The sequence below is a fragment of the Zootoca vivipara genome, chromosome 3 (assembly GCF_963506605.1).
Source record: "Zootoca vivipara chromosome 3, rZooViv1.1, whole genome shotgun sequence".
NCBI classification, from domain to species: domain Eukaryota; kingdom Metazoa; phylum Chordata; class Lepidosauria; order Squamata; family Lacertidae; genus Zootoca; species Zootoca vivipara.
In genome coordinates, this window is record NC_083278.1 from 32,258,277 (window position 1) to 32,505,021 (window position 246,745).

At 42.8% G+C, this 246,745-nt stretch overlaps 5 protein-coding genes across 20 annotated transcripts; 3 read left to right on the forward strand and 2 right to left on the reverse strand.

Annotated features, from left to right (window-relative positions):
• Positions 1-22,240: 22,240 nt before the first annotated feature.
• LGSN (lengsin, lens protein with glutamine synthetase domain) lies at positions 22,241-32,330 on the reverse strand. Its single transcript, XM_060272275.1, has 4 exons — positions 32,304-32,330; positions 28,557-29,515; positions 26,457-26,616; positions 22,241-23,485 (listed from the first exon to the last, which is right to left on the reverse strand). The coding sequence occupies exons 1-4, from the start codon at positions 32,328-32,330 to the stop codon at positions 22,286-22,288; spliced, it is 2,346 nt and encodes a 781-aa protein (XP_060128258.1). The 3' UTR covers positions 22,241-22,285.
• Positions 32,331-71,505: 39,175 nt separating this feature from the next.
• LOC132591884 (uncharacterized) lies at positions 71,506-80,625 on the forward strand. The gene is made up of 2 exons (XM_060272517.1): positions 71,506-71,875; positions 80,225-80,625. The coding sequence occupies exons 1-2, from the start codon at positions 71,837-71,839 to the stop codon at positions 80,318-80,320; spliced, it is 135 nt and encodes a 44-aa protein (XP_060128500.1). The 5' UTR covers positions 71,506-71,836; the 3' UTR covers positions 80,321-80,625.
• PTP4A1 (protein tyrosine phosphatase 4A1) lies at positions 80,323-85,057 on the forward strand. 2 transcript variants are annotated; one of them, XM_035109703.2, is made up of 5 exons: positions 80,323-80,774; positions 81,934-82,026; positions 82,276-82,406; positions 82,893-82,967; positions 83,763-85,057. In XM_035109703.2, exons 1-5 carry the CDS (start codon positions 80,670-80,672, stop codon positions 83,878-83,880), a joined length of 522 nt encoding a protein of 173 aa, XP_034965594.1. In that variant the 5' UTR covers positions 80,323-80,669; the 3' UTR covers positions 83,881-85,057. The 2 variants fall into 2 exon arrangements, with proteins under 2 accessions (XP_034965594.1, XP_060128499.1); XM_060272516.1 differs by having other exon boundaries at positions 80,636-80,774; positions 83,767-85,057.
• A 6,570-nt stretch (positions 85,058-91,627) lies between these two features.
• PHF3 (PHD finger protein 3) lies at positions 91,628-146,082 on the forward strand. Of its 15 annotated transcripts, none has more exons than XM_035109689.2 (17): positions 91,628-91,758; positions 99,373-99,641; positions 109,784-109,939; positions 110,409-112,209; positions 122,687-123,002; positions 123,708-123,894; positions 125,125-125,275; positions 125,383-125,539; positions 126,708-126,824; positions 128,232-128,363; positions 128,730-128,865; positions 129,870-130,068; positions 130,551-130,698; positions 131,266-131,355; positions 137,540-137,735; positions 138,202-140,311; positions 140,763-146,082. In XM_035109689.2, exons 2-17 carry the CDS (start codon positions 99,398-99,400, stop codon positions 140,770-140,772), a joined length of 6,150 nt encoding a protein of 2,049 aa, XP_034965580.1. In that variant the 5' UTR covers positions 91,628-91,758; positions 99,373-99,397; the 3' UTR covers positions 140,773-146,082. The 15 variants fall into 15 exon arrangements, with proteins under 15 accessions (XP_034965580.1, XP_034965584.1, XP_034965588.1 ...); XM_035109692.2 differs by having other exon boundaries at positions 91,676-91,871; XM_035109696.2 differs by lacking the exon at positions 99,373-99,641 and adding an exon at positions 109,450-109,520 and having other exon boundaries at positions 91,676-91,758.
• LOC118082770 (protein eyes shut homolog) lies at positions 146,069-216,219 on the reverse strand. The gene is made up of 11 exons (XM_035110602.2): positions 216,161-216,219; positions 211,062-211,170; positions 210,216-210,436; positions 170,599-170,771; positions 168,836-169,018; positions 166,413-166,579; positions 165,422-165,566; positions 163,395-163,569; positions 160,443-160,615; positions 151,013-151,174; positions 146,069-148,221 (listed from the first exon to the last, which is right to left on the reverse strand). The coding sequence occupies exons 1-11, from the start codon at positions 216,217-216,219 to the stop codon at positions 147,029-147,031; spliced, it is 2,760 nt and encodes a 919-aa protein (XP_034966493.2). The 3' UTR covers positions 146,069-147,028.
• Between the last annotated feature and the right edge of the window lie 30,526 nt (positions 216,220-246,745).

The window sequence follows — 246,745 nt, forward strand, 5'->3', positions numbered from 1 at the left end:
GCATATACTTCCAGTCAACATGGTTCCATTCCCACATGGCTTTCATGCACAAGCAAATCTGAGGGTTGTTGCATGGCAGGAATTGGGAACTGAGAAGCACAGCTGCATATCTACATTTGCTGCTAGAAAGAATCAGCACAGCAGGATAGAGTGGGAGGAAATGAGAAGGGGAAAGCACCTCAGACCTATTTGCCTCACTTGTGCATCAGCTGAGCTTGTGTCCTCGGATCTGCTTCCTCTTCTCTTCCACTGTCCTAAGTTCAAGAATACAGAAGGTAACATATAACTTTGGTACTCATTCCACTTTGTGGTGGCAACCCTGGGCTTCAGCTTGTAGGTACTAGAGGTCAGTAGAGTGTGGAGGTGGGGGGGGGGAGAAACGTTGCATATCCATAAGATTGAGTTCTGAAGATGTTGGCTATTCTCACTGAGCTGGGAGTGTTGTATGTACAGCATTGCCATTGCAACCTTCTAATAAAACGTGGTCCTCAAAACAAAAGAAAATATTGAAAGAATTAAAGCATAAATAATTTATTTGTGTTACTATTTCTACACTCCATTACAGGGGCCACCCAAAATATGCAATATATGGTACTAAAAACAAAAACAAAACAAAAGAGCGTGGGAAAAAAGGCAAAATAGTGGCAAAAAAGAAATTAAATTAATAAAATGGCAGCTCTAATCTCTTTAAAGTTTATTATAATTATAATGTACACAGGGTATGGCATTTCCTCGTACAAAGCCATGTTGCAATCTATTCAAGGTTCTGATCTACAGGCAAGAGAGAAACAGGGAGAAAGAGAAAGAACTGGAGGGGATATATGCCCGGATCTTCCAGTCCTCTTATGTCCTGCAAAGTTGCTTCAACATGGGCCAAGGAAGGGTGTAGGAAAATAAACAGGGCTCTATTGAAGTCAATCCATAAGTGGGTGATTCCTTCACAGGGTGAATGCTTTCAATTCTGACTTCCTTTGTCCTGACTACTGGTTGGACCTTGGCTCCTGGCTTACCCCGAGGTTGCTGCTCACAGCCCAGCTCTGACCCAAAGAGAAACTTGCACATCAAGAGTAACACTTCAAGCATCACCCTTTGCCTGTTATGTTGCTTTTCTGTTTTCAGGGAATTTGTAAAGAAGAGATTATTGGGAAATGGTGTCCGTAACCCCTCCTTCTTCCCTTTGCATTCCCAGAAGGTAGAATTAACTCTTACTCCCCAATCTGCTGTGTGTGTTGACCAGGCAAAGTTTAACAGACCTACTTATAAGATCCAAGGATAAAGAATCCTTGGATTCTTTGACCAGACCAACAAACCAAACTTTGTTGACCAGACAAAGTTTAGCAGACCTACTTACAATATCCAAGGATCTTGTAAGTAGCCGCACATCTAACCAGGGGATGAGCAAGAGAGAGAAAGTTTAGGGAACAAAGTAAACTTTCACTGAGACAGAAAAGCAGGACCAGAAGGTCAGTAAAAAAATTATTGCTACAATAGGTAATATAATTGTATCATGGCAGCTGTAGATTAGGGCTGAATGAACAATTCATCACAAAGAGTTTATTCAGCAAGCCAGTTATCTTCATGTATGCCACAATAGATGCAAGCTATCATATAAATGGCTAACTGTTGTTATACATTTGCTTGCTGAATTATTCCCTGAGAAACATTAATGGCATGGGTTTAGTAAGTAACACCAATCCAAGAAAATATGCTAGAAACCAAATCTTCAACATGACAAAGCTTGTAATAAAATTGAGGAACATAATCATCTTCATAAAATGTAAGAGATTAGAAAGGGAAAAGGGAAATGTGGGAATGGATTCAAATGAATGCCCTAGAATTGCCTTAAACTTTGCAAAAGAAGTAACTCTCAGGCTGCAGATCTATACATGTCTCCTCAGAAGACCCACCGAGTTAAATGGGGCTTACTCTCAGGTGAATGGGTATAGGATTGTGGCCTTATTATCATACCAGTGAAATTATAAATTTACTGGGAAGTAGATCCTTCTAAACTCAATGGAACCTACTCCTAGTAACTGCATTTAGGATTGCAGCCATGGTTCATATAAAACAGTACAGTGCACTCTTTTCAGAATGTAAACATTTAGAAATGTTTAATTTAAATCAAATCTATAGTATGTTGGCTTTTGCTTCAGGACTAAGTGGGTTGTCCTTTTGATATCTTCAAATTCTGTAGAAGGGACATACTTCATCCTGAAGCTCTGGAATCTTCTGCTAGGATTCTGTGGCCATTTATGTGAACAGATACCTGGCAAAGGATGTGCTGCAACAGCTGTTGCCATTTCACCTCATATTCCCAATGGTGTTCAATAGATTTTCCCTCCCAGTCCTGCCTCTGACATCTGCACACCTCCCATCTCCATCTGTATCCATGCCATGGTTCTGCAGGACTGAAGGAAAGGCACAGATATGTGTGAGTTTAGGAGTTGCTGACCAGGTGCCTCCAGTGTGCACATTGGGACCTCCTAAGGCATCAATCAAAGGTCCCAGCAAATTCTCCTCAACAGTCCCAGGGCATGAGATTGTGTGTGTAGAAAGAGCAGGAGTGAATAAAAGTACAGAATGTGAGAGTTCAGATTCTTCTGAATTGTAACGTAACAAATCTCAAATGGTTTGCTTGAAAGTGTGCAGGCCATAGAATCATAGAGTGGGAAAGGACTACAAGGGCCACCTAGTCCAATCCCCCTGCAATATAGGAATTTTGTTGTCCAACATGGGGCTCGAACCCATGACCCTGGGATTAAGAGTCTCATGCTCTAGCAACTTGAGTTATCCTATGCATGGCTGGAAAATGTATTCTACTGACTGGAGAAGGGCTTTTTGACCATTCCCATTATGCAAAAAAAGCTCTTTCTGTGTGTGCAAGGCACAGAATTCTTTCATTTAGACCATTTCTATACTACTTAATATATAAAAATAGCAGCTCTAAGCAGTGTTCAGGAAGCTAACAACAACGGCAACAGTAACAAAAACACACAATAAAACAATGCAAATGACTAATAATTATATACACATAGCATATCCTTCTCCTTCTGACAGCACCTCTACTCTCAAAACCTCTCAGCCTCCTGGTTCTCACGTAGGACTCCACCCATCGCCCCTGGCTCTCATCCAGCCCAAACAAATCCACAGATCAGGAAGCTGATCAGCAGCACTTCAAAGCACCATGCAGGACTCTTTCTGAGCTCTGCATGGTGGTTTGAAGTCTCCACAACTGTGGGGACTTCAAAGCTTCTCATCCCCTGATGTCATTGTGGTATCAGGTAATGTGAAGATCCAATTTCCTACTCCTGCTCTAGATCACAATAAATAACCCTTATGATCAATAATAGGGATGCGGGTGGCGCTGTGGGATAAACCACAGAGCCTAGGGAAAGTCAATCATGAGGTTGGCGGTTCGAATCCCTCCGACGGGGTGAGCTCCCGTTGCTCAGTCCCTGCTCCTGCCAACCTAGCAGTTTGAAAGCATGACAAAGTGCAAGTAGATAAATAGGTACCGCTCCAGCGGGGAGGTAAACGGCATTTCTGTGCGCTGCTCTGGTTCGCCAGAAGCGGCTTAGTCATACTGGCCACATGATCCAGAAGCTGTACGCCGGCTCCCTCGGCCAATAAAGCAAGATGAGCGCCACAACCCCAGTGTCGTCCGCGACTGGACCTAATGGTCAGGGGTCCCTTTACCTTTACCTTTATGATCAATAATAATACTGTATATATCTGCATGTCCAGTGTATATGGAGAAAGGAGGATTTCCACTCATTCTAGTTTTTAGATGGTTTTACTTCAATCAGGGAGTGTGAATTGAAGAGATTCACTGGTTCCATAAGTAATTTCACAGTGCAAACTGCACCCCACCCCACACATTTTTTAAAAAAAAAATCAGGAGTGTTAGTCACCTTGAACACCTGGTTACCTTTTCAGGCAATAAGTGTAATCTACGCTTTTGCTTCAAGAGCTCTCTCTGTTTTAACAAGGAGGGGGAGTGTGTGGCTCCATTTAGAAATGAGAACCGTGTCTGCAAATTGTTTAAGCCTGAACTGCTATCAGCACAGAACAGTAACAAAATACTAAATCCCTATTTGGACATCTCAGCAATTTAGATTTAGTATTCGTCAGATAATATTTCACACATCCCACAGCCATTTATATGCTAATAGTTCCAACAAATTATCAGATACAACCTTTTTCCTCCATAAATGACCTGTCATATTCATAACGGCATCTGCATTGGGTGACAGGATTTCCCCCTCACATATATTTTTTTTTATCCAGCCCAAACTGCACATCCATAAAGAAACTAATTACATAGTTTCACAGCTGATAATATACTTCCTAGCCTGCTAATTTATGATGAACAGAATAATTCAGAGAAATTGGTACCCCAGAATTTAAGGGATTTGGGAGGAGGGTACAGATGATTGATAGGGAACACAGCAAGGCACTTTTGCAATCATTCTTGACTTTTTAGCATTCCTCTAAAACATTTTTTACACTAGAGTTTTATCTAAGTCAAATTTCTATTTCACAGTGCATCAATCACAAGAAGTCATGTGACAACTTGCTTTAGATTGCCTAACCAGTGTTCTTTGTGCTAAATGCTATAGATGTGTTTCTTTATATGTGTGTGTTGTGTGTGTGCGTGCACTCCTGTTAACCCTCCATTCTCCCCCCTCGTCATTCCCCCACATTAAGTCCCTCAAGCTTCCTCTTCCCACCCCACTACTCAGTTCGCTCTTCACCTTCCCAACCCCATTTTTACCACTTCTCTCTTCTATTATGCACCCCGCTTTTAACCTTCACCCCCATATTCATGCCCCCTGGCCCTCTTTTTGTGCAACCTCTCCTTGAACACAACCTCCATGGAAACCTCTGCATCTTCCTCCTTCCACAGTTTGCAAATATTAAGCACTAGTTTCACCTTCTGCTCAATTATGAAATCACCATCTGCTCCTCTTCTGCAGACCCTTTCATGCCCCTCTTCACCCCAATTCCCATGCCTCCTACTCCCTAATCCCCATTCAACCCCATCATTTTTACCTTCACTCCTGGTCATCTGATGGCCAGAGGTGACAGTAAAAATGGGGCTTCCCTTTTATGCCTTACACGTGTTGACTGCAGCATCTGGGCTTGAGGAGCCATGTGAACCTCACCTATCCTGACTTCCTGAGCCTACTCTAGCTACGGAATCACACACCTCCTCCCTGAGCTAGCAAGCTAGCAAGCCCCACCTGGGCTGTGGGTCATTGTCTGCCTTTCAGAGACCCCCTTGTTCTGGCCTGAGACCAGCAGCTGTAAGTCTCACTGAACCTGTCCCCGCCTTGCAGGCAGGCCACTTCCATCTGGTTTGAGTGTGTTTATACAGTATGTGTGTGTGCACTTATATTGTGTCTAGCGATATTAAGCACTTTAGAAGTACTGTAAAGAAATAAATGGCCATAAATATGAATGTGAGAGACCTGCTTTTTAAAGAACAGAATGTGGGAAGGGGTGGGGGTGGGGAACAAAAGATCTGTGAAGATGCACTATTCTGCATTTTTTTATAAGCTGTAAACCAAACTCTGCAACTGAACTTATTTGTCCTAGGTGACAATAACTATGCCTGGTGCTGATAAAGTCTCGCTGTTGTAACAAGCAAATGAGGTCGCACTATCATATCCAGTGTAAAGGGAACAGAGTGCTTTGTGTTTCTCTGATTCACAAGGTTGTTGCAAATGCAGACATAGGCATTTTACCACCTGCCTGTGGGCAGAATTATGTAGCAGAAGCAGCCAGGACTGACACACGCCTGACCCAGGCATTATTGTCTGTTCTTTTCCTGAATTGCTCTAGAAAGTAGTTACTTCTGATGAGATCTTCCCACATCTGCTGAGACCAGAACAGCCAAGAAATGCCACTGACATCAAGAGAAGGAAGAGGACAATTCCATCCATCCCTTTCTGTAGGAATTCTCAAAACTATCAAGTCAGCTGCCTCTTGGAAGAACAGTGGAAGAACACACACACACACACACACACACACACACACACACACACTCCTTGACCTGGACATTGTTTCTGTTCCACTCACAGATTTGTATGGGATATGTCACCATCACCCTGGGGCAGTATACATTAGCAGATATCATCAATACCCCATCAGTATTGGTTGCACCCTCTGGCCCTGGACTCAGATATAATGCAAAGAGGTCTGTTGATTTGATCCAGGTTGGAAGATCTATATGCAGAAACCTGCCTCTACCAAAAGCAATTTTGTTCAGAGCCACCTTGAAGGCCTCAATAGGGTGGGAAGATGAGACATCTGATTTGTTAAGTAAAATAAAGAAAAAGTAATTAATGTAGCGCAGCTTCCACAACCATGTGCCACAATGAACCACGTGGCTCAACTGGGTAGCAGGAGATGTAGCGCAAATGTGGAGGGAGGAAAGAGGAGCAGTAGCAAGTGTGGATGGCCATCTCAGGCAGCTCTTGTGCCAGGTGAATGAATGTGATCACATGCATGCAACAGCCATCTTAAAGGAATTGCCTCTTGGGGAAAGGCCTGTTTCAATCTCAGCGTGGTTTAGAATAACTGAATCAAAGAACTGTAGAGTTGCAAGGGGCTCCAGGAGTCCTCTAATCCAACCCCCTGCAATGCAGGAGTCACAGGTAAAAGATGGCCATCCAACCTTTGTTTAAAAACCTCCAATGAAGGAGAGTCCACCCACCTTCTGAGCTAGTCCATTCCACTTATATATGTACATTTGGTGAAGGCCTGTAGGTTGTTCTTGGAGCTTCTACCTCTCATTCAAAAGGGTCCAAGGTTCAATCCCCAGCATCCCCAAAAAGAGCTGGGAATGTTCCCTGTCTGAAATCCTGGAGAGTATGTGTATTGATCTAGATAGACCAATATAAGATAGACTCAGTATAAGGCAGCTTCCTGTGTATACAACTGGTACCTAAAACAATAATAGATGCTCTCCTCTACCCAGCTTACAGGAAGAGTGGATCCAGGAAACCCCCTGCTTGTAATATTGTCCCATTTTTGTGTGTGGATGCCCTTATTTCTCTAAATATTTGGCACTATCTTTTGGTTTTAAGTCTTCCACCCTCATTGTTTTGTGTTACGAGCACTGATACCAGTTCTGAATAGCTCCAGTAGTTCTTCAAAGCTTATAGAAAATAAATCTTTCCCCTCTAACATCCTTTGTTAGCCAAATGGTAATAACTCAGGCAAGAACAATACTATTAAAAAGATGACCTTGTAAAAATGAAAGGTTGAATTAGGGGCAGGAATGTTTGAAATAGAAATTCCCAGCAAATCCTTGGTACACCGTTGACTCTGTCTCATTTCCTGAATGTAAATATTGAAAGATGTTGAAGGGTTTCCATCATGAGAGCTGCAGCTGTTTGCATGGGAGAGAATAACTGGTTACAATTCGTACATTCATTCAATTCTCAGAACCTTGGGGGTTTTGTTTGTTTGCCTTTAGATGTCCGGACACATTTTATGAAAGAAAGATCCTGCCACTGTTCTTCCAGAAAGAAAAGTCAGAAATATTATACAGCTTCAGTTGCCACATGCAGGGAAAGAGGGATCCCTGTTTCACATTTTAGACCACATGAGACTAATTCTCAAGTCCATATACACTTAGGACCACCCCAAGAAAGGTTGCTGACTAAGGTGAAGCAGCAAATGGTGTCACCTCTCCCCTTCAGATCCAGGTGGATGGTACTCAAAGTTGGACACATTCTCTTAGCTCCTGAGGCAAAAATTTCACTAGTACCTATCCCCCTCCTGCCAATAAAATATAATGAAAACTAGGTTAAAAACCCAACTATCTGCTGCTCTTTCCTAACATCCAGAATGTCTTCACTCTGTCTAATGGTAGAGCCAACCCTAGCAAGTCCACTGGTTCACAGAAGCTAAGTTCAGACATTTCACTAAACCATGTTTATGCCATTATAATTATTTTAGCCTTTAAGGTACTACAACTCTGATGCTTGTGCCTGGTTTAGTTTCCCATCAGCTCAGCACTCAGAACCATAAGTTCAGTCCTGTCTCCTTAAAGCAGAGCAATGGCCTAAACTGTGGTTTGACAGTGAATTCAGATGTGACAGCAAACCAGCTGTAAATCCTGGTTCGATACCCTGGTTTGCCAGCCCACTGCAAAACATAGCATGGAAACTGGTGTTGCTTCAGTCAGTTACAAACTATGGTTTGGCATTATGCCTGAATGTGGTCACAGAGTGACTATTAGACATTGTTAAACGGGTCTTTGTATTTGTGTCAAAGTGACAAATTCTCTTGATTTAAAAATAGTGGATATTTGAAGTGTTGATAACACTGCTATAAATATGATGAGGTATAAAAAAGGAAGCATAGCAATTGCTATTTAAGAGCTTTCTTTTCATTTTTCTGTTGCTGTGTTATATCTTTAACATATCCAAGAGCTGGTCCTTTAACGTTGCTGAGAACTTTGCTCTCACCATAAACCCTGAAATCGTTCTCCCATATGAACTATACAAGGAGCAAAATCAGGTGCCTAAATCTGAAAATAAATTCCAAGGGAAATATTGCCATGAGAATAAAAATACTGATTTGTCACTTTGCATCAAGTGACATCTTCCTGTATCTATCTCGCCAGATGACAAAAGGAGATGCTCTACAAAATGATGTGCTGGAAGTCATCTGATGGCCAGGACATCTGCTCCCTATGCCTCAGAGCCCACCTTGGTCTGGCCTGAGAGAAGCCCAAAGGGCAAGTATTTGCAAGAAAAGAATGCCTGGGGTTTAGCTGCTTAATTCATACTTGGATGCTTAAATAAAGTCTCAGTTCTGCATTGTGAGCCATGTGGGTGGATAGCTGAAACGTGTAATCTTTGCAGAAGCCTAACTGAGATATCTGAAGCTAATGGATGCTGTTACATTCACAACATGTGTGAAGAGAAGATGCCCATTTACAGGGTCACCTTCAGACTTAGTATTTTGTGAAAGGGATTCAAGAACGTATTGAACATTTAGGTGTATGCACATAAAGTGGATTAAATTGTTCTGTTGCCCTTAATAAACCCATTCATTCTTTAAAGCCAAAATAAAACAAAAAAACAAAATGGACTTCCTGCAATTAGGGTTGCCAGACTCAATAGAGGACAGGACTTTTGTGCCTTTAATTGCCCTGCTCTCTTTTGAGTCTGGAAACCTTAAAGAGAAACCAGCAGACCCTTTGTTTATTTTCCAAGCAAAGGGTCTGCTGGTTTCTCTTTAAGGTTTCCAGGCTCAAAAGAGAGCAGGGCAAATAAAGGCACAGAAGTCCCATCCTCTATTGAGTCTGGCAACCCTACCTGCAATTAGGAAAGTGATGGGGACAGATACTGAAACATGTAGGATGAATGAATGGTTAATGGGAAGATGTATAAAATATTATATAATGATATTGTCACCATATAATATTTTTGGGAAGAAATCAGAATGTATGCTCCATAAAGACCTGACACTTAGCTAAGGTAAAGGTAAAAGGGACCCCTGACCATTAGGTCCAGTCGTGACCAACTCTGGGGTTGCGCGCTCATCTCGCATTATTGGCCGAGGGAGCCGGCGTATAGCTTCCAGGTCATGTGGCCAGCATGACAAAGCCGCTTCTGGCAAACCAGAGCAGCACATGGAAACGCCATTTACCTTCCCGCTATAGCGGTTCCTATTTATCTACTTGCATTTTGATGTGCTTTCGAACTGCTAGGTTGGCAGGAGCTGGGACCAAGCAACGGGAGCTCACCCCGTCACAGGGATTCGAACCGCCAACCTTCTGATCAGCAAGCCCTAGGCTCTGTGGTTTAGCCCACAGCGCCACCTGGGTCCCTATACAGCTGCAGATAAAACGTTCTAAATGTGTTGTAAAGCGCAATATGCAATTGTGACACTAGATGGCGAGAGAGAGAGCTATGCCAAATTCAATTAATTTTCAAAACTTTTTTAAAAAGGATTTTCACAGCGTTTTTAATATGTGTGTAGATTCCACCCTCATATAGTCTAATCTCTGTGCATGGTTTGTGCAAGAAAATCAAAATGGAAGCTTAATTAACAGGACCTCTGGAAGAGTCATAAGTGTTTGTATATGAACTTGGATGAGCTGTTTGAGGATTCCAGATTCTGAGCTCTGTTGAAAACTGTGATTTTATTAGCTTTGGCATGTTCTTTTTATGTGCAGGGACTGCATGTGGTGGGATCTGCATGGGGCTCAGCAGAACCCACTCACCCAGCATCCCTCCACAAGAAAATATCAGGGGAGCTCCAGAACCTGAGGAACTTGACTGACTAGAACAGGCATAGGCAACCTTGGCTCTCCAGATGTTTTGAAACTACAACTCCCATGATCCCTGACCACTGGCCCTGTTAGCTAGGGATCATGGGAGTTGTAGTTCCAAAACATCTGGAGAGCCAAGGTTGCCTATGCCTGGACTAGAAAAATGACTGGGGGAAAGAAAAAACCAGCAATGCAGCAGGGTGATGAATCTGGCAATTGCTCCAAGAATACACAGTCCGGCATAAATGTAAATTGGGTTTGCTATGCCACTCGCTTTATGGATTAAGCAGGGCAGCATCACAAGCCTTTCTTAGATCTCTCCTCCCAAATACAGCTGTTTTAAAGCCGTTCCTTGGCTAGACACCTTGCTTAGCTCCTGCTTTGTAGTGATTCATGGGGGATTCATGGCAATTTCTGAGAACATTTTTTCTTCCTTTGCCTCCCAATATGGCACCCTGCCTTGCTCACAGTCCTGCGAGCATCTGTCTTCTCCACCGAGGTGCTTTATCTTGTTATTTTATCTCCTCTTGTAAAGTGCTTTAAGATGCTTGCATGAATGGGGGTACATAAAATTAAATTGAATTCAATTGATCATTTTAGTAAAAGTAAGATTTGGGGGCTGTGAAACGTTGGCTTCTGTAAGAATTTTTAAAGGTCATAACTTTTGGCAGTAAAAGCAAGGAAATTCAAAGTTACAGCTGTCACGCCAACTTTAAATCAACCTTTTTTATTAGGTGTGGCAGTGGTCTAAGATCACAGGAATCGATGGAAGAGGACATGGTTTGCAATCATAAAAATACAAAGATGTAAGATTCAGAAAATGTGAAGTTTCATATTTTTAATATTTAAGTCCCAATCAATTTGAGGTGGAATGTGGTTACCAATTTGTTTATTTCTTATATCCCACTTTTCCTCCAAGGAGTTCAGCACTAATTCTCCTCTCCCCTATTTTACCTTCACAACAACCCTGCAAAGCAGGCTAAGGCTAAGGAATAGTGACTTCCAAAAAGTCACCCACTGGGCTTTTTGGCTGAGGTGGGATTTTGCCACTAGATTCGTGCCTTTAGGTTTCCATTTAACTTAAGATAATAAAATTGATAAATGGACCCTGCCTTTAGGATGGGACATACATAGTCCAGCTGGTCTTTTCATACCTCCTTTTCCAACTCAAGAGTGCCACACAGAATCATAAACTCAGAGAACCATAGAACTGTAGAGTTGGAAGGGGACCAGAAGGGCCATTTAGCCCAACCCCCTGCAATGCAGAAATCTTTTTGCCCAATGTGGGGCTTGAACCCACAACCCTGAGATTATGAATCTCTTGCTCTACCAAATGAACTATCTGATAGAGGAAGAAGCTGTAGAGCAAAATAACCCAGGCAACTCAAGTAAGTAAGCCAAACCATACGCATTATAGAGAAACAATATACTAGAGAGGAATTGTAAATGCTACCTTTGTCATTTGGATTTTTAAAAGTTTACTTAGAAGTTAAGTCCCAAAGCGTATTTAGGCCAGAAGCTTTGGGTTGACATTTGGGGGGGGGGGTCTTTGTGGTAATAACTATCTGGGCTATTATGATGAGCTCCTGCGTTTCAAAGTTTGCCACTACACACCATGGACAGCAATCTGTCTTTAATTTTTTTGTAGGGTACAAAACAATTGCTTTTAGGAAATGGGATATAGAACTATGAAGAGTGAACCTATTACATGTGAAGAAAGATTTCTTTAGGAAGATTATGAATAATGAAAGTAGTCTGTGATCGTATTTCCTCCTTGATACAAATAATTAATTAGGTAATGAAATCTCTTTTATCACCCTAACATAAAATTAAAGACCCAGGGTAAATGAGGTTTCAGCCTAATTTCTCAACACAAGCATTCCCTTGTGACCCTTCATGTTAGTACAATAAGGGAACTTTGGGCTGAAAGAAGCTGTGTATGTGATAAAAGAGGCAAAATGGGCCATCAAAGCTCCACTGCAACGCTTAAAGTTCCCTAGCTCTATCTAGTGGCTGAAAAGACATATATTCAACATTAGAAAACCATGGCCCCAGTAGGATGTAGTACTGGATGGAAATTATTTTGTATCCTCTGCCTTATTTGCACAGTGGGAAATGCAGTGAAACTTTGGAGTAATGCCTGCTCTGACACAATGTTGTCTAGCCTTCCTGCAAAAAAAATTGGGATGAATGCTCAATAAACAGGTCATCTGGAGGTGTTCAGAGGCTCTTGTTGATCTACTGCAAATCACCCCATGATCTACCCGTGAATCCCAATCTACCTTCTGCCCCCTTAGATTATGCAGCATAGTTTACTCAGTTTCACTAATACAATGTTCCAAACAAATTTCCACTAAGTCATTTATCCTTTTTTTGAGTTAATGGAAATAATAACATCATTTGTCAACCAATGATCCTAACCTCAAGAGATGCGTGTCAAAACCTGCCTATGGCTGGTGCTTCCTCTCAGCAGTCAGTGCTTCCTCCCACCCCACCTTCCATCATGTTCCACACTACTGGTTCTTCTGCAACAGCTACTACAAAGCCCATACATTCTTTCCCTCTTCTGCCATGGCCCAGGCCTCAAGATCAGAGGGGGAGGAGCAGGCTGGGTCCAGGGCTGATATACCACTGGCAGAGGAAATGGATTTGGTTTCTGACACAGAGCCTGAATCAGGAGATTCACAAGTGCCATTCTCTGAGCTCGGGGTTCACATGTCTCCTGAAAGATCACACACCCCTAATGTTGCAAAAACTGTGCCAGGCAGGAGGCCACAGACTGGGGCCTGGCCCTTTAAGTACGGGTCTTCAAGCAAAGGGATGATGCTTGGATGGTAACTGGACTGAAGGCTGGTCTATATAAAGCCTGGGTGCACCTCCAACCTTATTGGGAGCAAGTTGCTGACTGGGAGCTGTCCATAGTACTGAAACTGCTCAGCAGCTTTTTCTTGGGCTCCAAGCTGCCCTCTTCTTCACTCCCCTACAGTCACTGGGCGAACCTGCTAACTTGGCACCTTTTAGTATGGGTTGCTGTATAGCAGGGGTGGTGAACCTATGGCCTTCCAGATGGTGATGGACTAGGAGTTTCATCATTCCTAATCACTGGCCATCCTGGATGGAGTTTATGGAAATTAGAGTTTGATAATATATGGAGATATCACAAGTTCTCTAGCCTTGCTGTAGATTTTGCCTTCTCTTCCTCCTAGGCTCCCTTGGTTCCAGCATGTGGTTGGCAGAAATGATGTCAAAGATTAGACACAAGTCTTTCATTGTGCTTCTCTTCATATACCTGAAATGTTCGGGAGCCATGATGGCAAACTGTGGCTCACATGGTGTTATACAATGCTGAGTTACGCTTTCAGTGGCAATCCAACACAGCAATGCAATGCCCACAAGCAACTAGATCTAAGCACCAAACTTTTCCCGACAATTTACTCCCACACCAAATTGCTTTTTGAACACGAGTGATGTGTTGGAAAAAATCTGTTTACTGAAAATTCGAATTCTGTATTATTATTTTTTTTAAAAATCATCTTTAAAGCTTGTTTTTTTAAAAAACAAAAACAGCAAGACTATATCAGAGCAATGCAGTTATATCACAATCCTTTTAAGAAACATAGAGCACAAGGAAGGGTTATCAAGCTTAAAACATTTTGAAACTTACTTTGATGAACATTTGCAAAACTCATAAAGAGATTTTTTTGTCCTTTGGTAATGCTTTTATGGATAATTTAAAAACTCTAAATGCATGTGCATGTCAGTAATTTATTCTGCAGAGATTGTCATTTAATTGAATTGTAACTAGCATAGTTGTTCTGACTACACCCTCAGGAGGCTTTGAAAATGAGAAAAAGAACACTTTAGATTGTTTCTCCTTGATTAGAAAAAAAGAGAGAGAGAATGCCCTACATATTTTTTGAAATGCTGGATCCTCTAGCTGACAGAACCATGGAGTTCTGTAGAACAGATTAGACATTTTCCAGATATCTTGAGCTATTATAGGCAAACATGTTGCAGCATATTAAAAACAACAACCTTGCACCAGTTACTTGAGGGTATTTTTTTAATGGAGAACAGAAAATTCATTTTATTATGAGAAGACTGCAGCATATGAGCACAATCTTCATCGTTGCCACCTCTTTTTTTGGCAGTGCCAGGCCCTTAGTATATTTTGACTGAAAGCCAGGGGAACAAATGAGGGAGCAGGAAACTGGGGGTGGAATCTGCTACCCGTCATTAGTCTATGGAGTCATCCCTAAATGTTCCTCTCCTTTTAACAGCTAAATGAAAATTATCAGAAAAGGGCAACCAAAATAAGGAGGCAGAACATCTCCCTAATGAGGAAAGATTACATGTGAGGCTTTTCAGTTTAGGGGGAAAAGACAAGGGGGATCTGATTTTGTTGTTTAGTCGATTAGTCATGTCCGACTCTTCATGATCCCATGGACCAGAGCATGCCAGGCACTCCTGTCTTCCACTGCCTCCCAGAGTTTGATCAAATTCATGTTGGTCGCTTCTATAACACTGTCCAACCATCTCGTCCTCTGTCGTCTCCTTCTCCTTGTGCCCTCAATCTAACCCAACATCAGAGGTTTTTTCCACTTCTCATGAGGTGGCCAAAATATTTGAGCCTCAGCTTCAGAATCTGTCCTTCCGTGAGCACTGCCTTGCCGTGGTGAAGGGGCTTGACTAACCCAGAGAAGCTATGAGTTATGCCGTGCAGGGCCACCCAAGACGGACAGGTCATAGCTGAGAGTTTAGACTAAATGTGATCCACCTGGAGAAGGAACCGGCAATCCACTCCAGTATCCCTGCCAAGAAAACTCCATAGACAATAACAATGGGATCTGATAGAGGTGTATAAAATTATGCGTGGTGTCAAGGGAGTTGATAGGGGGAAGTATTTCTGGCTCTCTCATAATACTAGAACTTGGGGACAAGCTGAATGTTGGAAGATTCAGGATGGACAAAAGAAAAGTAACTTCTTCATGTATCATATAGTTGAACAATGGCATTTGCTCCCACAAGATGTTGTAATAGCCACCTTGAATGGCTTTAAAAGCAGTTTAGACCAATTCATGGAATATATGTCTATCAACAGCTACTTGCTACAGTGGGCTATAGTCTACCTCTCCTGTTAGAGGTAGTAAGTTTCTGAATATGAGTTACTGCGTGTCACAAACTTATTATGGAACTGAAGTTTATAGGCCCCTGAATCCAAAAATAAGCTTTGCACAACCCCATATCCTATATCTCCATAATTGCAGTGGGGGGCTAACTCCTTCAAGAGCCACAATCCAATCAAAGCCAGTATTAAATACGTAATGCACAATGGGCAATGCTCAGTGATGTGTGGTGGCCCTTAGATGCCAAGATCTGGCTGTATATATTGTGGTGGTCCAAAGCTAATCGCAGGGGGCATATCCACAGCTCCATAGTGTCTTCTTAGAGATAGCAGTGAATTGTGTCCAGCTTAATACTCTATTTTGGTGTAATACACTGTCAAGTGTGTGTAGCAGGCAAAATATAGAGAAAATAATATATTAAAAACTGGGGTGGTGCTCCCCAAATTTAGTTTTGTGCTGTAGATTTTTGTCGCTGTTACCTTGTAAATGGGTCTACACATTGTGGACGGTGAAAAAACTATAGAAATGACTTGAAGACCTCTAAACTGGTGACTCCACAGCTTGAAAGCACCTCTAACAATATTTCATAGCTGTTTAGCTTCAATGTTTTGCAAGGCAGTAGCTATTTCCTGTAATCTCCCTCTCCCTATTACTGCTCAGTAGAATGGCAGCCTGCTGACAACCATTCCTGGGTCATTTGGAGGAAGCTAGGTTAGAAATACTTTAGCAGCTGGGCCTAAATTGACACAGTTCTTTGCCATTTGTCCTTATTTGCTGCTGACATTCCTAGGAAGGCATGATGCTGAGAGGCCCAAAGGAAACCTTTGTCACTGTGTCTGAAAGGTAGAGGAAGAAAATGGAGACTTTTGAGGTTCACAAAGCACTTGTCCAAGCTTAATGGGGAACAGAGAATAATGATGAAAAAGACTTTTCAGGCACTTTCTACAGCTCTCCTCAGGCTTTCTATTTCTGTGTGAAACCAACACATGAGTGGGGATGACCATGCTAAGCTACACCCCTGATACAGCTCCCATTGCCCTCCACAAAGTGGGCAGTGAACTACTCAAAGCAGTCATAATTCATAGGCCTGTGTAGAAACCATGATGGTTGTTCAAGAACTTCTAAACCATAAAGATCCTTGATTGTTGGGAAGTCAAGACAGCCCCTTTGGCTTCCTTAGCCCATTTCTTAGTATTCTAAACAACTGACATGTGCTGCTCATGTTTTCAAAGCCATAAAATCCACATTATTCCAAACAAAGGAAGCAGCTTGCTCCAGTCATTTGATGACTTAGCACACAGTGAGCCTTATTGTGAGCCTCCACTGATTTATCGTACAGTACCAAGGAGTATGCTGTATAATTCTGTTGTGCGCATCCTACTGATTTACTGTAAAAATGTACCAAAGATTATACTACAGCTTTGTAGCAAGACTTACACGTACAAGGCCATGAAACTAGACCACGTAACTTTGCCATGAAACACTCTGATTTAGTAAGGAGCACCGGGGGGGGGGGGGTATTTCATTGTGCAATTCTGTACTCTCTAATTTACTGTGGCGCTCTCAGCAAGTCCTCTGGGTTGGCTTTAACAGCCTGCTGATGGAAGCAAACCATTCTTCCCAAATGGCAGCAATGAAGTAGCTGCATGAAAAACTTCCTGAGCACATTGTCCAGCCACATTTTTGCCATATTTATTACCAATTCTCCCAATATTCATGGACAAGGTTTTTAGATGTCGTAGTTCATCCAGGAGCTTTTTATAAACACATATATTTCGGACTTCAGTAACCTGCTCAGCTGAATGCGCATGAGCTGGATCTGATCCCCATGGCATCATTGTAGTCATATTCTTTACAAATATAAGCAACTGCCGAATGTACATGGGGAGGTCACATTGTGGCATGGAGCCACCACAAATTTGGTTGCATATGTGCAAAATGTACTTCTTGTTTAAGAGTCCCAGGTTTTCACTGTAGGGCCCCAATCAGAAGACGCATCTGTCGATATCTTTAGCAGTGGGAAGTGCGGTAGAGCTTTTTATTGCAGAAGGCCTCAGGTTCAATTCCTGGCATCTCCAGGTAGACCTAGGAAAACATAGTGTCTGAAATCCTGGATAGCAGCTGCCAGTCTGGGAAGAGCAGAGGTGGAGAATCTCCATCCTGTGGACCTAATTAGACCTGCCAGCCCTTCCCGTTTGGCCCACCAAGCCATTCTGTTCAAGCCACACCCACCTGCCCCAAAACTGAGGTCATATATGATGTCAGTTGTGGGGCAGGTAAATTCCCAGAAGGGCTGAAAGGAGCTGATCAGCAGCACTTAAGTCCTTTGAAAGGCACTTGGAACTGTCAACTGATGGCCAAAGCTTCAAAGCACAGCGCAGGGCTCTCTGCAAACGGATTTGTTGTTGATTTTAACATCTGTAGTACCAGGCTGGCTTTTCTTTTAGAAAAGTGAATCTGCCAAAATCATGAATGTCACTTGCTCCCCCCCCCCAGGCTACCCCATAGCACTTTGGAAAATGGAAGCCACCACAACCCCATGCCTTTTCTACTGGGGATGCAGGTACCCAACTTTAATTTATATCTCACACCTTTGTTCCAGATAATTATAATAATGCCGTGGGAACCTTATATATTACTTTGCATCCTGCAGAGCATGGAAAGGTTACAAAAACTAAACAACAAATTAATCAAACGTCAAGGGGGGGAAAGATGCATAGTAGCTGTGGGCATTTGTGTTGCCCTTTAAAAAAAGTCATTTAAAAAAACACGTGGTGTTTTTCTGGGCTGAAAACCTACAGTGATTTCTGATGGAAGCAGAGAAGAGTGTCCGTTCTGTGGTGTGCTGCTGCCCTCTGCCTTGAGTTTGGAGAAGAACTGCTCCTCCTGCTTGTGGTGTTCATGACAAACAGCATCATTCAGGAGCCATTCTTTACAAATCAAATCCCATTTTCATAACTCAGGAATCTAAAGCTGTCATTAGATACATGGGACCATGAGTAATGCTGAGCTCTGTATCTGTCTATCCGTCTATCTATATAGGACTGTCTTACCGTATCTCAAAATAATATCTACCCAGAGGTAATAAGCAGGTGCAAGGTATCATTATTGTTCACTGTGCAATGGAAGACTTGCCTGTGCAGTCATAACAGAGTCATTCAACACTCCTGCAGCATGTCCTTGCGTCTTGCTACTTGACATCTCTGTTCTTAACTCTAGTTTTCGCCAGTTGCTTTCACCTTTTTGTTTCCGTTTTTATTCTCTTCTCCTTGTTCCTTCTTCCCATTGTCCTCTTCCCCCTTCATTTAAATTGCTGCATGCCTGGGTGCCACATCATCCAGCTGGCACATCAGGGAAGGTGCCCTTACATATGCACATGGATCTCCCAAGTGTGGAGGTTCTGTACACGTATGTGCATAATGCCCTTTCTCACACATGCCGGATGCATGAGTGGTGTGGCACAGCTGCCAGGCACCTCCACGAAAAGCACACACACAGCGTTTATCTCTGTCAGTGCAACAAAAACGTCCATTGATTCTGGAATTTTAATTCAGGACAGTTTAAGAAGAACTCAACATGAACAGATTTCAGAAATAACCACCTGACAAGAGGACAATGGCTGATTAAGTTTTTTAAAGTGTGGGCACATGTGGTAGACTTAAGCACTTATACATGTATTGTTTTCTGGAGGGGGAAAAAAGGAAGTGCTGTGCATTTTTGTTATATTTTAGAAGCATATGGAATTGCTTCTACACATATAAAGACACCAAAAATAATTTCATTGGGGAAGGGTTATTTGTTTTATGCTAATGGAAGAGGCATGTGAATAATCAAGTATCACACTTTTTAATACACTGTACAGAATGGACAAAGACACACTCCTCCATTGGCCTCCAAGACCGCTGGATGCCAACCAACCAACAAAATGGACAAAGGATATGGAATTAATATCCTTTTGTTGCTTTTATTTTGGGGAGTCATGCAACAAAATACACTCCAGGGAACTAATTTTTATTTGAAAATCAAACCCAATAGCCCCAAATCAGTCCATATTTATACTCAGCAAAACAATACATTTCTGTCCCCGTTGTAAACACACTTTTCGTAAATAGTGTTGAAACCAACAAACGTCATATAGATACATGCAAATTAAGATCACAAGCATAATTTGTTTCAGCACATCACTGTTGTTGGTTTTTTTTAAAAAAAATCTTACGGAAAATGGTCCATATATGTTATCTACCAGAAGTGATTTTCTCTTCCATAATGATGAGAATTTTTATATCTTTCATTATGCATACAGATGATATTTAAAGTTGTACTTTAAAGACTTAGGTAGCATGTTCCAATTAAAAATATATGGATCGATGAAAGCATGCAATACTTGGAATAACTCAGTTTTAAGCCTGAACCATACATGAAGGAGGACCACTTGAGGCTGCAGATGGAGGATAACATTACTGACAAATTCCTGCACCTATATAAAATCTAACATATATGAGGTATTGGTTCTAACCTAGTGCTTTTATTTACATAGGGGAGCCCTCAGAAATGTGATTCCCCCCAACAATATATAATAAAGCAAATATATGTTTTAATGAATTGTAGGTGTTTTCTAGGAATCTGTCAATGGTATAACGTGTCTGTGTTCATTTAAAAAAAATGTGTTGTAAGTCACTTGGAGAACTTTGGGTAACAAGCAATCAACAAGTCTATATTATTTTTAGTTTCTTGGAATTTGTTTCATTTTGTCCGCATTGTGTGACTGCAGGATTTAACATAGTTACTGAAAGGAACATTTTTTTAAAAAAAAAAATGTTGCTAAACTACAGCAGATGCAATCTAATGGAGAACAGCATCGTGGCATCCATCAGAATTCTGAACTACCTAATGAAGCAATCCACCCTGCTGTGCGGATTCCTCCACAGATTTCTTCCTTAGAGGACTACGATTAAAAGATGTTATTTTATGCCATGTTCAAGGGAAAGATGTGTAGGTTGCAGGTGAAATGAGAGATGCACTTGTACAAAGGGCTTTACTGCATTTAATGAGATAAGCTAAGAGACAGAGCCGAATTCACATGTGACGCTTTAAGGCAGAGTTGGTTTGGCCAGTTACTAAGAAAAGTATCAGTTCCAGAAGATGTGGCTTCCAGCAGGTCATGCTACCATGGATATTGTTTTGCAGCTTAAATAATAAATGCAGCTTCATTCATCCCTTGTAGTATCTCCAATGACCTCCTACAAAACGTAGCAGACCAACTTCACACTTTGAATTTAAACCAATCCAGTGCCATAAAATATTAATATTTTTTCAATAACAAAAAAACCATTAGCGTCACACAGTGGAAACTTTCCTGCAGCATGTCAGATGAGGAATGAGAGGGAAGTTATCTAGTAACCAAGGCATGCATCCTCCCATCTTCCATGCTTGCTTTTGGGTCATTGATCAAATCACTATTCTCCTTCTTAGATACAAAGGCTTGGGGGCAGTGATTTCCGCCCTGTCTTGTGTTCATCGCATCAGCTCCACTTCTGTTCTGCTACAGCTCAGCTTCTGCTGAAACCTACATTATTCACCTCATCCTCCCCAGTGGCTGAAACTAGCATAATCAATTATGTAATCAATTAAATTTGGTTCATTTCTACAGAAGGGAAACATCAACAACAATGCAGAAAATAAAATATTTATGTAACATTCACAGACTTTAAAAAGATAGTGAATATGAGTGGTTTGATCTATCTATCTATCTATCTATCTATCTATCTATCTATCTATCTCTATGAACATTGCATAGATAATTGCACAATTTCTGTTCCTGACCTTGGACAAGCATGCAAATTGTGGCAATTTCCATTTCCAATTTTGTTTCCAGCAGAATTCTCTGAATCCCTACATGTGGAAGCATTTTGTAAGCAAAGGTTCATTCATACCCCACTGGTGGAAAAAGGATGCAGCTTTTGGCAGTTTCCCCCTTCCGACTGAAGCCCACCCCCAAAATCTGCTTCAGATGGTTGGAGTACCTTTCAACACTAGGGTGGGGATGGCAAAAAATCACATCCACCAGTGATATCCTTCACTGGATTGCAAGTCACTATGTGTCTAGAATGAGTCCTTCTGTTTGCCGAATGGAACTCAGGATCTAATCCACAGTTCAGCAATTATTCTTCTAAGAAGTATAAAACTTTTAGAACTTAAAATAAAACCACTCCCTGATTAACAGAGCTACACTTGGATAGACTTTATCTTACATGTGAATGGTTCCCAGTTGCTGTGTACAAAGCTGAAGAAAACAGCATTGGAATTATTTACAACCTTTTTTTATTGGTGACTGATCTTCATGCTGGAGCTTTTCACAACTTCAGTTCAGCACTTTACTGAAAAACTGGTACTGAAGGAAACAATCCAGGAAATAAGTGTGTACAATGCTGCACAGGATTTCACTAGCCAGCTTTGGTTTTTTCAGTATGCCAATCATATACAGAACTCTGGGGCAAAGGAATCAGGGTGCTCTATATGCCAGCTTTTGGAAACTGAAAAAGGTTTATCCAAGAGCACCTACATTTACTACAAAGCTATGGAAACCAATAAACAATTCTAATACTCTGTATAGCATTTAACAAGTGTTCAGAGTAATGCACTTGCATTATCTGGGTGTGATCCTTACAACAACTCTGTAAGGTAGGTCAATTTTATTATTCCCCATGCTGCAGACGAGAGGACTGAGGCTGAGAGAGAGCAGTTTGCTTAAGACTGCCCCGTGAGTTCATGGCAGAGATGGGATTCAAACTGGAAACTTCTTGATCCATAGCTCAGGCTCTTAGCCACAACACTACAGTGGCTCTCAAAGTGTCATGCACTTGTGCTAGATAAAATATTCTAAAAATTTATTCCTTTCCACATCCATCTCTTCATTTTCCATCTCATACTGTTTCATAGCGATGAAATACCGGACAAAGGTGTTACCTAGGGCTTCCCGGATGCACTCGTCTTCCTGAAGTGCAATGAGAGCATCTTCCAGTTTCAGTGGGATTGTTGCAACTTTGAACTGAGCAGTGCTCTGGATCTCCTCTGATGCCTCCTGGAAACTGAGTCCTCTCCTTATGCCATCCAGACCAGCAGCAATAGTAGCAGACAGAACCAAGTAAGGGTTTGCCATTGCTGAACCTAGCCTGCTTTCAATCCGAGTTCCTTTCTCACCGTGACTTTTGACGTTAAATGCACAGCTGTTATCATTCCATGCCCACTTCACAGTCACCATCTCCTTGGAATCCTTGCGGTACACGTTGTAGCGTTCACGGCAGCCAATCGTTGGAGCCATCAAACAGCTCAGAGCTGCAGAATGCACCAATAACCCAGCAAGCCAGTTCTTCCCTATGTCAGTGAACTCGGGGGCTCCGGAACCAGAAAAAAACAAATTATTCTGCCCAGTGATATCCCAAAGGCTATGGGAGAGGATGCCTGAGTTGCAAAATCCATTCTCGGTGAAAAAGCTGGCAATGTAATTGTACTTTTTGGCCACTTCTTTAATGCCGGTGCGGAAGGTGAAGGCACTGTCGGCTGCACTGAGGCCAAACTCTGGCTGAAAAGAGATCTCCATTTGGCCAGGTCCTATGGAAGATGAGAAACTCTCAATGTTCGCCCCGGCGTGATACATTCCGTCAATGAGTTCCTGAATGAAACACTGGTCCTGGTTATTGAGTATGGTTGTAGTGGGGAAAGTGATCGTCTTTGAATTGATGATTTCAGCAATGCCATAAATGCAGAACTCGTAAGTGAAGGCAGAGCGCAGGGCAAGGCCATGGTCTTGGAGTTGCCCCAGCTGTTGTTTGGCAATGTGCCTGGGGGAAGTCAACAAAGGGTTGCCGGTTACAGTGAAGGAATCGCAGATCACTCTAGCAGTGTCTTCAGTCCATGGCAAAACCCGAAACGTTGATAATTCAGGACTCAGGATTATGTCACAGTTGAAATTGCTGGCGCTTATATGGTTTATTTCATTGTCCTTGGGATTCAGAGTCAGTTCAAGGTAACCTCTGGGCATGGCAACACCATGGATTGCTTTGGCCTAAATAGAGGGAATAAACTTTTATGACTGTGCTGTTCTCACTTTAACACTGCAATTATAAGGTACAATTATGATTACAACAATGAGAAATGCTATGCCTGTATGAGTTCAAATTCTGCGCAAGGCTGTGTGTCTGATTTTACAGAGGATAGTCCTTTATCTGAAGGGCTGTCTGGTCCAAGACCATTTCAAAGATACAGAACCCTAAGAAGGGAGAGCAGGAGCCCTGAAGCAGCCCATCAACAATTAAAAGCACCAAGATAGCAGACTGAGCAGACACAGAATCTTTTCCATTAAACTGAGATTATTTCTAGTTCAGCTATGGTATATTTGTAAATTTGAATCTATACATATAAATTAACACATGCAAATTTTGTGCTAATATGCGTCTTCTTTTGCCCTTTTAATTCTGATGATGGATCTCCTCTTTCTTGGTGATATGTAAGGGGCCACACTTCAAAAGCAGGGATGTCAGCAACTTGTTCCATAAGGGAGTTATGCACCGTATCTCATGGGAGATATATCCAAAGATTTCTAAGTGTCCAGTGGGACCTCTAGCATATTTTCTTTGAACAGGCATACACAGAGTACATTGGAGGTTGCCAATAGGGTTGGGAAATAAAAAGGCCCAGTGAGCATTTTGGTTGTGTGGTTCTCTGGATTGTGGTATAGTTTACTAACTCTTGAAAAGTTAGCAACCAGCTGCGTCTCAGGTTGCATCCTGTTTACAACGTCCTCCTACTTCTCACACTTCCCTCTTGGGCCTCATGGCTTCCTTGTTCTACTATAGACTAGTTAGCTAGACTAGAACTGGGAACTTTTCTATCCAAGTATGTATTTTCCATATCTACAAGGTTTCCTTACATACAAGTGTGTGTGTGTGTGTGTGTGTGTGTGTGACTGCAACAGAAAACATCTGCTCCAAGGTTCACTCCCTTAACACTAGTTTGCCCTGCATACCCAAAGGGTTTCAACAGGTAATAAAATAATCCAGCAAAGTTGTTAACAGGTGACATTGGTCAACCCGACAATAGGTGAAATCCAACTGGTGCCCTTGGTTTCAGGGAAGGGCTTGGGATCCTGCAGACACCTTCACAAATGGGAGCAGAGGGGAGGTGATTTGGCTTATTTGTTATTTCCTTTAGAGGCCCCTCCACCCCACATTCCACCCTGTTCTGGGAGGTCCCCTAACACTTGAGGGGAATGAAAGAGGCCATAACCTGAAAGGGGTTGGAAAATTGAAACATGCTCGAAAATCACCCCAAACCCATCAAACAACTTGCCAAGGTGACAATAAATGAAGGCAGAAAGATAAGAAGACATGCATCAGTCCAACAAGCAAGGCTAGAAATGTGCAGGCATAAACAGAACCACCTGGATAGGAGGCAGGAAATCAACTGGCCCTTTGGTTCTGCAAAGGGGGAATAGAATTCCTAATAACTGCCTCCCCTCTCTATTAGCAGAGGCATACGCTGGATCAAAAGCTCCTTCCAAGAATCCAACAGCATCCTATGTAACCTGTAATATTGTAAATGTGGTTAGACCTAGTCCTGCACACCTGTGCTCATCTTACATTCCAACTTTTTTTATTATTTTTTTGAAGAACACCAGATGATTTACACTTTCACTTCAACTTTAATTTGAGCTTGGTTTGGGGATATGTCAGACAAGTTCAGGTTAATTTGAAAAGGGTGAGCCTGGCTCCCTGCACTTTGAATTGAGTGATGGGTGAAAAGATGCTCCCATTACCCCATCGCCTTTCAAGAGCATTAAATTCCCTGGAAGAGAGTTCATTTCTGCTAATGCCTAAATGGCATCAGTGAAAGAAAATTGGATCTGAGCCCAAGGCTTCAAAACTACAGCAAGATCTAAGGACAAAATTAAGAGAAAATTGCCTTTGGGGCTTCAAAGAAGTTTAGAATGAAAGCAAGGTTTTACTAGATTTCCAGTAATGCCAGTATATATTTTCACTCAATGGAACCTGAAATATTCATGACACGGTTATAGCTAAAATACAGCATATAAACCATCCATGCTGAGTATCACATAAACAATACACCAAAAGGCCCTTAGAGGTCACTACTTTCTATACAGCTGCTACCAAATGCTTCATAATATGACTCATATTTATTGGAACACCAGCATCGCCAATATTATTATTAAGCCGTCATGCATACAACGGTATTTTCTTATCTGATTTAATCGCTGAAAAGGGAATACTTCCAAACTAGAATGATTCCCATGCTATCACTTCAGTGCCTTTTGTAATTTGCTCTTGGCCTCCTCCTGCAATTTGCCGATGTCAAATAAAACAGGATCGTTGTGCAAGTTGCAAATGTTTAGAAAAAGAAAGATAAATCTGGGGGAAGGCGAGTCTTGGGTGTGTAAAGAATCAACATTGACAAGTTCTCTTAATTAGATTTGCATTTCTTCAGGGCTGAGGAATGACTGCTTTGGCAGGGCAGGGGGGCAGCAGGGAGGAGATGAAATAAGCCAGGGGTTCCCAAACTAAGGCCTGGGGGGGGGCGGATGCGGCCCAATCACCTTCTAAATCCGGCCCGCGGACGGTCCGGTAATCAGCATGTTTTTACATGAGTAGAATGTGTCCTTTTATTTAACATGCTTCTCTGGGTTGTTTGTGGGGGCTGCCTGGTGTTTTTACATGAGTAGAATGTGTCCTTTTATTTAAAATGCATCTCTGGGTTATTTGTGGGGCATAGGAATTCTTTCATTCCCCCCCCCAAATATAGTCTGGCCCCCTACAAGGTCTGAGGGACAGTGGACTGGCCCCCTGCTGAAAAGGTTTGCTGACCCCTGAAATAAGCCTTTGGGGTACCAATGAGCAAAGGAGGAAATATATGTTGTGTAAACTGGAATTGTATTGCACGTGGCAAAGGTCTGTGGTGTAGCAAGTTGTCTCTTCATGGCCAGGGAACACAGAAGACTTGCTACAGGGGATAGATAAACGTACCCGGAAAAAACGAGATGGGATGCTCTTTGACCTTGACACGCCATGAAGGTCAGCTGCTTCAAACCGGACAAAACGTACATTGTCTCTGGACATCTGTTCTTTAATGCGCTCAATCTCAGAGACCAAGTGAAGGGGAATGTTCTTTACACTGGGATCTCTGCTGTGCTCTAAAAATTAAAATACACTCGATCAGGTCAAAATTTAAATATTTGCCATCAACATGTCCACGCTGGTATATCTTTTCAATGCAGTGCGCAATACCACACAAAAATCAATACAGTGGTACCACTGGTTATGAACTCAATTCATTCCAGAGGTCCATTCTTAAGCTGAAACCGTTCTTATCCTGACGCACGCTTTCGCTAATGGGGGCCTTCCGCTGCGCACACGCCTGCAGCATGCGATTTCTGTTCGCATCCTGGGGCAAAGTTTGCAACCAGGAGCAGCTACCTCCGGGTTAGTGGAGCTCGTAACCTGAAGCGTTCGTAACCAGAAGTGTTCATAACCAGAGGTACCATTGTACACATAAGCATCTTGATTTCAAGCAGAAAAGCCTCTGGTGCAGAATGTCTTAAGGCTCAACAAGATACACTTTGCAAATAATAACTTAGCAATGCACACAGATAACGTCTGTGTATATGCAACAGATAAATGGTGGAACATTTTAGGTGGTAATCAACTGGAGTTTACTCAGAGTAAGCCCACTGAAATTAATGGACCTAGCTTAGTCACATTAATTCATTTAAATGGGGCACCCTGAGAAAAACTTAGCTGAATGCACACACACCCCAGAGCCCCACAAGCAGGCCTCTGCTGCTCTCGGTCAGCTGGTTTTTCACTCATTATTAACAGCTGTAGTCACTAAACTGCCAGAAACAAATGCAGCCAGTTGTCTGAAGGGGTCTAATTATGATATAGTTTGGATAAGATGCAAAAATCTAGCTTTCTGGATTCTGGGTGGCCACAGATTCAATCATTTGTTGGACTCATTTATTCAGATTAGTTCCACATGATTGATATGTGCTACTTTGGAGCCAATTAAAACCATCTCCAAATTTCGCCTACCGGTAATCCACATGCAATCCAAAGTGAATTTACAGGGTTCCTGCTCAGGCAATATTTCTTTAGGAATTTCATAGGCCTTAATAGAGTTTCAATAATGTTAGCCAGGTGATGTGCAGGTGAAGAGCTTTACACAGCCCTAGTTCTCCATTCAATGATGTATTTATTATTGCAGTTTATAGCCTCACTTTTTGCATGGAACACCCAAGGCAGCAAGCAATGGATTGGGTGGATCTGAAGGAGCCTGTTCAGGCTAAACTTCTACATGCATTTCATTTAAGATTAGCTTTAAAAAGTTCTGCTCAGGAAAGTTCTGCTCATTCCAGTGTGGTATAGTGATTAGAGAGCTGGGCTAGGACCTGAGAGACTGGGGTTCAATTTCTCACTCAGCCATGAAGCTCACTGGGGTTAATTTGGGTTGGAGCCTTCCTGTGCCCCCTCCCATTAGAGCAGGGCAGGCATAGGCAAACTCGGCCCTCCAGATGTTTTGGAACTACTATTCCTATCATCCCTGACCACTGGTCCTGCTAGATAGGGATCATGGGAGTTGTAGGCCAAAAACATCTGGAAGGCTGAGTTTGCCTATGCCTGGAGTAGGGGATGTCTCCATGGTGTCTATGTTTTTCAAGAGCTATCCTGCAGCTTTCCCCCTCAGAGTACACGCTTTCATGATACCGGTACTTCTGGCTGCTCTCCTTGTTGGAGCTACCCAAAATGATATATTTTTGCTGAGGTGGGGGGTGGAGTGGAAGCTAGAATTTATCTTTTGGCAAAAATCATCCGGAGGGCACTGATAATGACACAACACAGGCACCCACCTTCTTCTCCCCTGCCGAGCCCTAATTACTGAGTTTGAATGGGCTCCTCTGACCCTGCCACTTGTAGCATTTATACACACACACACACCTTTTCGATGTGCAATGTCCTTGCATACCATGAACCACACAAGTCTGTGTTATCAATAAAAACAAGGCAAGGCAATACTTCTGTTTAACTGAGAGGACTCCCATCCCTATATGGTGTGCTGCAGGCAAAGACTTAACTTCCTTACCAGATGTGGGCTCAAATTTAGTTTCTGAAGCACTGCCTGCATTGGGGGAATGTGTCTGTTGCCTCCCAGGAGAATGATCTATATCTTCACTTTCAGATGGCTGCTTATCCAACCCAGCAGAGCTGTGCAGCAGTGGTGGCTTCCCTGCTAGCCCTGCTCCTGGCTTGCGCCCAGAGAGGGCTTTCTGATCACCTCCTCTTAAATGAGGGTGAAACATTTCCATGTAGCTCCTTTGATTATCACTAGACTTCAGCGGAAGTGTATGGGAAGAGGGACTTCTGGATTTGCCACTGTTCCTAACCCTGGTGCTCAGCACTGGGCTTTCTCTCAACAGGTTTTTCAACTCTTGCAAAGTTTCTTTGGAAATTCCAGAGCCCAAAGCTAAAGAGTCTTTGCTTTCATCTTTTTCCTGGGTTGCTGCATGATGATCTGTGTCCTTTTTCTCAGTCATGTAGAACTTCCACTCCTTCTCTGCTGTGTCAGGTTTCTCTTTATCATTTCCTGGTGCTTTTGAATTCTCTCTGATTCTCGCTGTATTTAGACACACGCCTTTCCCTTCTTTGCCATCTAAATCTGTTTTTGGTGCATGGTCTTCTTTGCTGGAATTTTCTATTGCCTCATGAGCTTCTGGGCTGCTTTCGTGAGGTTCCTCTCTGCCCTGCTGTGGGTCTTCTGTTGTATGACAATATTTGGGAGGGTTCTCATCTGCTTCCTGCATCGCTGGGAAGCCTAGTGGTTTCTGAAGAAGTTCGTCTGTACATGGCTTGAGGTGAGAAAGCTTTCTTTGATGAGAGAGAGAATCAGGAGTGTTTCCAGGGTGAGAAGTGTCCATAGTTTCACATCCTGCTGTAAGGTTCTGCTTCCCAGTGACTTTGACGCCTCTTTTTCTTCTTAATCCACACATGCAGTTGCCATCAACTTCCTCGGTTTCATTTCCGGCAGTGCTCTGCAATCATCAGCAAATATAAACAATATGCTCTAATCGAATGAAATAGGCAGCCCTCTTTAATTCACACTTTATACATTTGACATACTTACGGAATTGATTCATTCCATAAACCCAGGCCCAATGCACATTGTAACATCCACACTGCAAGGGGATTTCACAACCTAATCAAAGCTCGCTCTTCTGTTAAATGTTCAATAGAATTATGTATATGTGTGTGTACTTTTTAACCCAGAAAAAATCTTCTCAAAAGTCAGGAGTTGTCTTATATACCGGGTCGTATTTCTTATATGGCGAGTATATCCCAAACTCTGTATTTTAACTGGAAAAGTTGGGGGTCGTCTTATACGCCAGCCAAACCTCCCTGGGGAGAGCATTCCACAAAGAGGGAGCCACTGCAAAAAGGACCCATTATCCTATTGCCACCCTCCAGACCTCTCATGGGAGGAGGCACAGAAAGAAGGATCACAGAGGACAATCTCAGGGTCCGGGTAGGTTCATATGGAGAGAGGTGGTCCTTGAGGTATTGTGGTCCTGAGCCATTTAAGGCTTTATAGGTCAAAACCAGCACATTGAATTGGGCCCAGAAACTAATTGGCAGGCCAGGATTGGTGTAATATGCTCAAACTGTCTTGTCCCAGTAAGCAACCTGGCTGCTGAATTCTGCACCACCTGAAGTTTCCAAACCGTCTTCAGAGGCAGCCCTGCATATAATGCAATGTAATGTAATGTAATGTAACCTAGAGGTTACCAGTGCTACGACAACAGTAGTTACACTATCCCTGTCCAGATAAGGGCACAGCTGGGCCACCAGCCAAAGCTGATGGAAGGCTTCCTCTTATTATAATTAAGTCTCCAATCATTTCTTGATAGATGAGGTCTGCTAGGAAAGTTTGCTTGTCCAAAAGGTATTTTCTTAAAAACATTGTCTTCTTGAGTCTTTAAGTAATCCTGCATTCTGCATACCAAACAGCTATTTGTTCACTCCATCCCAAGGTCTCAATTAAGTTCTTCCTATCAGAAAGGAAATGGAGTTCCCACAGCTGAGCATGAAGAAAAAACTAAATTATCCAAAGCATGAATGGAAAACATTCATCAATGTTTCATATCTCCCCAGTGAGATCTTCAGGAAAAGTTAGCAAGAGAGAGAGAGAAAAGAATTAAAAGAAAGATAGTTTTACCTTCTCTAAAAACACTGGAAAGCAAAGGATTTAAGATATGGGAATACTGGGTAATGTATGGTTTGAGAGGGGCGTGTGTGTTTCAGAGAGTTTAAAATGATCTGATGCTAAGCTGCTCCACAGGGCAGCAGATTGTGGTGCCAAAGTTCTGTGGTGGAAGACTGGGGTGGCTAAGCTGTGGACCACGTACCCTATCTTCCCTTAGAACTCTAAGACAACCCACATTTTCTTTTTTTTAAAAAAACCCCAAGTTTCAGTTTTAGCATTTTGATTTTTTGTATGTAATACACCAAAGTGTGGGTTAAGTTATTGTAAGTTTTAGTTAAGTCTGCTGCAACTGGATTTCTTATGGACAGTGCCAATTCTGAATGTATTGGATTTGTGACTATTATGCTCATTTGCCTTCAGTAGCAGTAAAGCTCTGCTGGATGAAATACAATTGCCTCTGGTCTGTTTTGGGGGAATCCTGCAATGTGTTTAAGTTTTTACTCTGCTAGCTATACATTGGAGTTCTGCTCTGGCTCAATATTGAGTAGAATTCCATGACAGATCCACCCAGATTGTCTATGTGGATGGTAATCTTAATTGTTGCTGAGAAATTTTCATCTTCTAATACAGCACAGGTTGGGGGTACAATCCAGCATTTTAAGGCCCTGTAGGAGAGTTTAGCAACTGCTTCATCTCTCTCCCACTCAGATCATTAGAAGCTGATGGCCAGGGGCATCTTACCCATAGAGGCTAGTGGCGCGGGGCACTGGGGCGCCAAGTTCTGGAGGGCGCTAGGGAAGAGGCGGAGGCTTGCCGCCCTTGTCTGCCTCCGCCATGCTGCACCGAAGCAGCGCCATGCGCGGAGCCTCCGTCTGCTGTGGCCACCATGGCACGAAGCGGCCAGCTGAGCCAGGAGGCGCCGTGTCCAGCCTCCGCCTCTTCCCCACCGGAGGAGCCGCCCTCCAGTCACTGCCCGCCTCCTTCAGCCCCAACAGCGGCACCATCCTCCCTAAAAAAAAACCTATGGGAAACGGGGGGGGGGTTGCCGGATGGAGCTTTGCACCACGGCACCAGATATGCTTAAGACGGCCCTGCTGATGGCTTATGCCTTAGATTTGTCCACTGAAACACAGACAGGGTTGATTTCCTGACATGTGTACTGCACACAAACAGTTAACCTTTCAGCTTAGCACAGACAACTAGCTGACTTTGGAGGCTTTTAGCTCAACATCTAACATCAAAGGGAAAATGCTGCTGCTTGCTAAGCACACAGTGCATCAAACACCCCAAACTTTGCCTGTCTCGCAATTCCAGATCCAAGACATAAAGCAATGGTGTTTGGAACTAAGTTCTTACCTAACACTGCATGCTCAGTCTACTTTCTTGAAATCAATCAGTCTTCTGTTTGTTTGTTTGCTTGCTTGCTTGCTTGCTTGCTTGCTTGCTTGCTTGCTTGTTTGCTTGCCGACTTATTAAGGTTACATCCCAATATTTCCAATGCACTATTTTTCAACACACCAAAAAATGCAATGGAGATTCTTTTTCCTCACCACCATTCACATAGCACCATGCACATAGCACGTTTTGTTTAAATCATTCACAACACACATATGTTTTACCTGGCCATTGGCATCTTCTTTGTCCATCTCCTGCACATTTTGGTTCCAGCTCTCATTCAAAATGGCTAAGGAAATGCACCCAGTATTTATGGAGGTGTCTACAATGGACCTATCTGCAACAAACATAAGCTAGGACAGAATTTCCAGAAGCTCCTCTCTTCTGGGCCAATGATCAACTGGGGGAAAGAAGCCATAGAAAGGGTTGCAACCAGGAGTGTGCTTTGCTGGAATAGTTTAGAGAAATAAATGTATCTTTGTAGCCGACCAGCTGCCAGGAAACATAAGAGAAAGAAAGCATAAAACAGTTTTGTTCAACTATTTTTTTCCACAAGCTTTTTGTTTTGTTTTGTATGATGTAATTATTTTGTTGCTATTCTGAAACACAACCTATTGATGCAATTCTTAGGGCCATTCCAACAGCAAAGTGCTGTTGAACGCAACACAGGAAGAAAGGGTGCAGCACCAAATAGAATCCGCCTTGTGTGTCCCTTGCTAGATGTTGGTGGCCATTGTTTCGCTCAGCTCTTTGTGAAAAGAGTTCAGAATCTTGCTGAATGAACAAATCCATATTGTACATGCCTTTGCCTGCATTGTTGTAGGTCAGGATGGGAAGGAATAGAAAGCATGTTGCTAAATGGGCATTTGGGTTCTGCATGTTTTGTTAAACTGACTCAGCAGGACAAGAGACAAAGCTGAACAGCCTAGCACAACCCTTTGGGGGCTAACATTGGTTTCTGTTTGTTCCACAGTCATTGCAGTTGCAAGCGGGAAGGCCAGCCTGCTCAGAGATAGTATTATCCACTTTGTGTTAACATATAAAATTTTAGAGTGTGGGTTGGATAAGGCACAAGAGCACAAACATCTGAACATTTGGGGTTATATCCAGTTGTCACTCTCAGAAGAATATTCTGAAATTAATGAACCACAGGCCACATTCACACCATGTATTTAAAGCACTATACTGACACTTTTAAGGCAGCGCTCATGGCTTGCCCCAAAGAAATCTGGGGGCTTTAGTTTATTAAGAATGCTGAGTTGGTAGAAGACCTCCCACAGACCTAAAACTCCCAGATTTCCCCATGAAGAGGGATGACTGTAGAAATTGTAGCACTGGGAGGGGAATTGGGCGTCTCTCAGCACCCTTGACAACTACAGTTCCCAGAATTCTTTGGGGGAAGCCATTACTGTTTTAAAAAGTGGCATCACGGTGCATTAAATGTATAGCGTGAATGTGACCTAAGTAACACACATTATTTTCAAAATAAAATTCATAAGTACAAATTGATCATTTGGAAAGACAGGGGTTTATTGGGAAAGGGGAGGAGGGAATGGGTGGACAGATACCCCACCCCCCAAAAATCTGTGTAATAATTTGCAGCCACCTCTGCTGAGCTGAAGATTGCAAGCTACACTGCACCCTGGGTTTTTTCTAAATTTCCAGAAATCATTTTTTAAAAAATTGGTTTTAACATGCTTTTGTGCTACAGTTTTACTGGATTTGTGCTGTATTTTTGTTTTAATGCTGTTTACATTGTACACTGCACAGAGTTTATAAATGATTTTAAATAAAATACAGGAATAAAAAGCCAATTGATTGATCCTCAAGCAAGCACCTTACTAGACCCTGCAGCAGGGATGTTTCAGATAATAATAATAATAATAATAATAATAATAATAATAATAATAATAATAATTTATACCCTGCCCATCTGGGCGGCTCCCAACAGAATATTAAAAGCACAATAAAACATCAACTAAAATAACACCTCAGAGCCTATGAACCCTAACTAGTTTATTTCGGATGAGGAGTGGGATTCTTAGTGACAATATTAGGGTTTTACAGCTTTTACAGCTATGGAGGTGTGACGGGCACAGGAGTCCTGAGAGGGCAAAAAGATGGCAATTCATGTAGACAGGAAGGAGCCAGTCCTGATTTTCCTTCTGTGTCTCTAGCTGGCCCTGCCCCAACTTCCCTTCAGCCATCTCCTCCTGGGATTCTTGCCCCCTAATAACTGCCTCTTTCCCCTCAGCCAACATGTCCTTTGTGACCTCAGAGCAGTCTGTTGCCATGGCAACCACTGGCAAGGCATCAGGACAACCTCCCTAGGCCTCACAAATGTAGGGTACCACAACATTGATTTGTTCATTATTTAAAAATCTTTTAAGCCCACCCTTCATGTACACTGATACAGATGGAGGGCAGGAAGTCACTCAAGTATTTGAGTTTCCATTATGTAGCTTGAAGAAAAAGAATGGATGCTACAAATTTAGGAAACCTTTTATATCTAAATATAATCTGGCTTGCACTCATGGCCTGCAGTTCTCTTCATTGCTTTCACAGGGGCAGCAGGGGTGGGGCTGTCTTGAGGAGGTCTTGTTGGCTTCAGACTGCCATATGGTTCTCTTTGTTGCTTTCAATGTGGCCTCAAGAAAGTTGCATGGGCTTCAAACACCCCGGAAGAAGAAAAGGCAGAGACAATGAGCAGGGTGACTACCATCTAACTGCATCACCAGTTTCCTTTCACATGTCACAGTCACAACCATACATATACACACCATTCACTTTGACCATTCTCACACACTCATCTTTCACTCTACAGTTATTTGCATTTGTGCCTTGGCTTCGACCCACAAATACCCACCAGTTTCTGCCGACCAGCTTCCAAAAGTGAATTTCAACCAGCTTATATACCCACGAACATTTTTATTTAAATGTAGACCAACCGTCATCTGTAACTGTTACCTGGAGATTCATGCCCTTTCCACCTGGGGGTAGCCAGGCAAACCTGGAGACTTCAGGTTAGCCCTGGGGGTCTGGCAACCCTAGTCACTTCATTCTCCTGCAGGAACACAACAGGCCTTTCTAGACAATGCTCAAAAACTGGTAGCTAATTTCCAATTATTAAAATTAGAAGTTATTCCAGAACCCATTTGTTCAGGACTGCAATATCAACTGCTACATCTGATCAGATGCTGAACAATGTTTTACATCACCTAATAACACTCATAATGATACACTTTTTCAACGTCTACATATTCAAGCTAACACGGCTATGTGAATTAACCCTTATGGTCTTGGGAAAGGGTAGATAAAAATATGTATGCAGATAGTGTGAGATTCCATTGGTTGGAATCAGATATCCTCTATAATAATATCCAAGTGTCTCTGTGTCCAGTCCCTGTGTCCGTGGGATTGCGCTACTGCGCATGTGCCCCACGGACAGCCGTTGGGACTTGGAGCGCAGAGACGGAGCGCGTTGGCCGGCGCGTAAGGGAGCTCAGCCTCTCGGCGTTCAGAGCAGCTCTCGCGAGAGAATCCAGAGGACGCACGAGATAGCCCCGTGCTCGCGAGCGAGCGCTCTCTCTCTCCATGCAGGTGCACTCGCGAGGCCATTTACTTCTCGTGTGGACTTACTTCTAAGTGGCAGCGGCTGTTACAAGTGGCGGCGGGCGAGCAATGTCAGAGCTCTGTGCATGTCCCCGAGGTTGCTAGAGCAACAGGTCTGTTCTAGCACCCGTTAATTTAACGGGCTTCATGACTAGTATTTAATATGTTGAAACCTATACCAATACCGAGAAACAGGATTTTGTTTTATTTTTCAGTTTCTGCCATCCATCCCTCCCAATTTAGAGTTCAGACAGTGAGTGCAGGCCCCATGGATGGATCAGTTCAAAGGGACTCAGAGCCAAAGGAACGGTTGGTGCTGCCAACTTTGATAGCACTGCAAGCAAGGATCTGGAAACCATGCAATCCAGTGTTTAGATCCTTCATGTCCATATGCAGACTGCTTGCAAAAGTGTAAATTCATATTCCTAGCCACAGTCCCATGCAGAGGCAGGCTTAAACACATTGGTTTCAATGAGCTGGTGAATTCATTAGAACTTATGGGCAATGCAGCTTTCTTGTATTACAATCTACAGCTTTTTAAATTATTGTGCATCACTTCAGAATGCACTTAAAAAGATGAGGGGGAATGGGGGAGTGAGAGGAAGAGGAAGAGAGAGAGATTACTTCTCTAGAGTGTCTTAGGGATGGAGCTAGGATGAACATTGGGTTTGTTTGTCAAACAAACGAAATAACATTTACTTCTTTAATCATGTTCCTTCTCATTATTGATTGCATTTAAATATGTTGCTGATCTTGATTACTAAAGCAGTATATTAAGACAGGAAATGATTAATTCAAATACATTGGCATATCCTCAAACTTTCAGTTCAGGTGCCTTTTAGAAGGGCAGACGGTAGCTCCAAAATCAACAGCAGGAGCAGGGCAGTCTTAAGCATGTTGGGCGCCCTGGCGCTGTGGTGCGGAGATCGCTCCGGTGCCCCCGCCCCGCTCCGTTTCTTGCAGTGTGAAGCACCCCCCTGGCAGCCCCGTGCCACCCAGCCTTCCCCTAGAGCCGGCCCTGAGCAGGAGCCTTTAGCAATCACAGGGAAAACAGAAGCACTAGTAGAAAGTGGACATTAAAACATAGAAAACACTCATTGCACTCAGAAGGCCCCATGTTCTGTACAAATTCCCATTTATTCTTCATCCATTGCACTCCCACCCCTGGTTTGGGAAAGGAATGTACACATGACATTTGCCACAATCCATATCCATTCTATAACCTGCTGTTTCTTATAAAATACTGCATATTGATGTGTTCCCCCTCTTCCCCTCAACTAGTTTTGATCCAAATTGAGAAAAAAAGAACAACCTAGCTGTGTTTTAACGTTATGATGTGTACGCAGCCTTGGCCTCTTCTACCTGCATGTGGACAAGTGTAGCTTTCTGCAGCATTGCATCCTGATCCTGCTAAAGGCTTCATGGAATGCACTCCTGCTTACCGTGCAAATTTTAAATCACTGAGGGTGCTTCCAGTGTGTCACTACTTTTTTTTGGGGGGGGGGTCAGTTGTACACCAGAAAATTCAGGTTGCACAATTATAGTTGATTGGGAGCTCTTGTGCAATAAACCTGCTTCTTTAAAGGTTCCTTAAAAACCTGCTTCAGCAATAAGGAAAGTGAGGTTGGGGGAGAATGGACTGGAAAGTGTGCGGTAACAAGACAGTGGTTTTGATGCAACTGCCATGTAACCTCCCTGGAAGCCAATCAGAATGAAACCTCATTAAATAGCCAACTTCATCTAATCTCCCTAGAAAACAGGGTGAGTACTCAATAAACAGGTCATTTGGAAGCTCCAGGCTGTAAAAAAAAAAAAGATAACTGAAAAACATTGGTGCCACTTTCCACTTTATTGTAAAAGGGCTGAACTAGGAACATGGGAAATGTGCATGTATGTGTGTGCACCCAGAGAAGACTGCCGCTAACTATAAGGATTTATTAGGGCTGGTGTTTCCCTTAGCCAGAAAATACAGGGCACGGAACAGTGAGCAAGTGACTGAGTTAATGATGAACTGTCCACAGCAAAGTGCAGTCCCTCACATATCTAGACATCTTCTTTCTGAGTGAATTTACACCTCAGAATTTGGGTTTCCAACAAGCCAGGGGGGTGGGCCTTCTGTGCTTTTGAAGAATCTTGATATAAAGGAATCAGCAGGGGAAGCGTTTGAAGGTGTGGTGCTAAGCATCATTAACTGGTAACATCTGTATATGAAGCTGTTGTTAAAAGCACAAGAAAGAAGCGGGTAGCATCGAATTGCGGGATGATCTGAAGCCAGTTTCCATTGCCAGCAAAGTACAGTGGAACCTCGGTTTCCGAACGTCTCAGCTGCTGAACGTTTCGGAAGCTGAACACCGAAAACCCGGAAGTGAAAGCTTCCGTTTTCTAACTTTTTTGGAAATTGAACGGCTTCCAAGACGCGTTTCTCATTTTCCCCCATTGAAATTGCCGACAGCCCTTTGATCCTCGGTTTTCGAATGTTTTGGAAGTCGGACGGTCTTCCGGAACAGATTACGTTCGAAAACCAAGGTTCCACTGTATGTATTTATGAGGTTTGAGGAATACCAACGGAATGCATGCTAACAAACTGAACAAAAGAACCCTCTGCTGAACAAAATAATGTGTTGTGCGCTTTGCAATACAGTAGGTGGCACCATTTGCGCAGCTTAAATGTTCACATCCAAAATGTTTGGATTTTGCACTTTAAAGCAAAAGCAGGGAATCTTTTATGATTCACATAATGATCAGGTTCATGGTGACCTCTCATAATTGCACCTTGGCTCTTTCCCCCCCCCCCCCCTGAACAACTGACGCAGCTCCATGAGATAAAAGGATGTGCTTCTGGACTAAAATGAATGTCACAGGTGGATCCTAGCTCCTTAGGGGAAAGTTTGAAACGATGAGCTAAAAGTGACCAGATGGGTTTCATCATAAACAGCCTCAGAAAAAGCCTGCTCTAACAAGGGCAGAGGCCACTGAGGGTGTTTCCATACATTTAAAGCAAATGGCTTCCCTCGTATAATTCTGGGTAGTGTGGTTTACTCCACACACAGAGCTACAATTCCCAGAACTCTTAATAAGCCACAGTTCTCAGGATTCGGGGGGGGGGGGAGTTGATGTGCCTTAAGGTAAAGGTAAAGGACTCCTGACAGTTAAGTCCAGCTGCGAACGACTCTGGGGTTGCGGCGCTCATCTCGCTTTACTGGCCAAGGGAGCCGGCGTTTGTCCGCAGACAGTTTTTCCCGAGTCATGTGGCCAGCATGACTAAGCCACTTCTGGCAAAACCAGAGCAGAGTATGGAAACACCATTTACCTTCCCACTGCAGGTGTGCTTGGATGTGCTTTCGATGTGCTTTCGATGTGCTTTCGAACTGCTAGGTTGGCAGGAGCTGGGAACCGAGCAATGGGAGCTCACCCCGTCGCGAGGATTCAATTATTCGAACCGCCAATCTTCCTTCCGATCAGCAAGCCTTAGGCTCAGTGGTTTAGATCACAGCACCACCCACGTGCCGTGATGTGCCTTAACTGTGCTTTAAATGTATACTGCTCTTGAGCCAACTGTAAGTCCCCCCCCCAATATTCTATTATAGTAATTACAATAATAATAATTACAGTTCTTACAGAATAGATATCCATGCTGTTATCGGTGCGATTATTTGTCACAACAATACAATCTTTTTGCTAAATTATTAACTATATAATATAATATGAAGATTATGATTTTCCCCCTAGAGAAAGTTAATATTAATAATGGTGTTGTCTGCCTTTAAAAAAAAAGTGAACCATTTTCATAGTAATCCTTTATTCTCATTAACATTCACAAATGCACAGACAACCACAATCCCTCCCATTCATTCCTGCATTATCAATCTTCTAAAATATAGAGAAATGTTTTATACATGTCTATTTAGAAGTAAGTTCCCCTGATTTTAATGGGACATGTAGATAAGTGTGTATAGGAATGCTGTCTTAATAATTGTAGAGTAAAATTAAAAGAGTCATGATTTTACAGTTCTCTCAGGGTAGATGGAATGCCGCTTTACCTCTTTGCCTGTTATTGGGGATGAGAGAGTTTGAAATGGAAAGCTACCAGCAAAACGTAAGATTCATGTGGAAAGAGCTATTAGTCAACTCTTTTGTCATAAGCTGCACAAGCAATATTGCTACAGCACTTTGCATAGTTCTCATACATTTCAGCTGGGGTTTGAGCTTCATTAATGTGTGACCCCGAAATTCCAGATACCACCAAACTGATGCCAAAGTTTTGTGCTGCCCTGCCGCCACCCCCACCCCCCAACCAAGTGATTGACAAGGCAAATCTGGGTCACAAGTTAATGTCAAAAATTCCAACCTTGTCCTATTGGCTCCAAACCAGTGCCCAAGTGGTGTGTTAGTTTTGTGCCATTTTGTGCCGCAAACCCGGCTTTCTGTGCTGCCACCCAAACTGAGTAATTGACACCTGGCCAAACGGCCTAGCCAAATTTGCTTCCCCTTATGCCTTGCATGTTGATTGCAGCATCTGGGCTTGACAAGGCATGTGACCCTCACCTCCTCCCCAAGGTAGCGAGCCCCACCTGGGCTGTGGGTTCTTGCCTGCCTTAGCCTCCTAGAGCGTGCCTTCCAAATCTAATAACTGAGTGTTTTCCTTTTTTAAAAAATACATTTTATTCCAATTTTCCAAATTCAACAAATTAACAAAACCAATCTTTTATACAAAATCTTATATCCACATCTTTTACCTTGCTCCGCCGAGCTATGACTTCCCCCCCTCCCTTCATGCGGGTTTCTTGTTAATTCCCTTTTTTGCAGTTCCTTTTTTGACATATTGGTCAATTCGTAAGGTTTATTTTAATGATCTACAGTTTTTCTCCATATATTCCACATATTTACTCCAGTCCTTTTGAAACCTTGTCTCCCCCTGGTCACGAATCTTGCATGTCAATCTAGCAAGTTCAGCATAGTCCATCATTTTTGTCTGCCACTCCACAATTGTAGGTAATTCCTGTAATTTCCATTTTTGGGCTAACAAAGTCCTAGCCGCGGTTGTTGCATACATAAACAGTGTTTGATCTTCTTTTCTAATCTCTCCTCCCATTATTCCTAACAAAAATGCTTCTGGTTTTTTTTGGAAAAGTATATCTAAACATCTTTTTCAATTCGTTATATAAACTTTCCCAAAATCTTTTAACTTTTTCGCATGTCCACCACATATGATAAAATTCACCATCTTTCTCTTTACAATAACTGAGTGTTTTCCAACGTTATCCACTCTTTATCCATAAACATGCTGGTTCATAATATAAACGGAAATCTGGCCATGTGAAGCCCCCTCTCTCATTAGCATCTATTAATATTTTATATTTTATTCTGGGTTTCTTCCCTTGCCAGATAAACCTAGACATATCTTTCTGCCATTCTTTAAAGCAGCCTGTATTGTTAATTATTGGAGCTTTTAAATAAAAACAACATCTTAGGTAAAACATTCATATTTATGGCAAAAATCCTTCCCAACATGGACAATGTCATTTCCCCCCATATTTCCAAGTCCTTTTTAACTGCTTTCCATGCTTTAACATAATTATATTGGGATATATTGGGGTTCTTAGTTGTCAGCCACAATCCCAAATACTTCACCTTTTCCCCAGCGCCGCGCCGCGCCGACAAACAGCTGGGGCCTGGGGGGGGTAGAAAGGCGGCCGGAGCAGCACTGCTCCTGCCACAGCAGCTGCCACAGCTCCTGCCACAGCTCCTGCCACAGCAGGAGAAGGAGGAGGCAGCTTGCCGGGTCAGCGCCCAGCAGCGCCGCACGGAGAGTCCCGAGCCTCTGCGACGCAGCAGTGCTCTGTAGCACTTTGAATCCTCCTCCTACTGCCACGGCTCGGCGCCTGGAAACGGAGGAGGATTCAAAGTGCTACAGAGCACTGCTGCGTCCCAGAGGCTTGGGAATCTCCGTACGGCGCTGCCGGGCACCGACCCGGCAAGCCGCCTCCTTCTCCTCCTCCTCCTCTTGCCTCACCTCCTCCTCCTCCTGCCGCGGCTCAGCCTCATGAACGTGAGCTCAGCAGCGGCTCAGCCTCATGAACGTGCAACTCTGAGGCTTTACGCACGTCTCCTAAAACGGACACCCGCTGCCTCACGCTGCACGGGAAATGCTTTTTGCCCCTGGGTCCCTTCGCGCTCTTTTCTGGCGCTGAATCAAGGCGGCAACCCCCCCCTTCCCTTTCTTTCTTCCTCTCTCTCATTCTTATTCTTTCTTTCCCTCTCCTTCCTTCCTTCTTTATCTCTGTCTTCTCTCCCTCTTTCTTTTTCTTTCCTTCTTTATTCCCTTCCTTCTTTCCTACTCTTCTTTCTCTCCCCTCTTTCCTTCCTCTCGCCCTCCTGCTCCCTTTTTTTTCTTTTCTTTCTTTCTTCCTTCCTTCCTTCCTTCCTTCCTTCCTTCCTTCCTTCCTTCCTTCCTTCCTTCCTTCCTTATGTCCTTCCCATCTTTCTTCCTCTCCCTCATTCTTATTCTTTCTTTCCCTCTCTACTTCCTTCCTTCTTTCTCCCTTTCCGTCTTCTCTCCCTCTGTCAGGAGTATGGGCAGGAGTCAGGCTCTGGGGCCTGTAGTGCTTTGCAGGACTGGGGCCTGCCTCAGCTTGTGCTGGAGAAGCAAGGCGTGGCCACACAGGTGAAGACCTCAGCTTGTGTTGGAGAGGCAAGGAGTGGTCACTCAGGTGAGGCCACTTGATACCTCACTGCACCTGGTGGCAGGAGCTGGGAGGGATAAAAGCTCAGTATTTCCCTTCAGCTCTTGGCCACAGCAACGCTATCCCTGCCTGGTTGCATCTGGCCTCTTGATCCTTGCTCCGTGGACTCTTGCCTTGCCGACATCTTGATCCTTGCTTCTTGGACCCTTGCCTTGCCGACGTCTTGATCCTTGCTCCGTGGACCCTTGCCTTGCCGACGTCTTGATCCTTGCTCCATGGACCCTTGCCTTGCCGACGTCTTGATCCTTGCTCCGTGGACCCTTGCCTTGCCGATGTCTTGATCCTTGCTCCGTGGACCCTTGCCTTGCCGACGTCTTGATCCTTGCTCCGTGGACCCTTGCCTTGCCGACGTCTTGATCCTTACTCCGTGGACCCTTGCCTTGCCGACGCCTTGCTTCTTGTTCCTTGTACCTTCGCCTTGCTTCTTGTTCCTTGTACCTTCGCCTTGCTTCTTGTTCCTTGAAACTTTGCCTTGCTTTCTGTTCCTTGAACCTTCGCCTTGCTTCTTGTTCCTTGAACCTTCGCCTTGCTCCTTGCTCCTTGGACCTTCGCCTTGCCGACGCCTTGCTCCTTGACTCCCAGACCTTTGCCTCTGCCTTGCTCCTTGACCCTGCGACTGCCTGCTGCTGGACCCTCAGCCCTGCACCTGTTTCTGCTTCTACACCACCATCTTGCCTCTGGTCCTGATGCCCGCCGACCGGACCGTGACACCCTCTTTCTTTTTCTTTCCTTTATTCCCTTCCTTATTTCCTACTCTTCTTTCTCTCCCCTCTTTCCTTCCTTCCTCTCTCCCTCCCACTCCTCTTTCCTTCCTTCCTTCCTTCCTCCCTCCCCTCCCCTCCCTCTCCTCAGAAACATAGGATGCTGCTTTATACTTCTGGCCCTTAAACCCTGGAACCAGGAGAGCAGCTCCAGTGAGTCAACCTCAGCCAGTCCCTTTGGTGAAGGGTGGTGGCTCACTGGCAGAACATTTGTCCTGCATGCAGAAGGACCCCAGCATCTCCAGGTACTAGTAGCTCTGCAAAGCTCCTGCATGAAACCCTAGCGAGCCTCCACCACCCAGTGCAGTTACCGAAAATCATTTTTCAATAAATTGTACAATAATTGTACATTTGAATATCTACTTGCCATTATTCTGACTATGTTTCTGCTTTCAGAGCTTTCAGAGTTTGCTGCTTTCAGAGTTATGAAATCCCACAGGGGTAGCCATTAAAATCAATAGGACAAGTGAAATAAATAGTTTGAGGAAGGCAGCCAAAAGTTTCCATATGACTCATGTTGCTAATTATAGCTAAAGATCGATGAAAGGACAGCCAGTGGTCTGTTAACAATATCTGTTGTGATTAACCATCACGGAGAAGTCTTGCCCCAGTAACACCTTAAACCAAAAGGCAAGGGGGGCAGAGGCAAATACATTGTCAAAACAAGTCTGTTAGTCCTCAGATAGTTTGATTGCCTAAGCATAGTTTTACAACTAAAGTATTTGTAAAAGTACTGGATGTGCTTGTGGAAGAAACTGAGGGTGTTTAGCTGAAGGGAAATGTTTAGTCAAGTCAAATTTACTTTAGTTAAGGTTACAGGTAGGTAGCCGTGTTGGTCTGGATCGAAGTAAAATAAAAAAAATTCCTTCAGTAGCACCTTAAAGACCAACTAAGTTTTTATTTTGGTATGAGCTTTCGTGTGCATGCACACTTCTTCAGATACATTCTTCAGATACATTTCACTGTATCTGAAGAAGTGTGCATGCACACGAAAGCTCATACCAAAATAAAAACTTAGTTGGTCTTTAAGGTGCTACTGAAGGAATTTTTTTTACTTTAGTTAAATTACCATGAGTTTTAAAACCTCAACTATCCTTACATTATTTATACAGTATCTGTAACGTCATAACTTCTCTAGGTAGTACACTAAATCCAATAAGCTACAGGACTAAGCTCAAGGTTCTGGTTGTATAAAACCCTATACAACTTGGAACCAGGGTACCTGAAAGATCATATCATCCTTTACATATCCAACTGATCACTAAGCTCTGCAGGTGAGGGTGTCCTGCAGATGCCGTCTTGCCAGAAGGTCCATCCCACACAATGCAGGAATTGGACCTGTAGTACTGTGGAATCTACCCTTTGTGTGTGTGTGTGTGTGTGTGTGTGTGTTTTACAAATCAGGCCTTTGTCTCGTTCCATTCAAATTGTTAATTGAATGGAAATTTAATTTAAATTTAATTTAAATTTTGAGTAACCTTTCTTTGTGCTTCTCTTTTGTTACTTCCTCTATGTGTGTATTTTCTATGAGCATATTTACTTATCATTGTCAAGGACTTTACATAATGTTTCTATTGTATGATGCTCCTGCAGTACTCATATCTATTTTGTATTATTTACTAAAGTATGTGACGTTTTACTTCATACTGATTACAGTGGTACCTCAGGTTACAAACGCTTAAGGTTACAAACTCCGCTAACCCAGAAATAGTACCTTGGGTTAAGAACTTTTCTTCAGGATGAGAACAGAAATCATGCTCCGGCAGCGCGGCAGCAGCGGGAGGCTCCATTAGCTAAAGTGGTACCTCAGGTTAAGAACAGTTTCAGGTTAAGAACGGACCTCCAGAATGAATTAAGTTCTTAACCAGAGGTACCATTGTATTTGGAAAAGCAGCTAGAACAGGTTTGCCCTGGGACAAAGAAGCCATTAACTTTTATAAGATAAATTGATTGTCTAGAGACCACCTTGGATTTCCCACTGGCAGAAGTTTATGAAAGTCTCCCATTACCTATAGAATTGCCTCTCAAGCTGTCCTTTCCCATGAACACATGAAGTTGCTAAGCTAAGTTCTTGGTCCATCTATTACAGCATTATCTACTCTGACTAGCAGCAGCTTTCCGGGGCTTGTATGCAATATGTGGGTGGTGGGTGAAACAACATCATTTCATACAAGCAGACGATTGAAAATAACCGGGGGGGGGGGGCAGTTATCTTTGGCAATGGTGTCACGGAGGCATAATATAATGGGGACACTGAGCCAGACCTGTCATCTGCTGAGGCAGAGATTTTCTCATGCTGTTATCAGATGGAGACATGGGGGAGCAGTGAAAGGCACACTTTGCACAAAACTGTGAAGAAGGGGAGGGAGCAAATGAATTTAAAATGTGTAATGGAAAACTGATAAAATAGAAAGTTACTTCTGCTTACTTCCTGAAGGACAAAGCGGGGAGGGAAGTAAGAAATACCATTTTTACCTAGTGGTTTAAGTAAGAAATACCATTTTTACCTAGTGGTTTAACAATTTCATGAACTGGTGGGTTTACTTACAGTACCTCTTCCACTCAGGAAACAAACACACAGTGTGATAAAGAACACTGTAATGTTCAGAAGTTCACTTCATGCTTTTCTAAAAGTTCTGGCATATCAGAATCTGGAGCAGGGATACTTAAGGAATTCAAAATCCTATATGAACAGTTCTGATCTGCACTTCCTGGACATATAGGAATTTAGGCTATAATCCTAGACACACTTACTTGGGAATAAGTTCAATTGAACTTTTGTGGGACTGATTTTTGGGTAGACATACACAGATTACACTGTTAGGCTGAAATCTCATACCTATTAACCTAAGAATAAACTCCATTAAACGCAAAGGGACTTACTTCTGAGTAGAAGTGTATAGAATTAAGCTATTAGGTTTTGGCAGCTTTGCACATTTCCCATATGTGCCAGTGCCATTATTGATTTTTAAGAGATGTTCAAAACATGTTCAAAAATGCATATTTTAAGAGAAACCATGTTTAAAAATACATACAGTACTGAAATGCAAAATTTCATGTGGGTTCTTTTAAAATGCAGATTAACTAGAAATGGGATGGAATAGACTTATGGGTGAACTCATACAAAGATGACATGAACCAGGAAAAGACTGATTTATCCACCCCTAACTTGGAGTAGTTCCAATCTGGGTTTCAGTCAGTCAGATTCTCTCACTACAAGCTACTTATTTAAGCCATAATAGGTTCTACCTGGCCTTACTCTACATTCCAAGGCTTTGCCCTGAATGCTTGCTGCAGAGCTATTCCTGAGAACCTAAAGTCAGTCAGAGAGTGTAAAGAGAGATGGAGCAACAGTAGGCTCTGTGCTTCTTATAATGTCTAGTTCACCCACAAGTGGCCCAGCAGACTTGCGCAAGGGAGCAAGTTAGATAGCAATCCCCCATTGGCATCGTCACTATCACTTCCTACTTTTGGCTTTTTATTGTCTTGTTTAACTCTGCTCAAAAGAACCTGTGCAAGTAACTATGGAAGGACTGTGTTGTTTCATACATAGCAGCACGTGCAACAATGGCGCACTCAGCACAAGCTTAAGAACCTTGTTGCTTAGTGCACAAGTGTGAGCTACACAAATCAGGTAGGTCAACCAGGTAATATGTTGCAAGTTGTTTTCACACTCCCCTTTATATATATCAACAAGGTCAAATTTTACCATCTTAAACACACAATTTCTGGGGGCTGGTGAACCTCCTCCCAAAACATTTAGGGAGTTGGATATGTTACTGTTCTTAGCCCATTGACAACCATACCGTCCATCAATGTCACTTCCCAGAATTGAAAAGGCCATGCCCTGAGAAGTCATGTCCCTGAGACCCATGTCACTTCTCCAGCCCTCTCCAGATTATTCTGCTTCTGCTGTAAACACAAATCAATAGGAGTCTTGAATTTTCTCTATGCAGCAAAAACTGTGGGAGATGGAGCCAATCAATGAGATAAGGTTCTTTTGCAGCAGCTATTGTCCTTTAGAAGCAAATGTAGATATGGAATGTTTGAGGGCTGGTGCCAAACTCTACCCCTTATTGCCTCTTGGCATTTGCAAGCATACAAAATACACATCCCCACTCCCACGTTTTGAAAAAGATAATGAACTGAATCACAAGCAGATAATACAATTCTGATTGAATAAATAAAAGGTACATCACATTCACAGGGACTCTTCATCTTTATTGCTTGATTTAGAGATATGCAAAGTGTGTGTTCAGCGCAATGAAAATTTAGGCTAAAATGTCAAGGCTTGTGCTTTAATGTTTTTGTCAATTATATGGTAAACTTCTAAAGCTGAACTGTGGCATAAATTTTAAAACTGAACTGAGCCCTCGCCATTTGAGGCTGACAACAAGACAACAATAAACAGATAACCAACTGCAGAGTGTTTCAACAGCTTCCAGGTGCAGAGAAAGAAAGGAGGCCAGTACATCATGTTCCCAGAATTAACACAGAAGAGCATAGATGGAGGCCCACTTTGAACATACTGCTGAGTTTTAAGTGCTCGCTTTAGGCACAGGGTGGAACTCAGTGTCACACTATTACACATGTTCCATCTGTGCAAGCACATAAAATAGTACAATCCCCCTCTCTTTCGCCCATGCACTTTTCTGGGGGTTCTTTGGGGGATATGGGGGGAAAGAGAGGGCTTCTGCTGAAAGGGTTCATTAGGTGAATTATGCCCATAATGTTAAAACAGAGCCCAGTTTAGACACAACGCTAACGCCCTAGAGCAAGGGTGAAGAATCTCCATCCCCCAAACCTAATTAGGCCCGATTCAGGTCCCAATTTGGTCCACAAGACAGTTTCACCGTAACATGCCCACCTGCCTCGTATCACATGAGGGGCTGGTCATGCCATGGCTCCCAAGGAACAATGGGAGGATTAAACTGAGCTCCCCAACTGTTCCTTTGCAACTGGGGCTTGCTGTCAGTGCCAGCTGGTGCTGAAAGCACGGCTTCTTAAGCCGGGCTTTGTCCATCTGCGGGGCGGTTTGGATTCAGATTGTGGTAAACAGGCTTGTTTCTTCTGCAGACAGCTTGCCATGCCTGAAAATGGACTTCAAAGGAGCTTGTTGCAATTGCTAGCCAGCTGATAATGATGTGAGGTGTTTGACAGGTGGGAGACTCTGCCTACATATCAAAGTTGGCCCACAGGGTTCAGTGAGATAAGAATGTAGCCCACCAGCTAGATCCAGTTCCCCACCCCTAACCTTGAGTCTGAGGCACATGGTCCTTCTCTCTCCTCCTTCATGTGCTAAGCAATGAGATCAAAAACTTCCGCTTTTGGTTTTGAATAAACCACAGTTTTCCATTACCTCAAAACTGGCAAAACTGTGGTTTATTATTGATGCAACTCTAGCCAGCTCATTTAACCTATATTGAGCATAGGTGCTTGATGGAGTTAACAAGGAGAAAATAAAGGTCTTTAAGAGTTCCAGCACAGTTCCATTGATACTTCCTGACTCAGTTCTCGCCTCTAACCTTTCCTGTAAATTACAGTTTCTCTTGCTTTTTCATCCTTTGGATAGATGGGAAATATGTCCAGGTGCTGTTCTTGAAAGGGCAGCAAGGACAGGGCATGGGAGACATTAAATGGAAGTGACAATGTTGCCATGGAGAATGAGACAGATGAATCCAAGAGGAAAGGACCCCACTATGGAAAAGGGCACATACCGTGTTTCTCCAAAAATAAGACACTTTCTTATATTAATTTTTCCTCAAAGAAACACACGGTGGCTTATTTTCAGGGGATGTCTTATTTTTTTATATATATATTAAGCATGGTACAGTTTAACCTACAAGGTTAAACTGCCTATAACTATGGCTTATTTTCGGGGTATGGCTTATTTTCGGGGTATGGCTTATTTTCGGGGTACGGCTTATTTTCGGAGAAACATGGCACATGAGGCCATTGGCCACTTTCATATGATCACATCTTGCCTTAATAAGCTGAGATATGTACAAGCTTCATTCAGCCACAAAAATCCCATTTTCTCCTCTCTTCCCATGAGAAAGTGAACAAGACCACAAGCTATACCCTGAGACCTCTGGGTATAAGGCGGGGTATGTATATATATATATATATATATATATATATATATATATATAGCTTCCCATTATATCCAAAACAGGGGTTTCATACTCTGGGTAGTTTGAAAGGCTTTAACTATAGTTTTCTGGTTCGAATGTTGACTGTGGTTCCTGTCTTGCTCCACTGCTCAGATGAAGGGAGGAGTGAATCAACTGCATGCCGAAGTTGAAGCTCATGCATATCTTGACACTGTGAACACAACTGTTGACTGAGCCAAGCCCTGCCTACACTTCCCTATCTATGTAATGCGCAAGGTCCTTATAACATGCCCATCAGCAATAAGCTGATATGTCCAGTACTGCCTAGTCTCCCCCAAAGCACAGATGAATAAAAAGAAATAAGATGAAAGCTTGCCTGATTATACCATTTCTCCTTCCCTTCCCTGCATAAGATGAACAGTCACACTGTGATGTGCATACAAGCAGCAGCATACCTAGGGGTTGGTCAGGTTGGTTCCTGCCAAGGGCGCAGGCCCAAGGCTGGGTAGGGGGAATTGCAGCTCTCCCCTCTGGCCTGTTTGCACACTCCCCAGGCCACTCCTCCACTGCCGCTGCTCCTCTAGTCACCTCGGCAGACAATCCAGTTTCTGGCATGGGCTGTCATGGCAGCCTGTGGGGCCCCCTCCCATTCGATGAAAAGCAGACTTTCTGGTCTATGGTCTCTCCTGGCCTCAGAGGCACGAATACCTTTCCTTGCCAAGGGGGCAAGGAGGGACAGGGTGTGTGTGCCCATAGAGCTCCTTGTCAAGAGCACAAGTTAGCCTAGATACACACAATAAGAGAAAATGAAACCAAGTTATTGTGAAATGCACAGACCTCCTGCTAATCTGACCTCCTGCTAATCAGTAGAAAGTCAGCCTTGAGAGTTAAGACCTGATTGTCCAGAACTGACTTTGGAAGAAGAAGCCAGCTTTACCGGTCACATTTTTTTTAAAGAAAAGAAAAACAAACCTTACATCAAGGATGAATGGGTGATACAAGGGTGTGGATGGAATGCCTCCATCTGATTCTAAATTTATTTTAACCAGCATGTAGCACCGGCACAACATCCTAAATCAGCTGTTTAAAGAAAACAGTGTTTAAATCCATGCACTGTAAGAGCCAGGGCAGCATAAACTATCATTAGCAACCATACATCTCTGTAATCACCAGTGTAATCACAGGTAGGACTCCTACCTGTTTGAGGCAAGTGTTATGTAAAGTATATGGTAATAGAACAGGAAGCTGAGTGATGTGAAGTAGAGTTCTCTGTCTTCCGCATCTAATGATAGAAAAGCAATGCTGTAGTTAGGGAACCATGAATATATCATTTTTAAAAAACCCTACCTTCATCTACTGAACATGGCACTGGATATCTTAGGAAACACACTGCCCTACTCTTAGCTTCTTCGGCTCTGTAATTTCTTCCTCCTGCCTTTCTAGGACAACTTTCTTCAGGGCTGGCCCTACCATTAAGCAGCGTAAGGTGGCCACCTCAGGGAGCTTATTTTATGGGGCCTGCCAACATCTTTTTATTGTCCATTCACGATTATTTGTGCTTGTGATGGTTTCAGGGCAGTTATGCTTTCAATATTGTTGGCACCTGCAAATGTTTTGGGTCAGACGTACAGTACTGCTTTTCCAATGGGCTCGTGTTCTGCAGTTTCCTGCTGGAAGGGAAGGGAATAGGGCTTTCTGAACAACTCTCAGCCCCTTTTAAAAAAACAACTATGGTTTCCAGGACTGTTTAAAGTGCTGTCAAAGTAGCAGATGGGGGCCACATCATTGAGCTTGGGGGGGGGGGGGAATCAGTCATAGGGTACTTACGGAAAACAGGAAACAGGATCCTCCCCATGTAGAAGCTATCACTCCAATTTGTGGGGTATGATAGTGATAGCAAGGGGATAAGGCTGAGCTAGTGCATTCACCCTTGCTCTTCCCTTTTACAAAATTAAATCTCCCCAACATCAACAATTAGCCACTACTGCCTCCCTCAAGTAGGACAAGGAAGCTCCAGCAGTGGAGCACATTGTTCCATAACTAGTCATGTCATGCATACTGGTATTGTTTTCATTTTTCTAATCTTAAATTCAATTCTCCACGTTTCTGCAGCAATTTGCAATTTTAAAAACAGAACAAAAAATCCTCATGAAAGTTATTGAGCATTTTAGTGTGAATTTCTCCTAATAAACCCCTTTTTGTCTGTGTAATTTTGAATAATGCATTTTTGTATGCTGTTTTCAGTAATATATTCATTTTTATACATATTTCCTGATAATTTATGCATTTTTCTTTAAAAAAAAATTCAGAAAATGTGAATTTGATTGATTCAGCTTTCAGAGCAAACTAAACTGAATTTCTCCCCCATTCAATGAGTAAACATGCATAGAATTTCACTATAAGTGTGGCTTTGAGGAATAATAGAGCCTACTCTTCTTGCATATTTGCATACATTCAGTCCTGAGGCATAATTTAGTTAGGTGATTAACCTCTTTATGTGTCTGTAAAAAGGGAAATATGTGCATCACCATCATCATACATGCATGAATGTCAATGCATTCCCCCTCCCCATTTTCTTTTTCAATTATAGCTAGGAGTATCATCAAGTATCATCATTGTCAAGGATATCAGAAAGATGATTTCCAAACAGCGTTTGACTAGCATCTGCAAAAAAAAAGGAAGCTACCTGTCTGGTGTGTGTGTGTGTGTGTGTGTGTGTGTGTGTGTGTGTGTTTTACAATTCCAGGCTTGGAGCTGCATTTAGAAAGCTGCTTTTCGGTTACGTGAAATGGACGATGAATTAACTAGAAACAGTCAAAGGGGCAAAATGTCTAAACGATGAAAGAGTTGGCTGTGGCAGATCTGAAGCAATAAAGTCTGCTTTGGGGAAAGGATAATTGAGGGCTAGATTGTTACTATGCCGTCTGTTCTGTAAACACATATTTCACAAGTTTCTTTTTGTTTAAAAGTACAAGACCAATGGTTCCCAAAGTATAACATTAAGGGCAGTTACAGTGATGGAGTGGAGTGGCTGGAGAAGTTGAAAACAAAGCTTTCCCCTTGTAGTTATTCATAGTGATTCAAACATTGCAGCTTCCCCACTGGAGATGGGTTGACATCACCTGAGCACAGCAACTTTTGTAAGCTGCATACCACACAGATCACTCCAGTGCCCATGTAATTACCTGTTTTCATATAATATGTTCGGTATCAGGATGCCAGATTTCCTTAGGACACAATATTCAGTCAAATATATCCCTCTTTGGAGTTGGCAGAGCGTTCCATTTCTGTTTAAGTGACAGTGACTGTGCGACTAGGATATGTTTTATATGTTTAAAAATGGTGGACTTCTTTCAAAGTGTTGCTGTTTGGACTGTAAGGGGGGGGGGGATCCCCTGGAAAGTATCTCTGTTAAGTATAACTAGATGTCAAGAGACATCTTGTGGAGGGGGGCACACCAAGAGCCTCAGATGATGATCACAGGGTCTTGGGCGCTGGACCAGAAGGGCCTTTGCTTTAATCCAGCAAGGCTCTTCTTAAATTCATTAATCTTTTGTTTGTAATTGTTGGGTTGCGTCTAATGACGCCGTCCCATGCACACAAGGACTTCTGCTTGCACAACATAATTTTCCCTCCCTCTCCTTTCCCTGTGCACCTCAAGAATCTGCTCTGGAAGGTTGGGGAAAACCCCAGAACAGATTAGGGTGCATGTGGAGAGACGAGAAGGAGGGAGGGTTCCACCTGTACACCCTTGTTTTTGAGGGGCTTTGTTACAAACTTTCCTTTCTGCCTCCTACCGTATATGTCACACTTGCATTTGGTGGAGGGATTCAGACCTGACCTACTTCTGCTGTTTTACCATCATTATCACTGTAGTCCTCAACTGCATAGAACCATCATGTCATCCACTATGCTGCTGATAAACAAGACCATTGCATTTCAAAGGATGACTTCATTTTATTGCACCTGACACGGACCCAGTGGTATAATATGATGCTCCTTCTTATCACCAGATGCTCCTTCTTATCATCAGAATGAAGATCGGAAAGGTCAATTCGCTTTGCTTTTCACTCATTCTGTTTTCAAAGCTCTTTCGGTGAGAATTCACAGAAAAGGCTGTAAACATTCTGTTTGTCTATCATATGAGCAAACTTTATTCCATCTCATAGTAGATGATACATGCAGTGCTGGAATAATCTGGTATAAGTATAAGGGGCCCAGGCCAGGTCCCTTTGCTCCCCTCCAATGTTGAGAACAATCTGTTGTGGAGGAGGCTGAAAGTGGAGCTGAGAGCAGAGGGGAAGGAGGGGGAAGCAGCTCTGGGCTGGTGACAGCAGTAGCAGGAGGAAGAGGCTAAATGCAGTACAGCTTCACAGTGACTGGCAGCTCCTCCTCCTCATGCTGCAGAGGGGAAGGAGGGTGGAAGCAGCCCCCAGCCGATGGAGGAGGTGAGAGGAGGAGGAGGTGGCTGAACGCCAGAGAAGAGGAGCCACCAGCCATTGTAGCCACGTTGTCGCCACATTCAGCTCCGCCCCCTGGCTCCTCCTGGCGTCATGCGCACGTCATGGCATGTGTCATTGGCCCCCTCAATCTTCTGCTCAAGTTGGCACCTCTACACAAGACCAATTTTCTGTGCCCAAGGGGTTTGTGACAGAGGAGCCCTCTGAAGCCTTGACTCACAGGGCTACCTCCACCCTTCACATCACTGCATTCCACAGCAAGATCTCAGGAGGGCTTGAAAGCCTCTTCACAAGAAGCTTCCCTATGGTGGAGACAATGCTGCTGAAAACAGCAAGACCACAGACAAAGTGGGCAAGGCCATCACACTCAGTCCTGCACATAAAACACAGTTACATCTTAATCACACTTGAAAAGGGCTTATGCTGAATGGCAACCCTCTTTTACAACTGAAGGGAATTTGTAAATTTGTAATACGGCTTGTGAGGGGGGTCTGGGTTTCAAAGGGGAAAAGACAAAATATCCTACTGGCGGAGAGCTTGGGAGTCTCTAAAACTGTTCATTGGATGCCACCATTTTTATTTTTATTTGGAGCAGCACACCAAACATCTACCTCCACCGTTGGAGACAGTGTGTCTCTGAATACCAGTTGCTGAGAATTACTAGTGAGGAGAGCACTGCTGCATCCATGTCCTGCTTGCAGGCTTCCCACGGGCATCTGTCCCCCCCCCCCCCCATAACAAATGTTGAGTGGATGGGGCAGTGTGATAGGAACATTAGAAATCTGGACAGAAGCAGGATCACAAGAATCCCTAAAAGCAGCCTAATATACTGCTATGTCATTCAGAGAGTCGGGTAGGGGGTGGGAGCCTATTTCACTGGAGAAGAAAATATAGAATTAGAATAAACCCTACGACAGAATAACACAAACACTGTCTCCACAGGGAAAGCAAACAGCAAGAACACTGCTAGGACTCCTTGGTCCCACAGGCCTGTGTTGCCATAGCAATACCCAAACACAACACACCAACCTTGATATCCTGGGAAGCACATGATGCTGCGAGTAGTAGAAGAGCCCCTTAGCACTGGCACAGCACTGCATGCCCTTTCATATGAAAAATCTAAAGGAGGAAAGTGTTTTGACCTACGCAAAGTACAGATAGCAAAGAGGCAGGAAATGTGCAACAACAAATACAGTATGGCACTGGCAGGCAAGACCAAGAAAACATAGAAGCCCAGACCCCCATTTCCTTAGTTGGGCACAAGAGGTGATATGGAACACAGAACATTCTTCATCCCCATTTGCAGGAAAGCTATTTATACCACGGCTTAATTTCTAGGGAAAGGAGGCATCCCCCAGGAGCGACCTGTTTATTTAGTATTTTCTTGCACCGTGTTTATACATCTTACCACTGATCATGTTCCTGATGCTGTCGAACAAATCGGAACGAATGATCTATAAACAATGGGCATTGCTTGCAAACAAAATCAGGATGAATGCTCAAAAGAACAGGCTGTCTGGAAGTGACCTAGGGCCTGTTTGTGCAGACCAGGCTTGAACGTATTTGGGAAGTGTATTATGCACATCTGAATCCTGCAGCATTCACACATGTGCAAGCATGTGTACACACACACACACACAGTGCAGTGCAAGTACTACAAATAACCTGAACACTCACATGTACCTCACCTTTGTCTGACTTTTCTGAGACTCTAGAGCTATAGAAGGAGAAGTTGCCAGGCAGATGCTTCCTTCTCATAAGCAGAGGCTACCGTAGGATTTGTGTTGCAATGCAGGTAGAAGTGAAACAGGCTTCAGACGGAATAATAATCTGGGCCTCCTCAGGCCTGGTGCTGATACTGCTGACAGCTGGAGGAGGAGAAGCAGAAACAGAGATTAAGAGGTTAGTGCTGTAGGTGAAGCTATTTGAGGTTATAAAATCAACAGGAGGACTGCAGTGCACAAGTAGGAGTCAGGATGATGTCTGGTATTGCACAGCACACCTGGAGACAAGGAGGAACTTTGTAAATTCTTTGTAACCAAAAGTCTGGCTGCTCAAGGTATATGTACACTGTTGTGACGTGGGGTTTGTGATTTCAGCTCTCTTGACAAAACATGCTGGAGACAGTTCTCTAGTAACAGCTCTTTATTAAAGTGAACAAGACTGAAGACTGAGGAGAGGAAAGCTACATTTATAGGGACAGGGGACTAGCTAGGAAGGGATACATTTTGGAGGGAACAATATCAAGCAATCACAGTGCTGCCTTTTGGAGGAAACCAATAAGACAGAGGATCCAAATACAGCAGCTTAAATGAACCAATAGTAGCTGTACCCTCTGGAACCAAAAGGCAGTTACTTTATCCTAATGCAAATACAGACAATAATAATACAGATATAAAATCCTTTGACTCAATACACAACACCCCTCCCCCCCTAGTGAGCACAGCAGACGTAATCCCTCAGGTACTGTGGGGTCCTACAACTTCTACCTGATCTCCTGACAACAGGTGTTGCAGGTTCTGGATTGGGTGTTACCTGTGGTGGAGGGGCTGCTATAGGGGTTTCATCAGGAACAGATGGAGTCCCAGACATCTCAGGGTCCCCGACCTGTACCTCGTCATCATGAGGACTAGCAGACCCTGGTTCATTTGCTGAAGCCCCTGGTGACTGTACCTCTGGACCATTTTCACTCTGGTCTTGCAGCTGTGCGTCATTAGCCAGGGATGAATTATCTGACTCCTCCCTGCTGAGCGCCCGGCGCCTCAGCTGATCTATATGTCTCTTCCAAACTTGCCCATTTTCCAAGGTCACATAATAGGACACAGGTCCACTAGCCCGGGTGATCACACCGGCCACCCACCGCGGACCTCGTGAATAGTTCCTCACCCAGACCAGATCTTCAGGGGCGAGATACCTTGTTGTGTCAGTCTCAGCCTGGGGGGTTGCTCTTGAATTACGGTTTGGCATTTTATCTGGGTGGACATAATCCAGCACCGTTACCAGTCTTCTACCTAAGAGCAGCTCGGCTGGCGACTTGCCCGTCGCAGTACACGGCGTCGCATGCTGCAAAAATAACATTCGCGCAATGCGAGCCGACCAGTTACCCTCCATTAAGCGCGCAATGGATTCTTTGGCTGTTCTTACCATGCGCTCAGCCTGCCCATTGGAGGATGGGTGAAAGGGCGCGGATGTGACCCCTCTTATGAAGTTATCAGCCAAGAATGCCCTGAATTCTTGGGATACAAAAGCTGCCCCATTATCTGATACAATGGTCTCAGGTAACCCGTGGGTAGCAAACAGCTGCCTCAACACCTTGATTACGGCAGCTGATGCCATGCTAGGGACCATCGCCACTTCTAACCATTTGGAATATGCATCAACGATAACCAAAAAGACCTTCCCTTGGAATGGCCCAGCAAAATCTATGTGCAGCCGGCTCCAGGGAGTCCTGGACTGCTCCCACCAGTGGACTGGTGCTCTGGCCACTTCTGGCCGCACCTCTTGGCATGCCTTGCATGTTCGTACCCATTGTTCTATGTTCTGGTCCATTCCAGGCCACCACACATAACATCGGGCTAGCGACTTCATCCTGACCATTCCCGGGTGTCCCATGTGAAGCGTCTCAAGAACCCTGTTTCTCAGTGGTGCTGGGATTATCACCCTATCTCCCCATAGGAGACAACCCTTATGCATGGACAATTCGTGCTGCCTTGTCGCATAAGGCCTGAATTTTTCTTCATGCGGACCACCTGGCCACCCCCTCCCCACCCAAGTGAGCACACGGGAGAGAACAGCATCTTTCCTAGTTTTCTCAGCTATATCCGTAGCTGTTACAGGAGCCCCCGGAAGTGTTTCTAGCATCATAATGTGCTCCGCCGGAGCAGGATCCTCATTGCTTCCGCCAGGAAGGGGCAATCGACTCAGCGCATCAGCATGGCACAACTGTTTCCCCGGCACATGGGTCAAGGTGTACTGGAACCCATTCAGGAATATTGACCAACGCAACATTCTGGGGGAGAGAATTTGTGGCGTTTGTTTGTTTGGGTTGAACAACCCTAACAGTGGTTTGTGGTCCGTTTCAATGGAGAAATGGCGACCGTACAAATAATCATAGAACCTTTTGATTCCGGACACAATAGCCAGTGCCTCTTTATCAATTTGAGCATAGTTGCGCTCTGTGGGCGACAACGTACGGGAATAGAAAGAGATGGGCTTTTCCGACCCATCCGGTTCCCTATGACTCAGCACAGCCCCCAGACCGTATTGAGAGGCATCACATGCCAGGACCAGCGGCTTTGACTCATCATAATGAGCAAGGACGCTCCTGCTACTCAGCATTCCTCGCAAGGAGTCAAAAGCCTTCTGCTGCTCCCGCCCCCATCGCCACACATTCTTTTTCTGCAATAGTCTATGTAATGGTTCAGCTACCGAAGCTTTCTGGGGTAAGAACGAATGATAAAAGTTAATAAGTCCCAGGAATGACTGCAACTCCGTCTTGTTCTGTGGTCGTGGTGCCTCGATGATGGCCTTAATCTTAGCATCTGTGGGGTGGATGCCTGATGCATCAATTTTAAACCCCAAGAAATCCACAGTTGGCACCCCAAAACTGCATTTTTCTTTTTTCAGTTGCAACCCCACCTCCTTGAACTTGAGCAACACTGCACGGACACGCGCAACCAGTTCCTGTGGGTCTTTTCCAGCAATCAAAACATCATCAAAAAATGGCAAGACCCCCGGCAGACCTCTTAACAGGCGTTCCATGAGCCCTTGAAAAATCCCTGGGGCCACACAAACTCCGAACTGTAATCTGTTAACTCTGAACGCCCCTTTATGTGTGACAATAGTCTGTGCTTCCGCTGATTGTGGGGTTACTGGCAGCTGTTGGTAAGCTTGTGCCAGGTCAATTTTGGCGAACACCTTGCCCCCAGCCAGTTTAGCCAACAGATGTGATACGACTGGAATGGGGTATGAGTTTCCCCTGAGTGCCTTATTGATAGTACATTTGTAATCTGCACATATCCTGACTTCCCCATTTGCTTTAAGGGGTGTGACGATTGGAGTCTCCCACTTAGCAGAGTCCACGGGTGAGAGAACTCCCTGCTTGACCAATTTATCCAGCTCTGCCTCGATCTTGGGTTGCAGTGCAAATGGCACTCGCCTTGGTTTGAGTCGGATTGGAGCCACCCCGGGGTCCAACTCGAAGTCAACTGGGGGCCCTTTATAACAACCCAGTTTTCCATTAAAGAGACCAGCAAATTCCTTGCATAATACCTCACTCATCTCAGGGCAGGTTTGGATTGAATTAAGCCCTGAGATACTCAGTCCCAGGGCAGGGAACCAGTCAGTGCCCAGGAGACTGGGGCGACTGCCCTTCGCAATCACCAGTTTGAGTACAGCCTGTTTGTCCCGGAACTGTACTCTCACGGCACACATTCCCATAACATGGATGCGGCCTGCTGAGTACGACTGCAAGGTTGCCGGAAAGGGCTCCAGAGGGGGCAACTTACCCCTGGGGAAGAATGTCTTCGCGGTCTGGTCCGACACGATGGTGAATGCGGATCCGGAGTCCACCTCCATGTCGCACTGCTGACCCTCAATCTTCACCTTGACGTGTGCCTTGCCTTGCGCTGGAAACTGCACGGCCCTCCCGTTGATCTCCGTTACGTAGTGGCAGTCCTTTAGAAAACGAGTTGCTGTGGGCGGTCTGCGATGCTCCAGTCTAGGTGCTCCTGTCGCTCCCGACGCCGCCAATCTACAGACCCTGGCGATGTGACCCGTCTTTCCGCACGTCCGGCAGATAGCATCCCTGAAACGACAACTCTTCCTTTCATGGTTTCCGCCACAACCTGGGCAACTGCCTCGGCGATCTCTGTGCACTGTGCAGGCCTGACGCACCGACTCGACCCCACGGACTGGGCTCTGGCTCGGAGTAGCCTCTAGCTCGTCCATGGCATGCGCAACTTCTATCTGTGGCTTAGTGGCCTTGCGACTGGCATCAAGCTCCTCTCTTTCATAATTCTCCGTGGCGGTGGCCTCTTTCAAGGCTGAAGCAAGGGTAACCTCTTCTTTAGCCACGATGCGTCTTCTGGCTTTCTTGCTGCTCAGACCACCAATAAACCGATCCAGGAGAGTCTCTTCCAGATTTTGGAAGCCGCAGTGCTGAGCGAGCTTCCGGAGTTCAGCCAGAAATGTGGATACAGACTCCCCAGCATGCTGCTGCCTCTTATGGAACTCCATCCGCCGGGCCATCTTGGTCTCAGTAGGCGCCAAGTGGCTTGTTAGGCAGGCAAGAATATCTTTGAGAGATGTCTCACTCAGCTTCGCTGGAGCAAGTAATGCCTTGGCCAGCTTGAAGGTCTCGGGCCCACAGTAGCTCAGGAATGTGGCCCTTCTTTTGCTGGCATCGGTGATCCCTTGAGCCACTGCAAAGAACTCGAAGCGTTCGACGTAGTCTTCCCAGGTGTGGGGCTCTGATGGCTGGAAGGGCTCCAATACCCTTGGACTCTCCATTGTCCTAGCGGGCAGGGTCGTCTTCTCAGCTGGCCAGTGAGTCTTGTTCTCAGCTGCAATCCGGACTCTGAGGCAGGGTTGTGTTTAACCGCTCCTCAGCATTCCGGATCCCATCCTCGTCGCCAGTTGTTGTGACGTGGGGTTTGTGATTTCAGCTCTCTTGACAAAACATGCTGGAGACAGTTCTCTAGTAACAGCTCTTTATTAAAGTGAACAAGACTGAAGACTGAGGAGAGGAAAGCTACATTTATAGGGACAGGGGACTAGCTAGGAAGGGATACATTTTGGAGGGAACAATATCAAGCAATCACAGTGCTGCCTTTTGGAGGAAACCAATAAGACAGAGGATCCAAATACAGCAGCTTAAATGAACCAATAGTAGCTGTACCCTCTGGAACCAAAAGGCAGTTACTTTATCCTAATGCAAATACAGACAATAATAATACAGATATAAAATCCTTTGACTCAATACACAACATACACATCACACATTAAACCACATTTAAAACACTTTCCCCTACTTCAACCCTCATTAAGCTACAATTCCCATCAATTTTAACAAACTACAGTTCCTGGGATTCTTAGGAGCGGGGGTGGGGTGGGGGATATGTTTTAAATGTATAGTATGCATACTGCCTTTGCTAAACATGCCCTCTGGGCTCCTTTGAACAAGATAAACCAAGAGCATTTATTTTTGCACATTCCTGACATGCACGGAAATTCATTTCTCTGTTGCCACACCCTCCCCCTCCTTAATCCCAGTTTCAATGGTTGTGTTCTGGAATGATGCTTTTGATGTTTGTTTCCCATCACCTTGCTTATAAAAGACAATGGAAAGATAACCAGTAAAGGCCAACATGATACTATGCTTTATGGGTGTGACAAATCGAAGCACTTTTATAATGTTTATTCCTACCCGGCTGACAAAGAGTTAACCCACCTCCAGCCTGACTGACATAGAACTCTGATGGGGGCGGGACTGTGCCCGGTTTAAAAAAGGAGGGAGAGTCGGTTTGGTCAGTTAGGAGGGAGAGGGAGGAGGGTGTGATGTGGTGTGGTGTTAGGTGGTGGCTTGTATGAAGACAGTGAAGAGGCTAGGAAAACTTAAAGTTAAATGTTTGACTGAGTTTATTTTGTACAACTGGAACAAAGCTAATTAATAAATGACACGTTAAAGAAACACTTATGTTTTTAACACAATAAAACTTCATCTCTGTTTTTGCCAAAAAGGTGCGTCTTTATTTTTCCAGCGAGGTACCAGGACTCACAACCGTGGTGGCTCAAGAGAGGGCAAAACTCACCTCAGGCAGGGAGGTGGTAGTTTGTGTCCTGAAGTTACACGGAGGAGGCTTAGAAGGGTAACCTGAGGCGCCAAGAAGTTGCCAGAGTGTGTAGGGCAAACTTTTACAGTAGGGGAATCCAACTGAGGGAGACCCTTTACTGGAGGCAAGAGGTTATTCCGTGGGACAGCCTAGAGTTCCTTAAGGTACCCGGTCACGCAAGCTGGAAGGTTCTCCTTACTAAGAGACCCATTAGTAAAAGGGGTTTGTTTTTGAGGCGGCAGGAGAAGGGGGTGGGTGTTTTCCCCTCTGGATTCCTGTGTCGCAGTGATAGTAAGAGAGAGTGGGACCCGGGTCGTCACAATGGGGATGGCAGGAGAGGTGGTGGACATAGGAACAAAGACCTAAAGAAGAAAGATGTAAGGAAGTTTTTGTGTTTTTTTAAAAAAAATATAGTTTCTAATGTTAAGAACAGCTGCAGAACTGAAAAGAAATTTCCATTGCTAGAGATGGATGCAAGAACTCGTTTCTGATTACACAATAACTAGTTATTAATTAATTAGTTATTTTGCATTTATTTATTGCATTTATATCCCACCTTGTTCTCCAAGGAGCTCAAAGTAGCATGCTTGGTTCTCCCTCTCTTCATTGAATCCCCACAACAATCCTGTGAGGTAGGTTAGGTTGAGAGACAGTGACTGGCCCAACCAAGGCACCCATGGCGGAGTGGGGATTTGAACTCTGGTCTCCCTGTTCCTAGTCTGACACTCTAACCACTGTACCACACTGGCTTCAACAGCCGTATAAGGTAGTTCTAGAGGTGATCACATCCATGTTACAGGTAGGAGTGGAGGCCGAAGTCACATTCATGCCATGTCCCAGTTTACAGTGGTACCTCTGGTTAAGAACTTAATTTGTTCCGGAGGTCCGTTCTTAACCTAAAACTGTTCTTAACCTGAGGCACCACTTTAGCTAATGGGGCATCCTGCTGCCGCCGCGCCGCCGGAGCTCGATTTCTATTCTCATCCTGAAGCAAAGTTCTTAACCTGAAGTACTATGACAAACTTAGTTGATCTCTAAGGTGCTACTGGAAGGATTTTTGTTTGTTTGTCTGTTTCTACTATTTCTGGGTTAGCGGAGTCTGTAACCTGAAGCGTTTGTAACCTGGTGTGTGTGTGTAACCCAAGGTACCACTGTATACCACTTTAACAGCTGCAGTGAATCCTGGGAACCATAGTTTTTTAAATGGAAGGGTAACTCCGCTAGGTCAGCACCCTTAACAAACTACAGTTCCCAGGATTCTCCTTGAATTTTAAAGTGGTATAAGAGTGCTTTAAATGTATGCCGTGGATATGACATTTAAGTCAAAGATAGTGTGGATTCCCTAGGGCCACCCACTGTGCTCATGCCTGAGATGAGATTTCCCAGCTCACGGGCTCTAAAAGCCACAGTGCTATGCCGAAGAAAGAGGCTAGACAGCAGGGCAGGCATGATAAGATCATCCCCCCCCCTTTGGTAGGCCTTGCATTGTATTTGCATCACATATCCTGCAGTGTATGCAGTGCTTAGGGTTGCCAGACTCAATAGAGGACAGGACTTCTGTGCCTTTAATTGCCCTGCTCTCTTTTGAGTCTGGAAACCTTAAAGAGAAACCAGCAGACCCTTTGTTTAATTTCCAAGCAAAGGGTCTGCACTCTGCTGCTTTTTCTTTAAGGTTTCCAGACTCAAAAGAGAGCAGGGCAATTAAAGGCACAGAAGTCCTGTCCTCTATTGAGTCTGGCAACCCTAGCAGTGCTCTCTGGCGTAGTTATTGCTAATGCTATCCCAAGGCAGTAGGAGTTATGTGAAATTACGCTTCAGCTTTTGAATAATTAGTTTCTTGTGGATAGTGGTCATGAATTGTATTATTTTGAATTAGAACAAGCTTGAGAAAGGGGGATGGAGGGTTGTGTGGTTTTCTTTCTCTCTTTAAACTACTGCTGGAGGGAGACTCTGGCCTGCTTCAGACATACAGTGGTACCTCTACTTACGAATTTAATGCGTTCCGAACACACATTTGTAAATCGAAAAAAATTGTAAGTTGAATCCCATAGGAATGCATTGGGAGAAAATATTCGTGAGTAGAAGCAACCCTATCTAAAAATTCGTAAGTAGAAAAAAATCCTATCTAAACCGCATCCAAGATGGCGGACGGAGCTCCATTCGTAAGTAGAAACATTCGTAAGTAGAGTTATTCGTAAGTAGAGGTACCACTGTAATGATAAATCATACTGCTCTTCCATTAGAAAGAGTGAGACTCCTGCCTCATGTGGCAATGCTGGGGATAGGTGAGATGTCAGGATGACAGAACCGGCCATGCCATGTGGCCTTCCCTGCATGCCTTACCTAACTTGCTGTCTCCTTTGCCAGTGTGGAAGTAAGATTCATTTGTCAGCCTAGTAAGCTTCTGTACATGGAATGGGAGAGGAACACCATATTGTCCTTTGCCTTAGGCAGCAAGAGGTCTTGGGTTGGCCCTGACCATTGTTGAGCATTGCAAGGAGAAGCCACGGCAAGCCTTTGCACATGAAGGGAGGTGACTGGAAGTTTTCCCTTTCAGGTTTGACAAACCAATGTTACTTGTTATCATATGGAAAAACAGTGGTTTATTCTATCTATGGTTAGGAGAAAAAACTGAAAGCATATACTTATCCTAGTGTCTATGTGAATCATGTGGAAATCTGTTTTTACAACTGGTTTGACACCAAAAAAACCCAGTTTATTTTTAAAGTGCCAGAAATCTTTTTGTTAAGGCATAAGACACACATGTGAGCCACTATGAAGAGGTGGGATTTTTTTTATAGGGCATCATTTCCACGGAAATAATAAATATCAGTTATGCCACTGCCTTTAATGAGAAAAGTAGATTGTGGGGAAAATATGGCAGTGAAAAGAAGACAATGAGTTTTTAGGAACCAGTGTTAAGGAAAAGTGGGGGAGAATTTCTCACCATGCTCTGTGTCTGAATTGAACCTTATTTAATTCAATATTTGACCTTTTAAATATAGCCGATCCTTCTTGCACCCAAAGTTTACATTCCTTAGTTCAAGCCCTGAAACTGTAAAGTTTGCAGAAACTGCTTTCTAATGAGTTTCATCTGAATTATAAAGAAAAAGCAGACCCACCTCTCCCTACTACTCTCATGTAAATAGATAGCATGAGCAATATGTTTGTAATCAGATTAGCCACCATGATTATCTTGGACTAATGTTACCTTCCCCTTTTGAAACTTTAAACATCCCATGGGCCAAATGATGCAGGGAGCTAATTCATCTTAATCCAGTGGATGCTCCAGTGAGGTAGAGAATTCTCCTTTTGTAACTCCCTGTTCACATAAAATATGTAGCGAAACCTGAAATAAATGTTGAGTGTGTAGTATTGTATTATTATTATTATTATTAATAATAATAATAATAATTCGATTTATATACCATCCTTTATCAAAAGACCCCAAGGTGGTGTACAACATTAAAAACACATTACAGAACAATAATAAAAACATAATAAAGCACACTAACAGGCAGACATAATAAAATAGTTAATAACAATCCTCTCCCCTACACTTTCACAGGCCATAGATTATTTAATAGCCATAGGCCAGGGTAAAGAGGAATATTTTTTCCTGGTGCCTAAAGACATATAATGATGGCGCCAGGCAAACCTTTCTGGAGAGAGCATTCCACAGTTGTGAAGCCACCACAGAAAAGGCCTGTTCTCTTGTTGCCACCCTTCGAACCTCTCTAGAACATAGATAAGGCAGGGCCTCAGATGACAATACAGGAAATAAGACTCAGCTATCAGAAATAGTTTACAAAGTGTCACACTAAAAGAGTGTCAGACCAGGGTTCAAATCCTCACTCAGTCATGAAACTCAGAGGGTGACTTTGGGCCAATCACTTTCTCTCAACCTAACCCACCTCACAGGGCTGTCATGAGGAAAAAATGAATGAAGGGAGAACTGTGTAAGTCACCTTGAGATTCTTGGAGGAAAGGTGGGATAGAAATGTAATAGAGAAAGAAAGTAAATGAATGAATGTTAACTAGGTACAGTTTTACAGGTCATTCTGCACCCATCCAGTCACATTCACACTGGCAGTGTGATGATCAAATGTAGTTGAAGAACTTTAGGAATTCATTTGGCTTTAATAATAATAAAAAAAGATGACTTGGGGACATGATAGGAAGATAACACTGTTAATGAGACAATAATTGTATTCTGAGCCCGTGAAAACACACAGCCATATTTGTGGCAAGTTCCACAAACAAAAGCATTGTTTACTACAGAGGGATTTCTGACCTATGCTTTATTTGAACTGGAGGTGGCTTGTTTTACCTTTTGTTTATATAAAAACAAACTCTGGCAGCTTCTGGTGGAAGGTGAACTTGCAAGGCTAGTGCAAGAGCCTCCACAAATTATATGCCTCGTGAGGGTTTTTAATGGGAGCATCAACACAAAGTACCACAAGGTTCATGCCTTGCTTCAGCTTGCTGACACTGATATGCTGTGTCTGAAATCCAGGTTTGTAATGCATGTTGTTCTCAAGGAAGAGCTTGTTTGTATGGATCTGCTGGTTGTTTTGAATATGATCTTGCCAACTACTTACTGCACCCAACATTATTCATGTATAATGGTATGGTAAATATTTTGAAAGTTTAACCATTTAGTTCTGTCATGCAGGAATGGATAGACAGTATAAAAACTTTTTTTTTAACCCAAAACAACAAAAACTTTCAGGTTTAACAAGCTTGTTAGAAGTTAGTACAACAGTGCAATCGAATCCATGCCTACTCAGAAGTAAGTCCTTTGGGATTCGATGAGATTTACACCCAGGTAAGTGGCAATTTTGAATTAGTCTGAATCCTAATGTCATTTCCAAATATGTGTCTTTTTAATGTTTTATAGGTTGCAAACTACTTTAATATTTAAATGTGTTGTTGTGTAAAATGTTCTGTATCTATTTTCTCTTGAGAACTTTCTACCCATTAGCATCTGTAGGAGTAGGAAAGGTTTTTAAGATTTGTTTAATTGGAAAATCTCACTCTTTCATTTCTACGTTGTATATAATGTTGGAATTTCTAAATTCCTTATTAAGAACCTTAATGTACAACCTGAACAGAATTAGTACACCTTCATCTTGAAGCAGTAGGAAGAGCCTCTCTTATGGAGTACAGTATTAGTCTTTAGAGTTAAACCTGTTAAACAACAGGAAATAAGGCATGAGTCAATGGGCATATCCAGGCCAGTTTTGCTTCAGACAAACTTTTCCCAACCTGGTGCCCTCCAGGTGTTGTGCTGACTAGATATCATGGGAGTTGTAGTCCAGAATATCAAGAGAGCACATGGTTGGGAAAGATGAATTAAGGTAGCATAGGCCTCTTGATATATATCTGTTACTCGTGATGGCAATATGCAATCTCCAAGCTTAGAAGCAGAATATCATAGTGAGGAGCACAGCGCCAGACTAGATATACCAGAGGTGGACTCCAGCTCCCATCATCCTTGACCATTGATCATGTTGGTTGGAACTGATGGGAGTTGTAGTCCAGCAACAGCTGGATTGGCACAGGATCCTTGAGATCCTTCAGGGCTCTTTTCAATTTTGTCACAGGTCTACTCACCTACGCGGCAAAAGTACCTCACTGTCAGCTCGTTCATTACTATTGCATCATGTGGCAATTAAGAAGATTGTGCCTTGTAAAGTCAAGGGAGGGAAATGCAAGATCTCCCTGGGTTATTCTTTAAGTTTTTCCTGCAGTGAAGGAAGGAGGAATGAGCATGCAAGCACACAGTAGGACGCCCATTTCCAATCACATGAGCACAATGACTATGCTCTACCTCAGGCTTCTTCAACCTCGGCCCTCCAGATGCTTTTGGCCTGCAACTGCCATGATCCCTAGCTAGCAGGACCGGTGGTCAGGGATGATGGGAATTGTAGTCTCAAAACATCTGGAGGGCCAAGTTTGGCCATGCATGCAATAAAGCAATGCTCAAAGTAAGGTGGAATGATACTCCACTTTCTCAGATGAACTAAAAATAATCCCACTTCTTTTACATAGATAACCCTGCCTCTCCTAATCTGAAACCAACCTGTCCCACGTTTTCTCTTTACACTTTGAGCCCTGCAGCCGCTTCCTGTTATGGATCAGAGCCAACACAAATAGAAGACAGAAAATCGGTAATCTTTTCTAATAGCAGTGTGCTCATAAAAAGTTGATTGGTGCAACTTCAAGGTGAGAGAGTTAAGCAAATAAATACTTTTGAAAAGTCACATCTCAATATAGCTCTAATTTATATGAATAAAGCATTAAGATGGGTACAAGTGTATAGCCATAAGCAGATAAAACCTGCATATTGGATTTTAAACAAGGACATGCCTGGTTTATAATCACGAAACTCAAAAGAGTTTGTCTTAATAGGTGGGGCTGATGCGCAAACAGGTAGGTCAATATGTTTCCTGTAAACAGCCACAGGTTCCATTGCACCTTCTTTTCTTTAATGCCAAACACATTTTCCTACAGTCAGATTCTATCTATAAAATGGATGACTGCCTGGAGGTTGTAAAAGTATCTCAGAGGCTACCCAACAAACACATTTCTAAAGATGATTTCAGGTGCTTTCTGATCTGAAGGTGTTGAAATGCAATGTGCCTTTGGTCTCATGTTCACAGAACTGCTGTTATTCAGGCCTGATACTAATAGAAATGTATTTTAAAAGAAATTCCCTGGCATTGAATAGCATCTTGGGGGGTGAAGCTGTGGGTGGATCTGGAAAACCTTTTCTTGTTTTAAATGTGAACAAAATTTATCTAACTTGTGGCAGCACTTTTGTGCTCCCCTCTTTCCCCAAATTAACAATGTGCAGTTTATCCATGAGTTTTGTTTATTTAAGTATTTTTAATGCCACCTTTCAGTTGTGGCAGAATCCCTTTCAAAGTCTATTCCTCGTCTACATTTTGATGATAGTTTTGGAAACGAACGGTTATCCTCTCTTGAATCCTAAACTGAGTATCAGACTTTCTATGGCAACCATTTCTCTTCCTCCTAGTTTTATTCTAATCTTATGGGACCTTCAGGAATAACCACCATTGTTTCTAATCAATATGCACTTAACATAGAGTAAAGTGAGGAATGAAAGGCAGGGAGGAGTGATGGGATGATTGCTGCATTGGCAAAGGTCACTCTGGAGCAGGTGTGGGGACCCTTTGCCACCAGGCATACTTTCTGGGGTTGATGGGAGTTATTGTGCAATGGTATCTGAAAAGCAGTAAAAAATGGAGTTCTTGGGAAAGTCCAGAAATAAACGATAAATTGCAAGAACTCAGGCCAAAAGAAGATGGATTTCAAAAAATCTTCACAAGGTTTTATTGATGTAATACGGAGTTTAAATGGGAATCAATCCCAATGTTGAAGGCAAGTAAAAGTAAATTCCAGTAAAAATCAGGACAAGGCCCTGTTTCGACTATTCTTCGTCAGCTGGAATATTGAGAAAGTTGAAATGAGTCTTAGAATAATTCTCCTTATACTAAAAATTCATTCAGATCTCTAAGTATAAAGTACTTTATCTGCAATTTATCGTAGTATCTGAAAAGCCAAAGGTTCCCAGTACCTGCTCTATAGCAATAGTTCTCAACCTTTTCAGACCAAGGACCCACTTGTAGTCCAGACATGCATCTAAGAATCCGTTTTTCAGTTTTACACTATATATTTGTAAGTGGGAGACCCACACCTTAGGTCATGCCACCTAAATCCACCAGTGGGTGCAGATCCACCAGATGAAGACCAATGCTCTGGAGTCTAGTTGCTTCAGTCTCGAAAAAAACAAGTAGTTAACCTGCATCTATAAACTGTTTTAGCTGTCCTATTGCATAGTTACTGCTAGGATCACTTCCTTCCAGTTAAAAGAAATATAAATTCCATAAAGGTAAAGGTAAAGGGGCCCCTGACCATCAGGTCCAGTCATGTCCGACTCTGGGGTTGTGGCGCTCATTTCGCTCTATAGGCCGAGGGAGCCAGCGTTTGTCCGCAGACAGCTTCCGGGTCATTGGCCAGCATGACAAAGCTGCTTCTGGCGAACCAGAGCAGCGCACGGAAACGCCGTTTACCTTCCCGCCGGAGCGGTCCCTATTTATCTACTTGCACTTTGATGTGCTTTCGAACTGCTAGGTGGGCAGGAGCTGGGACCGAGCAACGGGAGCTCACCCCGTTGCAGGGATTTGAACCACCGACCTTCTGATCAGCAAGCCCTAGACTCTGTGGTTTAACCCACAGTGCCACCTGGGTCCCTATAAATTCCATAGAGGAAGCTAAATCAACTGTGTAAAAGTTCACCAGGAGATAGTGCTGGTCTCCATTCCAATGCCAGTGAGCAATTCTGGAACAAGGGAAGTCATAGTAAGAATGTATTGTTAACCTGGAACAAGGGTGGAATTTGGTCTTTCAAATTTCAGCAGTGCCCTGTGTGTGGCCAAAATTCAGCACACGCCCCTCCTGCATCTCCTTCTGTTCTGCTCAATTCACTATGTCATAGTTGCAGTGCCCTGCAGCACCCCCTAGATTTGGCACTCAGTGCAACCCAAAGTTTCATGTGAAGAGGGTGTGTGACATCCAGTTTGAGCCCCAGGCACCTCCCATTTTAGAATTTCAGCAGTACTTCCAGACATGGGCGTAGCCAGGATTTTTCTTGGGGGGGGGCAAGACTTTGTTAGGGGGAGCATAATCGATGTGATTGGTCAGTTAGCAGCTGCCCCTCTGCCCCACCCCTCCGGCTATGCTCATGCTTCCAGACGTATACTACAGTTGAAACAAAGTTGCTACAAAGCCGTCCAAGTTGTGGATAGACCTGAAATGTTTTCCCTCTCAGGCTTATCCTTATGGCTCTGCTTTTGTGCATGTTAAGTTTCATGGATCTCAACAGGACTTGCTCTGAAGTGCGTTTGTGCTGCAATTCTTCTTCTACAAACCAGATAGCAAGCAGCTATCTGTCAACATGGCAGTGTAAATTTACATTGCTTCAATTCAACAAAACTTTGCCAAGTCTTGTGGCACCTTTTTACCTCTTGACACAAGCACAGAAAACAACCTCAGAAGACGGCATCACGTTGGCAACCTCTGCTCTCTCTTATGTGCAACTCAAGGATTTGCCCCCGTGGAAGGCAGTTCATGAAATGGAAACTTCTCAACCTGCACGGAGTTCATGCCGCAGCAATACACTACACCTGTTAAACTTGTGAGGGTCCGCAACATTATTTATTTCTGAGCAGGTGGGGCGCGTGTGCGCGGGCTCTACTGCAACGCTAGGAGGGTTTCTCAAAGGGACTTAATACAGTCAGAAACACCCGCCTCTCAATGCAAGGACTTTTCAGATGAATTCCGGCTCTCGCCTTTCAAAGGCAAACAACCCAAGGGAGGCTCGCAGCGAGGACACCAATCAGGGCCGGCGCTTGCTTCGCTCCGCCCTTCTGCTGGCGCCACTTCCCCGCCCGCAGCCACCGCTTGCTCTTTCTACCAAACCAGTTCTCACCGGCTCCCTCCGCCTTTAGCCTCTTCCTTTCCCCCGCCCTTTCCCCCCCTCCCTTCTCATTTAAATCCCCGCCCACCGCCATACGCCTGACCATGGCCGCGCGCGCGCGCGCACGCTCGCTCTTCCGACGCCTCCAATTGGCCGGGCGGCGCCGCCGCCGCCGCTCGCGGAAGGCGTTTGTGACGCGGCAAACCTTCCGAGTTCCCCCCCTACCCTGCTTTTCGTAAAGGCAACGGGTTAGGGGTGGAGAGGAACGAGGCGGGGCGTCGCATGACACACGCGCGCGCGCCGGAGAGTGGGGCGGCGCTTAAGGACACCTCCGCCCACTCCGCCTTTCTGCTTGCCTTGCGCAGAAGAGCGCGCGAGGAGAGGCCCCGCCGCAGCTACTCCCCGAGCCCCTCCCACGCCCTGCCGCGTTTCCTTTCTGCCGTCAGAGCCGCGTTAGCAACACCACCACCACCGCCGCCGCTACCAGAAGCAGCAGCAGCAGCGACGAGAGCAAGAGGAGCTCCTCCTCCTCCTCGTGTCCGCGCGCGCGCCCCCCCTCTTCGGTCTCCTCCCCCCCGTCTCTCTTTCTCTCCCCCTCCGGCTCCTCCTCCACCCTGCATGGTCCATCGCCGCCGCCCTGCTCCGGCACCACCACCTCCGCGGCCGCCTCCGCTTCCCTCAGGCTCAGCTCCTTCTGCCCTCGGCGGTGGCGCCCTCAGCACCCAGGCCGTATGATCAGGCTACAGTCTTCAATGAGTAACCATATTCCTGTGAGTAACGGGCGACCCTCTCGCCGCCTCTAATCGCCGTTTTTCTACCCCCCTCTCCCCCCCTTCTCTCTTTCTCTCCCTCCATGTTCGTTTCTTTGTTCCTTGGGCCGCGACGGCGTTTCCATCAGGCAGGCGGGCATGTGGTGGAGGCCCCCCCCCTCCCAGCTGAGGCGCCGTCCTCTCAGGCGAGGCGGCGGCGGCACACAAAGCCTCCATTCTCCTCTGGAGGAGGGCGCCTCTCCCTCAACCTGTTCTTTCTCTGGGCTCCTTTTCCCACGTCGCTGTGAAAGCGGCGGCAGATGGCCGCGTCCTGACTCGATTGGCGCGCGGGACGTGACCATGGAGGGGAGGCATAGAGTGAGAGAAGGGGGCTTCGACGCCCTTTCCGAAGGAGGCGTCTGGGCGGGAGGCGGCGGCGTCGCCGCCACTGTCTGGAAGCGGCGGGCGGGCGGGGGTGTGTGTGTGTGTGAAGTAGGAGCCGCGCGGATGGAGGGAGCGAAGTAGCAGCTGGAACAAGCATCTCTTCGATGTTTGCTGTCGGTACGGAAGGGGGAGAGCGTCGGTTAGCCTACAAGCCCCACCGCCATGCTGCATGGGGGTGGGGGTTTACACGGCCCTCCCGCGCGCGCCACGTGCCCCCCGCTTCCTTTCAATCCGTTCCTGGCCCTTCGGGGGTCGTCTTTGCGGCGTGGCTCTCGACCTTTAGACCCCGTCGCGACGACGTGTCATTAGCCCGGTGCCCCTTTTTTTACGGGGTGCCGGGGTGGCGCCGCGCTGCTTTTTTGCGAGCCCACCTTGGGCCACCGGGCCGCGTGTATCCCCTGAAAGCCCCCGGCACCCCGTGGAACAGAGCAAGGATTGCCGGTGGCGGGTGGGGGAGAAGCAGGACACGCACACACACACGTACGTTGGTGAAATCGTGCCTGTTAAAATAGGGGAACAAGTGTATTCAATCGCAAATGACAGCCCCAACAATTCGCTTGTCTTAAAGAGGTTTCAGAAGGGACGCCGCGTGGAAAAAGCTTTGGGACAGTTCTTAATGAATAGTCATTAGCCGCCTCTGGGTGACTGCAGCTGCGTTAAAAAAAGGCCAGTCCGCCCTTGGTGCCTACCCCTGCCCAAGAGATGCACCCGATCCTAGGCAGCGCGAATGAAGCACGCCTGATTCCCCCCCCCCCCCGAATTGTATCAATGGGCTTAGGGCTTCGCTGTGAGTCGTGACTCCGTTTACGCCAGTCTGGGGAAAGGAAGCGGGGGCGTTTCTCTCCACCCCTTGCTGCGTGGCTCGGTTCGTTGAGGTGAGGAAAGGAAACAAGTCAATACATGTCCCGGCCGCTACCTGGCCACGGGGGGCGGCTATTGCGCTTCCGAGTGTGACTCACCACTGGGTTGTGCGGGGGGGGGGGAGTTGAAGGGAGAGTGGAGAGGACATCTGACGCGGCTGGGTCAGTGTGGCTTTCCCGTCTCACTGCTGTCTGCATGCAGATGACGAGCACGCTGCTTCCCGCTCACGCTGCAGTCACACGCCGGAAGTAGGTGGAGGAACCGCAAAAGAGGACGCGATCGGGGCAAAAAAATTTTTTTGCCATGTTTCCTTCGCAGTCAGTTGCTAGGGTGGGAAGAGAGTGACAGTCTGGAACACGACCTCCTGTCTGCTTTGTTAGGGAGACCCTGTCACTTAGGCTGAGGAAGCATGTACTTGTGTGTCATGTGAGAAGCATATTAAGTGTCAAGAAAGGTGATGTGGTTTATAGGTTTTGAGTTAACAAGGCAATCTTTCGGCTGAGTCACAGGATTGTATTTACTGTAATTTGGAACATCCTGGTAAGTTTGTTTATATGAGGCCATGATGTGCTGTAAGTCAAAGAGGACTTGAATCCCCCCCCCGAAGTATTCTCCCCCCCCCCCGGAAAAAAATCAAGTTATTTTCTACACACTTGGGGAATGGTTGCTTTGCATATTTTTTCAAAGTAATCTCTAAAATCAATAACCAATAAATTTCTGAAATAGTTAAGATGTCCACATCCTGTGCTCGACTGTTTTTGAGACTCCATACAAATGTTTTGGCTACTCAAGAAAAATGGTAAAAGCTATAATTGGCTAAACGACAGTGATAATGATCTTTTTTCGTGGAACAGGGTGCACCATAATCAATCCAGATTCATTTTGTAAGCAGAAATTAGAACCTAATCGAAATTAGTGGGGATTTGTAAAGATACATTGAACAGTTCTTAAATCTAAAATATCCTTGGAGACTGGAGGAGTGTCTACTGCTGGCTGTCTTTTGCTGTAGCCTGAATTCTTAACTGGAGGAGGCAGTTATTCATGTATCATGAAATGGCTACTATGCCTGCTCATTGATTCAGGCACCTGCCCCATCTCAATTCCAGAGCTTCCACCTCCTCAGAAGTTCCTTCTGTTATTCCTCCTCCTTGTCATTTGTCACTTTCTCTTCCCATTTCATCTACTTCTTGCACCTTCCCACACACGTCTAATCAAGCTACTTTTCTGCAGTTCTCAATGCTAGCTAATCTTGGTTTCTTCCTATGGTTCTAGGCAGTTTCCAATGACTTTCCAGCCATTTCATGCTCTACAGCTCACTTGCTTGTCCTGATGCTTTTGAGTGTGATTGCTAGTGCAGGATGTGGGGAGGAAATGGGAAGAACCTAAAGTGGCTGTGTTCAAGAAATACATATGCTATTTAGTTTGAAAGACTTTAGGACTCTTCACAACATGGCAGAAGCTGTTTTACCATCAAAAATCTGCCCAAAGCCCAAAGTTGTTGTCATATGTCTAAATGTAGCAACTTTAGTTTCAGTAGGACTTGGAGCGGGCTTGTTTGTAATAGATTCTCTGTTGCAGTAACACTTGGAACATGTAGTTCAGGTAGGCAAATACCATGCAGAGTTGGCACATAGAAAGTGTTCAAATTTCTTTTTTAGCTTCATAGCCTTCAATTTCTTCTCTCCTTTTCTTTGTGTTCTATTGCTACAGTGTTCTTTTAAAAGTGGTTCTGTTAGGTTTATGTGCTGCCCTTTTATCTTAACTGTACTTTTAAGAAGTTCTTGTATTTAAAAGTACTGGGTTGTCTCCAGGGCTGTCTTTCCATGAACAGAAGGCTCTGGTGATTTAAATGATTTAACCCTTGCTCTTCTGCAGCACTCCTCACCACCCATCCTAAATAAAGCCATACACACACCACCTCTATTGTAGATTGGGACAGGAACTCCAGAGGAAAGGGGAGGATCATCAGCAAGAAGCGCCACCTTCACGCATTTAAGGGGCAGGAATTTATACTGAATCAAACCCACCAGTGAACAGAAGGACTGTTGGCTACATTGAGGTTCCTTCTGTGGAGGTTCTCATATTTGGGGAGTAGGCAAAAAATAAATTGCTCCCACACTTAAGTGGGCAGAACTCTGCCCTGGGCATCTCTGGATCCCACCATTATCGTTAATTGTTATGTTCAATATTATATGAATTGGCTGTTTTATATTGCTTACAGTGTGCAATCATACATTGCCCAGAGAACCACTGTAATGAGGTGACAACACATGCAATAAATAAAATTTTAAACAAGAGGCATGCACATAGAAGACAGGCATGGATGCTGTTTAAAAAACAGCATCTTGAGACCATTCCATACTATATATAAGAATGGGGAAATGCTTCCTGCAGTTTTTCCAAACACTACTTAAAACAAATCTGTCTGATTAGGAATCTCCTTTCTTGTTCATTAAGACTTTAATCAAACTGGTGATCCTAAATATTGCAGGCCAGTGAGAATTTCAGGATGGGAGAGAATGTCAGTTCTAAGATCATTTCTCAATTAAAAAATGCAACAACTTTTGGAGTTTAACAGTTGCTGTGATTCCAGTGAGTGTATATGTCTTATCTGAGTCAGTTTGTTCCTTGGAAAAATATGTAAGTAGCAAGATGTTCAAATTAAAACACAGAAGCAGACTGTACTAGTTCTAGATCCACACCCCATATCAGAACATAAAGTTTTCAAGCACACAGTACATCAAAGTGTGTAAATTTTGTTCTGTGAGTTGAGAATTGCCTGCAGATGGCATTACTAGAGAAGACAAAATTTGATCTCTTGGATTAACTGATCAATATGAGTAGCTTGTTTGGAAAGAGCCAGGATTCCTTCTTTCTGTATAGTCAAAAGCCAAGAATGTGGTTTGGATGGTGTTAGATGATGGGCAGCTCATGTGAAAATTATTTACTCTTCTGTTGTTGAAATATCGATAGTATTTTTAAAAATGCAGTGTCTTTTGTTTCTATGTAGAATGCACAGTGTTTAGAAGTTTCATGATATATGGAAACTGACTGTTCTTGAGTTTCATCAAAATAAAGTTGGCATACTCATGAGAATTCAATGCTGCTTGGGTTTGTTTCTATAACCATGACAACTCAGCTGCCTTGGCCTGAAAAAGAGTTATCTTTAAGAGCATCTGTGGGTGCAGCTGTTTGGGGGCACTAGATATTTATTTGGTGTTGGCTCATATTAAACCCTTTATCTGCACTCCCTTCACCCTGCCTTCAGATAAGCCCTACCTTGTGGCTCAGAATTGACATGGTAGTATTATAGGGTAGTTATTGTTCTGGCAAAAATAAGTAAATGGAGGAATTGGTGTCTTATTACAACTGTTTTATTAAATGGGGGTGTGGGGGAAATAATCACACTTCATGAATAAGATACAGTTTGAAAATGAAGCAGTCTAAAGCATCCTTCCCCAATACAGTGCCCTCCAGATGTTGCTGGACTATAACTTGCATTGGCTTCTACTACCGTGTTTCTCCTAAAATAAGACGTGCCTACAAAATAAGCCATGGCAGGATTTTTTTGAGTTTAAAAAATATAAGACATACCCCCAAAATAAGCCGTACTGGGTAGTGGTGGGAGCAGGTCTGGATGGCACTTCCATTAGTAAGAGGAAAAGGAAGATGCCTGTCGGTGCAGCACGAAGCCCCGACCCCGCAGGACCCAGAGAGAGGTGAAGCCCTGGGACCCGACAGGAGCCTCAACGCGCGCCACGCGAAGCCCCAGCAGGAGCTTTTGCGCGCGGTGTGCGAAGCCGCAGGACTCGGAAGGACCCGGCAGCAGGCTCAGTGGGCGGCGCGCGAAGCCGCAGCTGCCGGCAGCAGCCTCAGCCGCACCGTGTTGTGTTGCGCGAAGCCGCAGGACACGGCAGCGGGCGGCGCGCAAAGCCGCAGCAGCCGGCCTCAGCCGCGCCGCGTGATGCCCCAGTACCTGGCAGCGGGCGGCGCACGAAGCTGCAGGAGCCAGCAGCAGCCTCAGCCGTGCTGTGTGAAGCCCTGGGACCCGGCAGCGGGCGGCGCGCGAAGCTGCAGCAGCCGGCAGCAGCCTCAGCCGCGCTGTGTGAAGCCCTGGGACCCGGCAGCGGGCGGCGCGCGAAGCTGCAGCCGCCGGCAGCAGCCTCAGCCGCACTGCGTGAAGCCCCAGGACCCGGCAGCAGGCTTAATAATGCTGTACCATACTTAATACGGTAAAAAAATAAGACATCCCCTGAAAATAAGCCGTGATGTTTTTTTTTTTTCCAGGAAGAATAAATATAAGATGTGTCTTATTTTAGGAGAAACACGGTAGCATGATCAGGGATGTTATAGTTCAACAATCTCTGAAGGGCACCAGGTTAAGGAAGATACTATATTTTTGTTGAACAATTTTGATTCATAATTTCAGCTGTGGTAGTATGGTAGAAAAGTAGCGCAAACCTGTCTTGTCCTCATAACAATCTTGTGAGGCATATTTAGCTCAGAGTTTATTGGCTGACCGAAGATCAGCTTTTTAGTAAATTGTGGGTTAGGATCATAGTTGGTTTTGCTTTAAAGTCCACTGTCCACTATCACACTGATTGTAATTGTATAGAGACTGTATGCTAGTGGAATGTCACTCTGGTTGAAAGTATTCACTAATGCTGTTACATGGCCTTTCCTCAGTAATAATTGCACTGGCCCTGTGTGATCTACAAAATGGCCATTCCATTTCTTTTCTCCATAGCTCTTGGATCTACCAGTACCGTGTTTCTCATATTATAAGACACGTCTTATATTTATTTTTTCCTCAAAAAACCCCCACTATGGCTTATTTTCAAGGGATGTCTTATTTTTTTCCTCCTCCTCCTGCTGCAGCCGGCATTGCTGCTGCGTCTATCAATAGCTATGTCTTATTTTCGGGGTATGGCTTATATTCCTTGAATGCTTAAAAATCCTGCTATGGATTATTTTATGGGTATGTCTTAAAATATGAGAAACAGGGTACTAATTGATTCTCATCTTGTGATTTCAACTGAATGGCCTTCAACCTTGTAAAGTTGAAATTGTGTGTTTTGTGAGTGACCTGTATAGCTTATAATTCTTTAGGTGCATGTGTTAATGGAACTTGCTTAATTTGATCAAGCTTTAAAACTTCTGTAAAAACTTACATGAAACAATCAGATTACTGTATTTTTCTGTGTATAACATGCCCCCGTGTAAAAGACGCCCCCTATTTTTTGGGACTCAACATTAAGAAAATTGGGGAAGATTGCCCCTGTGTATAAGACTACCCCCCATTTAACTTTTTTTAAAGTTAAAAAAATCCATGGAAAAGTACGGTATGCCTTGGAGCATGCCTTGTTTTTCCCCACAGCAGTATGCTGCAAACTTGCAATCCCTGGTTAACCATCCTACTGTGTGTGTCTGCAGTGGGAAAACTTGTTTACTTGGAGTTATTTGATTTCAACCTCTGTGGTACGGTATAATGGTAGTTGTTGCAGGAAAGATTTGCCATACTTTTGCATGTATAAGACTAGGTTTCCCCCTAAAAATAATGTTAAAAAACAGGGGTTGTCTAATACACGGGGGTCATCTTCTCCCATTTTCATAAATTTGAGTCCCCAAAAATAGGGATAGTGTTATACACGGGGGCATGTTATACACTGAAAAATTCAGCAATTCTCCCAGTAGTGAACATTGCTTTAGTAAAACTATTTTCCTCATCTTGAACGAGGAGGCTACTTGGAACTTCCCATTTACTGGCTTAACTGCCAGTGGCCATGAAACCCCCTGAATGGTAAAAAGCTATATCATGAACAGTGTTATAATCACACTGAAATTCCTGTAGGTGGCTTGCTTCTAACCATGCAAACCAGTGTTTTTGATAAGCCCTTTAAGACCCATAGGCAGGACCCTGAAGAGAGTAGATGCACCATCTAGTGCTTTCCTTGCCATTAAATCTGTATTATTGAAGTGTCCTCCTTCAGCATGCAAACTCTTGATGCAAGCTGCTGATACCCAGCCTAAGTAAATTGAGTTCATTGGCATTTTCCCTCTGTTAAGCACTTCATCATTTTAATAACTCTTCTGAATTAAGTTTGTGTCAGGTTTAATGCTGGTTTTACTTAGAAAAATAAGTTGCATATCACATTCCAGTTTGGATTTCGTTTTTAAACCTTATTAATGCCACTCTTGCAAATAATATTTCCCTGGATGGTCATCCATCCTGTTTCACTCACCTGTGTCATTTCTCCTCCCTCCTCTGAAAACTTGGCAAATGCTATACAGCAGCTGCCATCTCCTACAAAAAGGAACTATAACCTGTTCCTGTCTTAAATAGCCAATGCAATGCTCACCAGGGGCTACAGTTACCAGAGTTCAGGTCTCTGGTTATCTGTGGGGTTGTGGGTTACCATAGGGCTAACCTTATTCACAGGATTGTTAATAAGTCATAAAACACCACAAATGTTGCCTCCAACATTTGTGTAATGTATACATGTTGTAATAAACAGGGTTTCCTTTGGGAGGCTATGTGACAAGCTTCTTTAGACCTCTACACTCCTTAACTTTGGAAGGAAAACTTCCTGCACCTCCTGCAGAATGGAAGTGATCCAGAACAAAGGTCTATTCTTGATACTAATAACTTGAGTTTGCCACCACTTGGGAGACAGACAGAGAACTGTCAGTCTTCCTGAATGCTATTTTTAAATTAACCTGAGGAATTGCAAGGATGATCAAAATATCTGCAATACAGTAAAGTAGGTTTTCTTATTTTAGAAGAAAAAAGTTTGTCTAAATCAGGCATAGCAAACCCCTATAGGGTTTTGTTTGGGACTACAATTCCCATCATCCCTGACCACTGGTCATGTTAGCTAGGGATGATGGGAATTGTAGTCCCAAACATCTGGAGGGCTTTAGTTTGCTTATGCCTGGTCTAAATTAAGGAAAGTCTCAATATTGGTGGTTCAGTCCTTTATGTTACCTTTACCCAATAATAAGCTATTTGTAAGATACCTGTTCAGTCACTGACAAATGTACTCTTCTTTTTTCCTCTCTTTGCAGCAGTTCTGTGGTGTTCTTGGTCACACATTTATGGAGTTTCTGAAGGGCAGTGGGGACTACTGCCAGGCACAGCACGGCCTCTATGCAGACAAGTGAACTATAGAAATTGATTACTACTCCACCAAGAAGCCCCCTTAAGAGTGGTTACCAGAATAAGACGTGTTGAGTTGAAATTGGCAGAGCATTTTACAAAGGAGTTCAGACCTGAATGGGGTAGCCTTGCTGCACTGCCTTTCTCTTTGCCTCAGTATTACAGGATTGAAGAATTGCTGCTTCTTGTTTAGGAGGTTCATTTCATTTCCCATTGCTCCCAACTTCATGCTTGTCAGCACTGGAAACTTCAAGTGGCTTTTAGTGGAGTAGGCTTCGGTTTCTCCCAATCAATTCTGCTAGGTTTTTTTTTTAAAATAGTATTGGTCTTGTTGGACGTTTTAACTAAATTAACATGGCCCGAATGAACCGCCCAGCTCCTGTGGAAATCACTTACAAGAATATGAGATTCCTTATCACTCACAATCCAACCAATGCAACCTTAAACAAGTTCATAGAGGTAAGAGTTCTTGAGTGGGAGGCTTATGTTAATTTTTGTAATGTTGAAAAATTTGATATAACAGTATTACTGAAATTTCCCTTAGAATAATGTATTACTGAAATTTGTCTCTGACCATTGAGTTGACTACCAACATGGTGATCTGTTAGGAGTTAATTTAACCTTATTTCTTTCTTTTACACCACCATTCAGTCATTCCCAATACAGATTTCCTTATTGCATAGTAGTTGCATGTTCAAGAATTCCTCAAAACTGCATTTAGGTTTTTACTTGTGATTACTGCAGGGGTGTTCAGCTTTGCTTAGTGTGGTGCAGTTGCACCATGCTACGTGTAGGTAAAGCTCTGAGCTGGTATAGTATAGTGACTAAGAGACTGAGCTGTGAGTCAGTTTTTAGCTCAAACCTCTGCTCTCCCATGAACTCTAGATCACCATAAATATGCCCTACACATTCAAATGTCAGTATTATCTCAAATCTATCTAGCATATGAGGATGGGAGGAACTAGATTACTGTACTTTACAGGATTATGATGAGGATTACAAACAGATAATGCAAATGAAGCACTTTGAACAATTGAAAGTGTTAAACTAATGTTACAGGGCAGAGGAGGGCAACCAGAATAATCAAGTGGATAGAGCTCTACTTTCAGAGGTAATATGTGAATACCACTTGCTGGAAACTTCAAGAGAAGAGAATGCTCTTGAGCTTAGGTCCTGCTTATGGGCATCTGGTCGGCCACTGTGAGAACATGATGTTAGACTAGATCAGGCATCCCCAAACTGCGGCCCTCCAGATGTTTTGGCCTACAACTCCCATGATCCCTGGCCTAGCTAACAGGACCAGTGGTCAGGGATGATGGGAATTGTAGTCCAAAACATCTGGAGAGCCGAAGTTTGGGGATGCCTGGACTAGATGGACCTGTGGCCTCATCCAGCAGGTGGTTCTTATGTTCTTAAATGTACTCCTGCCCACTTGAATTGCTCTGCTATACTTCTGGTCTTTTTAGATATTTAAGTGGTGCTGATTGAAGAGGTGAAATGCAATAATTATAGGTCTTCTGAACAGCCTCTGTATTTGAAATTATTCACAAAATTGCAATAGCCTGGGCATGAACATCAACACGGTATCATTAAGATATGTATCACCCTCTCTCCTTAGGAACTTAAGAAGTATGGAGTTACTACAGTAGTAAGAGTATGTGAAGCCACTTATGATACTGCTCCAGTAGAGAAAGAAGGCATTCAGGTCTTGGTGAGTAGCTTATTAAAAAGATAACATTAGCCATAGGATTTTTTAATTTCTATGGTGCAAGTGAGTGAACATGGAGGGGGAAATAATGCAGGTTGTGGTAATCTGGCCTTAAGATTTCTATGGATGTTTTAAAGTGAGAGAAGAAACTCAAATCAGGCAGTGATTTGCTAACTGTAAGACAAATTAAGAAGTACTATTCTAGGATATGTGGAAGTTTAGGTAAGAAATTATTCACTTCATGCATTCCAGGATTGGCCCTTTGATGACGGAGCACCACCATCTATCCAGATTGTTGATGATTGGCTAAACCTCCTAAAAGTTAAATTCCGTGAAGAGCCTGGTTGTTGCATTGCTGTACACTGTGTTGCTGGTCTTGGAAGGTAAACAGAACTCCAAAAGGCTATCTGCTCTTGACTTCTGTACCAAACATCGATTTCATTAGCTAGTCTTACCGAGGTGGGGAATAGCTTGTAGCAAGTTACAGCTGTATGTGTATTATTGTTTTTTCAAATCAATGAAGCTTTGACTAATGAGAGATTGCAGCCCATATATCTGGTGAATTAGCTCTTGAACAGAGTGTTAACAGGGAACCTGTATATTTGCACTAATCTGAGCAAGGAGATCACTATTTGTAACAGTGAATGGCAGCTTTTGTGTTCCTCAAGCACCAGTTTATGATTTTGGGTAATATAATACAGTTTGCATATGCTATTAATAAAATTCACTATATCCATCAGATGTTTGCAGGGCAAAAGTATAAGTGTGTGATGAAATAGTTGTTTGGGTCTACAAAATGGGAGAAAATGACTAACCACACTGTAATATTGGGAAACATTCTGCAACATGTGTTCTTTCCCCTCCACCAGAGCACCTGTATTAGTTGCCCTTGCACTCATTGAATGTGGAATGAAGTATGAGGATGCAGTGCAGTTCATAAGACAGTAAGTATTAAGCATCTGCCTTGTACATACTTGCCAATGACAATTAGGAAAACCTTAAATTCCATACTTCAAAAAGTGTTGCTTTTTGTTGGCTAGGACCACATGCAACACAAAGCCTAAGCATCTGGCTATTTTTAATACTTCTCTAGCCCCTCTTCCCGTGTATGAATGCTGTGTCCCTGCAAATCGGCCAGTGCCTGGAGAGATTTTAAAGTCCTAGTCTAATAGTGGATTGTACAAGAGAAGGCAAAAAGAATAAATATGAAGGCTGAAGCTACAGTAGAAGTGGAATTGTAGGTGTGGCTTTAAAGCAAAACCATTAAGGGCAAGAGAAGTTAACATAAATAACAAACCAGAATTCTACACCCCACCCCATCCCGGTTAAAAATAGTTCAAAAAGAGTCTCAGATTACCTAAATTATTTTTAAAGTCTGAATGATATATTTACCTGGTGCCAAAGAAGATTGCAAAGATGGCAGCTTGACACGCCTCCTTGGAAAGGCTATTCCATAACTGGGTACTACTAGAAAGACTCTCCCTGGCAGTTGCTTGGCACATTTCATTCAGCAAGCACAGGTCCTTGGAAGATCATTTTTAAAGTTCAGATGAATGACAGAATTTCAGTACAAAGTGAAAACTTGTTTTTACAAGGAGGGTGGGGATTCTGTTCTTGCTAGGACATTTATAAAGAAACAAAAACTATCTTAAGCATATAATACTTGATCACAAGTGAAGTAGTGTTACTTTCAGCACTCATAATTACGGTAACATGTTCAATATTTGAATGTTTTGTAGGAAGCGCCGTGGAGCCTTTAACAGCAAGCAGCTTCTCTATTTGGAGAAATATCGTCCGAAAATGCGACTGCGTTTTAAAGATTCAAATGGTCACCGTAACAACTGTTGTATTCAGTAAAAACCAAGCTGCCTATGTTTCTGGCTTTGGAAGTAGAAGATGAAATCTATAATTGGGCAGGTTACATGGAAAACTACATGTATGTCTTAAAACAAGTTACATGAAGCTTCTATAGGTGTAGGCCACAATGTTGGCAGGAGAACAACTTTGTTTAGATTATGGTGATTATGATCTTTTTAGTACATGAAATATACTTGGCCTTTCAAAATGTCTTATTAGTAATTTGTATCATTAAACTATCCTTAATCATGCATTTCAGGTTTTTTTCCATCACAGTCCCAGTAGTCAAATCTACCATGACATGTGTAGAGATTAGGTGCCAAAAGCCCAACACACTATTTCTGTTTACCACAGTGTAGTTCTTAGTAACTACAGCTATCTGGACCTTTGCCCTATTAGCAGCTGTCTTCTGTTTTGTAGATAGGGCTTCATAGAATAATCTGCCTATTCACAATATTTTGTCTTTCACAATCACACTAGAATGAGTATCAGGATTTTCACACAATTAACTCAATTACTTCTGGTACCCTAAACTTTTGTTTGACCCTCTTCATTCACCTACATTCTCTGGTTAACTCATAGAAAATAATCCTTCACGCTGTACAGAAGCACACAAGTCTTTAATGTCTCCAGACAAAAAAGCCTTACAGTTAAATATTGGCACTAAATGTGCAACTTAGCAAAGGGCCTGTGAAAGGATGAGAGGGGACTAATAAATACTTCTAGTAAAATGTTGCCTTTTGTCTTGTGCAGGAAGTGTAGAATATGCCCTTTAGTAAATAATTTTTTAATGTAGAAATGCTTTATTGTAGCTGAACACTCTTAATCATACATTTCTGAAGATCTTGTAATTTCTTTTATTGTACTTCTTGAAAGTTGTTTACCAACTATTGCTTTGTTAGAAGTGATTTCGTTTTGTTTTTTCTTGAGTTTCTGCCATGAATTTGGCAGACCTCTGTAATATTTTGTATGCCTTTTGACCTGCGTAACTTAATATTTGGATACTTGATAATTTGTTATGTAATTGATAAAATGGTGGTGTGTATTAATGTTAAACCATATATTTATACTGTTTTGGGAATGTGTGGTTATAGTACTGTGGGAGAAATAATTTGCCAGTGTTCACCAGCTTGTAAAATCTAGTGTGAGAGCTCATCTAAATAAACTCAAAACTGCATTGCAGTGTACCTGGAATTTTTTATTTGGGGCAGGGGAGAGTACGGAAGCGCTCTGATTTACAGCTTCGGTAAATATATTTGAAGTGGAAATCGGTTTAAGAAGCATATTCATTTCCCTCTGGTAAATACATGATGGGTTCTGTGTGTGGGGGGGGGTGTAACTGAATTTGTTCTTAGTAAGTAACATGGTTCAGAAAAACATGGAAGCATTAAGCGTTTTTCAGTAAACTTGTTATATTTGTAACATAAAATGGGTTTATTATTACTTAATTTATATTGTTCTGCAAAGCAACACTGAATATTTAAAAACCAGTAATTTAACTGTATATGGTACACACCATTCTTCAGAGCTTGGATCATGAACATGCAAGTAACATTTTACCATCTACCGGTATTTCAGTATATTTCTCCCAAGACACACAAGGCAGCAACACTTTTATCAGGACAAATGCATTGGAAGCAACTTAATGTGCTGGATTCTTTGAGCAAGTTCTTTAGCGACATGTTGAATCTAAGGACCAAACATCCTTAGGAAACCACAAGTTCTGTGTTTACAATTCAAAGTTTTGACTTTGGCATAGAAAGCCCTACATTAACAGTCCCGAATACTTGAAAGATTGCCGCCTCTTAATACAGTGGAACCTCGGTTTACGAATTTTCGGTTTACGAACACCGCGGCCCCATCTGGAATGGATTAATCCACTTTCCATTACTTTCAATGGGAAAGTTAGCTTCAGTTTATGAACAGACTTCCAGAACCAATTACACCCATGCTTCGGGTTAAGTACGCTTCAGGTTGAGTACTCCGCGGACCCGTCTGGAACGGATTAATCCACTTTCCATTATTTTCAATGGAAAAGTTCGCTTCAGTTTATGAACGCTTCAGTTTAAGTACTCCGTGGACCGTCTGGAACAGATTAATCCACTTTCCATTACTTTCAATGGGAAAGTTCGCTTCAGTTTATGAACGCTTTAGTTTATGAACAGACTTCCGGAACCAATTGTGTTCATAAACCGAGGTACCACTGTACAGACAAGTTTGACCTGGCAAAGGGCAGGCAATGCACTTTATGAATGAACAAAAGCAAAAAAACAACAACCTGGCCCTGTAGAAGAGGAAGCTAGGAGGGCACTGCTTACGAGCAGAGGCACAGCATAGGAGGCAGCTGAGCCATGTGGTGTGCTGGTTTGATTACGGTATATGCCTGCAGTGGCCAAAAGCCGGTAATTGTAGTTTTGCAGTACCTACCTATGCCCAGCCATGTGCTCAGATAGCAAGGGGGAGAAGAGGAAGATGACTGACCAAACCCAAAGAGTGCTCACTTGTGGTTTCTCATAATCCTGGAAAAAAGTGACAAGTGGGGTGCCACAGGGTTCTGTCCAGGGCCCCTTGTTCTACATCTTTACAGATGACTTGGATGAAGGAAGTGAGGGGAAGGAAGTGTCACATTTTCAGATGACACCAAGCTGAGCAGAGCAGCTAATGCCACAGAAGATAGACTCAGGATTCAATATGACCATAACAGATTGGAGAACTGGGCCAGAACTAACAAAATGACAAATGTAAGGTTCTGCGCTTAGGCAGAAATATTCAGCTGCTCAAATATAAGATGGGGGACACCTGGCTTGCCAGTAGTGCGTGTGAAAAGGATCTAGGTGTCTTAGTAGACCACAAGCTTAACATCAGTCAACAGTATGATGCAGCAGCAGAAAAAGAAGCTGTGGTATTCTAGGCTGCATCAGCAGAAAGATAGTAACCCGATGAAGAATTGAGAGACCTGCTCTATTCTGCTTTGATCAGACCCCACCTGGAGTATGGTGCTCAGTTCTGGATGCCACAATTTAAGGAGGATATTGACAAGCTGGAATGTCTGCAGAGGAGGGTGACCATGGTGATCGAGGGTCTGGAAACTAAGCCTTATGAGGAACGGTTGAAGGACCTGGGTATTTAGCCTGGACAATAGGAGACAGAGGAGATACAATAGACCTCTTCAAATATCTAAAGGGCTGTCACATGCATTCTATGGAATTTAAATTGTAATTCAATAAAATATATAAGAAAACAGAAGTTATAAAATACAATTAAAAACCATATGACATCTAGCACAGTATGTTACAATTGCCCCTGAAAGACCAGGTGTGCAGCCTGGGAGTAATTTTGGACTCTCAGCTGTCCACGGAGGCACAGGTCAATTTGTTGTCCAGGTCAGTTGTCTACCAGCTCCATCTGGTATGCAGGCTGAGACCCTACCTGTCCGCAGATTGTCTCGCTGGAGTGGTGCATGCCCTGGTTATCTCCCACATGGACTACTGCAATGCACTCTATGTGGTGCTACCTTTGAAGGTGACTCAGAAACTACAACTATTCCAGAATGCTGCAGCTAGATTGGTGACTGGGCACTGGGACTATATAACACCGATCCTAAAGGATCTTCACTGGCTCCTAATACATTTCTGAGCACAATTCAGTGTTAGTGCTGACCTTTAAAGCCCTAAAGGGCGTCGGTCTGGTATACCTGAAGGAGCGTCTCCACCCCCATCGCTCAGTCCTCAGAAGTGGTCCTCAGGCTGCAGAAACCTCTGGTGTATTTTTTTTAAATTGTTTATGACTATTTCTGTTATGTTTGTAATTATGTATTTTTTTCAGGCTGCAAGCTCCCTTCAGCATGGTTTGAACTACGGAAGGGCGGCCTGCAATTAAACTTCTATATGTATGACTTACATATGTATTCAAAACAGTAAAAAAAGGATATCATTGCCATGTTAGTGAAAAAAGTACTAACAGAGCACACAGTGAAGTCCTTCAACCGTGACTATATCTCCAGTTTGTATCTTGTGATAAGGAAACAATGACTGTATTCTGAGATACTGGGGCTTTTAAACAGGAACATTCATGAAGCCAGACTGTTACATTCTCCTTACTGGGGAATTTCTGAGTAAATCTGTCGCAAATATTTCCAGCTTGGTCCTTATTTCATAATGTGTACAAATGATTTTTCCTGCTATGTCCTGAGTTCAATTTTGTATTAGAAAGTTCCTGTTGAAGGCCGTCCCTTGAGCCTCAAATTCGTAATCTGGCAGTGGAAGTTACAGTCCTAGAACTGTCATAATTTAGAATGCATTCCTATACATGTTTACCTTGCAGCAAGCCCCACTGGAAACAATGGAACTCAATTCATAGAAAACATGCAAAGAATTGCGTTAAAACTGTTTCTCTCATGTGCAATTGCAACCCCTGCTCTCGTTGCTGATGTGGATATATATCTTTAAAAGAACACAGCTACTAGAATAATTACAGAAACAAGGACATAAATTACATAAATCAATATAGAATTGTTTGTTTACTGAAATGTATAGTTGAAGGCCTATGCTTGCTTACTTGGGATCAATGTCTGACTAAACTGCAAGACTGAGTTGTATGAATTCTTGTGGACTTTACTTACAGACAAGTAGTAAGTGTCCCAACAGAAGAAGAAGAGGAGGAGGAGGAGTTTGGATTTGATATCCCACTTTATCACTACCCAAAGGAGTTTCAAAGCGGCTAACATTATTCTTTCCCTTCCTCCCCCACAACAAACACTCTGTGAGGTGAGTGGGGCTGAGAGACTTTAAAGAAGTGTGACTAGCACAAGGTCACCCAGCAGCTGCATGTGGAGGAGCGGAGACCCGGTTCACCAGATTACGAGTCTACCACTCAACCTACACCACACTGGCTCTGAGTGTGGTTATTCATTTCTTATAGAATGTATTGACTTGAACAAATGATGGATATAAATGAGAAACCATCTTTTACAATAAAGTTTTGCCCCTCCCCTTTACCCTCACTGTCATGTATATATATGGAAAGGCCCTCACTGTTTTACAGCTTCACAAATGTATGTGTTTGCTCAAATTCTAACCCTTCATGAATATAGAGATTATGGGGACGGGGGTCCTGCCCCCCTCAAACTAATAATAATGTACAGATACAACAAAGGCATAAATATCATAAAACTATCAGAAATAGTAGAAAACATATAATTCTCAGTCTATGCATCTTTTTTAAAAGTAATTTTTATTCAATTTTTTAACCTTACCAAATTAAACATAAAAACATACAATGTAACACATACTCTAACAAACAAATACAAACAATACAAATATAACTTTAAAACATCCATTTTTCTAATCATTGTCTTATAGACTTCCCCTTTCTCTCCCTTTCTGATATTCAGTTTATAATCCTCTTTAGCAATATCCTTTATCATAATTTTTAATCCTTTTCATTACATTTTTCTTCCATTTATTACCCTCCCCCTCCTCCCCCACTCCATTCCTAGAGATCCCCCTGCCACCAGAGGATCCCCAGGTGCAGTAGGACAGAAGAAGCAGTCCTTTTTTATCATTGATTTGGGTTTTTTGGGGGGTCCGCTGCGCTGGAGTGGTTCCTCCACCTTTGACGCGCCGAGGTCCGCAAACCTCCGACTATGGTGGCCGGCGCTCAACCAGAAGTCCCTCAGTCTCTATGCAACTTTGTTGTTGTTGTTTAGTCGTTTAGTCGTGCCCGACTCTTCGTGACCCCATGGACCAGAGCACGCCAGGCACTCCTGTCTTGCACTGCCTCCCGTAGTTTGGTCAAACTCATGTTCGTAGCTTCGAGAACACTGTCCAACCATCTTGTCCTCTGTCGTCCCCTTCTCCTAGTGCCCTCAATCTTTCCCAACATCAGGGTCTTTTCCAAGGATTCTTCTCTTCTCATGAGGTGGCCAAAGTATTGGAGCCTCAGCTTCACGATCTGTCCTTCCAGGGAGCACTCAGGGCTGATTTCCTTAAGAATTGATAGGTTTGATCTTCTAGCAGTCCATGGGACTCTCAAGAGTCTCCTCCAGCACCATAATTCAAAAGCATCAATTCTTCGGCGATCAGCCTTCTTTATGGTCCAGCTCTCACTTCCATACATCACTACTGGGAAAACCATAGCTTTAACTATACGAACCTTTGTCGGCAAGGTGATGTCTCTATGCAACTTTGCCACCCACAAAACAAAGCCTCTGTAACTCTTTGCTGAACAGATGTAAAAGTTTCATTTCGGATGTTACAGATGTTCCCCATGTGACACCGGGGGAATAATTCCTAGAAGACTCAGGCACTAGTTCACAATCAGCCAATGAATTTGCCCACAAATTGGTAAAACTCCTGGATTAGATTTTTGCGGGCCACAGCCCACTTTGTCAGATGCTCTGGTCCACAAAAGCTTATGCCACCTGTGTTAAGTCTTTAAGGTGTCACCAAGCTTTGTGCATAGCTGCCAAGTTTTCCCTTTTCTCGCGAGGAAGCCTATTCAGCATAAGGGAAAATCCCTTAAAAAAAGGGATAACTTGGCAGCTATGGCTTTGTGTGGCAAAATACACACCTCTCTGAAATTTGTTTTTGGATCACAGCACTTGACTACATGATGGAATGTAGCTGTATTGTAAAATTGAAAGTCCATGCAAATAGAAAACTAGATACTAGGGAGATCTTGGGTATGAGGTTAGCTGTCTGCCTAATTTGCTATCTTTGTACCTGCATTGATTTTGTTCTTTTCCATGTACTCCCTCACAAATAGTTATGCAGTGCAGGGACAATTTTATCATTTCACCCAGGTGTGTGTTTGGTTGTTGTTAAGTAGGCCTCAGAGGAATTTACTTCTGAGTAAACATGTTTTGAATCGCACCATTAGTAACAGCAGTCCCCACAGGCCTCTGGGATTTAGGGAAAGCTTCTAGATCAAAGCCTGTGACTTTCCGTGCACTATACCTCTAAGCTATTTTTAATATCTCTATCTCCATTTTTAAAAAAAATAAATCCTGCACTTCAGCAAGCACCTTCAAATTGTGTGACAGGCCATCTTAAAGCTAGCAGCACACAGGGAGGTACAGCTGTGCCCCAATATCGATGGTTATAACACTCTCTTTAAAACATATTTATTTAAAATATATAAAAGGAGGAGGGTAGGGGTGGAGGCGGCACACAAATGAATTTCCTTAGGAGACCTTTTGCGTACACAAGCTCCATGTCATAGTGAAATGCTCAATAGGGTTTACTTCCGAGTAAAACGTGCGTTATTAAGTGGTGTACCGTAAACGTTAAGGAAAGTGAAACCCGGGGGAGAGGGTCGCAGGAGAGGAAGATATTATTCAGAAACAACAGCCAGCAGCACAAGTCTGTACGCAAGAGAAGGAGAAGAAACAAAACAAGTTAACCGTCCCACGCCCAGAAAACTCGAAATATGTTTATTTATTGCGGGAGACGTAAGGTAAGCGTCAAGGGGAGCAACGCGCACGCGCAGGGTAAAACAGCGCCGTCACGTGACCTCGGCCTCCTGCTCTCACTACCCGACCCGCGCTCCGTCGCTTTCGAGTGAGGCACGCGGGGCCTCCAGCGTCGGCACGCGGCCAGCCGGCCCACGAGCGGGAGAGGCCACCTGCTGGACGGCAGTGGGGGTGGTCGAGATGGAGGCGGGGGAGTAGTATTTGTTTTCCCCTTTAGCCAGTCGAAGCAGTCCCGGCCGTCCTTTCTTGTCTCCGCCCACTTCCAACGCCCACCCCCTCCGCGTCTCCCGCGTGCCCTTTCCACTTCCGCACAGCAGCCAGCCAGCCTTCCTGCCTTCCTTCCTTCCCTCCTCCTCCCCCCCTCATCCCTCCTCCCCGGCCTGGGGCTGCGGAGCAAGAAGAGAGACGTAAGAGAAGGGAGGGGGAAGGGAGAAAAAGGAGCGCGGAGCGGGGGGGGGGGGAAGAGAAAAAACCCCAGTAGCCAGCCCAGAGAGGGAGCGCGTGCCCCTAGCCGAGGCAGGTAAATATAATCTCTGGGCGGCGGCGTTGGCGTTAGGTCAGAAGCGTTAGGTCAGAAGCGCGGCCTAGCTGGGAAGCTTCGCGCGCCGGGGGCTGCGTTGGGGGTTACTATTCGTAGTGAACGGATTCGGCCTCGCGCGTGCAACACTAACCCCCCCCCCCCCGCCACGAACGAGCCTCCGCCCGAACCCCCCGTCATCCGGGTCTTCTTGCATTCTCAGCCGCCTCTGTTTTAACCACCGCCTCCCCCCCTCCACGCCGCGGGTCCTCTTCTTCTGACCCCACCCCCTTCCTCGTGCGCCCCCTGTCAGGTCCCCCCCCCCAGGAGCAAGGGCCCCTCGTGATCCCCTTGGAGGGGCCTGTGGCACAGCTTCCCCATCCCTTTCCCTGCTGTTCCGAATCCCACTTCGCTGCTTCTTGTATCACCTCCCTGTGGGGAATGCTAATTCATCCCGATTCTCCCTGTCGTCCTCCCTCCCCCTGCTTAACAGTGTTAGCTAGCCATTTTTTAAGCCATGGTGGTTTATTCAGCAGTAAGGCCAAGCGAGTCCAATGAGACTTCCTCCTTGGTAAGTGTTTTAGGATTTCGGCCTTTTTTTTAAAGTGTAGAATTGTTTATTAAAGTATCTGTTAAACTGCCTTTCATCAGATATATTGTGCTTGGGGGTTGGGGAACCAGTGGTCATACAAGCATATGAACCAGTCAAAATAGCTTTAAAATGCAGCAGGGTATATCAAACAACTAAAATGCTGTCACACAGGAACGTGCTGTAAGTCAGAAGTAAGCCCTCTTGAGCTCCATAGAACTTAACTCTCATGTGTATAGTAGGGATGGAGAAGCTGTGCTCCCTTGGATGTCGTTTGACTCCCGCTCCCATCGACCCTAGCAAGCATGGTCAGATGTCCAGGCCAGGGATGAAGGGAATTGTAGTGTAGTAACATTTGGAGGGACACAGATTCTCCATCTCTGTGTCCACTTTGCAGCCTTCATTCCTCTGGTGATGGTTATTTATCAACATGCTTGTGCAGTGTGTGTGTGTGTTGGTCCAGAATAACTACTGTTCTTCAGGACCACTTGGACTTGCATTATCACACTTTATACCTAAGCATGCATTGAAAGGGTAGGGGAAATAACCTTTTGTGACTTGCATGCTGATTAACAGGGTGTTTGAGTATTTTGGTGAATAACTAATTGGCAACAAATGTTCTTGCGTATACACCTTGCTCAAAAACTGTTTGCCTTGCTCAAAAACTGTCTGCATGTTCCCAAGTGTTCAGAGTGTTCAGCGAGTAGTATCACCTGACTTTTATTACATTACCCAAGCCTATCTTTACCCTCCCACTCACACTGCTGCTCATATGCTTGTTCCTGATGGTTTTCGAATTTGCTACAGTAGCGTGGTCTATACGTTGATGTCTCTTTCTAAATCATCTGCAGATTAGCTTCTCTAACAAACCTTGATATTTTCACTGATATTTCTTACTGATTGCATCCTAAATACTTCTGGCCTTTCAACTTGAAATGTGCATATTTAGAACCTTCTCAAGAATGATTAGATTTTTATACATTTCAAGTATAAGTTTCAGAATTGCTCAGCCACTTATAAATCTTTCACCAAATGTAAGATATGCTTTTATAGTATAACATTTTTCAGACTTGCTTTACAATAACTTTTAGCGCTTGTTCATGATGTAGTTCTTCATGATGTTACTTTAAGAGCAAGGTTTTTAGGGATGCCGAAAACAACAGGGGTGCGGGTAGCGCTGTGGGTTAAACCACTGAGCCTAGGGCTTGCCGATCAGAAGGTCGGCTCCCCGCGACGGGGTGAGCTCCCTTTGCTTGCTCCCAGTTCCTGCCAATCTGCAGTTCGAAAGCACATCAAAGTGCAAGTAGATAAATAGGTACCGCTACAGCGGGAAGGTAAACTGTTTCCGTGTGCTGCTCTGGTTTGCCAGAAGTGGATTAGTCATGCTGGCCACATGACCTGGAAGCTGTATGCCGGCTCCCTTGGCCAATAATGTGAGATGAGTGTGCAACCCCAGAGTTGGTCACGACTGGACCTAATGGTCAGGGGTCCCTTTTACCTTTACCTTAGCTAAGTGTCAGGTCTTTATGGAGCATTCATTCTGGTCAGGGGTCCCTTTACCGTTACCCTTTAAAACATACTCTGATCCATCTAATGATATGGGGAACTGGTTTGGTTGCAGCATTCAGACATGCTGTGAAAAGGCTGCAGAGCTCCCTGCCCCTCAATTTTCCTTCTTGTTCCTCATCAACTTCCTCTGATCAAATGCTACAAATAATTTGTCATTATGCAGTTATAGCTATCACATGTTCAGGTCTTAAACATCCCAGACCAGTTGTGTTTATTGAGGAGCCCTACTGATTTTTTGGGGAATTTACAGAAGCCGTAGTTCCACATTGTAAACGGTAATTTTATGTCTTGTGTGATCTGTGGCCAGAAGGGGAAACTTCTCAAGAATTAAAGCACAAGGATGAAGTAATGATAGTTGGGTATGAGAAATGTTACATTTTGCTGAGTGCATCCATAGCACTTGTGTGTTTTGTGATCTCTCAGTAGCCAGTAGGTGTGTGTGTGTGTATAATTGCAGCCTCAGTTCATTGGTTGCTTATTCTGTAGTATGTATAATGGGCTAAGATGGAGAAAGTACTTAGATTCAAGGGGGGGGAGGAATATAGTATTGGAAAGTGTTGCCACAATAAAGCCATGCCACTGAAATAATGTACAAAATAAGCAACAGAAAGGGATGCAGGTCATGACAGTTAAATTGATCTGAAATATTAATCATATTAATTTAAAGATAATTTTCAGGTTGACTCTAACTGGAGTTTCCCTTTAATCTACTTTGGCTTGTAAATAAAGTAAGGAATTCTTACTGTTTTTGGTACCACTACTGTGTTATCTGTTTCACTTCTGTTGCATCATCTCTCTACCCCAGCCATAACCATTTGCTCCTGTTTTCCCCTGTACTGTTCCAGTGCTGTGACCTTGCATGTTTTCATGTGGAGCACCCTCCTCACTGTAGAACATACACACATTTTAGAGTAGATGAAGAGTGTTCTTTTGGACTGTATCATCTATGTGCCAAATTGATGCCCTAAGGGTTTGAAGAGAGGTGTTTGGTAGCTGCTTTGTAGTCTTCATTTTCTTTAGAGTTACATTGTGGTTCAAGCCTCAGTGTTTATTGGATACACTATCAGACTGGATATGGTTTAAGCAGATGTTATTTTTACAGTACAGTGGAACCTCGGTTTATGAACACCTCGGTTTATGAATTTTCGGTTTATGAACGCCGCAGACCCATCTGGAACGGATTAATTCACTTTCCATTACTTTTAATGGGAAAGTTCGCTTCAGTTTATGAACGCTTCAGTTTATGAACAGACTTCCGGAACCAATTACACCCATGTTTCAGTTTATGAACACTTCAGTTTAAGTACTCCGTGGACCCGTCTGGAACGGATTAATCCACTTTCCATTACTTTCAATGGGAAAGTTCGCTTCAGTTTATGAACGGTTACTCCGCGGACTGTCTGGAACGGATTAATCCACTTTCCATTACTTTCAATGGGAAAGTTCGCTTCAGTTTATGAACGCTTCAGTTTATGAACAGACTTCCGGAACCAATTGTGTTCATAAACCGAGGTACCACTGTACTACTAAAAACATGGTTATTTGATTCTGATGGTTTCACAGTGTCATACTTTTAAATCACCAATAAGTGTGTTGAGATCTAGATAATGAATGAGATAGAAATTGATTGAAATAAATGAAAATCTGCACTACCCCAGTCCTTAAAAACTACATACAAGTTTGCATGCTTTTAGGCATTTTGAGATGAAAACAGTTCATTCTGTGTTTGGAAGAAGTATCCTGGTTGTATGGCACATTTGTCTGGGCTAGCTTGCAAGAGGACAGAATGAAACTGCACACCTGACTGAAGTGTTCTAGCCATAGATCGTTGTATTCCGGCTTTTGATTTCCTGCTTGATTATGTTGATGACTGATGAAGTGTTTCTTATGAACACCATGGCTTTTTTTAGCCTTTCAGGAAGGCATGCCAAACTTGGTGGCCCTATATTACAGCCTACTGGAAGGATTATAAACATGTTGTTCTTTGTAACCCCCCCCCCCCCAAAAAAAGAAGCACAGGTGGATATACCATAGTTGGGACATAGCTCCTTAAAAGTTGTTCTGATTTGGTAGATTACCCTCCATTTTTGGAAATGTAGACAGTTCAGTTGTGCATGAGCAATGGACAAAGCATGAATTCTTTACATAGAAATCCAACTTATTTCTATGATACTTCAAGTAAGTGTGCTAAGGATCAAGGGAAACTTCCCCATATGAAAGAGCCTGACTTACTTTGGTTGAGGTTACTGAAATTTCAGCTATGGTTGCAGTATGTTTATGTGTGTGCTTTTTTAAAAGGGAAGTGGCAGAGCAATCTAGTATTGTTTTAAAGTACAGCTGAACAAGTGAAGAAACTTTAGCTTGGAAGTGTTGTTTCCTTAATTTTGGAAATTAAACTTGTTGACTTGAAATACATTGTGATACTACTAATATTCTGTATTATCTGCATAGGCAAATCTTACTCATAGTGCAGTCCTCCACAAATCATGGGTACTTGCTGAAGTTATGAAAACATGACCTACTACTTGTGGTTTTGCTTAAGCACCTGTTGAGTGAAATTGTCTGGGGTTTGGAAGGCACAAGGCACCTTTAATGAGACTGAAATTAATGTGACATTCAAATTCCACTTTGGAATCTGTAAAGGTGGATTTTGAAATCAGATATTGGCTTAAATATTTTGAATCACACTCGTGGGTGGGTTCTTATTTAATGTTCACAATTCATCCTTGACATTTCGAAATGTATTTTTAACCCTTGGACACTAATCAAATAGAAGGCAACATCTTTTTTTTAAAAAAGCAATTAAGAATTAACTGAGGCATAAGTATATTCATCACTGCAGTTCAATTTCTGCTGTGTTCTGGCTCTGTCCTGGCATCTAGAGATTGTGGATTGTGGTTGCAATTGGACCCATGCCAGTCACAAAATGTGCCTGGCACCTTGCTAGTTTCGAACACTGGAGATAGGCCTTTGGTCTGATTCAGCAGTACTCTTCTTGTGTTCTTAAGGCACTTAAAACAGCAGAAATTATCTAGAATTGTTGTGATTTCCTGAGGATTGTTCAGAGATAGCTTCTTCATATGAGTTGGGGCTGCTTGGGTCTCCTCCAATAGTGGGTCCATAACTTGCAAATGGTACCTTGAAGATTACGGACCTCATAAGCCTTTTGCATATCTTTTAGAATCTCCTGGACTGATCTCTGCAGATGATCTGGGACACCTAACTAGTGTTAAATTGAGTGGAGAATAATATTTTTGTTTTTCATTCTTTGTAATATTCCTTATATTGATAGGAGTTGCAATGCACAATATGTAGTGCACAATATAAAAAAATGTAGGGACTTGTCACTCTTTGAGTTTGGAAGATTGCTTTGATATTTTACCAACTAGAAGTTACCATTCCTCCTAGGAGTTAGCCATGAGTGTTGAGTGATGGATACTGGTGGCAGAGAGCACATAAGGGAATGGGGGTGTCTTTTGCCAAAGCCTCCCATTTGCACACATCAGCTAACTACACAGAATGCTTCTATTTGAAAAATGACCCAGCTTCTACAGAGACAAGAGCTGATATGAGATAGATACAAAGCTGCTGATTAGACAAATGCTCATTAAAGCATTCAGAGACTTCAAGATTTTTGCAATGATGCATTGTTTCAGATAACAGTCCTTTACAGGTGATGCCTTGTGGATGTAGCCCTTTAAAATAGGCAAGATGAAATAATCAATGCTGGTTCCAAAGTTGTAAATGTCTTGTGAACAGAAACAGCTTCCTAGTGTCCTTATAATAGGAAACAACAGTGTACCTTGTGGTGTATCGTAATTACTGCCAAGGGTTTTTGTGGCAGACCTCAAGCACAACAAACTCTCATTAAACTTGAATTGAATCCTGACAGTTGGTGGCTTCAGTCAAGCAGTTCTATGGCAATGCAGTTAGTGTTATGACTTCTGCATAATCAAATTGAAAAGCAACAATTACCTGAAGTAATCACATTTACCTAATTAGAAAATGGCTTTCTTTCAGTAAGAAACACTTTAGAAGCTTTGCCGAAAGTGTAGTGGCCATAATGCTTTTGAGTCTTTCGGCCAAACTAGTTTGCAGAGATTCTAAAAACTTGCCTAACAATTGAACGTTTGACTGTTGAAATTGAAGCTTATAAGGGGAAGTTCATCCATCTCCTGTACATTTCCATAGCATTTACTGTTTTCTGTATGCAGGCATAAAACACTGCTAAAATTCAGCTCTCCTTAGACTTGTTGCAGTTGCCTATCATAACTCTAAATGGTAGAGTTTTATATGCTCTTCATATTAAAAGGGTCTTTTGAATTGAGGGTGGTTTCAATGCAACAAACTTATGTCTGGAGAGATATGTTAGTCTGTAGATACTGTTTTATCTTGGATAAGAGCCTCATAAAAGCTACTCTAACTTTTATAATAAGACTTAATATTACTTTTCATGTATTAAAATGAAGTAATATAGGAATACATATCTTAACTTCTTTTGGATTGAAAGATGGCTGTCACATTATGATGGCAGATTTTGACATATCTGAGATACTGATTCTCCCTTCAGATTACAGTTTTGTCAAGTTAATATACAACTTAGTCAACTTCCGTGGGGATTTAAAAAGATTAGCTGCCTATTTGGCAAGATGATCAAATAAGAACCATCCATTTGAATGTTTTACTTTTTAATGTAAACCTAGGGCTGATGTACACTTCTGGGGGCAAATATGGGTCTGCAAAGCTTGACTGCTCCTTGCAGCTAGATAGGAGTGGGGTTTCAGTTTTCAGGGCAATAGAAGCAAGTGGGTGTGAGGTACAGGTACTTAATTCTTTCCTCGCTGCTTTTGCTCACATCACAATTCTTTTCTCCATTTTTTTTTCTTATTTTATGTGGGTGACCCCATACCTGGGAAACTTTACTGAGAGAAAAAGAGGTGCAGGAGGGGGTTTCAGGGAAAAAAAGCAGTGGGCAAGGGTATGTTCTGAGATACTTTACAATTATTTTACTACAGGCTTCTCAAAAAAAGTTTGCAAAGTTAGCAGGTGGGGAGAAACTATGTTTTGTTCTGTATATATGGCCCCCTCTGTGGCTGGGTTTACCATGTGTGCATTTGACCCATATATAAAGTTTACCAAACCTAAAAGTAAATTGCTAAGTTTTTTGTTGTTGAAAAATATTTTAAATAAAGCAAATACATTTTTTTTTAATAAAAAGAGAAAGAAACAATTTTTGAAGAGGTATTCAGAATAGTAATAAGCCAGATCAAGTTTATTATTAATTTTTAGGTAATTTTATAATTCATAGCTTATTTTTCTTATGGTATTTTTCTTGTCTTTCTATAGGGATTAAAGACACACAAGAGTCTTCATGGATATAGTTGATACATTTAATCATTTAATTCCTACTGAACACTTAGATGATGCCCTATTTCTAGGATCCAACCTGGAGAATGAAGTCTGTGAGGATTTTAGTACAAGTCAAAATGTCTTAGAGGATTCGCTGAAGAACATGCTCAGTGATAAGGACCCTATGCTAGGATCTGCAAGTGCTCAGTTCTGTTTGCCTGTTTTGGATAGCACTGATCCCAATTTCCAGATGCCTTGTTCAACAGGTAAATCTTAATATTTTTCAAGTATACACTTTTGAATAGAGCAGAAGCTGGTGTTGTTCCATTTTGCTCTGAAAACACGAATCCTTTCCCCCACCCTGCTTCATGGTTTGGAGCCTAAGGTTAAACCACTAGCTTTCCTTCACTTCTCTTGAGGTAACCATTATATTTATTGAGGAGCTTTAAAATGAGTTGTGGAGAGGAATACTTAGGATTATTTTCAGATAGTGTTTATCTTACTAAAACAGGGATTTGGTTCGCATAGCATTGCAGTTTTAGGTTGCACTCGTTTCAGAAAGCGTACCTCTTGATTTGACTCATTTAACTTTTAATTTGCATACCGCCTTTCTGTATTCCTATGCAGTACACAAGGCAGTTTGCAAGCTGAAGAAGCAACAAAATAGACAGCAAAGATCACACACCTAACAGTCTGATCCAATACAAAAAAGTCATGATAAAAGCATAACTTTAAAATAAACAGCTTACATTGAATAAAGCAATATTCAATAATCCATTAGAATATAATAGTAAATAAGAAAATTAAATATCAGCAAATAATACTTAAATAGAAACAAAATAAAAAAATTCATTCCAGTAGTACCTTAGAGACCAACTTTATTTGTCATTGGTAATGAGCTTTCGTGTGCATGCACACTTCTTCAGATACTACGTCTGACCAACATGGCTACCTCCCTGTAACTAATACTTAAATAGTTTGCACTTAACAATTACAATAAAGAATTGCTAAATGATAATAAAAATGATGGCAAGTTACCATGCACAAAATACCACAAAATGTACAGCACCATTTAAAAGGATCAAATTGGGAAACAAGGACACACCTTACAAAACTATCAAGAAGAAGAAGCCCTGAACTCCTCTTCTCTCTTCCCAGCTGTTTCTGCTGTTCTCAAAGTCTGGGAAATGCTCCTAGGGCTGGAGGGTGGGGCAAGGCAGGTGGAAAAAGCCATTGCCTGATGGCCAGCACAAGCTCTCTCTCCCCTCACAGTTCTTCATCTGGAAACATCTCTGTTATGAAGGCTCCTCACAGTGGCAGCAAATCGTCATTAAAGGGTTTACAGAGCAGGTTGGATATGCATTGATCAGGTAGAATGTGTTTCAATGCAGAAAGTTTCCTTTGCATACTTTTAGGGTAAATACTTTTAGGGTATTTACTATAAAAGGGTTCTCTTGTTTGGGGTGCCTACTATGTTAAGTACTTTTAATGTTAAAATTTGATCAATCTATGGTGGTTCCCTGTGTAATGTCATCACAAATGATAGTACCTTATGGAGCAAGTTGACTGTCAGCTAGGAACAATGGGGTTGAATGGAGCGCAGAGCCACTGGGCCTTTCTGCTTCCAGTGGTCAGGACTGGAGGTAGGAGGTACAGTGGATATGTTATTTTTCACTGCACCATTATTGGTCCATCTAGCTCAGTATTGTCTACACTGACTGGCAGTAGCTCTTCAAGATTTCAGGCGGGAGTCTTTCATAGTCCTACCTGGAGATGCCTAGAATTGAATTTGGGACTTTATATATGAGAAGCAGATGTTCTGCCAATGAGCTGCAGCCCTTCCCGCAAAGGAACACCTCTGCTGTATCTTAATATTCAGTTGGAAGCCGCCCAGAGTGGCTAGGGAAACCCAGCCAGATGGGCGGGATATCAATAATAAATTATTATTATTATTATTATTATTATTATTATTATTATTTTATTTATTATGATAACTTCCTCCAATGGGGCAGATCAGAGATTGTAGCTTATTTAGGCTACTGACATATTGGAATCTATATGGGTCCTGGGATGTTTTAGGTTTTAACATCTTTTTGCAAATAATTACACATCTTTTTCAAACCCATGCAAGCATTCGGTCTCCCTTCTAAGCAAGTGTTTAGCCACCATATGATCCTAACATCCTGCTTTTTCCATGTTATTGTTGTGGTCAGCCCCTGTTCACCCAACTCCTCCTTGAATAATAGTGCGGAAAATAATAGGAGGAATTTTATGGCATTTATTTATTTATTATTTAACCATTTCTATACTGGTTAATTTAATATACAAATGTAAGCAATTAAAAAACAACACAGTGCAGGATTAATAAAAAGCAGTGTAAACCCACACAGCAGTGTAAAATCAGTAAGCAACACTTAAAAATTAGCAAGGAGTAGACAAGATAGCTTTAATAACTAAAAGTAAGGAATTTAAAAAGCCTGGGAGAGGGAAAAGGTTTTGCATATAGTTGAGCATTAAAAGTGGCTACTGATGAAAATTGAACTTCCATCTGAAGGCAGTGTGTTTAAAACTGTTAAAAGAAACATTGGTGAGGCATAATGATTTCCAGAGGGCTAACCATGTTAGGCAGCAATTCTGTAGTTGTTTACTTGGGAATGAATGAGGCCCATTCAACTCAGTAGGACTTACTTCTGAGTAAGATTGTAGAGGATCTCTCTGTTAGTCTGTTGCAGCAACAGTTTTAAGACTAACTTGGCTTCTGATGAAATTGACTGTAGTCCACAAAACCTTATGCCATAATACATGTGTTAAGCTTTATGGTGCTACACTACTGTTTATTTGTTTTCATGGGTCACAGTGTAGCAAATACTGCTGTTCTGAAGAAACAGTTTAAGAAACCAGTCTTTAACTATGTTTTTATCATCTTCTAATCAATGAATCTTACATTGAATGGCCTTAGTATAAAATTACTGAGCACTTTTCCAGTCCTGGATTCCTGCTATGGCAGTCATGGCCAAACTTGGCCCTCCAGATGTTTTGGGACTACAACTCCCACCATCCCTAAGTAACAGGACCAGTGGTCAGGGATGTTGGAAATTGTAGTCACAGTCCCAGCCAGAAACAGGTTGACGGTAACTAACATAGCGGTGGCAAACCTTGGTGTTCCAAATTTCAGTGACACCCAAATCCCCCCCCCAATCCCCCATCCCCGTCTCTCACCTACTATTGGATGTCATAGTTGTGGTGCCTCATAGTTGCCCCATAAACTCTGTGTCCAGTGTGACTGCATCATTTGTGCTCCCTTAGATCTCCCTTTGAACATACTATGTTGAATGCATGATATCCAGCTCCCTGGAATGCTGGGGTTAGCGAGATACAGTCTATAGAAGTTTCTGAAGCAGCTGGGGCACTTCACAGTTTAGATCTGATGTATCAAACTTGGTAGTTTGTATCCAGTGCTGTCCTTCATGCTGAAATATGTTTTTTTTTAAATCCAGCATAGATTTTCAATCAGGAGGGAGGTAATCTTGCCACTTCCTGCTCCCCCTGCAGCCACCCCACTCCATCTCCCATGCTATCGTAAAAGGTCTTTCAGTCCTTTGGAACAGAGTTTTGGGGGTGTGCAAGGTGGAGGGGGAATCAGTAAAAACAATTTCCTTTCCCACTCCACTGATAAAAGCACCTGCTGGATCAAACAGCCTTTGATTAGTGTGAGGGACACTATTGGATATAACAAAATTATTTTAAGAACCTGACATGCATTATGTTATAACTTAGCAGGTGGCATTGATAGTTTCCATTGTCAGCTTACGCTTTTCTGAATTTTCCAATGGGCAAAATCTAATAGATAGTTAAGTATCCTAGGGTATAGTGCAGGGTATTTGATCTGAAAGACACTGAGGCATTTGTACATGTAGATTTCATAAATCTATTTTGTGCTGAGCTATAAGCATATCTGTTTCCAGTTTGGGCCTGCCTGATCTTATCTTGCTGGTGTTCTTGGTTGAATAGCAGATGGCCAATGGATGAGGTCTGAGTTTCTGTTTTCCCTTCCTTCTGCAGTCTTGGGGCAGTTGGTAGCTGGAGCTGACAATTTTGGCAGGTGTGGGGAAAGCATTTACCCTTGAGCTGCCCCTTCTATTCTCAATGGATGGAATGAGTCTGGTCTCCACCTTAACATGATGTTCTTCCTGGGGTGCTAGAGGAACACCTTCCCACTGGCCCTTGATAATCTGGCTGATCGTACAGAGCAGAGTGTGCTGCCGTTCAATTCTACAGCCCCATTTTTAATTAGCTTGTATAGAAGCATAATATAAAGGCATCCTATATATTAGGGTTGCCATATGGCTGAATTTCCCTGGTCATATTCAGAATAGTGCAGCTGCAGAAATCGGCTAAATGTATTGGAAAATCTGGACGTATGGCAGCCCATGTCGGCAGGGTCATTGTTGCTCAAAAATATCTAATTTATTTGCAGTTTTTCAGGGAAAAAAGCTCAACTTTGGCTCAAAATAAATGCTCAACAACTTTTTTGTCTGGATTTTTACTTTTTGAAATATGGTAACCCTGCTATATATAAACATTGATGGTTTTTTTCCTCCTTACCCTAATATTTGCCTCTAGTAGTTTGCACTGGTGGTTGACAGTTTTTACAGACTGTTTATAACAATACAGCTTTTAATATTCTAAGACCTTTGTTCTCTGAGCTATCCTCCTAATGATATAATAGCAAATGGAACTCTTTTTAAAAATTTGCTTTGATATATGCTCCCAAGGGTGTTTCCAATCTGACATCTTTCTCTCCCCCCCCCTTTTTTATTGAGGATTTTCTTGGTTTACAAAGGTAATGCAGTGTCTCATAGTTATTCCATTGTTACACATCAATCTTGCTTGTTGAGACATTAGGAAGGAGAGGGGGGAAGAGGGGGCGGGATGGGGGAGTGGGTGGGGTGGGGTGTCTATGTTTCTGTTTTCCTTGGTATATGTAGGGGTTCAGTGTCTTTCTCCCTTCCCCTCATCTCCTAGCTAATGTAATACTGTACTAGTTACCATATGCTTCTATGCTGTTTGGCTAGGATCCAGAGTTTCATGCAACTACAATGGGGCTTTGACTTGTTTGCTGCATGGCAAACTCAGGAGACTTTCCCAAGCATGAAAGTTTATTGAAGTCAGAAATAATTTTTAAATAAAACTTTATTGAATTTATTAAAATCCATTGGGTGAACGTTTTTGGGTTTCTTTAGATACTGGCCATTGTTTCGTAGTGTGGTGCAGCTGTCCAGCAGGTTTCTTGTTTCCCTTGGCTCTCTTGCTTAAAATGCAAGGAAGACTCTTGCTTAAAATGATGCTCTTCCATCAGTCTACCTAATCAAGCTAATGACAAATGGTGAGCATTGTTAGAGGCATTTACCTTTATACGTCTTGGGACTGGTTTGGCTACTTGACATTTCTCTATGTAGAGCAACCTCTGGACACAGGTGCATAGAGAAGAAGCTTTCTGACATGGCATATCCAAACCTACAGACAGGCAGGGCAATATCCAGGTGGCATGGGACCCAGGGCCCCCTTGTTACATTTTTATATAGGTGCAAGTCTGCTTCTGAAACAGTACAAGGAGGTGGAAACAGTGCTAGGTATTCTGGTATACAGTGGTACCTTGGTTTACTAATTTAATTCGTTCCGAATGCACATTCGTAAGTCGAAAAATTCGTAAGTCGAATAGCAATTTATCATAGGAATGCATTGGAAACGGATTAATTCATTCTGGAGCCTAGAAAAAAGACCCAGACACCCAGTTTTTTGTGCGAAAAACTTTAAAGGCATGCAAACTGCACAGCAACATTACCTTTTCAGTGCAGGGAGCGCAGGCGGCGGCAATCCGGCGGGAGGCCGCCGGCGCGGCAAGGCCCTGATCCGGCTGGGCGGGAGTGCCGGCAGCAATCCGGCCCGAGGCCGTGCGGCGGTGGAGAGGGCCTGATCCGGCCGGGTGGGAGCCGGCAGTGCCAGCAGCGATCTGGCCTGAGGCCGTGCGGCGGCGGAGAGGGCCCAATCCGGCCGGGCGGGAGCCGGCAGTGCTGGCAGCGATCCGGCCTGAGGCTGTTCAGCGGCAGATAGGGGCTGATCCGTCCGGAGGCTGGTCAGCGAGGTGCCGGGAGCAATCTGGCAGGAGGCCGGCGGCGGCGGCGGAGACAGAGGCCCCGATTTGGCCTTCGGATGTCGAAAAAATTCATAAGCGCTCGCCAATTATTTTAGTTCGTAAGTTGGATATTTTGTAAGTTGAGTCATTCGGAACTCGAGGTACCACTGTATAAGGTGGTCACCAAATGGCACCTTGAATCTTAAGTTGTAGTTGCCACAACGGAATGTCTATTCGCTAGGGGGTTGGACTAAATGACCCTCAGGATCCCTTCTAATGCTATGATTCTGTGATCTCTGTAGCTTGCTCTTATAACACTTCACTTGCCCCAGTATGGAAGAAAGAGAAACATACACAGTGGAAATGGAAATGGTATTAACTATGGAACTTTTTAAACTGTGGTTGCCAACATGGTGCCCAGAAAGCTGAATGTAATTGCAATTGGAACTGCGCCAGGAGCAAAAAGCACCTGGCTAATTTTGAACACTGCGGAGCAGCATACAGTCCCATGTCTTGAGAGCAACTAGCAGAATTCTTAACTTAATATAGCAGTTATTTCTAGGACACATGCCGTATCCACTTGCTTTGTACAATAGCTTTGCTAATAGCAAAATGTAAAATTGCATTTAATGATTTTCTCCAGTCTTTTCAAATATTACTTGCTAATGCATAATACTGGCAGAGCCAAATGGATATGTGCCTTTCTTTTCCCAAGTGGTTTGAGTTAAAAATTTCAGGGGCAAAGCAAAATGTGTCATCTGATGTTTGGAAATTAGTATGTGGGCAGTCCCACCCACCTGTCTCAATGGCCCTTGAGGATTAGCTATTAAAGGATATGGATTACAGTGGAACCTCGGTTTACGACTACCTCCGTTTATGAACACCTCCGTTTACGAACGCCGCAGACCCGGAAGTGTTTACATCCGAGTTCCGCGGCGTCAGATGCGCAGATGCGATCTGCGCAGCGCGTGCGTGCGCAGAAGCGCTCTATCAGCGCTTCACGCATGTGCAGAAGCGTGCCTTTGGCAAATGAATGCCTCAGCGATCGAACGCCTCCACGGAACGGTTTGTATTCGCAAACCAAGGTACCACTGTACTGGCTAGAAATGCCTTGCTTTCTACTGGTTCCATGTTTAGTTCTTTCAAAGTATAACCATTTAGTACTTGTAGAAACTTGGCTCTTTGTTATGACTACATTTTCTTTAACGTTGTCAGATTTCTGGTAGTTGGAATTCACCCCTTGTTGCTTCATTTCCAGTGCATGTTGCCTGTCTTTCCTTTGGAGTTTTGGCATATTACTTTTTTCTGGCGTTTGTGTGCATGTATATTTATTTAAAGCATTTTTATTCAGCTCAGAAGGCTCCTATAGTGGCTTGCATGAAATCAAATAAAAATACAAGTCATTGCCCGTAGGTTTACACTTAAAAGACATGATATAAAATGGATTGGGGTATGGGGGAGAAAACAAGTAACTCAGGACCAAATTTTTAAGTTATATGGTAGTTCCTATGAGACCCCCTGGAATGGAAATAACTCAGTGGAGCTGGTCTCTCAGCAGAGCTGATGAAATATCAGGTTCACTGTCTACTTCCTTTATTAGGAACAAACTGTATTTTAAATATTTCCAAATTATGCGTGTGGTGATTCCTAATCCAACTAATTTACTTTATTGTCCTAATCATTTTGTTGTTCACCTATTCTAGAACAGGCTTCCCCAACCTGCGCCCCTCCAGATGTTTTGGCCTACAACTCCCATGATCCCTAGCTAACAGGACCAGTGGTCAGGGATGATGGGAATTGTAGCCCAAAACATCTGGAGGGCCGAAAGTTGGGGATGTCTGTTCTAGAAGATAGTAACGGCAAGTGCTTCTTACCCATTATGTTTTTCTGTCTTGTTGCATCTCAGAAGGCTTTGAAATTATGAAAATCCCCTTTTCATTAAAAGTCGCTGTCATGTGCGGGATTTTTCAGTTAGGAGGCATTTGTTCTGGTGTCTCAGAACAGTTGCTTTTGATTTTTTCATCCTGTATCTTTTTGGTTTTTTACAAAAATGTGCAGAACATTAGATAGCAACTGATGTTCCTGTGAATTAAAATGGAGGTTATGGTGAGGAATGTAGGATGCCTGGGGACAAGTCTATTCACCCGCTTACTTCACAGTACTGAAACAGTAGGGCAGGGTGGGGAGAACTCCATTTACCCATCCTTGTTGGATAGCGGAGGCTTGCAGAAGTATTTTTCTCTGCTGCCATATTTCAAAGTCTACCTCTTCCTTCTGAGTCTTCAGATTGGTAAAGATGAAAGTGAAGGGAGACACAAGGGGTTGTGCTGTTCTCCTTTCTTTCCTTTTATCCTTGTGGGTAGTATTTTTTTTTTAAAAAAAAATGCAGGTCAAAGTGAATAGAAGTATGAGCAGGGGCATCCCTTAAGGGGCCAGTTTTAGCCTAGGGCTTCTCAGTTGTTTATTCCTAGGGTAGATATGACATTGATGGAGTATGACTGCAGGTATCAAGATAACTGGAAAGATATACATGCTGAAACTATTCTTAAAGTGGCAGTTTTGTAGAGAAGTATAGATTTTTTGGCATATTTCACTATAACTTAATATATTTATTTTGGCCTGAAGTTGAATGAGTTTTAATGTATTTGTTTACACTGACTTGTGTACAAGGCTTGTATCCAGTGTAAAGGAACTGCCTTGTAAGCACAATGATTTCTACTAGCACAAAAGGACTTCCCCGCTGCCACCCCACTTGTCCCCAGATGTGTTCTGGGGTATTCTCTAGCACTTCAAAGCAGATTTGGGGAGGGGAGGAGGGGGGAAATGGGATGACGGGATTGGATATCGCCCATTAAATGCAGCATATAAATAATTCAAATAAACAAATTAAGGATTAGCTTTGCCTGCAAAGGCTGTTATGACTTTCTTAAATAAAATTGTGAATCCTAGCATAGGTAGGAAGATGCCAAAGTGAAACAGATTTTTGTTTGGGTGCTAATGGAAATGTTCACACTACCTCCAACAGCTTTGTCACGTGTAGGGGAAGAAAAGCTGGAGAAGGATTAGAATTAAAAGTTTTTTAGGGCATTGGGATTAATTGGCAGTTGTAATCATATTTGAAAGTGTGATAGTCTGATGTCTCCTTTAGTTTGTTGTTTTGGTGTATGTTTTTTCTTCTTTTTTTTTACAGGACTTGTATTTTGTAGATTATGTAGTTAGTCTATCTAGAAATAACAAGCCAGGAGGAAAAAGAAACATAAGGACAAAAGCACCAGCTACTTTTAAACGAGTTTATGTCATCAGGGCTGGATGAATTGCAACCCAGGATAGTAAAGGAACTTTTTGATATACTCTCGGAGCATCTGTCTAACACAGACCTTTATCTCCCACCTGCCTCATGGGCAATCCTGCCCACTTGTTAAAGTTGACTCTTGAGGGAGGGGTCTGCTTCGCCAGTGCATTCACCACAGGGAACAGAGTGGGTCTAGTCACTCCATGGATGAGCTTGAGGGTTCAATCCTAGAAATGAATTGATTGATGAGTATCTTGCAGGTCACATGACCGGAGGGCTGTTTAGCTTGGCCGAACAGAAGTTGTGCAGGCCTGACTTACACTCTTCATGTGTGAACTGGCCTTAGTAACGGGGTAGGAATATGGCATTGAACGTTGATCCTGTGCATTTTTACATGGAAATAAATCCCACTGAGTTCAGTGGGGCATATTCCAGTTAAGTGTGCAGAGGGCTGCAGCCCTAGGCTATGGTTCTCAGTTTCTGACTGGGAGCTTAGCAGGCGAGTCATCTGTTAATAATTCTCATGATGCAGATTAATATGTTCTGGGTTTTAAAAATCTAAAAGCAAATCTCTAAAATTAAAAAGGTAAAGGAGATTGTCACTTTTGGATCAGCTCTTTCCATTGTTAAATTCTCTTTCTCTTAGGTGGGAAGGGACAGTGAGGGGACAGCTGATCATTTAAGGACTGAGAACTTCCTGTGGCAAATCAATAAAATGTGAGTCCTTTAAAATTGGCTATGACTCTTTCTCAAGGACCATGTATGAGAAATATACTGCTCTGGACGACTACTTATTTTACCTGCCCAGTGGGATAGTTTGTATATCATGCTTCCCAATTATCCCTTCAGTCTTATTTCTCTCTGTGCCCCCTCCCCGTGCATCATTTCCCTTTAGTTAGTCTAAGTCTCCCAGCTACTTTCATGAGACTGCAGCCCTAATAGATACTTTTAAGGTTTAGGATTTTTATTTCTATTTTTAGTTGTTGGACTTGATGATATTATGGATGAAGGAGTTAAGGAAACTGCCTGCCGTACCATTGATGAAGATGATCTTTCACCTAACAGGAATTTGAGGGACCAAATGGATGGAACGTCAGTCAAATCGCCAAGAAAATCTCCACGTCTAATGACGCAAGGTAGGTCTTCTGAGGAAGTTCACATTTATAGACAGCAAATCTGTGCATTTGATTTAGTGTGGGCTGATCAGTGTATTGGAGTCTTGGTTCACTGTTGAGTGAACGCATTCAGATACCTAGATATAGTTATACCAGTATATATTCTTTCTTCTTGTGTTTATCACCTTTATCACTTATAAATGCTTCAGATTTATATTTTAAGTGGAAGTACATTATTTGCCATCAACCGTCATCACAGAGATAATGAGGAATTGTTAATGTGTTAAGATAAACTTATGATCACAATGTTAAGTTATACGAATAAGCTTATTTTTAGTTTACGATGCAATCCTATGCATGCCTACTTAGTAGTAAGTCCCATTGAGTTCAGTTGTGCTCATTCCAGGTAAGCAGGTACAGAATTGTTCCTTTTGTCTGTTATTTGGCAAATAGATAAAAATACTAAACACTTCATTTGTCTTTTTAATAGAACCAGTACGAAGTCTGCGGCAGAGCACACTAGCCAAACGTTCAAACGCGTCACCATCTGTTAACCCCAAAAAATCAGCTGTGAAGTCTGGATCTGCTCAAAAGGGAGGACTGAAACAGCAGGATAAAGGGCAGACTAAATCGGAAAATAGTAGTGCCAAAGAGCATTCAAGAGATCCTGAGCACAGTCATAATGAATCCTGCCAAGAACAAGAGGCACTAGAAGTATCCCCACCACCACCTTCTAGCAATGCAGAATGGGTTGCATGTTGTGCAACTTCAGATGAAGTGAAAGCAGATAGTGAACATAAAATTCCTAATCAGGCAAAAATTGAGGAAGCAGCTAATGAAGTAGGGAATTCTTCTCACTTACCAGGGACCAGTTCCCCAACTAAAGAAACTGAAAGCGTGACAAAAGTTGTGCTACCCTATGGTAGTGATGGAGTAGGTTTGGAAGTATCTGCCTTTACAGAAACTAATAAAATACAAAATAGCAGTCTAGTTAAAAATGAAGGGAATGAGACCATGGTTAATAAATTCACCTCTGAAATGCCTTCAGATGAAAAGGCAAACACTAAAACTGAGGAGCTGAATGAAGCTAAACTGGATGAGGAAAGCAAGGAAACAGGGAAGGCTGATACTCCTTTTGTTACAACAGCTTATGAGAGTGCAAGTGAAATTCAGGAAACCCCTTCAGTTCAGCCCAGTTTTGTAGATGGAAAGCCTGCCTGTGGCTCAAGCTTGCCAGCTCATCAGATCAGCTTGCCAGATGCCGAAAAAGAGCCCTCAGATGACTCTAGAAAGGCTGAGTTGAAAGATCTTCCTTTAGGTAGCATGGAACTTGACCAGATTGATTCAAAAGGTGTTAATACCACTTCTGCCGAATCAGAAACAAATACTTTAGAAGATGGTATTGCTCAGTACATTCCAGTCCAAGCTATACATCAGGAGTCTGACAGTGTAAAAATGGGAGTGCATGAGTCACCAGGCTTGCAGGAAGATGGGCATACTGGCATTTCATCAAAATGTGTAAAAAATTTGAAGCCCAAGCACCCCAGGTCTAAACAAAACAAAACTACAGCTGCCCAACAGAAAACAGCTTCCGTAAACCAAGAGCTACACAACAAAACACATACTGTGTCATCTGTTTGCAGCCAGTCTTCAGTAAGTCTGAAACATCAAGTGGAGGAGCGTGGGGATCTCCAGCATTTTCATAAGCCAGTGAAAGTTAAGAAAAAACATGCAGATAAAGATGTGAAGGCCCAGGGCTGCGAATCTGGAATTGCCTTAAAGAAGCCTCTGCAATTGTTAGGGAAAAACATTCCACGGGGCCAAATCTCACCACAGGTACGGAAGGTGTCCACAGAGAGAGCAAGCGACAAGTCTTTCAGCCATCATGCGGGTTCAAAAGAAATATCACACACAGTGTCGGGACCAGCATATCCTAAACAGGGGCAATTGGCACACCACAACCAGAAGCAGTTACCGAAACACCCCGTTCTTAAAACCAATAATTGTGTTAAAGAAGAAGGAGGGAAAAGAGATTCCGCAGGTGTGCCTCTGGATAATTTGAAAGAGGATGAAAAAGAGAAACTGAAACTCAGAAAGTTAGAGAGGAATCTTCAGCCTCGACAGAGGAGAAGCAGTAGAAGCCTTTCAGTAGATGAGCCTCCATTGTTCATTCCAGATAATATCTCTACTATAAAACGAGAGAGCTCGGATCACCTATCTCCCAGTGAGAGCAAAAGTCTTTGGGTACCTAGTAAGCAGTGTGGGTTTTGCAGAAAACCACATGGCAACAGGTGTGTGTGTGTATGTAGGTATATGTTTTTGTTGTTCAGATATTTCAGTAATCAGATACCTGCTTTTCATGTCCTGGAGTCTAGCACCCAGACTATCTTTTTTAAATCAACCACAAAAGCACCCTGTCAAGTTTCCAACATTATAGGCTCTTGAGCTACACTTTCTTAAGAAATTAGGGTAAACAAAAAAGTGATGAGCTGTGATTACCCAGCGTAATAGTTTGAGTCTGTTCATGTTTATATAATTGCTGTGTTCTGTGCCGTCTGTGGCATAGTACTGTAAATGTGCTTCATGTCGCAACATTGCAAAATAGATATGCAGAAGAGGTTTCTCTGGAGCATTTCCTGCTGCCCCTCTCACAAAAGACAAGGCAATCCGCTGGTCAACTTTGAACAACTTCTGTGGGACCTGCAGTGAAAAATAAATGATAGCTCCAACTGGTTGAATAGCTAACATGCTGCATAAACATGATGCATAATATTTTGGTATGGGGGATAGTGACAATGATGTTTGTTTGACGAAGGTATGTAATTTTCTCTGGGATATGTTTTTAGCTTATTTATACTATCCACTGATGTGTGTTCTTTGGAAGAATGCAGTTGGCTTTTTTCTGATGTTGCAATAATTGGTTTCTGATTAATACATTTGACTTATATTTAGTAAACAAAACTAACCAAAAGTAGACAATAATAATTTTACATGGTATTTAAATATCTCAAAAAAGGTTTTTCCCCCAGTAGTGAAAAGTAGTTGAACCGAAATATTTGATCAGGAAATAAAATTGCTTCACTTATGTTTGATTAGGAAATCAAGCTCACTTAATGTGTTTTTAAAATGTTATATTCAAAACTTTACTTGAAAATGGCACACTTTACAAGTGCAGTGGTACCTCAGTTTATGAACTGAATCTGTTCCGGAAGTCCGTTCTTAAAGCAAAACTGTTCTTAAACCAAGGCACGCTTTCCCTAATGAGGCCTCCCACCACCGCTCTACTGTTCAGATTCCGTTCTTAGACCGAGGTAAAGTTCTCAAACCAGGACACTATTTCTGATTTTGCAGAGTTTGTAAACCAAATCGTTCTCAAACCGGACTGTTCTTAAACCAAGGTACCACTGTATTGAAGTTCTAAAAATTTAAACAGGATGACTTAGTGGCTTATGCTTCCCTGACATTATTTAAAAGTTAAAGAATTGGGGAGTTGTATTTCTCATCACTAATTGTGTCACATGATAAAAACAGCATGATCCTATTAAAAAAAAATAAGTTGAAAAACAAAAACCTTTAAAGATATTATTTTCATAGGTCCAAAGAACTCTGTTCATAGATCCAAAGAACTCTGTTCATAGGTTTCATAGGTCCAAAGGACAGGCAGCCCTGTTTAGGGAAGTTTTTTAATATTTAATGCTGTATTGTTTTAACACTCGATTGGGAGCTGCCAAGAGTGGCTGAGGAGACTCAGCCAGATGGGTGGGGTACAAATACTACTACTACTACTAATAATAATAATAATAATTTATGCCCATTCTTATTGGTAATCATCTAAAATAATAACACTTTGAAACTGCCCATTTTGTCTGGTATTTTAGGTTTTTATTGTGTTACACTTTTTATGAAAAGAATGGATTTTAAGAAATGGATTTATCACATCAGTGTTGGCATCTGGAAACATTCATTGGCTTTGTTTGGACATCGTGCAAATTATAGTTTAATGTGATAAAAACCTGGTGTAGCTCTGAGGAAATTGGAAACTTATTCACTTCTGGTTCCTGTTAATCACAGTTTAGTGTGTTGTCCTAACCCTAAACTGTGATGAAGTTAACTATAGTTCATTTAAACCAGGCATCCCCAAACTGCAGCCCTCCAGATGTTTTGGCCTACAACTCCCATGATCCCTAGCTAACAGGACCAGTGGCCGGGGGAGATGGGAATTGTAGTCCAAAACATCTGGAGGGCCGAAGTTTGGGGATGCCTGATTTAAACAAATATCTTCACATCCCATTTTTGAAGTTGACTAACAAGCATAATAGACCTTAATCAGTTTGTTGGCTTGGACAACAGGGCAAGCAATAGAAAAGCAACAATGGAAGCAAGAGGGGCGAGAGAGTGTGAACCTAAACCTCACTGTAGCTTGTTGTTATGCTAAACTGTGGTTTAACATGATGTCTGAACTGAGCAATTCTGTGCATAGAAATTTTTATTTTTATTTTTTAAAAAAAAGGTTTCTGTAATTTAATAGACACCTAACTGCTAGTAACAGTGGTATCTCATTCTTCTGATGAAAACGTTTACCACCTTTCTTTGTGGGCATTGTTTAAAATTGTGGAGTTGTATTCAACTAAAATAATTGCATGTGTGGAACAACTTTTCTTCCCTTGTGTGTCCACAAATCTGCCCTCTGGAATGTGGAGGAAGGAGAGGAAGGGAAAGTTATGTTGCACTTGTGGAAGACATTATGCAATTATTTAGTTGGATGCAACATGTGGTTTTTAAGATACCAGTTGCCTACTGCATATTCAAATGATGATCTTGTACTGTTGGCAACATAATGGATTGGACCCAGACTTGTCCCTGCGTAAAATGAAGGGCTGTTTCCATTCATGCTAGGATCTGAGATGCAGTAGGGTCTTTCTGTTAGAGAAAGGGGCAAGTCCTCCTTTTACTACTTCCCATACTGTTTTGGAAGATCATCTAACCATGCACTCAATAGAATTCAAGTGGGGGGGGGAGTCATTGGGTCTTCATTGCCTAAATTTTAGTAGCTTTTTTATTATGCATTATAGTGTGCTGCTGACAGAATAAATGATGCCTGACTTTAGAACAATGTAAAATTAGTCCCTGCCATTAGACGCATAATTTGATGACTTCTTCCTCAAAATAATACGGGTTCTGATAAGTAGAAATTATGGAGTGTAGGAAAATTAAGCTGGCATTTTCAGCATGGTGAATAAAGCTGTATCCCAGCAGCCCTAATGGGCATGCATAAATTTTGCATTCAGGAGTTTGCCTTATTCTTATTGATATTGGGTAGTGTTGCATGTGTGCAGCAGGGAATCATTAAAATAACATTTACACAGAAATATGTGTTCATTTTGGTTGTTAAAACTAATGCTGAGTTTGGTTAAACAATGTACAGTAATATGTTCTATTTAAAATGAATTTAAATGTGTAGTCTGGGTATTTTCTGCTTGCCGAAAATATATGCATAAAGGGAAACGTACTATATATAAAAACATACTTTTGAAGTATGCTTACCACTGTACTATCTATAGTTTGGTTCTTTTTTACATTTGGAATAGAGCCACTTTCACTTATGGTGTACTGTTTGCCACCTGATAATTAAGTTAGTTCATTAATAACTTGCTTCACATTGTAGAATAATTTTTAAAAATGTTTTTTTGGAAAAGTGCATCTAGTAGTCTGCACTTGCAGTGATACTACTACTTTCTTTTTAATCCAGTTACGTTAGTTTCCTTTCAGGCTCAATTCTAACTTGAAACATTACTTTTTGTACCGGGGCTCTCGGCAGTGGTTTAAAACTGTAGCGCCCTTCACATTCTGTAAAGTGGATCCACATGATGAAACCACAGGGAGGCCACACTGCTGGTCCACTCACCCAGCTCCACATCTTATCTCTGCATTTGAACAAATGCCTGAAGGGGGTAGGCAGTTGCACTTGTGCAGTCTCCTTCCATTTGATTGTCAGCTTGTACTTTCGGCCTTCTGATCATGTAGAGAAACCTTGACAAATATAGCTGGCTTTCCCCTTCAGACCTTTGCTCGATGCTCAGAGGTGGAAGTGGAGCGAGGCAAGCGGGTAAAATGGCTGTGGGCAACCACTCTCACTTGGAAAATGTGTGATAGGGGCTTGTTTCTCTTAGAATTACGAATATCCTACTGAGAATTATGAGTATCTCACTGAGAAATTTGTGAAGTTTCTTTTCAGAAGAATGATGTGAACAGAGGTCATACTATGTCATTAAAAACTGCATAGGAATAGATTGCCGCAGTACAGATGTGCACATTAAACGGTGGATTGGATCCATACTAACAAAATAATCATATGAATGTGTTCTCCAATGCGTTTGTATCATGTTGCAGCCCAAGGGTGGAATCCAGAGCTGTCCTCTATTGACAGAAGGCATTCAGCAGAGGAATTGGAATAATAATAATAATAATAATAATAATAATAATAATAATAATAATAATAATTTATTATTTATACCCCGCCCATCTGGTCGGGTCTCCCCAGCCACTCTGGGCGGCTTCCAACAGAAGAATAAAACACAATTTTATTGGAAGGAAATTTTCAGTGATTCCTTGTCCATCTTGCCCCTCCTTAAATCCGCTTCATAGGATTTTGGGGCTACCATATTTTTGAAGGGCATGGGGGTGGGGTTGCAGGTGGAGGGGAGTATTATCAAAAATTACTGCCTTCCCACAGGTTCCCCATCTCTGTCCAACACTTAAACATTTTACTTTTTTGGAGGGTAATTCTCTTTTTCCTCCCCTTGCCCCTGCTTAAGTTCTTCTTTAGAATTTGAAGATCAGATTGTCCTTGACATGAGAAATTTTTAGTTATGCCCTTAGTGTGGAATTTGTTGTAGGAATCAGGGTCTTCCATGTTTGCCAATCTACAATACCTACTTCAGTTCATCTGTGTTTACAGTTGATTAACAATTTATCCTTATGTAGTTAGCTACATATACTGCTTAAATATTGGTACATTTGTTGTACTTTATTCCTGTAAAGTTTTAAGAATTAGTTTCCTTCTTCGTGTCTGTAAAAACAAAGGGTCGTTTACCCCCTAAATGCTAGATAGTTTAAAATATGCTAAATGGCTATATATGCTAAATTGAAATCATGTATTTTGTATAGCCATACCAGGAAATCTGAAAATGTTTTTCAACAGAGTAGTTACTAAAAATACAGTTGACAGTATATGTTTCACCCTACATGAACTTGCTTCACACTGAAGAATGGAAAGGGGAGTTTGACTTTACTAACAAATTTCTAGTTCATGAATATGCTGCTTGATTTGTTTACAAAAGCAATCTGTGCTATGTATTTTAAATAAAGTTAATTTTGAGTTGGTGTATCATTTTTTAAAAAACTTGTCTTTGAACCTAACAAAAATATTTTGACTGTCCACATTCCACTTGGGTGACTGCTTATTTGAAAAAGATAGTCTGGACGTTGCATTAGTATATTTTAAGAGACTCTGTATTTACAGTAACAAAACTATGGTTCAGATACATTTATTGCTTTACTCTGTTTGCAGAAGGCAGTAGATTGTGCTTAAGTGAACTGTGTACAACCAGTACTTTATTTTGTTTTCTTAAATGTTTGCAGTTTCAATGTAAAGCTTATTTACATTACTTTAAATACCACCACCCCCATTATGAATATTTTAAATGATCTTTTTCTTTCTTTCTGTTGCAGTTACACATCTGCTAATTCAGCCTTACAACATGAGTAGCGCTTGGACATCAAACTGTGAAGCTGTCTGCAGCCAGAACTTTTAGTATTAGCTACAGTTGCACACACCTTCAAAAGCCACGGAAAAAGAAATAGTTTGGCCTTTAAAGCCGTCTTCAGCTCTTCATAAATGATACTCTCCTTTTAGACATTTGGGGCACCTCCCTTGCCCCTTGACAAGTGAGATTCCTTATTACAGAGGGGGGAGTGGAGTCTTGTGGCCCTGCAGATGTTTTTGGACTCTCATCCACCCTAATCATCATGGCTAGTTGAAGTCCAGCAATCTCTGGAGGACTGCAGGTTCCCCACTCCTCCCTTATTAACTTTGCTACATGCTTGTTATCTATCCTACATCTACACAGTATTCCTAGTGTCAGTACTAAAATTCAGTCTCTAATGGACAAAACTTTTAAATGAATTCAGAACAGCAAATTGGGGTCTGATGTTTACTTGGAAAATACCTGCTTTCATTTTTGCAAACTTTCATTTTTGGCTGGCATGTCTATCCCCGCCACGTTCATACTCTCTTTATCAAAGTGATGAAAAGAAAAGACAAGGAAATGCCCATTGTGTTTGGAGAGTAATTTAAATACCTTTATTTAGTATTTGTGGAACTATATTAGAGCTTTGTAAGCTGATACAGAATATAGCTAGCCAGCTAGCTTAAGCCGCCCAGAGTGGCTGGGGAAACCCATAAATAATAGCTTATTACCATAATTATTACTGTTAACTATTCCTACGTTTGTGCTATAGGCTTGAATTTTCCTATAGCAAACCAAGCCATAAATTGGTGTATTTGTCAAATCAATTTCTGTTTATGGGTAGGATCATAATATAAATTTAACTTGTAAATAAAGTTCTAAAAGAGCTCATTAAGAGCTAGTAACAGTTGTATAAATTTGGAATGACACAAATTGTCATTATTCCAGACTGGAGTTTTTTAAATACAAAAATGTACTGGTTCAGAATTCAACACAAAAAAAACATGCTTACAGGTTGAATGACTATAACTCCCAAGTCTGAAAAATGAGAGTTAAATTGGAACAGAAATTACATAGCAAAGAGTCAGGATATGTCTACATAGTTTAAGCCTGTGTTCATAAAGATTTATTTCAGTTCGGGTTTAACTGAGTTTAGTCACTTGACAAAAGCGATGTACAGATCTGATATCTTGGGAGCCATCTTGATAGCCAGGCCTGCTCCTTGTTTGTTGCCCCCCCCCATCCCAGTCAATGAAAAACTGATCCATAGGGAGTCCACCTTGATGTTGTCTTGTTTCTTTGCTTTTCTACCGTAATGCTCTTGCTGAAACAACAAATTCAGAAGCAGGCTTGCCCTTTTTAAAAACACCAGAAAATATAGACTCATTTTAATTTACCTAAACAAAATTGCAGCTGCTTCGTAAAAGATTGTGGCAGCCGCTGTCTTTTGTTCAGGACACTGGGAGCAGTGCTGTGATTGATCAAGTTATGTTTACGTGCTCAATAGTTGTTTTAGAACGCCTTTCTCCTCAAATGTGCTCAACAGTGAGTGACTGCTATACCTCATATTGCTGTTCTGTACACTTTTCCATATTGACCATTTCTTTCTTAATTGGAATAGTCGCTGCTAGTATTTCAAAAGTATGAAATTAATTCTGACTCCAAACATAATGTCCATAACCCAAAATGGGCAGGAGTTCCCCATAACCTTTTTGGGCATGGGGTGAAGGGAACACTTCTCTGTTTCTATATGGTCTCCCTACATTGCAAATAGGAATGCAGGTGGCGCCATGGTGTAAACCACAGAGTCTAGGGCAGGCATCCCCAAACTGTGGCCCTCCAGATGTTTTGGCCTACAAGTCCCATGATCCCTAGCTAACAGGACCAGTGTTTGGGGAAGATGGGAATTGTACTCTAAAACATCTGGAGGGCCGAAGTTTGGGGATGCCTGGCCTAGGGCTTGCCGATTGGAAGGTCAGCGGTTCGAATCCCTCCGATGGGGTGAGCTCCTGTTGCTCGGTCCCTGCTCCTGCCAACCTAGCAGTTCAAAAGCACGTCAAAGTGCAAGTAGATAAATAGGTAAACAGCGGAAAGGTAAACAGCATCTGGCGGAAAGGTAAACAGCATTTCCGTGCGCTGCTCTGGTTCGCCAGAAGTGGCTTAGTCATGCTGGCCACATGACCCGGAAGCTGTATGCCGGCTCCCTTGCCCAATAAAGTGAGATGAACGCCACAACCCCAGAGTCTTCTGCGACTGGACCTAACGGTCAGGGGTCCCTTTACCATTACCTTTTTACATTGCAAATGCAGTCCTCTTCATGCATACTAGAGATGCAAGATCATAAAGCCTGAAAGTGCTTTCACTAGTCTGGGGATAGGCAGTGTGGTGCCTGGCAGAGGGAGGGAGGGAGGGAGGGAGGACAGATGGGAGGACTATAACTCTCATCATGCCCTGACAATTGGCCTTTCTGATTAGGGCTGGTGGAAGTTGTAATCACATACATCCCAAGGGCACCATATTGGCTAGTCTGGCCTAGTCTATTTGTCTGCCAATTCCTTATCTTTAAATATCCATGTTTCTATGAGGAAGAGCACTTTTCCTCATTTTTATTTCCTGCCCTTACTGCTACATTTAAACATTCAATTTCTAATTCCTATCAGATTTTTAAAGCAAATAAATACAATTATTTTCACGCTAAATCTGAACATATCATAGCCCTCCACATAGCTAGTTCAGCGTGCTGCAGATTGAATTTACGTATTGTATATGGATTTATCAGACATACTTCATATTGTCATAATGAGATTTGCAATAAGTTTTGGGATCCTTAAACTGGAACGTGACATTCTAGAATGTTATGGTTGTGATGGAAAATGTCATGATTCCCCCGCCATAGAAAACAGTAAAATTAGTTCCTGGTCTTCAAATATGCTAGTTTTTATGGCCATCTTGGAAATTGTGATAGGCTCAAATTACGGACACAGTTACCTGACAGAAAATTTGGTTGAAACCACTAGTGCTTATTATCAGGTAATATGTTTAGCAGTAGGCTAGACTAAAAGCCTGGAAGATAATCTGAAATACTTAATAAGTTTTATGTATGAGCTGACAGCTGAGATTTCTTTCTTACGCCTGAATGAAGCATAAAGAAATTGTTAATGGAACACTACACACACACACACCCCTCTGATTGTTAGAAGCCAAATGGTCACATATGTAAGTATTGGCTGGAAACCCATATGGTAAAACACTAGTCCAAGTAACAAGTATATGAATGTGAATCTGTACTTGGAGTTATTTTACCCCTCTGAGCTTGAGCTGTCTTTAGTGGTGTAAGAGGAAGTGAAGTACACTGTTCTTACTCGTTTCTTACTTGACATAGGCCAGTCATACTTTAGGATCCCATGCTCTATATAGCATTCTGGCTATGTATTGTGTACCTCAGCAGACTCCCAAAAAAACAGGATTTATCAAGTATCAGACAGGTCTATTGTTATTGTTGTTGTTATTAGAGGAATGTGAGTTAGCAGTGTAGAACAAGACAGATACTAAGGTTATTGGGCCAACTGCATTGTTCCTCACTTCATTAGAATGGTTGCTTTCAGTTACTTGGAGCAACAAACTATTGGCTGGACTCAGCATGTAATGGCAGGCTTGTCAGGAATTGCCTTAGTGAATCTTGACAAAAAGGTTGTTTGTGTTTGCATCTTCCTGATAAGATCTTAACACTAGAACTTCCAAATCTTTGTGAATAATGTAAATTATATAACAAGTAAATTTGTGGGGGGAAGTTACCCAAGCTGATACGGAGCACTTTTAACGTTGATCTTTGCTCTCTAGTGAGTACTTCAGTCCTCTTGTTGTAAACATGAGGAGGGAATTTAACGTAGTGTTAATTGAGGTTTGGGGGCAGGGGGAATGAGCTGCTTGTGCAGTGAGTTTTGGCTCACTCCTTACAGCTGTGCCCCCCACCTGTTCTGGTGGTTTCTCCAACCCTTCAGGGCAGATTTAGGTGGTGCAGAGAAGCAGTGTGAAAAGTCCTGTTGCATGAGCCGGGCTCAATCTGTGCATGCAACAACTTAGTTGAATACCACCCATGATTTTCTGGATGTTGGTCTTTGTCAAATGCTTGAAAGATAGAAATGCATATCCACCAGAAGGCTGCCCTTAAGCTTCCCTCAACTGTTTCAACTCCACTTTGTTTTCTATATCATTTTAAGGGGAAATTCAAAATACAAGAGCTTGGATGTCCATAAAATGGTACACCCTTCTCCCTCCCTAGAAAATAGAGAAAGTAAAGACTACTGATGAGTGCAAGGGGAAGTTAAGATTATTTCTTGGTTTGGGTTATTTTAAGTTTCAATACTATGAAAAATGTAAGGTGCCCGTTAGCACAAATATATATTAGGAGATTAATTGCAAAATAAATAGATCTATGAAAAGACCAACTTTTATTCTGTTTAGGAATGGAATTGTTTCTTGCACTGGAATTGTGAACTTCTGCTTCACTAACTTTGTTGGTTTGTGGCAGTTGCAGCCATGCTTGTTTAATGGTCTAGAATGATAAAGCTGCATTTTGAATAATGTAAGGATATAAAATGTCATGTGATGCCCAGTTGGCCAGCTTAGGTCCTCATTTGCTAATATTTTGGTGATTTATGACAATTTGATTTTTCTGTTGTGCTGGATTATTTCATACTATGAGAGGCATAGCATATTTGGAGGGGCACATATACTTTTAAAGGTGTATAAGCAATTTAATCAGTTTCTTTTCCAGGTCTATTTGATAGCCAAATAATTCTTTGATATCCAAACTGCTGCATTTCTAAATTAGTGTGACAAGATCCAATTTTGGTGTCAACTCCTACCATGTTGTAAGGCTGGAGCAGTGGATGCAATCTCCAACAAGCTGAGTGGAGCCAGTGCTGCAATATACTCACTTTAAGATGTGATATTTTTACAGTCAAGGAAATGTAAAATCTTAAGCACATTAAGTCATTTGTTTTTTTCCTTGTTTCAGGTTTATGGTAGGCTGTGGCAGGTGTGATGATTGGTTTCATGGTGACTGTGTTGGTCTGAGTCTTTCTCAAGCACAGCAAATGGGAGAAGAAGACAAAGAATACGTATGTATAAAATGTTGTGCTGCAGAAGACAAAAAACCCGACCCAGTCAATCAAAATAAACTGGATGCACAAGTGAAACCGGAAACAACACAAGAAGGTAGAATGATGGAGTGCGAAAAGCCTGGAATAGCAAAACAAATCTCCATGTGTCCACAAAGTAAAACAAAGCAGGGAGAAGAGACTGTGAAGCACAAGGTCAAAATTTTTAAAAGGGTAAGAAATGCTATTGTAGTTGCTATATAGTGATGATGATGATGATAACAACAGTAACTTTTGTAGGCTCCTGTAATTTTTTATGTGATTTATAAGACAATGGGATACATAATCTCTAACACAGTTTAGGGAATTTGCATATATTGGCTGAATTCTGTACATTTTTTGAACAAGGCTCATTGGAGATTATATTGACTGGGAAATGTGCACCCTCATGAATGGATTATGAGCACATGCACACTGAACCCTGGTGAATGTGCAGAATGTCTGGTGATTATGTACTTTAACCACTCAACTTGCATTACCCCTAACATAAAAATATATATTCTGTCTGTCTGCACTCGCAACATAGAGAAAAATAACGGATGACAGCGCTCCAAATTCTTTGAGGAATGTATGGTGTGAATGTGAACCTCACAGAAGGTTCTCTGCTCTGGTGAAGCTTTCATGAATAGTGGTATATAAATATTTTTAAAGAATAAATAAACTTGTGGCCTCATGTTTCAGTGCATTGGGTGTTAATACTGTATTCTGTTTTGAGGCCTTTTGCTTGGCTTCATAGGCAGAGATGCATAATTTCCTCTATTTTTTGATCTATATCTAATTAACACACACACACGTAAATGTATAGGTATAAAACTGATCATTCTGTTAGAAAGGACTGCAGTCCAAATGCTCTCTAAAATTTCTTAACATTTGTTACAGGAATCTGGTGATGGAAAACCAGTAACAGAATGCAGAGATTCTGAGATGAAAAAAAGGCAGCAAATTCCTGTTAGGAAAACAGGACAAATGGTTGCATGTCCTCAGCGATCATCGGAAGACAAACACGAAAGGATGAATAAAGACAATCTTAATGTCTCTTGTTCAAGTGAAAGCACAACAAAAACCGGTAATTAAAAATTGTGAAGTAGCTTTTTTAAAAACAAAAACAACACCACATTTAAAATATAATGTTAATACAGGCATCCCCAAACTTCGGCCCTCCAGATGTTTTGGACTACAATTCCCATAATCCCTGACCACTGGTCCTCTTAGCTAGGGATCATGGGAGTTGTAGGCCAAAACATCTGGAGGGCCGCAGTTTGGGGATGCCTGTGTTAATACATGGTGTGAGGGACAGAAGCTAAAGACAGCCTCCTCCCATCTTAAGCACAAGCTCTTCTCCCAGCGCCAGTGGGAGCGGGGAGGGGGATGTCTCCAGCGGGGAATCAGGAAGCAGAGGGCATGGCTCAGGCAGAGTAGCGGAGCCACTGCTCCACTTAGGAAAGGAAGGGGGAAGCAGGGAAAGCGCGGCAAGAAGACCGCTCCCGCCGGTCCCGGAATTGCGCAAGAAGCGACGGGGGCGGAGATTCAGTATTCCCAGACTACTTTGCTGGAAAAAGACACGCGAATCTCCATTCGGAGGTTCTGACCTAGACTGACAACATGTACATAGTACTGACTCTGCACTGTAAATAGTGTGCACTTAATAAAAGCATGAAAATGCAACGCTGTGAGGAGTCGTTACTCTAGAGTAGCCGCTACCGCACCTGTGACACATGGAATGAAATATATAAGTGCTCATTTTAAAATACTGCTGTGGGGGTTGCAGCTTAACCTGATAATGGAAGATTTGGACTCCTAAAATATTGTTTACATTGCTGGAAGTAAATAATGTGAAGGGGGACGGCCACTAAGGGCTCACTGGACTTGGGTGTCTATAGTGACAAGAGAAAGTAAGTTGCTTCCTCATGCAGGCTTTAGGATCCTACAAACCAGGTCTTACAAAGCTATGGTCTACAATTTGGATGCTTTAACATAAATTTTAAAAAGGATGACTTTTAATAGAAAGTATTTAGGATCAGTTGAGTAATTTGCTGTCTGTCCAGTAATTCGGTCAATTTCTATTAGAGATGGACTTGGTTTACAGGTTTTTTTTTAAAAATAAAACCATGCATAGAACCCTCTGGAGCCTATATTGTTTTGTACTAATCCCAACAGGATAATCAGTTGTGTAAATCCAAAATTACGTAATTGTATGCTCCTTTGAATGCAACAACGCCTTCCCTTCAACCTTGTGAAATTTCAAATTCAAGTTAGTAAAGCTATCCCATGATGTGACATTTATATTTTAATGCAGGTGTTCAGGATAAACAGGAAGTAAAGAAAAAGAAAATGGAGAAGGGAGCAACCAGTAATGTACACCCAGCTACTGCCCCTGCATCCAAACCTTCTGCTGATCAAATAAGGCAAAGTGTTCGGCAGTCTCTTAAAGAAATCCTGGAGAAAAGGTGTGGCCGACGAGCTAAACAAATTGTTAATAGTTCAATTGTTATTGTTTCCTGCTGGGAAAAACCCCAAAACAAAACCAAAAACGTATGATGTGCGTATTTTTCAGGCTTGCAGACTCCACACTGAAGATCCCTGAAGAAAGAGCAGCAAAAGTTGCAACTAAAATTGAAAAAGAACTATTTTCTTTTTTCCGAGATACTGATTCCAAGTATAAGAATAAGTACAGAAGCTTGATATTCAATCTGAAAGATCCCAAAAACAATGTATGTAATGTTATCTATGTTTGATACGCATTCTGAAATCTTTCCATTAGTGCTTGACTTTCTTAACGGGGTCAGTGTGATAAAATATAGCCTGCTTATGGTTCTCTTCTCCCCCCCCCCCCAAAAAAGTGCTGGCATTGTTGTCTTTCAGTTATTTTGGTAGCATATCCAAATTGAATAATGTTTGTGACTGACGATGGGTAGAGTCCAGTCCCGCTGTTGACCCATGGAATAACTCTTGTTTCAGCAGGCACGTCCGCTAATGTAATAGAGGAGTGGAGATTATTTCCTCCCTCCTCTTGCAGTCCTCTGTGGTATCACTCTCTGGTTAAGCCTGGTGATTGGGGGTGGGGAAGGGGCTGCAATGGGATGGGGAAACTTCTAAAAACATTTCTTCTTTTCTTGTGTTACTGGAGGAATTTTGTGGGTCAAAAGCTGTTATGTGAGTGGAACAGCAGCATTGGATTCCACCTGAAAAAAAATGTGGGTCAGCCCAATCTATAAGCTCACTTCTTTATGATTCCTTACTATTGTTGCTCTCTGTTGACTTCTTTAAAACTAAAGTATTGCTGAAAGGTACTTAGATATATGCCTGCTGATCAAGTCTGCCAATGAAATAAGTTGTCTGATAAATCTCCAACTTTCTGTGTGTTCTTGGAAGTTTCCATTCCTGCATTCTAATGTTTCTTGTTATGTTTAACTATACAAAATTCTACAAAGGACCCATCTGTCTATTGCCTTGTTCACCTAATTTAAGCTACCAGCACCTCTTAAAATCTTTTTCCTTGATGACAATATCATTTTTTCAATAACTATTGTTTGAAAAATCAGACACTGAAAATTCACCCGAGTTTCCTTTTTTGAGATGTCTCCTTCAGGCTAGCAAAGAGATCATTATTTGTTTAAAAAAAACCATTAAAACATGCTAAGGATTTTTAAAGAATTCTGACTTCACTTTGTGAAATGGTGAGCATAACATTTCAGCAGATCCATTAAGGACATTAATGCACAACTATTTGTATCTGTGTAGAGAGGGCAGTTTTTTTAATGATGTACAGGTGAGATTGAAAAACCACAGTTTTCTTTTCTTGTTGAAATTGAATTAGAAACCTGTAGATTAATATTTTTTAAATTGTTAACTATAACTAATTACTGATTGTTTCCCCAGATACTGTTCAAAAGAGTATTGAAAGGTGAAGTAACTCCAGACCATCTCATAAGAATGAGTCCGGAAGAGCTGGCTTCCAAAGAACTAGCTGCATGGAGGAAAAGAGAAAACAGACATGTATGCTTAATCTACAGTTATTTATTTAATGGATCACCTGCTTCCTAGTGCTAATCAATACAAATTTCAAAGCTTTCCACTTGTCTTCCGTGTTTCCCGTTCACCATCTGAAGTCTAGTGGCAAAGGGAAAATATTTTACTGCTCCTAAATTACAAGCAGACCTGTAGATTGCCAGGATCCCTGCAAAGAATTGATGTGATAGATATATGTGTTCTCTGTTCATACAGTTATTGTACATTCTTTCCCACCTGATAGGTTCTCTCTTTGTGGAGGCTAGACCAACTTGTGTCTGAGCCTGGGCCAGATTGCTTCCTCACCCCCAGCCGTATTGCCAAGTACATCCCTTTAATTAGTCCTATAGAAGTCAATATTTTCCAGGGAAAAATAAAGGGATGCATTTGACAAGAATGTGATGTCTTGGGTAAGGCCTATTGCACCTCTGTCGCTATCATAGCCTTTGCTTTCTTCCAAAGAAGTGAATACCGTACCTACAAAAATAAAACCAAAATCTTTGGTGGCAGCGTGCTCCAAACCTGTCCCCCCATTGATGCTGCTTAAAGCCTATTCAGTGTGGCTCCTATTATTGGTTTGGAACTTGCTTATCAGTGCATGGTTTTGAAATAGTTCATCCTTGATCCAGTGACCATCTTTCTACCGAATAGAAGAGTCATCCTTCCAGAAGTGTAGCCATTCCATCCTTGGAAGCTGAGTTAATTGGGAGATAACAGCTGAATTTAGACGGTTTGCTGTGGTTTAGCAGCAAGCAAGCCTCAGGCTTGTCAGCTTCCTTTACCTCTCTCCTTTTCTGGTATGGCTATGAGAGCAGGGTGGGAGATTGAAATCTTTCGCTTCTGTTTTTAGCTAACTGCATTATGCCCCAAACACATACCGACTTCAAACGGTGCCAAGAAGTTGTCCTGTTTCAATAACCCATAATTAAGTTTTAAGTACAACGTAGGATTCAGGCATAATGTGAAATTAATTGAAAATGGAAATGGGAGCTTCCAGTTGAAGGAGAGAGGAAGGGAGAGTGCACAAGCTCAAGTCTTCTGCATGTAATGTTTGACTATAGTTCAGCTTTACAGCCAGGCCCATACCTCTGGCTGTGAAGCAAACATGGAATAATTGTATCCACCATCTGTTGCTCTCTCTACATCTTCTGCCTATTCTTCATGCTAAACATCCAATGAAGGAGGAGGCCTCTAGTTTTCATCTCTCGGACAACTGTCTTCTCTAACTTAGGTTTCATCTCCCATCATCCTCACCCAGCATGTCCAGTGTTCAGGGATTATTATGGGAGTTGCAATTAAGCCACCTTTCCACCCATATTTTGGGGCTGCTTCTGGTGATGTTTTCATAGGTTTTCACACTGTATATCTGTTCTGTTCTTTGTTGTTTCTTGATAGACAATTGAAATGATTGAAAAAGAGCAGAGGGAAGTGGAAATACGACCAATCACAAAAATTACTCATAAAGGAGAAATAGAAATTGAGAGCGAGGCACCAGTAAAGGAGCAAGAAGCACCAATGGAAATTCAGGTATCATGGCAAAAATATTGGTTTTTTTAACAAAATAAGTTGTTGTGTATTTGTTTAAAACGAACAATGCATTGATTCTGTTAAAATAAAATGTCTGGGCTGAGACAAACCATAACCTTGGGTTTGGGTGTAACACAAGCCAAACCATGTCTTAGCCCCAAGAAGCACTGCAGCAGCAGGACTGGGGGAGGAGTGTAGCAGTTGCGATCTGGGCACCTACTTATTTGCATTAAGCTATGGTTTGGTTTGGCTTAACATTACCTGTAAGCTAGACCTCTGTATGTTGTTGCTCTGATAATAAAGTTGTATTTTTATTCTATATAAAATAAAATTCTATTAACAAATTGCCTGTCTCTCCTTGTTTAGGAAACCCCTCCAGTTAAGATTGTGGAGAAAATGGAACAGATTGAAAAAGATAAAGAAGTGGATGAATCTGCCACTCCTGATACAACAAGTCAACATAAGAACCATCTGTTTGACCTCAACTGCAAAATTTGCATAGGTAGTATTAACTTTTCCATGCTTAAAAACCAGTTGAGATGTTGGGGCTGCAGAAGGTGAACATCTGCAGAGCCACAAGTTCCCCACAGCTCCCGTTATGGATAGCTAGCTCTTAATTTCAGTGAGAGTAGCAATGGGAGTGGCACAGTCTGATAAACTGTCTATTTTCTATCAGCCCCTCGTATCCTTATAACAGGCTGAAAGACAGTGACTTGTCCTAGGTCACTTGGTGAGTTTCTGTGGCTGAGCGGGAATTTGAACCGGCCTCCCTTGTTCTACTCAGCCATGTTAACTAACATACCACTCGGGTACCTATGCTTTTTTTGCAGCATGTAGTGTGATCTTGAAAATTCATCTTGCTTCTGACTGGGGACCATCAGGTCCTTTTTCTCTACCATTAGCTTTACCACATTGGTGCAGCCTGGCATAATGCACTAAACTATGGTTAGAAGACTGCACCTCAGTGAGTCTTCGTTTTGCGTGTTCTTCCAACCTCCCTATGGTCTGGTGTGGCTGGAGGGAAGAGATCAGTTTTATATTAACTTCAGTTTAGTCTGAATTCTAAACTTTGGTTAATCTTAAGTGTAGCGAGTTGAACTGAGCCAAAAGTTCCTTGGAAGTTCGTTGAAGCAAATTAACTGCAATTAAGAATAACTGCAGTCTGTCTAGGTTCAAATGACACAAGAAGGTTATTTAAAATGTAAGCCAGAGCTTGTGAACTTTTCCACACTGCTGTACCAGATAGAGACAGGGCAGTGTGCAAGTCCTAGGCTTTCTGTGACTTGTCATAATGCTAAACCATGGTTTAGTGTTGCATCCAAATACTTTGTATTTCTTTAGGAAATCTGTATTTTCATTAATAATTATCTAAAAATGGTTGGACAGTTGGGCAAATTAGAGAAATGTACAAAGCCTCTGGGTTTAATTTAGTGTTAAGATAATCCCCCCCCCAAAAAAAATCTGGTATGGTTTAAACAGCAAAACTTTCCAACTTGCCTTTTCAAGGTCGAATGGCACCACCTAGTGATGACCTTTCTGGGAAAAATGTGAAAGTGTCCTTTGGAGTTGCCCGTAAACCATCAGACAATGAAGCTGAAAGCATAGCGGATGCACTTTCTTCAACAACAAACATTTTGGCTTCAGAATTATTAGAGGAAGATACAGAATTGCCAGATCCAGCACTTGCTGCTGCTTCAAGCTCTAGGTAATAATTTTATGGTTGTTGCCAGTCACAGAGAATTGTGGCTGCTGTCCCTAGTTAATATTATGTGCATAAATAAGTGGAAACTACTGCAGGGAACCCCACTGTACACAAACAAACAAAAGCAGCTTTCATGTGTACTTTTAAAGAAGCTTACTGACCCACCTGTGTGTATTCCAAGTACACAAAGTAGAGGCATTGAAAAACAGATGCTTGTTACAACTGTTTTTTTTTAAAAAAATAATGCGATTGTTTTTAAATATTGGTCTTTGCGTTTTCTTTGTTACCAACTGTCTTGGTGGTCTTGCCGTTACATTTGTAGCAAAGATGGAAGAAAATAGATTGAAATTATTACTAGTCTTGCACATATTTCTCTCTGTTAATGTTGCTGCCCCAGCCAGTGTCCCTGCTGTCATCCCCTCCCCCCACCGTCCTTGCAGTAGACTAGACTGTTTTGCATTCATTATTTTTTTTCCACACTACAGATCAGAAATGCCTGGCATGGTTGAAAGTGAAACACTATTTCTGGCTCGCCTGAACTTCATTTGGAAAGGCTTTATCAACATGCCATCTGTCGCAAAGTTTGTTATCAAGGCTTACCCGATCTCTGGCTCTTTTGAAAGTTTAACAGAGGTAGTATGTATACACTCAAATATTGTGTTGTCACCTACCTTGGAAACTTTCCCAAATTTTCTTTTCATTGCGAACAACTAAAATTTGAATATGGCATTGTGAATGCAGAGTATTTAAAAACACCAAGAGATTATGTTCATTCTCTCTTATTTTAGGAAGGGTTTCGGTCATAGCACTTTGTATAACAGATACTTCCATCCCTCATGCCCACTTTTCTTGTGGTGATACAACAACAGGTGTATCAGCGACTTAAATTAGATCTCCAGCACTGTACACCTTTTAGCTAGCTTTTTTACATACTGGCTTTCTATAAATTCGTTTCTATAAATTCCCATGCACTCGAAAGGCAGTAGAAATTTTACTTCCTCCCTTCACTAAGCATTTGAAATAATGTGCCTTCTTTTATGAATCATGAGTGATATTGATTTTTCTCATTTAGCTGTACTTTTATAGCAGTACTTCTCTGGTAACTTCTTTAAGATGTTTTAAAAGTATATTAAGTATTTGAAGAGTAGCTATTATTTTACAATGTTATAAATAATGCATAATTATTTTCCCCTCCCATAGGATTTGCCAGATAGCATCCAAATTGGTGGCAGGATATCACCCCAGACTGTTTGGGAATATGTTGAAAAAATAAAAGCCATGGGGACAAAGGTAAAACCAAATTTGTTCTGGTCCTGGAAATGTATGGTGTTAATAATCCCCCATCCCCACCCAGTTTAAATATTTTTTAAGGCACAGTTTCCTCCTCCTCCTCCTATTTGGCATACTACAATTCCCATCATCCCTGACCACTGGTCCTGTTAGCTAGGGGATGATGGGAGTTGTAGTCCAACCCCAGCTGGAGACCCAAGGTTGGGAAACCTTGGTCTAGATGGACTGACCATTGATCTGATCCAGCAGGCTCTTCTTATGGAAACACCTAGTCCTTCCGAATGATAAAGCCTAACAAAACTGCTCTCTATTCGGTGATAAATGAGTAGATGTGGATGTTTAGCACATATTCAGCATATTTTCTTATGATATGAAGACCAGATGACTGGAGTGAAGTGGTAGTATAGGGCACACTGGCTACGAAGCATGGATAGTGTGACGACCCTGGTCCCACTCTACCTTACTATCACTGCGACACAGGAATCCAGAGGGGAAAACACCCACCCTCTTCTCCTGCCGCCTCAAAAATAAACCCCTTTTCCTAATGGGTTTCTAAGTAAGGAGAGCCTTCCAGCCTACGTGGCCTGGTACCTTAAGAAACTCTAGGCTGTCCCCCAGGAATAACCTCTTGCCTCCTGTAAAGGGTCTCCCTCAGTTGGATTCCCCCACTGTAGAAGTTTGCCCTAGGCACTCTGGCAACTTCTTGGCACCTCAGGTTACCCTTCTAAGCCTCCTCCGTGTAACTTCAGGACACAAACCACCACCTCCCTGCCTGAGGTGAGTTTGGCCCTCTCTTGAGTCACCACGGCTGTGAGTCCTGGTACCTCGCTGGAAAAATACAAACGGACCTCTTGTTGGCAAAAACAGAGATGAAGTTTTATTGTGTTAAAAACATAAGTGATTCTTTAACGTGTCATTTATTAATTAGCTTTGTTCCAGTTGTACAAAATAAACTCAGTCAAACATTTAACTTTAAGTTTTCCTAGCCTCTTAACTGTCTTCATATAAGCCACCACATAACACCACACCACACCTTCCTCCCTCTCCCTCCTAACTCACCAAACCGACCCTCCCTCCTTTCAAACCTGGCACAGTCCCGCCCCCATCAGAGTTCTATGCCAGTCAGGCTGGAGGTGGGTTAACTCTTTGCCAGCCGGGCAGAAATAAACATTTTAAAAGTGCTTCAATTTGTCACATATCTCCCCCACCACAAAGACATTGCGTCGGCTTGCTCTTAACTAACTAGAGCAATGCCAAAGCAATGGGCTTGGGGTTATAAATCCTTCAATGCATTCTATAACACTCATATTACAAAGTCAACTAAATTAACATCTCATAAACTTGTACACAAATAAACCATGTTTGACATGTGTTAGATTATAACGCCTAAGCACAAATGTTTTGCTAGGGTTACCACCGTTTCATATAATACTTTGCACCATTCTATACCTCTCAAAAATATACCTAGACAAAGCGTCCGCTATGATGTTTTCCTTCCCACTTATGTGCTTACCCTGTGTCTATTTTATAAGTTGCTAGGCTGGTCCTCCCTGGGATGTTTGAGAAGATCTGAGCAAACTGAGCAAGGACTAATTTTAACTGCTCCTTTTGCTCTGGGGTCAGACTTTCATCGAATGACACCTCTGCTAGAGTTGTGCCCTTACTTAGCTCTCCCCATCCAGTTAAATGAATTCCTTGGGTCACCTTCCCCTTTACTTGCAACACCAACTTATTTCTGTCAAAATAAGGCTTAAGTAAATTTACATGAAAATTCTTACATCGGTTCCCTTCCCCATCTAACTCTACCAAATAGTTCACCGCAGATATCCTCTCGACCACTTTGAAGGGACCGTCCCACGACATCTCCAACTTCTTTCGACGTCTTGTTCTTAACACGAGCACACTGTCACCAGGCTGGAAAGTTCTGTCTCTTGCGTGTGCATCATACCACTGCTTCTGTCGACGCTGTGCCTGCTGCAAGTTGTGAGCAGCTTGCTCCCGTAGCTCTTGAAGGTCGCTCTGCAGCTCCTGTAGATACGTCACAACATCAGGGCTGTCGATCTGCTCCTCCCCTGACCACGCTGCTTTCATCAAGTCTAGGGGTCCTCGTGGCTGTCGTCCAAATAGGAGTTCAAAAGGACTGAACCCTGTGCTCTCCTGCGGCACTTCGCGATAACCAAATAGGAAGTGTTGCAGCCTCTCATCCCAGTCGTTAGGATGATTGATGGAATAGGTTTTTAGCATCCGGCTCAGGGTCGAATTAAATTTCTCCGTCAAGCCATTCGACTGTGGATGATAAGCCGTAGTTTTAACATGCTTAATTCCACAAAGAGTTAAAAGCTCTTCCATGGTCTTGGACGTGAAGGATGTCCCTAAATCTGTTATAATTTCTTTGGGGAATCCCAGCCTTAGGAACACCGACATGAGGGCTTTTGCTACAGTCTTTGAGTCAATGTCCTTTAGAGGTATTGCTTCTGGATAGCGCGTAGCATAATCCACGAGGCATAAAATAAACTTATTCCCCCTTTTTGTAACTCTGGAGATAGGCCCGAGGATGTCCACTCCTACTCTGGAAAAGGGCTCAGTAATTACGGGAATAGACTGTAACAAGCCTCGCGTTTTGTCCGCTCTTTTGCCTGCTTTTTGGCAGATCACACAGGACTTGCAATACTCTTTGATGTCTTTGCCCATCCCAGGCCAGTAAAATCTTGCTTGGATTCTATCACTAGTCTTTCTAATGCCTAGATGCGCTGCTGAGGGTGCGTCGTGTGCCATTTGTAGCACTTGCAACCGGTAAGCTCTTGGCAACACTAACTGTTTCTTCCTTTCCCACACAGCAGCAGTTTTCCTCCTCCTAGAAATTCTATACAGTCTTCCCTCAATGGTGGTAAATAAGCAGGGGTTCTCCACAGTTACTTCGGCATTAGGACTTTGTGCTTTACCCCACAGCTCTTTTATAGTTTCATCCTCTTTTTGATCACTCAAGAATTGGGCACCGTGCTCCTGGACCACTGGCACGCTAATCAGCCCTTCATCCTCACCAGGTTCTATGGGTGTCTCTATAACTGCAGGAGGATTACTCTCAGTGACTTGAGACTGTGACCTAGTTATCACTTGAATACGGTGCTTCTGACTAGCTAGGTCATTCCCTATTAAAAAGGGTACCTCCAATTCATTTAGGATTCCTACTCTCCACTTGCCACAAAATCCTTTGTAGGTAATATCAACTTCAGCTAATGGTACTTCAAAATGTGGGCCCCATATGCCTTTTAAACTATAGGACTGACCCTTGAGGTACTGCTCCTTTGGAACAAATTGTGATTTGACAAGTGAGACTTCTGCTCCTGTGTCCCTCAAACCTAAAAAAACCTGACCATTTAATTCAATTGGCTCCATGTAATCTTGGTTGCACTCCTGCTCAGCCCTCCAGACCTGTAAGACCTTAGAAGTAGTCTCAGCTGGACTGTCTGCTTTCTCTGAGCCTTCTGTCTGAGGCGAGCTATTTTCCTGTGACTGCGTTATCAGTTTTACTTGTTTAGCTGCAGAAGGTGTAGTTTGCGACTTAACCAGCAGGGGGCACCTGGCACGTACATGGCCCTCACGATTACAGAAGAAGCAAGTGATTTTCTTATACCCTGTCTTGTCAGAAACTGATTCCCTGACAGGAAAATTTTCTTGCCTGTCTTTATTTTCTCTGTTTCTCCATGGATTACCCTTCTGTGAGTGTTTTGGGAATGCTATTTCATTGAAATCTCCCTGTAGTTCGTCTAAGACCTCAGCAACCTGTGCCACAGTTTTCAGTTTTTTATCCCTCAAGAACCAACGTAAATTGCTAGGGATTTGCTTAAAAAATTGTTCTAAACAAATTAATTGTTTTAACTCATCAAAGTCCTTCACTCCACTCCCTTGAATCCATCTGTCAAGTAATTTATCTAAGCGGCTAGCTAGTTGGGCATAAGTCTCTTTATGTTCCTTTTTTGCCTCACGAAAAGCCTTTCTGCTTTGTTCAGCCGTGAGCCCACATCGAACCCTGACCCTTTGCTTAAATACTTGGTAACTTGACAGCTCTTCTTCCCTCAGGTCAGCATAAATTTCACTTAGTATCCCACAAATTTGAGGTCTTAAATAAAGCATCCAGTTCTCCTCAGGTATTTGAAATTCCACACAAACGCGTTCGAAGGTAAATAGAAACGATTCGACATTATCGTCTTTTCCAAATTTGGGGAACCTTTTTAAATTAATTGCGATACTATCATTGTTAACTGGACTACTAGTTAATTCTGATCGCAAACGTATCTCTTCAAGCTTCATTCTGTCCTGTTCTAATTGAACCCTTAATCTCTCGGACTGCATTCTCTCCTCAGCTTCCATTCTAGCTTTTTCCCTCTCACTTTCAGCTTCAATCCTAGCTCTTTCTCTCTCACTTTCAATTCTAGCTTTTTCCCTCTCACTTTCAGCTTCAATCCTAGCTTTTTCTCTCTCACTTTCAATTCTAGCTTTTTCCCTCTCACTTTCAGCTGCTATCTTTTCCCTCTCAGCTTCAATTCGGGCCATCTCAATTCGTAGTTTCATCAGTTCTACCTCAGAACCTGGGCTTCCCTCAGCCCCTTCCGTTCTTTCATCTCCTTTTGCCTCTCTGGGTTTTCTTACGTGAGTCATTTTCCTCACAGGAAAATCCTGACAGACTCAAACCAAACTAGGCGCGTGAGCTTTGAATTTCGATCACGACGCTGCCACCAAAAATGTGACGACCCTGGTCCCACTCTACCTTACTATCACTGCGACACAGGAATCCAGAGGGGAAAACACCCACCCTCTTCTCCTGCCGCCTCAAAAATAAACCCCTTTTCCTAATGGGTTTCTAAGTAAGGAGAGCCTTCCAGCCTACGTGGCCTGGTACCTTAAGAAACTCTAGGCTGTCCCCCAGGAATAACCTCTTGCCTCCTGTAAAGGGTCTCCCTCAGTTGGATTCCCCCACTGTAGAAGTTTGCCCTAGGCACTCTGGCAACTTCTTGGCACCTCAGGTTACCCTTCTAAGCCTCCTCCGTGTAACTTCAGGACACAAACCACCACCTCCCTGCCTGAGGTGAGTTTGGCCCTCTCTTGAGTCACCACGGCTGTGAGTCCTGGTACCTCGCTGGAAAAATACAAACGGACCTCTTGTTGGCAAAAACAGAGATGAAGTTTTATTGTGTTAAAAACATAAGTGATTCTTTAACGTGTCATTTATTAATTAGCTTTGTTCCAGTTGTACAAAATAAACTCAGTCAAACATTTAACTTTAAGTTTTCCTAGCCTCTTAACTGTCTTCATATAAGCCACCACATAACACCACACCACACCTTCCTCCCTCTCCCTCCTAACTCACCAAACCGACCCTCCCTCCTTTCAAACCGGGCACAGTCCCGCCCCCATCAGAGTTCTATGCCAGTCAGGCTGGAGGTGGGTTAACTCTTTGCCAGCCGGGCAGAAATAAACATTTTAAAAGTGCTTCAATTTGTCACAGATAGCCATGCAGAAATATTCATAGTACTAAAAATATTTTGCAGATACAATTGCATCTCTGCAAGTAATATTTCCATAGTGCTGGAGTGGGGAGTTATTTTTTTTAAAAAAACAACAACAACGAAAGATATTACAAGATTCTGCATGTGCAATTTCTGTACGTTTTCTGCACAGAGAACTAGAGCTAGTCTAATGATCAGATCGGATCTGATTTAATTTATCTACAGTATAAGAAGCAGTATTCATACAGTGTATACATTTCAGGGCTGCTTTATTCAAAAGGCAAGCTGCACGCCTCCAAAAATAAACCCCTGTATAAGTTGGTTCAAATGGCTGAAGTTCCCTCCTTCATAAGTACCCACAAGTGGCTTGCTGGGCTGGTCACTTGCTGAGAAATCCTTCAATAGCTTTGCCAAAAGCTGTGGAGACTCCTCCTATTCTTGGCTGCAGCTTGTAATAACCGAGACTGCCCTTCTTTACCTGGAGCTGAAGTCTCTGCAGTGTCAAATTCTCCTTGTGTGAAAAACCAACTCTTTCACGTGCAGTAAGTACCTGAAAGCAAGATGATGATTGCTGACTTTCCCCTCTCCTCTCCTCCCCTGCCACCAAGTGCTGAATTCTGCTTTAGAGAACTAGTGGAAAAATTGTAAGTTAATTTGCGCCCCTCCCTTCTCCATAGGAAATCTGTGTGGTTCGTTTTACCCCCGTGACAGAAGAGGATCAGATTTCATACGCTTTGCTGTTTGCGTACTTCAGCAGCAGAAAGCGTTACGGTGTAGCTGCAAATACCATGAAGCAAATCAAGGATTTATATATCATCCCTTTAGGTGCCTCTGATAAAATTCCACATCAGCTGGTGCCTTTCGATGGTCCTGGTAGGTAACAAAAGTTGGCCATTTCACATGTTAGTGATAGAGATCTTGTTTTTGACATTTAAACTGCTGAGGTGCATTTTGATTATCCCCAAAACCAGATAGCTTGAAGCTTTTATTTTGAGAGTGTGCATGAAGCTTGCAAATGTGAGAAGTCACCCTCATTGAGGAACCTTGCCTTTCAGTTTTCCCCCTCAACAAGCATGCATTTGTGCTTCCTATTGCTCATGAATAAAGCAAGCTTACCTTTATTTAACAAGAACTAATTATTTTAGAGTCTATAGGAATTCTACTTACAGGGAGCAGCTCTTGGAGAGAGACATTGGGAAATTTGACTACTTGGACCAGCTGAGTTTTCTGAGATTGCAGAGGCATAGATAAGCTTTTTGGTAGAAATAGTTTTTTTCCCCTGAAGTGTATGTTTATCTTATTAATTATACCACTGTGGTTCCCCACCTTCCAAATGCAGGTATTGAAGTGCACCGACCCAATTTGTTGCTTGGGTTGATAATTCGTCAGAAGCTGAAAAGGCAGGCCAGTTCTGCTACCAGTATGAACCCTAGTCCTGCTGAAGAGAGTCCTGAGAATTTGCCCCCAGAAAAGAAGAGTAAACTGAGCAAACCTGAAGTCCTTCATTCTGAATCGGTGGAAAAAGAAGAGGAGAACGACTTCTTCAACTCCTTCACAGCTGTATTACACAAACAAAGGATCAAGTCGCAGCTATCAAATACTGAAGAGACAACTGTGAGTGAGCCTGCTGTGGAAAGCATCAAACTTGAACCACCAAAGCCTCTGCGGTTCCTTCCCGGAGTTTTGGTTGGATGGGAAAATCAGCAATCTGCTCTTGAGCTAGCAAGTAAGCCACTGCCAGTTGATGACATCCTTCAAAGTCTTTTGGGCACTACGGGGCAGATGTCTGAACATATCCAGCCAGCAGTTAGCCAGCTTGCTAGTGAAGATCTGCCTTTATTAGATAAAAAGCCAAGCATAAAAGAAGAACAAAGGGACATTCCTATAGTAACTGCTGGAACTGAAGAAACGAAGGGGGAAAAGGACAATTCAAAAGAACCCATTGATAATTTCTCTGCAGCTGATACACCAGTAGCCGATGTCTCATGCTCGTCAGAAAATCTGACAAGCATAAGTCTTAAGGGCAAACCACCAGATGTTTCTACAGAAGCATTTTTAGCAAACCTAACTATTCTGTCACAGAACAAGGAAACCAAAGAGACTCCTGAAAGCAATCTAAGGTTGGGTGACGGTGATAATGTTTCTCAGGAAAGGACCACAGATTTTCCCATCTCATCGAGCACAGGGAAAGGAATTGGGAGCAATAATGCTGGCATAGCATCTGTTGATAATATGACTATGAATAGTTCACAGTTCATCAATCTTAAAAGGGATCCAAGGCAAGCAGCGGGACGAGGCCTACAGAACAGTGCTTCAGAAAACGATGGGGACAGTGTTAAGTACGAAGAAATGCAGAATAGTCAACAACCGGACACTTTAGAAACTGAACAGGCTAAAGTAGATAAGCAACTGTCAGGAAACGACCTAGCCTCAGATCAAAGTGATAGTCAAGCGTGCAAGAAGTCGTTGGTTTCAGCTGCATCTACAGCAGACAGTGTGTGCTCACAGCCGGAAAATACAAATCCGTTGTGTGAAGAAGCACTGATGCCGAGCATTGAGGCAGTACATCCCGTTAGAAGAGGATTATTGACACCGCCGTCGTCATCTCAGTTTGAAGCAGATAATGCCAGTGGTTCTGAATTCAGTACCAAAATGCCGAGCCCTGTTGCAAGTGGAAGCTTTTCACCAATCAGGACTCCACAGCCAAATTTTCAGCACACCAAAACTTCTCCACCTGGCTTTCAGTTTCAAGGGGCTGTTGCCCCTAATTTTCCTCCCCAAAACAATCCTGTGTTTGGCTTTCCTCCTCATCTGCCCCCTCCACTCCTCCCTCCTCCAGGCTTTGGCTTTGCTCAGAACCCTCTGATGCCTTGGCCACCCGTTTTGCACCTGTCAGGTCAGCCCCCACATTTTGTTGGACCAGTTACACCAGTGCCACCCCTGGCTCAGAAACCGCCGAGATTCTCGGGGCCAGAACACTTTTATCAGAGTAGAGATACCCGGAGGCCAGAGAGGCGTCACAGCGATCCTTGGGGTCGGCAGGGTCCCCATGTGGAGAGGGGATTTGGTAGGAGGAAAAGCGACCAGCACAGGCAGAGGTTTTACAGCGAGACCCACCACCAGAAAAAGGGCAGGCATGACTGGGAGCCGGATTCCGAAAGAAGTAGGCATAGAGATAGAAACCAGGAAAAAGAAAGAGAGAGGAAAAGCAGGGAGGAAGGGCATCGGGACAAAGAGAGGTCGCGACTTTCACATAGTGACAAAGACTCTGAAGGCAAATCCAGAGACAGTAGGAATCTTGACAAGAAGGAAGCTCCTAAAAGTGAAGAGCGTGCTCAGGAGAAGGAGAGAGAGAAAAGTAGGGAGAGGCACAGAGAGCGAGAGAGTGACAAGCCCCGAGATAGACATCAAAAAGACAGGGACCACAGTGACCGGGGGAAAAACAAAAGGTAAAAGTAGCGGGGAAAGGGGTCCACAGCTTATCTTCTAAAGTTTTTAATAAACAGGAAATAATCTGTTTTAAATATGTCCTAAAACTCTGTAAAAATATATGCTTGGGTATCAGTTGTGCCATCAGTTCTTTCTTTTTTAAAAAAAATATCCAGTGTTTAATGTTTTGTAGAGACAAGTCTTGTTGGGTACCAACCGGTGTACCGCTTGCTCATTTACTTTTACATTCAGCCGCCCTAGGAGCAGAGGTTGAATTGTTCAAAATTTTACGTAGCTTGTATAGACAATAATTTAATGGTTTTCCTTTGATATGCAATAAAAAGTGCATAAAGGTTCTTTGTTCGATTTGGCTTCAGTTGACATATTTGCAGCCTTTGGTGATTTGTGCTCTCTGTTTGAAGATGCTCCAGTAAATATAAAGGAGAATTTTGTATCATTCACTCTTCCTAGATTACACTGACTTAAAAAGAAAAGAAAAGACTGTGACACACTCTCAGAAACCCAAGTTTGGTTGCAGTATACAGCATACTTGAATGGTGTTGAAGACTTTCAAAAGACAAGCAAAAGGAAAAAAGAGCAGTATTTATCATCATATTCCCACCCCATGCATCTGAAACAGTTTTTGAGCAGAAATTAGAAGGCTGCATGGTCCAAATTTTATTGCTTTTAGAGTACACATTTTAATAAGGTTTTTTTAACAACCTTTAGCCTTTATGCTATAATTTGTATTAACTTCCCAACCATTTCTCTTGCTTCAAAAACTTGAATACCTAAGCTTGTACATGACATTGTGTTTTACTATCCTTTATATTGTAAAATGTAAATATTTTAAGGGATATTTTGATTCTACAAATGATAAAGCCTTCTCACAGCTGTTGTTTGATTGGTTTTAATAGATGTGAAGCAATAGGCTAAACTGATATAACAGAAAGATGTATAAATGTGGCTTGACTGGTAATTTTTAACAACCCTAGGGCTTTTAATAAATAGATCAGTAAAATTTTGTGATTTTCTGTGGAAAATTATAGTATATTGCTGTTTCTGTTGGATACCATTGCACTATTCTGTTCAACATCCTGTTTTGAAGAATATAGTAAAATTAAGAGCATTGTGGATAAAGAAACTTATTGAGTAAGATCGCCTTATCTATTAACATATTTTTTTTTGCACTTTGGTATCAAAATAAACTTCCTTCCAATAATATGTGATTAAAGCAAATTGTTAGGCTATTTTAAAATCCTATTTAAATATAACAGCCGGTTTGCAAACCTTGCACATGGCTTTATATAGTCAAATTAAAAATGCTATATCGTACAATGTTTGATGGTAGCTTTTATTTAAAGATATGACTATCCAGATTGTTGGCTTTTAAGAAACACAATTTTTTAAAAGCACAATGTATATGTTAAATAGAAATTCAAGATCATGGTAATTCTGATGTAACATTTGGAGGGAACGTTTGCAACTATGTCCAGCACAGTTGTCTAAGCGAATGTAGAATGTCACCTTCTGGGACCAAGGTATCACCCTCAATCCCGCACCTGAGCTTTGTTTGTTTCCCCAGCACTTGTGAACACACTCTGGTCAGCAGGACTTCTCTGGGAATCCTCCTCCTGTCTTTCTCTCTCTCCCCCCGCCCCCAACAGAAAGTAGAAAAGAAGCTTTTTCTACATAGGATCAGATCATCTTAGACTTAGCATAACCATTAATGAAGGCCGTGAATGGAAGAAGCACAGATAGGTTTATTAATGAATATTCCAAGTGTTCTGATTTTGAATAGTTCTCAGGGTGGGGATTGTTCGGAATTTGTATGGTGAGAATCTGACTTCCTTGAGCAATCTGCAAAGGGGGACCAGTCATGTTTATTGTGTAGCCCTGCGTTCGTGCTCTCGTGTCACAAGTAGAGTTTGTGGTAACTTTGTACAAATGGAGCAAATTTCTTTTTTTTTTTGTTTCCTCTTGTCCCTGTGTTGCAAAGCAGTGACCTGACTTGTTCATGCCTTTTATTCTCTGTGTTTTCTTGTGGTCTTAGAATAAAGTCTGGTAGGTTAACTGGTGGGTTGTATTGGAGTACTTAGGGCTATGTGAATAATTTTCCTTTGAAATTCTGGGCAAGCAGTTATCAGACTTGCATGAGTACAGCTACTAATACTGTACAGTATTTAATGTAGTAGTAGTAACTGTGTCTGAATACCTACCAACCTGTGCTCTGAAATCAGCAAGGGAGGTCCTGCTTTTGATCCTGCCAATGTTAGAATATGGTGGCCCATGATTATGGCGACCTAAGACAGGGCTTTCTTGGTGATGGAATTCCTTCCCTAGGTGTGGTTGGCTCCCACCCTTCTGACTTTTATGCATCAGCTAAAGGCGTATTGTTTGCTTTGCTTTTGGGACATGAATTTGCCTTGGTATCTATCAATCGAAGACATTGTGCTTGTTGTATTTTGCTTCTGATTTTGTTTTCTAGTTGTATTTTGTAGCACTTTGGATGCTTTTGGAAGGAAGGGCAGTACATAAACACAGAATCATAACCATAGTATTGTAATAATGTTTTGGTTTCCTGGGGAGGCAAAGAGAATGGAGTCAAAGACCTTGCATAGATAGCAAAGGTCTTGCACTGTTTTAAGGTCCTTGACATGGCAATCAGTGAAATGCTACTTCTGGGTTAAATCGCCATTTTGCAAGTTGAGAGCAAGCAAGGATTGGAAAGTTGTTTCACAGTGAGATGTTCACTGGTGTGTAAATAAATGAAGTATTGCAGAAACTGAAAAACAGTAGGTTCATAGGAAATTCTAAGTTGATTCTCCACATGGAAGACAGTCATTTTTCACAGTTATAGAACTAGAAGATGTACAGTTTCAAATTGTGGGATCCCCCCCTTCTCGTGGATTCAAACACTGGCATGCCAGTTCTACATCTGAATTGTGAGAGAAAGTACTTGCAAGTTGCTGGTGTTCCTGTTTATGTACGGTATGTTTCCCTTGACCTTTGTCATTCTAAGAACTGCTCATATATCCAACAAAGTCATCCTGTTCATGCAATGGCTTCCACTTGGGCAACAACTCCCCCCACTGCATGCAGCCCCCAAACCTGCTCTGAGTTTCCCCCTAACCCCCTGGAGCAGATTGGGGGAGAAGAGAGGAAGTGGAAGGTAGTTGCACAAGTGGAAGTCCTTGTGTGAACAAGACACCTTTGTGGAATGCAATCCACAGGCTCAAATATGTGCCTGCATGTTAAACATCTGGGGAAGCAGTAGTTACAGGCAAGCAACTCTGTTTTTTCCCTAGTTAAAAAAAAATATGAAGATGAAACCTGCTACTGTTGATTTGAGTATTTTTATTGTTTTTAATTAAATATTTTACCAGGTTACAGAAGTACATATATTGTCTCTATTTTCAAATAAGTCCTTTTTACAGATTAGTTATATTCAATGTGAGACTTTAATGTTGTATACAGTATAAGATTGGGGGAGAAGAAGGGTGGAGTGAGAGAGCGAGGGGAGAGAAGGGGGAAGTAAACTTTCATTCTTTTACATAGTGTGTGTGCGAGGTTTTTGTGTCAGCGTCAGGTGAGTAGGTTCTCTTTCATTTATTACCGTATTTATATGAATCATCATTACATTATATCATTGAATCTAATGCACACCTCCATTTTCAAAACTTTGAAACCAAAAAAGTATATGCCAGCGCCATCAAATCTAATGCACACCCTAATTGTCACTACGTAATTTGACCAAAAAAGGTGTGCATTACATTCCAGTAAATACAGTAGTTTTCGACAGTGAGAGAGGTTGGGGGCCCCAGGGCATGGTTGGTTGCCTTTAGTTGACTGCAGTGGGTTTTGTTTGTGTGTGTGAAAGAGAGGGGTTGTTGGGTCAAGTTAACCATATTGATTCCTATGCTGTCGGTTCTTGTTGTCTTGGTGGGTTGTGTGTGTAATAAAGGGGAACCACACTGGGGAGAAGGCATCCTCTTTTATTTGTCCCCATGTCAGTTTCGGTTTGTTGGTTAGCTTAGCTTTTCTAGTTGGGCTGTTTCCCATACAGTTGGGTACTAGTGGTCCATGTTCACTCCTGGCAGGTCCCTCCAGTGTCTAGCTCTGATGCTCCTGGCTGCTGAGGGTAGGTGGCTTATAAGCTCTTTGGGGTGTGAGTGTGCATTTGATGTAAACATTTTATTAGACAGTAAGAACAAGAAGCAAAAGGAGACACTGATGGTTTTAGTGAGAATTTTATTTGAAGGCTATGCAACAAATATAGTTTTTGTATATCGTTATATGGGTACACGTTTTGAAGTGTTGCAATTTTCATTTATTACATAGCAGTGTTTCAACAGAATCAATAGGGCAAGCCTACATTTATTCCAGAGGATTGACTGCTGCTTAAAACACCAGCTCCTCAGAGGCTGCAATCCTGAGTGCTTTTCAAAGGTAAATGATGACAGCTTCTACATTAATCTTTCTAATTGAGGCTCAACTTGATGGAGAGAAAAGTTGAAAAATGTTTATGAAGGTAACATGTTTGCTACATGTCGCTAGCTTTGTCAGCATGACAAAGCTGTTATTAGCATAAAACGTTCCTTACCATTTTCCTTGGAAACTTTTATGTTTCACTTGAGGAAAACGAGGCAGACCAGTTCCCCCTGCACTTGACACTGGGCTGAGGTTGGGCAATTGGATTAGGTTGAGTGTCCTTCCCCTTGGCTCAGCCAGGCTCCCCCTTCCACCCAGTATATGGCTGGTTGGGAAGCCTGCTGGCTGGAGCCAGAGGAAAGCCACCAAACAGTGTATTCCCAGGGAGAGTGGTGGGCTTGTGCTGACCTGGGATCTGCTGGCACCTGAAGTCATTGCCATTGTGTGACTGCAACGGTCCCAGCAGCTGTCACGATCAGGAAAGCTGTGATTGTGGTGGCTCTGCCACTTTGCAAAGCCCCATGGCAGGAGGCGGCAGTTTGGATTGTGTTTTCCATTTTTAACGTCAGGCAATATGGAGGTTAATGGCAAAAGAAATTAGGGTTGAGCACTTTTCCAAACAGCTTAGCCTGATGCTACACGGGTATGAGATGTGAATGGTATTTTCTAGCAATCATAATGCAAGTACTTCTGTCATCATCTGCTCCTTCCCCTTCTCCTCCCCCCCTTCCTAAACATCACTTCAGTGTCATTGTTATAGTATACAGTGCTTTTCCCCCTGAACCAATAGGTGCCGCAACACACCTCCCTCAGAAGACCCACCCCAGAACTTATCTTCGGGGTGTGTGTTCTCCTCGCAAGCCAGAGGCATTCTCTGACAGGCTCTTGTTTGTGGGGCTGCCTCAGCTGCCACCGCACAGGCAGAGGTGTGGGTGGGCCACCTCTTTTTCCCCGGAGGAAGAGGCAGCCCACCCATGTGAAGGTGGGGGCTGAGGTAGCTCCGTGAACAGAGCCTAACAAGCTCTGTTCGCAAGGCTGCCTTTCCATGGGTGGGCGGGCAAGGCTGCCTCTTCCTACTGGCAGAGAGGCAACCTGCCTGCACTCCCCCTCATGTGAAGGCTGCTGAGGCACAGATTGGAAGCTTCACCCAGCGGTAAATCACAAGTGAAACCACCATGCTCTACTGGGCATTGGGACTGAGGAGCGGCAGCAGTTTCACACGCAATATACCGCTGGGTGAAGGCACCATCGTGCTCTGGCCCTCATACCATTCCTGCGATGTATTGATATGTCAACCAGACCTATTGTTGAGGCTGCTCAGGTGAAGCTTCTCCCCATCAGCTGAGCAGTTTAACAAGCTCCCCGCTCTCTGGCTTAGGTGAGCTGCAGCAGTGTTGGGGGCTTGCTCAGCTGAGGTGCAGCTTTCCTGTGTGTCAGCTGTTAGCTAGGAGGTTGAAGAGCCTCAGCAAAGCGCAGGTTCACCTGTGCCTCTCCAGAGCCTGTAGATCAGGCATCCCCAAACTGCGGCCCTCCAGATGTTTTGGCCTACAACTCCCATGATCCCTAGCTAACAGGACCAGTGGTCGGGGAAGATGGGAATTGTAGGCCAAAACATCTGGGGGGCAAAGTTTGGGGATGCCTGCTGTAGATGATGTCCGGGATCCACTGAGGGTCTCATGAGTCAGAGGCACAGTGGGGCTTTGCTGACGCTGGTCAGGTCTCTCGCCACACTTTGGGGGAGTTCCGGCTGGGGAAAAACCACTGTGTGTGCCAAGAAAATGTTGCTTGTCAGCAATGGTGGAAGTATCCAGTTGGCTTTTGTAGTGGAACTGTAAACACGTTTGGTTTTTAAAAAAAATACTTTTACCACTCTGTTTCAATCACATTTGGCATTTATTTTCTGAATACTGTATGCTCTAAAACTTGGAGGCAAAGTTCTATGAGAATAAGCTAACAGAAAATTAATATAATTCTATATTGAATATACATTAGTCTCACTTCATATACAAAAGCTACCTATGATATAGAAAATAAAATGATTTTCTGTTTTAAAACACCTAAATTAACACAAAAGAATTTCCTTTTTTCAACCATTAGTTGCTTGGGGAATTTAAACATTTCTGCAGTCCAGCTTCTCAGAGAGAAGGGAAAATAGCTTGGCTAGGATTAAAACCTCACTCAGACAGCGCAGGGCGCTGGGGACTGCAAAGGGAGTCCGGAGCCTGAAGGAAAGGTTTCCTATATATCATGCACTGTAAGTAAAGATTCATATTTTGTACTTACATAAAAAGGTTCTTATTCAGCAGTTAATCCTTATCTCCACTATAAACATTATAGCCTTCTGCCTTAATCAGCAGGATCTTTTTAGTATCTTGAAACAGGACAACGTCTTTAATTTTGCCAACTAACTCCTGATTGAAGAGCCCTGAAGTGACAGTGTTCACTCTCCTATTAAGCCCAAATCCTCCAAAATAGCAAGTCCCTCCATAATTGAGAGCAGTATATTTTCTTTGTGGATCTAGATCTTCAAAGAGAACCAATTCCTCATCAAGGTACACTTTGATGAGAGTCTTGTTCTGTGCAATGGTGACAAAATACCATTTTTTGCAACATAGAGACTTGCTCTGCAGAACAAGAGGGACAGCAATGCTTTCTCCGAGGTTCACCATAACTTTCAGCATTCCGCTGGCAAGTCCAGCTGCAAGGAAATCACTGTCTTCATTTTCAGCCTTCCCTAACCATACAAGTAAACCATCCTCGTGATCAGTGGTAAAATTGAAAGATATCCTAGTGAATCTGAGGTCTCTTCTTTTATAGTTGGAATCTATGTATTTGAGGTATGAATTGCCTGTAAATTTTGCAGTAAAAAATGAGATCTTTTTTTCACAACGGAGGCCTGACCAGCCAAGTCTACATGCGCACGTATATGAAAATAAAGCTGGGGTAGGTATACAAATGCCTCCATGTAGACATTTACCATGTGAACAATAAGCAGATTGCTCACATGTCTTCCCCATCCAGTGCTTGGGGCACAAGCAATAGAAACCCGATGGTTCAACTTTGCATTCTCCATTATTTTTACACACTGTATACCCACAAGAAGTTCCATCGCAGTCTCCCACATTGGAGCCAGCTTTAGCTCCTTTCTCAGTCAGTTTTAGCTCTCTGCCGTTGACAAGAACCTCTCGAATGCAGCCTGTAAAGCCGATGGGTTCATTCTTGATTGCCATGGGATTAACCAGATTTAAAGAAGAGACTCCACCTACGTAGAAGTCTGTGCGTGTATCTAAGGCAGTCATGCCACTACTAGCTTCCCGGGTTATATTGATGCCATTGAGGTCGAGGTAGCCTTCATTGCCAACTCTTCCTGCTTTAATTAAATACCACGTACCGCTTGTGCTGTGTACATTTTGGAAAGTCTGCAGAATTACCGTTCTGTCACCAAGGTTGTAGCGCAGCTGTACATACCAGTTTACTACAGAGATGCTTAGGAAATCGCCTATGGAGAAAGAAGAAGAAAGATGCTTCAACATTCCATGAGCTGACAACACATATTTTTGCCTAAGCATTAATAGACAGCAGCCTTGACACTCTGCGGAACAGGCCTGCATTGCACAACTTGTGACTCACCAAGCCAAATGCAGCCCGCCAGCCATGCACACCATTTTGGCAGGTGCTCAACAACTGCCTTGTTTTGCAGTTCAAGGGAAGGGAGAAATAAACAGTAAATTGCAAGAACCCGGGCCAGGAGGAAGATGAATTTCAAGTGAATCTTCAAAAGGTTTTATTTATGTAATGAAGAATTCAAATAGGAATCAATTCCGGTATAATAGGCAAATAAAAATAAATTCCAGTGAAAAAATCCCAGGACAAGGCCCCGTTTCGACAATTCTTCGTCAGCAATGTTTTAATGGTCAGAGTGTACCAAGTATTTCAAGTTGGCCCGAGTTCTTGCAATTTACTGTTTATTTCTGGACTTCACCAAAAACTCCAATTTCTACAGTAGTTCAAGGGAAGGGAGCAAGAACAGATTTAGCAAAGCAATGTTGTTGCACCATGTAAAAGGATGCATTCGGCTTGGTGTGTGGAAGGTTGAGAAGGTGTAGTAGAAAATATTAAGATGAGCTACAAGCATTCATTGCAAGTTTGTGAAGGTGACCACAGGGGTTGCACAGGGGAATGTGATTGGAAGTCTCCATATGATCAAGGGCTTATCTGCCTTATCAGAATTTCTGATTGCATGGAGGCAATAAAATGGGTTCATCCAAACAGGCTTGGAAGCTCCCTTTGGACCTCAAAAGTCGGAAGGTTGCGATGGCACATGCAGCACGAACACATTCTGTACCTTTACTCCCTTGACCACCTTGCCCAAGACCAGTTCTTTTAGAATCCAGCACGTTATTTTTTGGGGGGTGGGGATAGTTTTTGTAAAATGACAAATAAGGGAGGCTATGGCCACCCTCTCTTTATCAATGAAATACATAAATTTAAACAGAATGCATTGCTTCAGTTCAAAATTGGTGTGGTTTTTTAATCTTTGTAGAGAATTGACCAGCACTATTAGGTAAGATAAAGGTATTACTATTACAGTACTATGACCCAGCAATGTGAAAATCCAGTGCCAATTGCCTGTTAAGTGTGAACAATGTTTGTTAAGGTTTTCATAACTGGCAAAAGGGATTGTTAAGGCTTATGTAACGCTGGCAAAAGGAAAAGCTTTACATAAGGTGCTTTGCAAACTTAAGCAACAGAAACCCCTTTCATTTCTTTTGGCGGCTGCTAGGAGAATACTCCAGGACCTCCCTGCACTCTGAGTCTGCTTTGACAGGCTCATTGCAAGGCGAACAGCAGATGCAAGACTCAGTCCTCAGTGACCCCACCCCCACACTTACATGACAGTGTGGTTCAAATAGGTAATATGAATGCTGTAAGTTAAGCAGAGTACTCCACTGACAGAGACTGCTTGCTTAGACAGGAGAAGGTGTGATTTAAATGAATGCTTGTGGCAGTAGGTAAATGGTTCTAAGAAACTGCTCTTTCGCATCCTGTTACCAATATACCCTTGTTTTAATACAATTGGAGGTACACTCCAATGTGTTAAGTAGCACTTACAAGTACAGTAACCAGATCACAATCTTGGGCATAATCTGTGCTAGTATCCTTTATCATTTTTCAAAGAGTGTGCATGCAAGACAGAAAGATGTGCAGGCTTTTGTATGGAGCTGATTGACAGGGTTTGCAAACAGACAGGGCTATCCACTGGGACCCAGGCCATGTCTTTACCTGCCGCACATGAGATGTCATATATGATCCCAGGTGTAGGGCAGGTGGGTGGGGGAAGGGCTCATGATTAAGCAGATATTCTGTTTCCCACCACCTACACAATAAGATAACCAAAGCACAAGTGTCCCTTGAAATTTGCACTTCTCTGAGTTTTGCAAGGCAATTCCTCAACCAGGCAATTTGACCAAACATGCACATACTGTGTGTCTGCTGCAGGCACTCCCAGTGTTATTGTTTAAATTGCTGGATTTCAGTGCAAGTATATATTTCTCTTTAAGAGACATGTAGGGCTATTTGTCTTACTTCAAAACAAAACACAACTCCAAAAGCCTCCCACCTCAGCATTAAAACGGCTGTGAGCTTAGAGAAAGAGGAAACAGTATTTGAAGCAGCAGTTTCAAAATCTGGGGAGAGGGTGTGAGTGAGAGGAGAATGAATGAACAAAAGCTGTGGTTGCTACAGGAGGGAGCGAGGCAAAAACTGACACACAGCTTGCCAGTTTCAACTGCTCCCTTCCCTTGTGGCTTTGAAGAAACAACTTCAGAAAACAAAGCAGTGGCTTCAGAGTTAAAGCTACCAGGGGTGCCGAAGGAGAAGGGACAAATGCTCTCTGCATACCTGTATCATCCCAACTGAGTGATTGGAACATAGATGCACCTCCCCAAAATGGGGGGGAGAGTGTTATACCTACAAAGTATGGGAGGTCAACCGAAATTCCACTTAAAACTTACAGTGGAAGAGCAATGGGTTTTCCTAAACCTCAGTGCTGTACTCTGTGACTAACATGATCCAGCTGATCTAAGTGCATTTTTGTCAAGAGTGCAATGCAGCCATTTTACTCAGTCCAAGACATTACATAACTTTTTTTTAAAAAAGGATTAGCTTGATTTGATCAACTGATGCTGAAACATGAGACACACTAACGAACCTACGTATGTCTGCACTGGTTATGTTCCCTTGTCCATATAATAAAACAGTATAATGCAGACCCTCTCAATGTCCCTTACCTGATCGTGGGCTCAGGTGTTGGGCAGTGTAGAAGAGGATGCCGTTTGCTGAAAGGGCTTGGAATTGCAACTCAATATGAACCGTGCGTCGGATGCTGAAGGAGTCAAATGACATCCAAGAAGATTGGTTGCTACTGAAAGATGCATCGCTTATGGTTAGGGCTACAAAACAAAACAAACAAGGAAGTAATCTCATCTCTCTAGTAGATGCTGACAGATCATTACTTTAGCACTAGTGATATGTAGGGCAATACTTCATCATAAATCTAATACTTCATGTTGAATACAAATCTGAAGTGAGGGTTGTTGTTTTTTGCAATCAACACATTTGTTTGCTCTCTGTCTCCCTTACAAGCCCATGCTAAGCTAGTTTTGTGTACCTGTCACCACCACTGACAGGATCTGGCTTTCGGTATGCAACTGGAAATGCTTGAAAGCTTCTGTATGTGGTGGTGGTGGTGGTGGTTTTATGCATGCAACTGCCCTGAGACAACTGCTGGCGCACATAGACTTCTGTGCAGCCACCATGTACCCAGGTGGTTGGGTGAAAAGGCCATACATAAAATTATCATCATGAAAAAGGCAGTTTTTTAGGTGAAATGCATTCACATGCCCCCTTTGCAAACTAGTCACAAGATCCCTCTACCCACTCACCCCCAAATAATCACAGAGCAGGGTTCCTAAATGGTGAACTTTAATTTTAGTTAATAGAAGGGAATACCATGTTCCAAATAGGCTATTGGGTAAATTACATTAAACAGAGCAGCCTAAGGGCAGCTAGCTCCATGCAGCATCTGGTGCCCCAGATGTGGTTACATTTAGCCTGTTAAATGAAGGGCAGATGAGCATTACAAGACAGATGGACTCTTGCTGAGTGCAGAAAACAGTTTCCATGCAGGAAAGTCCCTTACTGGATCAGGGTGAAGTTAGAAAAGGGAAGAAAGAATAAAAATGAAAGACGGTTCTGCTATCTTTTGGTAGATTTTGAGGGTACACAAGTTGGAACCATACACAAAACCATTCACTTCTCTGAATCCATGCTGATAATGCCCAGAATAGGAACAATTCAAAAGATGTGTCCCCACACTATGTTACTTAATTAGTTGGAGTCAGGAGGATGAATCATCTCCCTGTGAGCAATCCCTGCCTGAAAGCAATATCCAGATCAGTGGTTAGTAAACACTTTGGGTTGGATCCAGATTGAGTCATGTTTAAAGTAAATTGATTGAAATCGGTGGGAGAGTGAAATCAATGGGCCTTCAGTTTGTCATGACTAGTGACCTCATAGGCCTCTTCGAAGCATGACTCCATCTGGATCCAGCCCACTGTGTTTTTTTAAACAAACAAACATATTATTTTTTTAAAAATTTTCAACAAACAGGATATAAGCATTACTTTATCAAAACAATTTGATTTTCCCATTCCCCCCAGAAGATTACTAATACAGTCAATTTCTCCATAAATCTGTATGTGTTGTTGGTGGGTACCAGTCATCAGGGTGTTCATGCCAGCCCTCTCTTGAAAACAGCTTTTGCTTTTATGAACTTCATTTTTCTCTACACTTTTTAACACATCAAAAGGAGCGTTAGCTGGCAGAATGCTCTGAGGCCAGGCACAGGAAACACTAATAACGGCAATCTAATAAAATACCATTGACTGTAAACATTAGTCATAGCAATGCTTTTCTTTTTGTTGTACCTCAGTGTTTATCTTGCAAACGTTGCAAGAGATTTGATGCACTGCAGTAGATTTTAAAGGAACACCCTCCTTTCGCCCCCTTTTCAATGGTGCGTGCGCTAAAAACAACCAAATACAAAGTTCCCACCATCTTGCTAAACCTAAGAAGAGTTTAAAAGTGTAAATCCCCCTGGACCAATTAAAGTCATGGGACCATGTTTTCTTTGCAAGTTCTGTTGCTGAAATACATTCCTCTTTCCCTCTTGCACTCATTATGTTTTCTGCTAGGTGCCATAGAACATAGCCCAGTTCACCAGCCTTAACATTGCCTTCCCATCCTATCTGCCACTGTTGTCATGGATGCCCCACCACCACCCCTCTAGGCAATTCTTTTCATGCTTTCCACAAGTCCCACACGGCTTCTTTGTGTTCCCAGTGTTCTTTGTGTTCAGCTTCATTACTAGAGATGCTCTTGACAACTTGTGACCACCAGGTTCAACCCCCCCCCCCCAAGATTACTGAAGCTATACAGCAGGGACAAAACTACACAACGTACAAGATAGCCGTATTGGCAGTCTCCGGGCAATGGTTTTAAGATTGGGGAAATATATGGGGTTAAACATCCCTCCCATTTCAAATCAGCAGCCCCACAGCTTCTTTCCATTCCAGCTTTTAATAACACTGGCTTTCCAGCTCTGTCATTTGTCTAAATAAATAGGGAAATAGGAGGTGCCATTATAGCTTTGCAGAGATGTCATCTAGGTGACGTGTGCTTGGTGGATGGAAGAGCATGCAACTTTGTTCAAGTTACCATGAATGGCGAGCAGCATCTATATAACAACCAGGAAGCATTAGCAGATCTGGATGAGAATGAGTCACCTCTCCCCATGTAGCCTGATGACAAGATTGTGTTAGAAGTCCAAAGCTTGTTTTCTATCAACAAGTAACGACCCAGTCGAAAGCACCAGCTGACTCTGGGATCTGCATACCTGTACCTGATTCTATATGTTTTCATCACTATACTGTATAGACAATATGATTGGCAGCCTGATCAGCAGAGTCTGAAAAGTTGTGCTCATTAACACTTCAAAAAGCCCAACACAAAACCCAAAGAACACATTTCTAGCAGGTTGCTGAGTCTGGCACTGCTGCTGACTGCAAGGCCAAGGAACAGCTTGGAAGATGCTCCTTAGTAGCCACCTCTGTGTGAATCCCAAATACTCTTGATACCTGCTTCCTGTCCTACTGCAAGGTGAGGATTTGAACCCTGCTCTCCCTGGCTTGAAGGGATGCGGGTGGCGCTGTGGACTAAAACACAGAGCCTAGGGCTTGCCGATCAGAAGGTCGGTGGTTCAAATCCCTGTGACAGGGTGAGCTCCCGTTCGGTCCCTGCTCCTGCGAACCTAGCAGTTCAAAAGCACATCCAAGTGCAAGTAGATAAATACTGTGTTTATCCGAAAATAAGACACCGTCTTATATTTATTTTTCCTAAAAAAAAAAAAAAAAACACTATGGCTTATTTTCAGGGGGATGTCTTTTTTTAAATTAAGTATGGTACAGTTTAACCTACAAGGTTAAACTGCCTAGCACTATGGCTTATTTTTGGGGTATTACTGTAGAAATTGGAGTTCTTGGTGAAGTCCAGAAAGAAACAGTAAATTGCAAGAACTCGGGCCAGGAGGAAGATGAATTTTAAGTAAGTCTTCCAAAGGTTTTATTGATGTAATGAGAAGATGAATTCAAATAGGAATCAATTCCAGTATGTAAGTGAGGCAAAAAAATATAAATCCCAGGGAAAAAATCCCAGGACAAGGCCCTGTTTCGACAATTCGTCATCAGCAATGTTTGAATGGTCAGAGTGTACCAAGTATGTTTGCCTTCTTACTTGAAATTCATCTTCCTCCTGGCCCGAGTTCTTATTTTCAGGGTATGGCTTATATTCCTGGAATGCTTAAAAATCCTGCTATGGCTTATTTTATGGCTACATCTTATTTTCAGAGAAAAAGGGTACCTCTGGCGGGAAGGTAAACAGTGTTTCCGTGTGCTGCTCTGGTTTGCCAGAAGCAGCTTAGTCATGCTGGCCACATGACCCGGAAGATGTCTGTGGACAAACGCCGGCTCCCTCGGTCTATAGAGCAAGATGAGTGCACAACCCCAGAGTCAACCGCGACTGGACCTAACGGTCAGGGGTACCTTTACCTTTACCTTCTGGCTTGACTACCCTGGCACTTACTTTACACAGAGTTTATCTTTGTGCACAGGCTGAGTGCCCTGTAAAGCTATAACGACATAATTTGTTGCCTTGTTATCTAGGGATGTCTCGCAATAGGCCCTTGTGTTTACTTGCCTTTCTGTTTGTAATGGGCAGTTCTGAAATTATTCCAGACACCATTTAGAGTTCCTTCACCTTCTGTGAAACCATGTTATCTTTCTTCAAAATGTCTCTTGCCATTGCCATTAATTTAGTGCAAATCTAAAGGAAAGGTTTCTCAGCAAAAGCATAATGTGCCTTAAGCCAGATCCCTGCTAAATGCAATGCTTCTTAGAGTCATGCATTACACCAGGGATGAGGGAATGTGTGGCCCTCCAAAGGTTACTGGATTTCAAGCCCCATCAGCCCCAGCCAGCATGGCCAATGGTTAGGGCTGATGGGTTTTGTTGTTCCCCTGCTTTACTCCAGTATGTTGTGTAATTTGTAAGCAAGAGCCCTTCATGGCATCCTTTTGCTTATTCCCAATATACAGTGCTGATTTATGTTGAATTTAAAGTTTACATGTTTTCTCCTTGTACTCAAGAGTAAAAATGTAGTTTGCTCTTAGCAAACAGAATCACTATAGCAACAACAGAAAGGTATTTGTTCAGTGTTTTCTATATTATTTGCAGGAGAAAGGGATTGAATTCTTCCTAATGGCATGCTCCTACGAGATACACAATATTTATGGCATTTCAAAAACCTGGCAAATAAGTCCCTATGGTTTATTTCATTTCAGTTGTCGAAATATTAGCTGAGCAAAGCAGAACTGAGTTCTCTCTCTCCCAGTTTCTTCAAATATGTGGCACCTTACACGGCTTAGAAGAAATCGTAAAACAAAATAATAGCAATCAGTGTGAATGGAGTACAGTATGATTTGTTGTTTGGTATGGCACAATCAAACAGCAAGGCAAAACTATTACAGGTAACAACATGGCTTACATCCTATCTATATTTACTCAGGAGTAGCCCCACTGACCTCAGCGCACAAGCTTCAGCTACATAACAATTAAACCTGAGCTACCTTCATCAAGAACTCTGAAGAAATGAGAAATAGTGCAAGAAGAGGCAAAGTTCTAGGCCTCGTTGACAAATTAAAAACCAACAAACCTCTGTCTTCAGATGGTATCCACCTGAGAGTCCTTAAAGAGCTCAAATGTGAAATTGCTAGTTTTCTGACAAGAACACATACCTCGTCGCTAAGATTGGCCTCTGAACAAAAAGCCTGGAGAGCCATCATGTGGCCCCAGTTTTTAAAAAAGGGATCCAGGGAATTGCATGTAAGTTAGCTTAACGTCTGTTCCAGGAAAGGTTTATGAAAGCTAAAATTACTAAGCTTATAGAAATCTTGCTGAAGAATCAAAATGGCTTCCACAAGGGTAAGTACTATTTCAGTAACCTTTTAGAGTTCTTTGAAAGTATAAAAAAGCATGTGGATAGGGGTGATCCAACAGATATTGTTTATTTGGGCTTGGGGCTTTTGGTGCCTGAGGCAAGACGTGTTACTGACACTTTTCCCAACCCCTGATCTGGGCCCACCCTGTTGGGGTGGAAGGAGCATGCCACCTGACGCAGGCTGCCTCATTGGTGCACTGGCTGTGCTAGGGCAGCAAGAGAGCTTAGGCGCTGCAAGGCAGAACACATGGCATACTTTTCTAGCCACTCCCCACTTCTCAGAATTTTATGCCTAAGGTGGCTGCCTCACTCTGCCTCGTGGTAGGACCAGCCCCATTTGAACTTTCAAAAAGCTTTTCATGAAGTCCCTTATAAGTAAACCTAGCAATTACAGGCTTAAGATGGTGGACCTTTCATTCTCATAACATTTAGATCTGGGGTTATCCAATGAAGCTGAATGGTGAGAGATTCGGGACAGAACAAAAGCATTTACGTCTTCCCGTGATGCAATAGTTAAAATGTGGGATTTCACTGCCACAATGTGGTGAACGCCAGCAATTTAGAGGGCTTTAAAAGGTAAAATTCATGGGGTAGGGATTAAATGGCTATGGGTGGGGGTAGCTGTGTGCTACCTTGAGGATCAAAACAACATGACTAGAGAATAACAGTAGAGGAGGGCTATTTGCCCTCAAGTCCATTTTATGAGCTTCCCATGGGACACATGGTTTGTCATGGTGGGAAGCAGGATACCAGACTAGATAGGCCCTTGGCCAGATCCAGCAGGGTTCCTCTGAATTTACCTGTTTTGTTAAACATATCTAGCCAGGTTATTTTATTGCTCACGTACTGAATAGTATAATAAGCATTACTTTCCCCAAGGCTGCGTACCGCATACACACCATACCTATGAAGCACGCTTAGAGCACATGGCTTCTTCCCCCAAAAGAGTCCCAGGAACTATTGTTTACTCCTCGCCAAGCTACAATTCCCAGAATTCTGAACAAACTACAATTCCCAGGATTCTTTTGAGGGAAGCAATGCGATTTAAATGTGTCGCATGCACACAGCTCATGTGTCTGTTTATAAGTATAGGGAGAACAGCTACACAGTTTAATCGGTGCTTTTACTCATACAAATTATTGTCCTATGCTGCCATCTAGGGAATGCCTTCTGTTATGGCACTATTACCTTGGTTCTCAAACTTAATCCATCCCAGAAGTCCATTCCAAAACCCAAAACCAAGGCACGCTTTCCCATAGAAAGTAATGCAAAATGGATCAACCCATTCCAGACAATTAAAAACAACCCCTAAAACAGCTATTCAACATGAATTTTACTATCTAATGAGACCATTGATCCATAAAATAAACCAGCCTGCAATCTACTACCCAGTATCAAAAACTGCAGTGATCTACCCATTGCCATTGGAGGGACGAGACGGGAGCGGGGAGTTTAAATGAGGGTGGGGTGGAAACAAACTGGAGGGACCATGTTTTCCAGCATCTGCCCAGGCTCCCCATTCGCCCGGGCGAGTCCCAGGGCTTCTGTTTCCAGTTTGGGCAGCGTGACAAAGTGGCAGCTGTGAGCCGGTTGAGGCGTGCTGCCTGCGCGTCCCTGGCACGGCTGCACCGGGACGCGACTGCAGCACCGGAGCGTGGAGAGGAGGCAGTGGCTGCTCTCGGCTGTGCTCCTAGCCGCTGGATGCTGAGCCAGGGGGGCTGGAGCCTGCACGCAGTGCGAGCGCCCCGATCTCCCGCTTGGGCAGCCTGGTCCTCGCTTGCCCCCCCCCCCCAATGCTACACCACTCATCTGAAAAACAAGAATGACTCCTGCTTTCTTAAATGCTTGGGCAAATAATTATTTTGGGCAATGAGTCATTCCAGCTAAGCTATATTGAACTGTTGCTCAAATACAGGGAGATTGTTTTTTCTTCTTCTAATCATCCTAGGACAACCTAAGTTTGGTTTGTTCTTCCACATCCCTGAGGACATTTCGTTCTGTTTGCTGCCCTTGGGTTGCTGGCAAAATTTGATTGGTATCCTTACTGCTTGTTATCTCTCGAAGGTCCTTTTGTGTCTCGGGTATTCTTTGACATATCTCCTTCCTGAATAGTTACTACTCTTGACGACCCCTCTCCCCTTGGTTTCCTACTCTCCGGGGCTACATGCTGCTCTCTCTTCTGCTTCTATGTCTGACATCAATCCAGAGACGGAAGGATGTTTAGGGGGGGGGGATAAATAGTTGCTTGTTTACAGGCTGTGGCTCACTTACCAGAAAAGAAAAGGAAAATTGTACTTTGCAAAAATCTCATGACGATTCATTATGCTGCCAACAGAAGGGGAAATGCGGTCAAGGATTTTAAGGCAGAACACAGTAGGCCTTTTCATGGCGAAGTCCACTTTTATTCTGATGCTCCTTGAATTTGAACTCACGGCACATCACATGAGGGGGACAGATCACCACTAATTAAAGATGCCCTATGCCAATTCGGTTTTTTACTAGTGTGTGAAGGGCTGTTGATTCTCAATTCATGCCGGAGGGCATTACAACGGTAAAAACACCAGTGAGAAAGAAATATGTGGGGCATGATGCCAGGGCAGGTAATTGTAGTAGCTGGTTTCAGCTGAATAATGGGCATTTATGGCATGAGCTATGAGACAGGATTATTTCCAGCAGGAATAATGAATGTATTGTGTGGTCTTGCGCAAGGTACCACAACCCTGCACATGTAATGTAGGGATAAAAAGAACCAAAGTAGATGTGTCTGCGGCAAACCCGTCTCTTTTTAAAACTGGCTGTGCAATAAGCATGTATAAATCAGGGGGAGTATGGATTACTTCCCTATAGCATTTTTCATGAACTGGATTTAAATACCAAAAGTAAGCCAGTCTGGGAGAAAAGTGGTGGGCGGGCAGCGGGCTGTGGAGAGGCAAGTGGTGAACACAGAGAGGGTTCAGCAATCCCATGGCCATTCACCCCCCCTTTTAAAAAATTGGATCCTCCTTCTACTTTATACCACATTAGGAGAGACCCCGTACCAAAAGTGATATGTATCTCACAACCCTGTATAGTTTGTCCCTAATACTGGTCTACTTTACAAAATTGTTCTAAGGATGATTGAGCTAACATACGTCAACACTTTAAGCACTTGGGAGTTCTATATAAACAAGCAATACCGCTATCCTCGGGAAATCTAAATACAGTTGCACACATTCAGTCTCAGACTAGCAAGGGGTTCCTGCACTTACAAGGTTTGGTTGCCTTGGAATGATGGTCAGTGGAGACTGTAGTGTCTTTAGGATTTACACATCTACGCAACCTGAGTAGAATTAACACCCTGACAGATCTTGCTTCCCCTTCCACTTTCTGGGAAGTTCTAAGTCACAGCCTGGGTCTAACCTTAAGTTAAAAAGGTAATGGGACCCCTGACCATTAGGTCCAGTCGTGACCGACTCTGGGGTTGCAGCGCTCCTCTCATATTAGTGGCCGAGGGAGCCGGCGTACAGCTTCCAGGTCATGTGGCCAGCATGACAAAACCGCTTCTGGCGAACCAGAGCAGCACACGGAAACGCCGTTTACCTTCCCGCTGTAGGTGCTTTCGAACTGCTAGGTTGGCAGGAGCTGGGACCGAGCAACGGAACCTCACCCCGTCGCGGGGATTCGAACCGCCGACCTTCTGATCGGCAAGCCCTAGGCTCTGTGGTTTAACCCACAGTGCCAACCGCGCCCCAACCTTAAGTTAGTTGTGTCTATTGGACTTCCGGTCTGCTGCAGGGGGAATGGATGCTGCTCTGTGTCATCCGAGTAAAGGATGACACGGTTCTGGCTGATAGGGCACCGAGGTGAGCGCCAGGGCTAGGCGCCCCCCGAAACCCCCCCATGGACGAATGGGAGGTATGTGGAGTGATGGGTGGGGGAAGCCCCATTGTACAAGTGGAAGTCTTTGTACAGGACTTTCACTAATAAGACTCATCAGTTGAATCTTGCATCACCACCACCGTCACCATATTCCCTGAAGTGTCATACCCAAATTAAGAGAAGCAGGTAAAAGGAAAACTCTCTGGCAATGCCATTATTAGAGGTCTATATTGGAGAGCTTTGCCTTACCTTGTTCACAGTAGACCCCAGTGGTTCCTAGTGGGCAGTGGCAGGTGTAGCCGTCAGGCAGTGGGGCACAGGTGGAACCTTGCCTGCACCTGTGGGGTGGCTTATGCTCAGGATCACACACAGAAACTGTCTCCATGCAGAATGCTCCTTTCCAGCCAGCGGGGCAATGGCAGCTAAGAAGAGAAAACCACAAGATATTATTAATCAGGGCTAGCTGCATGTTACAAGCCACTGTATAAGAGAGTCCCTATGCCCTTTTCTTTTTTTAAGGAAAAGTATCTTGGCGATGGGGAATTTGAAGAAGTGAAATGATGAGCTGAACCCTTTTCCAGCCTCTGCAAGTAATCCTTCCAGATGCTTTTCCTGATGCAGAATGCAAGGCACTTACTTCCTCTTGCAAGGACATGTTGTGAAAACCATGTGGGAGGTTATATGGAGCAGAGGGAGGTGGGGGTGTTGGAGATTCATTCCCTGTGTTTGCATTCATGGGATTGTTGTCTGTCACATGACAGTGTATGTTTACATTCCACAGAGTCGGAAGCGACGGAAACAGGATGTTTGCGTTACTGTGTTTCCTGAAGTGGGACTATTGTCCTTTGTTAATTCTCTTTGCTGCCTGATGCTAGAGAGAGAGAGAGATGTTGCAGTGCTTTGTGTGTGCTTATATGTAAATAAACATAGATTAGCCAAATGCTGAGTTCCGTTACGCAATTGGGCAAACTCTGCGGATCTGTAAGTGTGCTGATGTCAGTTGGCATCAGTCGCTGTGATGTTTGGGCTGAAGAAAGCTTTTGAAGCTCCTGAACAATCGACCAGGAGAGAGGGAACATGCCACTCGGGCATGTGTCTCTGCCAGGGTCCTACTCGTGTGTAAGAGATCCTAACACGGGGAAGGGGTTAAGGGAAGTGGTTAAGGGTTAAGGGAAGCTCCTCTGCTGCTTCTCTGCTCCAATCTTCCCCCACCAAAACTGCTTTTCTCATTAAAAAAAAAAAAAACAGGGTAGGCCCTAAAAATATTTATCTCAGGCATCAAAGATCAGGGGGAAGAGCTGTGTCTTTGGCACATAATGGAAATGAAGGTGCCAGACACACCTCTGTTGGGGAGAGAATTCAATTTCTTAGGGGCTACCACAGAGAATGGCTTCTCCTTCTTGGCCACCCTCTGAACATTCGAGGGCAGAGGAACTACCAAGAGGGCCCCTTCTGCTTTAGACACTAAGGTGAACACCACGAAGCCCTCCTCCTTGTAGGAGGGGGTACCAAGATAATACACCTGGACTGCTGTGCTAAATGTGTACCGCCAGCTACTGGATTTATGATCCTTCACCACCACTATGCTCAACTGCCATTCAGGTGCTTGGAAAGGCTGATCTCTGTATAGAAGCTTATTTGGTCCAAGGACTGCATTTTTAAATGCCCTGTGCATTGCCGTATATAAGCAATGATTCCATAATGATGTATTTTAGTTTGGTAGTGGGGGGGGGGGAGTTGGAACGCAGTGATAGGACACCTGCTCTGCATGCAGAAGGTTCCAGATTCAATCCCCAGGTAGGGGTGGCCCAGTCCTGAGACCCTGGAGACCTGCTGCCAATCAATCTAAACAATAATCATCTAAGAAAGACTGGTGGTCTGACTTAGCATATGTTCCTGTGAGTAGAATACTATTTTGGCTTTCTTGCATTGTTTTGACTCCAAAACGAGGCACCTCTGCCTGCACAGCAATGCGCCAGTTTCTAATCAATTCAAAAGAATCACCAAATGCCAGGAGCTTGTGCATATTATTTTCAACTCAAGCGTTAGCTAGATACCCAAATAGTTATTGCCCAGCAGAAACCTATTTTCTGTTTTTCCACATCAAGGGTGGTTGGTCCTAGAAACTTATTACCAGAGGTTTTGCATGCCTGTTGGAATGCATTTCAAATACTGTATTTCTACCTAAACGAAGAATAGGGGTTTGCCCAGCCGAGGAGCCAAATGCAAAGTTTACCCTAAAAAAAATCTACAGGAAATGGTGTGCATTGCTACACCTATTAAAATCAGCAGCATTGTCCCCATAGCAACAGGCTCTCGAATTTAAATGCATTGCACATCATGTCAAAACGGAGGTTCTCTGACACATTGAAGCGATTTCTCAAAAAGTGAAAAGCCCCTAGGAGGAAATGATTCCTAGGAGCCAATATGATGTCTGAAAACAAACCCAGGCTCTCTGAGGAACAGAGCTTTTAAGAACAGCAGGAAGAGGAGGAGGAAGAAGTCTTTTTGTAGCCATGCTGCACGTAAAGAAGGAATGGGGAACCTGCGAGCCACCAGATGTTGTTGGACTACAACTCCCATAATCCCTGATGGTTGGGCCATGCTGGTTGGGGAGGATGGGAGAAGGAGATCAAAAACATATGAAGGACAGGGCCGGCGCACTCATGAGCCAAGGTGAGGTGACCGCCTCGGGCGGCAAGATCCACAGGGGCAGCAGATCCCGACGTGTATCCTTGGACAGCCACAGGTTTCTCAACCCCTGAGGTAAAGCACATGCTCGACATGCAACTTTAACCCCTTTCAAAGCCAGATATGGTAGTTGTGGTAGAACGGGGGGGGGGGGGAGAAGAGCCAGGGTTAGTGCATCCATAGAAGATTTGGATGTGCATCTAAAGTCTGGTTAAGGGCCATAGTTCAGTGGTAAAGAATCTGCTTTGCATGCAGAGGGTCCCAGGTTCAATCCCTGGCATCCCCGGGGAGTTGCTGGGAGAGAACCCTGTTGGGAATCCTGGAGAGGTGCTGCCAGTCAGTGTAGACAATACTGAGTTAGATGGACCAGTGGCCTGCCCCAATATAAGGCAGCTTCCCACGTCTTAGTTTACATTTGACTAATGCCCATGAGAACCACTGTGTTAAGGCAGCACGGGCTTGATGCATTTCTCATGCAATAATAATTCACCCAAACCCATTTGCACTTACTAAACAGTCGAGCCGCTTTCCACGCACGTCCCCCCATTTCTGCATTTTATGAAGCGGCACGGAGACTCTTCACACTGTCCTACGCTGCGACCAGCATTCGGGTGGCCTTCTGGGATTCCTGGGGCTTTAAATGGCTGGTCCCTCGCAGTGCGAACTCGTATGTCGAAAATGCAACCTCAAAAGCAATGATAATAATAATAATAATAATAATAATAATAATAATAGTAATAGTAATAATACCACCTCACTCGTCTGGCAATGCATTTCAGCAAGAAGCTTATGGAAGAAAAGAAAGGAAAAGATGAACAGATGTGTTTGATTTTTGCCGCTGTGGCAAAGGCTTGCTCAGGAGGAATTTATTTGCCACAATGCTGTATGTATAGCTAACTTAAAGGTATTCATATGAATATATTTCTATGAAATTAGGAGGCAAAAGACAGTACACAGCCTCAGTTTTAATCTCATTTAGTCATGGGTGGTTCTGTAAGGCTCCAGAAAGAGGATAATTTAAACATGCTGCAAAAGTGGCCGATGTCTGTATATGGCTGAGGTTACCAACCTTTCGGGGCCGATGGGCACATTTGCAAACCCAACAAACTGTCATGGGTACTGTGTTGTTGCAACTGCAAACACATGCCCTAAAACAGGCATAGGCAAACTCTGCCCTCCAGATGTTTTGGAATTACAACTCCCATGATCCCTAGCTAACAGGACCAGTGATCAGAGATGGTAGGAATTGTAGTCCCAAAACATCTGGAGGGCCGAGTTTGCCTATGCCAGCCCTAAAACTATACCTATGGATTCAGACTCACTTTACCCCCATCCCCACCAATTATTTTGGTTTGGAAAAAAAACTGCCAATCTCCCATTTGCTGTATGTTTCCCTTGCTGAATCAGAGGCACTGTAGGTTCCATAACTAGAAAGGGGGGAGCACCTGGCTTTCAAAAATTGAGTTTGCAATACTGAGCCCAGATATGGAGATGCAAGATTCATTGGACTCTATGAGACTTGCTCCTGAGTAGGAAGGCAAGAAGGCCTTTCCATTCTGCCCCATATTCATTGGATGTAGCATTGTTTACATTCTGCAGCAGTTCATCTTCCATCAAAAACTACACTATTTGTTTCACTGTCCACTGTGGCAAAATTACCTAGCTTACTTTGCCATTATGTTGCTGCACCTCATTCATTTCAATGGAAAGGAAACACAATGCAAACGGGGTGTGTGTGTGTGTGTGTGTGTGTGTGTGTGTGTGTGTGTGTTAGAAATCAATTACATATAATTTGTGGATTGAAAGCAATAACAGTGAAGACTAATCTTATTCACTGGATTGAGTTCCGCTCCAAACATGGAAGGAATAAATGAACACCGGCCATTTTCACTCCAGCTTCTGTTTTTGTCGGCGTTCTCTGACATCTTTACTCCTGTCCTGAGCAGACATAATTAGAATTGCACTGCAAATATATGCAGGTTTCAGTTTTGAGAAGCAAAAGGGAGTGTGATATGGGAGGGCGTCTTGCTGCATACATGGGCAGAAGCCTGGCACGTCCTGAGGATACCAGGTTATCCCCAGCACCAGTAGGTTGTCTCCTGATTACCCAATCCAGGTTCAAATCTAATGCAGATGAAGAGCTGCAAATTCTGTGGAAAGCCACCTCCCAACAGTAGAGTTTATCCCAATAACACCACCCATTCCTATAGCTAAGGACTGGGGAACCTTTGGCATTCCAGATAATGCTGGAGTCCAACTCCCATCAGCCCCAGTCTGCTGAAGCCCCACCCGCCCAGCTCTTCTGCATCACATTAATTCTATAATGCCATCTATGTACATGTGTGCTTTACAAAGAACAGGCAAGACTGGCTCCTACTCCAATAAGCTTACAAATCACAGGGGAACAACCAACAATGGGACAGATAGAGGTATGGGGTGGGTGTGATAATATGTTTAATGTAAATGCGAAGAGTTGCATCCAACATTAGTCATGCTCAGAGTAAATCAAATGCAATGCAAGTGAAATTGTTAGTTACCTTGAAAGCCGTTCTTAAAATTGCATCCATTCGGTAAGAGTTCTGGGATGTATTCAATGTAACCTCCTACGTAAAACTGGCTGAAGACATTGAGCCCAACCAAAGTTCCCGGAGATGTGATGGTTTTGTTTTCATGGTCATCCACCTTTCAGACAAAAGCGGAACAAAACCAAAACCTGTTATTTGTGGAGCAAATTGAGCAGATCTCTTATCTCATCCCCACAAGCTTCCAAACATGAAGAAACCACCAATAACGTGTTTTGTATAATTACAGTCTAAGCTTCAAATCAGTGAAGGGTTAGAAGGCACTGCTGCAATTGAATAGTAAATACATAAATAAGCAAGTTGTATCCTTCCCACCCCCATTTCCCACTCCAGTATCTTTCTCAGAGTGCTCTAGAATTTCAAGAGCAATTCATAAGGGACAGTGTGTGGGGGTGGGGTGGGGTGGAGAACTCCTTTTGAAAATGGAGAGGGGCTTTCAACAACCTCATTGAATGAAGACTTCAGGACACAGTACAGTCATAATTTGTGTTGCGTTCCGCTCTTGTTATGGACTTTCAGCTTACGAACGCGGCAAACCTGGAAGTGTTTACTTCCGGGTTCGCTACCCGCACACGCGCAGAGGCGCTCAATTGCGTCGCACACATGCGCAGAAGAGACGCTCCATTTGCGGACTTTTCGGGGCGCAAAGAGCACCCCGAAACGGATTAAGTCCACAACTAGAGGTACCACTGTACATGAATATATTTAACTCTTAGGATTCAAGAGTATATATTTTAAGTTTTGTTTGTATGACAAACTTAATAAAGGTTATATAGAGTATCCTGCCCCTTACACCAAAGGAGCTCATATATGGTTCTTCTAATTTTATCCTCACAGCAACCTTGTGAGGTAGGTTAGGCTGGGAGGCAGGGACCAGGCTGAAGCCACTTGCAACCACCCCATCCTCAGTGAGTTTTATAAGCATCTCTTCCAAAGGAAGCATTACCTTCATCCAGCCATCCTGAAGAAATCTGCCAAGACTGACCACGTGAATATGCCGTGTCAGATCTAGCAGCTCACTAATGATAGTGGCTGTTCCAGATCCTAGGTTGTAGCTGTACACCAGGTGGCCACGGCGCAGGCCTAGCACTAAGAAATCATCGCCATTAAGACCTGGAGTAAGAATAACCACAAGGGGATACATTAAGGGAGTGAGTCTTGGGTTACATTACCAAAACGAAATGACAGGATGCAAGAAATGATCGCCTAGATACCAGAGAGGGACTGCAGCTAATATCATGTGCCCACCGCTTCCCAAGCCAGCGGTTGAGAGTGCACAGGAAGCAGAGTAAACAGGACTGCGTGCAAATCCAGAGTTTGCCTTCTTTTACAAGGAGGTCATTGCAGGCTTACGGCATTTTGTAATGTTTTAGTTTAGTTGTTAACATGCAGTTTGAGCAGAGGTCCGACAGGCAACCAAAACCCACTGCTCCCACTTCAGATCTCTGCAGAATAGCAGGACATCATCTCTGTTTCCACGTTGCTCTTATTCTTAATCCCACTCAAAAACTAGTCCGGTGGCATAGTGTAACAGGAATTTGGGGAGAAGATTCATGGGCTATTCCCCCCCCCCCCCAGAGAAGGGGGGATAGCACAATCAGCTGGAGGACCAGGGTAACTGACAAGTCCTTCTTGTTCTTGCTAGTGAGTGATGTTGGCTAGGGAATGGGGCTTTCAAGTTTTACCAGTTTGTTGATTAGCACAGAGGAAATCGGAAACTCTGCAAAACAAGAGGATGGATACTTCTTTCCTTTGATGGATTTCCTATTTCATGCTGGCAAGATGACACAGTAACACTGCTTTCCCAAATCATTTGCATTTTTAATTAAAAGTTCATTTGAGAAGTGCTCGGAAACTCCAACTGGCTCAAAGAGCTGCAGACAGATGGTTGACTGGGAACATGCAACCCCCTTGCTAGAGCAGTTCCCACACTGGCTACCTATAAAGCCATATACAGCTTAGGTCCAGGCTATCTGAAAAGTCTATTTCCTCATGTGAAACTGCCCAGGCTCTGAGATCTTCACAGGGCCTTCTTGGTGGCAGCTCCCAGGATTTGGAAATCTCTCCCGAGAGAAGTTAGACTGGCTCCCTCCTTGCTGTCCTTCTGCCGGCAGGTGACAACTTTCTTTTTCCAACAGAAATGGCTGTTTTTGAGGAAAGGGCTGGTGCTGTGATATTTTTATTGTAATTATCTGTATGTGATCACACACACACACACACACACACACACACACACACACACACACACCTCCCTACTTCTGCATTATTATTATTATTATTATTATTATTATTTGGAAGGTGTATATCAGGCACCCCCAAACTTCGGCCCTCCAGATGTTTTGGACTACAATTCCCATCATCCCCAACCACTGGTCCTGTTAGCTAGGGATCATGGGAGTTGTAGGCCAAAACATCTGGAGGGCCGCAGTTTGGGGGCGCCTGGTGTATATATCAAGTTCCAAGCTTTGCTTAATCTAACCATGTTTTGGCCTCAAATTCTCAGCCACAAAGCTTGCTGGTTGGTTTTTTTGTTTGTTATAAGGATAGCAGGTATGTCTCATACACACACACATATACATATAAAACAAGGGGGGATGACTTCTGAGTACACATATATAGGAATGTGCAGCCAGTTGTCACAGTGCAAAGTAAACTGGTCTTCCTAAACTTTCTCATGTTCCTTCCATCTAGTGTTCTGATGCCCCCTGGTGGCTTTACATAGATTTGTGTACAGATTATTTTGATGAAAGCGCTAAGACATTTCCTCTACTTTCGTTCAGTCCCCAACAATCACATTTTAGCATTTGGATGATACCCTACGCAAACTCCTTTCCACAGTAACAGAGGAGGCTGCTTTATACTAGGTCGGGCCATTTATCCATCCTGCTCTGTATTGTCTAGACCAGCCTTTCTCAACCTTGGGTCCCCAGATGTTGTTGGACTACAACTCCCATCATTCCTGATTGCTTGTCCTGCTAGCCAGGGATGATGGGAGTTGTAGTCTAACCATCTCTGGGGACTCAAGGTTGAGAAAGGCTGGTCTAGACACAGGCCTCTCTAACTGGTTTCTAACTGGCAGAAGTTCTCCAGGGTGACCAGCATCCAGGGTTGTACAGGTGTGCCTTTGAGACAGAATACCTGTCTTTTCTGAAATTAAAAAGTGACTATAAGGAACTTACCGGTCGAGAATCTTAACATAAACATTACTTTCCATGTAATAAAAATATAACAAATGCTATATGCATTTCTGTTAATGGTTCTAGAGGTGCCCAGAAACTGCAATCCATATATCTATATTCCCTCATTTACCGTACTTTGTCTTTGCCATTTGAATAACGCTCCCTCCCCAGAGAAACACAAATAACTTACCTTGACCCTTCTGACCAGTGAAAAATATCAGGTTGTCTTGCAGTGAAGAATTGTGGTTTGCCAATTGAAATTTCAGTTGGAATTCATAGTAGAGGCTGATGTTTGGAATTGCTGAATAGGCTAGGAATGAGGTATAACCAAAGCTATCTGTCCCACTGAAGTTAGGATAGGTAATATTAATAACTGTTTGAAAAACACAGAAAAGGATGTCGTTGGAAGAAGCACAGGTGAACAGCAAGTGATGGCCTAGTTCATATGGATGTTTTCTTAGCATTCAGAATTGAGAGCTAGGATTGGGTTCTCCACACATTTCTCCCTTTTTTTGCAAGCCAGTTTCAGCATACCAACTGCCCCTGTGGTTTGATATCCTGGTTAGTAAACTGAAATTAAACCATAGTTCCCCATTTGGCACATAACAGGGAACTATAGGCTAAGGGCCAAATTGATGACACATTACACAAACCCAGACCCTTGTATGGCAGGTGGGAGGGGGGCTTTAATCCTCTGACCCCTGCTATAAACTTCTCCCCCATAATCAGTGGTAGCTGACGACCACGGAGACTGGTGATGCAGAAGACCGGGAGTCCAACAGTAGGGGGTGCTTGAGCCAATGGTGGAGAGAGGCACAGCTATTGCCGGACAGAGTCAACTAATTTTAGTTCTGACCGCATCCTTCTCCCTACCGAGTTCCACAAGGGCAACACGGAAACAAAGGAGAAAGCTGATAGCCAATGCGCCACTCCTGGTAGCATGTAAGGAGGCAGGCAAACGAGGGCTGATTAAGGGCAGTCTGAGGTCGGTGGGGCAGCGCTGCATTTGCCCTAATGGACCAACCTCCACCGCCCACAGTTGACATGCTCCTATTTCTTTCCACACCCTTATGCCTCTTGTGTCTGGCTGAAACCAATTTTGAAGAGGGTTGCCTCTCCAGGTCCAATGTAAAGTCCAGGTCTATACTAAATTGATTTGCTTTAACTCACTACCTGTGCCCTGGTGCCTGCCTCATCCTTTTTCTCTGCCATGCTTAACCAAGGCAAGGGAGTAATACTCACTGCAAGAACTGCTTATAAGCAATGTCCAGAAAGACAGGGATTCACGGGAGCTACATGCCTTCTGGTTCTCAGCCATCTTGGGCATGGCTGCACATGTTTGTAGCAGCATTCAGGAACATCAAAAACCATGGGAACCACATCACCCTGGGTGCTGGTACACATGTGTGAAGCAGCATCTCCTGATTGATGCCTGACACTGCAAGGAGTCCCTCTCCACCACCCTTGTAAGTGTAGGGAAAGAAGTGGGGCTCTCAGTAGGTTAGGGGTGTGGCAGGAGGGCTCCAGGCTGACTTAAATGGGTCCCATTTCAAATCGGATGCAACTTCAAACACTCTAAATGAATCCAATTCAACTGAATAAACTGGAGGGAATGTTCCTATTGATTATTTGTTTGTTTATTAAATATATAATGCCCCCGCATCCTCTGACAGGGGCACAGGATGGAAAATGAACAAACTGTAAACCAATTAAAACATCTAAACAAACAACAATTCCAGTACAGAGGCATACTGAGGATTATAGATCCAGTGCACTAAATTGTATGTTCTTGAACATCTGAAAAGTAGGAAGCAGAGAGAAGTGATGAAGTCAATTTGCCCAGCAACAAAAAGGCTATTTTTTGTCATTTAACACAAAGAGGCTTCAATCTCTCCTCTCTCTGATCTCCCTCTCTCTGCATTTGACCAGCTAAATTCTGCATTCTTCTCTTACCATCATTACAAAGGATTCCAGTCCTTCCATAGGGACAGAGGCACACGGTGTCTTGGCTGGATTTTGGAAAACATGTTGCTCCATTTCCACATGGGTTCTCCTCACAGGTTGAAAGCTGACATAATTTCCCAGAGTAGAGAACAGAGCATTCACAGAACCAGTTCTCTGTATCACTGTTAAAATTTAAAAGAAGAGAAAGGTTACCAAACAGCATTTGTTAAGAAGGGGGATGTAAGAAGGTATCCATTCCCATTCCAGCCAGTGTTCATCGCATGCAGCACCGTTTCCACTTGGCTGCAGTTCAGCATCCAGCAAAGACTACATTATTCAACTCATTTGTTCCCTGTGGAGGAATTTTGCATAATTAATTGAGTGATCAATCCCATTATCATTATGTTGTTCCACACCATTAATTTCAATGCAACAGAAACACAACACAAATGGGGGGGGGGGAGAGAAGTGATAAATTATGTACAGTTTGTGGAGTGAAAACAACAACAGTGAATACTGGTTGCATTTGCTGGATTAATTTCTGTTCCAGATACTGAACGAATAAGCGAATTATCAGCAATTTCTGCACCCGTTTCCATTTCTACCAGAATCTGCCTCTGAAAAGGGGAGGTGAAAATCTTACCTACCTTTCTACCTCATATTGCAGAATATGTCTGTCAAACCTAGTTGTTTGCTTCCGGTTCAGATTTATTTCTAAGCCTGAACCCCAAGTCCCTGCTTTATGGTTCATACAATTCCGTTAATAAGATTCAAACCCTTGAAAAATATTCCCAGATTTTCCATGGTGTTCATTTCCTCAGTGTGTGTAATCCTCTGAGGGCTTCTGGTCAATTATCCGTTGTGTTGTCTCAGCAAAATGAATTTGCATGTTCAGACCCAGAGACCTCCCCCCAAATAAATTCACACGACTCAAATTTTGGTTTAGTTTTTTTGGCAGAATTTAGGCCACAACTTTATTGATTACAGAAAGTGAGTGGTTGCATAGGCTCTGGTTCGACTAGCTCCCTGCACCCTTGCAGGTAACGCTGACTCAGGGCCCCAGCGTAGGTCAGCCAAGGGTGAACAGCTGGATAGGTGGAAAGCTGGGAATAGACTATGTCCACCACACAGATGTCCCCCTGGACTCAGGCATGGGCACAACCCCTTCTCAGGGGTTGACGAAACCATTTGAGTCCCTGGATTCCTTTAACGAAATACCCTTCACATAGGGATGGCGAGAGCGTTCTCCCATCCCTATCACCTGAACCAGTGCCTATCTGCAACCTTACAAGTTGTGATGATTTGCTACGCGGCAGGCGAAACCCAAATGGCAACAGCCAATCAGCCAAGTGGGGGAAATTCCTGCCATGCCCCTGTCCCAATGGCAGACGACACACGACAGCATAACAAGGTCATGCGCAACAAAGCCTTAAAAGTAGGGAGAGGTGGGTGGGTGTTCCAAATGGATGCACCAAAAGAGGAAGCTCTGGGTCACGTGCATGGCATATATAGGTCCCTCGATCCATTTGGACTGCGCCCCATTGGCCAGAATGAACCCAACATTGAGGGACCTTCCAATTGGGTGTTGTGGCTGACCAATCTTAACCACCCACAATAAAGGGTGTTGGTCTCCAGGTCTCACCGCAACACATGCCCTCTTTGAGGGAGGACCCGATGAAACAACTGCTGTCCCTTCAAGGCCAAAAGAAAGTGTGAGGGAGAAGAGGTGAATGTTTCTATATCTTCATCTTCAGTTGCATATCAGCCGTAATGGAAGTGAATATGAATTAGAGCGTCCAGTGAAGTTGCAAACACCCCATGCATTTAAAGCACATTACTTCCGCAAAGGATACAGGGAAGTGTAGTTTCAAAAGTGTGCTGGGAATTGTAGCTTGGTTAGGGGATAAGCTACAGTTCCCAGGGTTTTCTTTTGGAGGGAGGAAGCCATGTGCTATAAATGCAGTGTGTGGATGATGGTGCTATAGTTCTGTGGAACGCTTACTCCACAATAAAATTACTTAAGTCTTAAAGATACTACAGGACTCTTGTTTTTGCTGCCACAGAATAACATGGCTGCCCCTCTGGAAATCGAATCACAGGAGTCAACATTCTCCCTGTAACACCATCTGATGTAACCAGATATTATGGCAACGTGGTGTTTTCAGAAACAGCCACACCACTCTTTCCTTCTTTTTCCTATGCTACAATATCACATTGGGAGTTTCTCTGACACCCACACCACTTGTATCTCTGTTGTGGGGACAGAGAAACTCACAATGCAATGATGTCTCTTCACATGTTGGCCATAGCAATACGAGAACCAGAGACTGGGGCCCTTACCCTCTCTTTTCTTCCCCTGGTGTGCCAATGAGAATGTCAGAAACATGACATTCATGTCATGACTCAGGTGGTGAATATTGCCCCATACTATACACATAGAACACTTGTCTTGAGGGACTGACAATGGATGCCTATTAGACTTTGATCTAGTTTTAAGGTCCTGCTACTTACAGCTCTGGATCAGGTTACCTGAAAGTCTGACTCCCTCCCCTTCTCCTTTTAATGCCCTGATAGTGACCATTAAAAAAGAAAAGAAAAGAACCCACTTAGTCTTGTCCCACCTGATGATTATCAGCTTGTGCTAGCTTAGTGGCAGGCTTTTTCACTAGAAGCACCAATGCCATGAACACACACTGCTAAAATACAATAAGCCCCATCTGCATTGGCATTCCCCCAGCTTTTGAAGCCACGTCAAGGCATTCCCATGATCTCTTGACCTGAGTCTCCCATTTTTAATGGTGTTTAGTCACTTCAGTGGTATTGCTCTATTGTATATTTTAATAATAGATGTTTATATTTTAATGTTTGTAAATTTTTTATACTTTCTAAACCAGGCATCCCCAAACTGCAGCCCTCCAGATGTTTTGGCCTACAACTCCCATGATCCCTAGCTAACAGGACCAGTGGTCAGGGATGATGGGAATTGTAGTCCAAAACATCTGGAGGGCCAAAGTTTGGGGATGCCTGTTCTAAACCACCTTTAAAAAGTGCCATTTTTTTCTAGAAAAAAAGGTGCTGGAACTCACCATGAACGCCTCCCTTGTTCTCTTATGACAACAATGGCACCCACCTGAGAGGTGCCGGGACAGAGTTTCAGCGAGTTCTGGCTGAAAAAAGCCCTATTTTAAGCCTATTTTAGCACTGGGCTGGTTGGCTTGATGGGTGGGGCCTGAATCAAGGCCACAGATCAGGAATAATTAACATAGTGCCTTCCGGATGTGTTTTTTTTACCTCCAACTCCAGTTACCTAGCCTTTGGCTTCCTAGGTAGGACTAATGGGAGTTGTCGTTCAGCAACACCTGGAGGGCACAACATTGGCTGCCTCTGGTTCAGCTGATAAAAGCTAAGGAAGTGAGTCTTAAAAAGAGTCTGCTACATAGACAATGAAACAAAACACCTAACCAGATAATAAGGAGAAAAAGCTCCAGAGCCATGGAAGCTGTATTTATTAGCAAGAGAAAATGAGTACTCCTCCTGACACTCCTTGGGCCTAACAGTTCATTAGCGTATTTCAAAGGAGCCCACCCACAGTTTCAAGGCGCAGAGAATCTCAGCTGGGAAGCCTTCCAGAATGAATCCGCTTGAATAATGCCTCCAGACAGCTTTTAAAAGAGAAATGGCTATCAGCTGCAATAATACATTTCTTATGAATAGCCTTTTGTGTGTATAGAGGTAGTGCTGGAGAGGAGAGCCAGAAAGAGGAATGTAAATGGGTGTGTGCCACCGAATACCCTGTCTTTTCAATCATTTTGATAACTGTGGCATGCCACTCATCGGCTCACATGGGCACCAGTCTCTCAATGGCTAGTCATTAAGCACACGATCTCATAAATTTATTGGCACCATCCCTGCTGAATGGGATGGCGCGGTGTTTTTGCACAGCCCCCACTCATTTTAATGGGGCTTCTGGTGGGAAACTTCTCAATGTCTTCTGTTCAAAGCATTGCAAGCGGGGGAAAGTAAGCCCCTTTGAACTAAGAGGGCATTGCATCTGATAAATCATTCATGGGATTAGGCTGCAAATATTTATTTCTGCATTTGAAAGTTAAGTTGTGAGTGCTTGGGGAAATAGCTATTCCCTCTTAAAAACAAACACTTGCAGTTCAAATATTCCTTTGCTTTATTTTCACAGGACGCCGTGCTGGGGCTCCTTAGTTATTTCCCCCTGATGGTTTTGGTTTTATTTTTATTATTTCCCTTACTCTGTCATAATCGGACGTGCCAAGTGTTACTGAAGGAGGGAGAGCCAAGAGGGGGAGTGTGGGCATCGCAAAAGGAGCATCAATTGGCACCAGAACTACACCAAGCTCCCTGCACCTGGCAAGTCTCCCCCTCGCTGGTCAGGAGCAATGCCCTGCCTTGTAGGAATCCATACTACTGTACTGGAGGAACGGGAAGTTCTGTTACATGCATGGAAGTCTGTGACTGTAGCATACAGCAAGAAAAACTAAGCAAGTTGCAGCATTCTGCATATGGGGACATATGAGAAAGCAGGAGGTCAATTAATAGCACATTGCAAAAGTTTTTGATTCATGCATGCACTACCGTTTGAAACTGAAGGTAGAGTACGAAGCAGTAGTTGGAGGTCATGCTGCTACAGATGCAGAAGAAAGCAATTACTCTGTCCCTTCATATTTTCCCTTTTCTGTACATAATCCTTCTCTGTTATTTGGGCTGTCCAGTCTTGTAGGCTGACCTTTTACTTTCCTTGATGATTCAAGCCCTGCATTTTGTGTATTTCCTCGGTGATGGCTATAAATTATGAAAGTTATAAAAAAGCCTCCAAAAGTGTGAAATCTAATGCTATAAAACTCAATGCTGACATTTTTCAAATGTGCAGTAAGTGTGATTTTGAGAGTTTTGAAGCACTGGAAATTAACCTGACCAGATGATATGCCAGATGAAATGGATTCACAGTGTTAACAGGGGGAGAAAAGCCTGCCTTGCAGCCTGACCTTTACCGTTGATACAAAAGGTCACTTGCTCTCCATTTTTCCAAATGGGATGGGGTTAAAGAGACCCCATGGGACTAGACTTTGTTAGATTAGGCATTTAGGACATTAGATTAAATAGGAACTTGCTCTCTCATCATAACATGGTGAAAGATTCTTCAGAATATGACCTTACCTGAGATTATCTCTGTAAGACACGTTAAACTTGGATTTTATCAGAGGGTGCATATTTAGCAAGAAGAGCTTACTAGGCAAAAATAACACACACATTTCATATAATGATAGAACAGTAGAGTTGCAAGGCACCCCAAGGATCATCTGGTCCAACCCTCTGCAATGCAGGAATCTCAGCTAAAGCATCCATGACAAATGACCATCCAACCTCTGCTTAAAAACCCCCAAGGAAGGAGAGTTCACAATCTCCTGAGGGAGTCCATTCTGTGCTTATTTGTAATTTCCTTTCTTGTGACCTCCAAGAACAGGCATGAGAAGGTAAGAAGAGCTCTGCAGAATCAGGCTAAAGACTTAACTCATCCAGCAATCTGTTCTCACAGTAGCCAAATGGATCCCTATGAGATGGCTCTGAATACCAGCCTCTGGAGAGCACGAGTGGGAGAGTGCTGCTGTGCTCATCTCCTGCCTGTGGACTTTTCATGGGCATCTGGTTGGTCACTGTGGGTTAGCGAAGGAAGGACTAGATGTGTCATTGGTCTGATCCAATAGGGCTCTTACATGAGTTGGCAACAGAAACAACAAATACCTGGAGCAATGGACTAAGACAGGCATAGGCAAACTTGAGCCTCCAGATGTTTTGGGACTACAACTCCCATTATCCCTAGCTAACAGGATCCCTAGCTAACACCCCATGGTCAGGGATGATGGAAATTGTAGTCCCAAAACATCTGGAGGGCCAAGTTTGCCTATGCCTGGACTAAAAGAAGGCCATATATGGGAACAGAATGAACACATGCAAAAACACACAGCATGCATTTGCTAACCTCACACAGTGCTGATAGCTAGCAAAGAAGCAAGACAGAGTTACTGTACTGTTAGAATGTAGGAGCCTGCCTTATACCACACTATTCGTCCATCTAGCCCAATATGATCTACTCTGACTGGCAGTGCAGCCCTTCCCTCCTATATGAGCCACTCTTTAAACTGAAGATGCCAGGATTGAACCTGAGATCTGTATGTTCTCTACCATTGAGCTGTGGTCTCTTTATCACACATATACATTTCTTTTTTCCTACAGTCTTCTCTAGAAAGAGATCAGAGTGGGATGAATGTATCTGTCCTGGGCAATGATGGTCTCTCTCTCTCTCTCTCTCTCTCTCTCTCTCTCTCTCTCTCTCTCTCTCTCTCTCTCTCTCTCTCTCTCTCTCATACCTTCTTCAAATACTAAAAATACTATCCTCTGCCTCTAGCACAGACCAATGCATTACATCTTGGTAAAACACAACAGCACATTGGCCAGGAAAATTAACCTTAAAGCAGCTGACAGCTATAAGGTTGAATAGCGCCAAGTGCATGGTGTATTTTTTATATTATTATTGTGGATGGTTTATTTGTGGATTAGCATAGTGTGCCCGCAGAAGGAGCACTATTTGCTTGCATAAATGTCTAAGGACAGGTAGGATGGGGGGGGGGGAGAAGAGAGTTGTTTACTAGACCTTATTAATTTGTTTTCCTCCCCAGAAGCGGAGAATATGCTCTGATAGGTTTGTAAGTGGAAGTAATTAATATCATGCATTGCATACTGAACAGGTGCCTGCAGCTTTATCATTGCGGAGTTTCCTGGGCCTGCAATTTGTCCCTTCTGCTTACACTGGCAGCCATCCAAAGAAGCTGTTCTTTGCGCAGAAATAAGACTGCATGTGTAGAAAAGGGTGCGTTGGAATGTCGTGCACAGGGACCAGCATACTAAGCTGGTGGCAATACAGGAGAAAACCCACAGCTCCACACTGAGCAGGGCAAGTTAATCTTTAGCCATGTGGAAACTTGCCCATTGCTCATTTCGAAGGAAGGTATAATTATTTACAGACACCATGTACGGAGTGATGGATCAGTGCAATTATCTTTTCTTTTTAACCAGCAGAAAAGTCAACAAGGGACTTCAAATTCATCTCTTATGTGTAATCTTTTCAAATTTGTCTGACAAAAAAATAGAGGGGGAAATGTAATCAAAATCATGAAAGGACCTGCTGAAAGAAGTGGAAAACAGGTTTCGTTGGCTTAATTGTTTTTAAAAGGAAACATCTTGGCCTAGTTTGAAAGTGCTTCTTCACAAGGTGCGTAATTAATTTGTGGAATTTGCTGCTGCAAGATGACTCATGGGAATGGAGAGGCTTATCTTTCCCTCTGTTAGCGACATTTGGAGGCGAGTGCCAATCCCTTTGAAGCCCAAAGAGCACCTGTCATGCACATTAGGGGGGCATGAGCAAACTTAGGGGAACCCCAAACTTTGCGGAATTTTTAAAAAGCGGAGGAAACCACTAACAGCGCAACCCTAATGTATCATGTAGCATTTGTTCTAGGTACTTTGCATTGTGAGGGCTTGCTCCTGAAATGTGGCTTATAAACACTCTGGATGAATGTAAGGACTGGGTATTGTAAGTGGCCATGGAAATACAAGTATTTGTCAGCAGGAAAGAAGCAGAAAACTGGGGAAGGAGGACACAGTGGGTGGCTAGAACTCTGAACCAGAGTACTTCGCAATGCAAGATTTTGCTGTGATTCACACTAGTCAATGGCTATCACTCATGGAAGCTGCAAGGAACCTTCATGAGAGCACTTGATATAAGTTGCTGGAGAGTAACAGCAGAAGAGAGCTGTTGCCTCCATGATTTGCTCATGGACTTTCCCTCCTCAGTATATTGTTTTTCAGTTTTTCATAATATCCCACATATTGGACAAAATACAGAATATTTTCATAGTCCTGACTCTTGCACCTTATCTCAGTCTGCAGTGACCATCAGTTGCTTCAGACATGTTTTTTTGCCCAGGCTTTCGCTGACCCATAAGGTCAGACTGATTTTTTTTTGTTTGAATTACTGTTTTTATTCCTTTTAAAGACTTAACTGGTTTCATGTTGTATTTTTGTTTCAATTAAACTTCAATGGTTGTTTTTATGTTGTACGTCACTTAAGAGATATTTTAAAATGGCAAATGGTTTATATATGGTTTTAAATAAGTAATAAATAGACAGTGTCTCTTCCCAATTCCTTTTTATGTTATTAAAACCTACTTGTACCTGTGGGCATTAGACATCTGTTTGGCCATTGTAAATCTTTGCTCTAATTGATCAAGGCTCGTCTTAAACCCCTAGGTCTTTTTTATTTATTTTTTAAAAAATGGAATCAGTTTATATGAGGGAAAAGATTGAGCTCACAAGATATGTTGTCCGTAGTGTTAAAATGAAAGCCAGCTCTGTTTTTTGAGGACTTGGCTGTAATCCTGTTCTTCTTACCCAGATCTTGGTAACAACAATACAGCTAATGAGCCAAGCTCTCCTTTCGGCTATGGCTATGCACCCTACAGACGGGAGTCAATAATATTTGAAACAGAAGCTGCTGGACTGATGGGATCAGAGATTTGGCCTGCTTTCTCCTTAATATATGGAGTGCTTTCATTCTTTGTACATGTCGCTTGTGCTTATCAGGGATGGAAAGCTCAACTAGTTCAAACGCTTCCTTGCTACTACCTTCACACAGGGCCAAGAGGTGACTGTCAAAATGAATCCCAATTAGAAGATACCTTAATCTTCAGAAGGAATACCTTCAGGAAGCCTGCAAGCTGGTAGGTACACACATAGGAAAAACTGGGGGGGGGGGAGTTCAAGCTAATATTTATCCAATAACCTTTACTCAGGGTCGGCTTTAATCATTTTACGACGATCCCCGCCAGAACAAAATACAAAGACACACAAACTTTCCCAAAGAACAAGCAAGAAAACCTAACATGCTTTCATTTTTTTTAAAAAGGACAACAGTAACAGTAAGTTGGTTTTCCTGCATATCTTGTCATGTTCACTTAGCCACTGTAGTCCATACATTGGTAACCTCAAGACTAGATTGCTGCACTGTGTTCTAGGGGAGACTGCCCGTGGCCCTGATTCGGAAGCTCCAGCTGGTGCAGAATGCAGTGGCTGGACTTGGGAGCAAACAGCCAGCAGCCTGTAAGACCTCTGCACTAGCTGCCCATATACAACCAGGATAGGTTTAAAGGACTTGTGTTGTTACACAAAGCCCTGAACAACTTGGGCCCTTGATCCCAGCTTGATCACTGAGAGCACCCAGAGGAGTGTTGTTAGTTGTGTGACAAAGGCCCGAATGGCATCACCTCCCAGACATTGGGTATTTAGTGTCATTGGTCCCATGCTGTGGAAGACTCTTCCAGGCAAGATGCTTTGGGCCTTCAGACCTTTTTATGCAAACAGAACTATGCAGTCTTGAATCATATGCATCTTGAACTGGTGGGGACACCATTTGCTATTTCCACAGGCAGTGAAACACCTTGGGTTGCTCCTCTTCCTTCTCTACCTGGGCAGCTTGCCACCCAGGGAAAATACCATTAATTTTAGTGGTTCCAAACTCAGCAGAATCCAGTTTTTAAAACCAAGTGTTTCTGCTTAGCTTTGTTGCTAGATGGTGTTGTTCTCTATCATGGCAATTCTCACAAGAATCAGTTTAATCACATCCATTAGCAGATTAAGTTGATAAACATCTAGAAGATCCCTCCTGCTTTCTTCCCCTAAGTGTCAGTAGCAACACCAGGGTTTTAGATTCAGTGCTAAAATTGGAGGTGTAAATAGTTGCTGCTTTCAAGACTGTGAAATGCATTATTCCTTGAGATAAATATCTGCCATTACATTTCCAAATAGCAAAGCTGAAAGACAAAGGAAGCCCATCACCAAAGCATGTGAAGTCTTGCCCAGTATGCCAGCTTAGCTTTCTTACTTACAGGTAAGTAGCCGTGTTGGTCTGGCGAAGTTGAAACAGAATAAAAAATGACAGTTCTCTTTCTCAAGCTCTGGGAGGAAGACCGTTCATTGCCTACAGACAGCCACCCAATCTTAAACAACTCCTCACCCACAATAATACAACTATCAGACTTAACATGGACACTGGTACCAGAGCCTGCAACAAACCTAGATGCCAACTTTGCTGCCACATACACCCGGACAACACAATTACTGGCCGCAACAACATCAAACCTACCATTTAAGGACTATTTAATGGCTCATCTTCTAACATTGTGTATGCCATCTGTCAGGGGGACTCCCTACAGGGAGCCTCCCCCCATCATCCTGACCAGCACTTTGCCCAGCGACAGCGCTAGCAGCGGGTCAGGGGAAGCGGAATGGAGGAGGGAAGGCTCAGCGAGGCATCAGAGCCCCTGCACCACTCTGACCAACAAGTGGAGGAGGGACGGCTCAGGGAGACGTCAGAGCCCAGGCACTGCCCCAGCCGGCCAGGGGAAGAAGGGGTACCGCTCCTTCCGGCGCCCAAACTGAGGCACACGCCCAAACGCAGGGCGAAGGGGCGGCGTTTCAGGGTGCCCAGGTTATTATGCTAGCCCTGAAGCCGACGGATGCCATTGCCGGGTTCTGAGAGTGACTAGGAGGTCATGTTTTCTGCTATCTCTGCACTGTAAATAGTATGCACAATAAAACCTTTAAAGACACAACGGACTGGAGTGTCTTTACTCGGGTGTAGCCGCAACAACTCCCTGACACCATCAAATGCCAACAGCTCCCTTCAGCTCTCTATATTGGCCAAACAGGCCAAACCCTACACCAAAGAATAAATGGACATAAATCTGACATCAGGAATCACAAGACAGAGAAACCAGTAGGAGTACACTTCAGTCTCCCAGGACATTCTATACAAGATCTCAAAGTAGCTGTCTTATTACAAAACAATTTCAGAAATAGACTGGAAAGAGAAGTTGCTGAATTGCAACTTATTACCAAACTTAAAACCATGGAGAGACCTGGTCTGAATAGAGACATTGGATTCTTATCTCATTATACATGATAAAGTTATTTTTAGCCATCTCACCCCTTGCCTTTTCCTGTAATACCAATTGCAGTCGTCAACAGGTTTCCCACACCTATCAGCCAATCACCCATTCCCACCACCCTTCTGAGTAATACCGCTCCCCACCCTCTCACTATATATAAGAGTCTGGTGACTTCTGTTTCAGTGTATCTGAAGAAGTGCATGCACACAAAAGCTCATACTTATGACAAACTTAGTTGGTCTCTAAGGTGCTACTGGAAAGATTTTTTTTAAAATTTTGTTTAGCTTTCTTACGTTAGACTCATTTCGGTTTGATGAAAGTTCAGCGATATGTAATTCTGTTCAAAAGGCAACATGATTTGGAACAGTGGAAAGAATATGAAAATTGCAATATGTGCCAGTTCTTATTTTGTTCTTTGCAGAAGGAGTGATGTTTATAGCTACTTGGATTGCACAACATATTAACATTCAGGCGTTGGGAAGAAGAAGAAAATCTCCTGGGTTTGCAAATCTAGGTCAGTGTTAAAATCTCAGTTATAGCAGAAGGATCTCAAATTGGTTAATAGTGCATTTTTTCCTCTAGTGATATTGAAGTGTAGTGGTTAGAGTGCTGGATTGGGACCAGAGAAACTGAGGTTTACATCTATACTCAGCCATTTCCTTGGAGGAAAGGCAGAATATAAATGTAGTGAATAAAATATATAACCACCCCTAAGATTAATTATAGTCAGTTTCATGTTGCTAATGGCTTGATTATTGATGTCCAATAAATCCACATTAAAAGGATAACAAGAACTGAAATAGAATTCTTTAAGTGAACTGCAGTAGACTAAAAGTTGAAGTACACAAAGACAGGTTCTCACTTAAGTTAGGCCTGCACAACTTCTGGCTCTCCAAGCTATACATAGCTCACCAGCCATATATTTTGACCTACCAAGTGCAACACCCACCCTCTTTTTACAGTCCCAGCAGGCAGGTATTTTACTGAGATCCTGCCATGGCACCGTGGCTGGTTGGCTTGGGTGGGTTACAAGTTGTACAGGCCTGATTTAAGTCCAGTCTCTCATCCACACTTTTTGAACCTAAATGCCATATCAGTGCATGCATGAACTATACCGCGACTCCCAATTTTTCTGCCAGGAGAAGATCCAGTGCTTGGGTGGGAGACTTCATGTGCTGGATTTCTAGGGCATATTTATAGCTGCAGTGGTAGTTAGGTATGTAGCTTTGCATATACAGTCCATTGTATACAATGCTTTCAATGTTTTTCGGATATCACCATCACCACCACCACCATCTGTAAAAACTCTTAAGGGAATGAAAATTCCATTGGCTGCACCAGAGGGCCTTAAGTGATTGGATGCTGAGAAATTACATCAATGTGATGGATACCCAAGGCCTGGTTACCTCTATGGCAAAATTAGGTGGGTAGAATGTGGACACCAACATGGTGTCGTCTACCGCACCTGCTGTAGACTAAAACTCCCATATTTCCTGACCACTGGCCATGCTGGCTGACGTTGTGGTCCAGAACATCTGAAGATAACCACGTTGCTTTACCCCTGTTGTCAGGGCCAGATTTAAGTTTGATGAGGCCCTAAGCTACTGAAGGTAATGGGGCCCTTTATATGTCCAGCTGTCCTTTGTCAACAATAAATTGTCGCTGTTTTTTGTGTTGAATATATGCTATATATGGACCTAATAGGTATCTAAAGCCATTTGCACATAACAAAATATGTATTTTATCAAAGTAATTGTTGAACTGAAATACAATTAAGAAGTATATTAATAGTGAAATACAATTAAGAAGAAGTAAATTAATAGTGAAATAATTATTACATCCAGGTTTTTCCCCTTTTTTTGTAGGGGGGCCAAGAGAGTGTGGGCCTAAGCTATAGCTTGTTTAGCTTATATGTAAATCTGGCATTGCCTGTTCTAGTCCTTTGGATTCTACCTGGAACTTCCTTGGATTCAATTAGTCTCAGTGTTATAACTGCCAGCTGCCTCCTGAATGTTATAAATGGGGCAAATTGAGTAGAAACTGCTTTGAGCATGGTTGACTATGGTAAAGCAGTGTACAAATAATTGATGATGGTGGTAAATTCCTACCTGCAGAGTATACTATTCCAAACAAGAAATAGGGGCACGAAGCCCCATCCATTGCAGATTGCACGTCAGAGCTCAGCTCATTTTCTATTATGCTAGTTCTTTATTTGCAGAGTTTTCTATGCACTATTATTTATTATTAATTTGTACACTCCTTATATGCCAGATGTACACAAACTTTGGAAAAAGTGATCTCCACTTGTAGTCTTAAATGCTGCAACCTATTCATCATCTCAGGGATGTGGGTGGCGCTGTGGTCTAAACCACTGAGCCTCTTGGGCTTGCCGGTTCAAATCCCCATGACGGGGTGAGCTCCTGTTGCTCGGTCCGAGTTCCTGCCAACCTAGCAGTTTGAAAGCATGCCCAAAAGTGCAAGTAGATAAATAGGTACCGCTCCGGCGGGAAGGCAAGCGGCATTTCCATGCGCTGCTCTGGTTTCGGTGTTCCGTTGTGACAGAAGCGGCTTAGTCATGCTGGCCACATGACGCGGAAAAACTGTCTGCGGACAAATGCCGGCTCCCTCACTCTGTAAAGCGAGATGAGTGCCGCAACCCCAGAGTCATCTGCAACTGGACTTAACTGTCAGGGGTCCTTTAGGCCACCATTACCTTTTTATTCATCATCTCAGAACTGTGTGACATCAATCGGTTGTGTAACAACAACAACAACAACAACAACAACAACAATTTATACCCCACCCATCTGACTGGGTTGCCTCAGGCACTCTGGGTGGCTTCCAGTGTAATATAACACAAGTAAACATCAAGCATTAAAAACTTCCCGATACAGGGCTGCCTTAAGATGTCTTCAGAGAGTCATGTAATTGGTTGTCTCTGTGACATTTGATGAAAGGGTGTTCCACAGGGCAGAACTGAGAAGACCCTCTGCCTGGTCCCTTGTAACTTCACTTCTTGCAGTAAGGGAACCCCGCCAGAAGGCCTTTGGAGCTAGACCTGGTCTAGACCAGGCCTCAAGAAATAAGAGAACATTCAGAAGGATAGAGGAAAGGAAAGCACTGAAAGGAAAATATGGAACATTTTCACCTATGGAAGAATCCTATGTAAGAAGACCAGATTAGGAGGACCAAAGGTTTATCATACTGGCAAAACAGAGTCTCCCCACAAGCATCTCATTATAAGGCAGGAAGGCATACATGATAATACAAGAAATGCAGGCCCAAGACGTTTGCGTGCTGAAAAATGAGGTGACTTTTCTTTGGAACAATAAATTGTTTCCTCAGGGTTAAAAATATTCTAGGGAAGGAATTGTTCCAACAAAAGGCATAGCAGCTACACTACAGCCTACAAATTGCTCCCTAAGTCCTATTTACAGAATGGTTGTAAGAACTCAAAGCGTGCAGAGCATATTACAAATGTCTAGTGAGTGCTGTTTGTTATAAGGGTGCATTGAGCTGCTTTGAGTTTTGCTATCAGTAGACGAAGCAAATGTTAAAGTTCTAGGCAGCCTAGTCAAGTGGCTTCATCCATCAGGTTTCAAAATTGTTTTATGACAATTTGTAATGTTTATGGTTCTGGCAACTGCCTCTAATGTAAACGCTGTAGCCATAAGGATAAAATAATGCCCTCACACTAATACAGTAAATCAAAACTACACATGGAGTTTAGCTCTTAAGATTGTTGCTCCTTTCATTTAAAGATATTTTAATGGACTCTACTGCAATAAGCCACTGTACATTTGCAATAATGTATTGTTGATTTTTAACACAAGCTCAAGGGCTTTATTGAAATAATATTATACTGTATTACTGTATATGCTTTAAAACAATGGTGTAATGTAAGTTAGAAGCAACATAATAATCTGCAGGATCTTAACAGTATACTACTATTATATGGTAAATTGCCTGGTTTGTTTTTCTTCTTATTATATTATATCATCCAAACAGTTCTCTGCCAGGGCAAAATAATAATAATGTAAAAATCTGAGCATTCTCTCTTTCTCTTACACACTGACCACAGATGTAATGAAGTACCAGTTTATTATTTATTTTCATTGTAGAGTTTATTCTTTACATAAGCAGCGACCAAGGATAATGGCTCTGCATGACTATCTCTTTTTAATATGATTTTTCCTCCCGCAATATACATTAAGAGCTAGCTAAAGCTTTGCTCTGAGCCAGAGTAGTGGAGTGGATAATGACTTGGATTAGGACCTTGGAGACATGGGTCCAAATCCCCCCTCAATCATAAAACTCAATGGGTGACTCTGGGGCAGTCCATTTCTCTTGGCCAAATCTAACTCACATGGTTGCTACTGTATGAGGATAAAATGAGGAGCAGAAAATGTCTACCACAATGAGCTCATTGGAGGAAAGGTACAGATATTAATGGAATAAATAACTCAGTTGAAAAACTTATGCTTTACTTTAGAGCTCAGATTCAAGCACCTTTCCATGCAGCAAAACAGTCCAGTTTTGCCACCAAGTTTACCCTCAAATGGGAGCCTCAGCTGAAGCTTCCTGACAAGCACATTAGTATGACATGTAGTTTCAAGCACTATTGCCACATTCACATTTACAGTTTTAGGTGTAATATCCAAGCATTATAAGGCTTACACCTAAAAATATACCAGTGCCCATTGCTGTTTGATTGCTGTTTGATTCACGCTGCATAGACGAGAAACTAAACTGCTAGCTTTCTGAAAGCATCCACTCCCTCTCAGACAGTGTGCAAGAGATAACCTAAAATTAATGTCTTGCCACTAGAGGCTGTTGCAACCAGAACCTTGGACAGCACCACCCCAGATGGACTGAAGACTGAAAATGATCCCTATTAATATTTTGCTGTTTGGAAAACCAGCGACCAGTGAGGAAAAATATTGGATTCAGAATAGACAAGCCTCTTAATGTAGTACAATCACAAGAATAAGAGCTGTCTACAGAAGAAAATACAGATGTCAGTTCTTAAGAGATCCTCAAAGCAGCATTGGGGGAAGGTCGATTTCTTTTTGAAGCCCCCCCCAAAAACCCACCAACATTTTAGTAAACATCCATGATGCTTTGCCTAATATACACAGTTTTATTAGCAAATTTTCTGCAATATAATGTGTTTTTACTAAATGTATTATTATTTGGATACATTCCCCTAATATAATGTACACATTTGGTTGGAAGAATGCTACACAAAATGAGCAGCATGGATTTCAAAGGAAGTATGAATTAGGTAGGCTCAAACCAACCCACATTTTGCCCCCCACATTTAGCTAGAGAAGAGGCCTGGGACATGGACCTGGGACATGGATCTGTCCACCATGAGTGAAGGAGGCTTTAGATGGGACTTACCTATCTTTGGAAAAGCTTGGACATAAAACTGGGCAGAAAAAGAGGAGTGGTATGATCCAGTGTATTCTGGGTGGCTTTCCTTTCTCAGATACACATTCCATCTGATTTCCCTGATACCTCTTGCTGTCTGATCAGATTCCCATAGTGACTGCCATTTATACCGAAGTGCACTAGATGGCAGCAAAACCCACATATACCTTCAACCATCAAGTCAAAGCACAGATGGAGATTTTGTTTGACAGATCTATGGGACTATGTGGGAAGAAAAACTCAGTGACATAAAATTCTATTCTTCCGTTTACATTGTGGTGGTTGGAAATTCTCCCTCCAACGTTTTTTAAAAGTGTGGAGCCTGCCAATTATTCTAGGGAAATATTTCCATGGCAGTCTGCCACTGGATTGCTCCAGTATGTCCTCCTCCTCTGATAGTTTAGGTGTAATTACAGGGGCAGAGGGAATCAAATGTAGTTTCTTTTCCTAACTCATGAAAGCTCTCAGGATCAGTGGGGAGAAATGCAGTCACGCCACTAATGGTACTAAAAAGTCCCCCCCCCCCTTGAAGTCACTTGACAGGGTTTTATGTCAAGTGAACAGATGTGAGAGTAGAATACAAGAAAACATAATCAAGACTGCCTTAGGGTTGTGCAATGAATGCATTTGAAGCAGATTCCCCAGCTGTCCTCCTGAAACGGCATGGCCAAGAGCTGATGGTGAAAAGCTATCAAAGATGATCTTGTGGACGCTGAGCTTGCCTTAGGGTCTCCACTGTCCCTGCTCCCTTGGACAGCTGGTAGGTCTAAGCCTAGCAACTTAGACTGTCTCCCTCATTTGTAGCCTCTACCTTCCTGCCTTCCACGGCTCTGAAGAATGTGACCGTATTCCTGCCAGGCTTCTTATGCTAATGCAGCTTTGTGAACCACCCAGTTCACACTGCCCCAACATGTGACTCAGCCTGCCCCATGAATAGGTAGGGATCAGAGATGGAACCAGGTGTTATGAACTAGGGGGGCACAAATGTCCCCTGAATGTGTCCATAAAATAAAATTGCCAGCTATACATGCCATTTGAAGGGAGATTGAATGATGGCAGTGATAAAGAAAAGCATTTTGTAACCCAATTAATCCATCAATTCCTATTCTCCATGGCATGCTGTTGATATGAAGGACAGAGTTCTGCACTGATGTTTGAATATGAAGATGAGAAATCTCTCCGTTTCTCATATTTCCTTCAGTTAAATTGCAGATTGTGAAAGGAAGGAAGGAAGGCAGGCAGGCGGGCAGGCTTTCACTATCAACTGGACAGAAACTTTGAGCTCACCAAGGCAGTTGCCATAGTCCTGGAATGGCATGAATCAAAAGCTGGCATACAGGCTGAATAGTCTCTTGATTTCATTCATATGGCCTAATTTCAAGCATAAATGAAGCTAATGGGTTAAGGACAGGGCTAATGAGGAGTTGAACTGCTCTCATTGAGCTAGACAGAGAGGCAAGGGCATTGGAGATAAAGTCGTGATATCCATTTTCCTTTGACTCCCCATATGTGACTGAAGTACATCAAAATGAATCACCTTTTTCCCCCGTCAAACAGAAAACTTGAATGTTAGACAAGCAATGGAAATGTACCACTGAAGTAATGAACCATAAGAACAAGAGCTGGTTTTTACTAAAATTTCCCAAGTGGTGTAAAATTACTCATGGGGGACAAAGAATTCTCATTACCTCTTAAATACCAATAAAAATCCTCAAGCCAGGCTTATTATTGCAGAACTTCTTATTAAAGGAATGGGCCATCCCTCTCTACAGTTCTTCTTCAGTTTAAGCGGATTCTTTTCCTCCAGATTCACTGTGGACACATAGCTGAGTCTGGGAGACAATGGACCCTGCTAAGCTAAGGAGCTTGCCCTTTGGAGTCTGGGAGTGGAATGATTGCTATATGAAAACAGGAAAGCTGTCTGCAACTGTATGAGCGCATGTCTGGAATGATAAAAGTAGCTGGGAGGCTTCAATTCACTATCTGCTGTTTGAGACACCAAGAAGGCTTCCAGAATACCCATTTCCCCAGTTTGTAAATCCCCAAGCCATCCCAAGCTGATCTGAACCCACTTCCGAGATTTGATCTGCAATGGCTTTGCACTGGTGCCAGTCTTCCTTGCTTTGCCTTCCCCTCTAACAGACTTACCAAGTTGTTAGACAGTGGTGGAAGATGAGCAAGAGAATAGAGGACTATCTTGGGTGTTTTTGCCAAAACTCTGACCACTCATGCCTGCTGTACAGGCTCAAAATCAAATCACCACCAAAACAAACCTTGGGAACCTTAGTTTCTCTGTGGTCATTTCTTGAGGAAGAATAAAACTTAATTCCCCAGAGTTCCTATTGGCTACAGAGGCTTGAAGTTTAACCAAGGGACCTTCATTTCAGACAATCTATGGGGAAAATGTGGGGAAGGGGATGAGGAAAGCTGCCATTTGGGAAGGCTAGTACTGGCAGAGAAGCCTTCCTAGGTGGCAGCAGCAGCAGCAGAAGCAACCACCACCGCCCAGAGTTTTCTCTGATAGTTCTTCACAAAAAAGCTGAGAAAAAGTTAATTACAAGAAAAATAATTGCCACAAGAAGAAGCCTGAAGCTGAGGGGAGGCAACTCTGTATGCCACCCTAAACTCCTTAGGAAGGGTGATGTCATGGACTGGCTGGACACAGAGGAGTGGTGGGGGACACTAGCTGAGGAACCACTGGGGCAAAAAGCCTCAGGACCTGGGGATTGGTGGTGGGACAATGCGTGGTTAGAGGAAGAAGAAGGAGAAGATTTGGAGGAGGTGGTTTTGGAAGCTGAAGAGTTTAGTGAGAGGTGAAAAGGGAGAGTCTGTGGCAGAGAGAATTCAAAAAGCAGAAGCAGGAGAGGAGGCAGAGGTAAATAAGTCAAGCTGTATCCCCCTCCTGCTGTGACAAGCTCTCCTCCCCCAGGACCAGGAGAGGTATGAAGTGGGAAAAGCAAAGGTAGCCATGCAAGCATAGTCTCAGATTGCTTGGGAAAGACCTGGGAGAGCAGGAAATTTAGGCAGCTGTGAGAAGGCAGGAACCTTCTGTCTCCGCAACTGCCTCATAGGGGCAGGACCTATTGAAGAAGAGTTGAGGTGCTCATTAGGCTTGGCACTCCTGAGCAAATCCTGATTTTTCTAATAAAGAGTTAACTTCACTTACTTCAAGCTGTGTATCTCCCCCCCCCCCTACTGCATACATAATCATATATACTCCAGGAACATGTGCTGGGGAACTGTAAGAACCCCATCCTATTTCAATAAGAGTTTTGGCCTACACAACCTTTCAAGTGTTTGCATTCTCCTCCACTATCACCATCTTAATTCAGTGAAAATGGAATATACTTGAAATGCAGCTGGCAAAAATCTTAATAACTGATATTCAATAGCGTGCCACTCTTAAAAATGAAGCATCACTCACAAACCTCTTCTTATATGAAATAATGCTTTGTGTTTCCCCATTCCAATGATATTCCAAGGCCTCTTAGAGTATTACTTTTTCTCATAGTCCTGAGTCTTTCTCTAGTGAGAAATAACAAATAACTGCATGATCCCCCCCCCAAAGCACACCACATGCACACACTTTTTAGGATAAACAATGTGCATCAAGGAAATAATAATTTCCTGTCATGATTCAATTCATAAAGTGAACGTGGAGCAAATGATTTCTCCATGAATTTTGACACATGGCGCACATGAATAATTTATTAAATTTATGATGCCTACTCAGGATATAGGGACGTGGGTGGGGCTGTGGTCTAAACCACAGAGCCTCTTGGGCTTGCCGATCAGAAGGTCAGTGGTTCGAATCCCCGCGATGGGGTGAGCGCCTGTTATTCAGTCCTAGCTCCTGCCCACCTAGCAGTTTGAAAGCATGCCAGTGCAAGTAGATAAAAAGGTGGGAAGGTAAACGGCATTTCTGTGCACTGCTCTGGTTCGCCAGAAGTGGCTTAGTCATGCTGGCCACATGACCTGGAAGCTGTCTGCAGACAAATGCTGGCTCCCTCGACCTATAGAGCGAGATGAGCACCGCAACCCCAGAGTCGTCTGCGACTGGACCTTACCTTTACTCAGGATATAGCTTATTCTATAAATATGTATAAGAAGCCAATGTATTTAGCAACATAAATATAGGCTATTAGACCTTTAAAATATGCCCCTCCAAGTGAGTTCCAAAATGTCTCCTTAAAAGGTTAATTTCCAAAGTTATCCTCTTTCCCCAGTATAGAAAAAAGGCTACATATATGGTAAGTTAAAAATGGTTTACTTACAAACTCTTCAGAGGTCAGATTCATGTGCTTTTCCATACGTTAGTCAGAAAAGTTGCAAAGGCAGCAAAACTCAGCTTAGTTACAAAGTGATAAAAGCTCCTAGATTATTGGCTGGTGAAAGCCATGCTGTTGAGCTGGAGCAATCAGCTCAAACCTCTTCATATGCTGAGTTCCTCAGAAAGACTGGGGGGGGGGCAATAAACTTGATTACCCATTTCCTCTCAAGTTAAGAGGAAGTGACCTAGTTAAGCCTGGCAAGACAGCTTACTCTCTGCTTTTAACTCCTTCATGTACTAATTAGACTTAAGCATGTTGGTTATATGAGACTGCATATCCCACAAAATCATGGGACTTAGTTTTTCTCTCTCAATTTTCTAGTCTTAAATGCAGTTTTCCACATTTCTGAAGCAATTAGCATCCCCCCCTCCAAAAACCCCCAACACATCATCATTTTAGTTTGAATTTCTCCAAAGAGCCACATATTTCATTTTTTATAATTTTTATTAAAGATTTTCATGGGTTACAAAAGTGCATTGTCTCTTTTTTTCAGGTGATGGAATCATTTCTACTTATCAGTTACATTAAATGTGAGACATTAATTTTGTATACAGTATAAGGTTGGGGGAGATGAGAAGGGGGAGAGGAGGAAGGGGTGGTAAAGCTTATGTTCTGTGCAGGGTTTTTGCATCAGTGTTACTTGGCAGTGAGAGAGATTGGTAGGGGCAGAGCATGGTTGATTGTCTTTCATTGATAAGATTTGCTTGTGGGGGGAAGGATTGCTGGGTCAAGTTAGCCATATTGGGCAGTTTCTCATTAAAATCAAAAAGTTGCATTCCCCTGCACCCCAAGTAAGCAAGTGCACAGTGAAATTCGACAGGCCAGAATGGGATCAGCACGTTGCCTTCAAGTACAAGGGCCAGTGAGTTATTTAAAGTGTTGTAGTGAAAATGGAATCGGAGGAAGTGAGCTGCTTCTAATCTGATTTTCACATTATTATTTTTTTGGGCAAGCTTTACTCTCAGACAATATAGCCTCCGCAATCAAAATGATAAAAACACAAACATGCACGCACTCACTCACATAAGCAGTGATCAACAGACTGTAAGAAGCTGCCATCTGCAGGGCCTCAAGTCAAGCGCTAACTTTCTGTAACGTTTGATTGCTAACACGCCAGAGCTACTGTGTCCTCAGGAGGAATCAGCAACTAATAAAAATTGACTGTCCTTCCCTCTGTGCAGTAGCTGGAATCGCACCTCCAGTTAGAACTTGTCATCTAGCATATATGTTTTCAGTCCTTTCTTATTCAGCTGCAGTCTCTCACCAGATGGTACCACACAACCAGCATTCCTTATTGGCAGTAAACAAGAAGATCTTGGGTCAAAGTTAATAGCAGTCACAGCAATGAGGGACTTGTTAGTGGCTGGAAGCCGACTCAACTAGGAAGCATCAGTGACCACGTGCTCTATGGGTGGGGAAAGACATGCAGGAGAAGGTAAGAGCCCAGAAATGGTAGTTGGTAGGGCATGAGACTCTTAATCCCAGGGTCATGGGTTCGAGCCCCACATTGGGCAAGAAATTCTGCATTGCAGGGGGTTGGACTAGATGACCCTGATGGTCATCTTCCAACTCTATGATTCTATGACTCCTACTAAGGGTCTGACTTGTTCTCTTTTTATTGTGCAGTGTCTGAAAAGTAGGCAAACTTATCCCTTCTAAGAGAGCAGTTTGAAATCTCAACTATTGTGCTGCAGTTGATGAAGAATGGAGGAAGGGCTAAACTGCAGAGGGAACTGTTCTGAGATCTACAGATCTACAGATGAAGCTAGTGTACCAATTTAATAATAATAATAATAATAATAATAATAATAATAATAATAATAGCTACGGTTAGGCTCTGCCTCTATGGTTGGAGGCAGTTGGCCTCTAAATATTGGTGGAAAGGAATCTTTGGCAGAGAGAATGATGTTCCACTCAAGTCCTTCCTGGAGGGTTTGTATAAGCATCAGTGATAAGAGGATGATGGCATACCCTGCAACATTTCTCCGATGGAAATAGGGATGTCCTATTTCATAATAATTTTATTATTTATTACCCACACACATCTTATTGGGTTGCCCCACATTTAATATGCAACATATTAAAAAAATGTTTTTTAAAAAATTCCCTATACAAGATTGCTTTCAGACGACTCGAGGGTTGGATAACTCCATACCCTCCAATGTTTCTCCAATGAAAATAGGGCATCTTAAGGAAAAGTGGGACATTCCAGGATCAAATCAGAAACCAGGATAGCTTCTCTAAATCAGAGTCGTCCCTGGAAAATAGGGACACTTGGAGGGTCTGTGATGGCTAAATGGGCCTTTGGTCTAAATACTGCAAGGTTCCCAATGCAAATGTAAAGGCTATATAGATGTGACTAGCCAAACCAATGCAGCCTGTTTTCTCCCCATTTAAACTACTCGGTTAGAGACTCACCAATTGACACGAGCCTAGACAGATGCAAACCAACCTAACTGCTGCATGGTGTGTTGCTTGGGTACAGCAACTCCTACCCACTGGGAAGTGTGGCAGTTGCTTGGGTACAGCATGAGTACGCGACAGCAACATAAAGCTAAGGAGGCTCCCTGCCAGATCTCATCTGCTGAGTAAGTTCCATTCAGTGGCTAAACTATACTGTGGTTATGGGTGGTGTATGCTGGAAACTCCACTTGGCTCCCTGCAACTACATTCAAAATGCTCTTTTTTAAAAAGCAGACTGTCAACCTGGTGCCAGATGTTTTGAACCACAACTACAACTCTCATTGGCCCTAGCCAGCAGAGCTCCTAGCCGCAAGCTTCTGCACAGAAATCTAAATGGAGTACAGAGTGACCACATATTGCTCCTATACCCAGTGTTATCACATCCTTATGACAACTGTTATTTACATGAAAGCCTACTTCTGCATCTCTATTTTTCAAAATTGTTCCTAAATAACACAATAAATAAATGTTGCTGAGCCAGGTTGAAGGGCTCTATCAAGGCAGGGCTTCCCCAACTTGGTTCCCCAACTGTTGTCCTTTTTTTGGGGGGGGGAGACTACAACTCCCATCATCCCTAGCTAGCAGGACTAATGGTGAGGGATGATTGGAATTTTAGTTCAACACCAGCTGGAGACCTAAGTTGGGGGAACCCTTGTAAAGAGCTATGCAATCTTTCCTCTTGATAGCATTGGGTTCCCCCAACCCCTGCATACTCTTAAAAAAAATCTTTTCAAAAAGGCTGTATTTCTGAGAATAAAATTGATACAAAGGAAGAAAAGGAGAGAGTATTATTATTATCAATAACTATTATTATTGAGAATGAATTGAGATGGCATTCTGCTTTGCTGGAAATTAAATCCGTACTGAAGAAGTATTCAGCCTTTTCAGCCTTATATAAAGGTAATGGCACCTGAGCACAAATCAATGGATAAGACGAATATGCTTGCTAAATGAAGATCATGTTTCAGTGGGCCTTAGCTGTTCTCAGTTCAGCAAATCATTGTTAAGTTCTTAATAATGAACCGTGTACATATGCATTAGTGCTTAATTAGATTGCGGCGAAATACTCTTGCTATGCCTGGAAAATCTGATCTCTATAGATGAGAAATAAATGACCGTGCATTTTGTTTCTGGGTCCTGGCAAACCCCTGAGGTGTCAAGATAAAATTCTGAACGGCCTCCAGTGTTTGAATGTGACCTCAACACCACACCAGGTAAATGGCATCTAATCTTATTGTAATTGCTGCCACTTATTTAAAACAGCATCCAATGATTCCATCCAGGAAAAAAATAATGCCAGTAAACACAAGACATTTTGAGGAGAAAACCATCCAGCTGCCTGATACTGCATAGTCCAAGTTTGTGTTAAAATAGCACAGCGCAGCTAAGGAGCTTGCAGGATGCGTGCAAAAAATAAAATAAAATTCATACACTGTAGTAGTGTGCTTAAAATACATATATTGGTGAAAATAAAATAAAATATGAATTTTTGTAGGGGCAGTTGTTTTACAAAATGTGCATATTGGGAAAAACCGAATATAAAAATGTGTCTATTAGGAGAAATTCACATTTACTGATTTAAAACATAAGTAAATTGCTAACTGATGCGTAAATGTGGAGAAGCCACTGATTGCTTCCAGTCTCCAGATGACGTGTTGACCAACCATTCTTTCTTATTCCCACTGCCAAATACGTTTGCAAGGAACCAACACAATATCTGCTGGTTGTTGAGAATTCATTCTGATTTGTTTGTGGGGAGCAGAGTTATATGATGTAACATCAAAGAGTTGATATCTCACACTTGCCAGTGAATTTTCCTGCCATATTTTCCTTACCATAAGACGCCTGTTTTTTTGGTTTTTTTGGGGGTGGTGGTGGGGGTGGTGTGTGTGTCAGTGGGTTTGTTGCTCAAGTGCACTGTATCCAATTTAGCTGCGCGGCCTGAATTTGCTGGAATACAACTGAATTACACCTGCGAAACGGAGACAGTCTGAAAGTGGCCTACTCATGGGGTGATAAAGGGTACTAATAGGACATCAAAGCACTCAGAGCACAATACAGCACCATCCCAATAAATGACATATTGAATTAACCCTTAGGGCAGAATCCTACTGCCACTTGTGTTTAAACAAATCCTATCGATTTCCACAGTAATTATGCATGAGTAACTAGGCACAAACTTCATTAAGAGTAAATGCTGTTTAAAGGAAGATCTTAAATAAACACAGCATGCCATGATCTTTTTTTCAGTCATCCAAAATCTGTTTTTTAAAAACCACAATAGACTGTAAGGATGGTCTTGAGTCTGTCTGCTAAATTACTTCAAGATGAGAGAAAGACATTTTCTTTTCTACTCACTTTCCCCTCTTTGAGTGCTGTACATGACTAGACCACAGGTATTGTACACCTCCAGAGTTTTATCTTCCTTAAATGTGAAACAAATAAATATTCTTTCTTTTAGGGTTACCATCATCTATAGGGATGCCTGCTGGTAACATCACGAAGGCGAGCTCGTTACAGTTGCCTTCAATCAGAACCATTGATCACAGCTTGGAGTGAATATACAGGTAATGGTATATTGTGCTCGTTCTGCTTCCCTGCATTTAATTCTGGCCCGTGACCTTCTTTTGCTTCCTACTCTCTCCTAAATCTGGACCTGCATCCCCTCTGAAGTGAAGTAATGGAGTAAAAAGTGAGGTGATTCCTTCTGTCTTACAAATTCAAGTTATTCCCCTGCATGTCTCTTTGGCTGCAGGCTGCTTGCAGATAGCTCAAGACAAGCCTGCTTTAAGAAAAAAGAGAAATAAGGAAACAAAGACCAGCCTAATAACATTTGTTACCTTCTAAATGATTCTGTGCTTCAAATCAACTTGGCACAATTTGCGAGATATCTCTCCCTTATTCTGCAATCTGCATAGTTCTGTCATCTCAATTCTACCCAATAGATGCTCAGTCTATACAGCTTTGGGCTTAAACATGATGTCAGTTTTATTGGCACAAATTATGAGGTAAAAGGTAAAGGGACCCTGACCGTTAGGTCCAGTCATGGATGACTCTGGGGTTGCGGCGCTCATCTCACTTTATTGGCCGAGGGAGCCGGCATACAGCTTCCGGGTCATGTGGCCGTTTACCTTCCCACTGTAGTGGTACCTATTTATCTACTTGCACTTTGACATGCTTTTGAACTGCTAGGTGGGCAGGAGCAGGGACCGAGCAACGGGAGCTCACTCTGTCGCGGGGATTTGAACTGCCAACCTTCTGATCGGCAAGCCCTAGGCTCTGTGGTTTAGACAAAGACAAATAACATTCTAAACCCTGGTATGAAAGATAAATTAAGTTTTTCTAAATAAAATTAAAAAGCTCCTTATTTTATAGTCAAGTTTTTTTCATATGTATTCTGCCAGTCCAGAGAAGCCAGGCAAACAGATTTCTGAAGTAAGTACCACTGAATTCAGGGGGGCTTGCTCCCAGGTAAGTGGATTACAGGTTTGAATCTAGTATCGAGATCTAGAATCTAGTAACATTCTCAAAGGAAGTCCAGACTTGCAGTTGCTACATGCAAGCGTGCTCATCGATTGTGACTCTATCATCAAAGGGTTGCTGGGATGTACAATAGCCAAGGTCATGCTTTTCATCGGAGCTGGTTGCTGCTGCTTACAATCAGGTGTAGGCTTCAAAAACTTGGGAAGAGATCCATGCTTAGAGACTTCATGAAACAAGTACACTATTGATTTTCATATATCTTCCATTTGCTTTCACCATTTAAAAAGAAGCAGCTGAACAAGTCATTTGAATCTACCTTTCAGTGCAATTGTTCCTTACCCTTGCACAAGCTCAATTTTTCTAAAGATGAACATCCTCCTCTGAGATGAAACTCTACCCCTCTATTTTTAAAGAGGAGTCTTCCATACTGTAGCTACCTAAGGCTCTGGCAGTTAATATCGGGGGAGTGACACAGGCATGGATAGAATAATAGAATTATAGAGTTGGAAGTGACTGTGAGGCTCATCTAGTCCAACAACCTGGAAAATCCAAGAACCTTTTGCCCAATGTGGGGCTTGAACCCACAACCCTGAGATTAAAACTCTCATACTCTACTGACTGAGCTATCCCTCAAACCTCTTCCCTCTGTTTCACAGAAAAAAGAATTGGAAGGGCACGTGAAAAAGATGTGGTAAAGCACTGTGAAGTTGGTGTTAAAACAAAATGGGAGTGGGGAGCCTACAGAATATGGGATTTACCTTTTTTTGGGGGGGAGCTCTAATGACAGTCTCTGCTGAAAAAAGCAGCACCAAATAGGAACCATTATTTAAACAATTGTGTATGTTCTGGGAACAAAAATATCTATTAAATAAATGCAGTGAGTAGCAAAGATAATGGGAGTGGGGTGGAGAAGCATTGGCAGGAGAATGCTAGTAGGCATGATTATTCCAATTCCCAAAAGGCTTTACTGAAAATAGTTTTTTTCTTCTTCTGATTTTCCTCCTTCCTTTTGAAGTGCCGTGGTACAGACTCTTTGGATAGACAGGCAGAGGAAACCAGAAACATCAGGAGCCCTCTCAAATAGGTGCCAAGCGGCCAAACAGCCCACGGCACAGCAGGAGTTTTCCTCCGGTAAGCCTTGAATATTTCAAATGCCAGCCTGAAATACAGATGATCTGCAGACTGTTCCTGCTCACCTAAGGAATTTAAACTTTGCAGTGTTTCTGACATTCTGAAACCAGTTTCATGTGGAAAACAAACTCGGAGAGGGGGGATTATTTTATCGACAATGCTATTTAAATATCATAAAATGATGGCAACCTCTACACCCAAATTAATCATGGAGGTGTCCTGTTCTGTGGCAAAAAGACTTTCATGCCAGCTCCACTTTCTAAAGGTTTTTTTTTTACCAGCCATGCGTTCAAAGGCTGCTCTTCAGAGATGCAGTGTTTTCTCACAAAAATCCAAGGAACCAATAAAATAAACCTAGGCTGCAGGCTCCCCCACTGTGCTAACCATAAACTACAAGTGTCATTAAAATTTAGGCTGCACTGGAAGGAAAGGGGGGTGGGTATTAAACATCTCTACCAACTGACTTTTTCTAGAGCAGGGTTTTCCAAACTTGGGTCTCCAGCTGGTTTTGGACTACAACTCCCATCATCCCTAGCTAGCAGGACCAGTGGTCAGGGATGATGGGACTTGTAGTCCAAAATCAGCTAGAGACCCACATTTAGGAAACCATGTTCTAGATGGTCCATCAAACCCTTGTAACATATTTTTCTTTGGGTGTGTGTATAGATGGCTGCAGAGGAAAAACCTCCCCGCTTCCACCAGTGGGAGCATCTACTGAGAGCTTGCATTGACATATCTGCCAAGTAGAATCTTCATTCTGTTTCTCTCTCTCCTCTTGTTTACCTGAGCTCTCCTTTAATGCTTGAATTGATTCTGGCAAGCAGAGAAGCAGGAGGTGGAGGAGCAGGAGAAAGACTAAGCTGGCAATAGAAGGCTGGCATCTGTCCTGGATAAAATGCAGAATTCAGAACTGGTAATAAAAATTAGGTTTGTAATGATGGCTCACAATCTTATTCGGTGGGGTAAAAATACTAAAATTATTAAATAAGGTTCCACAGCATTGCCCATAATAGGCTCAGCAATCTCAACAACCCCTTTAGCAAGCCAATACTATTTGGTTTGCTTCAGAAGCAGGACTTCCTTCAGCACCCCTGTTTATGGATGGTAGCCCACCAGCTCAGCCAGCTACTCATCCATCTCCTTTTGTTTAAGTCCAAGGTTAACCCCACGATGACACTGCAAACTAGGCTCCTTCATCCTTCCAAGACACAATCTCATCCACAGCTTGCCTGTTTTACACTTTCCAGTTGTACTTAGCAAGATGAGTTCATGCCTTGAGGATGCTACACTTGCTTCTATCAAATCACGATACTGCGCTTTCAGCTCTGTGCATATGAAGCAGATCAAATAACTGTTCAAGGACAACTACCCTCCTGCGTCAATTCTGAGTGTTTTAAAGCACTGTTTTGACCTAAATCATAGTCTGAAAATTTTGACAAGCTTCGTCTTTTGGAGGAGTTTGGTTTTATAGGAAAACTGCTTTTAGGTAAAAAATATTGCTTAGCCCGTGCCTTGTCTTTAGCTGTGCACGATAAACAAATCATGCTATTGTACACACAGAATCCACTTGTCCTTGATTTTAAGTAAAATGCAGCACAGTCCTGGGAAGATTTGTTGGAGCTGAAAGCAGACTTTATAATTTAGCTTGGAGTCTCGAACTGGCATAAACCATGGCACTATAGATCTATATACCGACATACAAAGCTCATAAAAGAAATAAAACAAAAATTTATCGCTTTGCATTTTTCCATTTCACAAAACATTATTTCTAAAATTAGATTTCAATATTATTTATTGCATTAGCTCACTAAGAGGATGCAACCGTAAAGCAATTAAAGCCTGACATCATTAAGACTTGATAACCCATCCATTTAAAACAGTGAAAAATATGACAGTATTACTCGAAAGGAAGGCAATTAATATAAACTTACAAAATGGAGGATAGAGGCTTTGTCATTATGGTATGTGCATGCAGATTTCTTACTTTCTCCAATTGGTTCTCATAGCCTTTTCTTTCTCTCTCTGGGTCATATACATTGAAAATGACAATTCAGAATTCTCCAGACAGATTAAATTTTCATGGTCCTCATGAAAAGCTGGTGGAAATCATTTGGATGCCTGCTGTTATTGCTAATTACATTCATGTTCTCTCCTACTTCTCAGGGAAATATTCAAATATTTAAAGTACTGAGATAGGCTGCCCTGACTCTGGCTCCAAGGCATGCAAGCTGTGGCTTGCATGTTGGAATTGCAAATATGCACTCCATGAAGGCGGGTGGTTCTGTTCCGATCTGGGAAGGTGATGCCTGCCCTCCTACTCTGTTGTTGTTGTTGTTGTTGGTTGTTGTTGCCACCTCCAGTTCTGCTTCTACCCGCTGACTGCTCTAAGCCCTCCCCAGCCTCCACTGAGGCTCTCCATTCCACAGGAAATTTGGGTCTGGCACCCCTGCTGTCTCTTCCCATGTGACTGAAGCTGGGGTGGACAGGAGAGTTTCCCCTCCTCCAACTCAGGTTCCCACCTCCCCCTCTGTTTCATCCACTTCCTTCCTCCTCCTGCATCTGAGCCTGCCATGTCAAGCCTAATCTGAACAGGGCTATGTGAATCATGATACAGGCCCTTGCTCCCAAGAACTTATCATCCATCAGGAGTAGGGAACCTGTGGTCCTCCAGATATTGTTGGGCTACATCAGCCACATCCAGCCTAGCCAATGATTAGGGATAATGGGAGCTACAGCATTAACAACATCTGAAAGGCCACAAGTTCTCCACCCCCTGTTGTACAGGGTCAAACAAGGCAAGACAGAGCTGGAAGCAGTATTCATGTGGGTACTATAGGTTCCAAAATATTGGGGTAGTGTAAAGGGTAGAGGTCTCCTGTGCACATGTGTAAAATGAATGTGTATGCACACAGAATGCCAGTATATTTCTTCCTTTCCCTCCACCTTTGTACCTTTCTAGCCAGATTGAAAATACTGCTAAATGTGTTTGTGTTGCAACTGCTTTATAAAAAAGTACTTTCAGATCCATTGGGAGATTGCACATTCTATTAAAATATTCTCTTTTCTCTCTTGTTCTCATCATCCTGAGGTAAAGGCTATTGCAGAGTAAATGAATGCAACATACAGCAAGTGGAGAAGAGCCATCAGCAATCTATGATGGGAGAAGAGGGCTCAGCTGGCAACGCATGGCATGGGAATAAATGCTGCATATTTACAACGGTGCCTATTTCCATTTGTGAATTATTGAAATGTATGGCAGGGACATATATTGGATACTGGCTGTGATAATGTTCTGCTGGCTTTTCAACTCGATTTTTCAATTCAAAAGTTGCTATATTGGGGGTGGAGGTGAAAAGGTCTACAAATATATACTGCTTTTGCACCTGTTCCTCAATTTGATGTATTTTGGCACCAAATTCATTTTACTTTCACTCCTATTGTTTTTTTTTTAATAAAAAAAAAGTTTTAACAGAGTTCTTCGCTGCGACTGCAGCCAGTCAGGAATCACTTGGGAAACTGATGATGTCACGGCACCACATCACCAATAATATTTGCCTCTATGACTGTGCAGACTTCCTCAACCATGGGGCCTCAGGTATTTTGGACGACAACTCCCATAATCTCTGACCACTGGCCAAGCTAGCTGGAACTGATGACAGCTGGAGTCCAAAATATCTGGAAGCTGCCAAGCTGGGGAAAGTGGCGATTGTGTAATTAATGTAACAAATCAATCCTTTCAATTGTCTTCTCTCTATAAAAGAAAGAAGAGAGAGAAGTGGACCAGATCTCCATGTCTTGAAAGCCTCAACGGCAATTTTCTTTTGGCCACAGTTATGAATTTACTAGTATGGGGGGAAATGTGGATGGAGATGCAAATCAGCATGTGCCTGGGACCCACAGCAGTGCTACTTCCTGTTGTGCAGCCAGACAACATGAGAGAGCCCAACCACAAGGGAGAAGCCAGAGTGCTGGATGATTCCCAAGTGGTTCAGGACCTCTCATGCCATCCTAAAAGCACAGGGAAAAATGCAGGATCAGGAATGTTTGAACTTTGTGTCCTTCATCAAAAACCTAACTAAAATAGGTTACATTTACTTACAGTTAAGTGGTTCAAATGTAAGCCATGATTTATTTTAGCTTCTAGGTACATTTGGGAATTTCTGAACTGTAAGTTTCTACAACTATGCTACCAACAGAGACCTTGTGTTAGCACCTCTGCTTGCCTTTGGTCTTAATTGAGCTTTCTAAGCGCAGTAAGGAAAAAGGCTTCCAATTAGGGGGGGGGGAGTACCAAGATTGTATATACTGTGATGCCTGAGAGATCTCTTTTCATGAGAATGAGGATCACTTTTGGAGTAGAACATACTTCAGTGGGGATAGAGAGCACAAATATTTTCCAAAGATGAGTCTTTAGCCATTATTATTTGCCCTATTATCAACACTAATATTGCATTCTCTGCTTTTCTAACATTTGAAAATTCCCCTTGGGAGTCAAACTCTTTTAGAATGCTTGCTCTGCAAGCACTACAAGCCTTTAAGCTCTCCAGGCAGCAAATCAGATCTTTGGAAAATGCGCAATTCTTCCCAATGTGTACGGCAAAGGGGCCTTGGTGTAGTCAAAGAGCTGCTTACATTGTTTTTCTAACAGATTTCATTACCATTGCCCTTGCCAGTTGGCACATGTGAGTGATTAGCTTGGAATGTGAAGAATCCTTTTGGACCTTCTGGGAGCCTCTTTATACAAATGAGATTTCTTCTTCAGTGAGTTACGGGAAAGTCACCTGACTGTCATGCAATTGCAGGGCCAGATTGGGAAGGGGAAGGGGTGGGGGAGAAATATTAATATTATTGAATGTTGTCCAAGGAGTAGTTTGCAGAGGAGTCTGAGAACTGAAATGAAATTAAAACGACTGGATTGGTAAAGAGCCCATTGCAGGCAGTCTTTGCATCACACCTTTGCAGCAAGGTCAAACAAGTTGGTGAGCGGAGAGGAGAGAAAAAGCCTGTCTCCATCTGCCTCTCGCTTGACACAGATGCAAGTCATTTGCCCTGATCGATCCTTCTAAGCACAGGAGACCATTTTAACTTACATTCTATCTTCCTACCAAGGCTCTTCAAGGAAAAAAGTGGCATTTTTAGCAGCACAGGTATCTTTGGAAACTCTTACACACAAAAAAACCTAATCTGACATTCTTTGGCTGGAATACTGAATGGCAATTGCTGTAAGGATTCCAGTTACTTATCCATAAAGGCTCAGGGCAGGCAGCAGTGAAAAGAGCCCATTCTTAACATTCTGTTTCTCCTGGGAGTACTCAATAAGCATGACTACATGAGCCAAATGATATTGCCAGTGATTTTGAGGGAGTCACTGCCTACCAGACCTTTCAGCACTAGTGGGAGATACCAGAACAGCGTGGTTCTTGCACCATTTGTAACATCTGCAACAATGCTCTGGTCAGACCTCACCTGGAGTACTGTGTCCAGTTCTGGGCACCACAGTTCAAGAAGGATACTGACGAGCTGGAATGTGTCCAGAAGAGGGCAACCAAAATGGTCAAAGGCCTGGAAACGATGCCTTATGAGGAACGGCTTAGGGAGCTGGGTATGTTTAGCCTGGAGAAGAGAAGGTTAAGCGGTGATATGATAGCTATGTTCAAATATATGAAAGGATGTCATATGGAGGAGGGAGAAAGATTGTTTTCTGCTGCTCCAGAGAAGCGGAAACGGAGCAATGGATTCAAACTACAAGAAAGAAGATTCCACCTAAACATTAGGAAGAACTTCCTGACAGTAAGAGCTGTTTGGCAGTGGAATTTGCTACCAAGGAGTGTGGTGGAGTCTCCTTCTTTGGAGGTATTTAAGCAGAGGCTTGACAGGCATATGTCAAGAATGCTTTGATGGTGTTTCCTGCTTGGCAGGGGGTTGGACTGGATGGCCCTTGTGGTCTCTTCCAACTCTATGATTCTATGATTCTATGATCCCACTAGCACAGAATACAATGGGACTTACTTGTGAGTAAACATGCCTAGCACTGTAATATTAAAATCCCAAAGGTGGTATGCAGGCAGGCTAGAACTTGATTCTATATACATTTATGCCCTGGAAGGGTTTCAGCTGTGTGTTTTTTTAATGGAACACAATATGTCTTCCTTTTCAAGATTGCTGTAGATAGGACAAGCTCAACCTGACAGAGGAATCCTACAGAAATAAGAAGTGAGGGGTGTGTGTTGTCCTTTGCTCTGTTCCCTAGACCTATGCAAAATGTGGGATTTTAATCCATCTGTACAAATGTGTCATGTGCAGTCCAGTCCTGTAGAAGTTTATTCATTAATAAAGTGTCAGTGAGATCAGTTGAGGCTTCTGTCCTGGAAAATATGCTTAGGACTGCAGTGCAAGGTATTTCCATTAGTTACAGTCAAATTATTTATTTCCCACCTCTGTAAATATTGCAAAGGTTAACTCTGCTAGCTAACCTGCAAAAAACAGCTTTGTAGAAATGGAAAGGCAAGACAATCAATTCAGATCAAGGCTTATACAAACAATCAATTCAAAGCATGCCTCTAGTGCCAGAGTGTGGCCTTTGCAGAATTGTCTTACAAGCCCTAACCAAATGTGATAGGGCAGCAGCTACTCTACATGTGATAAGTGGGGAGGGAGTCTCCTTGGGTGGGGAGAATAGCTTTAGCTATTGCCCTCACTATCTATTTGTGGGCTGGTTGATGAGTGTTCATGTGCATGTGTGTGTGGGGGGGGGAGTGCTTATTCTTCAAAGCTGAAATGGATTTTTATCAAGGCAGAGTCTTGAGAAGCTCCTCAGTGCTTTCACATCAGGCGCCAGTGTCAAGGCAAAGTCTAAAGACTCAACATCACTGCTAAAATTGCTCAGGCTTTCCTCACAGTTTGCTTTGGCACTGGTGCAAAAGTCCTCTTCTCCAGCTAAGCTGTGGCACAAGACTGGCATAACATGCTATGGGTATGTGATTTGTTTCTCTCACCATCAGAGATGATCCTGGCTTTCCAATAGGCGCCCATCACACTTGAGCCATCATGATCCACATAGCACTCTGAATCACAACAGCTCTACTTGCTGGGGAAGAACTGTATGAACTCAGCATTACTATATAGTAATTAATACTTCGGGTAAAGTTCAGAAAAGGGAGCTTGAAAAAGCATTACAAGCCCAACCCCATGCATAATTCTGCTCAGCTTGTAATAGGCTCAGTCTGCCACAAATCCTGTTTCCTGTTGCCTCATCCCTTTCCACCTAAACATGCTTTGTTGCATTGGCATGGAGGTATCATGGACGGTGGTTGGAGATTCCATTAGGGCCTATATAATGGTACACAACATCTAGGGTTGCCAGGACCTACAGGAAATTTAACTGCTACTTGTACTTTCTATAGCCATATCCTGGAGTTCCTAGTGAACCTGGGAGCATTTAGGCTGGGCCTGGAAGGGATGGAAGGACCTGTTAATTTTGGTTCTCTCAGTTTTTCATCCACCCCCCCCCCCAAGTATTAAATTCAGTTCTCCAAATCTTTGCAGCAATTTGCATCCCCCCCCTGAAAAAAATTCCTTGTGAAAATTCATCAGCACTTTAGTATTTTTGTATGCAATTTTGCCTAATAAACACCATTTTGCAAAGCAACTTTCCCTAATGTAATTCATTTATTGCATGTTATTGTCAGGGATATACACATTTTTACATACATCTTACCCTAGTTTATGCACTTTTGTACACCTTACTTGGCTGCTGAGCTGCATAGCAAGATTGAGAGACATGTGCATTCTGAAGATAGCTGTGTTCGCATTTTATTTCAGAAAGTTCAAATATGGCCGATTCACCTTTAAATGCGAACTTAATCAAGTTTCTCCCCCATCCCCAGTGCCATGGCAGAATGCAGTCCCTGACAATCCCAAACATTTTTACGGGCTAATGGAAGCCCCATCGCCACCCACAAGTCCCCCTGGTTGCCTCTGACATTTGTCTCATGGGAAGAAGGTGAGGCTGGAAGCTCCCCTAGGCTGGATATGAATCAAGCTGAACTTCAGTGAGTTTATTCACGCCTAATCTAACTTATTGAAATTTTTTTTAAAAAAAATTCCAATTTGAGCCCACAGATGTCAGTGTGTTTTGAGTACTGGAAAAATGTCATCCCACTGTTTCACATTGTCCCTGAGCAAGAAAGAACTTCCATCAGCAGCTGCTACAAGGTCAGTTTTCTCTTGGAAGGAAAGAGTACTAGAGACTTTGTATAGTGGCTTTGCAATACCTGCATATTTACAAATAGCACATGGGTGTGTGTGTGCAGGATGTTCTTACAGCTGCAGCATTTTCTTCAAATGCAAGGAATGTATTTTTTTCCGTTACTACCTTCCTTCTTGAACAAAAATTGGTATTTGTTTTGTAGGAAAGCTGTACTTGAAAGGTCACTAGTTCATCCTTGGGAAACCAGTCTTCTTGGAGATTTTGATAATTACACTGTTTGCAGTGTTCTGAAGTCTGAAGATAAGCTACTCTCTATTGAAATTTATTGTTAATTGAGTTTGATTTTCCGGTCTTAATTAATTGATTAACATTAATGGAGCCATCTGCTGTTCCAATACTTGCCGAACAACATCAGTAAGAATAATTGCTTATGAGAATAGTTCGGGACATTGAAAACACACTCTTGTATGGGTGTAATTAACTTTCTGGTTTTGCTCAGCACTATGAAAACTAAGCTCATGTATGTTTACATTTTGACAAGCTTTTAAGCAGCCAGAAATACATTTATTCATCAACCACTACCAATGTGCTTTTGACACGATCATTGATATGGGAATTCTATGAGCTGTTTCCACAACACTATAGCCTTTTAATTCCTGCCAAACCCTGATGAAAATGTGGCACATTACCTGCTCACTCTTCTCTGCTTTTTAAAAAAGAACCCTCTGCACCACAGAAATCCAAAGAGATTTGACCGCTCTACTGGCAGACTAAACACAGTTTCTCTGAGCTAAAATTCTTACTCCAGGCACAGAATGCATCTTGAGAGCATTTCAATCCTACAAATTTTAACAGGTCTAGATTGTACTCACAGGATCAGTCACATGTTTATGCCTTCTGGTTTGTAATTCTGGTTTGGATGGCAAGTGCAAATCACAATTTGCCTATACGGATGTAAAAACAAACCATGGCTTGCCACAAATAAGGAAATCACTGATGTAGCGGCCTGCACCAAGGGAGGAAGGGGAGTGATGTGAACAGATTCACAGAGTTGGAAGGTAATTTCACTTACTCTCCTACTACATTTTTACCCTACTCTTCATCCTGACCATTCAAGGCACTCCATATTTTACCCTCATCATGATGCTGTGAAGGAAGGTTCGTCTGAGAGTTGGCTACTCATTCAACCCAGTTGAGCTTTAAGCCTGATCAAAAATTTCAGCCTGGATTTCCTATCCAAATGTTAGTACGGTAATGAAGAAACTGCAGTGGCTACTGCAGTCTCTTCATTACTCACATAGAAATCTGCTCTTTACAGTGGCCCTCTGTTAACTTGATGCAATGTGGGAATACACCTTGCCACGTGGAAACTCCTGGATGACATGGAGAAGTTCCATGCTGGAACTTCCATGCAAGAAGAGTCTGCTGGATCAGGCCAATGGCCCATCTCATCCAGCACCTCGTCCAGCCAGATGCCTGTGGGGAACATGCAAGCTGGACACAAGCACAAGAGCACTCTCTCCTCCTGCCATTTCCAGCAACTTGTTGTGTCATTGGGAGTGCCAATAGACACAGGACACAGACACCCACCATAGGGAAGTGCCAATAAAACCCGATATGCACAGGGAGGGGAACTAACGTGGGGATGGGAGAACCTGTGGCCTTCCTGCTGCTGTTGGACTGCAACTCCCATCAGTCTGAGCCAGTTTGGCCAATGCTCATGGGGGATGGGAGTTGCAGTCCACCAACACTGAAAGGGCTACCTCCATCTCTGCTGTAGCATACAGTTCAGTACACTGGTTCCATTGAAGTCAGCTATCTTCCCGTAGTTTATTAGGCTCTAAAGCAGCCCTTGGTATGAGACAAAACAGTCAATCTTGCTTTAGAAGAAAACTCGAGAACCCCCTGCATTATCTCATTCCCTCACCTTAAACAATCAGTTGCTTTCTCAGGTTTGTTCTTTCCTATTGGGAATGTGCACTAATGGGAATTGAGTTCCTGCATGGGGGAGCTCTTGAATGGGATTCCTGTGCTGTACTTTGAAAGCAACTTGGAAACTCAAACTTTCGGTCATTCACAGCCGCTATGTTTCTATATTGGTGCTAAGAGGCTTAGCCTTCAATGCCCTCCGCCTGCAGTGAAGCAAAATATTAGAGCTTTCAGCACTCGGCTTTATCTCCCAGTAGTCTTATCATAAACTATGGAATCGAGATCTGAGTTTCTAGCTTGTGGTTTAATTGCTTATTTAACAGCCTGTGGTTTTTCAGAGATGAAATCTCTAGGAAGGCTTTTCCGATGTTCTGGTATCACCAAGCAATGAAGAGAAAGATATTTGTAACTGCTATTAAACCAGCTTAAGTTAAAAGACAGGCAGCATTTTAGATGACTGTGAACTACTTCAGTTTTGTACACAGAGTCAAAATGGTTATTTAATTGCTTTACGTGGCAAGCATGATTGTTAAACAAGGCTCTAAATTGTGGTGGTGTTTTGCTCCTGCTGTTGTAATAAATCAGCATCTTGACATGTTTTATGGTCTCCATCAACAAAAACCTTGAAAAACCCTCAACTATTTTAAAATGCATTTTCTTTTTAAAAAATTGAATTGTGCATGAGGTGGACAGATTGCATTCAAGTTCATTGCATAGTTTTGCTCTGATCGGTGCCTTCCGCAACTCCCAGATGGAATAATTTGGACTGGGATTATCACTAATCTCACATGAAGTGACTTTATCACTGCATATGTGAATCAAAGAATAGTTCCTGTACATTAAAGGGAGCAGCAGCTTAGTCAACTCCCTGATTTCAGTTCCAGCTGGAATATGTGAAATCCTCATATTTCATGCTTCAGTTGTAGGTGTTTTTGTTTTGTTTTTGAAATATTGTCTCTTTTCCCATATAGAAGCAGAGGGAGAAGTTGGATGCAGGGCTCTGCCCTGCTGAGGCACCAGCCCTGTTAGGCTCCTCCCTCCCTCAATTGTCGCCTTGCAGTAGACATTCTGTTTGGCTCTGGCAGAGGGAGAAATTGGAAGCAGGACCAGTCCTTTGACTCTACTAAGAAACCAGCTGCACTTGGCTCCTCCTATTCCTGAATGGCTTCCTTTCCATTATCAGAACAACTATGTAACTACTAAGTGGTGCCTGACTTTTCTTGTTTTCCTCTTCCCTCCCCATCCCATTTTTCCTTTTGTGCCTTGTCTTTTAAAGTCTTGTATGTGGAAGCTATCTTGCTTTTATTGAACTCATGCAAGCTGCTCTGGGAGCCTTTCTAGCTGAAGAGTGGGCTAAAAATGCTTCAGATAAATCAACAAACAAACAATATAATTGTTTTTCCAGAAGGGACAAGTTCTACTCCCGGAAGGGCTATTAAAAACATGGAAGAAAAACAACATTTGTAGTAATTTAATTGAAGAGCAGGTTAAAAATGCCTCAGATAAATAAACAAACTATGCAAACAAACACACGCACAGAGCAATGGTTTAATGAGGGAAGCTAATCAGGCAGCGAATGAATTTAAAGATAAAAGATAAGGACCTGATGCCTACCTGGTGCAAGTGCCACCATTGCGGCATGGATGATAGTCACAAACAGGGACATTGCAGTTCTCGATGTTCCTTCCTCCCAAGGCTTCATCTATGATGAAGAGTTCTTTGTTGTTCACCTGGAACTCCCTTATGCAGCCTCTGAAGCCAGAAATCCACCCAGAGCTTGGATGAATCTTAATGTGACCTGGGACATTCCCAAGGAATATTGACCCAAAGGTAACCTGAAAAGGATCACAATAAATAAGCACATACACACACAAAAAAACCCAGCCCTTACTGCAACTGCCTATAGACTCTATTCATGAAGGAAACTGAGGGAATAGGACACAGAAACATGGTTCATCTTGTACTCATAAGTGTACAGATGTTTCCTGCTTCATCCGTGGGAGTGTCTGGGATTCTAACTTCATGACAGCTTGGTGATCTCCAGATGTTGATGGACTCCATATCCCATTGTGCTTGACCATGGGGCCATGCTGGCTGTGGCTGATGGGATTTGTAGTCCAACAATACCTGGAGGGCACCGCCATGTTGATTACTGCTGATGTAAGTAATCCAGAGACTGTATGGGTGACATAAGGGTTGCTCCAGACAACTACCAGTTCACTAACACAAGTCCCATTGCCATAAACTGAAGGTGTACATGAGTATTATCTCTAATTTCTATTGGATGTGCACTGCAGCATACACAAAGGATTGTATCTAAATGGTCATCGTAATGAAACAAGGTTTGCTCCAACTAATAATAAAAAGAGCAAGTTAATAAATCATGCTTCCAATGACTTGTGAGATAAGTTAAAATGGTTGGGTTATGGTGTGACTTTGGGCTGTGATTTGCAAGTTCACCTGAGTCAACCAATGTGGCAGAAAGAGCCCCCGACGCACAGGAGAATTTTCATCTGCAGTCATTTCAAGCAGGCAATAGCCTTCGGGACTGTCAGAAGGCAACATATAGCTGGAAGGAAGCAGAAAAAACACATTGTTTAGGATGGGAACAGGAATTGCTATGAAAATGGATTGTTAGCGTGAGAGTTAAATCTGGCACGAGCCTGGTTCCTATATGTGACAGCCCCCAAATGAACGTATGTGAAAGAGTGCATGGCTGCAGAAGGAAAATGAGTGGACAAACTGCTTGTTTTGAACCAGCACCAACACTTGGGTCCAACACATGTGGCCATCAGACTGCTGCAGGCGAGAGAAGAGAAAAGATGCTTCACCGGCACAGCTGAGAAAGCAGCAACTTTCGGTTCCTCTTCTCCTTGAGCTTTTCCGCCCCAGCTGGTCATTGCAGCTAAGAACTTTGCTCCCAAGTTTGTTTATTTCCTCCTCCCTCTGAATTCATTTCCCTTTTGTGTCATGTCCTTTTAGAATGCAAAATTTGAGGACACAGGCTGTCTTTTGTGTGATCTGCAAGCTTTTGGGGAGTTTTTTTTTTTTTGGCTGAAAAGTGGAATAGGGGAGGAGAGTGACTCAGTGATAGAGCATCTGCTTTGCATGCAGAAAGTTCCATGTTCAATCCCAGGTAGGGCTAAGAGAGATTCCTGCCTGAAACCCTGGAGAGCTGCTGTCAGTCAGTGTAAACAATATTGAGGTAGACAGATCAATAGTCTGACCAATTGTAAGGCACCTTACTATGTTCCAAAACATTATTTAAATGGATAAATAATAAAGCCAGTACCTCCATGAACTCGGAAAGAGAAATATGGAAAGTAGGCAGGTTATATAGACCAAGCATAGGCAAACTCCGGCCCTCCAGATTTTGAGACTACAATTCACATCATCCCTGACCACTGGTCCTGTTAGCTAGGGATGATGGGAATTGTAGTCCCAAACATCTGGAGGGCCGGAGTTTGCCTATGCCTGATATAGACTTTCAAAAGCAGACCAAAGTTCTAAGTTCATTTTTTCTTTTTTAAGGTATCCCTTTTTATTACTCCCCTAATGCCTATTGTTTGAGAATCTGAAATGTACACAGAAAAAAGAAAGTGAGGGCGGCGGCAGCGGGGAGCTTTTTACATGTGTAAGCACTGTAGATACTGATGAATTCTACTAACTGTGGTTGACATATACTTTCCCTGGTGATAGGTGATTGTTGAACAAGTAACATCAGTGTTGAATGATAGTGAACTCTCTAGACAGACTTTTCCTTTCTGCTGGTCTACGGGGGAAACAGAAATGCTTTGGAAAACGAAGGGCTGTACCTATGAGCATCAAGATTACACTGCGATAAGGGTTATCACAACTCACAAAGGATGCTATTAATGTATACACTGGTGCTGAGTTTTGGAGATAAAGCAGGACACAAGGTTAAGGGAATTTGTAAAATAAATGCAAGGGATGTCAAATAAGCTGTTGAGAACTCTTTGGGGCTTTTTTTCAATGTGATCAAATCTGAGGGGAGAACGCCATGTACATTATCAGCAATAAAAAACCCATTCCCAAAGGATAACTTTCACATAATTGTTTTTAAATTATTATTTTGTGAGGGTGGGGGAAAAAACCCCCTCTATGAGTGCTAATTATTATTTCAGCAGTTGTCAAATGTGAGAACATAATGGGAAATCGCTTAATTAAAATGAGCACTCAATTTGGTGAAAGCATCCTTTCTCCCCATGCTTCATTTTGAATTTCCACTTAACATTTGCGCCTGGCAACCTAATGTCAACACTCGCACCCCAATCAAGGCATCCACTGGTGCTGAGAGGCAGGCAGGAATCTGTTGCATGTGCTGGGGGGTCCCTGCTTAACCCAGTGAAGAGGGCTAGTCTGCAGGAGAAACAGAAGGCACCGAGCATCTATTACCACACTGTAATACACAAAAGCTCCAAAGATAAAGGGAGCCATAACCTTTTTGAACTTCCTGCACTTGGGACAGATGCACCAGTATTCTTGATAGCAAGTATCAGTGCTGAATCTTATCTCTGGACGTTTGCAGAACATTTGGGAAGAGGCTGCCCTGCCCATGGAATAAGTTTCAAGCCAAGAGTGAGGAAAATTATTTTTGCTGGAGGACCAGTGAGCCATGGGAAACATTGAGGGCCCATAGGCTAAAGTGGGTGGAGTTTGCAGGATTGCACAGTGAGGGTTTTTTTTTTTTTTTAAGAAATACAAATGAGGAGAGCCACTGTAGCACACATGTCCTGCTTGTGAGCTTCCCATGGGCATCTAGTTGACATTTTGGCACCTGAGTCAAACCACACACAACATGGTGGTTCCTTGCCAGGGAAGAAGCAGGGAGTGAAGCTTTACATCAGGAACAAGGCGGAGGAACATGCAGAGTGTTCCTTCCAGCGCAGATCTGCTGCCCCTGTGGATCATGCCACCCTAAGCAGTTGCCACATCTTGCCTCATGGGGTGTGTGTGTGGGCTGGTCCTTCTGGTTGACTACTGTGAGAATGAGATGCTGAACTAGATAGGCCTTTATCTGATCCAGCAGTGCTCTTCAAATGAGACCAAGCCACTGTATCTATGTCTAGGAAGTGCCCTCATTTAGAGCCATCTGTCCAGTACTTGATGCTATCAACCACCATGCTAGCACTTAATGACTCTGGACATCCTTGTCTCCAGGCTTCTTGCCTCTGGGTGGAATTCAAAGCAGTGTTACAGAGATGGCTACATCAGCACAAAGCATCAAGCTTGCTTGATGGAACCATCTCCCCTCTCCTCCCCTGCTACCCCCAAGTCTGCAGCCCTGTTTTTCTAGTGGGACTCATTGTCCTGCCTCCTACTAGTGCAACTATGTAGTTTCTTCATTTCCCCATTTTCTGCTCGTGAACCCTCTCTAGAGCCTGACACTTAACTCCTCTGTGGCAGAGGTCACTCCCCTCTCCTTTATACAAAGTGAATAACTGGGTGTATCTCTTAGATGCAACCGGCTATCTTATAAGTGGTAAAAATGGCTGCTGAATGATGGCCATGCTATGGCTGGCATGGATCTAATGGTGCTCTCTAAATGGCTCGAAGTTGTCAAGGCCTCAGTTGAGCCTGGAGGGCAGGGACACCCAGATCTTGCAAAGCCTGAAGTACGTATATCTGCTGTATAAGGAAATGGACAACCTCAGCCCACACTCCCGGAACCCTTGCAGCCTGGACTGTGGGGGCAGGGGGAAAGTAGCCATTTGAACAATGACTCCACAGTGGGGATAATGCCTTCACTGCCACTCTAATTTCAACCCTCCATACTCCTGGGCAGAGTCTACTTTCTCCTACCTGGCTTTCTGTGGCCTGACTTGCTACTTTAACAAATCCAGAGAAGGCAGGGTGGGAGACCATGGGCCTCCTACCGGTATCAGCAAGGGTAGCACTGTCTTGAGAAGCTGCATGGAATGATCTTTCTTTTTGCTGCCACTCACATGAGAAGGCAACGCACTAGGCCAAGGTATCCTTAGGCAACTGGTAAGCATGACACAGATTCAATCAAAAATACATGAACTGTTCTGCAGATCCACCACTTCCTACAGACAGAATCTCTAGAGCAGGCATACTAGCTACACATTTTTATATTTTTCTTTGATTAGCAATGTCTATGAATGCAGCCTCTTCTCCTTGCCCTGACTACAAATATATGAAGTTTGGTATAATGGGACATGCTGCAGTTGTACAGAGAAGATTGCATTTTACAGCATTTAAATATTTGTGCATGTGATGCCTGAAACTGATATGGAAACATTTTCTTTACAACTTAAAAATTGGGCAGGGTTCCAGCCTATTAACTCAGCAGAGAGACTGATGCATTCTGGCTTTTTTTTTGTAACCAGAAGCCTAGCAGATCACATCAGAAAGAACAGTGATGAATCCAGCAGTGGAGCCTCAAGATGTTTTTAAGCTGTATTTTTCATAATTAACCTCATACCGTATGATACCAACCTGCCCTTATGCTATAAACAGTGATGGCAATGCCTAATCGCCTACCCTGCAGCAAACAATAGCTTTTACCCTGTTGGCTTGTTTTGATGTTCGATGGAAGCATTTCTTCTGTTACTCTGCCATATACCTATGCTAGAAATTTCAACCGTATTTGAAATCCAGCATTCCTCCTTCCCTGTCAAGGTTGCTTCCCAGCCAAAGGAATGCACAATGCACATGGCAGATAAAGAAGTATTTATAGTCAAAGATAACATTTTAAAAGTCACTTCTACAAAAAGTCACTGGATATTTATGCACACCAATCTAACAGCTAGTCAGCATTCCCAGGTGTGAGCTCTATGGAGCAGTTGCAGCAACAGGGAACCACTCTCCCTCCGCTGTAGTTTATGCACCTTCCCCCAATGGGCTGTGTGCATGCAGCCGGAGACTGCGTCTGTGCAGAAACGTCCTCTGCTCACCACTTTTCAATACCCTCCTGGTTCAGGGAGAAAGCGTTGCAGAAGAGAATGGGGAAGCACCTGGCCCTTCTCTTGCCTGACCTGCCTCTTTGTCTTCTTCCTCTGTGCTCCAGCCCCCCTCCAGCTCTGAAGCTTCCCCTGCCCCTGGTTCCTGCCTCCTGGCTGGTACAGGTCCCCAGAAACTACTGCCCTCCTCTCCTGAGTCTGATTCCAGCCCCCCTTTTCCCGGTCCACTCTCATCAGCGTCCTGTCATTCCCCCCTCCAGAGATAACCATAAAAAGGCACATGATGTGGTTTCCAAACTGGGACTTATGTGTCAAGTACAGAACCTACTTTATGCAGCGAATGAAAAATCACAAACAAATTAAAATAATTATGGTGTGGGTGTTATATCCACCAAAAGAAGCGTCTCCTGCCTCCACTCCCACCAAAAAGAAATATATTCTCATAGTTTTCAAGCTGTGCATTGTCAGAACACACTTCTTATCCACTTAGATGACTTTAAAAGGGAATTAGACAAATTGTTGTTCTTCAGCATTGGGTCGTCTGATGTTGTGGGATTACGGCTCCCACCGCATCCCTGGCTATTGGCTAAGCTAGCAGGGGATAATGGGAGTTACAGCCCAACAACATCTGGTGGCTCAAAGTTGAAGAGCACTGGGATAGGTGTATTGGCCATGATGGCCATATGGAATCTTATACAGAGAGAGCATGCCACCGAATGCTACTTGCTGGTGGGAGATAGCTACTGCCAACTTATCTAGCTGGCGGGGTTTCTTGGAGGCATCTGATTGGTCACTATAAGAAGCAGGATGCTGGACAAATGGGTCATCTGATCTCTTCTTATGTTCCTACAGCCTTACATTATGCATCACATCGCTTTATGTCTTCTATGGGGTGGGGTGCCTCAGGGTTCTGTCCTCTCCCCCATGCTTTTTAACATCTATATGCAGCCGCTGGGAGAGATCATCAGGGGGTCTGGGCTGGGTGTTCATCAGTATGCGGATATACCCAGCTCTACCTCTCTTTCAAATCAGAACTAGTGAAGGCAGTGAAGTGTGTGTGTGAGTGCCTGGAGGCGGTTGGAGGATGGATGGCAGCTAACAGATTGAGGTTGAATCCTGACAAGACAGAAGTACTATTTGTGGGGGACAGTACTGGTCCTGAATGGGGTAACTGTGCCCCTGAAAGACCAGATGCGCAGCCTGGGAGTCATTTTGGACTCACAGCTGTCCATGGAGGCGCAAGTCAATTCTGTGTCCAGGGCAGCTGTTTATCAGCTCCATCTGGTACGCAGGCTGAGACCCTACCTGCCTGCGGACTGTCTCGCCAGAGTGGTGCATGCTCTAGTTATCTCTCGCTTGGACTACTGCAATGCGCTCTACGTGGGGCTACCTTTAAAGGTGACCCGGAAACTACAACTAATCCAGAATGCGGCAGCCAGACTGGTGACTGGGAGCAGCCGCCGAGGCTACATAACACCGGTCTTGAAAGACCTACATTGGCTGCCAGTACATTTCCAAGCACAATTCAAAGTGTTGGTGCTGACCTTTAAAGCCCTAAACGGCCTCGGTCCAGTATACCTGAAGGAGCTGCCCAGACACTGAGGTCCAGTGCCGAGGGCCTTCTAGCGGTTCCCTCACTGCGAGAAGCCAAGTTACAGGGAACCAGGCAGAGGGCCTTCTTGGTAGTGGCACCCGCCCTGTGGAACGCCCTCCCACCAGATGTCAAAGAGAAAAACTTTTAGAGGACATCTGAAGGCAGCCCTGTTTAGGGAAGTTTTTAATGTTTAATAAATTATTGTATTTTAATATTTCTGATGGAAGCCGCCCAGAGTGGCTGGGGAGGCCCGGCCAGATGGGCAGGGTATAAATAATAAATAATAAATAATAAATTATTATTATTATTATTATTATTATTATTAATATTATGTATTGCACTGGATTGACGCGGAATATAATTAACATCAGAATACGCACTCCCATCAAATCAGCTCTGAATTCACAGAATTCACATTAATCGAGAGAGTGATTTGGGTCCTTCCCCTCCACCCCCCACACCACAGTGTCACTGGGGGGGGGGGGGAAGCAACCCACATTCTGTATATTATTCCACACAGTGGGCATTTCCTATGGAGCCGGCATCTTTCCTTCACTCCCTGTGTTAGGCTTCCTTTGAAAACATTTCAGAAATGACAGCTAGTGCAGAATTCAGTGGCCAGATTACTAACTGGCATCAGATAGTCTGAGCACACTGCACGGATTCTAGCCTGACTGCACTGATCAATACGGCTGGCATGGCTATGGACTCTCCGTAGGGGGTATCGCCACAGGGGTTTGTCACGACGAGTGCATTTACTTCCAATATTTACAACAGCACTGCTGTTGTCTAAGAACCAGAACTACTCTGCTAAGTAAGCCCTGCAAGTTTTACGTCTTTGCCAAATCTCTGACCTTCTCAAGTACATGAAAGATAAACCAAGAATTGCTTTCTGGTTAATTTCATTTCAGGTTACCTCCTGATTAATCACGTTCCCACTTCATATTTGAGCTCCTAAATAATGAGCACTCCTAATATTTACCTAACACAATTGCCCACGCACAGCCTGCCCCCCCCACCTTCCAGCCTCATTTGTCACCAACTGTAGGTATTTATTGAGATGTAATGGATTACCACCGGCTTACCGCTGCTATTAAACAGAATTTGCTTAAGCCAACTCATATAAATGCATCTTAAAACTCAAATGCTAGCTTTCGGAATGCTGCTCAGGCAAACGTCTCAGCTTGCAACGACAACAGTGAGCGACGGATGGCTCTCTGCTAGGGCGTCTTTCTGTCCCCCCAAAGCCACCAGGTGGCAGTAAAGACACATGGCAAAAAAAGGGAAATGCAAAACACCTTCCTTGGCGCTCCTACCACCACCCTTGCCAAATCTCTCTAGTCATTGAAAAGTTTAACTTAAGCCCTAATTGACAGCATGATTGCTTCAGCTTCCTCCTTATATCAAGGGAAACATGGCAAAGTATCTTAAACTGATTACACTTTTGACAATACGGATGAGGATAGGTCCTGAGACATACGATTTTCCTAACTGCACTCATGCATTATAATTACCTAATGTAATCATGTAAAAAACAAGCAACAAACAAAAAACCCCACCGCCAGCAGCGCACTCATGCTTGTGCAAACATACTTAGGGAAATTTTGTTTACATCAATTACATTTTTTATACAATGCTATCGCCATAGCCATATTTCCTGGGGATTGCTACGCAGACCCAACAAAATTAAAATGTCAAATCAGGGAGCATAAGAAGTCAAGCACATGCTCGGCGGTGGAAGGCTCTGACCTTGCGAAGGCAGAACGGATGTAGCATGATCTTGTGCTGAGCACCAAGAGGGATTTCACATTGACAGCCAGCTAGACCATATAAATATATATATAAAATGAAGGCATCCAGCCTTTTGACAAATAATAATATGAACACACACTGCTTACAAGCATCTCTGCCATTTGAATCAGAAGGCTCCGGCGTTTTAAATTTAAGACTCACACACTAATTTCCCACTCTTGCGTGACAAACAACCTCTGTCTGCTTAATGTATCACTTGGGGGCTCAAAAATCAAGATGGTTTTACTTGTAAAGTGTTGATATTAAGGGGAGAATTTGAAACGACTGCCGTGGAACACCGAAGCAGAGGCTTCATTTACACCCTTGATTAGCCAAAGCAGTTGTCAAGGGTACATCTAACCAGATGTCAAGTAATATGCAAGATTTTTCAAGAACTGTGATTTTTCTATTGAGCGCATGCTTACAGTTCAGGAGTATAAGGGTCTAAGGTACGTTTTACAGATATAACAACCTCTTGGCTTTCCCCCTTGCATCTCTAGAGCCATGATTAAAAACATTGACTCCACATTAGCCCCCACTCCAACAGCACCTCCCTGATGGTTTGAGGACTGGTGGGATGGGCTTTGGTTTATTATTATTATTATTATTATTATTATTATTATTATTTACAAATGCACTATTTTTGCCAGCCCTAGTCATCATTCTCTTTCCTTGTCTTTTTGTAGGTGTTGGCAAGACCCCTTTGCAGCATACTTTGGCAGCTTCAAGTATTACACTAAAGCTAAGCCATTAAAAGAAAAGTGTTCTTTTTATGGCTGGCATTTTCTTTAAGTGGCAAAATGCATTTCGCAAAGTTCCCAGGATCTTAAAAATCTGCAATATGCAAAAGGATCCATGCCCTGTTTCATGTGGATATGATACGTGAGCATGCAGACTAAGTAATTTCAATGTCAGCTTCAGGTTCACACTGGGGTTGCGCACACAGAACTGCCTCCACCTTCAAGGCAGCTGAGAAGTCTGCAGAAGTTTGACAACCAAACCCTTTTGGAACCAAGTTAGGAGCAAGGCAATGGAGAGGGCTTATCTATAGCTACATAACTAGACAGATAAAGATAGACATTAAAATGAGCAGTTAACCAAAACGATGAAGAACATTGTTGTCTGGGTGTCCTTTCCACCTCAGATCAGTGCTCTGGTGGTATAGCTGTTGGGGAGAAAAACTGCCTGGTTCATAGCCTACCTTCCTTTCATCACCAGGTTACGCTTAGACCAGTGTGGCGGTCTTTCCATTCTGGTCAAAGGGTACATTCAGACAAGACAGCACTTAATTCTGCTTTCCCTGCATTTCTTTACTTGATAACGTATGTGTTTTATATGATTTTCCACACGACGTAAAACCCACTTATGGAAATGTAGCAGAATCTAATGGAAGTTTAGCACTCATTTCTGTGTTAATCACTTCTGGCAGGGGGTGTGGGGTGTGGGTGGGGAAACCCTGTTAACTAGGAAAATCACAAGAGTTTTGCACTGTAGCTTTCCTGCTGTTTTCAGGGATGATAGAATCATAGAAACGTAGAGTGGGAAGGGAACCCCAGGGTCATCTAGTCCAACCCCCTGCAGTTTAAGAACAGCCCTGGGTGGGTTTGAACCACCAACAGGCCAGATACACTGACCCATTGCACCACAGTGCTTGGTTATATTCTGGCATACACTTATTCCCTGCCAATATTCACGGGGGTGGGTGGGTCATGGGGGAACAGACACACACATGAGCAATGTGGCAATATGTCCAATGTCCGCTGTTCTGTCATACTGTGCCAGCCAGTGTGAATGAAATTTAGTGCTACATGGCAGTCTGTTAATCGAAAATCCACACAGTTCTACAGGTAAATCACTGTAAAACAAATGGTAGAAACCAGGACGGAAGAGCTAGCATTATAACCAGAAAACTGACACAGCAATCTAAGCCTCTGATCTGCCATGTTGGAAGCAATTTGGATCCCTCCACCCATCGCTGCCTTGTACTGCTGGCTTCCACTGCCATGGAGTTCTGCTGTTGTCCTGGCTAAATGGAGGGCAGAATGCTAGCATTTTGGGTGGACATGGCAGCAATGGGTCTGATTTGGGCTTCTCTGCTGTGCTGTCTGGGAGCTGGTGCTGTGAATGAGCAATTTGTCGCTGCCTCCCCCCTTCTGTGCTGGCCAAAGGGAGTAGCTGGCCAAAGGTCTATCACTGCTGGATAGGACTTTGGATTGCCTTCTTAGTCTGGGAGGTGTGAACTGGCAAGGCTTGCTTTAAAATGTGGACCGAACAAAACTGCTCTCCATCCCTAACTTCATGAAATGTGTAATGAGTCTACTCACAAACAACTATTTGCATACTTTCCACTTGGTGAGCTCAACCTCTAGGAAGATAATAAGGCTGTTGTATCATCCCTTTGACCAAACTTTGACCAAACTGCGGGAGGCAGTGGAAGACAGGAGTGCCTGGCGTGCTATGGTCCATGGGGTCACGAAGAGTCGGACACGACTAAACGACTAAACAACAACAACAACATCATCCCTTAAAGACAGAAATGCAAATTAAATTCAAACAGATAGATAAACCTTTTGTTTGAATTTAAACAGGAGAGTTTATCAGGACAGGTCCTCAAGCTAGACCCACAAGAGGCAGTGACAGTCACAATGGTCTCCCCTCCCATTTTTGTTACTGTTCTATACACTGGTGGTGCTGTATAAACCACACAAAATTAATGCGAGTGACAAATGTGCAGCTTATTGCCTCTTGTGAAAATGCCCCAGGAGTCTATGCAGTAAGTTGCCTACTTGTCTTCAGGTTTTAACCAAAGTTCATATGCATTGTTTGTGACTGTATTTTGGGGAAATATTTCTTCTTATGGTTTACCTATATAACTCATTTTAAAGACTGCATTGTCGGCCCCTTTAAGTTATCTCATTCTTACTTTCCCATGACATTCTTTTGCTCTTTTGTCTGAAATACGCAGAGATAGTTAATTAGCTAACAATCGCTGAAGAGTGGCCTGAGGTCTAGATCATTATATTATTTTTTTTAAATCTTCTTTTCTGTGTTGTTGTCTTGACCTTTCATACTTTCTAACAACAATGAAAAAAGCAAGGCTGTGGGGCTTAATTTGCCAATTTAATTAGAGGACCAATGTATTTCGTAGTGAATATATATATTGCTAGTAAGCATTCTACCAATGTCATTCCTTTGTACCCATTCTGGTCTAGAGCCAACTTTCCTGAATATGGGTGGTCAAATGAAACAGTGTCATCTAAATGTTGTCTTAGCAATGCCTTGCACAATGGTACTGATATTTCCTTATTGGCACTTGAAATACGTCATCTAAAACACACATAAAAGAAAAATGTCTGGATCTGTGGAACTGCTCCACACTGACATTTCATAGTAATCACTTGTAGCCAAGTAAGATTGTCTTCCATAAACATGGTTTTAACAATGAATCCGTAAGTGACTGTGGAGGCCAATTCTGGATCCACACGTCCTTCCACAGTGGGGACATTGGTTTCCTGGCAGGAGTTGTTCACGGTGTGGATTTGCCAAGCGTGTCTTCCTCTTAACACGTTTCTCCCTTGTGTCCTGAGTTCGAGTGTCTTCAAAGCCCATGACACAGTAATCATAATCATAGTAATAATGGCCCTATGAAGCTGAGGAACAGGTTACTTGAGAAGCTGCCTTATGGAAGAGTTTCTCCTAAAGGTTCCAAAGATATCAGGAGCCTGCTCTGCAATAACTCAGAGCAGGGATTTTAGTGTGGCTGCCCTGGGACAGCATTCCTCTCATGCTACAGCAGCTCCTTACCACTTTCCAGGAACAATGGAGGGCATTTTTGTTCTGGATGAGCAGGTCTCTGCATGGGTATCTCTTCTTATTGTTTTGCTGTTCTTTTCTGTGCTGGTTTTAATTGCTGTTTTCTCCCTAGCTTTTTTTATTATTCTCTGTGCATCACCTTGAGACATTCATGTGGAAGGTGATTAGCATCATTATCATCTTGCGATTAGCCAAGATGCACCTTCCTCTTCCACTGCTTTGGACTGTTATGGTCAAAAAAAAAAGAAATACTTCAGCTGTCAGTGTAAACTTGCAATTTATACACTGTGCCAGTTTCATAATGATCTAGTGTATGTCTACTCACTTGTTTCTCTTTGTTTTATTGTATTAATGAGCTCTTGGAGGTATCACCTCCTAGTTGGCTCCATTAAAAATAATAAGAGAAGTGATACCTTTCTGTGGTGACAATATCTTTATAAGGAATGGAAGGCAAAGAGTCATTTGTTCTATTGTATGCTTACACTTTTTTGTTTCCTTCCCACATGCAGGCATTTATTTTACTTTTCCCAAATTACATTTTTTTTCCTGCCCTGGTTTCAGCAATCTTCTACACTGTTCAAATGATTTTTTACTTTTTTTTGGGTCAAGGACTCTAAGAGACTGAAGGTGGGAATTAACCTCAGCACTGACCATAGACAGCTCCACTTCCTCTGAAGCCCCAGAGCATAAGAAGCTCATTTTGACACCACATCAATTGCTGAAGCAGGCTGGGTTGCCTCGCTTAGGGTACGAGCCTTCCAGCCTGAAAACCACTGTGGACCACATTGTCCCTAGCACCACTGAAGTCAATGGCTACTAATACAGCCAAGGCTCCTTCAATTGCCAAGGGCTTTCCCCAGCATTAGTGGGGGAGACACTCAGACTGAGTTGCAGCCCTATTCAGTCTATGGATGTTTGCGTAATGCAGGCATAGGCAAACTCCGGCCCTCCAGATGTTTGGGAATACAATTCCCATCACCCCTGACCACTGGTCCTGTTAGCTAGGGGTGATGGGAATTGTAGTCCCAAACATCTGGAGGGCCAGAGTTTGCCTATGCCTGGTGTAATGCTTGTGCTGTGTATGCAATTCTCCAGTCTGAGCTCCTTTTGGATCCATCCAGGGTGTTGACTGGAATCCTATCTGGTTGTGATGGGGCTTTATCTCCTGGAGCAGACTATCTTCTTCCAAGGAGTTACAGCATTATGGAATATTCCCCCCCTCTTTCCCCCACCATTTTGTTGTCTTAATCCTGTGAGGTAGGTGGTGGTGGTGGTGGGGCAACAGAGAGAGACTTCCCCAAGATCAACCAATGGGTTTCAAGACTGAACAAGGATTTTAACCTGAAACCTGGTCTTAGTTTGGTACTCTAACAACTATGCTACACTGGCTCTCAATGACACTGTGTGGTCTGCTGAAAACACAGTTGGGAAAATTGTATTCTCTACACTCCTCCTTACTGGGCCTTATACAGCTTATACTTATCCCACCTCTACAACAACCTTACAGACATTTGTCCGTATCCTTCACACTCTGCCCTTGTTTCTGTGCTATCAACACAATCCTGTGTATATCTATTAGCCCTATTGAGTTCATTGGGGCTGTCTCCTAGGTAAGTATATACGGACAACACCTCATTTACACTGGGGTTACATTCCAAGGCAACACACATTTATGTGAAATCACATATATTGGGAACACCCATTGAAAAGTCTGCAGACACTCTCCAAACCTCCTTGCTCAAACACCAACTCTCCACAGGCATAAAAGTTGGGTGCAAGGGCTCCTGGGGTTGCACTTGCAAACGCTCGTGAGATTGCTAGAGGCTGTTTTCACACTATTTTTGTTCTTGAGCTCTTTTAGGGCAGTTTTTGCTCCTTTTCATGCCACGTCTGGGTTGACAGTGATGTGCATGCCTTGAATGTGTGTAAATAGGGAGTTGCCTGTACACTTTATACTGGGAGCTCCTTGGGAACAGGCACTTGCTTATGTTGCCTATGTAACTCTGTTCTTATTCTTACGGACATAAGGAAGGCTTTTGTAAGAACTGATCCAATGAATAGTAAAACAGTTCTTTTCTTAGCTCTACCATTACCTACTCACACATTTCTTAACATCTCTGCTGGATCACCCGAGAACAGAATGCACTCTGACTCAGTTCCCCACCAGGAAAAATGAGCAGGTGTGTTGTGGAGGAGGATGGGGGCAGGGGAAATGGTAATTATCTCAATGTTGCGACATTGTAAACATTAATTGTTAATGCCTGCACAGACCTGTGTAGCTAAATTAGTGCTCATCATTATACTTCACTTACACTGCACTAATAAAATAATTGCCACCTACAATTTGAGACTGACAGTTGGCTGGAGCTCCCCTTAACACCAGATGTTATGCGTTGGGTTTGAGGAGAAATGGTTTCTTAATTATGAGGATAGGGAATATATGAGACTTCTGTGGATTTATACCAGCAAGAGACTGATGGACCTGCCATGAGAAACTCACCATTTCTGATAACTGAACTAGCAGTGATGCTTATTTTTAGCATCGAACGCAGACCTTCCTTTTAAAAAAATGTTTTGGGCAATCAGCTCTTTTCCTTTCATCATGGCTTTGACATTAAGTGCTTTGTACGCAGCAAGGTCAGTTTTCTAATACTGATGTTGAGAAAAGGCAACTATGTTTCATTCACTTCAACTTGGAAATGTTCAGAATTCTTTTAAAATATTATTATTAATAATAATAATAATTAAAGCATTGAATGGTGGTCTAGAGAGACAGGCTGTTTCTCCCAGCTTTCAACTAGTTTCATTCGATTCCAGGCACATCAAATTTCCAACAGAAACAACTCCTGGAATATTGTATTTGTTTGCTTGCTTCACATCATCTATATCCTGGCCTTCCAGTTGTTTTTCTGTTTTGTTTTAATACAGCTTCAAATAGTCAATATAAGCAACAGAACAGAAAGCAGCAGAAAAGAAGCAAAAAATTACCATAAACCCTGCCCAGGAATACAATTTAGTAGCAGCAGTAAAAATCGCTAACCATAACAAATCAATTCCCAGGCAAATGAAATGTTTAGACCTGGCACCTGAAACTCAACAAGACCAAGCCAGGCAAACAACCCCCCCCCCAGGGGAGAATGTATCATAACTGGGACACCACTGTATAACTGGGTGCTACCTGCTCAACCTCTAAATGTACCGGTAGAAACACCTAGAAATGGGCCTCCAAAGATGTTTTCAAAGGTATTAGGTTGCATTCACATATGGGGTTTGTTGTTTAACTTATCAGAAGGCTAGAGCATCTGTCCCATATTGTAACTTTCCTTCTACACTGCACAAGCCCATTCCATCACATCTTGACGGCTATATCGCCATGTTGCGGTAAATGTCATTCACACATGTCATTCCTCCATGCTGTCTCCCTCTCCTACATTCAGTCATTCTTCTAGGTTTTACCTTTCTATGATGAGATACTGGCATGCTTTCTTGCGAGGCAGAAAAGAAAAGAAAAGAAAAAGAAAAAGAGAGTGACCCTTGAAATGGGCAGGGAGTGCAGTGGACACCTCACAACTTGCCTCCTGAGTGGTTGCAGTATGAACCAGTAAAAAAGTGGGGAAATTGCCACATGAAACATGATTTTACAGGTTCAGGGGACTACAGTATTTTTTTATCTCCCTGCAATCAAATAACGCATCAATGAGCACTAAACTTGCAGTACATTCCATTCCATTTGTTTTCTGGAAGTGGTTTCTACACTGCACAAAGGTGCAAATATAATGCACAAAGTAACAGTTAGGAAAACATCAGTAAGATGGGATAAACTGCTGCCTCTGTCACGTCTATCATTTTTGTGCACTAAGCGGCCAACTTGCAACCCAGAAATTGATGCTAGACTTAAATATTACCAAGGGACCTGGGAGCAGCTACAAATTGCCCTGCCCTTTCGTTCCACAGATCTTTTTGTCTGCTCACTTGTTATAGTGACCAAAGTCCCAGGTTCGCCATGTGGCTCGGAGTAGAATAGGTAGACTACAGGCCAATTAGGACAACACTGACACATGAACTAGTCCACTAGTCTATCTGGAGGCAACTAGGAATGGGGCATTGGGGCATTCTCAATTTTGAGTAGTCTGCCCCAAGAGACACAGAAATAATAATAAATCTTTAATATGGTCAAAGACCAGCGAGGGAGACACAGAAAGTATCCTGAGGGTGATGCTTTTGCAAGCAACTAAAAACATTTTTTTTTTATCCAAGCATTTTTTTCCTGCTCTAATAAATTTATGTCATTTTGATGTGGTCAATATTTTGAACACCACTTTGGTACTTCTGTGAAAAGTGATATATAAGTCTTTTTATAAATAAAAATGTATTTCTTTCTTAGTACTAATCCAATCTGAGTGAATGAAACTACCATTGTGATGGTCTGCACTCAGCCTTTGAACTTACAGCCACTACCATTTTTCCACCACACTTTCAGCAACTGCAGTATGCATTATATCCTTGACACAAGCTGAGAACTGTAATAGAGCAAGCAGTAGGTTTCACTCCTCTGAATACAGGCCCTTGTCAAATTCCTCCAGACTAATCCCTCTTTTCATATGCTAAACAGCTCAGGTTGCATGGCAATTGAAGACAATATTCTATTTATGCATTAGATTGCTAGTATTTCACATCTTCTGTTTACAGGTAGGTAGCCGTGTTGGTCTGAGTCGAAGCAAAATAAGAAAATTCCTTCAGTAGCACCTTAAAGACCAACTAAGTTGGTCTTTAAGTTAAAATATAAACTTAGTTGGTCTTTAAGGTGCTACTGAAGGAATTTTCTTATTTCACATCTTGATTACCATTTTTTTCACAATAGCATGCACACACACTCCATAGTCTATAGATAAGAAACATATCTAACAGAGTGAGATAAAAACAATCAAACCTAGAGTGTGCAAAATAAATAAATAACACAAACAGCTAAACGCCAGCATATATCCTAGATCAGGGGTTCCCAACAAAATTTTCTCGAGGACCCCTCATCGAGCCGCTATTGTGACAAGGACCCCCATTAATTCCTAATCCTAAAATTAAAAAGTGAGAGCCAAATTAAGAGTCTTTTTATAAGCGTCTAGGGAGGAGGGAGGGGAATGGAGAAGACAGGGTACCTGCGCAGTAGCGCACAAATGAAGCCGACGCGCACAAAGCATCTTGGGGAGGTGAGCATTAGTAGAATGCGCGTGCTGCCTCTTTGCAAAACAGTAGTGTTTGTAAAGCGCCACCTAACGGCATACAGCAGAACTACTGCCTCTATCTAATTCTAGTTTTGCGCTAGACTCTGCTCATGCAGGAAGCGGCCAAAACAAAAAATCTGTTATCATACGAAATATATTTAATATATTTTTTATTCTAATAGCATCTTGCGGACCCCTCTGGCATAGCTCGCGGACTACCTGTTGGGAACCACTGTCCTAGATAATGTGATACTTAATTGTGCTGATTTGCTGGCAAATCAGTTGCTAAAACAAATCATAAACAATAAAATAATCCAATATTTGGTATATCAAAGATAATACAGCAAAACCGATCTGAAGTGGATTACTTAGACAGAAATATTGTCTAAAAATATGTTCAAAATCTATCATAATCCATCCATAGCTTTGCCCTGACTCTTCATTACTAGCACTCATTGATGAAGACAAAAATGATGTTATTGGACTCTGCCTTCTAAAAACAAGAAGAAAATGGATCAATGTATTCCACAGAAAGGGGTGTCCTCAAGAAATGTAAGATGCTGAATTCCCTTTTGTAGCGGTCAATTTGGCGAAATACACTTACAAACATTTATTGAGGATTTTTAATTCATTGATTTTTTTGTGTCTGCACATAAAAGGAATTGATATTTTCAGTTCCCTTTTATATGGGGTCATAGGACAAAAACTCTAGAAGACCATAAAAGCAATATATAGAAACCGTAATGCACACTTAATGAAACAATACTGTCCAGAAATTCTGGTTTTTCTGTTCAAGCTTTGTTTTAAAAAAAAAGAAAAGAAAAGAGGAGGGGGGGGGCATTTCCCAGCAATCATTCATAGAAGCCCAGAAGCTGAAATGTGCTATGCTGATGATGAAAATGGCTGCCAGGAAATCGTGGGTGTGTCCAAGATGTGTTGAGTCTGTTTGCTTCCTGCATTTGATTGCATTTCAGGCCACTGCTTCTGGAGCAATTATTTTGTTGTTGTTGTTGTTTGTATGGTAGCAAGTTCATTAGATTGGGTCATTGGCCTAATCTAAATAGCCTAATCTAAATAGCACCCAAATGATGAAACTACTATGTGAATTACTACTTATTGAAGATAATCAGAGCATGGGGTGGGGGGTGGGGGTAGTATTGAATCTAGGAAAGAAAGGTAGACTTACAGTCTGTTCCAAAACAGCTTATATCATGAAATGACTTCTCTTGTTAATTGTGTATTGCAGGGATATCCAACTCCCAAGAGACTGAGATCTACTCCCACTATAAAAACACTGGCAGTGATCTACCCATTGGATTGACCAAAGTTGTTGAGCTGTTTTTGGGGAGTATTCACCAAAGTTGTTGAGCTTTTTTCTTTTTTGAACGATCAGGATCACGTGATCAACCAGGATCGACCAGGAACATCCCTGGTGAATACATATGTCCCTTCCAACTCTACAGCTCTCTGATTCTATGTAATAAAAATCATACCAGGTTGAATTTTTATTTTGTCCCCTATTTTATTTATGTCTCTGGCTTCTCTTGATTCCGGATCTCCCATATATGGCAGATAAACTGTTCCATAGCTTTGATATGCCACAACTTCGTGTTTTCAATCTATGAACATCTTAGTTCTCAGAAGCAGTTTAAACAAACTTTTGCTGTACTGTACAAGAACAATGCTCAACGTGACTCCTTGGTTTCTAGTTTTGATCGCACAGCCTACAATTTTGCAACATTTACTCAACAGTCATTCAAGTGGTCTAGTTGCTCTCTTTGCCCATATTAAATAGAGAAATGCTGCAGTGGTCCCTGGTAGCATCTAGCCTACCTGTACTGGATTACTATTAGTCCTGAACAGCCTTCCCCAACCTAGTGTCATCCAGATGTCAACTCCCAACTCCCATTACCCCAGGCAGAATGGCCAGGGATCAGGGATGAGAGGAGTTGCAGTTGTCCATCAACATCTGAAGAGCACCATTATTGAGGGAGTATGATACAAAGTAAACTCAGTTGCTTCTTGAAAGACCAACCAAATCACAGAATATGATTTGTCTGCTTGGTTGAATTCTGATGGGCACAGGTGGTTTGCATGTGCATCTGGGAGTTCCCTTGCCTGTGATGGGTCTCCTTACATTTCAAGTGGAAGATTCTGATGTGTGCACAGGTTCTGTTGCGTAAGAGGAGCTGTGGTCCCCACTGGACTGAATGGGCATGCATACAAACCATTGGAGTGAAGAGAATCTGTGCACCAGTTCATCGTTCCAGAAATATATTTTCTGCAGTTTTAGAGAGCGTACGACTCCCCCATTCTTGAGAAATATGTTACTGCTAACTTTATATTATTATTAATAATAAATTCATGTAAATGTGTCTCATTATGTTTTGCTTTTCTCTAAGATGGAGATAAAACACACCTTCCTGTAGGAATCCAGATTCTCTGTTTGCCTATGTATGTACAATGTAAGTACAGCAGGTCATCCTCTAAAAACGTGTCATCCAAACAAATAGCTGAACAAAACTCACAGGGGAAAAACAGTGCAGAAGGTTCATGAATATTTATAGATGGGAGAAAAGTATGTAACACATTTAACATGGATCAGTAAATGTACATGCATAGTTTTGTCTGGAATGCTACCCTTCTAAGCAGGAGATATTAGGTTTGTCAAAATAAAAGCACTGTTGGCAAAAGTCACCCTTATTCTATATGAAATGCAATATATTTCTTAATGAGGATGTGAAATTTGTGCAGCAAACACCCTTCTTCCCACAATCTTAAATTAACATTATTTCAAGTATACAATTCTTTTGAAGTGTAAAGAAAACAAAAAGCAAACAGGGTACTGGCTTACTGTTACATGCTCACCAAGGCAGGCTGTAACGTGCTCACCAAGAAACCCATGTTTACTCAGAAGTAAATCCTACTGAATTAAAAGGGGCTTACAGTATTCTCAAGTATACGGGGTTAGGATTGCAGTTGCAAAATCACATACCGTGCTCACACTGACTCACATTTTCAGGGTTTTAGATGAAATTAATTTCCAGTTTTCTCTGCAATATTATGGTTGTTGTACCATGTATGTTAACAGCTGGATTTATTGGAGAATATTTCACTAAAGAGAAAAAAGTTGAGATGCTATTTTTCATTTCCCGAGGATGCTTAGAGGACATTAATCATGTAGATACTTTAAGCACAATGCAGTACCCTGAGCAAGGTTTCAATTTATCTGAATAAATATTTCTAACTGACAAAAAAAAATCATTTCAGATTAAACTGCCTCTTTCTGATTTGCAACTGTGTTTGGACTAGATGCAGAAGTTTAATCAGAGTCAATTTAACTTTTCTGCTTCTATTTAATAATGTGGAATCACCGACTCCCTGCCTGCTAGCAAGAATTAGTCTGGATTTGTTTTTCACAGCAAAGCTAAATCGCACTTGGCTTGATTTTATTTACCTTTAAAGTGAACAATTTATATAGCATATTCCATTTTTTTTGGTATATGTGAAGACGATTGTGTGGTGCTGTTCTTTTCACAAATCTATAGTAGCATAATGACAAAGCTGGAAGCAAAAAGCATAGCATAGCATCAAGCAGGCTGTAGTGATTTGCCGCTACAAAGCAGACTGTGAACATCAGTGCATTGCCATCTTAATACAAAGAATACAAAGAGTTTAATAAAGAAGGCTGACTGTTTCACTACTTCAGTTCTAGAAGTACAGCCCAGTTGCATCTATGTTGACTTAGAAGTAACATTTTCATGGCACTTGCAGCCAGGTAAACACCCATAAATTTTTGTCCTTAATGAAAATGCCTTAGTGGCATGGATTTGCCAATGAAAGGAAGGTGTACAGCTTTCAGAACATTCTGCTGGTAGGTAGTACATGAGAAAAATAGTGATATCTGTGGCAATCTTTACCCAAATAACACACACGAGCGAGTTCATTCATTTTCAGCAGATAGTGACTATAGGTGCACCCCAGGCCCCATCCAGATAATGGATGTGGTACCCGCCTTTCCTCACCATCACTTTTGGCCCAGGGCACACATGCACATGTTGGTCCCCTCCACTCTTCTCTGATGTGAATGCTATTCAGGACTGCAGATCTGAGAAACAGTGTAGCTGAATTCCTTCTACAATTCACAGAACTTGAGTTCTGTTTCCAGATCCAATGTCCTTTTAAAAAAATACCATAAAGGTGGTTTTTCCACCTCCCTCGCCTTCCTAGAAGAGTGAGTTTTCTTGCTCCAGTGGCTTATTCTCTGTGTCTTACAGGATTCATTTCACAGCAGCTGTAGTCCTCCATTTATATAGTGACTCAGGGGGTGGGTATGAAATACACATTTTAGAGTACTCCAACTCTCTTTTTTGTGACTCCCATGTTTCCCCTCCCTCTCCTTTTTCTGTTCCATCTGTTAGTCTGAGACACGCAGAGCAGTCTTTTCGGTTGTGGGTCAGTATCTTTAAAACACTCCCCACACTGAAGTGCACCTAGCAGCATCATTGGAGTTGGCACCTGCCTTCCTCGGGAGACAATGGAAGTGTGCGCCTTCAGGGGTGAAGTCAAACTATTGGTGTTTCTTCTTTCTGAGCTCTTCCTAGTGGTTATGCCTTCTCTGATTACTGCTATGGATACACAACCTGACTGATTGTCTCCAGGCACTGCGGTCATCCCACACGACAGGGTTAATATTGCCAGCATTCATGCCATGTTTTCAGACATCTTTGTAAAGCAGAGTTGGTCTGCCAACAGGCCTGGTGCCTGTAGCCAGTTCCCCATAGAGCAGGCTCCCTCAACCTTGGTCCTCCAGATGTTTTTGGCTTACAACTCCTATGATCCCTAGCTAGCAGGAACAGTGGTCAGGGATGAATTGGGAATAGTAGTCTCAAAACATCTGGAGGGACAAGGTTGAGGAAGCCTGCCGTAGAGCAAGACCTTGGGGATCCTGCCATTTTTCCTTCTGATGTTGCTGAGACAGTGGGCTTGGGAGAACACATCTTCGTTTGAGATTCTGCCCTGCCTAGTGATCATGGTGCATCATTGTATTTTAGGAAACAGGTGAAGACACACCTCTTTGCACAGGCTTTTTGTGGGAGGAGGTAACTGTGATGGAATGTTATTGAGAGTTTGACACTGCTACTTCATTATGAGTTAAATTGAGGTAGTGGTTTTTATATTTTTGCATTGCACAGTTGCTAGGCTGTTTATTTTCTTGTAAACAACCCTGTGGTCTTTAGGTGAAGGGTGGTATATACTTAGCTGATAAGAAATTTAAATAAATAAATAAGTGGCTAGTGAAGTTCCTGGGCCCTTATTTTCCATTCCTGCATTTCTTGACCATTCATGCATTTCAGACGTGCATATGATTGTTTGAATATTATATAGATGTACAGTGGTACCTCGGGTTACAAACACTTTGGGCTACAGACTCCGCTAACCCAGAAGTAGAACAGAACAGAACAGAATACCTTATTGTCATTGTACATAGTACAATGAAATTGAATGCCATCCCATAAAAAACAAAATAAAAACACAATTACAGCCACACACACACACACACACACACACACACACACACACACACATCACAACTCCTCGGGATCATATTATTTAGTTACAGCATTTAACCTCTAGTTAAGAACTTTACCTCAGAATGAGAACAGAAATTGTGTGCCAGTGGAGCGGCGGCAGCAGGAAGCCCCATTAGCTAAAGTGGTACCTCAGGTTAAGAACGGTTTCAGGTTAAAGAACGGACCTCCGGAACAAATTAAGTTCATAACCAGAGGTACCACTGTATGTTTGTGGTAATTTATTATTATTATTATTATTATTATTATTATTATTATTATTATTATTATTATTATTATTTCAATACAAGCACAAAATGAGATGCTGCGAAGGAGCAAATGTAGTGACAGAAGTAGATCCCAGAGCTTTTCCAGAAGATGTGTTTCTTTTGCTGGGATATAATAGTTGACTTGCTAGATCAAGCCAAAGCCCTTTCGGCTTTTGACTCCCAAGAGTAGCCAACCTGGTGCCACTTTCCCATAAAACTGTGCTCAAAGTGGCTTACAACATAAATAAACAACTCTAAGTGTATGTATGTGTGTGTAAGAGAGAGTACCGGTATCCATATTAGGAACAACTAGCAACAACAACAATAAAATAAATAAATACCCAATCTACACAACATTGTATAAAACAACAGAAGCAGTGGGAGGAAATTGGGGTTATGTCAGTTTCGCACTCATTTGTCAGTTTCAAAACTTACTTCTACCTAACCTTAGCCCTTTTCCTAGATCACACCATCATAGCTATGTTTGAGCCATTATAAAATATATACTCTATACTCTGTCCAGGTAACATTCAGGCGACATTACCCAGTTACCTGAAGCAATTTCAAAATGAGTTTCTCAACTTTTGCCCGCGTCTGCTAAGACAAAATAATAAGATGCTGGATGCGGCAGCAAAGCACTGTGAAACTTGTCGGCGATAAAATGTTAGTTCAAATTGTAACTCAAGAACGTGTGTGAGGTGAGATGAGGTGCATTGGCTTTGTGCAGCTCAGCTTGAATTTGAGCTGAGCAATTCGGTGCAGCTCCATTTACTACCTAATGTAGCTGTAAAGGTGCCTTGGCCCTTTGGTCTTCCGCATTCGCAATACAACCTTCAGGTTATTGAAGATTCTTCCTCTTTCAGTCAAGTCAGTGAGGGAAAGAGGGCAGCGTTTCGCAGCTCTGCCTGCCTTCACGGAATTTTTCCGTGTTAGTTTTATCCCATTAAAATGAAATCGTATAAAACAAAGACAGCATGTATTTGTATGTGACTAGGAAACAAAGCGACGTGTCATGTGCCACAGAGGGTGAGTGTTCAAAACGAAGAAGCCCAAAGTCCCCTGGTGCACATGTAACTAGTTGTATGGGGAGGTTTTTAGACTCTAGACTAGAGCTTTCCAAACTTTGTGTCATGACACGTTAGTGTGTCAGCTGCAATGTGTAGGTGTATCGCGCAAATGCTTCCCATGCTGCTCTCGGGGCTGAAAGGGGTTAGTTAACCTCTGGGTTTGCTAGTAAAATTGAATTACTGTGTCATGAAATGATCCATGTTTAAAAAGTGTGTCACCAGCATGAAAAGTTTGGAAAGCTCTGCCCTAGACAATAAGGGCAAGTGATCTACAGTTTGAAACTACTACAACCTAATGAAGGCGGAGTTACTGTTTCATACTATGTACCTAAAGACTGGGATGCGGGTGGTGCTGTGGGTTAAACCACAGAGCCTAGGGCTTGCTGATCAGAAGGTCAGTGGTTCGAATCCCTGCGACGGGGTGAGCTCCCGTTGCTCAGTCCCTGCTCCTGCCAACCTAGGAGTTCGAAAGCGCCTCAAAGTGCAAGTAGATAAATAGGTACCGCTACAGCGGGAAGGTAAATGGCATTTCCGTCCGCTGCTCTGGTTCGCCAGAAGCGGCTTTGTCATGCTGGCCACATGACCTGGAAGCTGTACGCCGGCTCCCTCAGCCAATAATGCGAGATGAGCGCCGCAACCCCAGAGTTGGTCACATTTACCTTCCTGCCAGAGCGGTACCTATTTGTCTACTTGCACTTTGACGTGCTTTCGAACTGCTAGGTTGGCAGGAGCAGGGACCGAGCAACGGGGATTCGAACCGCCATGCCGACCTTCTGATCGGCAAGCCCTAAGCTCTGCGGTTTAGAGCACAGTGCCACCCGCGTCCTCTATCTTCCAAGATAGCACAACTTTAAATAACTTACATTTTAGAGGGTCATTCGTAAATAGGGGGAAGGAATCTTGAGAGATGGCATTTTCTGTGGCAGAACCTAAGCTGTGCAATTCCTTCCACACAGAGATGCATCATAAAGTTTCTGTTGTATGCTAATAATGCACTTTTCTAACATGGCCTTTGACACCTGAATTTATATCTTAGGACTTGCCTTATTCTCTTGATTGCAGTCTATATCAACTGTTCTTAATGTTGCCTTTTATTAAATTGTAGGTTGCCCTTGGACCTAATGGTGAAGGGCAGGTAAGAAATATTAACAATTCATATCTTTTTTGCATGGAATTCATAAAATAACTAGTACAACATGCCTTTCATGCCCTTATTTTAAAAATCTGAAGTGTTTCTTTTGTTCCTCCTAAATGGAAGCATAATGGCTCAGTCTCAGCAATCCACCAGCCACTGCTTTGTGCAAAAATACAAAGAGCAGGTCTACTCATATGAGAAGTGCAACCTTGGCACTGTAAACTCGTGCAAGATCACAGTCTCTTTTCTGTAAAAAGAAAATCCACATCTTGTAGTTTTCCTTTTTGCAGAAGTATAACCACCCAGTTCTAATGTTATACCGCTAATACAGACAGACCCTTCATATGAACAAGGGTTGCTGTTTGGTGTGTGCGTGTTCAAGCAGTTCACTAAAATATTGTTGGAACTGATCCTCTGTTTCTTTCCATATTTTTAACACTCATGTTGTGTGCTGGCTTTCAATCATTATACCCTTAAAACAGCGGCAGCACAGAAATCAAAGTTGGCATTCTCTCAGGGCTTACCTACTACTTGCAGAGGGAGACCAACGATTCTGGTAAACACAGAGAAAAGTCTCAAGGCGCCAATATGACCAAAAAAGAAAAACGGAAAAAAAGGAGACAAGTGGCAGAAAAAGGTGAGAAATTAAAGAAGTCCTAAAGGCAATGTTTACATCTTGGCACAGTGCCTTGTCAGTGGTGTGACTCAACTAAAGAGCAAAAGATAATGAGGACAAGTTGACATTCAGGATGCAGAAAACCCTGGCAAATAATTCTAACTGCCTTAAAAAAACATACAGTGAATTTCCAAGAAAGCATTAACACACACACACACACACACACACACACACACACACACACCATAGCTACAAAGTTTTCCCTTTTCTCGTGAGGAAGCCTATTCAGCATAAGGCAATTTCCCTTAAAAAAGGGAGAACTTGGCAGCTATGACACACACACACACACACACACACAAACACAAACACACACACATCTCGAATGCTTCCTGAGTCTTTATAAGAGCCCTCTACTTCAGTTCCATTAACCTGGACTGAAATTAAATAAATTCTCTACTGAATTATTATTTTTTAATGTTCATTATTAAGGAAAACCATTCAGTTGGTTCATTACTCTTCAGTTCAGGATCCCAGGATTTACAGGGTATACATAAGGCACTATGACTGCTGCTTTTGTGAGTGGCAATGCGTATTGTTAGTCAGATTCCCAAACCATTATTGGCTTTGCTTTCTATTCTGTTTGCCTTAATTTACAGCCAGCCCACAGAAAGTCCATCGCTCCATTTTTCAATGTGTCTCCTGCTACTACAGTGCCCCATACTAAAGTAAGTAAATACGGTATTAAGTAAAATATTTAATGCTTTGCCATTGGCAGACAAAAGTATTTGATAAAGTAGAAAATCAGGGTTGCCTGTATCTGGCTGCTGATTAAAATAATCAGCTGGCTCACTCCTTTTTTTCTTAGGCAAACACACGAAGGTTATACATTGCAAAGAAGGTCTGAGGCAAGGGAGACAAAATAGGGTTAGCACTAAATAGGGCTATATAGCAACAATTTTACGTTCAACAAAAGATCCAGACAAATCTGGACAAAAGCATTTCCAGTGCCCTTCAGCATTTCCTTAGAAGAGTCTTCTTCCTGCTCCTTTCTCTTACAACTTGGGTGTCACAAAAGACAGAAGAGAAGGGCAGTACAAACAGTATTATGCCAGGGACCACTGACTTTCTTGGGCTCATTTGTGGGCACCATACAGATGCTGCAGTCGTCCACCCACGTCCTGCAATTCTGCACATGCATGCACACTCATTTTCCCCCTTTCTGCCAGCATTTAGGGTGCAAAATGTGTGTGGGGGTGATCTACTGGAGAACACAGCTGGGAAGGCCAGAGTTAATACTACCAAGCCTAACTTTAGTGGGGAAGGGATGGGACACCATGGGTGCCAGGGAGGGCTTCTCAGGGCACATGTGTGTGCGTGGTCACCTCATTATGCAGTATATGCAGTAGGATGGAAGGCTGAAATTCTGCTCTTCAGCTCTCCGCAATGAATGGAAGCACCAAAAAGCCAAAGCTTTTGAAAGGATTAAAGGCAAAGATGGACGTGTGAGGGGTGCAAGGTAGGGTGAAAAGACATTTCAGGTTCCTTTTCCCCTTTAAGCTCATAATAAGCTCCCATCCTGCCTCAACTCAGAGTTACTGAGAGGTAACAAGCAAATGAAAAAGCAATGAAGACAGACAGAAATAAATCAAATGAATATCTTGCCTGTTGTACAAGCAAACAAGTAGAATGTAGTGGTAGCACGGTGGAAGGTGAGGTTACTGGGAAAGCCAATATAATATTGCTAATCTCCTGCATATACCCAGTCAAAGGCCTGAGTGCCCTGCCAAGTGAAGTAAGGCAGGTGGACACCAATGACAGGAACATTTTGGTGGTGGCATCCTCACCAGGAATCTGCTTCCCAAATGAGGCTCATCTAGTTCCTTCTTTGTGTGTTTTTTTGGTACCTCATGAATACCTTTTTATTCACACAGGCCTATGAAATAATTTGTCTTCAAATCTCAGCTATTGTGCTGCAATCCGATATCCACTTATTTGGAAGTAATCTCCACTGAACTCACTGGGGCTTGTATCCGAGTAGATCAGGGTTGCCATACATCCTGGATTTCTGGAAATCAGTTAATTATTATTATTATTATTTGGGGGGGAAATCTGGACGTATGAGGAAAACCCTAAAAATTTGGCAGAAAAAGCTCAACAACCTTTGTGTTACGATTTTCATTTTTTGAAACATGGCAACCCTATAGTAGAGACATATAAAAGATTGCACAGTTAATATCCAAGGTGCAATTTACTGTGTGACTGCATTGCTAAACAAGTTTTGCCTTTCTCAGAGTTAACATGTATTTAATGCATATTCTTCTTTGGTTCCTCCCGCCTTTGTATTTTAATATTGTAGTCTGTCCTTGTGAGTTGCCCTGAGAACTTGTACTATTGAGCTGCCTATATAAATTTAGTAAACAAAGGAATAAATGTAGTGGACTGAGTGCTGGGCAAGGGTCACTAGACCCAGGTCTAACTACTCCCTCAGTCATGATGCTCTCTGGGTGACCTAGAGCCACTTACTCATTCTAAGCCTCTCTCACCTCCAAGGTCAGGATTAATGTCCACTGCACTGAACGTCTAGAAGGAATAGTGGGGAAAAGATGTAATAAAAAGAAACATTGTAGCACAAGGATGGGGAAGTGGAGGCCCATTAGCAGCAGCCAGTATGGCAAATGGTCAAGGATAATGAGAATTGTAGCCGAGCAGCCTCTGCAGGGTAACACATTCCCCATCCCTGCTGTATCCTTTTGTTTAGCTAACAGCCAGGTAAGTTTCCACAAAAGGCACTCTACCTTCTGGTCTGAGATCAGCATTCTGCCAGTGTGTGCATGTAGCTGGAGGAGCAGTATGAGTCAGAATGAAACAAACAGGTGATATACAGGTTGGAATGTTTGCAGCTGGCTTGCAAGAAAGAACCATGTTACAGGGAAACAAAAGCACGCAGGTTGCTCATGGGAAATTTCTGCTGCCTAATTCTGGACGTTTCACTGTTTCCTTATATATCACTTGTGCACTTGGAATATTTTTTTCATTCTTAAAAAGCTTCACAGGTGGTCTCCTGTGCAAATGAAAACAAAGGATCATACCCAACGAGGTTGTTCCATTCACGCAAGGACTTCCACTTCACAAAGGAACTTCTCCCCGCAGGCACTAACAATTCTGTTCTGGAGCAAATTTGGAGCAGGGATGGGCTAAGGAAGTGGAAGTGGAATTCCTTAAGCAAACATACATACAACACTAAAGCTGCAATCCTAAATACATTCACCTGCAATGCAAAACAGAATGGAATCAATGGAATCAGTAAGCCTAACTCCTGTGTTGGATTTAAGCCAGGGGTCGGCAAATTTTACCTCGTCTGGGCCGGTTCACTCCCGCAGAGATCGCTTCGTCTGCGCAGACGTGATTTTCGGCATCTGCACATGTGCAGACACAATTTCCTGTGTCTGTGCAGATGCAATTTTTGGCGCTGCGGAAGCAAGTCCCTGCTCCACCCTGGTTTAGAGCAGCATGGGGGGAACTCGCCGACTGGGCAGCTCGGTTCAGGGGCAGCTCATGGGCCGTTTAAACGACCCCTGTGGGCAGCTTGTGGCCCATGGGTCACAGGTTGCCAACCCCTGGTTTTAAGCCTTTATCACAAGTTTTATATGGCTGCATGAATAAGGTCCCAGGTGCCTTCCCTGGCACCTCCAAGTAGGAACATTCCATGTCTGAAACCCCAGAGGGTCACCAACAGTTGCTGAGCTAGACAGACAAAAGGTCTGACTCAGGACAAGGCAGCTTTCTACCTTCCTGTGTTGTACCTGAAAGCAAGCTCCATTGCAGGTTACTCTGAGTAGACAGGAGTGGGAACATTTGATATAACTATCAGGCCAAATAAAGCTGCTGGCCCATGAGCTGCTATATGGCTATCCATGCCTAGGATGGTCTTATGCATATGGTCATATTGATGGAGACTGAAACATGTAGATATTATATATATGTATATATATTTCATATTTTATATATATATATATATATGAAGGGATTGATAATGATGTTTTTATAAGACACTGAACAGCTTAAATAAAGACTATTCAGTTTCTTCTCCAAAATGAATTTATTGGTCGCTATTTACTGTGCATATAATTTGTTCACACAGTTTACATTCATTATGCCTCCAAACAATATGTGTTCTGAATTGCAGGCAGAGTTGAGCACTCCTTTAAATAAATGCTTTGGGAAGGCTGAAGCTTATGACAAATTGGTAAGATCATCCTAGGCGTAATTACCTGTTTATATGTGTTGAAGATTAATGATGTAATATTGATTATATATAAGGATGTATAATGGTCATTTCTCATTTGCCCTTGTTGTTTAAATATATATATATTGATATGACAAGGCTTATAAATATATTTAATTAGTTCCATTACTTTGAACATGGAAGGTAAAAACAACAGATGAGTGCCAAAATACTTTACAATGCTTCCTCCATCATCTGCTAGTTACTCAATCATCTTTACAATATACTGGGCAAGACTAATCGTTCTCTCTTGTTTTTAAGATAAGAGTTTAATATGGAGAGTGACAGAAGGTTATGATTGAGCCTACCTGTGTCATTATCTCTCAACATGTACGGAATGAGCATGCATTATCTCCTGACAAAAGGAAAAAGGGAGAACCTCTCAAACCTAGTGCTTTGAAACTGGGTTTCTGCAAAGCACTTGCATTAAAACATGACCACAAGACATTTTTGCTATGTGTCAGGGTCTTCAGATTTTAACTGAGACTCTCTGGGTCAAACTAGATGCTACTTTAACAACAGAGTTGAATCTCATGCTTTGGCTTCCCTACTTATAGCTTGTTCTTTAAACAAATGGTGGCCACCCACCAATGCTGCTATTTGCACCTGAAACTGCAAATAGCAGCCTGGGGAAAGTGGTATTGGAGGGGAAAAAAATAAAACTTCTCCTCCTCTTACACAATTGTCCCAACTCAGATCAGGGCCCTCACTAAGCTACTTTTGAAAAATGCAGATCTTGAATATGGAATTCACACACCCCATTAATGTAATGTCTAATTTGCCCTTTGGTGTCTAATTTGGTGTCAAGGACTAGCACAGCTCCAAAGAGTGTGTTGCAGAAACAGGGGACGAGGGGAGAGACCCAGGAAAGGGGACCAGTGATTTATGGAGTGTCACACCACCTGCAAGACAGGAGTCAGGGGAGGAGGGAGAGTCAGGGCAGTCTGAAGCAGAGGAGGGTGCCCAGTATGTAGTAGAGGAAGAAGGAAGGAAGGCTCAGGCATGGGTCAGTAGATTCCCCACCTTTCTCCACCCTACAGTCTCTTAGATCCAGGAGGGGCTTGAAAAGGGAAGAGCAGCAACAACTTCCATGCAGTGGGCCAGGGGAAGGTGGATTCTCAGCCTCTGTTGGTTGTGTTTAGGCACAGCGGGTGGGGGGAGACCCCCTTATACTGGGAGGAGATGGGGGAATGAGACTTTGCAGTTACTCCCCTCCAGACCGAAAGCATGCTTGTGTGCAGTACGAGGGGTCAATTCTCAGTGCTTCTTTGGAAGCTGCATGCAAAGGAACACTCTGCACCATGCAGGATTGATACATTTGCACAGCACTTGTTAAGCAGAGTTATCGATTCTACTGGGTGCTGCTTTTCAAGCAACTTTTCTGTGGGGAAGCCTCTTGCAAAGGAGAATGCTGCACCATGCAGGACCAAGCCAAGGCTTCTGTTCAGCAGAGTCATTGATCCTGCCAGGTGCTGCTTCAGGGATGGGGTGTCAGGCAAGAAGGAAAGTCAGGGGGTGGCAGGTTCCTACCTTCTCCTGGGAAGATGCAGCTGGCAATCAGGTAGCTCTCTGGCCTTCTTACAGGCTTTCCCACCCAATGCCTGCCTCTCCTTCATGCCTAAAACGCTGACAGCCAAGGATCGCTCTGGGCCACCCAAGCTATTGAGCAGCGATCCATAGCTATCTCAACTTGAAACAACAGATACCAGAATCCCCTGAATATTCACTGAGCCTTTATAATGATCAAAATTGCTCTATGTTTACTGTGGGGTAGCTTGATAACCTGTATCATCCTGTCAAATGGTAAAGTCTCTATTCCCCCCCCCCCCCATACATGAGACAGATTTGTGGTATCAACAGTCATCTACAGCCACACAATAGCTCTTCTTGGGTGTCAGTTGCAAACATGTGAAGGTGAGTGGTGTGTGTGTGCTGTCAAGCCCTGCCCTGTCTGACGCATCATCTGCTCACACTTTGGAGGCCTCCATGAGGGTGAGGGTAAAGGCCTGAAGTGAGGATCCCCTCCCCTTTTTGTGCAATTTAGAACCCTCCACTCCCAGCCCACAATCTACATTCATACTGCAAGATCCTTGGAACAGAGATTTTCTGTTGCTCTGAAATTTTTCATAGACACTGATGAAAATAGCTGGGGCCACCTACATAAAAGCGCCTCTACTTCCTTTCTTGTAGAATACTTGACACGCATCATCAAAAGACTATGTTCTGCTCTTGGTGGCATGGCTGATTATTTCAGAAGGATAAATACTGTTCTTGGAATGTCATTGTCTTAAGATGTCATTATCATGCAAGGAGGGATTGCTGTCAGCAAGCTGAACTTTATCTTCTCCTTGAAGTCACACTGTCTCAGAACACATGGCACAATGCGAAAGACACTGGTGTAATGAAATATTTCCAGGACATATGTTATGTAAATATTGCCCTCTAAATAAATTATCATCTTCAGAACATTGCTTTTGTGTCAGTCATGTAAACTCATCTGTCTACTGATTTACAACACTATGATATGGTATATGGTTTGAAATAAAAATAAATAAAATTATTACATTAGAATAAAAGGTTTTCTGGTTTGTTGTCTGCATTAAAATCTAGCATTTCCTCCTTGTCTGTTCTGTTAATTAAATCAAGATTTTAATTATTGCACACAATATCCTGCTTTGCGTGTGGCTGCTTAGCTATAGGACTGTACACATGATTATAAAACAAAACCACTCCAGCCAATGCTACTCATTACTGAAACTGTTTAAATTGAAAGAATATGATAATACAGATTAATTTAATAAAAAGCTGCATTCAGTTTTTACTGTACTGCAGATATCTGCAGCAACCAGTAAGTAAATGCATAGTTAAATAAAATGTGTCTACAGGTTGCACAAAAATTAATTGTAAGCAACATGGTTTTATTTTAGGTCTTCAAGCCATTATTTCTCATGAATATAATTTTTGTTTTATGTTATTAGGTAGAGTGCACTAGCCTGCCTGAGAACTTTCTTGTGTTTACAAGTGCAGTTTTAGCACCAAGAGGGATGCCACATAGGTTTTCTGCCAACAAAATATGTGTCCCTGGTTCTACCTCTACGTTGGGGGGGGGTAACCAATATGGTGCCCTCCATTTGTTGGACTACAATTCCCATTACTGCAACCAATAGCCCACTGGCTGGGGTTGATGGGAAGAGCAGTCCACCATTTAGAGTGGACCACACATTGGCTACCCCTGCTCTAGGCCTGCTTACAGAAGCAAAAATGTCAAACAGTACCTCACAAGTAGGGTTACTAGCGCTTGTCCCAGATACATAGTGTCTCTTGCATTAACAGCTTTGGAAAAGCAAAACCTTGGAAAGGTGAAATAGTGACTCCCATTCTAGTACTATAGTGATCTACTTCTAAAAACCAAAAACTGCAGTAATGTTTGCTGCAGAAGGCAGGAAATGGCAGTCAAAGAATGGACCACTGAATAGCCAAGTCAGTCTTAATTGTACTGAGGGGTTTTGCTACCCTGAAGCAGATAGCACCCATTGCTCTATCCCAGAGTCAAAGGTTGGCAACTTCAATCACAAATGTGTACAAAAGGATGTCAAGCCATATCTCTGTAGACACAATCCTCAGGCTGCACCATGGAGAACATTTGCCACAGCAGCCTGGAATATACCCATGCTACAGGATTGCATGTGCAGTACGTGGCTGCATCTGTGGGCTGGTTTTCAATCTTAGCCATTTTTATGACCTGGAAAAGTGAGATGAAGAAGATACATCTGAAGATCTCCTTGCAGCTCTGCATGAAGAACCACCAGGTGCTTCTGCAGGGTCTGTCTGTCCCTCCTCCCATCCCAACCAAGACCAAGCACACTTTGAAAATTCATTTTAAAAAACCCCAAACATTTTTATTGAAGATGCAAAACCATAATCTTGGCACACAATGTACCAAGGAGTAAGTTTCGCACAGACACATTAATATTTGTGATAGTACACTTCTAAAATGCACCAGGGGCAACAACAACCTCAGCCCCCCACCGCACTGCGCCTCTGTTAAAGGGATACTGTATTTTTGGAAACGCTGGTTAAGCATTTGCTAAGGCTCCTTTAGAAGGACAGTTAGCGTGAGAAGACCAATCCTTTTCCATAGCATGAAGGATACTGTAATGAAGACACCTGCTCCTCAAGTACTTGTTTAATGAGCTTGAATAGTTGCAGCAATTGCTTTCTTATCTTTGATAGATCATCTTAAAGGAGGTGGAAGACTGTTCTTATACTTAATCCAAGCCAAGTGTTTGAAGAGGCAACTTAACCAGGGGGAAGTATCCGTGAACATTTTGTACTGAATTTAACGTAAGAAACCAAGACAAAAATGATAAAAATAAGTATAGACACCTCTATGCATTCTTTGAGTTTGTTTAAAGCACCCATGCTTTGCATTTATCTGATTTAGGTCTACTGGCAAAATTAGAGAAGCTCAGCAAGCGGCCTCGGTCCTGTATACCTGAAGGAGCATCTCCACCCCCACCATTCAGCCCAGACACTGAGATCCAGCACCGAGGGCCTTCTGGTGGTTCCCTCGTTGCGAGAAGCCAAGTTGCAGGGAACCAGACATAGGGCCTTCTCGGTAGTGGCACCCACCCTGTGGAATGCCCTCCCAGCAGATGTCAAGGCAATAAGTAACTATTTTACTTTTAGAAAACAACTGAAGGCGGCCCTGTTTAGGGAAGTTTTAAATGTTTGATGCTGTACTGTTTTTAATATTCGGTTGGAAGCCGCCCAGAGTGGCTGGGGAAACCCAGCCAGATGGGCGGGGTATAAAAAATATTATTATTATTATTATTATTATTATTATTATTATTATTATTCAGCAATTATGTTTGGCATGGATAAAGGTAAAGGGACCCCTGACCATTAGGTCCAGTCATGACCAACTCTGGGGTTGTGGCGCTCATCTCATTTTATTGGCCGAGAGAGCTGGCGTACAGCTTCCAGGTCATGTGGCCAGCATGACAAAGCCACTTCTGGCGAACCAGAGCAGCGCATGGAAACACCGTTTACCTTCCTGCTGGAGCGGTACCTATTTGTCTACTTGTACTTGGAGGTGCTCTCGAACTGCTAGGTTGGCAGGAGCAGGGACTGAGCAACAGGAGCTCACCCCATCATGGGGATTCGAACCGCTGACCTTCTGATCGGCAAGCCCTAGGCTCTGTGGTTTAACCCACAGTGCCACCCGCATCCCACTTGGCATGGATACACTGGTACTATTCGGCTTTTGTTGCAGGAAACATTTGCTGTTGGCATGACAGAGGAAACACTGTTAAATGGCTACATATACATTTTGGAGAACCACGGACCATTTTCTTCCCCTTTCACAATGGGAAACTAAGAAGGAGCGTCTCCACCCCCATCATTCAGCCTAGAAACTGAGATCCAACGCCGAAGGCCTTCTGGCAGTTGCCTCACTGTGAGAAGTGAGGTCACAGGGAATCAGGCAGAGGGCCTTCTCGATAGTGGCACCTGCCCTGTGGAATGCCCTCCCATAAGATGTCAAGGAACTATCCTACTTTTAAAAGACATCTGAAGGCTGTCTTCAGGGGAGTTTTTAAATGTTTAATGTTGTATTGAGTTTTTAATATAGAGTAGCTGGGGAAACAATACTCCCAAATAGACTTCTGCACTGTGATACCTTGGGAAGAAGTGATACTTGACAAAACAAGGCCCAAAAAATACATTCTGAGTGTACATTTGGTCCTCCTGCTTGGAATGTTCTCCTTGTAATCTAAAAATGAAAGAGCAGATCCTTCTCACACTTTGATCCTTAAAACCTTCCGGCTGGTCCCACACAAA

Bases quoted from the DNA above. Each gene is read 5' to 3' on its own strand.
- LGSN (XM_060272275.1), bottom strand. From the start codon at position 32,330: ATGGACAAAGAAGATGCCAATGGCCAG. The intron at 29,516-32,303 runs GTAAAACATATG...TGATGATTGCAG, and splicing joins AAGAAGATGCCAATGGCCAG to AGCACTGCCGGAAATGAAAC. The intron at 26,617-28,556 runs GTCTTTGCCTGC...TTTAGAGCACAG, and splicing joins ACATCTGGTAAGGAAGTTAA to CAGAGATCCCAGTGTAAAGA.
- LOC132591884 (XM_060272517.1), top strand. From the start codon at position 71,837: ATGATCAGGCTACAGTCTTCAATGAGTAACCATATTCCT. The intron at 71,876-80,224 runs GTGAGTAACGGG...CTCTCTTTGCAG, and splicing joins CAATGAGTAACCATATTCCT to CAGTTCTGTGGTGTTCTTGG.
- PTP4A1 (XM_060272516.1), top strand. From the start codon at position 80,670: ATGGCCCGAATGAACCGCCCAGCTCCTGTGGAAATCACTTACAAGAAT. The intron at 80,775-81,933 runs GTAAGAGTTCTT...CTCTCTCCTTAG, and splicing joins CCTTAAACAAGTTCATAGAG to GAACTTAAGAAGTATGGAGT. The intron at 82,407-82,892 runs GTAAACAGAACT...CCCCTCCACCAG, and splicing joins TGTGTTGCTGGTCTTGGAAG to AGCACCTGTATTAGTTGCCC.
- PHF3 (XM_035109689.2), top strand. From the start codon at position 99,398: ATGGATATAGTTGATACATTTAATCATTTAATTCCTACTGAACACTTA. The intron at 126,825-128,231 runs GTATGCTTAATC...GTTTCTTGATAG, and splicing joins GGAAAAGAGAAAACAGACAT to ACAATTGAAATGATTGAAAA. The intron at 128,364-128,729 runs GTATCATGGCAA...CTCCTTGTTTAG, and splicing joins AAGCACCAATGGAAATTCAG to GAAACCCCTCCAGTTAAGAT.
- LOC118082770 (XM_035110602.2), bottom strand. From the start codon at position 216,219: ATGGCCAATACACCTATCCCAGTGCTCTTCAACTTTGAGCCACCAGAT. The intron at 210,437-211,061 runs GTGAACTTGCAA...GATCCTTTTCAG, and splicing joins TGCCACATTGGTTGACTCAG to GTTACCTTTGGGTCAATATT. The intron at 165,567-166,412 runs GTAATGCTTCCT...TTTGTCTGAAAG, and splicing joins TTCAGGATGGCTGGATGAAG to GTGGATGACCATGAAAACAA.